At 41.0% G+C, this 234,944-nt stretch overlaps 23 protein-coding genes and 3 long non-coding RNA genes across 46 annotated transcripts; 14 read left to right on the top strand and 12 right to left on the bottom strand.

The window, feature by feature from the left end:
* The first annotated feature begins 19,925 nt into the window (after nucleotides 1-19,925).
* aplnra (apelin receptor a) lies at nucleotides 19,926-21,870 on the top strand. Its single transcript, XM_088377267.1, has one exon. The coding sequence runs from the start codon at nucleotides 20,108-20,110 to the stop codon at nucleotides 21,185-21,187; it is 1,080 nt and encodes a 359-aa protein (XP_088233393.1). The 5' UTR covers nucleotides 19,926-20,107; the 3' UTR covers nucleotides 21,188-21,870.
* A 4,782-nt stretch (nucleotides 21,871-26,652) lies between these two features.
* Nucleotides 26,653-34,365, top strand: hpdb (4-hydroxyphenylpyruvate dioxygenase b). 2 transcript variants are annotated; one of them, XM_088376984.1, is made up of 16 exons: nucleotides 26,653-26,725; nucleotides 29,077-29,219; nucleotides 29,474-29,633; nucleotides 29,849-29,875; nucleotides 29,942-30,004; nucleotides 30,559-30,663; nucleotides 30,835-30,877; nucleotides 31,408-31,490; nucleotides 31,556-31,645; nucleotides 31,725-31,828; nucleotides 31,920-31,997; nucleotides 32,479-32,641; nucleotides 32,740-32,811; nucleotides 33,088-33,210; nucleotides 33,289-33,405; nucleotides 33,726-34,365. In XM_088376984.1, exons 3-16 carry the CDS (start codon nucleotides 29,631-29,633, stop codon nucleotides 33,834-33,836), a joined length of 1,182 nt encoding a protein of 393 aa, XP_088233110.1. In that variant the 5' UTR covers nucleotides 26,653-26,725; nucleotides 29,077-29,219; nucleotides 29,474-29,630; the 3' UTR covers nucleotides 33,837-34,365. The 2 variants fall into 2 exon arrangements, with proteins under 2 accessions (XP_088233110.1, XP_088233109.1); XM_088376983.1 differs by lacking the exon at nucleotides 26,653-26,725 and adding an exon at nucleotides 26,779-26,817 and having other exon boundaries at nucleotides 29,077-29,633.
* Nucleotides 34,131-42,213, bottom strand: LOC148398116 (histone-lysine N-methyltransferase SETD1B-A-like). 3 transcript variants are annotated; one of them, XM_088376982.1, is made up of 18 exons: nucleotides 42,045-42,209; nucleotides 41,715-41,867; nucleotides 41,530-41,634; nucleotides 41,182-41,452; nucleotides 40,969-41,081; nucleotides 39,524-40,501; nucleotides 38,916-39,422; nucleotides 38,738-38,836; nucleotides 38,639-38,675; nucleotides 38,369-38,565; nucleotides 37,771-37,897; nucleotides 37,329-37,685; nucleotides 36,311-37,249; nucleotides 36,000-36,160; nucleotides 35,805-35,921; nucleotides 35,461-35,580; nucleotides 35,135-35,272; nucleotides 34,131-35,067 (listed from the first exon to the last, which is right to left on the bottom strand). In XM_088376982.1, exons 2-18 carry the CDS (start codon nucleotides 41,850-41,852, stop codon nucleotides 34,894-34,896), a joined length of 4,578 nt encoding a protein of 1,525 aa, XP_088233108.1. In that variant the 5' UTR covers nucleotides 41,853-41,867; nucleotides 42,045-42,209; the 3' UTR covers nucleotides 34,131-34,893. The 3 variants fall into 3 exon arrangements, with proteins under 3 accessions (XP_088233108.1, XP_088233107.1, XP_088233106.1); XM_088376981.1 differs by lacking the exons at nucleotides 34,131-35,067; nucleotides 35,135-35,272; nucleotides 35,461-35,580; nucleotides 35,805-35,921 and having other exon boundaries at nucleotides 36,078-37,249; nucleotides 37,329-37,424; nucleotides 37,545-37,685; nucleotides 42,045-42,213; XM_088376980.1 differs by lacking the exons at nucleotides 34,131-35,067; nucleotides 35,135-35,272; nucleotides 35,461-35,580; nucleotides 35,805-35,921 and having other exon boundaries at nucleotides 36,078-37,246; nucleotides 42,045-42,213.
* Nucleotides 42,214-43,196: 983 nt separating this feature from the next.
* Nucleotides 43,197-46,948, bottom strand: LOC148398115 (calcium release-activated calcium channel protein 1-like). The gene is made up of 2 exons (XM_088377048.1): nucleotides 46,627-46,948; nucleotides 43,197-45,353 (listed from the first exon to the last, which is right to left on the bottom strand). The coding sequence occupies exons 1-2, from the start codon at nucleotides 46,738-46,740 to the stop codon at nucleotides 44,805-44,807; spliced, it is 663 nt and encodes a 220-aa protein (XP_088233174.1). The 5' UTR covers nucleotides 46,741-46,948; the 3' UTR covers nucleotides 43,197-44,804.
* Nucleotides 46,949-48,725: 1,777 nt separating this feature from the next.
* Nucleotides 48,726-57,563, top strand: kdm2ba (lysine (K)-specific demethylase 2Ba). 4 transcript variants are annotated; one of them, XM_088376268.1, is made up of 10 exons: nucleotides 48,726-48,894; nucleotides 51,976-52,200; nucleotides 52,374-52,517; nucleotides 53,177-53,263; nucleotides 53,518-53,850; nucleotides 53,956-54,764; nucleotides 54,995-55,158; nucleotides 55,222-55,383; nucleotides 55,758-55,976; nucleotides 56,383-57,563. In XM_088376268.1, the coding sequence occupies exons 1-10, from the start codon at nucleotides 48,841-48,843 to the stop codon at nucleotides 56,562-56,564; spliced, it is 2,379 nt and encodes a 792-aa protein (XP_088232394.1). In that variant the 5' UTR covers nucleotides 48,726-48,840; the 3' UTR covers nucleotides 56,565-57,563. The 4 variants fall into 4 exon arrangements, with proteins under 4 accessions (XP_088232394.1, XP_088232395.1, XP_088232392.1 ...); XM_088376269.1 differs by having other exon boundaries at nucleotides 53,177-53,265; nucleotides 53,511-53,796; XM_088376266.1 differs by having other exon boundaries at nucleotides 53,177-53,265; nucleotides 53,511-53,850.
* Nucleotides 57,564-58,135: 572 nt separating this feature from the next.
* On the bottom strand, nucleotides 58,136-63,932 carry rnf34a (ring finger protein 34a). Of its 3 annotated transcripts, XM_088376270.1 has the most exons (8): nucleotides 63,767-63,932; nucleotides 63,155-63,373; nucleotides 61,185-61,580; nucleotides 60,322-60,384; nucleotides 60,020-60,221; nucleotides 59,888-59,917; nucleotides 59,697-59,738; nucleotides 58,136-59,166 (listed from the first exon to the last, which is right to left on the bottom strand). In XM_088376270.1, exons 1-8 carry the CDS (start codon nucleotides 63,770-63,772, stop codon nucleotides 58,979-58,981), a joined length of 1,146 nt encoding a protein of 381 aa, XP_088232396.1. In that variant the 5' UTR covers nucleotides 63,773-63,932; the 3' UTR covers nucleotides 58,136-58,978. The 3 variants fall into 3 exon arrangements, with proteins under 3 accessions (XP_088232396.1, XP_088232397.1, XP_088232399.1); XM_088376271.1 differs by lacking the exon at nucleotides 59,697-59,738; XM_088376273.1 differs by lacking the exon at nucleotides 60,322-60,384.
* A 485-nt stretch (nucleotides 63,933-64,417) lies between these two features.
* Nucleotides 64,418-67,366, top strand: c5h5orf34 (chromosome 5 C5orf34 homolog). Of its 2 annotated transcripts, none has more exons than XM_088376308.1 (11): nucleotides 64,418-64,709; nucleotides 64,806-64,895; nucleotides 64,977-65,330; nucleotides 65,422-65,681; nucleotides 65,760-65,855; nucleotides 66,206-66,332; nucleotides 66,438-66,529; nucleotides 66,609-66,672; nucleotides 66,752-66,852; nucleotides 66,944-66,990; nucleotides 67,110-67,366. In XM_088376308.1, the coding sequence occupies exons 1-11, from the start codon at nucleotides 64,503-64,505 to the stop codon at nucleotides 67,268-67,270; spliced, it is 1,599 nt and encodes a 532-aa protein (XP_088232434.1). In that variant the 5' UTR covers nucleotides 64,418-64,502; the 3' UTR covers nucleotides 67,271-67,366. The 2 variants fall into 2 exon arrangements, with proteins under 2 accessions (XP_088232434.1, XP_088232433.1); XM_088376307.1 differs by having other exon boundaries at nucleotides 66,749-66,852.
* A 329-nt stretch (nucleotides 67,367-67,695) lies between these two features.
* On the top strand, nucleotides 67,696-87,342 carry LOC148398111 (rapamycin-insensitive companion of mTOR-like). 2 transcript variants are annotated; one of them, XM_088376194.1, is made up of 38 exons: nucleotides 67,696-67,809; nucleotides 67,936-67,983; nucleotides 69,885-69,982; nucleotides 71,939-72,003; nucleotides 72,228-72,359; nucleotides 72,436-72,499; nucleotides 73,364-73,490; nucleotides 73,617-73,786; nucleotides 74,157-74,224; nucleotides 74,601-74,668; nucleotides 74,751-74,833; nucleotides 75,142-75,229; nucleotides 75,376-75,466; nucleotides 75,563-75,629; nucleotides 76,135-76,215; nucleotides 76,747-76,847; nucleotides 76,940-77,105; nucleotides 77,325-77,426; nucleotides 77,636-77,682; nucleotides 77,772-77,907; nucleotides 78,001-78,200; nucleotides 78,292-78,418; nucleotides 79,186-79,350; nucleotides 79,608-79,684; nucleotides 79,771-79,849; nucleotides 79,969-80,078; nucleotides 80,158-80,245; nucleotides 80,337-80,429; nucleotides 80,723-80,829; nucleotides 81,151-81,380; nucleotides 81,454-82,543; nucleotides 82,945-83,025; nucleotides 83,785-84,092; nucleotides 84,183-84,389; nucleotides 84,517-84,669; nucleotides 84,776-84,899; nucleotides 85,487-85,625; nucleotides 85,712-87,342. In XM_088376194.1, exons 1-38 carry the CDS (start codon nucleotides 67,761-67,763, stop codon nucleotides 85,790-85,792), a joined length of 5,310 nt encoding a protein of 1,769 aa, XP_088232320.1. In that variant the 5' UTR covers nucleotides 67,696-67,760; the 3' UTR covers nucleotides 85,793-87,342. The 2 variants fall into 2 exon arrangements, with proteins under 2 accessions (XP_088232320.1, XP_088232319.1); XM_088376193.1 differs by lacking the exon at nucleotides 82,945-83,025 and having other exon boundaries at nucleotides 83,833-84,092.
* Nucleotides 87,125-96,807, bottom strand: npc1l1 (NPC1-like 1). The gene is made up of 21 exons (XM_088376195.1): nucleotides 96,571-96,807; nucleotides 95,403-95,573; nucleotides 94,416-95,321; nucleotides 94,023-94,316; nucleotides 93,733-93,956; nucleotides 93,556-93,656; nucleotides 93,144-93,316; nucleotides 92,940-93,068; nucleotides 92,676-92,858; nucleotides 92,480-92,594; nucleotides 91,859-92,124; nucleotides 91,683-91,772; nucleotides 91,402-91,592; nucleotides 90,519-90,646; nucleotides 90,285-90,414; nucleotides 90,145-90,200; nucleotides 89,908-90,058; nucleotides 89,034-89,265; nucleotides 88,787-88,900; nucleotides 88,547-88,709; nucleotides 87,125-88,313 (listed from the first exon to the last, which is right to left on the bottom strand). Exons 1-21 carry the CDS (start codon nucleotides 96,610-96,612, stop codon nucleotides 88,096-88,098), a joined length of 4,077 nt encoding a protein of 1,358 aa, XP_088232321.1. The 5' UTR covers nucleotides 96,613-96,807; the 3' UTR covers nucleotides 87,125-88,095.
* An 8,203-nt stretch (nucleotides 96,808-105,010) lies between these two features.
* Nucleotides 105,011-107,443, bottom strand: nono (non-POU domain containing, octamer-binding). Its single transcript, XM_088375339.1, has one exon. It carries the CDS (start codon nucleotides 107,307-107,309, stop codon nucleotides 106,041-106,043), a length of 1,269 nt encoding a protein of 422 aa, XP_088231465.1. The 5' UTR covers nucleotides 107,310-107,443; the 3' UTR covers nucleotides 105,011-106,040.
* A 416-nt stretch (nucleotides 107,444-107,859) lies between these two features.
* Nucleotides 107,860-113,592, top strand: pold2 (polymerase (DNA directed), delta 2, regulatory subunit). The gene is made up of 11 exons (XM_088375338.1): nucleotides 107,860-108,009; nucleotides 108,118-108,350; nucleotides 108,630-108,751; nucleotides 109,086-109,209; nucleotides 109,285-109,399; nucleotides 109,658-109,856; nucleotides 110,108-110,188; nucleotides 110,278-110,435; nucleotides 112,336-112,463; nucleotides 112,536-112,637; nucleotides 112,901-113,592. The coding sequence occupies exons 2-11, from the start codon at nucleotides 108,128-108,130 to the stop codon at nucleotides 113,062-113,064; spliced, it is 1,416 nt and encodes a 471-aa protein (XP_088231464.1). The 5' UTR covers nucleotides 107,860-108,009; nucleotides 108,118-108,127; the 3' UTR covers nucleotides 113,065-113,592.
* Nucleotides 113,194-125,178, bottom strand: aebp1b (AE binding protein 1b). The gene is made up of 22 exons (XM_088375336.1): nucleotides 124,753-125,178; nucleotides 122,597-122,767; nucleotides 122,455-122,517; nucleotides 121,570-122,190; nucleotides 120,638-120,712; nucleotides 120,084-120,149; nucleotides 119,796-119,879; nucleotides 118,041-118,112; nucleotides 117,826-117,935; nucleotides 117,484-117,623; nucleotides 117,313-117,397; nucleotides 117,081-117,225; nucleotides 116,921-117,009; nucleotides 116,570-116,693; nucleotides 116,230-116,426; nucleotides 115,983-116,159; nucleotides 115,698-115,858; nucleotides 115,128-115,624; nucleotides 114,884-115,023; nucleotides 114,456-114,555; nucleotides 114,209-114,375; nucleotides 113,194-114,134 (listed from the first exon to the last, which is right to left on the bottom strand). The coding sequence occupies exons 1-22, from the start codon at nucleotides 124,955-124,957 to the stop codon at nucleotides 113,754-113,756; spliced, it is 3,870 nt and encodes a 1,289-aa protein (XP_088231462.1). The 5' UTR covers nucleotides 124,958-125,178; the 3' UTR covers nucleotides 113,194-113,753.
* On the top strand, nucleotides 116,858-120,827 carry LOC148398107 (uncharacterized). 3 transcript variants are annotated; one of them, XR_015858517.1, is made up of 4 exons: nucleotides 116,858-118,630; nucleotides 119,285-119,337; nucleotides 120,317-120,426; nucleotides 120,507-120,827. It is a non-coding gene; the product is annotated as an uncharacterized LOC148398107 (long non-coding RNA). The 3 variants fall into 3 exon arrangements; XR_015858516.1 differs by having other exon boundaries at nucleotides 116,858-118,843; XR_015858515.1 differs by having other exon boundaries at nucleotides 116,860-118,863.
* Nucleotides 125,179-127,997: 2,819 nt separating the features above from the next.
* On the bottom strand, nucleotides 127,998-136,456 carry elmod3 (ELMO/CED-12 domain containing 3). Of its 3 annotated transcripts, none has more exons than XM_088376830.1 (14): nucleotides 136,325-136,456; nucleotides 134,873-135,302; nucleotides 134,622-134,809; nucleotides 134,083-134,154; nucleotides 133,927-134,001; nucleotides 133,632-133,701; nucleotides 133,329-133,391; nucleotides 133,151-133,239; nucleotides 132,463-132,586; nucleotides 132,258-132,380; nucleotides 132,038-132,168; nucleotides 131,825-131,901; nucleotides 131,604-131,731; nucleotides 127,998-131,397 (listed from the first exon to the last, which is right to left on the bottom strand). In XM_088376830.1, exons 3-14 carry the CDS (start codon nucleotides 134,655-134,657, stop codon nucleotides 131,147-131,149), a joined length of 1,239 nt encoding a protein of 412 aa, XP_088232956.1. In that variant the 5' UTR covers nucleotides 134,658-134,809; nucleotides 134,873-135,302; nucleotides 136,325-136,456; the 3' UTR covers nucleotides 127,998-131,146. The 3 variants fall into 3 exon arrangements, with proteins under 3 accessions (XP_088232956.1, XP_088232957.1, XP_088232955.1); XM_088376831.1 differs by having other exon boundaries at nucleotides 134,935-135,302; XM_088376829.1 differs by having other exon boundaries at nucleotides 134,622-135,302.
* Nucleotides 135,771-136,464, top strand: LOC148398104 (uncharacterized). Its single transcript, XR_015858707.1, has 3 exons — nucleotides 135,771-135,811; nucleotides 135,894-135,996; nucleotides 136,359-136,464. It is a non-coding gene; the product is annotated as an uncharacterized LOC148398104 (long non-coding RNA).
* A 690-nt stretch (nucleotides 136,465-137,154) lies between these two features.
* On the bottom strand, nucleotides 137,155-139,388 carry star (steroidogenic acute regulatory protein). The gene is made up of 7 exons (XM_088374996.1): nucleotides 139,206-139,388; nucleotides 138,972-139,079; nucleotides 138,714-138,844; nucleotides 138,321-138,479; nucleotides 138,058-138,242; nucleotides 137,891-137,984; nucleotides 137,155-137,802 (listed from the first exon to the last, which is right to left on the bottom strand). Exons 1-7 carry the CDS (start codon nucleotides 139,267-139,269, stop codon nucleotides 137,683-137,685), a joined length of 861 nt encoding a protein of 286 aa, XP_088231122.1. The 5' UTR covers nucleotides 139,270-139,388; the 3' UTR covers nucleotides 137,155-137,682.
* A 3,553-nt stretch (nucleotides 139,389-142,941) lies between these two features.
* grk5l (G protein-coupled receptor kinase 5 like) lies at nucleotides 142,942-163,909 on the bottom strand. 4 transcript variants are annotated; one of them, XM_088374993.1, is made up of 16 exons: nucleotides 163,409-163,909; nucleotides 152,988-153,083; nucleotides 152,772-152,884; nucleotides 149,567-149,644; nucleotides 149,330-149,427; nucleotides 149,070-149,162; nucleotides 147,931-147,994; nucleotides 147,405-147,545; nucleotides 147,135-147,325; nucleotides 146,731-146,768; nucleotides 146,449-146,538; nucleotides 146,164-146,372; nucleotides 145,940-146,077; nucleotides 144,499-144,636; nucleotides 144,174-144,301; nucleotides 142,942-144,092 (listed from the first exon to the last, which is right to left on the bottom strand). In XM_088374993.1, exons 1-16 carry the CDS (start codon nucleotides 163,458-163,460, stop codon nucleotides 144,044-144,046), a joined length of 1,716 nt encoding a protein of 571 aa, XP_088231119.1. In that variant the 5' UTR covers nucleotides 163,461-163,909; the 3' UTR covers nucleotides 142,942-144,043. The 4 variants fall into 4 exon arrangements, 3 of the variants coding, with proteins under 3 accessions (XP_088231119.1, XP_088231118.1, XP_088231116.1); XM_088374992.1 differs by having other exon boundaries at nucleotides 144,170-144,301; nucleotides 153,018-153,083; XM_088374990.1 differs by having other exon boundaries at nucleotides 144,170-144,301; nucleotides 163,409-163,908.
* A 938-nt stretch (nucleotides 163,910-164,847) lies between these two features.
* On the bottom strand, nucleotides 164,848-166,729 carry lsm1 (LSM1, U6 small nuclear RNA associated). The gene is made up of 4 exons (XM_088374998.1): nucleotides 166,563-166,729; nucleotides 166,352-166,420; nucleotides 166,121-166,236; nucleotides 164,848-165,329 (listed from the first exon to the last, which is right to left on the bottom strand). The coding sequence occupies exons 1-4, from the start codon at nucleotides 166,606-166,608 to the stop codon at nucleotides 165,159-165,161; spliced, it is 402 nt and encodes a 133-aa protein (XP_088231124.1). The 5' UTR covers nucleotides 166,609-166,729; the 3' UTR covers nucleotides 164,848-165,158.
* A 126-nt stretch (nucleotides 166,730-166,855) lies between these two features.
* On the top strand, nucleotides 166,856-172,169 carry bag4 (BAG cochaperone 4). The gene is made up of 5 exons (XM_088374995.1): nucleotides 166,856-167,759; nucleotides 168,150-168,269; nucleotides 168,822-169,046; nucleotides 169,125-169,394; nucleotides 170,600-172,169. Exons 1-5 carry the CDS (start codon nucleotides 167,757-167,759, stop codon nucleotides 171,062-171,064), a joined length of 1,083 nt encoding a protein of 360 aa, XP_088231121.1. The 5' UTR covers nucleotides 166,856-167,756; the 3' UTR covers nucleotides 171,065-172,169.
* Nucleotides 170,764-175,258, bottom strand: LOC148398098 (uncharacterized). The gene is made up of 3 exons (XR_015858456.1): nucleotides 175,086-175,258; nucleotides 174,270-174,354; nucleotides 170,764-173,947 (listed from the first exon to the last, which is right to left on the bottom strand). It is a non-coding gene; the product is annotated as an uncharacterized LOC148398098 (long non-coding RNA).
* On the top strand, nucleotides 172,393-174,509 carry LOC148398099 (dual specificity protein phosphatase 26-like). The gene is made up of 3 exons (XM_088374997.1): nucleotides 172,393-172,765; nucleotides 173,435-173,646; nucleotides 173,727-174,509. The coding sequence occupies exons 1-3, from the start codon at nucleotides 172,587-172,589 to the stop codon at nucleotides 173,921-173,923; spliced, it is 588 nt and encodes a 195-aa protein (XP_088231123.1). The 5' UTR covers nucleotides 172,393-172,586; the 3' UTR covers nucleotides 173,924-174,509.
* Nucleotides 174,650-176,953, top strand: LOC148398097 (alpha-1-antitrypsin-like). The gene is made up of 6 exons (XM_088374994.1): nucleotides 174,650-174,779; nucleotides 175,327-175,927; nucleotides 176,037-176,107; nucleotides 176,186-176,379; nucleotides 176,471-176,618; nucleotides 176,692-176,953. Exons 2-6 carry the CDS (start codon nucleotides 175,333-175,335, stop codon nucleotides 176,884-176,886), a joined length of 1,203 nt encoding a protein of 400 aa, XP_088231120.1. The 5' UTR covers nucleotides 174,650-174,779; nucleotides 175,327-175,332; the 3' UTR covers nucleotides 176,887-176,953.
* A 1,125-nt stretch (nucleotides 176,954-178,078) lies between these two features.
* Nucleotides 178,079-182,384, top strand: carnmt1 (carnosine N-methyltransferase 1). The gene is made up of 8 exons (XM_088377265.1): nucleotides 178,079-178,313; nucleotides 178,682-178,877; nucleotides 179,125-179,291; nucleotides 179,459-179,599; nucleotides 179,679-179,857; nucleotides 180,347-180,460; nucleotides 180,817-180,920; nucleotides 181,468-182,384. The coding sequence occupies exons 1-8, from the start codon at nucleotides 178,177-178,179 to the stop codon at nucleotides 181,660-181,662; spliced, it is 1,233 nt and encodes a 410-aa protein (XP_088233391.1). The 5' UTR covers nucleotides 178,079-178,176; the 3' UTR covers nucleotides 181,663-182,384.
* Nucleotides 182,385-183,040: 656 nt separating this feature from the next.
* On the top strand, nucleotides 183,041-184,486 carry LOC148398095 (uncharacterized). Its single transcript, XM_088376413.1, has 2 exons — nucleotides 183,041-183,485; nucleotides 183,679-184,486. Exons 1-2 carry the CDS (start codon nucleotides 183,105-183,107, stop codon nucleotides 183,835-183,837), a joined length of 540 nt encoding a protein of 179 aa, XP_088232539.1. The 5' UTR covers nucleotides 183,041-183,104; the 3' UTR covers nucleotides 183,838-184,486.
* A 993-nt stretch (nucleotides 184,487-185,479) lies between these two features.
* Nucleotides 185,480-201,593, top strand: trpm6 (transient receptor potential cation channel, subfamily M, member 6). 2 transcript variants are annotated; one of them, XM_088376196.1, is made up of 41 exons: nucleotides 185,480-185,658; nucleotides 186,543-186,622; nucleotides 186,939-186,977; nucleotides 187,209-187,395; nucleotides 188,147-188,360; nucleotides 188,905-189,029; nucleotides 189,115-189,286; nucleotides 189,465-189,639; nucleotides 189,745-189,868; nucleotides 189,953-190,025; nucleotides 190,185-190,285; nucleotides 190,583-190,717; nucleotides 191,571-191,624; nucleotides 191,714-191,848; nucleotides 191,969-192,094; nucleotides 192,454-192,725; nucleotides 192,964-193,192; nucleotides 193,320-193,469; nucleotides 193,531-193,686; nucleotides 193,853-193,981; nucleotides 194,056-194,307; nucleotides 194,396-194,570; nucleotides 194,669-194,783; nucleotides 194,872-195,068; nucleotides 195,189-195,321; nucleotides 195,653-196,070; nucleotides 196,138-196,434; nucleotides 196,543-196,789; nucleotides 197,020-197,114; nucleotides 197,273-197,375; nucleotides 197,568-197,611; nucleotides 197,681-197,745; nucleotides 197,834-197,859; nucleotides 198,042-198,089; nucleotides 198,218-198,283; nucleotides 198,413-198,711; nucleotides 198,890-198,972; nucleotides 199,046-199,251; nucleotides 199,718-199,769; nucleotides 199,882-199,994; nucleotides 200,648-201,593. In XM_088376196.1, exons 1-41 carry the CDS (start codon nucleotides 185,656-185,658, stop codon nucleotides 200,743-200,745), a joined length of 5,811 nt encoding a protein of 1,936 aa, XP_088232322.1. In that variant the 5' UTR covers nucleotides 185,480-185,655; the 3' UTR covers nucleotides 200,746-201,593. The 2 variants fall into 2 exon arrangements, with proteins under 2 accessions (XP_088232322.1, XP_088232324.1); XM_088376198.1 differs by lacking the exons at nucleotides 197,020-197,114; nucleotides 197,273-197,375.
* rorb (RAR-related orphan receptor B) lies at nucleotides 200,906-221,328 on the bottom strand. Of its 3 annotated transcripts, none has more exons than XM_088376200.1 (10): nucleotides 220,984-221,328; nucleotides 208,608-208,693; nucleotides 208,359-208,500; nucleotides 207,782-208,213; nucleotides 207,493-207,614; nucleotides 207,136-207,268; nucleotides 206,935-207,042; nucleotides 206,676-206,786; nucleotides 205,670-205,782; nucleotides 200,906-205,181 (listed from the first exon to the last, which is right to left on the bottom strand). In XM_088376200.1, the coding sequence occupies exons 1-10, from the start codon at nucleotides 220,988-220,990 to the stop codon at nucleotides 205,017-205,019; spliced, it is 1,419 nt and encodes a 472-aa protein (XP_088232326.1). In that variant the 5' UTR covers nucleotides 220,991-221,328; the 3' UTR covers nucleotides 200,906-205,016. The 3 variants fall into 3 exon arrangements, with proteins under 3 accessions (XP_088232326.1, XP_088232325.1, XP_088232327.1); XM_088376199.1 differs by lacking the exon at nucleotides 220,984-221,328 and adding an exon at nucleotides 209,175-209,322; XM_088376201.1 differs by lacking the exon at nucleotides 220,984-221,328 and adding an exon at nucleotides 209,262-209,318.
* Nucleotides 221,329-234,944: the final 13,616 nt, after the last annotated feature.

The following is a 234,944-nucleotide window of genomic DNA, read 5'->3' as shown; positions in this document are numbered from 1 at the left end:
CGGACAAAGGAGAAAGCCAGAACGAGGCAGTCAGTTCCTGCCAGAGGCGAGTTCTGTTGGGATGGCGTGCTAACGGCGCCGGACATGCAGATTAGGAACGAGAGAAGAGAGCAAGGTGGTGCTGCCAGTGATAACACCGGGAAAGATAATACAGGAGAGGGTTTCTGCTGAGTGTTCTCTCCGGAGAAATTATTTTCTCTTCACGCTTTTGGATTTATTGCAACCTATGTGTAGGCTTAAAGCTTATTTTCCATCTTGAACTGATTTACCATAAGCTATCAAATCAAATAAAGCATTTGTGATCTTTGCTAATCACAGGAAAGAGATGTATAGTTCCAGAATGGTGTGCAGTAAATGCATACAGAGGGATTTACAGTATTCATTGAGATCCTGTTATTTTTGGTTTCACATCCAGCCAAGACTGACAATGAGTCAATGGGTCCTTGTCCTCATCCTGGCGATATTCACTGTTGTCTTCATGTTCCACTTCTGAAAGATGAGCTCATGCGTTATTCATCTTCAGCCCATCCAGATGTCACAGGTGCTTCCAAAATGGGATGCACTGAGTTGCCGTGCATAGAAGAAAGTTTGTTTGCCTCTCCTGTGTTGTCAGGCTGTTAGTTCCAGGTGACAGAAAAGGCACAGTCTAGATGACTTTTAATCACACTCACCAAGTCAGTGGCTTGCTTACTTGTTTGGAGGCCTGTAATTAAATGACAATGGGGCCCCCCAGTTAGTGCACATATTGATGGCTTGAAGGGTTAGCATGGAATTATTGATCAAAGAAGCAGAACCAGAGTGTGGTTCAACAGTTTCAGTAGTGAGGGTTGGTGTGTGAACAACAGGTGGCAGACATCCTGAAGGAGCTTCTGTGGGTGATTAAACCATAAAAGGAAAAATACCACCCAAGAAAAGTGCCCTGGGCAGTTAAAGTTGTTTTAGGATTAAATAAAAAATTATAGCGGGTTCTTTCCCAATAGAAGTGGGGGCACACAGTGAATAAAGATTACAGGAAATAAGATGTTGATAGAAATCATTTAACAAGTATACCCTCAGTAAACCACATTCAGCAGCTTTTGTAGCCAGATGGTGTCAATTTACATTAAAAACAATCTTATAGTCTTTGTGAGTTTCAACTCCCACACAAGCTTTAATAACTATACGTTCACATACTACATACGTTCCCTATACAGCTGTAATGTTTACAGAAAGACCTGGCAACATGATGATTAAAAGTTGGCAAAGTTTTGCAGGAAGAATGTGGGTAGAATCTTATGAACTTGCAAATGCACATAAGTCTTGTTTGATTAATGCAAGCAGCCAGTAAAGATTGAACCTCCTCTGACAGGGGCACTCAGACAAAAATCAGTGCAACCTCCAAGGTTGAAACACTTTGCTCTGGGACTGTGATCAACCTCTCTTGGCTGTGTAAAAGAAATATTTAGTTGTTTTTTTTACGTGGAAAACAAAAACATTTTAAACACTTTTGCTGTTGCAGTTCCTTATTGGGAGATCTTAGTGAGCTACAGAAGCTAATGAAGCAGAGACCAAGCCAAAGGTCATGACATGCTCTCTGTGACTATCAGTGTCACATTTCCCTCTTGCAAAACATTTGTTCGTGACAGACAAAGAGAAGAGGACAAGGCTTCCCTAATGGGATAGAATCATTATTCTAAAGCTGTTCAGTGTGGATTGGGGGGTTCTTTATCAAAATATTGACTAACATTGTTGGTACATACACAAAACAATTCACTATTGTTAAACTGTTTTACTCTAGAATAAACTTGGTATAACTGTAGGGAAAATATTCATCTTCTACCAAGGTTCCATTAGCACTTAATTGACTCAGATGTATAGGTTACAGTAGCTCATTTTAGTAGTGTGACTAATCCAGTGGTGGTTGTATAGATGTGGGTGCATCTGCAGCACATATGCGAGTGCTTGGCAAGGTGGCCCGGATCTAAATGGTATAGTGACGTATAGTACTCTATTTGAGGTCCTGTTTTCTTTAGATGTCCCTTGAATCCAACATGAGAAGTCAGGCTGGTACGATCTGTGCTGAGATGTGAAAAGGTGATGAAACAGGTCAAATATTTAAACATTTTTAACTGTTGGTAAAAGCATAAAAAGAAATTTAGCTCAGTGACAGCTTTTCTCAGCATTTACACGCTATTTTGGAGAGAATGGCAATACAGTTCAATATGAGTTTGTTACATGTAATGAAATATATGGAAGCTGATACCGCATAACTGGCAGGCAAGCTTCAACTTCTGGTAATTCCGGTTTGCATGACATCACTTTGTTGGCTTGGTTTAGCGCACTACATCCAACAAAGAAAACAGTAGTAACCTCTGTCATAGTTCACATCACTGTTGTGTGATACTCCTGTGATGCTGAAATTGAGCCTCCCGGTCTGCACCCCTCATGTGTGTAGATGAAAGCTTGTAGGTTCTTCATCTCTTGATGCTTTCAAGTGGGTGAGCCATGTGTGCTGAACGTCACACATTTGGCTCAAACCTGTGTCATTTTATGACGTCAATTGCTAAGTACAAATGTTGAACCGATTCCTAGCAAGCTCGACACCAATTAAGTCAACAGGATAATTACATGATTATTTGCAGTTATTATTTGCTGGCGATTCAATTACAAAGATTCTCCATGTATTACAATAAGACAAGATTCCCAAAACGTGTCTCGTGTCGCTGTTCTCACTCTCCCCATTCTCATTTGCTATGAAAATCAGGATTCTCACTGGTCCAGCAAACTAGTCTGTTTTTAGCTGCGATGGACCATCCATTACGACAACCATCCTTCAACAAGGCACCATAAACCACAACAGTTGCCTGAGTCGCTACATACATCATTCTGCTCCAGTTACTAACAATGTGTTCATTGCTGTGAGGGGTTAAATGCAGAGGCAACATACTGTCTGCATTATGTTCATGAACTCTAAAAAAAATATTCATTTGGGGATTTTGTATAGACAATTACTTGTGTACTTGTACTCATTGGCCTGTCTTCTCAAAGAGAGAACCAATTTTTTTTTCTATATATAAAAAAATCCAGCAACCCCAAGATTTGACATATAATTTATTTATTTTAATTTGGTGTCATTTTTAAACTAAGTCTGATTATTTATTTTATTTTATTTTATTTTATTTTATTTTATTAATTTACATAAGTATAGGGACTTATTCTACAGTGCGGTCTGAGTACTTTAGCCACCTCTGGTGAGTATAGTTTGGTATTTGTACTTAACTGGTGGAAAATTAGGCAGCAGTCTAGACTTAGTTAAGAGTTGGTCTGCTGCGGTGTGCAAAAATAGTAATTTGCCCGAACAGCTAGTCTCCTTCCTGAGAACTGTCCAATGCCATTGAATCTGACATGACAGCCGTCTGTATGCCTGCCTTTTTCTGAATCGGTTCTTTGTGTAGAGTCATGCGTGCAACACAAGTACGTACTTTACGTATATATTTAGCAATTGGAATTGCTCCCCGCTGGAGTTAAGAACTGCACAAAGTATGATAAAATATTTCTCTTCTCCCAAGAGGCCAAAGCCACCACAGTCCAGGATTGGATGATTATATCTAATAGCATTCCTAAGAATTAAGTGGCCAAACATGCCTAATGCACCTTGCAGTGCTGTGACACCACAGCTTCACCTTCACCCTTTTCTTCTCCATGGCTGCTCCCATTCCCTCCTTGTGAAAACAGGAAGAGGGCGTGTTTGGAGAAGCAGAGCATTAGGAGTCGAGCCGTCCACCATTCACTGACCGTGCGTACGTGTGTGTGTATGCGTGTGCGTGCATAACAGTATAATTGCTTTGAGAGCACGCTGCAGCCCTCCAGCAACACTTCTTGCTGTGGGCATTGTGTCCCTTGACAACATTTTGAGCCTAATGGGTTTGACATGCTACCTGCAACATGCTCAGGCATGTGGGCCTTGAACCGATTAACTCACATGCAAGGTGTGTGCGGACCAACCGATTGCCAACATGAAGGTTTTTCTTTTAACTCATTTAGCACACCATCATGTCTTTCGTCGAGTAGCTCCATTGGAGGTCTTCCTCTCGTCTATCAGGCTTGCGAACAGTTGCGGGAATGTGTAGAATTGCAGGCTGCTATCAGCCGGGTGAGGCCAATTCTCCTCCCAGTGGGTGCTGTCATGTCAACTGTGGCATCTTGCAGATGAGCTTGCGTCCCATTGGGTGGCAGTCAGGGGCCAGCGTCAGGTCACGCTGCTGGCTCGCTGCTGCAGTTTACACCAAGCTTGGGCCACAGCCAGTAGACATGCGATACGACAACCCACGCCTGGTCAACAATAGAAGAGACCCGGCTGTAAGATGAGAACATTCTCTATGTTCACCGCTGTTGGATCGTATTTGTCCGGCACATTAATGAGACTAGATGGTTGTCATTTGGAATTCCAACAGTGTTGAGCAGTCTTTGTTGTCCGCCAATAGAAACGCAGCTCTATTTTATTATGTTTTTATCCATTTTATTGAGTTAGCTTCGAAACACTTGAATACATCTAATAGTCAACATTTTTGTTGATGTCCTATTCATAGATGCATTTTGAATCTGAACTGCTAGAAGGCACAGTTGGGTACAATTGTTGTAGCATTTAAGATTTCTATAATCACGACATGATAAAGAGGTGAATTAAGTCGACTAAATTTCCACTAAGACCCAGCTATTAAATGCAGCGTCCAAGTGACTTGGCTGCAGATATGCCATCAAAATTGCACACTATTCCCATCAGGATTGGAATGTGCGTAAATGGTTTTATCACAGCAAATTAACTTTGTACTACTGCATTTTTGTGAGTAAATGACCGAGCTTGCAAGCTAATTGCATGCTGTTGGCATTTTGTGTGATAAGATGTTCCTCTGTGAAAACTCAGTGGGCGTACCTCCCTTTCTGCCCCATGCTGCTTGTTAGCTGTGGAATTTGGTGCGACTGTTGGTGCAAAATCCAGGTCAAAGAGAGGTTGAACTGCAATGAGAAACGTGTGGACATTTTTTTTTTTTTGCTGTGGAGTTGTTGTGCACAAATTATATTCCCATGTACCTCCAACACTAGGTGTGACGTGTCAAGCTGTAGAGACAGCTACGTATGGAGCTGATCTGCTGCAACAGCTGCTTGAAACCTCAGTGGCCCTCATAAATGGCAGACAACAGCTGGATGGAAGAAAGGAAATCTCAACATCTGCTTTAGTGGATGAGATCTAAAGGCACGTCTGCCTGCTGGAGCATCCCCTGAACAATACCAGCAGCAGTGGCCAAGCTATTAACAGAACCATCCCACCACCTCCTCCACTATATCCACACTTACCATGACGTGCTGTAATCCTTCCTGTGAAATTTATTATGAAGGCAATAAATCCAAACTTACCTCTTATTTTCCCCCCCTTCTGCTGTGCAGCTGGGAAAAAGGCAGTTCTTCTGTCTCTTTGTTAGATAAGACCTTTTTTTTTAATTGACCTCTGACAGTTTTGACACTTAATAGCTCAAGGAGCTTGAGTTGTTTGCTGGGAAACTTTCTCAACTTAATTATTGTATTCATCACAGGCTTATCTGTGTATAGGATAGGAGTAAGTAGAGGTTGACATTTGTACTATTTTAACAAAAAAGAAATCCTATTATTTACAGTGAATGTAAAGTCAATTGCTATACAGTGAAGTTCTATCTTGTCTAGTTCACCAATCAGGAATTTGCCTCTTGGCAGATTTTTGGGAGGGGGGCTAATCGTCATTATTGCCTAAAAAACACTCTTCTACTTTCTGTTTTTTTGCTGAGGCTAGCTCTTGGGATTGTTTTGTCAAGGAATAGTGCTTTGATACTATGTTGTGGCATCTATTGGTCTATTTTCCCCCCAACCAGCAGATCATCTGTTGATTCAGTCTCAACTCGTGAAGACGACGATGACATCAGCGAAGGCTTGTCAAACCAACATTATTAATCAACTTATTGACTGTTAATTTTCCCTATTGTTGATTAAGAGAAGTGAGTCCAAGAACATCACTATTCCATACCAACACATGCATTCCAAATGAACTTTAAGATGAAATTGTATGTTAATAACTGTGAGTTTCTTTTCAAAGTTACATTGGAAACTACAGGCTACTTAAGCACGACAGTGTTTTCAGCAGTGTCTTTAGATTTGTGTTAACATGGATTTTAGTGACATCACTGCTGTCTGTACCTGAATGTTGAAAGCTGAAAAGAAAAAAGAAAAAGTTTTCCTGCCTAGATGATATGTAGCCACCCTCAGGGGACCCATTTATAGCCGTATCCCACTTCCCCAATACTCTTTGTCGTGAGACTAATGTTTTGACACTTTTCACCTTTTCTAATTGCCTTACTCAGGCATTCCCTAAAAGGCAAGAGGTCATAACTAAGGAATGGAAACATTGGCCTTTAGTGATTGTGATGACGCCCCGCTGACCTGAGCATTGTCTAAAGTTAGCCTCAGGTTTAATAGGCTGACAGGTTGGGGTAAATGGTCAGCGCTGCTCCGTCACTTTGAGCTGCTCCTGGTATGTACATCCATAAGAACATGCCCCGAAGGGACGCTTTAAACACAAGAGTCTATTTTCAACATTAAGCGCCTAGAAATTAATAAATTGATTAGAGGTAATCATGCTTACTAGAGTAACAACATAGACATAATATACATCCCTAGGTCGATGTTCAATGTACAATTAATTCATAAGTGTGAAAAGCTATTTAGAAATGATTGCTCCATATTTGCGACAGCTGGGTACTGTATTGGGCTTCAAAATAGCAAGCATAGTGTATTTGTCTACATGATAGCCCAATTCATCAGCTCTGAAGTTTTGGAAGGGAAGCTCCTCTTGTTCTGAGACAAAAGTTAAATTACAATGAGAGCAAGACCAGCTTTGTTATTGAATAAGCTGCTGTATATCCTGTTTATGTCTTGATGCCCGAACTTGATATCCACTGGGGTCTTTTCCTTTTCATTTTTAATGGAACAACACCTGTGCCAGCAGCAGAGGAGCAAAGTTGAATGCTAATGTAGAGTCACACCCTTTTTAACATCTACTCACAACTAACATCCAAGTGGCACAATAAACCCAGTAGGCTGTGACATACTTTCTCAGAAGGCATCGTTCACAATTTGGTCTTCCATTTGACACTTGTGAGTTTAGTCTCCAGACATTGTGTGATTTCTGCCGCCAGCTCAAGGAGGATGCCTCGCAACTTCCTGTTTATACTGAATCTCAAATAAAGTTTGGGGCACTGAGGAGAAACTTCTCTAACACAAGCTTGAGGTGTCTGTTCTATTCAGTAGTGATTTGGGTCCTGCAACTCTCAAACATTCCATTTTACTACAGCCATGCCTGCAGGTTGGCGATGACAAAAGACCATGACATGTCTGTTAAAAACCCTCTGACCTCTGTGAGGCTTCTGATGCTTGTAAAAAAAAAATCAGTGCACGTCTAAAATTTGGGGGTTGACTTCCCTACTTCCCTTTTAAATTTGCTTTTTGTAAATTTGTAACGCCCCGTGGGAGTTGAAGCCATGTTGTCCATTGCAAAAGGGGCAGGGCGCAGACTTTGTCTCTGCGGGTTGGCTTCTGTGGAGAGGCAGGCACATTTGACCAATGCTCACCTCTCTGCTCTGAGGAGGTCCGGCTGATGGATTGCCTCTAATCAGCAGCAGACAGACCTGCCACAGGAAGCATCTCCCCATCACGTTTACGGAAACCAGCCCTTCTCTAGAGACATGCTGATAGCTGCGGACGGTCAGGGCGAGTGGGAGCACAAACAGTTGGAGTCGCTCTGATTTTCTATATTGAAAATCAACAAACTCTCATTTCCCCAAATTAAATTGCAGCTCTATTCCGAAATAGAGCGTTTAACAATACAGTGGTTGAAAGACAAACTGATAAACAAATGTGCTGTTTTGACGTTCTCCATTTCTCCATTGCAAAAAAATCAACATTTTGCAAAAGATGCATGTTTGCGCAGACTATGAGCTTTTATTTAAAGCAAGAACCTTGGTTCCTACAGTACAACTGAGAGAATTAAACAATAAAAATGAGCAAAGAAATCAGGCCACAGTATTAATATAGTAATGTAGTGTCACTAGTTTTTACTCTCTTGTAATTAAAAGGTGGAAAAAATATTACAGACTTCAACACTACACATTTTGTTATATTTGACTGTATCAAAAAATGCAATATTTCTGTGTATTGGCAAAAGGCAGAGGTTTTATTACAGCTTATGCTGTATTGGCTGTCAGTAAGTCTTACTCTTACTGTGCAGCAACTCTCGGCCCGCGGGCCAAATCCAGCCTGCCAAACCATCCAATCCGGCCCCCCACTTGATTCCACAACTCCAAGAATCAGAGAAAATATCTGTTTGAAGAAAAGCCTGACTCATTACGTCTAAAAATGCCTACAGTTTTGTAATGATATGGAAAAAAATATACCAATAATAAACTTCAAATAATAACATGTCAAAAATAGATTTCTATTTGAGGGTCCGGCCCCCAAGGTGACTGGTAAAATTCTAACCCTAATTCTAAGTATATGCTAAGGTTTTGTTTTTTTATTCCAAGTACATTTGCAGCCATGTATGTACATACATACTATTTGTCATTTTTTGGTCTTTAGCCTCCAAGCTCCACCCTCTCACGAATCTGTCCTTTCAGATTTAGATGCTTCATGTCTGTGCCCTCTGGCTTTTTTAACCTGACAGGTGAGGCTTCGTTTTGGCCCCCCCTCCCTGGCCAAATGTCGGGACAAGCGAGGCGATGAGTCGCCAGTCACTCGGCTTATGAATAGACAAGTCTGCCTGTCATGTTGGAATGCTAAAAGCTGTTTGCCTATTTGGACCCGTGAAAGCATGTCACTCCTTAGTGGAAGCTAGAGATTATCTCTGAAAGGAACCAAGGTGTCGTCCTTTCTTCCCCAACATGGCCGTAGTCCCCACCCCAGCCAGCCCACGTTGTCAACCTTTGTGGCCTTGATCTTGCTGCTGGTGTTACTTGCACACAAGGTTTCACTTGGATGTATAACGCGACGATATAGGTTAGCAATTACTGAGGTCACATAGTGTCTACACATCATGAAATAAAATTGTCAAATAACTTTCGCTTCAGATTTGTAGTACTTTCTGCAGCGTTGTGTGTGTATATTCGTGTTGGCTCGTGAGTGAACGATTCGTTCAAAAGAACGAATTTATTTCAGTGAACGAGAGTGAACGAATCACTTCCTAAACTTTTTTCGTTCTTTTTTCAGATCATATGACTTCAACCAGTAGGTGTCGGTAATGCACGTTGAAGCTGGTGCCACCTCGCCGTAAATCAAAACGAAGAAGAAAATGACGTAACTTCTCGTTCACGAACGAGTCGTGAATTGCATTTCCCGTTCACCAACTGAATGGGTCTGTGAGAAGCAGGAACGCTTTCTGTCACTCACTCGAGAATCTTCGCGAACGAACCTGAAAATGGCGGTTTACCTAATAGAGTGTCCGAATGACGTCACAGATCAAACAACCAATCAGAACGCGGGGGTGAGGGCGGGTGTGGCACTTTTCACTTTCACTTAAGGTTTTTCCCTAATGAAGTGGCCTGTGAATAGGTACACCTCATGGACACTTCAATTGGTACACTACACGAGGTAAAAAAAAAAAAAAAAAAAAGAATAAATAAATAAAGTGTAGCGAACGATTCAGTGAACGATTCTTTTGAACAAATCTTTTGAGTGAACTGATTCTAAAGATTGAATTCATTGGAATGCACATCACTAGTACAAAAGAGTGCAGACAGCCCAGGGCTGCCAGGTCAAAATAGCTGACTGGTTAGTCACACGAACTCTCGCTTGGAAAGAAATTGGTTCAATCCCAGGTGTGAGCATATACCTAAATGTGCTTTTAGAAAGCGAACCTCGCTGCGTACGCATATGCAAACAAATGCAAGTATTTATGTGTAAATACATAAGGTGGCCCGCCCCCAAGTTGGCATGAGAGTGGGTGTGGCACTTTTCACTTTCATTTAAGCTTTGACCATGATATTTCCCTAATAAAGTGGCCTGTTATTAGGTACACTTGAAAATGGCGGCGTACCTAATGGAGTGTCCGAGTGACGTCACAGATCGAACACCCAATCAGAAAGTGGGGGTGAGGGTGGGTGTGGCACTTTTTACTTAAACCAGGGGTGTCGACCTCCAGTCCTTGAGGGGCCGCGTTCCAATATGTTTTCCAAGTTACCCTCGTTAAACACACCTGCATGAAAACATTTTGGTCATTTTCACGTCCTGCAGGAGCTAAAACTTTTCACGCAGGTGCACTTAACGAGAGAATCTTGGAAAACATGTTGGAACGCGGCCCCAAGGACTAGAGCTTGACACCTGTGACCTTTGACCATGATATTTCCCTAATAAAGTGGCCTGTTATTAGGTACACTTGAAAATGGCGGTATACCTAATTGAGTGTCCAAGTGGCGTCACAGATCAAAGAGCCAATCAACTTGGGGGCGGGGCTACCTTATGTATTTATACATAAATATTTGCATTTGCGTATGCAGCAAGGTTCGTATTCCGAAAGCGCATTCAGGTACATGGTCACACCTGGGATCGAACCAAGGTCTTACCGAGAAAGGACCCGTGTCACTAACCAGTCGGCTATTTCGACCTGGCAGCATCTGGCCGTCTGCATTTTTTTGTACTAGAGACGTGCATTCCAGTTTTAAGTGAACTGAATCTTTAGACTCGTTTCACTCAAAAGATTTGTTCAAACGAATCGTTCACCAAATCGTTCGCTAGACTTTTTTTTTTTTTTTTTTTACCTCGTGTAGTGTACCTATTGAAGTGTCCATGAGGTGTACCTAATCACAGGCCACTTCATTAGGGAAAAAGCTTAAGTGAAAGTGACACGTGCCGCACCCGCCCTCACCCCCACGTTCTGATTGGCTGTTTGATCTGTGACGCCAATTGGACACTCCATTAGGTACACCGCTATTTTCAGGGGTTGGCTCGTGAGTGAACAATGCGTTCATAAGAACGCATTTTTTAGTGAACAAGAGTGAACGTATCACTTCCTTAAAAAAAAAAACGGATCACTGGGTGTGTGTGTGAGGGGGGGGTGATTTGTTGAACAATTTATTTGAACGATTTTTTTGAGTGAACTCATTCTAAAGATTCAGTTTACTTAAAAGAACTGGAATGCACATCACTGTATAGGTCTGTGAGTGCGTCTCTGCAGGCTCATGAACAGGAGCCAAGAGATCAGGTTTAGACTCGCCCCCTAAGCCTGAATTCTAAAAAGCCCTCAGGGTTGTAACCTGTTCAACCTTTTGTTGAGAAAGCTGTCAGTTTCCATGCTACTCAAGAAAATAACCTCTTCCAGGTTCTGTTCAATTTACAATTTAGATGAGCTGATATTACAATGTATTGTAAAAGGCTGAACTTTCTGGAGGAACCTGCGGAGCAGGGGTCACGCAGGCGGCCTCCCATGGTTGATGAAGATGTACCACCCTAAACAATGTCCAACAAAGACAGGAAGGGCTGAGCCGCTGAACCTTATACTACCCAGGCCAAATCCTCTCAACCACAGTTAGCTGGTGTCAGTAGTGTGCAATGGGCAAAGGAAGATTGTTTTTCCTGTTTGGGAATTTATTCTCGGAGGATTAGCCATGCGAAAGCAGAGGCTCCATGAGAGTCTGCACGGCAACGTAAACACCCTGACTCAACACTCGGGTCAAAATGGACACACAGTTTAATGCTTCTTGGGCAAAGGAGGCCATTCTTAGATGTTTTACTGTTCGGGAGAGATAGCTTGGATGAAATAGTTAGGACGGGCGTAGCTTTTAACATGGAAAAGCTTCACTTTTATTGATGTTTGATTTAGTGCCAGCAGCAGGTCAAAGTTTTATGTTGTTGGACACTTCAGTGCATTAGTCTCAGTGGACCTTTGTGGTTTGTGCAGGAAAACTTTTGGCACTGAAAGTAATGTCAAACCATATATGGACAGTCCCAGATTCTGAACTAGAACACATGATTGGGTCAACATTCCTGACAAAGTCAAAGAGATGTTTTTTTGTGATGAATTTGGAGTTTGCACGCCTCCACTAACAAGAGTAAGCACGTTAGGTTTAATATCTATGAACAATGTTTGCACCACGCATGCAGACCTTAAAGCACTGCAGTTTCTAATTTCTATTGTTATTCAATCAACAACACTGATTTGTTCTGCAACACATGCAAACACGAACATATAACCGAAACAAGCTGGCAGGTTGTCCTCTTCATCTTGTGAAAAATTCGTATGTGTGTTCTTTCAAAGCACAGCGAGAATGGCTGAAGGCCATATAGCCCCGGCAGACTAAATCCAGGTCTTAGTATTAAGTTCAAACCAAGCACATTTTGTTACAGATAAAAGCAAAAGGTAAAATGGAAGTGTTCAGCTGCAGTGAATGTGCCTCCTCACAGCTGGATTTTGAGATCATCTTTCAAAATAGTTTTTCCAGATCAGCTGGCCATATGGACGGTATAGTATGAGTGAGACATGAGACACAATAATTCATATCTCGGGTAGCCACAGATATTATAGCACAGTATATGCAGTACAAACAGCAAGTAGGGCATCACACACACACACACACACACATACACACATACACACACAGTAGATTCAGTAGTGATATTGGACTGGGATCTTTTCCAGCTAAATCACATCTGGATGATTTGAGCTAGGCTTAATAGGAGATGGTGAAAGACAGCCAGCCGGCACATGCTGGTCTGAGGCAAGGCCAACAAACAAGAAGTCATTCAACATTCCAGTAGCTGAAGTATTAGACTAAATTAGTGTGTGGTCATACTCAAATCTTCTCATAAGGTAAAAAATGCTGTCTGTATTTTCTATTAATGTAAGACTTCTTAGCAAACTCCTCAGTTGCCCTCAGTTCCAAAACGAAAAAGTGCAACAACATATGCAGAGTGCCGATGACGTGGATAAGCCCATTTTAAGGGCCGAAATAGCATAGGGCTTTATGCAAATATTTTCTTAGAGTCCCAGTTTCGTTTTGGAGGCAGCCGGCCTACCCGGCCGAGGCTCACAAGAGTGACACATGGCTTTGACATTGACTCCGAGCCTGTTTTGGGATCGTTAAAAGCCAATTTGTCAGCATTCGCCACATGGGAGACGGTGAGAAGTGGTTCAAGGGGCCTCGTATCTGGACCTTTTTGTGTTTTAACAGTGTCCCGCTTCCTTTTTTTAGAAACCTGAAATACTGCTCTAATGGAAAGGCCACATTCCCCACTCGCTTGCTGTAATTTCATTAACATCCCATGATGGGGGGCCTAGAGGCAATCCTAGCTTGCATGTAAGCTTCATCTTCAGCATCAATTGGTCATATCTTTATCTTTAATGCTCCCCAGGTCTAATGTCAATATCAGCTATCTGATAATGAGGGCCTGTCTTGTAAGCTGCTCAAGATGAGTTGCACTATAAGAAGACCAAAGTCGCATGAAGCAATTATTGTATGGCAATTTATCACTAAAAAGACAGATTGATTCAAGGAAATAGACTACACGGAAACTTTTTTTCTCCGTTTTCAGTTTTGGTTATAGCAACAGCAAAACAACTGCCAAAACAATTAGAGGCACTCAGAGGATGTTTTCACTTCCATACTGCACCACCATCACACACACACGCACACACGTCTTGTGATTGCACATCAAAGTTGTCAACAGAGTGTAAAAGTTGATTTTATTGTTTGCTCTGTTAATGCAGTCAGCAGAGGCCTGAGTCTTGGAGTCTCTATCGAGGCTTTATACAGTGCCAGTACTGTTGCAGTGTATTCTATGTAATAAGTTAACTAACATTTCATGTTTTAGTCCGTGCAAGTAATTGCTATCTAAGATAAAATAAAAACACTTGAGCTGTTATGCAAATGCAGAAATTTGGCTCCACATGTTGCAGCATGGCACCACGTGACAGGTAAAAGTTGGTGAACAACAGTGTTGGGAAGAATACACACACGCACGCACACAATCACACTTGGTTTGTTTGCTCGAGCAAGGAGAGGGCCGGCCGGCCTGGAGTCGGAGGTGGCCGTTTTACAGTTTGTTGGTGTCTGTCAAAGAGCTGACAGATGGGAAACAGTGCAAACTTTGACGCTGCGAGATGCTTTGAGGTTCCCTCACTGGCAACAACACTGAGCTGTTCCTTTTCTAGGGGAGCTGTTGGCTGTGTATCTTTTGGGCCATTTTCCCAATTAAACAATCTCTGTTTGTTCCAGTTAATGTCAAATTTATTTTATTGTTGGGTTTGGAGCTTTCAAATTCTTCCGCACCAAACTTATTCAAGCATGACCTTGCTTTATACACTGGGGTCTTTCCCAAACTGTTGTCACATTGTTGAAAGCGTAGAATGGTCCAAAAGATTAATTAATATTCCCGAGGGAATATGAGTTTGAGCTCTTGTTTTTATTATTGGGTTATGATTTCATATTCCTGAATGATTAATTTATTAAGATACGTATCTTCATACTTGCATCCAGAGAGGTTCTCAAATGTCACCCTGGGACCCACATTTTACCTCTGACACCCATTTTCATAGAAACCAAGCAATAGTTTTTATCAAAAAATAGTCTTCGAAAATATATCTTTTGCATATCTAAATATGCAAAGTGTGTTTCAGAGTTTATACATGAACAAATTCACAAGACAAGTTGACACAATTGAAAAAGAAACAAGGGCACTTGTCTATACTTGTACTGTCAGTAAAGTCAATACAGTATAATAAAAAATCAACAACTGGACAAAATAAACAGGGCACAAAATAAAACATTTGACTTTTCTACGTTTCATCATCCTGAGCTCAAACTGAACTCCATGTCACATACCAGGCTTTTTGATCCTTTTTATCATCAGTAGGCAAAAATCCAAACTTTACCACAAACTGTCTACAGGTAATGCTTCACAGTTGCATGTTCCTTCAGATTTTTACATACATTATAAACGCACGTATATTTGTTTTAGCTGTATTTTTGACCCAAGACACATCAGATGCAAATCATAGCCCTTGAACAAAACCAAGAGGTCCACATCATTCCTTATCTTGGGGGTAATATTAATAGTCCGCAGTATTCCTGGTGGGCCCATATTGAGGGACACAATTTATTCCTCATTTTAGCAGCTTTCAAAAATAATCCTTTGTGTTTTCCTTGGTAGGCGTCCAAAAGCCATCTGTGCTTTGTAGTCTGCTGCAATCTTAAAATGGCATTTGTGAGTGAAAGGTTTTCAAGTGTGCTTAAAATTCATATTTGTGGTTTGGCACACTGATTATTTTGTTCAGGTGCTGGCTTCTGGACTTTCTCGCTGCCAGTCAGCTCGGTGACGGCTCTTCCATTCTCGCACGGGAACAAATTATTGTATTACCAGAGGAAAACTGCGGTCAGGCGTTGTGAAAGGAGTTTTTTTTCGGGGGGTTGGAAAGTCTGAACAGCACCTGGTTTTCACATGGCCGACAGTTTCACCTTGACTTCTCTTAACAGGGGACAGGTTTGGGGTGTTAGGGTGCATTTTTACAAAAAGCAGAAAGAATCACACCTGGGGCACTGAGGTTTTAATAATCATGAAAACCAGATGCTTCCTTTGCCAGTAGAATGAGAATCCACCTTTACGCAACATTATGTAGCCCAGTTTTGATGTAGCGTGATATTGAAGCTTTCACGTAACATTGTTCATGTAAAAAGAGAGCAAATTCCCCCCTAATTGAGCCACAGGACGTTTGTTTTGTCAAGAGATTTAAGACCAAATGGAGTCAGATTCTGGCAGGTCTCCTGGGGTGGGAGGTCCCGGCCAGAGTGGAGCAGAGCCTTGAGATCCCAGCAGTCCCCGGCCTCTAATCCCTGTCATTAACTGGGCCGCCCTGGCAGCCACTGCCCTCTCATCAACGTCAACACTGTCCCTTTGTCCCTGTATTTCTTCCCTGACATCCTCTGTCATTTGGCTCATCTCCCGCTTCTTTCTTTTCTCCCGTGTTATTGTTTCCTATGCATCTTCTACACCGTTTCCTTCCCGGTCTTCCCCTTGACCCCAGGCGTCTCCTGTGTGGCACCTCAACCAAATGTGTCCTGTTGGCATTATTTTTCTGAATGTGTGATGTGTCTAGTCAGTCGGGAACGGAAATAAAGGAAATGGCCTTGCTGTTTCAATACTTTTGGAGGGGAGTGTCACCCATCACTTTTTTTTTTTAACGCATTTGTTCTCATACACGCATGGGCATATAAATTGAGGAAATAATGGTTGCGGGGGTGGTCTGGGCCCCTGAATAGTGAGAAGGGAAACACCTTGTGACCCCCTCGCTCCCGACTGAGCTACTATGGGTGCAGAACAACATAAATGGGAGAATGCTGCAGAGTTGATGCAGCGCATAAGAGAAAGTGCAAAGTTTGACCTGATCCGAGCTGAAAGGTCGCAAGGGGAATGCCACAAACATGAAAGGAACACAAGCGCTGGCAAAACAGTCGAGATTTTTGTTTTGCATGGCAACGAAAACAATCAACAGACAAACTCTGCAGTAGTTTAATTTTGGCTTTATGTGGATTTGAAGGCCAGGTGTCTCCCAGGGTGCATGACGTCTTTTGGATTCTTTCTGTGCTCTGTTTGATACACACTACACTGTCAGCCTACGGGGACTCTTTAAATACTTAAATATTATTTGTTTCTGTGAACAAAAAATGTTCCCCTGGAATTTAACCAAGATATTCTCTGGTCCAAAACTACAGTATTTTGCAATCTGATAGAATGATGGAAAGCAGTCAGAATGTTTTGTTTGCATTCCCTGCAGGTGGACAATTTGGCTTTGATTTATGAATACAACAAGCACTCAAATAGACATTGACAATTTTATTTGTTAAATGATATGTGCACTTTTATCCTGATTTTAGATGTTGTAATGATTTGTGGCTTTTTTTTTTTTTTTTCCTTTCCTCTTGGAGATTGCCCAAATGGCTCGTTGTGTATTTAAGGTTAAATAATTTGGGAAATAGTATTTAATATTGTAATAGAACATGCACATCAATGTTTTAATGGCTTCCCCCCCCCCACATTATTTAAAGGAAGTAATTTCAATAATATTTCAAACCTCAAAGATTAATCTTTGAACAATAACAACATCTACAACACAGTACTGGAAAAATAAATTTGATATTCAATTGGTATTTACAAAAGATGACATGAATTATGTTTGACCTTGCATAGAAAATGCTATTCAAACACAGCATGCATTTCCTAATTAAGGACTTTAGTTCATATAAAAGAACAATGGACAACATGGAGTTCAGTGTTGATGGAGATCAAGAATTGCCAGATGCGAGGAAAATATTTAGTGTCACACCCTCATGTTCAAGAGTTGAATTGGGGGCATTCGTCATAAAAGCTGCTTCAGGTTTACAGAACCAGTTGTGGTTTTGTTAGTAGGTGATGCCTAATTATCAATGCCCTGAATATTTAAGCACACAAGACAGAAACTTAAGATATTCTGCTAATCAGCAAACTCCTCAGCAGGAGGAGTGCCCTCACACATTTGGGGGTGTGCCACTGGCTCCACGACACAAGTGTGTGACTTTGTCTGACACAGAGGAGCCGGCACTTAACAGGCCTGTGCAAAAGTTCTGGAATCAGAACTAAACTAGGTGGAATCACCCATCAGACGGCGGCATGAATTATTGTTATTTTTGTGCAATATAAAGGGGCCAGCAGGGATGACTCGCCCTTTGTGTCTGACCTTGTTGTTACCAGATTGATTCAAATGACGCTGCACCGTGACCCTTCAGCCCTATGCGACCCTCGACCTTTCTAAATGCCGCTGCCTGATTTGTGGGGTCTTGCTGGCCGCAAATCATGTAAAGGGGAGCACGTGTACCAGCAACAATTTTCACTTCAAACAATCCTGGCAGCTATCTGCTCCTCTGATCACACCGTGGCTGACACGCAGCTATAAAAAACGATTCCCATGTCTCCTTTTGCTTACTTAATATAGTCGAATATCACAGACCTTTTGCCTGCACACTAAAAATGTCATAACGCCCACAACAGTTGTCAAATTCCATGCAGCTGTAGGAAAGACCTTTCTTTAAACCTTTTAATTTAGAAACAAAAGTGAGTAACTTTTCATTCGGAAAAAAACATCCTCCCACTGCCATAAAACTGACTTGAGGATCAGCATCAGGTCTTTATCTGTCCACTATCACGGTTATGATTAACAAGTAAGGAGGTCTTCAGAAGATATCCAAGCCCACGCTCTAATCCGGCCATCTGTTTCTTATCTTTTCGCTTTTATTTTTTAAATCTATACATTTATTTGTCCAAGAGATGCAAGCGGCAGGGCGCCAATCCCCTCCCTGGGGAGTGAGGTGGAGGTGGGCCCCACCTGGTGTGTGTTTGACTGCTTGCGACAGATATTCCATGGTGGGTGAGGATAAAGTATAGGTGGAAGCATTTATTTGTACTAAAATTACTTCAAAGAGGAAAATGCTTTTTTTTTCAATTTTGCATAACAATGAAAATGAAGGTAGCGAAGGACACTGAAATACCTACTTCAGGCTCCATCCCTCCGTCACTGATACATGAAAAACGGTAAATAAAATACTGTAACTGCAAATACAGTCTCTTGGTTGTTGGACTCCACATATGTGGATTTTGAGTGCTGCAAATACAGTGCAGTTTGTGTTACGGGGGAGGTCACATCTGGATCTGCAACTCTTGCAATCATAACTTGTGGATTCTATTTGACGTCCATCCATTTTTAATTCCACTTTTGCTGTTTCGGGTCATAGACTATCCCAGCTGACTTTTGGCAAAAGATAGATGACACCCTGAAATGGTCACTATGCACTGACTCACAGGGCACATCTAGAAACGAACAACTATTTGCATTCACACCCGTATACCGAGTGGGAACTGAAACAATCCTGTATTCACTGAAGTAAGGCAAATGAACCACTGCACCATCAGTCAAACTAATTTCCCCAAAAGTTATTTCAAAATTGCTCAGATATTTTTTTGATTTCATAATGCTCAAGATACAGAATTGCCTGCATGACCTTCTCAATTTGTGACTGTACAAAAATAAAAATTAAAATTAAAAACTTATGCAGTGAAAAGTTGTTTAGATACAGTACCTCACTTTAGTAGTATTAAATGGAATTAAATGCAGCTCACTTTTACACTTATTACATATCAGAGTAAATGAATTCAACATCAATGAGATTCATTTGTTTGTTTTTAAATGTAAACAAGAAACGCAATGGCAATGCGAAGTTTTCTTTTGTTTTTGTTTTAAAGTGGTGTGTTTGTGTTGTGTTCTCATGGAAATGAATCTCCAGACTTGAGAATTGAATTGTCACTTGCTGCCATTTAATCTAATCTTCAAATGCTTTGACATTCATGATCCTTACAATCACGGTGACGTGGATTTATATTTGCTATAATTGAGATTTGGTCGATCTAGCGGGGAAGGGGGTTCCGTGTGTGTGTGTGTGTGTGGGTGACTAAATGTCTGACACTTAACACTTTTAACGAGCATCAAAATGGACTAATTGTAATGTAAAAAACGTGATGACTCAAGTCAAGCTCAAGTCAAGACATGTCCTGTCCAAGTGCAGAATCCTTGTTGGACCCACACAGGTCAAATGTAGAAAATAAAGCTGCCTAAGTCACAATGCCAAATATTTGAGGTTGTTTTAGGTTATTAAAATGCAGATGACCGTTACAGTCATTTGCAACCAAAAACAAATCCAGATCAGGTTTGACCTGTCTGAACAAGAAAAACATATTCTTCAGAAGAGGGGGAGGGCTCAGAGATGTTTGTGGGAGGGGGGAGGAGAGGAGGGGAAAGGTGGGGTCATCCTGGGGGGCTTGGAGGGGCTGAGTTTAAAAAGGCATTCAGCCGGCAAGAGTCACTCACACGCTTGGCGTCCCTCTCCTCCATTTGCCAGCAGCAGGACGTCCAGTTCCCGTTGCGTTTGTTTTATCTCAGAGGCCTTTTGGACCAGTGCAGGACTTTTATTTTCTCCTTTTTAGTTTGACGCTTTGATTTTCCCAGAGGATTTTTTTTTTTGTGCCCTGCACCATGGAGGCCAGCACGGTGGATTATATGTACGTGGACTATGACGACAACGAGACGGCGTGCGACTTCTCCGAATGGGAGCCCTCCTACTCCCTCATCCCGGTCCTCTACATGCTCATCTTCATCCTCGGCCTGTCTGGTAACGGCGTGGTCATCTTCACCGTCTGGAGGTCCAAATCCAAGCGCCGGGCTGCAGACGTCTACATCGGCAACCTGGCGCTGGCTGACCTCACCTTCGTGGTGACCCTTCCGCTGTGGGCCGTGTACACGGCTCTGGGCTACCACTGGCCCTTTGGCGTGGCTCTGTGCAAGATCAGCAGCTACGTGGTTCTGGTCAACATGTACGCCAGTGTCTTCTGCCTCACCTGCCTCAGCTTTGACCGCTACCTGGCCATCGTCCACTCTCTGTCCAGCAGCAGGTTGAGGTCAAGGGCCACCATGCTGGCGTCCCTCGGTGCCATATGGCTGCTGTCCGGACTGCTGGCTCTCCCCACGCTGCTCTTCCGCACCACGGTCAGCGACCAGAACAGCAACCGGACCACTTGCGCCATGGACTTCAGCCTGGTGACCCTCAACCAGACGCACGAGTACTTCTGGATCGCCGGGCTCAGTTTGTCCTCCTCGGCTCTGGGCTTCCTCCTTCCTTTCCTGGCCATGACCATCTTCTACTGCTTCATTGGCTGTACCGTCACACGCCACTTCAACAACCTGCGCAAAGAGGACCAGAAGAAGAAAAGGCTGCTGAAGATCATCACCACCCTGGTGGTCGTCTTCGCCATCTGCTGGACTCCCTTCCACGTCTTGAAGAGCATGGATGCCCTGTCCTACCTGAACCTGGCCCCAAACTCCTGCGGCTTCCTGCGCTTCCTGCTTCTGGCTCACCCGTATGCAACTTGCTTGGCCTACGTCAACAGCTGCCTCAACCCGTTCCTGTATGCTTTCTTTGACCTGCGCTTTCGCTCACAGTGCCTGTGCCTGCTCAACCTGAAGAAGGCCATGCACGGCCACATGAGTTCCATGTCATCCACGCTGAGTGCTCAGACTCAGAAGTCCGAGATTCAATCTCTAGCCACCAAAGTGTAGAGAGGATGGCCAAATGTGGAGCAAAGAGGGAGCCGTGGAACAGTCCCAGCTCCAGCTACTGGAACACTTGTAAAAAAAAAACATAATAATACAGACTTTACATGTCCGTCTGCTCTGATAAGATGAGAAGATGAACTTTGACATGCTCCCACTCATTGTTTTCCATCATTTACTGTGGACTTGGAAGGCAGGAGCCAGCTGGCTGAGCTCCTTTGCTGCTTCGTTCTTCCTCCTTTTCTTTGAATTGTGAATCAATTTACGGGGTAAAAAAAAGATGAATGACACTGGATGAATTTTAAAGGTGTACAGTTATTTTCATACCATGACATTGTTTTGTTTTAGAAGCACTTGTACTGAATGTGTATACTGTATATAGCCTCCTTTAAAATGTGTTTTCAAGCTACAGGAGAGATGATATCATGTGAGAAACGCAAAGGTGTCACAGCTTAGTGATAATAGATTTTGCCGTGGAGACAGGGAGGTGGGGGGGGGCGGAGTGGCAGATGGCAGATGACAAATGTTGTTGTTGGGGGGGGGCAGGAATCGGGTGTTGGGCTGGGTGGAAGGGTGCAGCATGGCCTCAACACTAAAGGGGCTCTATGTAACTGATGAATTTCGATGTGTTATATTTTTGCCATCACTGTTACTAACTACTGTATTAAAGATGTGTTCTATGAAACCAAGATGTCGCCTCTTGATTGCGTGTGAATGCTACCGTTGCACCACAGAAACTTGAAATTAAAAGAAAAGGCAGAACAAAAGACGCCCTTTAAAAGTGTCTTTCAACATGCAGTTAGTTTCATTGCCCCGTCCTGTTTTTTGGCTGATATATATCTCCAGCTTTGTTATGAATGTCTTGCAGTTGGTTTACACTTTCAGACTAATAGATCTCTAATCTCTATTGATTCACAGTCAGTATCCAGACTGTAACCAAATTATGCAAAGCTGAAAGTGTGTATTCAGTGCTCACCTGTGACTGATGGGCTTTTTTCTTGTGGCGCACGATATTTAAATACATTTACTATATTGTCCATATCCACTTAAATGCAAACTTTCTTTTTCTTTAATGCAAAACGATCCGAATGATTAATTCAATTAATTAATTTTTGTGTATGCTTCTTTCTTTTGTGAAAATTAATTGAAGAAATCATACAATTTGGAGGAATGTGCTTTTAATTGCACAGTGACAATATGTAAGTGTGCACAAAAATTCAGAGCAAGTCCAATAAAAACCTGATTTCGAAACAATACGTTTTTATCAACCCTGAGACTCTTCAGAGGAGTGCTTTGATTTGCAGACATAATGACTGTTTAGAGATGGTGGAGGGAGGAAATGGGGCTCTAATCCTGGCAGAAGCTGAGCCAGTGAACAAGTCAATATTTGTCTGTGGTGACAAGAGATTGCAGTTAGAGCGCTTGTCGGGCTGCAAAGGGGGGCTGGTGTGGGGATGGGGGGGCAGGTCGAGGAGGATGGAGGTCTTCTCACATGAGGGAAATATAATGCAGTGCAGAATTTGGAAGAAACTACAGCGTCGCACTTGTGTCTTTTGCCTCGCACATGAAAGCAGCAACATGTGTGAAACTCTGAAGGCCGATCATGCATCTGGTCTTTGTTGCGTGACTGCTTGCATGTTACATGTGTGTTCTGTGCAGAGCCTCGCATTGTCCAATCACATGAATGCCTTTTGGTTGGGATTTATAAGTGCACTTCTCCATCCTGAGCTTAAAGGAAAACCGCCTTTTGCGGCACCCAAAAACAATTTTACCATGAGAAAGGCCCAAAGCCCCCATCCACTACATATTTGCACACCATTGACAATATCACATCGGAATGAGACGGCGCCAATAATACATGCAGGACTGTCTGAATGTTATTATTAGTGAGATGAGCTGGGCTCACAACTTGTCTGATGCTGTTAGCGCCGCCACTTCAATACTGGATAAGTCAGCCAGAAGACCAGCTGACCCAAGCATCGCATAGGGAAGAGGTGGGAGGCGAGGGAAGGGGGCGGCGTGTCTATAGGAAATGGCTCTGCTCAGAAAAACAACAGTTGTATGCTTCGGAAAACACTTGAACATTGTCCGTGCTTGTGTGGGGCCTGTGAGAACAATTGCAAAATGAGAGTTCATCTGGTGATGATGATTCATTATTATCTATGGAGATTACTGAAAAAAAATGACTTTGATCAACTGTTTCACAAATACTGTAGGAATGTATGGAAGGCACATTTTGATTATCAACTCCATCTTAGGTGTTAATGTTTTAATACTGTACATGTTTGTCACTTAGCAAGGTTGTCTTTGGAGCTTAACGCATTTCCGTAAGACATAGATATTGCATCAAGAGCAAAATAACACATCAAATGTACGAACTGATCTGAAAAAAGAAGCATTTTGAAGTTTTAAGTCATTTTCTTATTTTCTGATATAATTTAATAATCAGATGTAAAATTGTTTACACCACATGGTAATCATAATCAAAACGTGCCATCGTTCTGAGAATTTACCCCTCAATTACGAATTTGATAACTAATTAAATCCGACAGTAAAAATCAAAGTAGGTTCCATTAGTGAAGCATAAAGCCACTTTACCGTGACATGAGCGAAAATTCATTCTTGTACTATTGATTCCAACATTGCTGTAGTTTGAAAACATGCAAAATGAAAAATTATCTGCACTGTACAAACGTATTCAGTGGTGGTCATGTAAAGACATTTCTTAATAAATAAATAAATAAATATGTTATTTGTAAAAAAAACAAAGAAATTCTTGAAAATTCAATTCAATTTTGTATCCTCAAGGTTGAATATATAAAGACTACCATTCTTGAAATTATGACAATGTTGTGGGGGGAATTGAGAGCAGCATAGGTGGATGTCAGTGAGAAGTGGACTAAACAAATCGACACAGGTGCCTGTTCCTGTGTGTTATCGGCATGTGAGCTGAGCTGTCATGCCCAAATGGGCCTTGCAAACAGCGCCACCAAAACACAAGTGTTTGCCACTCCTCAGATCTCCCTGCTGTTCTATCCCACCCAAGCAGCACCAAATGTACTGTGTGTGTGTGTGTCTTTGTGTGTGTGTGTGTGTGTGTGTGTTAATATGCACATGGATACACTGTAGACTGTCAACGCTTACCCGACTTTCTCTGTAGCGTTGTCCACCTGTTGCCAAAGGGACTCACTCATACACACACACACGCACGCACACGCACACACACACACACACACACACACACACACACACACACACACACACACACACACACACTATATGCCCCTCTATCCTATGTGATACGCCCCAGAATTAACATAATTTACCATAACAAAGGTCAAATAAGAGAAGTGTCATGAAGTTTCATAAAAGATAACATGAATACAGTACATACGTACAAATGACATGACATTCTGTTTTGTTGTCCTCTTTCTCTAAGGTGCTGTCTTGTCACATTAGAGCATTATAAAGGCCGTTGCTGGTCAGTCAGGGATTGACGCCTTGTGATGAGTAACTGTCCAAAGGATTAAGGATAACAATGTAGCGTTAATAACGTTAATAAGTGTCTGAGTCGGGGGGACTGCGAGGGGGCCCAGTGTCAGTCTAGACAGCATAGCCTCTGATGTGCCAAAACAAGACCCCCACAAAGGCAGGTTTTATTTCTGTTATACCACATAGCGTCTTCCTTCAATCCTACTATGTTTGCTTGTCTCAGTTTTCTTTCTTCAAGGCAACTCTACGTGATGAAATCATTTTGATAAACTGTCATCTGATGCACGTAAACACACGTATACACACAAGCGACATTTCATACCTCTTCTAAAAATACATTCCAATCATGTGTTTGCTTTATGAAGCTAATTAATAACCCGCTCCTAAGTATTATTCATTGTGCTAACAATAAATATGTAAAAATACGTGAATAAAAGAATAGAAGGGGGTTAACAACTCATTCCACTACATTTCAATTTAAGCCAGCTCACAGTACACTGTAATTCAAACAGTGATAGAGTGGCTTTTGCATGAATTTTCTGATTTAGACACTGTTTGGCCTTTGTTTACTATGAGACCATTTAAATAATAATAACTTCATTAAATGTAAGACCAACTTTAGGCAGATGAAGTACCATGTGCAGCAGAACATGACATCAGGGCAAGTGTGAGTCATGTAACCAAAGGTAGCAACTAGGCAGATTATTACATTACATTTTTTTATGATTTAAACATTGGGGGAAACAACTGACCACAATAGCACCTTGGGCAGCCAGGGATGTCCAATGCCAGTTACATTTACTGGCTGTCCATTTCCCCACGCTTTTGCCATGCTTACAGGTAGACCTTGAAACGGCAATTTTTGTGACCTTTAAAACAGCCGCAAAAACATAGCCAGCCAATCGCAGGTCAACATTTAAATGTTGTTATTGTAATTGTCATTCAAATCTTTGTTTGAGCCTTAAATTGTTTTCTTTCTTTGACTGTAATGAATTTCCTTTTTCCTGATAGGGTCCAAACAAATGACAAATAAAAAAGGTTAGAGTAAACCATAAACATCAAACGTGTGAGAAAAAAAAAAAAACAGAAAATTCACCAGGGGAAAAAAGAAATGGCACATGAGATGCTGGACACTGACATTTTGTGTAAGATTTATTTTTGTTCCCAAATAAATGTATTTTTTTCAGACATACCAGTCTTACAATACTTGCGCTACACACAAGTGACATAACAAGTGACATCTTACTTTTCCTCCTCATTTGCAAAAAAGCTGCATGAATGGGAGCTCTGTTAGAAAACATCCTTTTATAGTACATGTTCAAACATCATAATGAACTTGTAGTTCTTTGGTTGTATTGTTACGCTAAGTGATTAGCCATCCATTTGAAGAAGAGACCAGAGAGCCTCTTCATGCATAGTAATGATTAGTGTCGCCGGTTATAATTTAAGCTCGAGATGCTGCTTCCGAAGACAGCGGCGCCTTGGCCAGACCTGAATGTACTGGCCATGCGTCGCCTCCGGATGCGCTTGCTCTGGGCTCATCATCCCTTAGGACACAAAGATCCTCTTCACACGCTTCTCTATCCAGTCCATTGTGAAGCCCTCTTGCTCCAGGCCTAAATGCAGCTTCTGTCACCGCGGCTGGCCGCAGAAGCTACTTCAGCTGCTTGGGGCACTCAGGTGCTCATGTCCCCATTCTAAGTCACCAAAGGTTAATAAGGCTGGATTAACTTTTCTGCAGCTGAGCCTTAATGGGGCTTTCATCCATTGTATTTTCTGATAAATGTACACTGGGCCCAGCTGTATCCTCACCAGACAGTGTACAAACAGACATCAAGAGCTTCAAAATGGCATAATACTATTTTTTTACTATACCTCGGCGTGCTTATGAAGTTATATAAGTAAGAAAGCAACATTTGTGTTTCAATGTCCACGAGCAAAGGGTAAAGCTCACCTCCTTGGATGTTGAATCCATGCCAGTGACCTGCTGCCACCTGTCGGACAAATGGTAAAACTACAATAACGTCTCCAGGATGCCCTCTACAGGAAAGGGTGAGTGATGCGGTTGTACCAATGTACTGTAGGATTGGAGGCAATAATTTGCTGATACAGGTGAATACATTTGTGATAGTCAGGATTAGGAGGTAATACATTTGTCCGTACACAGAACATTTCATTGAGTACATTTGCCAGCAAATTAAAAGACTATATTTGGTCCCAGTCTAAACAGAGTAAATTTTACACTTGGAAGAGAATAAAATTTTCAGAGGTAACTTTACTATTTTTACTGTGTATATTTTGATATTTTGTATATAAGATCCTTAGTGGGAAAAGCTCCTTGCTAAAGTCTATTCAGGAGTACTGGAGGAGAAGGTCCCTCGGCTATGGTCATGACGAAAAGAAAAAGATTCCGGATATAAGCGGCTGAAATTAATTTCCTCTGCAGGGTATCTGACAAAGGTGCTATAAGGTGAGAAGTTTTGTTGGAAGAATCAGAGGAAGATGAGATCATTTAGCATCACTCTTTAATATCACAACATTGCTGACCACATAATCTACGCACCAATTGCAGTTACATGTTTACAACAATATCAGGTCATTGTTTATATTTGTTTTTGTAGTGACCCTAACTTCAATAAATGGGCAGCCGATATCTTTCAGTTGAATCACTTTCCTACTTTTGGTTTTGGCCCAACAGTTTTTTTGCCCTTGTGCAATGGGGGCAAACTGGAGGAAAAGGCTTGCGAATCTGGTAGGACTTGCTGCCCGTTGAAGAGACCCCCGGCTCTCTCAGCACAATTCGAGAGTTTTCCACCTTTGAGGAGCTCAGAGTTTCTGATCTTGCACGTGGGCCCACAATGACGGGCGGGGAAGTCTTGGGAATGATGGTGGTCATGGTCCGGGTCAAGGCTCGCCCTCTCTTAGACAAAGTAGGCGCTGAAGGCTTCTGTTTCTTGTCTTGTCCTTTGCTCTCTTGTTGGTCTTTGAGGGGTGCCCTTTGAATCTTACGTTCCAAGTCTTTTAAGGACTGCTCAGTATAGGCCCGCATCTCAATGCGCACTTGTGAAAGCTGCTCTTCAAACTCATTCCTTAGAGCCTTTTTCGTGTCTTCAAGCTTCTTCTCAAAAACAGCACACAATGCTTCGTCTCTCAGATTTGCGTCACCCTCGCTCTCACCTGTAACGTGTTCTTCCTCCGCCTGACACATGCTCTGCCCCGAAGACTGTTTGTCTTTGAGTTGGTTCACCAATTCAGTTATGCTCCCCTTCGAGGCCTTCACCGCCACTTGTGATCTGATCTGGCTTCGTACCTGCTGGAAAACAGACTGCACCTTTGACTGCATCTTCTTGTCTGCAGCGTCACCACATTCATCCACGCTTTCACCATCCGGAGCATCCATGTTGAGCCACTCCTCGGGTTCTTGGACACTGATCTGTATCTGAGGGTTCATCTTTGCTGATGGTTCACTCATGTCTATCGTTGCCGCTTTGACATGTTCTCTTTTACGACTATGTGAGTAGTGCTGGCAAGGGAGGGGTCTAATTGTCTCTGTTTTTCCTGAGAGAGGCTAGATACTCTGGGGATTGGCACTGCAGTTTTGTCTAAAACAGTATGATACATTAAAATATTAAGACAAATCAAACGAACAACCACTAAAAATTTGGTTAGCGCTTTCCTTTACTAAAATATAGATCATATGCTATTAAACAAGTGACCCTTTTGGACATGTAATGACTCCATTGTGCAGTGTTTGCATCCCATGACAGCAGATGGCCTCCAGGTAACAATGGGGAAAACAAAGATCCCCGGGGGCGGGGGGTGCTGTAAAGGGAACACCGGGCTCGATTTGTGGTGGTTTTATTTGAGGTATATGATATCACGTATGTGGTGTTTTGTCGGTGGAATCAACAACACAAAAATACTGGTCTCATCGTCACTTGTCACGGTTCTGAATGGACATGCCTGAGTGTATGTTACGTAGAGTGCTAAGTTGAAGTAAATGCCAACAACAGACTTTAAATGTAATCATTTTTTATGAGGGTGATGCAACAATCAGACTGGAGTTTCTCTGCCTTCTTCTAATTTGATGGTTACTTTGCAGGATTTAGGTTGGGTTACAGGTGAGTAAAGTATGGGATTAAAATGACAATAGTGCCATGACAACATTAATGGAGAGAAAAGATAAAGATGCGACATAAATCGTAGATGGATTGGTATTAATGAGCATTAATGAGATATTATTTACTTAGTAATCACTGCAAGAACATACTGAGTGTGAATTATTTTTGCTTTTGATAATTTATGTTAACATCTAACCCTAAAAGCTCATTTTATGTCTTAAATTTGAGACGTTTTTTTTTTTTAATCGACCAATACAAATTTTTTTTTGTTTTTCAATTTAGATTAGGAGCATAGTGGGCTTTTGAACAGAGGAGTGAACTGCCAGCGAGCCAATGAGAGCCCTGAACAAGTGAACCTCCTCTTGCCACTAAACACTAACACATGGACAAAAGTTTCTAAAAATCTTGGCTGAAACTCTAAACCTGTATGTACAAACTTTTTTTTTTCTGTCACCTCTGTAGCCATTTGTGTGTTAGTTAGCATGTTTGTATTATAACGAATATAAATTAATTCAATGTAAATTGATTCCATCGCCACATTTCTGTTTAATCGTTGTAACATTTTTTTCTGACAATTGTTTGTTTGATTGATTGTTTATTGTTTGTTTGTTTTTGTTTACTGGTTTGGATTGAGTGTAGTGTATGTCAACATGATTTTTGTCATCATTGTATAACATAGCGGGTACCCCAAAACATCTGTACTTGGCCTTATCTCCACCTCCTCCTCCTCCCCTTCTTAAACCTCCTCCTCACCGTATGGGAATGTTCTTGGAACATTTTTGTCAGTTTTTCAATTCAGAGATTAATTCTGATGTGAAAAGATCAGCAGGGACAACATGGTGAGTTATTTTAGATACCTTATTAAAAAACAAAGTAAAATGCATGAATGAAAAATCTTTAATTTTCACACAAATGGGACCTTTTGATATTGCTTAATTTGCTATTGTATATTATAGTCATTTTCATTTTTTATAATAATTTTCACACAAGTGTGACTTTTTAGTATGATTTGCTATTGTTTTTATAATAATTTGGGGTTTTTTTCTGTTTGCAGACAACATATACCGACAAAGGCGAGAAGGTAGGAAAATAAATTTGACTACGCACTTCAAATTCACGATATATTCTTCTGTTTTCTTGTCTATAGCATGAGCAAGGACAGTTCCTTTGCTTTGACCACGTGACATTCTGGGTTGGGAATGCAAAACAGGTATGCTATGTCAGAACTTCTTTCACCCAATGTAGCCTAAATAAAAATTAGAACTAGCAGGGACCAGTAAATGTTTTTTGTAATTCGGTTTCAAATAATTATTTGATTTTTTTTTTTTTTTTAGTGTGTTATCGGTCGATAAAATAACAGATGGACAGGAAAACATTTTATTTTGAGAGTGCATGGGTATCTATCATTTTTATTATGATTATTAAAGTAAAATTAAGATGGCATATACTTTCTTGGCAAATAGTAGTACACTATGAATGTGAATATTTATGTTGATATGAATTTAACAAGGTTTTGAGGATTTTCTTTTGAGTAAACTCAAATTGGGACCAATTTTTCACACATTTGGTTTTGGTCAATATAGCTTGCAACACGATTGGTTCTCTTAAGGGGTGGGACCCGGGGCACCCCGAAGATAAAGTCACAAATCAAAATGCATTCCTTCACCTAACCTCACCTACTGCCAGCAGATGGCGCAACCTATCAATTTCGAAACACAGTTGTTGCCTTTCCCTCAAATCAACCACAAATGCTCCTTTCAATAGGCTGCGTCATATTACTGCAACAAACTGGGATTCGAACCATTCGCTTACCAAGGCTTGGAGACAGGCCGTCGAGATGTAGTATCCCATGCAGTCAAACAAGGAAAGGTAAGGACATTTTGAAGTACAGGATACATCATCAGCCCTGAAATAATGACAAGAAATGCAATCAATAAAACAGGATCCACAATAAATTAAAAAGCAATTAATTACACACAATATTAGTCATGGTTGAAAAAGGTTATTTGTGCACTGATGATTGTTTTGTGTTTCTCACAGATCATATATGTTTTCTCATCTGCTCTCAATCCTGGAAACCAAGGTATATAACCGACAAAAAAAAATAAAAAATCACTCTGTCCTACTGAAGCCCACTGAGCAGTGACGATTAGCGAAGGTTGCACAGGCCTGAATGCTGATTTTGCATCAGGGTTCGATCAAGGCCGCTAACAGTCGCAAACACGTTCGCCAGATATTCGCAAAAGGTTTTAATAGTCGACAACAGTAGATAATGTTCCAAATGTCTTTGCAACAAGAAAAATTGTTTGCAACTGTTTGCAACCTTTTAGCACCCTTGACAAAATTCCAACATTTGCAGCATACACAAACCCGCTCAGTGAGATACTTTATTTTACTAATTTTCATTAAATTTGCATAAATCACATTTACTCCCTCAAGTGGCACAGATTTTTATGAGCTAACATGTTTTCATCAAAACAAATATGTGGCTATGAATGCAATGAAATTGTATTGTTTTGCACCTTTACACTCAGCAAAAGTTCATTATAATTTGATTCACCAAATTCAAAGTTTAATATTGTCCTTTTGATTTTTATTTGTACTATTTCTCAGAGATTGGAGCTCATTTAGTAAAGCATGGGGACGGTGTGAAAGATGTTGCATTTACGGTGGAGAACTGTGACTTCTTGGTGCAGGTAACACAACAATCTTACCAGGGAATGGCTTGACTTTAAACTGAATGAAAACTGATATTAAACAGAAAGCCAAAGAGCGAGGAGCTACGATTGTAAAAGAGCCCTACACCCTGGAGGACAAGCATGGTAAAGTCAGACTTGCTGTGCTGCAAACAGTAAGTGAACATACCATTCTCGAAGTGAAATAATATAAAATCATTAGGTAGCCTAACAAATTTGCTTTTTCTGCAACAGTACGGTGACACCACTCACACATTTGTGGAGAGAGCAGGATATAGGGGGCTGTTTCTGCCAGGCTTCCAGCCACCTCTATTTAAGGACCCCTTGTTACCCACCTTGTGAGTACCCCTCATTTGTCATGCTGCGTAAAACATTTGTTCAAATGTGTTGAAATGTTTAAATGACCTCATTTTTGACCTTCTACTACAGACCAGAGGCAAAACTGAGCTTCATTGATCACGTTGTGGGAAACCAACCAGAAGACGAGATGGTTTCAGTGGTGGAATGGTGACTATTGTTTATTTTAAAGAATGCTGTGTTTAGAGGTTCTGTCACGGTAGAAGAATTATACCTTGAGAACTATAAGTGTTACCACAGTCTGTCTGAAACTTACCCAACTGGTTCTTTTGGTGCACATGAAGGATCAGCATGACTTAGCGTTTTTCTCTCATGGGCCCTCCAATGGATCGCCACATCTGGACCGCATTTTAGTCTGTAACAACCAAGGCCGTTCTCTAAATGAAGCTGGTGATTGGTAGACTGCTCGTCGGGGAGGAGAGGCGGCTGCATATTTTGAAGGCATGAACCTCATGACATGACTGCTTGCTGTCATTTGGGTCATCATGGTTGTAGGAGGAGAGAATTTTACACATGATGCATATGCCTAACTGTGCAAATTCGAGGAGGAAAGCAAAACAAACTCGTTAATACATTATGTTGGGGCTGACCTAACAATGTGCTCTTTTGATACTGATTCATCACCCAAAAGGTACCAGAAGAACCTTCTTTTTCACCGCTTCTGGTCAGTGGACGACAAGCAGTTGCAAACAGAGTTCAGTGCCCTCCGCTCCATTGTGGTGGCCAACTATGAAGAGACTGTGAAGATGCCCATCAATGAGCCTGCCATAGGCAAGAGGAAGTCTCAAATTCAGGTTTGTTGTGTAATCTGAACCAGTCAAATTAATTATTGTATATGATTACATTGACTTCTGTCTATTATATGATTATGTACTTTATCTCACCATTACAGGAGTATGTGGAGTACTACGGAGGTGCTGGCGTGCAGCACATTGCCATGAACACATCAGATATTATAACAGCAGTAGGTCTTTGAAAACAAGAGTGGGTGCATTCCAGAATTGGAGAAAAAAAATCTGTCCCCCTCATGAAATTATTATAGTTTATAAATGAATGACTGAATGGATAAATTTATGAATGAATGGCTAAATTAATAAAAGATAAAATTAGCTATCCAGAAATCACACAACAGCTACTGTTGCCTACATTTTTCTGTAATTCTAGAATGACCTCAGGCTTTTAGCAATGTTGCATTGTAAAGGGTGCAAAAACAAAACCTAAATGATTTAAATCTTTGCAGATCCGCAACCTAAAACAGCGTGGAGCAGAGTTTATGTCGGTGCCCGACACATACTACAACCAACTGAGGGAAAACTTAAAACACTCCAAGGTGAAAATTGCAGAAGACCTGGATGTCCTGCAGGTAGCTTCACATATTATACATTTGCAGGACCATTTTGGAGAATGTGCCAACACAATTGCCACTTAACACACTATGCAGGAGCTGAAGATCCTGGTGGACTATGATGACAATGGCTACTTACTTCAGATCTTTACCAAGCCAGTTCAGGACCGGCCCACTGTCTTCTTGGAAGTCATTCAAAGACATAATCACCAGGTTAGGACACTTATGGGTAGATGACTTGAGAGCGCTGGGGTCAGATGGAATCCTCATATTTCCAAAACCATTACGTTTCAAGAGACCCCAAAAATGGCATGATGCGATTAGCATTGCAAAAAGAGCAAGCCATTTTCAGCACTTTAGACTGTACAATAATTTGTAAAAAATAATAATAACAGTAACACCTATAGTGTGGACTGGTGTAAATTTCTGAGAAAATATTAAATTCACCAAAATGTGACTGTTTTGGTCCGACGTCAGCAATGTGTATGAATGACAGTACCATGTACTTAAATTTGTATATGTTCATTCCATAGGGCTTTGGTGCGGGAAACTTCAAATCTCTTTTTGAAGCCATCGAAGCGGACCAACATGCCAGAGGAAATCTGACCGTTCTCATACCCAATGGTGTGTCCAAGAGTATGTGAGCCTAAATTTATATTTGTGGGCCTTCAAACAATCTAATGTAAAATCTACGACCAATTCTGGCTGTTTAATATATTCTACAAGTAAGGTAGAGAACCTCAGTACAAACACACATGCAGTTACTTACTTGACTCTTTCAAGCCTATTATTTGATTACAATTTCGTGTTTACTAATTTGTAATGTTCCATTTTTTAACAAATTTACACGAAGCTCAAGTCAAGGAAAACAAATTTCAATTTGAAGTTCTCATAACTGAAAATGTGTGCTATTATTTGCATAATAAAGCCCTATTGATAATTCATAGTACAAGATGTGATATTTGTATGACTGCAACTGTTAAACAGCAGTTGTCATATACCAGGGGTTTTCAACTGGTTTTGTCCAAGGGACCACCATAATAACCAAGAAGCAACTCGGGGACCACTGTTTTGGCGGAATATTATTTTATTTTGCAACGAAGTAAGATAGACCTATGCAGGCTATTTATTTGCATCTGTATGTCTAGTTTGGGAATCTCAGCTACATTTGACATCATTTGAATGGGTAAATGATTCACAAAATTAGCTGGAAAATAAATAAAGTCTAAATAATGAATCCGTTTTATTTTAAAAGTGTTACAATTATCTTCCATTTTCTATTTTGTGGACCACCTCCAATACCGAGACGAACCACTAGAGGGGCGCGGACCACCGGTTGACAATCCCTGCCATATACTGTCCATGTTACTGTGATGTAAAACCAAAGATAACATGCATTTATAAAGTTTTTCCAATGAGACTGTACACCATGTACATTAAATATAGAGGCAGTCAATTTACATTTACCATAAAAGTTTAGCGTTCTCTTCCCTCATACTTCATCATACAATAGCTTACGTGCTGGATAGGAAAGTTCACTTGGTCTGCTTAGTGCATCTCAGGTTATTTTTAACCTTCAAGAGAGCAGCTGGAAATGCCTAATAGTTATTTATGAGGCACATCTTCAGTGTCTGTTTGTACAGTACCTGAGGCAGTGCGGGCTCTTATATAAGCTATAAGACAGGGGCTCTCCAATTGGAATCAGTTCAAAGAGCCTCGACAGCTTTCAGAGCCACACAAACAAGGAATTTTTGTGTCCTCAATGGGAAACTTGTAGTCGTACGTGATTTCTTCATTGATGCTGATCGGCTGCCGCGAGTATATCACTATCTTCTTTTGAGACTCCACAGTGATGATCTTTGCATAACAGTTTGGCTGTAAGACCATCACAATTTGATTTTTAAATGAAATGACAAACCCAGCAGAAGCAAGTCATACTCACACTGCAGCTATGGTTGATGAATCTGGATAAATTCCCGCATTTTGTGGCATCGATGATGGTGTTCTGATCGACCCGGAACAAATAGCTGCATCCGATGCCTGCTTCCTCATATCTACGCTCTCTCATGTCAGCAATATTCTGAGTGAAAGAACATACAAATGAATTGATTTAACAAGAGCAATGTTCACAATCATTCTATGTTTCCTTCTTAGAGATGCTTTGCCAGTCCTTTACTATAGTAACCTTTATTAAGTTAAAAGCATGCTCTAAATTGCTGTAGTCACAAGAATAGAAAGGGTTGGTTGCACAAAATTATTTTTCCTCACCTGTCTGATAATTTGGCCGACATACTCAATCACCATCTCATCTGCTGCTATGGCCTCCATGGCAAACAGACCCCAATCATGGATGGGACTTGGACTGAAACGAATCCTCTTCTTTCGGAACTGAAGGATGATAATATATTTTTTTTAAATCTGACATAAAATTTGTAATGCTTTATTTGATGAAAAACAAAATCCTAAATCTTGAATTACCATATTGTACTATAATTAACAGATAATGTGTGATGTAAAAATAATAAACAAATGTATTTTTTATTAGACTAGCGTAAGCCCCGCTTTATTCAATGTCGTGGGTGGTTAGTGTAACTGTGATTCACTTCACAAACCTTGAGTTGGTTGAACTTGACGAGGTCACTATCGCAACTAAAAGATGACAGCAGACGGCGCTGTTCTGACCTGAAGTCGGATCCGGCCCGAAGTGCAGTAGGCTGTATCTGAAGTTCCTGCATGGACACAGCAAGCTTATGTTACACACTGCGATGAACGGCATCCTGCTCCTCACACTTTACTGTGTTGAGTACCTGAGCGCTTGCTGATGAAAGCTCAATGGTTCTTTCCTGTTTGAGGTATTCAAGTTTATCCCTCCAGTTGATTTTGTAGAAACCCTCACTGCGGGCTGAGCCTGTAATGTGCTTCTGTTGCCATGACTGGTGTCCTACATTCTCTTCTATAACTTTAGTCAGTGAGCATCAGTTAAGAACTTGAAACACAAACTGAGCCATGAGTAATTTCATAACCAAACCAAATACATGCAGCACACGGAAAAGCATACAAAATCTTGACTTGCTATATGACTGCATGCTCACAACAAATTTGGAAGTGAAAAGGATATGAGGATGAGGTATCCAAAGGGCATCACTAAGCCAGCTACACTCATCTTCCCGCTCTTGCAGCCTTTCGTAAGTGCACTTGAGCAGTCTCTCATCCTCTTGATCCAGACCGTCCCTCCATATACTGTGAAGTATCCCCCTTTCCTCGCACTCTGAACGCCACTTGGGAGGACTGGGACGAGAGAAGTAGTGGCTCCTCCAACGCCTTTTTGTTCTCTTCCACCATTTACGCCTCATTTTTGTTTCTCTCCTACTTCCCTTGTAGAGGAGACCAGGCATGTTCTCCAATCTTTGCAGAGGTATCACTCTCACACCTGACCATGTTCTCACTCCTCCGCCATCAGATGAAGACTCAGAAAGGTCACATGGAGATGACATTCCAAGGAATTTGTCGCATTGTGAGATGTTCGCAATGTCAGTCTTTCTTCTGTGGATGTAGGATCTTCGTGGTAGAAAGATATCTCTTCCAGGGGTATTTGGTGGTAATATAAATGGACTACTAAACAGTGATGAATGAGCCGATGGTTTTCTAAAATGCGAGTATGTTTCCCCGGTATCTTCCGGTATAATGCTCTCATACCCTGGACTTGTTGAGACCCTCACGCCACTGTTAGGACTCCAAGCACTTGTGTCTTCTCTACCTGGAGTTTTGGGTGTTTCCTGGAATAACAAAGCCGTGTCTGATGGTGGATGTAACTCACTGATCGTTAGAGAGAGATTGTCATCTTCTGACTCTTCACTTCCTAATTGAGAGGCTATCTCTTTGCCTGGGGTCTGTGGTCGTCCCACCTCCATTACAAGTGGAGATGTTGGTTTGCTTCTGATCAAAAGTTCAGGGTCACTGTCCAAAAAGCAGCCAGTAGGAGTGAGAGGCCTCAAGGTGTACTCCGGAGATCCCGAGTTCCATTTACGCCTCTCCATGTCAAGTTCAAGAGCCACTGCTGCACAGACAAGACAAAAGCATCACAGAATTTTATGTTGTCTATTCAGGTACTTATTTCAATGTTCGGAGATCATTACCTTGAAGTCCAGTATGTGATGAAGGCTGTAGCGCCATCATTGCATGTTCTTGGTGCATGCACTCGTTTTCCTCTGCTTTCTCCCTATTAGATGGATCTGACAAGTCATGGAGTTCTAGCTGAGCACCAGGCGTGAGTGGGGCTGAGGGTGTCACAGGGGGCTCAACCTCCACCGACTCCTCATCTGATGATATTACTACACACTTCAAACCTTCACCATTCTTTTTGTTGTCTTCTAAATCAACATTATCATCATCTTCAGAGCTGAAGTCGCAGGAGGATGAGTTCTCTGAGCTCTCTGAAGTAAAAGAGTCCGGGGAGTCCCAGTCGGATGAGCAAACCTCCGAGGAGCTGCACTCTGAATATTAGTCAACAAAAGCGTAGTAAAATGTGGTAAGCATTCTGAAAGGTAGCAGTAACACATGCAAAACCTTTTTACATACCACTGCTGAAGGAGAGAACGTCACCAAGAACTGGACAGGTGTCTTCAGCCTCCCTGTGTTTTTCAGACACCTTCTCTTTTTCTTTATGATTGTCATCAACATTGCTGGCATGATCATTTCCGTCACACTGAGGTAGAGATACGTTATTCTCCTCAATGTGTGTAACGTTTGTCAAATTTCAATTTAGTAGGGCTATAAGTCAAATTCCTGTACAACATTTTTGTTTGTGACTTTTTCATAATTGTTGTTTCAAACTGAGAGATGGCTTCGTTTTATAGTATACAAAATCTATTAATTTTATGAGCTGCTTGTGGAAGGCTATTTTTATAAATCAAAAATGCCATAATATTAGTGAAACCTCTTAAATTTATGAAAATCTACATACATGTCAATTTTAATTTATTTCAACCCCATTGTAGTGGTGCATAAACAAAACCTTAACATCTCGATATATTATTTTCATAAAACTTTTCTACAAAATCAATATGTGTTTTACCAGTACATGTGCACCTTTACTGTATGCTTTTGGAAATACACTAGGGAAAAAAACAATTACAGGATTCATTAATGATTGCTTTTCATGTGACTTGTTATTTACCAAAATGTGTACTTCATCTTGTATAGGCCCAGTCTGTTCCTCTTTGGCTGTTGCAATTTCCCTTTGCGCGGCAGCTTGATGTATCTTGTATTCTTCCATTCTGTCATCATCATCACTATCAAGATCAAGCGGCCTTGCATGTCTCCGTTTACGTCTTTCAAATGTTGGTTTCAACATATCGTCCTCGTGGGTTCCGTCTAAACGTAACACATGAAAAAGGTACTGCCACTCCAACAGTTGTTGAATGAATTTATTTGAAACAAATCTTACCTTTCATTGTAGGATTGTCCCCTTTTTTCTTCTTAATCTGCATTGCAAAACATTTTCTTCAATGTTCAATCTTGGTGTTTTATTACAACTCTTGCTTACCTTGAAGGTGGGAAGGGGAGGCTTCTTGTGCTCGCCAGTGATGTGATTCAGAGGATTTATACAATTGGTCTTCTTATCATTTAAGGGCACAACTGATTGCTTTGGTAGATAAAATAGAATATTGAGTTAAAAGAAGTGTACTGTATATGGTGTTACATTCAAACTATGAAACATTTACCTTTGTTTTCTTCTCTTGATTGTCCCACCAGACTTCAAACACCTTGAACGCCACTCCCTCAATCATTCTGCGAGTGAGGTCTCTCTTAATAATCGACTTCAGTTCATCCATGAGCACATCTAAAACTTTTTCCACAGTGAGTTTATGAGGGTTTTCCCTCATCAGTGAGTAGTCTGGTGGTGGAACTAGAGGGTTGGTATGAGGAAAAGGTGAAGTGGCCCAGGGTGGTGCAGGAGTCGGCAAAGAAGGTTGGGGTACAGGGAAGTTAGAAGGTGGTGGAATGTGAATGTTGTTGTGATGGCCTGGAGGGAGGCTCCAGCTTGGAGGTGGAACGGGAATGGTGCCATTTGGGAGGCGAGGTGGGACAGGGGGAAATGAAGGAATGGGGAAACACAAAGGTAGATGATGGCCTGCGGATGTGATGGCAAGTGGATGTTTGGACTGATGAGTAAAAGATGGTGTCAATGTTTCACCGTTTATTTCATCTACATTGGATAAGTGGACCTCCTGAAAGAGACAAGAAGAGATCTAAGCGACCTGATGAATAAAAAGCTCACAAAAATTATAATTTCTTTTATAAATGCTTTGGTGATTAAGAACATAATTACCTTTTGGCTTGGTGCCTTTTCAGCATTTGTCTTAATGTTTCCATCTTGACTTTCACCAGCTTTTTTGAAATCAAATGGAGAGGGACTCTCTTTATCTCTTTGGGATGTAAGAAAAAAAACAGCTTGGGAGGTTTCATCCTCTTCAAGGAATGGCGTAGAATTAACCTCTTCCAAAGTCTTGTTTGGGTCATTTGAGGGTGGGGAGTTCTGCGGTGGATATGGTGAGGTTGGGCTGTCCTGACCAAACACATCAGCTATTGAAGAATTCCCATGAAAAGTCTCTGAACTCTGGCTGTTTGTCAGCAAATGTTGTATTCGGGCATCCAATGTCTCTGATTCTGGCCGAGGGTTTCTTGGAGTAAAGTTCACCAGTGGTGACTGAGGTAACGCTTCAATGCATGCATGACTGTCAGGTGGGAAAGTCACATCTAAATGCTTGTTGGCTTCCAAGTTGATGCTCAAGATGCTCAAAGAGGTTATAGGTAACGCTTTTGAGCTAGTTGCGATCACATTCCTCGACTCTGGACCAGGGGATAAGAGTTCGAAAGAATGCTTTGCATGTTTCTGAGCAAATCTGATTTTGGTTTTCCGCCATGGTGCAAGCTTCTGCCTGCTAAATGGTCGGAGGGAATTTTGAGGTTGGCCGTCCTTTAAATATAAGTTTCCCTCAGAAACCTCAGTGGTTCCCCAGTGAAACCTTGCCAATTTATGACAGCAAAACTCTCTTCTGAATGGTTTGGGAACACTGTAAGTTGGGTGCTCCCCCTGGAGGATTGGAGTGCCTTGAAGACTGGAGTAGCATGAGTCAAGGGAGAGAGGAGTTGCAGAAAAATAAGGAGTGTGCGGGGTTCCCTGTGAATAAGGAGTCAGCCCAGAGCTACAAGGTGTATCCCGACTAATACTGGAATATGCTGTGTCGAGAGAGAGTGGAGTAGTGAGGCTGCTTGGGCTTCCTTCTCCCTGCGGGGCTGAATTGCACTGCAAGAAATAGGTAAACAAATTCTACATTGTGTCACAGTGCTATAATAATAGTTTAAGTCTTTTTTTTTTTCCAGAAAACACTAAAAAGCGAAACAAAAACTGAATGTTATATTCATTAGTACAATTAATAATTGTGGGTATAGGCAATTTTAGCAGAGGAGGGCAGCATCATAAGAAAATGACTTAGGCAAAAGAATAAAAATGATTATTATAATTAATTATTAAATTATCATTCTTATTATAATTATCAGTCAAGAATTTGGGATACAAACATTTTGCATCTGATGTTTTCATTTGACAAACTTGTCTTTTTGTCATTGTAGTAGCCACAATAGTTTCCCTCGTTGGTTAATTGATTTCAAATCTGTATAGAACGCTCGCTATTTTCTAAAAAAAAAAATAAAAAATAAAAAATATAAAACCAAACCGTAGTTGCACTGGATGTTAACAAATACTGCACATACCAGTAAATTGTCGATTAAGTTTTGGAGACTTTGGTCACTGCTTCCTACTGGTAAGCTGCATGGTGTGTAGATGCCATTAAAGAGCAATTTGAGGTAGCGCACTCTGTTTTTACCTGTTGAATGACACCCGGCATAGTATAAAGCTTAACAATATCTCATATTTATACCCTTTACCATATAGGCAACAACAACAAAGTGAAAAAGCCTTCTTACCTTTTGGATCGATTTCCACGTGGATAACATTGCCCATCACTGATGTTTGATTAAGGTGATGAACGGTGTCTTTAGCAGCCCTCACAGTATCAAAAACAACTTTGGCAACCCCTGAATGCTTTTTGTTGTTTGGATTGTAGAAAATTTCCACTTCTTCAGTGTGGCCATATTTCGTACACATATTAGTTAGGAAGGCCTTGTTTACATTGTCATTCAGCCTACAAAATGTCACTTCTTTGGGAGGAATGGTCCCAATGTAAAACTCATCTATCTGAAAGGACACAAACAAAGAATAACACGTGAATAGACTTGTTATTAACACGGTAATTATCGTGCTGTAAAGACTACCTTAAATCTGGGAACCGAAAGGTCACTCTTGACGCATTTGCTCCACATGCGGCAGATGCGTGGATCTTTCACTGAATCCACTGGAAACAAACCTAAGTCATCAACCTGATGTTGGAAAACAATGCACATGTGATGGGTTTGTTCGTGGCGTGCGAGTACAATGCTGAATATTTTGAAACGCTCACGGGAATGTTGAAGTCGTGCCCATCATAGCGGTACACTTTGTAGAGTCCTTTTGTTAAAGCGGGATCAATCATCAATTTGAAACTTCTCCAGGGTTGACGCGTTGATTTTCTCCCTAAAACGTGTTTTTTGCTTTCCATTACATTCGTCCAAACCTGTAATTATGAAAAATAGACATCGGGGATTGTAAAATTGCAACTGTCGTATACTGTACACGCCCCGACAGGTGATGCGGTGATGGAGACAGCATCAGATGCTTGTCTCTACTCACACGAATCGTACTTGAAATAAGTGCTCACATCAAACCCAAATAAATTATATTAACATCTTACCTATGCTTGCAATCTTTGATGGAGCAACATTCTCTGCTTGTATGTTTTTTTTTTCAACCAGGTGTAGACTGCGTTCAGTGAGTTGTCCAGGTTGGCGTACAGATCCATCCGCCATTAGTAAAATAGTTCCAGGCGGAGGAGCACACTGAGGAACCAACAAGCGACTGCCTAGACCAGTGATTCCCAACATTGTCTTTTTTTTTTTCTTTTTTCTTTGAGACGTATCAAAACGTCTGTCACTGACAATGTCAGAGTGGTATACAATAATCCTATAATGTGTATAACAGTAGTTTGCAGTGATATTTAACTGCACTGCATCATACTAAGCTAATAAATTCAGTATTTATATTACAAATTATATTTCTAGACTGAATATACCCTAAAATAAATTATGTATGGATTATGAATGCAATGTAAATACAACAGACCCTTATATAATGATACTAATAATAATAACAACAATACAAATAAAAGTATTCTTATGCTTATTAATTGGTGTAATGCTGAGTCAGTTGGTGAGATACCAAATTAAGAATTTGTGTTGATCAGATTTTAACACTGCTGGGTCAAAAAATGCACCATGAAAACAAAACACCCAGTGATTTTTTAAACAAATTGTTTATGTGACTGCCCCCGTCCCCCTTGATGTGGTCTTCTGCAATGAAGGTGAAAAAAATGGCTAAACTTACTGTCGCACTTCAAAGTGTCTTTAATTTTCTGTCTCTCTCTCTCTCTGAGTTGTTACATAATATACACTGGCAGGATCACTTAAAGCACAGACCAGCGTACCTGTCTTTTCTCAAAACACAAGACAGAAAGAGTCTGAAGTTTAAAACACAGCACATCAACCAGCAAGTAAACATGAAGGTTGTTTTTGTATGACCAGCCCACTAAATCTAAGGTCTTCAATTCTTTTCCAACCTGGCTGACAAAACCTTGTCCAAAAAAGGTAACCTGCTGTGGCACTAAAGGTGTTACCACAGTATGGAACCTTCACATCAAGTCATTAAGGCGTGTGATCTCGTCCTCTCCAAAAGGTCATCATGATAATCTGCAAGAATATAATTAATGTTTGGACAGTGCATGATGTGATTCACAGTCCTGTTCTTGAATTTTAACACCATATAAGGAATTAGTGGTAGTATAAAGTGGTCAAGTAACATAAAATGTGTTTTATTTTGAAATTGGCAACAAACCCCACCTTGATACAGCTCACAGGATATGCTGCAGCGTCACCTTACATAGTAAAACACGTTCATGGATACTTTGTATATACAATACCGTCAGTTGAATAAATAAACCACAAAAGTCAACTTATGGAACAGAACAGTTATCTATTATAAACAAGGCACAATAGGTGAGCTGAGAGGCTCTTTGATTGTCACATGACCCAGTAAGTGGTATTTATATTTGCATACTCGCATGCATGTACCGTATGTCTCATTTCAGCATATCCATTGGCTTTGGGCCCCCACACCCTCCCCGCAAAAAATATTTTGGGGATTCAAAACAAAATGAAAAACATAACAAAACATAATTCAACATGTGCCACAGGACAATAATACTTAATAAGATGTGCAACATGTGAGCATGCTCAAGCATGTAAACTATCAACATTTCCAACATGCAAGCAAAAGCATGTAAACTATCAACTAAGACGCATTCACCAAATATTTCCAACAACATGCATAACTATATGGAAAAAAAAAAAGAAAAGCATGTTTACAGTTTTTTTTGGTTTGTTTTGTTTACAAATGCTGCAAGAGCTTTTTTTCTTATTTTAGCACATGGCTGGAGGAATTCTATTCCATTATTCATGTTAATTGCTCCACATCTTTACTTGTGGTGTTAATAGTTAATAGTTTACAGTGCTCAACGTAACAAACCGCAGAGGTTCTCAGTTTTGCTATTTAATCTGTTTTGTTGAGGTGCAAAATGCAAATTTTGACTCACAAACTTCTATGCTAAACCGCCTATTCTGAGCCTTGATCACATTGTGTCGAGTAGATCCATCCACATGGTAGCAACTTGCTACATAATGTAACTGTACACTCTTTTGGGTTGAAAGTAAATTTTAAAATCTGTTTGTAATAAAATTTAAAATATTTGTACTGACAATTGAGAACCAATATCTGAACACAAAAATAACACAAACTCTGCAACACCATGGGATACAAAAAGACATATTGCTAAATCATTGACAATAGTGCATAAACTTCAACACAAAATAATCTGGCATGCAGTTAAACCCAAAGCTCCAGTGTGGTCAACTAAAAGATGCATCAATATGACAGGTATTTTTTTTTCTTCTGTTGCACGTGAGCAGGATTGTGCAAACACTTTGTCACAAATGTCCGTTAGGTGATATGTGTGCATATGCGATTTCATGCAACTATGTGAATTCAGAGATTTGCTTTAAACCATTCTTTCCTAACAGAGATGGCAACAAATTATAACGGTGAATTTTTGGTAATATAAAATTGGCAATATTTCTTTCATATCACACAAATATATTACGTTGAACCATATGAATTTCTCCATACGAGTTTGGCATACATTGGTAGGTGCTAGAGAAATAATGCAACATGAGTCATGTTTTCATGCTGAAAAATATGCAAGAAAACGTCAACAGGAAATCATTAAACCTTCAGTGCTCGAAAGATAAAAATGACTATATAAGCACTGTCCACAAAAAAATAATTTCACTGCAAAAGCACTGCTGAATGTTCTCTACTATTGCAAGTAAGCAAAGCAGATGAATCAAGCAAAATGGTCAACAGCCTTCAAGTCCTCATTTTCCATCCTGTGGTCCAGTTGGTTCTGCAGCCGAATAACTTGCTCGAGTTCTCGGATCTGCCGGTCCGTTTTGTGACTGACGAGTGTGCGATAAAAGTGAACGGCGAACACAATAAAAACCAACCCAAAAGGCACCATGATGGAAGTGGAAGCGATGGCTGCAGCTCGGCCAGAACTAATGGTGGTGTCATTTTTTTCCGTGTTCGTCTTCAGGGGTAAAAACTTGACCCAGCAGAGGAGCATCACCTCTGTGAGGAAGAGAAGTGTGCCGATGACAGTGGAAAAAGCCCAAGCCAGTTCAATGTGACGGTGCATGCGCTCATGGGGAGACTCGTTCACCGAATTGAGGTTGTGAACATTGCTGACTGCCTCGAGATTAGGGAGGATGCAGGTGCTAATCATGAGTGCAAAAAGGTGCACTGCAACTAGCACTGTTGTGCACGCACTAAAGGCTATCAGCAACCCTGGAGGATAATTAAAGTCATTTTCCAGCTGCACCTCCACCATGGCAACCTAGGAAAATTGACATATAGCAAATAATAATCATATTCATCATCATCGTCGTCGTCATCATCATCATCACAATGCAGTTCACGGATAGCATTCAGGACTATGATTAACCAGTTATGCTTGACAGTGTTTTTTCAGTTGTGTGTACCTTAAATTACATTTCATGACCTAGATATGTTGTAGGCTATTGTAAGTGTGGGAAAAGGTCACTCCAAAATAAATAAAATTTGAATTAACCAAGAATTTTACCTTTACCTCTTAAATTGCTTCATTTTGTATTCATTCGTGTATTTTTACTGATCTTTAAGAGCAGCTGTAACAGTTTTGGATGTGCGTCAATGTGCTTTAAATAAAACGCTACTAAATCAACTTCCTAAGTCTTGCACATTTTAGATGAGCAAAGTTGAGCGAATAGAGAATGGATGAGCATTTAATACACCAGACAGGTACTATACAATAAACTCAATTGATTGTATTTGTAAACATACATGTTGTTTTGAATACAAAACTATTTTAAAACGATTTAACTCGGCCAGTATAGATTGTTATGACACTATGATGTGAAAGAGCAAATTGGTTTGGTGTTAGGGCACTACAGTAAAAGTGTGCTAGTTTTTTTGTGGTCCAAAAAAAAAAGGATAAGACCAGAGAAAAATTGCTGACACAAAAACATTCAGACTCAAGCATTGGTATTGAAAATAAAATGGGTAATGGGACAAAGTTCAGATGTTCTCGTCATCCTGATGTTTCTGGTCCACACCACAGAGAGCTTGGTACCAAGCTGGAGAAGGGAGTGTTTGAATTGATACCATTAATAGCCAACATTAAAAAAAATATATATATATATTTTAGAGTGCTTAGCTGCAATAATAATTTATGAAGGGACAAAGTCTCATTTCATTGTTTGCAAGCAACAATTTTGCAGCTTTCAGCATCACAATCCGGCCAAATACCCTATCCATACATCTGTGTCTGTTTTTAACATTTTATGCCATGTTTTCCTTACACCTCACATCTGTTTATTGTCCATTTACTCCGACATATATGTGAAACCAAGTTACTTGACGATGCAGGTTGCGTGACCTGTTTTGTTTCCTGCTAGTAATTACAGTGCATACACACAAAGACTAACGAGGTCATTGTGGAAACGTGTTTGAGCAGAGAGCGGGCCTGCACAAGACCTTGAAAACACCCGTGCGCGTCTGTCTTGGTGCAGTGGAGCCATGTTACTCTTCCAGGAAACAAAGACGCTATTTAAAAAAAAAAAAAAACTTACCATTGCAAACCCCGACAAAAGAGCTGAAGTGCGGCTGGCAGCTTTCAGCTTGGCCCGGCTCAGGTACAATTTTCTCCATGAGAGAGCCTGCATGGAATGTTCGTTCAAACTCATTCCGAAGTTCCGAAGTTTAAGTCTGGATGAGAATTAGACTTGACGAGCAGGCTTTCCTGTGCGTTAAAAATTTCAGTAACACAAAAGACGGAAGCAAAGCGAGTGGTGTCGCAGAAGAGAGTGCAAGAACAGGAACAGGAACAGAGAGAGAGCTATCCGACCATGGTAAAACTTCCCTCTAACAGCTGACTGTCAGAAACATGAGCTACTGTACCCACAATTCAATGCAGTGCAGAGCTGGACAAGAAGGACCCCTAGCGTCCGTACAATGAAAAATAAAAGGCAATGTTTGAAAAGTGACTGCAGGATCAAAACATATTTGCAAATCAATCACTGTTCAATCTGATTGGCACTGTGGAATTAATTTTGAGACATTCATAATTTGTTTGTGGTTGAAATTTAAACCATGTTGATAAGGGTTCTTTGCATTTGATACATTTGCTTTGAATTGAGTGACCAAAATACTGTATCTGCAAACCTTCAATAACACAATAAACACTGTAATGCCTGGCATAGACAGTAGAAATCAATGTTATCTATCTTCAAGCACATTTTTTGATACAGCGTTTATTAGAACGCATTTCATTTTATAAGTACTTCTAATGAAAATCGAACATATAATCCACACATTAAATTAAAATGTTAGGTTAATGTAAACATGGAAAACAACAGATGCTAAGATTTCACAATTACATTATTCCTCTTCCAAGTTCCCGTTTTTCTGTTTTCTCGTAAAAAGATGACGAAGACATCTGTATTCCTTCTGAAAAAAAAAGCAACTATAATTTTGAAAGACTCTTTATTGAGATCGCCAAACACACGGAATTATGTTACACTCTGCAATCTTATTATAAAACATCATAGTGGTCCACATGTCTACCTCACAGTTGAAAGAGTCTGGGCTCACATTTAAGATCACCAAAAAAGCACTGATCTCTCATCTTGGATAAAACATGCACCTTTGATGCTTTATCTTTGTTTTACTCTGATGAACAGAAATGACAACTTGAAGATTTAACTCAGAAAATGACAAACAGAGTGATTGTTTTGACCTCAGCTGAATCTTGTGCCAGATATATTTCAAAATAGTTCATGGGCATTCCTGAGACTTTGAAGATTAGCCTATAATCTGGCTGGACAAGCTCCCAAAGAAAAATGTTTTGACCTCAACCTTGGCTACCTTGTTTCAGATATTGTTTAAAATCAACAGGAAACTTTTTACGTCAATCCTTGACGTTTTGGAAGATGATGGTGACCTGAAGATTTTAATCATCAGGAAACCTATTTATACACAAATGACCTAAAAAAATGTTATCAAGAATTTAATCTTAGACACTTTTTATTTGATGAAAACATGTGGTGGAGATTTTCTTGACTGAGTCGTTTGGATATCGATGAATACTATGCAATACTTCATTTTTATAATTATTTGCCGATGTTTACATTTTCAAATGATCAAATAAACATTCCTAGGTAATCACATAGGCTACCATCAATGGTGAACTATTTATAGAACACTTCCGTTGGCTCCTCATGTCCTCTGGGTGCTACCTGGTGCCCGCGGGCAGATCAGTGACGGATCACTGATCAGTGAGTAATCAAGGGCGGCGGTTAAACAAATGACAGCACATCAAAACTAGAAACTGACGTGTTTACGATTAAGTGTCTTTTGTTAATGACTTATCCTAATTTCCGGGTGCTTTAATGCTACATTCATTAATCCTCGGTAACGAAATTTACCATTTGTAGTCGCGGGGTTATTTCAGAATTGCTAGCAAGATAGTTTGATTTATGATTATATTTCAACAAAAAATAGACACCCATGCAACACATGTGATTTTGTTACGTAAGCCGTGGTAATTTTCAATTTATTTTTCATTTTATTTTTTAAATTCGAGGGTGGACTTGTAAAGAGCGAAAGAGTTATACTATTTCCCACGTCTTTTGGCTACATTGAACTCAACTTTGTGCACTCTGCCAGCTGGCTGCTTGTCGGTGTGATAGGAAGGAGGAGGGGCTGGGGGAGTGCGCTGTGTTCTCTCGAGTCTTGTTCAGCCATGTTAGATTTTTCTGCTTTTCACCAACGATGAGCGCGGAGCCATGGCCTTGTCATTGAGTGGAGACGATGAGGAATATGATTCAGAGTCCGAACAGGTCAGATCTGATTTCTTAATTCCAGTGTGTCCTTAACACGTATCTATGTGATTTAAATGTAAATTTAAGCATTAGATTAAAAGAGTATTGTTCAGAGCTGTTTTTCTCCCAATTACCTGAGCACACTGTTGTACCCTAAGCTTTACCTCGCTGTCCTGGCGAATTGAAAGGACAAATATGTGCTCGAAACCTTTATTCAGGGATGAGATTTATTCGTATATCCAAAAGCCAACATTTACTTTGAGTAATTCTAGCACAACGAACCCGTTCTGTTGCTCAAGCTTTAAACTCCGAGCGTCAAAACACAGTGTCCTCTCTGGTCACCCTGATCTGCTACCACAACTGACCCATTTTGTACTGTCCACCTCTGAACGCAACCACAAGTTTCACACGGTGGTGACATTTCGACTCACATGTCACTGGAATTACAACTGCTCGCTGCTCCGTATCTGTAGCTTTTCTTAAAAAAAATGGCTTGCCGCGTTTTCCTCGTGCAAAACCGTACATTTCACCCACTTCCTTAAGTTACACTGCCTTTAAGAAGGTTCCAGGCCAAATGTTCTCAAAGCAGGGGCCATGGAAGGGGGATGGGGAGAGGGAACAATGAAGTGTGTCTCCTTCTGTTGCATGAAGAACACTGGTCCAAATAGAACCAAGTGACCCCTTGGCTTCCCGAACACGTTGTAACGCTGAAGCCCTTTTTTAGACTGGATGGCATAAGGCTGTTGAGGTGTTACCGCTGCAAATGAACTGTCGTGTGAGGGCATAAACCTGTTCTAAAAACGTGACAAAGTATGTAAGCAAGGCTTTTATTTGACTCTCCAACTTCCTCAACCTTAAAGCAGGTGACGTGCGTTTATTGAGCTAAATGAGTTTTTGTAGATTACAAAATGCATAGTGCACCCTAATGGCAGGGATGGGTATGCTTACATCCGGATTCCATACTACACGTTGCTGTGGTTTGACATAAACAAACAGCGTGCAAATCACTCTTCTTATTGAAATATACACTATTGAATAAATCCAAACTTGAACCGATTCATAAACTATTATCTACTCATGCGAGTGGTGGGAACAATTTAAAAGTGCTCAGTGATTATAAAAAGACAGTCCTTCTAGAAATGTTATTAATGTGGAGGGCATTGTACAAATCCTCAAATATGCGTTTGCTAAAATGAACTAGTTATTGTATCGTAACATATCAGAGTAATAATCATATTTGAAATCTATGTCCAGAGCGTAACGCCATCAGTCTCATCGGACTTTTAGTGGTTGACAGTGGAAATGCCATTGCATCATATCCACATCATAAAGTCATTGGTCTAAGAAAAACTAGTTCACATTTTGTTGTAGTAGATTGACATTAAGCACGGATGCTCCACTCAGTAAAAGGCACAGTAATTTTTTTTTTCTTTCAAGCGTAGTCAGGTAAGTTTTGCAATACTTGTGTGAAGCAAATTTCACTCTGTTCCTTTACAGCACCTCTTTACTGCACTATTATACAGCAAATAGGTGAAATAATGTATAGCATACTACTGCCGAACTTTTGTAAAGATAGCTTGATTCCTGCTTTAAGGATCAGAATCTTCAACCTCATCAATTATGATACAACAAATCAGCTGAAATGTGGAAACGTGCACAACCTTTCTAAAGCGTCGTCCATTCATTAAAAGGTGTGGTCATCTGAGATTTTTGCAGGTTTAAAGCTGATTCTGATAATAGGTTTAAACATATTGAAGCGTTTTTATATTAGAATACAATTTACGACCCAAACCCAGTGCACACCACACCCACTATGATTTCACCCTCATTAATAAACACAAAAATACAATTACCATAAGTGTGTAAAAACAAATATATCGCAAGAAAAGTTAGCTGTGTTGTGGGAGGGCTTGTTTTATCAGGTGTACATAGTTTTTGTTAAAGATAGAGTAACATATTTTCACTTAATAATCAGGGCAGCGTAATTGCCCTGGTTTAACACCTTTGTTACAGTCAACTGACGTGGCTTTGCGCTTGTTGTAAATTGCCTGCTAAACACAATGCTTGGTTGTCTTTAACCAGGAATGTCTTGACAGTCAGCTGATGAGACACCTTTTGGCTTTACGCCAGTTTCTCAGTGTTGGGACATTGGCTCATTTTTGTCCATGGATAACACTTTGAAAAGACCCATCCAGGGATAACCTGCTGAAGCAGTTTAACGTCTCGTTTTTTTTTCCCACTAGAGCGTTGATCAACTGGTAGCTTGTGGGGTGAATTGAGCCTGTTTAAACTGTCCAATCCAGCCCGTGACTGGAAAAAACCAACAAACATCCTATGATAATGAGACGGCAATATTTGATTTTCATTTTTATTTGAGGGATTGGCCCCCAAGTTTGCTAAAAGTCTGCTAAAATTCAATCCCTCTGACAAATATAATTTGTGACCCCTGTACTAGAGTCTTTAATTAATAAGATTCGCTGAGTGACGATGATCAGTAAAATACAGTTGTATAGATGACAAGATGGTTTCCCAGGCTTTTAAATGTCACTCCTTTCAAAGAGCTATAATTACATTCGTAAGAGTAATAATAAGGTATGACAATTGAATGCACCACATGAAACATAAATCTCTGTAATATCATTTTTCATGCATCCCCTGCAGTCCTTAAGAATCATATCCACCAGCAGAAAGGCAAGCGTGTTGCCTAGGTAACGTCTCCCGTTGGAAAAGGAGTCTGTGTAATGGCCCGTGATTTGTCTTTTTTTCCCCCATTGATTTACCATCTTTCCATAGCAACCAGGGAGGTATTAAAAGCGATGATAGAAATCCACATAGCAATGATATTTGACTAAATGATGTCTGGCACTTGTTTTAGTTACAGCTGTGCCCCCTTTTTTTTTTTGTACTCTTATTTGTTTTGCTGAGTCACTCAATCTGTATGTAATTCATCCTGCTGAGAGTATAATGGCAGGCTACTATGTTGACTCATTTACAAGTATAAATCCTGAATAGCGCTAACAATAGTATTGTGTGGTTTTAATTTTAATGTTCAATCAAAATGCGGTATTTATAATCCCACATTGTTTGTCATTTTTGCAGCAGCGTGCAGCCAATCGTCCGAAGCCCAAGATGGCAACACCTTCGGCTGTTAAACTACCATCCAGTCGTAGCTCGTCGGGAGCCAGACGGAGAAGAACACGTTGCCGAAAGTGCGAGGCGTGCATGCGAACAGAGTGTGGAGAGTGTCATTTTTGCAAGGACATGAAGAAGTTTGGTGGTCCAGGCCGCATGAAACAGTCCTGCATTATGAGACAGTGCATAGCAGTGAGTCAGCTGTTTGATTTTTTTTTCATTGGAAGTTTCTTTTATTTGGAACCATCGTGCCCCTACATTAATAAGTCACAAAGAACTATGTGAAAATAAGACATACAAAATATCTGAATGACAAATCAGTCTTCATTTCAATAATTTTTTCCTGGTTTGTTTCCCCATTGCAGCCTGTTTTGCCCCACACAGCAGTATGCGTGGTCTGTAAGGAGGCCGGGAAAGAGGATACACTGGAGGAAGAGGAAGACAAATTCAATTTCATGTTAATGGAATGTTCTATCTGCAATGAAATTGTCCATCCCAACTGCCTCAAGGTACGGAGTAGCAGCCGGTGAACGCACACTCCCACCCAGTCAGATCACTCCTCTGGTGATTCATGAGTTGAGTCTTATGCCAAGAATGCCAGGTCATCCTAAACTCACAGGAGTGACTCAGTGGTTTTGACTGACGGTGCTTGAACATCAACATGTTCCTATTTGATGTCTTGTGAGTTTGGCATCGTCGCATGTTTCGACACCCAAGAGAAACCTGTATCGCAGTTTGTCACAATGTTGAAATGGCTTGTGAAAATGTTGCAGCTCAGTATTTAGGGACATCAAGGCAAAAGTATGTCAAGCAACCAAAACATGATTAGTGATTTATACAGTGAACACAAATTTTATTGCCAGCATGTCCTCGCCCAAACCAGGTTAAGAAAGAGTGGCGACTTTTTTTCAACCGTGCGATCCCGCTTTGGTGTTGTGCATCATTGTCAATTGTTTGCAATTGTAACACTTGAGACAACACACACCTGCTTTCCTTTTACAAAATCTTCACGGTCAAATTCTGCACTTGAGAGTATAGTTGAGGTTTAACCGCTAAACAGACTCACATTCACTTTCACTTCCTTTGTGATCCTCGTGTCAAACTACAGCCAGACACTATTAAAACTATTGTCGTTTTAACGTTGTGGTTTTTCTTGCTGACCTATTAGGTGAGCGATGCCTCTGGCGTGGTGAACGACGAGCTCCCAAATTGCTGGGAATGCCCTAAGTGCAACCATGCTGGAAAGAGTGGAAAAGTGAGTACAGAGATGCTGGGAGGAGGCTTTAGTGTTTGATGAATCTTAGTTCAGCATGTATTTTCACTCTGGAAAAATAGTTACACAATCGTAAAGAGCAGTTGCTTTGTATACTTTTTGAGTTGCGTTTAGATATGTTAATCAGATACCTTTCTTTAAATACTGTTAAATATTTATGACTCTTGAATGTATGAGGACCAATAGGCTAAAGGTATAAAGTTGTCTCGCACGTTTCGCCCCTTTTGGTATTAAAGCAAAAAAGGGGTCCAGGGTTCAAGTACGCCTCCAACCTCCCTGGCTCTCTGCTGAGGGAACAGAAACCTATGAAGGAGGAGGGGGACATGTCGTCTTCACTCAAGAGAAGACCTGACAGAGAGGAGACACCCAGGCATCGACCTGAGGAGCCTCTACACCGGCAGCCGCCCCTGTTGTCCCTGAACAGCGTTCCCCGCCCTCGACTCGAGGATAAGCTGAGGAAGAAGAGGAAGCTCTTTGATGAGGAGGAGGAAGATGATTTCAGAGGAAGGATGAAGGTTGGTGTCAGAGAGTCCCTACTTCCGATACAGGGAATGTTGGGCCTTGCCAGTGTAAGTGCCAACAAAAACATTACAGTAATGTATCACTGTTTCATTGTGCTCATGTTGTAATTTAGTGGCAGATAGATTTGAAATGTAATGTTCTTTTTCTTGTAGGAGAGGTCAGAAGACCCTTGTTTCTCAAAAATCCTGCAGCAAATTAAGATGGAAGAAGAAGATGCGTTTGAGGACGACGATGAAGATGGAAGGGAACTTTTCCGGGGTTTTGTAGAGCGAAATGGGCGTTTGGGCGGTGCTGAGGACTTGACAGATGACAGAGACTATAAAAATGATCTTTTGAATTCTTCCCTCAAATTGCCCACTGTGGACAGTGACCACTCCCACTGCAGCTCTCCACAAGCCGGCCCAAGCAGCGAAGGCGGGAGCGAGACCCAGGAAAAAGGCCCTCGTCCCAAAGCTCGGCGCAAAAGGCGTTTACCCAACAGGGAGTTGAGCAGAGAACTGAGCAAAGCACTAAACCAGGAAATTCAGAAGACCGAAGACTGCCTGGCCAATGAGAACCGCCAGCCTCTGAAGGTGGAGCCGGAGTCTGAAAATGAAGAACCCAAGAGGTTGTTCCGGAATAGCAATGACCTCGGCGAGCAGAGGTCCCACCTTAAGACCAAGGAGATGAATGGCACCCCCTGGGAACTGCGCCACTTCTACCCGAGTCAGATCACGCCGCTGGGCTTCAACCGGAGCACGCCGACCACCCGACCGGTGCCTCCGCGCTCGCCACCCAAGTGTGTCCAAATGGAACGCCACGTTATCCGGCCCCCGCCAATAAGCCCGCCTCCTGATAGACTGCCTCTGAAAGATGGCAAAATGCATGTCCTCCAGCGTGAGGTCTGGATGACCATATTCAACAACCTCACACATCAGGAGCTCTGCTGTTGCATGAGAGTGTCCAAGACATGGAACAGATGGTAAATGTTAACGTATAGCTCAACTTGTAGTCAAGTACACTTAAACCCTTGGTTTATCTCTTCTAATTTAACCAGTTTACTTACCCAAGGTGTTTAACACACACACACAAACACAAAAAAACAGTTATTTGTAAGCAAATATATGTGCTCAGTGTTGGGGGGGGGGGGGCTACCACATGCACATGATCCACAAAACATAGCAAACCCAACTGTCTGTCTCTCGTATCCAGGTGCTGCGATAAAAGACTGTGGACAAAGATCGATCTGAACCGCTGCACGTCCATCACGCCACTCATGCTTAGCGGGATCATTCGGCGACAGCCACTCTCCCTGGATCTCAGCTGGACCAACATTTCCAAGAAACAATTAAGCTGGCTGATTAACAGATTGCCAGGTACTGTATCAGCGGGCAATGCTGTTATGTCAAGATGCGCTAATGTGCTACTGTGTGTGTCAGGTCTGCGGGTGTTGAAGTTATCCGGGTGTTCGTGGGCTGCTGTATCTGCGCTCTGCACCTCCAGCTGCCCATTACTCCGAACACTGGACGTCCAGTGGGTGGAGGGGCTCAAGGACGCACAGATGAGGGATCTCCTCTCACCTCCCACAGACAACAGGCCAGGTGACTTTTTTTAGTGGACTAAAATTACTTGGTATCAGTTGTGGTTTCTAGTATCTAATTTGATTGTTATAATTGAATGAAAAGCAATTCTACATTTCTGTACAACTGCAAATTATCTGTCCTCGATTTCTTAACGGTTGTCTTGTATAACAGAACAAAGCATAGAATTGTCTTCATGGCTATGACAGACGGGTAGAGGGAGTACTGACCTCAAACTGACGTTGCTAATTTTAGTACTTTGTGTTCATGAAATTCAACTGGATTTCATATATTAAATAACCGTACATTAGACACATTGGTTTTGCCTTTGACCTGTGCTAACTTGTAACTGAAGCACCCAAGTAGGACTGAATTAATGTGTCTTGTGTGTGCAGGTCAGCTAGATAACCGATGCAAATTGCGGAATGTGGAGGATCTGCGTCTGGCAGGCCTGGACATCACCGATGCATCTCTCCGCCTCATCATTCGCCAGATGCCTCAGCTTTCCCGGCTGGACCTGAGCTACTGTAACCACGTTAACGACCAGTCAGTCAATCTGCTGACAGCAGCCGGGACCACCACTAGAGACTCACTCACAGAAATCAACCTGTCAGGTAAGGACGGCAGCCAAGGGACCACACATCTTGGTCGTTGAATTAAGGTCCATTCGCATGGAGCTGTACAATGAAGTGAATATTCCCATGTTTATAACAGGATGGCCTGGCAATAGACCTTTAGTTAGGCCGGCCATTTTGTGAGGAAGAATCATCCAATTTAGAATATTCTACAACAGACCAACCAGTATGTCATTGCACATACTGCGGAAAATTATTAATAATTTATCTATGCAACATAGATAAATTACAGTAATAGGGAATAAATATAATGCTCTTCCACTACAAGGTGTAAAAATACTTGGGTTCATTCATCAAGATTAGTACAAATTGACCAGTCAAAGAACTTTGTTTTGGCTTTCCTGAATACAAATTCACTCATTAGCTTACTTTCTTCCCCGTCTAGTTTGTAACCGGGTCACAGATCATTCCCTGAACTTTTTCAAGCGTTGTGGAAGCATCTGCCAGATTGACCTTCGCTTCTGCAAGCAGGTGACCAAGGTGGGCTGCGAGAGGTTCATCGCCGAAATGTCCGTGAGCGTCCCGTTTAGACTGAAGGAGGATAAACTGCTGCAGAAGACCAGCTAGTTCACAATAATCAAATGGATCGAATGACAATTTGCACTTACTGGCACGTTTTTCTTTTTATACTTGGCCTGCAGTAGATCTCTGAAATTATGTCACAATTAGAGGAATCAACAAGATTGAGATGGACCAGTGCAAGACAGAAAGAACTAGCATGCATTTGTGTTGAGATTGTATTTCTATATATAAAAAAAATGTGCTTGTAACTGACTGTTCAGTTGTTTTGATTTTCTTCCTTAAATATTTGAAAGCAGTATTTTTATACAAACGCAAGTTTACTATACGTCCACTCTTGCTTGGGCGCTCATTTTCTGAGGAAGGCAACCTATGTCAAGCCAGCCTAGTGCCATTCAAGTTTTCGTCGGACTCGGGCCCAAAAATTTATTTGACATGGGGACATATATAAATCACTTGTAACATAACATGCACCGTATATACTTAAAAACAAAACATTACATTATGGTATAGTTCCAGGACATCTAGGATGTATTTCAATAATGGAGTTAACAAATGTCACCCTTCACAAGTCTCATTTTGTATTTTTATTTTTTTTCCAAACAGTTTGAGTGTTGTGGTTTACGGGGTACCCTGACATTTAAGCATTTATTTATTTTTACTATAGTTTGTATTTATTTGTGTGCTTAGCAACTAGTCTTTGGCATAGCTATCGGACCCAGCTAGATCAAATGACATTTGCAAATATTTTATACAAAAGTAGTTGATCTGGTTTAACGGTCAAGCCAGTAGGAGGAAGCTGACATTTAGCACTGATTTCACGGATGCAATGAAAGCTACATATCTGGTTGTGCACACCAGTTCAAATGATCAATTTATCTGCATTACCTGTGTAAATAACTCCATGCAGTCGGTGTTGTGTGTGTACAGTATTTTGGGATGTATTGTGCTGTGATTAACCTGCTATCACCTCAGGTGAATGTGATGTTTATATTTGTAAATTCAAAAGCTCAGTGCTAATATGCATTAAAAAGACTTCCATTTGTACCATCAAGTTTTCTATTATATACCATAGGATTTCCATTTGTAGTATACATTTATAACTCATGCCACCTCCCCATCATTAGCACATGATAAAGGTAACTTTTTTTTTTTAAATAAAACTTTATTAAAATAAAACATTCAATAGTCCCAAAGACAAAACTTTTCAGGCAATACTTGCTCCTCTAACGGAAAAAAAATGTCTGGCTCTGATGCAATTCATGAAAGGAAAGCCTAGTCTTCACACTAACAGCAGCAATCTTGGCTTTTGTGCAGGTAAGGTTCAGAAATGGAAATGAGCAGCATAGGAAGAAAATGATGGTTAAACAATTGAGGGGAAAAAAGTAGGAATGATTACACTGAGGGACAAACCAAGTTGACCTTGCTTAATGAAAAAAAAATGTGTTCAGTTTCAATCCAAGGGACATTTAAAATATTGTACTTACTTTACACAAGTTAAACCAATATGCATCTCATACGCATTTATGCAAATGTACACTAGCAAGTCATTTTTATACACTTATATTCATTGACACGTACATAGCTCATCACTGAATAGTTGATTAATTCTACTTAAGAAAATAAAAAAATAAGACTTTATTTCACTTAAGACAGTAAACACCAAAGTGAACATTCAGTTACATCCACAGTTTGACTAAAAAATAGTGAAAATGGTAAGATGACTAGCACCGATTTGTCTCAAGTGTTGAGACAGAGGAGACGGTGAAGACCAACTATTGCTGTTATGACAGACATTGTTAGAATCTCAAACTTACACATTTTAATTAAAGTGTGTACTAGACCACTGGCTGGACCAATTTAAAAACAAATCCTCATTGTCAGTCAGCAACATTGACTGATTTCTCATCATCTTATTCAACCGACATCTGGTGAGGGAGCTACACGACAAAGATTTAAAGAATTGCTAAACATACCATCTCAGGCCCCTCTGCTGCTCATAAACTGATGAGTAAGCACATTAGTGGCTAAATAGCCATAAATTCACTAAGCGTGAAAGAATTTGATGGGTGAGTCTCACTTGTTATTTGGCACCATTTGCGTACCGTCCTGTCAAGATGGGCATCCTTGGTATTACTAAGTTATGAAGTCACTTGCAGCAGTTGTGTAAGGAGGTGCTCGGTCTACACAAGACTGGCTACACTAGATAGGCAAAACTGAGTGAGAGTGGCGTGCACCCATTGTTAACAATCTTTATGTAGTAGCACACAGAGATACGGGAGATATGTTGACATCAGGAATGATTCTTGCTGGAAAAGCAAAGTCTTATTTCCAAATTTGCAAATCATGTGAAAATGGGCCAATACAAACTTGAAACATGCACAATTGGTGATTGAGAGGATGTGATCTGCATGGTTTATTTAAGGTACCGTCTGAGTCTAAGCTGAAGTGTTGATGTTGCATTAGGACTTGAAGACGTGGACAGCCCTCACGACGTACTGCCTGCAGATGGGGCACTCGTTCATCCTCTTGCCGCACTTGGTGCAAGTCACCATGTGGCCGCACTCGAGCAGAACGCAGTCGATAGCGGCGTCCATGCATATCCTGCACAGGTTCTCGTCGAGGAACATCAGCGGGTTCTTCTCCCCATCTAAAAGAAAAAAAAAACAGAAAGAACAAAAGGAAAAATGTTAGAATGTTTTATTTGTCTTGTTTAATTAAAAGTTGGGGGAGTAATTTGGTGGGTGGTAACAAATTGAAAAATTACAATGATGAGATGACAGTCGTGGAATTTCCCTCTACTGGCTATGTTGAAGAATGCAGTTGGAAGTTGAAAGCCTCTGCTTTCATCGATACAGGACGTACCGGACATTAAATAATTAGCTTTGCAAAAGCCAACAATATGACTTTTAGGTTTTACTGTGGATTTAATGTGGCTAAACCATCATCAAGAGGACGTTTTCAACATTTGCATTTTCTTTCTTGTGTGGGGATAAAAGCAAAACAAAATGCAAACCGTAACCCAAGTAGATAAGAGACTGCCACATTAAATTAGAACTACATGCAGGAATTTCACAAAAAGGGCTGATGTGAGAATACACAACCGAGGGTTTGGTAATGATGATGAGCACAATTTATGCTGTTACAAGATGACTGAGCACAATAAGAAGACTACCTTACCTCCAATGGCCCCATTGCAGAGAGGAGGGGGAAAGGGCACCACTTAAGTGTGGAAGAATTAAAGTTAGAAAACTTTGAGCGTCATTAAAGAAAAACACCTAGAGCAGGTGTACAGGTTTGAACAATACAACACAGTATGTGTGGTTAAAACCTGGAGGTGAATATAAAAGACAACACACACAAGTGCATACCTTTGGTTGTAGTACAGCTCACATTTTCCACTGCAAAGGAAGAAATAGTCAGATATCTAACACTGGCTCAATAAAACAGACATATGCATGCATTATGTCCATATTGTGCGCAACCACTGAATCAATACCCACATGATTTCCTGTTCTCCTCCGTCTCTCTGTAGAGTCTGCTGACACGCTCCACTAGTTCCCATTTCTCACAGCACCCTGAATAGTTGACAAAGTTCCTGGCCAGGATCACCTTCAACTGCCTGACAGAGAGGTCCTCGATGTCACTCACGCTGGAGATGTCCGAGAGCGACGCCCGCAGCAGACGCCGTTTCGGAGGGCTCGTCTAAAGCAGCACAATTGCTCGAGTCAAAAAACAATAACCCTTCTGTTCAGAAACCTGGAACTACACGTAACTAGACATGCAAGATCAACACTCGCATAACCTCAGGTGAGTGTTCACTGGGGTCCAAGTTGAGAAGTGACACTGATGTGGCATCACCAATGTCCTGCATCAAAACAAGACGACATTCCTCATCACTATGTACGGGAGGACCAGCTGGATTTGTCACTCTTTAGGCAGGGCAATATGCCTTGAATACAATGTCACCTTACATTCTTCAACAGAAAGGCTTCTACAGAAAGGCATACATTTCTAGATAAATAAAATCCAGATTCAGTCAGCTGGTGACAAACCATACCATAAGTGTACAGTATGCTTTGTATTTAACTCTATATTATTATACAACTACAGTATTAATTAACTTATAATTTCATCCATGCCTGTGGCTACAAAGCGAAGCGTGGAGAGTCTCTGCTACCAAATGCACGAGTAAAGTCAATGAATGGGACAATCATATCAAAAAGCCCCGTTCATTGACCACTGTCAAGTATAACTACACACTCTCCCTCATTTATTAGTTGCTTGTTGTAAGGCGCTAGAAATTACACAGCACTGTGTTTGTAGCCTGTTTTCCAAAACAAACACTGGGGCTCACATTTTCTCTGTTGCAGTGCATCAGTAAATGTGCAGCAGAGAGTGTAATTGGTTCACAACTGTTCTATTGAGTGCGTTCTGTCACGTTGCTCGGTGTGTGGCGGGCATTCACAGAGGCTGTAACTGTGTTCAGAATCACATGCTAGTCTCAATATTGTGCACGATATAGGGAATTTGCCATTTGATACGATAGATTTCTATACAGATTGCCTACACAGATTTGGGGATAGACAATGAGTGAATGGTTCCCAATGGAGCCTTTGTCTCCCAGTCGTCAAAGGTGGAAGTTAAAAAAGGGATTCATGCACTGACCTGGTTGCTGTCAGAACTATCACTCCTGCTAAGAGGTTCCTCTTGAGAGGCAGCGAGTTGGGACAGCTCTGAGGCAGACTGCGTGCTCGAAGGTGGTGGAGTATACATGGAACGTGAGTGGAGACTACTTGTGTCAGGCTCCTCTTCTTCTTCCTCCTCCTCACTGCCTTGATGACAGAGCACCAGATCCACCAGGTCTACTTTTTCCCTGCAAGTGTCGGTGGGGACATTGTGGAGCAACAAGTACTGTCGCAGCTCCCTGACCCTAAGCCGCATGAGCCCTGGCCGACGGAAGGCTGTTGCCTTCAGCAAATGGCATATGAGACATATGCGTACATTCTCCAGAGGCACGGAACACAGAGAGCAGAAGCTCTTCTTGCAGTCGCTGCAAATGTGCTGAGGGGGGGAAACAGAGCAGAGGACAAAGGTACTGGAAATTAGGAATGTGAGGCATTTACACGATGCTGCATAGAAAGACTGGACCAAAAACTAGAAACTAAAATCAAAGTGATATTTAATGAGCCCCTCAGAAGCAGAGCATCTGCTCAAGGCCTTGCAGAAACAGCAGGTTGCAAGATTTCTTGTTAAAGTGACAAAGATCAAAAAGTAATCCATGCATGGATTGGGATTCCACTGGCACTGAAAGTGAGACAAGCTCAAGGTCTTGACAGAAGGAGACCCTCTGCCATACATGAACATGAGCACTGATTTGGGTGAAGGGGACGGGACATGTTTCAGCATCTGTCCCAAGAATCAGCTGGGACCACACTGTACTTCCAATCAAAACAAATACTGCTTTCGAATGTACATACATGAAATGGACTTCAGCTGATTTAACCTCCAGCTCAAAAGGAAACACGAGGAATTGCGAGTATAATGATTTATTGACACGGAAGGCTTTAAAAGACAGTTCAGCCATCCATTTTTCAAAACAAGCTCAGTTTTTTTTAATGAAAACAGTTTGCATTTTCTATTTTATCCAATCAATTTTTAAGAAATAATAACTAATGCCTTGAAAGACACCTACAGAATACGGCCATGTCCCCTCCCTTCATATCTTCATTGGAGTCACAGGAGGCACTGATCACAATTTGTCCATTGAAAATTATTGTGAATAAAGTCAAAAATAACTGAACAACCAACCTCAAAATCTAGGTTGGCATCTGTACTTAGAACGTGCTGTTACGTCCGTTTTGTTTCATAAAGAACTGTGCGGCTAAGTACCATTACGTGCTGTTACGTCCGTTTTGTTTCATAAGTCACACCAAGTCACGCAAACACACTGTGTTTCGAGAGGCTTTTTTTAAGAGGAATGAGCCATAAGTTGTTGGATACTAAAATGAAATCTAAGGGTTTCATTTGACCTAATTTACATAAGTACATCCAGAATCTTTCTCATAACCCTTTAAAATTTTCACTGGTTGAATTAAACGTTACAGAGCAGGAATTGTGCATAAGAATTTTGGTGGCAATTAATCACTATTTGATACACGAGGTGACAAAAGAACATGTCAAACCAACTCCTGAGACAATACTTTTACATAAACAGATTATGTAAGTGCCAATGTTCCACTCACTAGAATGTTCCTTTAAATTCCTTCACTTACAAAACTATGAGCATTCTTGTTTATTCTAACAAACATCCAAGCCGAAAATTGATTCAGAAAAATAAAGGTGCAAAAATTGGTTATTGTACCAATTTCCATTACATATCTCTAAGGATCAGCCATTTGCTTCAGAAAAAAATTAAAATGGAGTTGCATAACAAAGGAACATCAAAGTTTTGCTAAATCAATATCCATACCGAAAAATGTAAACGGGAAAAAAGACATGATCCAGCTATTTGATCCAGTCTGAGGTGTTAAATTCTGTTCTATGGCCAATGTACAGATAATGTGTGCTTTGAATTTCACAACCAGACAATGAATAAACAAGCAATGAGAGCAGAAGCACCTGAATCAAGCACCTACCTTCCTCCTGAAGACTGAGAACGCCAGACCACAGGACTTGCACACAAGGCTAGGACTTGCTGAACTAGTGGGAGGGTATGTGGAGTACCCCGCACTGGGGGCGAACCTGAATCGTCCAGCACCCGCTCCAAAGCCTGACTGATGACCTCTGACGGCTCCAGTACCCATAACTTCATTCAGCAGACCACAGCATGAAGCCCACACGGACGAAGCCCCTGCCTAATATTTGAAATCAGACCATCAGTTCAACTTTCGTTTATTTTCTCAACGACGAAACAATGCGTGTCTGTAAATATAGAAATAAATCATGTCTCCTCAAAGAGGAAAAGATGATGCAGTTAGCCTTACAAGCTTAGCCTGACAAGCAAAGCAACAGCAATTAAATATTTAGATAAGAAACGAGACGTTTCTGACAGTGAGAATACACCCTGTAGTGTCACTGACAAGATAATCATCCTGTAACCAACACTACATCCGCACAGGATAACCTCAGGATAATGTTGCCACCGATACGAGAATCTCGGGTTACATCGCTAATGTTAGCTGGATACTAGCAAACTTCTAAGCATGAAACGAAGCTGAGAATCAAACGAGAATTAAATGGAAAGGCACCTTCATTGCAATTCCGGTGTGTTTGCTGAGAATGGGCAGGTTGACAGCGTAGACATTGCAAGGTGGACGCCTGGGTAAACTGCTGAACTATTCAACAGCGGTGTCTTGGTGTGACGTGCGATTAAGAGGCAAAGAGCCAACGTCACGGATTCTTCTTCTTTTGTTATGATGTGACGCAAAACTATTCTTTGCCGCCACCAACTGGTGAGCTTGAAATGATCATTTTCATCCATCCATTCTCAGCTAAGTCGAGTAAAGAAAGTCGCTGACGGTGTACGCCGACATGCAAATAAAAATCTTGAAAGACCTCAAATGTCAAAACATAGATGGAAATAAAAAGAAATAATTTACTCAAAAATAATTACCAAAGTGAATCAATATTATTTTCAACCTTAAAACGTTTCATATAATTATTTTTATTTCGTATACACTGTTATATTTTTCAAAATTCAAGATCAACAAATGCATTTCAGTTTTGAGTTACTTTTTTCAAGTGAAAAACCTTTGTCCCAAATCTAATTTCATAAATGTGGTACACTCGAGTTTAAATAAATAAATAAATAAATAAATAAATAAATAAATAAATAAATAAATAAATAAATAAATAAATAAATAAATAAATAAATAAATAAAGGCGAGCGTCCATTTTTTGATGACGTCACCTAGCGACTGGTTTGAGTTTTCGCGCGCGTCTGCTCTTCAATGACGGTGAACCAGGCGTCGGTAGACAGTAACAATGGAAGCCGGAAGCTCCCTCGTGAGTTCGATGATTGTGTATGAGGATGAGTCTGTGGATATTCGCTATGCAAACGGGGCACAGTTACTGCTTTCACCGTGTGGCACCGAGTTCATGCTGGTGAGAGGTTCAGTCTCCTCTGAACATCCGCTTCAAACTCCCGGAAGAGTTCGACAGAGGACGCGCTTCGCCACTAGCGCTTATAAAGTACAGTAAAAAAAATAAATAAAAATACTATCCCATTTTCAAAACGTCAACTAATGTATAGTGTATTGGTGATTAAAACTATCATTCTCATTTCAGGAGTTGATAAGAGCTGCACTATCATTCAGGAATAAGTATGCCAGTCTACCATATTTGCCAGAGGAACTCACCACTCCTGATAACAAACAGGTACCAGTTGCTTTCGTGTCTTTTAATACAGTACATATATAGTATTCTATGAATCCAATACAACACCTATTTTGCTCACAGCTTTTGTTTAGCCAGAATCTGGTAGTGCGATGGCCAGAGTGGTCCTTCTGTGAGGCAGAGTTTTTACCTGGAGGGGAGACAACTATCAAATCAGAGGACAAACACACTCTTCTGACGCTGTCACCCTCGGGTCAAGAGTTCTTTGTGGAGTATCCATGCAGGTTCAGCCAACAACAACAAGAAGATTTAAACAGAACCCCTGAAACCATCCCAGATGTTTATCAGCAGCTGGGAAGCAGCTTGACGCATTCGACTGTGGATTGCCTGCATAGAACCACCGATGACATGCAAGAGGTTCAACAGGAGGGAGGGAAAAGGTCATGTTCTCCTCAAATGATCATTGATTACACTAAGGTAAGGCTTAATGTTGAAGGCTCAATGTCAGTGCGCACTTTGTGACATTGCGGGGGAACATTGACCACGTATGCTGGGCTTATCTTTTCAGCCAGAAAAGAAGTACCAGTCCATCACAGTCATCCAGCATCACTCCTGTCATGCAGTCGCACCACATTGGTGCTACCCTCTTTCCTTAGCGCGCCGTCACTGGACAACTCGTGTCTCCAACAATGATGATGATAGAGAAGAGCAAACCGAAGATTCAAAGGCTGACCAAATTCTCAATACACCAGACTCAGGTGTTGCAACGAGGCAGTTTCACCTCCCTGAAGCCCTGCCTCTCATCTGCCCATCTCCTCACTTCCACAGGTTCATGCAAAGATCACTTGAACTTTGCATACCACGATTTGTCGGTAACTGTTTGACATCTGTTCTTTTTCTTGAAAGCTGGAAGTTTCGAGACCCGCTATCAAGCAAACAAGCAAATCAGGACTTTCCAACAGAAATGGTGAAAGTGATGTGGCACCAAGGGGTGACGTACAGGTGTGCAAAAAATCATTGTTAAGGTGTATGAAATGCAGATATGATGGTATTCTCAACTTCGTTTTTATCAAGGTCTTTAAATTGTAGTTGACTAACAATAATTTCTTTTGTCATATGAATTAGTCTCATAGAAATTTAACTTATGAATGCTGGCCACTAATGACCCTCTGTCAGTGATAGTTTTCAGGGCGAATCATCTTCAAGCATGACATTCACATTCCTAATTGTGACACACACACACACTGTATTATCGGTGCGGAAACACAACTTTTCAATTGTAATTTTATTTATATGAGGACTTCCCAAACAACATATCAGCTATAACAACTGTTCAAATGTTGTTTCTGTAGGATACTGGAACAAGAGGTCCCAGTCATTGAAGTCTCTCCCGGGGATGGGTCTGTCATCCGATCTAAAGGAGTCCTCAACTTGTACTTTATTCATTATAAGCCTGAGTTCACATCAGTGGAGGCAAAAGTAAGCCTTTCATCTTTTTATCCATCTCAAATTACATTATTCACTTTTATGGGATCCCTTCCTGGAATGCTTAAACCGACAGTGATTTACATGTCATTATCACAGGTTAAAGAAATAACATACCACGTGGATGGCCTTCCACCCGATACACCTGGACAGTTGTACTCGATTTGCTTTGTTGTTAGTTTTGCAAGAAGGTAAGATGCAAGAGTCCAGTAAACCTGTTCACTTTTGTCCACGTACATCTCATCTATTATCTCATTATTTTTTTTGTAGACTTCTCGTCATATACAATGAGGTCAGAAAACGGAGGCTGCCTACACCCAGCTGCTTGCTACAGGTTTAGGTCAACTTTAACATGAATTTGGGTTGCTAGATACGGTACACGGCCTGAACCCATTTTTCTTTGTTTATAGCAAAATGTGGTCTTTAAACCAACACTGGTTGATGGAAACCTCTCCAATTCACCTCTGGAACAGCATGAGAATGATAGAGAGACAATAGGAAGTGGCAGTAACCGGTGAGGGTTTTATTTATATATTTTTTAATTGTTTTCTTGATGTATTTCCTGAATCATGAGTTAATTATTTTGTTTATTAATTAAATCTCAGGTTAGATCTGGTTGCTGCAGAGCTTGCAAAGATACAGCGGTTCATCTGTATCCTTCATCATTTAAATTATAATTACATACTGTACATCAATATCACTATAAGGTGTGTGAGCGCAGCTATAAAGCCTTCAACTTGGTGAAATGTTTCTTTAACATTGCGTGCGCAGTTCCTGACTTGTTGGGAAGGGAGAAAGGATGTGGACAAAACTGTTTGGCTGAAACTGCTCATGAGACAGTGAGTGAAACAATCATTGCAGAAGCTCTTCAGAGGACATCCAAGGCCATACAGGATATTGATGCCTTTTTAACTGCAGCTAAGCAAACCTGAAGAAGTATGGCACAGTTTGATTGTTCGGTATTATTATTATTTTTTTTTTTTTTTGCATGACTCAAATAAATAAATTACTCACTCTACACACCAGAATTATGTGTTTTTGTATTTATCTGCCATTTACAAGGCACCCATATTTTGCAGACAGGGGTTTTATTGAAATCATATACAATACAATGTGAGGCTGCCCCAAATAAAAAATTTAATTAAAAAAAACCCTGTCTTGACTTTGTTCTAACGAAACACCGCTATGCTCAAGCGAGTTATTTAAAGTGAATAACTTTAACTGCCCCTTTTTGTTCCCATCACAACCTTAAACTGGCACTAGGTCAGATTCACTCTGCTCTTTCTTTAATGTTTCAATTCGGAATAAGGTGATTCATCTGATCTCAAATCAGTGAGATGTCCTGTTGTGATATGCAGCCCCGTTGTTTCTTTTCTCGCGAGAAACTACGAAGTTTCCGGTGTTGTGGATGTTCCTGGAAACATGGCGGCCAGCTTCCGCGGCCGTCCTATCCGGAGTCTTCGGATGCGAGGTAAACATGAAAAACCCGACTCAATGCTACGTTTACTGTTGGAATTTTGCAAATGTAGAGTTTCCGAGGCAGCTGATGACCTGGGCGTCTTCACCCTCATTGATCGCTATGTGTTTTTTTTGACAGGTCGGAATGACAGCGGAGAAGAGAACGTCCCGCTGGATCTGACTAGAGGTAAGCAAAGGCTTGTTCACATCACACTGAAAGCGATTATTGTTCATTATGGATGGGTATATTCCTTTCTAAACACAAGCCAAGAAAGGAGGAAGCCTATATCTGGTACTTGGCATTTCTTTGTTAATGCCACCCGCTTTGCTTTCATTTCTATTTTGATTAACAACATTTACAGCCACATCTTAATAAACAGACGTTTTCGAGCTAACTAACTAGCTGAGTTAGCAGTAGCTAGCTGCTACAGCTAACCACCCATGACGACACAATGTTGTTTTGATTTGGCGAGCGGCTAGGATAGGCTGTTATTAGGCTAAACATTCACAATTGTTGTTGCCACGCATTCGCCTACCATATGAAATCTGGCTTTAAGGTTGACAGATGAGTAGCATTCAAACAGCACATGATGGTGTGCAGGAGGGATCTGGTGCTGCACTGGCTGTTAAGATTGCATGCCATCATTGCGGTATTACCACTCTGGTTGTTCACATTATACACATTAGCTCGGCGGTGTTCTAATTTTAAATTAGGGAGACATCCACTGGCATTGAAAGATACTGAATGCGTATTGCATGCAATTATTTCTGACAGTGTTGATAGCATGGCTGGAATCTGTATTGATTGACATGAGTTATTTCATACTGGATGGGGAAATCAACTGTATGTCTGGTGAAGAAGGCCTACTGGACACTCATTTGATCATTATGTTGGAATCCTCAACCACAAAATATAAATTAAGACTCAAGAGCGTTTCAGTTCTTTGCCTTGACACACATTTTACTGAGTGTTTGTAAATCTACATACAATCATTGATGTCATTCGTTCATTATCAGAAAAAAAATAAGGTCTATTGCACTGTTCTTAATCTCTCTAATGGCATTTAATAATTGCGTTATTATTTTTCATGTACTTAAGAATTGGGTGTCAATGATGTGTATGTTGCAATAATATACCTTGAGAACACGAATGACAAACCTGTTATGAGACATCAAATTATGCTTACAAAATGGATGAGAAACTAGTTATGCCACGGAGCTGCAAGCACCCACCAGGGGAGGCGTTTCGCCTCATTGCCTGAGCCGCTCTTTATGCACAGTGTGGTTGCAAATTTTTGATGGAGTCATATTTGAGAATCTCACATTCCATTGTAAAACACAAAGAGGTCGTTCATATGCTGCTTGTAATGTGTTCATAATGGCTTTTGTTGGTGATGAGCCCAAACTGTGATCTGTGTTGCCTTTAAAGTAACATTTTGTAGACCGAAACACAATTTGTCCTCTTTGACTTAAATTTGCAGTTGTTTGTTCTTGATTAATGTTGGCTGGCTGTCAGTACATTTGCAGTTGTTGTTTTTTACACTAAAAATCAGCCAACGCCTGTGAGAATGGTGTCCAGGTACCCTTTTTAAATGAAGATGAATGTTTATTCCTTTCTGTAAAGTAATTGATGAGACTTAGATTTTTTTTTAACATAGCTCATTACTCAAAATGTTTCTGTTTCAATTCATTCCTCCTCATGGAAATGATATTACTCTTTTGCTGCCTCTCCAAAAAGTCATCATTAATGAGTTTTTTTTTTTTTAGCCCTGATAAACATTTCATTTTATCTATAGTATATAGATATAGTTATATACTATAATAATATAATAGATATATACTATAGATATAGTTTATCTATAGTAACGTAACAACTCACCAATTAACATGATACTAAACATAGAATAGTCATCAGCTAATAACAAAAAGCACTTCCTCGCTCAGGCTTATGTTTTACCGTCTGCGTATTTACTGCACACACCAAGTTAATTTGACCAGATAAACCAACTTCCTGCTACATATCATTGATGCTTCCCTGACTGATGACTTGTATTATATACATTGTATTTCCTTTTCTTTGTTCTGCAGAACCACCAGAAAACTTCAGGGAAATCCTTCAAAATGTGGCCAAACCACATGGAGTCAGTAACATGCGAAAACTTGGCCACCTAAACAACTTTGTCAAGGTAATATTGTTAAATTGTGCAATTTTCATCATTTGTTGACATAATGTTGACACCACTGACAATGCGTTATTAAAACCACAGTTTGGCCACCCTGAGCCTATGAAGATACTACTTGCACTCAACCAGAAGCTGACTAGCAATGTTACAAAAACCTTTTTTGGTTTTAAATAAAAAAAAAAAAAAAACATCTTTACGTCAACAATAAAACAAATATTGCATTTTATTCTAATAGTGCAGCTCTATCAGTTGATCATGTTTCAAGTTCCTTTTCAAGTAGTTATCAATTGTATGCAGCCATATTAGATGATGAATCAAATGGCCTACATTTTTTGTTCACTTTTTAAAACAAAACGCTTGGAAACCCTCCAGTTTTTTGAGAAAATGTTTTGGGTTTGTCTGTTTTCATTTGTTACTAAATATTTTAGCAGCTAATCAAACATATCCTCAAATCAAACATATTCTCTGTTACTGTCTTTCTCTTAAGATAAACAAATTGACAGTCACAGAAGGGCCCATTTGAAGATGATAATTGGAATGTTTTGTTGAATTCATAGAACAGAAAAATTAATCAACTAAGGCAAATAGTTGCAAATTATCAGGAATGGTGACGCACTGGTTAGCACATCCACCTCAAAGTTCAGAGCTTGTGGGTTTGATTCCACCTTTGACCCTCCCCATGTGGATGGTACATGGTAGGCCGATTGAGCACTCCAAATTGCCCGTAGGTATGAGTGCTGATGCTTGTTCGTGTCTCTGTGTCCCCTGAACCGGCAACCGGTTCAGGTGTCCCCCACCTAACGCCCGATGACTTCTGTGGGGACACGCGGTACGAAAAATGGATGGATAGCCATTTTCAGATATCTGTTGCATAAGTTTCTCCTTTTAAGTCATTTAGGTGTCAGTTCAAAATATGTGACTGACTATGCAGCCCGTGGCAACGTTAATGGCTTGAAGGCCAAGTGAGAATCTGACTTGTGTGACTGCAATGCATTAAACTTTATTTATTCTCCTGTTTACCTTAAGACAGAGATCTATGCAAGTGCTGCTGTTGCTACTGTTTCCTTAAAAGGCATCTTGGACGTTGAGGGTGACCTAATCCCCCGGAGAATGTCACATGCCCCTTTTGAAGTCTCTTCTCCTCTCCCCTTGCTTGCTTGGGTTCTGACATCAGAGAACACCCTCCTCATCACCTCTCAATGGATCTGCTACAGCTTTCTTCCTGTTTCTCTCATAATCTGTCTCGCTGCTTCTGCTTTAGGAGATTCATGTTGAGAGCCAAAGATAAATTTCACTACCTGTCATACTCTCGTACAGCTTCCTTGTTTGCTGCCCCATAATGAAGACTGTAGATGGTAGATATTGATGGATGCCTCGTAGTCTACTGTAGTATGTCCAGTTGGCTGCCTTCTTTATCGAATGCATTGCAGTCAGTACGATCTACTCGATGAATTTTCATCTGTATTGTTGACTTTGTAATTTTTTTTAAATATGCTTTCAAAATTGTCTATTTTAAATGATTTCAGAAATTAGGACTTACTGTTGTTGACCTCATGAAAGGGATATATTTAGGATTCTTAGGCCCACCATGTTACAATATGTACATTGTACAGTCTCTATAATGTGTTTACAAAAATACTAAACAATATCTATAATTTCATATTTACCTGTGGCTTGTAGAAGCCAATCAAGAAGCGTGTCTATCTCCGAAACGCACACTGCTATGCCACTTCCAATAAGCCGAGTGCATTTGAAGTACAAGATGATGCATGTTTTGAGTAAGTCGCATGTTGCCGGTACATTTTGGAATTAGAGCTTTCATGATCCATCAGCAGTGAAAGCGAACGGTTTCAGTTCAGTGTTCATTTCTTTTTTGTGGAATGTGATTAACAAGTGAACTTTTTAAGTCAATGTCTTAAACAGAGTCATTGTAATAAAAAATATTTTTTTGTGTTGCAGCTGCTATGCAGTGTTAGGCATCATGAGGAAATCTTTGGGTTTACATACGAAGAAATCATTGTTTGGTAAGTGCTTTTCCTTTAATTTAATCATTCAGAGATACTGCAGCTAAAAGACATTAGTTAGACACTCTATATGTTTACATTGGAAGGATTACTTTATTTAGAAATGTGATGAAATTGTAGATGTTTCTCTATAGAATGTAGATATGCAAAGTGTATGAAATAATTTTCCCTACTGTTTCTATTCCCCCCATTTTGGACTCATCTGAATGCATTGTTACTCCTAGTCTGCGACTAGCTTTACTAAATGAGGCTAAGGAAGTGCGTGCTGCTGGGTTGCGGGCACTCCGCTACCTCATTCGTGACACCATTGTGCTGCAGAAAGTCCTCAAACTACAAGTGGATTATTTGATAGCCAGGTAAAAAGTTGATTTTAATTGAAAGAAAAAAAGCTAACAAAATAAATGTAAAATGTATCATGTACTGTATATTTAGGTGCATTGACATCCAGCAGAGCAACGAAGGGGAAAGGACTCAGGCGCTGAGACTTGTTCGAAAGGTATACACACATATTTTTTTTTCCAGCAGTTTCAGAACCATCCTGTGTCTAATTATTTTCTAAGCTTGCTGTCACGTTGCCGGAGGAATGTGCCTCTTGCAATCACTATAAATTCCTCCGCCATATTACCATCTCAAAGATCATTGGGTTCGCAGCAATGTCAGTGTGTGGATGGTCTGCCCAACTCTGCAGTCAAGGCTATTTATAGCTTTGTCAGTCCTTTTCTGTAAACTTTCTCCACACTTGCACACAAACACACAGAGGGAGGCTCTGTACTTAGGAAAGAATTATCGACCTAAGGCGACAGCTTGGGTTCATGATGTACACTCCCTGCCAAAAGTATTAGAACAATGAGGCCAGTTGTATTAATTTGCTGTCGACTGAAAACATTTGGGTTACATCAAAAGTTGAGTATGAGACGACAGACAAGGACTGAAAGAGGCTGTGCTGAAAGCCAGGAAAAGCATCGCAAGAGAATACAAAGGTTTGGTGATGTCAGAGGGTCTCTGGCTTAATGCTGTCATTGTAAGCAAAGTATTTACAAATGTTCATGATTAAGGTTCAAAAACAGAATCGTGTAAATAATTGTGATTTCAATATTGAACAAAAATAATTGTGGTTATGATTTTATCCATAATCTAGCAGCCCTACGTCAAACACAAATGATTTCAGTCTGCAACACAAATCAAGGTATTATTGAACTGTTGTAATACTTTTGTGGGGTAGAGGTATACACTGACTTCTCACAAAACACAAACACAATTTTGGTGTATATAAAACAACCCAAAAAATTCTACACTATCATGAAAATAGATTTTTGTTCAATTTATTGGATTGACCGCCATTCTTTCTTGCCCTCTGTAGATCATCACTGTCAATGCAATGCTCTTCCCAACTTCTGTTGCAAACTCTCTTATCGCTGTGGGCACTGATGGACTACAAGAGAGGGACCGAATGGTCCGTGCCGCCATCGCTATTGTCTGTGAGCTAGGTGAGAATGGACTTACTTAATCAATAATAGTTCAAACTAGTAGCTGTTAGCAGACGAACCTTGTATGTTATAGTTGAAAGGACACATCATATGTGTGCAATCCCTCCTTTTTCTTGTTCCCTGTAGCCCTGAAAAACCCAGAGGTGGTTGCTAAACGGGGAGGCCTAAGCACGATCTTGAAGAGTGTGATTGACTGTCAGCTGAGCCGCATCAATGAAGCTCTGATCACAACCATCCTCCATCTTCTCAACCACCCACGTACCCGTCAGTACGTGCGCATCGATGTAGAGTTAGAGGTACGTACCCACACGTGCAGATGCACAAATTAGTAAATGAATGAGCCATAGTAGTGGGTGTCAGTATTAGCAGCCAAAGCTTGGCCCGTCCCTTCCCATGTTGCTTTCATTAGTTTCTGACAGTGTTTGTTTCTCACAGTCATAGCCTCATTGTTTAAACAGACAGCTTGAACACAAAACATCCCGCCAACAGTCACTCTACCCACATGGATGTCATATGACATTAGTCAAACGGCCAGAGGATTTATATGAACTTTTCAGTGGGATTCCACTTAATGTCTGAGAACAAGTAAATGATTATTAAGTTGGTCGAATCTAAGCAAATGTTTTTTCACACTTGTTTTTTGTGTGTATCCATTCTGTCCTCCAGCAAATCCTCGCGCCTTTCACAGATTTTCACTACCGTCACAATGCAGACACGGCTGAAGGGCAACTCAAGTGAGTGTGTTTGTGTGCAGTGTGATAAAGAAACAAAAACTTAGTATTGTGACATTCGGACTATTTATTCTTTTTTTGTGGTGACCGCTGAGAACATTGAGGGTTTGTCAGATATCTTTGTGACAACCCTTATTGTTCACTCCTCAGTGTTTCACTTGAGGTTGTCAATTGCACTTAATCGTGATAACTCCTCAGTCGCTCTGAGCGATTATCTTTCAAAAAAACAAATTATAATGTTGGTATTTGTGCAAGTTTGTTCTTGTATGAAAAGTTTTATTTACATTCTTTGAAAAGCCTCTATGGTCCATTTACAATGATGTTTTGTGTGAGGGACACAGTGTTCTTTTTTTTAATGTGTGTGTTTTCACTTTCACAGAGACGACAAAGAGGCCCGTTTCTTATCAAGTAGAATGGCCATAGTGGCCGCTTTCCGCTCTTGGTCTGGTAAGACCTCTAGTGGACTCAAAACTGAATTTGCCTGCTTTAAATGTACTGTTTTAAAATAGTCTGCTTTTTTTCCTGATAGGGATTATAAATCTATGCAAGTCTGGAAATTCTGGAATCCAATCTTTAATTGGTTTACTTTGCATACCAAATGTGGAAGTTAGGGTGAGTGTTATTGCAAACATTACAATTGTTGCAAATAAAAGGCGGGGGCTTAGTGCCATACATCTCATTCACATATAATATTCAATGTGAGGTTTGATGTTGGATGACATTTCCACATCAAGGGAGATAAGCAGATGTTGTTTATTGATACTCCATTTCCTGTCTCATTGACTGAAACGAACTGGACATTCTTTGGCTTTTTTGCTTGCCTCTCGTCTTTAGAACAATTGATTATGCCGCTGTAAATATTTTAAAGCATTTAAATGTTGTTTATCTATTTCAACATTTTTTATTTTTTTTTTTTGCAGAAAGGCTTGTTGGAGGTTTTATATGAGATATTCAGACTTCCTGTGCCCATCATAACCCAAGACTTCACAGAAGCTCTTTTGAGTGTTGGTGAGTAATCTATGGTTTTTCTTAGAGCTTTTAAACCTACCATTGCTAGGTATTTAGTAGGAGGTGGGAAATCACATTTTTGCACCCTTAAGATGAAATATAAATCCATATTCTACACAGAGTACAAAACAATTTTTTTCAATCAGACCCAGCAAGATTCCAGGACACATGGAGACTTTCTGATGGGTTTGTTGCTGCAGAGGCCAAAGTTGTTCTTCCCCATAGGGCTCGCTCGCGGTGAGACATGATATAACACTGTAGAAATGTAAAAAGCTCAAATATTTTCACTCTGCATTACTCATGTTTTTTTTTTTTGTCTTTTCCACTGATCAGACCTGATTTGATGGATAACTACTTGGCATTTGTGCTCTCTGCCTTCGTCTCTAGTGGGCTGCTCGAGGTGAGTGCCTTGGGAGGCTGCACAGTATATAAATAAATATTGATATCACAATATTGGACCATTGAATTTGTGTGCTACACAGACAAGCAATAATTTGTTTTTTTATGTACTGAAGACACCATAGTCATACTTGATCATGTTCAATTTAGTTTTTTGTCAGAAGTAGAGATTGACTTTTCCCCCCTCATAGGTCCTGTGCCATTAAAAAAAAAAAAAGTTAACCGTTTTATATGAGCCAACACTATTATTGGATGATTCAGATTTATTGTTGTTGTTACACACACATATCATTGTCAGCGATTGTCGGGTGCCAAGTGATTGTGTCTAACCTCAATCATGCATTTCTTGTTTTTGTGGTCACTCATTCCAGCTTGTGTTTTATTTTGTTATACAGGATAGATTTTTTTTGGTTGAAATTTAATTGTAATTTAGCGCACATGTTCATAGTATTTTTGAAAAGCTTTTGCGTATTGCCATTAAAATCACATTGCTTAATTCTCTTCAGGGTCTTGTTGAAGTGGTAACAAGCAACGATGATCCGCTTGCTATCAGGGCCACCATCATCTTGGGCGAGCTTTTACATATGGTAAGTCAGTGTCTATGATTAAAAGCTGTTTTTGGAGAAAATCCTTTCTTTAATAAACATGAATAGGAGTGGTGCTCTGATCAATAAGCAACCAACCGTGATTGATCAATCATTGCCAATAAAAGAAAAACATCACCAGCAGCCGTATTTTGTGGCATGCAGCCAACTAGATACTGCAATGTGGCATCCTTCCCCTTTCTTTAACACTACACATTACACACCAAACCAGTAAATACATCATCTTTGTGCATTTTATGCACTGTCAACTTTAAATAATGTACAGTTTTTGCATCGTGAAAAGATCTTTTAAAATTTTCATGCAATGTATTTTAATCTGATTCATCAATTACATGAAAATATAATTTTGAGATTGATCGATTCTAAAAATAATGAGCTTCTTTAAAATTGGTGCAGCTAATCCGCGTGTTCTGTATTAAAATTGACTGATGTCAATGATGAATGATTCATATCGGCAGGATAATACGCTGATCGGAATACCTCTAATGCATAGCATATGTAATCCATGTTTAGGCAAACACCATCCTTCCACACACCCACAGTCACCACCTGCACTGCCTTCCCACCCTTATCAACATGGCAGCTTCCTTCGACATCCCACAGGAAAAGCGACTGTGAGTACATTAATTCTTAAATGTTCTTTTATAACAGTGAGCTGAACTCACACCCTGATCCCATTATGGATTTGTTTTTAATTTTGATTCAGTCGGGCTAGTGCAGCTGTCAACAATCTCAAGCGTTTCCATGAGAGAAAGAAGAAAGGTTCTAAACCACACAGCCTCTATCTAGACCACATCATCCGCAACTCTGTGTCCTCACATAGCCGCAGAGAGTCACACTCACGGGTCCAAAGGGACATCTACGTCATTAAGGTAACGGCTCCTTTCATCTGGACATCTGTACTGTACGAGGTTATTGAAAATTAAGAGCAAATGTACTGTTTGGCACTGTGTGTTATCGCAGTGATGATTCTACCCTAAATCTGTCTCTTATAAGCTTCTTATAATTGTGATGATTAGTTAAATAAAGCTCATAAAAAGCTACTGCCAACATGAAAGTGCTATTGTTAATTCTGTGTTTTTCCTTTTCAGGACACAGAAGAAGCATTGATGATGAACTTGAGAGACAGTCACATTCTCAACCATAAGCAAAACCTAGAGTGGAACTGGTTGCTCATTGCCACCATCCTTAAGGTCAGGCAACCATCATGTTGCACCACCATCACTCCCTCCCTCACTCTCTCGCTCTGTCTGTCGATTTTATTTCTCTCTTGTACTCTTTTCCTTTTCTTAATTTTTTTTCTTGCTCTCTGTCTATCACTCTCAACACACACCTGCCTTCTTTTGCCGTTTTGGATCAATACTGTATTTAAATACCCTTTTCCCCCGCCCTTTCATCCTAGTGGCCAAATGTAAATCTCAGGAACAACAAAGATGAACAGATGCACAAGTGAGACCCATTGACGAACTCTTGATATATAAATGAATGTGATTCTGATTGTTGCACTTATTGCACTTTTGTTATTGCATGTGATGCAGGTTTGTGCGGAGGCTGCTGTACTTCTATAAGCCCAGCAGTAAATTGTATGCAGGGCTGGCATTAGATCACGTTAAGGCGAGACAACTCACTGTGGTTGGCTGTCAGTTTGTTGAGTTCCTCATGGACTCAGATGAAGTGAGAAAACTCTAGAAACCCATTATTTCAATTTCTATGTCCTTGTGTACTTTTATTTTTAACATGCTTGTCTCTCTTCCCTTCATTTACTAGGATGGACAGGGCTACCTGGAGGACCTTGTGAGGGATATGGTATCATGGCTGTCTTTATCTGCAGGCTTGAAATCTGAGCGCTGCTTGCAAAGTAACGGCCTGCTCACCACACTTAGCCAACACTACTTTCTGTTCTTGGGAACACTCTCTGCACACTCTCAGGGAGTTAAACTTCTGGAGAAATGTGGCCTGTTTCAGTGGTGAGTGTATAGGAAACAATACACTCTTTCTGTGTATTCTCATCCACACATATTTGTATGACTTAATTTGATCTGCCTTCTGCTTTTGCAGCCTGCTGAATCTGTGCTCTGTGAAGAACCAGGATGCTGTGCTAAAACTTGCTGTAGCCACATTAGACTACAGCAGAGACGGGCTGGCGAGGGTGATCCTCTCCAAGATTCTTACCGCTGCTACTGATGTAGGTCGACAACATAAACACACAAGTATAGACGTTCAATACGTAGGAAACATGTTAAATAATAAACTTGTACCGGCGCACACAAGTTTTTCAAGTTACGAGCTGGACCTTGTCCGATTTTCTTATATTATTATTTCTTTTAAGAGCAAGTTTCACGTATGCCATTGATAAAGTGAAGTGAAAAAAAAAATTGAACAATGAAGTCATTGTAATGCCCCCACATGGCTGCAAGAAGATGCACAGTTGCTGACACTCTTTCAACCGTTTATTGAATGGTACAGTCAAATAGAGAAAGAGAAAACTTGCAAGGATCTGCTGTTAGGCCACAATTCACAACCTGCTACTCACCCAGACTTACCCCACCAACTAGGCTAAACCGACTTTACTCCGAATGTCACTAACTTGGCCACACTCTTTAAAGTCCATTACACGAATCCTCCTTTTGGATGAAGGTTACACGTTATATAACCGTTTTTTCTGTAGCCTTTCATTTCTCATACAATACAGTCCAATATATTTTGGCGGAGCTCGAACCTATTGTTTATGCAATTTCAGTTAATTTCAGTGACAAAATTTGATTTAATATATGAGTAAATTGAGTTATGAGCTTGCTCACAGAAAAAAAATGAAACCCTTAAGTCAAGGTACCACTGTAACCAACAATGTTTACATATATCAATTTAGAATGTATCTTTATTGGTCTCTATTGGTAATCCTGTGTTATTCTTCTTGTTGTTCTTCTCTCAATTTACACATCTTGTGAGTAGCCCTGCAGACTGTATGCCACCAAGCACCTTCGTGTGTTGCTGCGAGCAGGTGTAGAGTTTTTTAGCAGCTGGGGCATGGAGCTGCTGGTCACACAGCTCCACGACCATAGCAAGGCCGTGTCGATGGAGGCCCTCGATATTCTGGACGAAGCCTGTGAGGACAAGGTGATCATGGATAGACATGCACTTACGTACCCACAATCATTTATATACATTCGTATTCCTACACATCCCTGCAAAATGTTTCCCGCTTAAAGCCTCAGATGGCTGAAATGTATTTTTGGGACTTTTCCACACCACAACAAGAGGTGCTACTCAATGAACCGTTATTTTGCCAATATTTCGTGACCATGTGGTCAAAGATTGAAATGGTGAAGAAGCAACTTCTGTTGTCTGACTAGATATTTTTGTTCATTTGTCAGGCCAATCTTCATGCGCTCATCCATCTGAAACCAGCTTTGTCTCACCTCGGAGACAAAGGCCTTCTTCTGCTCCTCAGGTAAAGGATTACCTAATTTCTGCGAGAGTTTCGTTTTATACTCGCACCATTTGTACAATCCATGCTATATTTTGTCGCTACTGCAGGTTCTTGTCCATACCTAAAGGGTTTTCCTACCTCAATGAGAGGGGTTATGTCAGCAAACAGCTCGATAAATGGCAGAAGGTACGTACAGGAGCCTCATGGATTGATTCATTTTGCCAGTCTACTATTTTGAAATATGAACCTGTCATTTAAAAACTGCGTCGTTTTATTTCAACAAGTGATTGTCAATTGAATTGCAGGAATACAACCTAAAATACGTAGACCTGATAGAGGAGCAACTCAACGAAGCACTAACAACCTATCGCAAACCTGTTGATGGCGATAACTATGTGAGACGCAGCAACCAAAGGTAGGAAGCTGATTTTGCTGCTTTACATTCTAATTACCAGCCAAACCTGCTTCTGTTTAATTTCATTGCTGTTCTCCAGGTTACAAAGACCAAATGTCTATCTCCCTGTGCACTTGTATGGTCAGCTAGTCCATGATAAGACAGGCTGCCATCTATTGGAGACTCAGGTAATTGTGTTGCGCTGAAACTTAGTTTCTCTGTTGGTTTTTCCTTCTCTGTTGAATCATGCCGATTTATTTGGAATCTGTCTGTTTCCAGAGCATAGTTCCTGACCTCAGCTATACGGTTCGCTCCCCGATGCTGGACACCTGGGAGGGCATCAAACAGCTTAAAGCTGCTCTCTGGGCTCTGGTTAGCAACACTTAATATAAATGTATCTTTCTAAGGAATGAATGACGCACAATTTTATGATGCTTATTGATCCTAATACTGAAAGTTTTGGATTAAAAATGTAAATGCTTACTGGTGAGGTGAGTACAATTACAAGAGTACAAGGCCTGCTTTTATTTTTCAACCTTTTATCGCTGATGTAAAACCATATTAGACAACATCCATTTTGGTTGATACCTCTGTTCTAATTTATCTGATCAATGATGCTTGACGGTAATACATTTGTGATGGATTTTTGTTTCACTTTCATTCAGGGTAACATTGGCTCTTCAAACTGGGGCCTGAATCTCCTCCATGAGGAGAACGTCATCCCTGACATGCTTGCATTAGCTCAGCACTGCGAAGTGTTGTCAGTACGAGGGTAAGGCCTTTTTTATGCTATACGGTGCTCACTAAAAGTGCAAACTTCCTCACTTTTAAGTCTTATAGTTTGAATAAATTTATTCAAGACCTCGTATCTCTTAACAATTAAAAAGGAAAAAGAGATGCTTGTATTTGGTTTTTATTCAACTGCAAATAACTTACGGTAGTAGTGCAAAAAAAGTCCAATGTTAATTATCGAAAGTTGAACAGTATTCCTTATTTAGATTTTAACTTTATTCAAGAGTAACATTGTTGTATGGTGTACTAACAAATGGTTAGGTTAGTCTTTGCTAACGAATGAATCTGTTGATGTCCGCAGTACGTGTGTTTATGTGCTGGGAGTGATCTCCAAGACAAGGCAGGGGTGTGAGTTGTTGAAGCAGTATGGTTGGGATGCAGTCAGACACAGTCGCAGGACGCTGTGGCCAGTCACTCCAGATGAGGTTGAAACCCAGTTGACCTCTGAACTATCGTCCGTGCCAAGCACGCTTAGTCTCAACTCTGAATCCACCAGCTCCCGTCATAACAGTGAGAGCGAGTCTCAACCAAGTACGTATAGCTGATCCATTCCTATTTGCACTGTTGGAGAACATTATAGTTATCTTTTCCTTTGTGGTTTCAGACATGTACATCCTGGACGATGACAAATGTGATGTTCTGGACCAGTCAGATGAGGCTCCTTTGTATATACACTCCAAGCCAGTCAAGGACCGCAGCCCCTTCACTATCCTGGCCTCCACACGCTTTGTTCGTGCACGTTTCCTCAACTCCCTGTCCCTCCCCACTAAGAAACTGCGCTCTACAAGTGACCCCAAGACCCCGACGGGCTCGCGCACACCGACTGAGTTTAAGATGAGACGTAACCGGACCGTGACAGAGCCTTCTGTCTACGTCCCAACCCAGGGGGACGTCTTCACCACTGTGTTAAATGGCAGAACAATGCCAAAGAGTCCCACTGTCAGCCTGGAGACGTCGTTTGTCGGGACCAGAGGGGGCTCTGAGGAGCATCTTGTAGACGGAAAGCTGGGTAGGGGAGGAGGCTCAGGCCTGGCACTCAGTGGTCTGGGAGGGCACGTGGAGCATCCCTCTCGAGAACGGGAGCAGAGCAGCCGAGAGCGTCTGACCGGAGGAGATGGAGGTTCTTCATCGAGTGGGGGTAATGTGGGAGGGGGAGGAAGCGCGGGAGGTACTCAATTCAAAAGCCGCAGTCAGAGTTTTAACACGGACACCACAACCAGCGGCATCAGCTCCATGAGCTCTAGTCCATCAAGAGAAACCGTCGGAAACCCGGAGCATTCCGAACCTGAACCGGACTCTTCTGACTGCGTTAGCCTCAACACAGTCGTCTCAGCCAAGACTGTCAAAACGCTGTCCCCTCTCACCCCCCAGGCACAGACAAACCACATGTCTGCATCCAAGTCCTCCACTGTCTCTTTGGTACCACCCGGCTCCTCGCACACACTCCCCCGTCGAGCGCAATCTCTTAAGTCCCCCTCAGTGACCACCATCAAGAGCCTGGCTGACTGCAGCTTCATGTACACCAGCCCAAGAGACGCGCTGGGCTATGCCACACTGAAGAGGTTGCAGCAACAACGGATACACCCGTCTTTGTCCCATAGTGAAGCGCTGGCTTCACCTGCAAAAGATGTGCTCTTCACAGACACCATCACGATGAAGACTGGCAGCTTGGACTCTCGACTCACACCTCGCAGGTAAGACTATGGAAACTACAGTCATCAAAAGCACTCTGATTATTCTTTTTTTTTTCTCTCTCTCAATGGTTCATTTTCACTGTTTGCTGATAATGGTGCTTATTGCAATACATGCGACCTTTGGGATGTACTAGAAATGGTCTTCCGGCTGAATGGACATTCCCACAAATGCATTCCTGCTTCCAATTGCGTGGAAGCTGAATTGAAAAAAATACATAAATCAGGGACAAGCAGCTCCATGTTTTCTTCCATTTTCACTTTTTTAAGCAATGTATTGATAGACATGCGTCCTAATTTTGTTTAAAAGAGCATCAGTCCGTAAGGGGAGTGTCTGAGTTTCTGTCTACATCAGCACTCGTCACAGGTTTGTTGTTGCGTGGACATTCTGCTGTGTTTGTCAGGATATCAGACAGGAGAAGTACCTGCCCAGAGTCCAATGTCTTAAGTCCATACCACAGACTGTCCAGAACCCTGGTGCCGCGGTGGGTGGAACTTGCCGAGTGTCCTTGTTAGTTAGATTCTAGTGCGAGTCTTCTTTTACTCTCCTTTATTGCTTATTTGCCCACAGGGGTCGTCACCAGTGCTTTGAGCCCTGTAGAACTTACCAGCAAGTCCCTTGTAGATTGGTTGCTAGCATTAGTTGCAATCCCGCTCATCTGACTTATAACCACTGATCATATTTACACATTTATGATTATGTACAACGAACCAACACTTTTGAACCTTGTATTTTTCTTTCGTGATGTGGCATCATCATGACCAGCCACTTAGACGGAAATGACAGGTGGTGCTGGTGGTAGCAAAGTTGGTAGGGAGGAACGCTCTTGTTCCACAGCGTACAGTCTCAGGAAACAAGAGCCTTTGACCCAAAAAAAAAAACCACATACACAAGCATAACGGTAATTGTTTTTATGGGGATCACTTAGTGTAAGTGCCGAAAATACAAGTAAAGACCTCCCCCAAAAAAGGCTCTTCCCCTAATGCATGTCCAGTACTCCATGCAGTTCAGTCACAAAACATCCAGGCCACTTTATGAAGAAATACAATTACCATTACCATATTTGTTGATTTATATTTTGAAGCTTGTCTACGCCGTGATTCAACACTTGACTGGGCTGTAGCTTCTGATGTGCTGTAGCCCTTCTTTCCACCTTCCTTCTCAATCTCTCCTCACATCACCAAATCTTCCTCTCTTTCTATCCATCATGTTTTGCTGTTACTTCCCCATTTTCCCTTCCCAGTCTCTCCCCCCGAATCCTCTCACGTACCTCTCCTCTCGGCCTCCCTAGGTTTTTGAAGGCTCTAAGTTTTGCCTCCCTGGATAAAGAAGAGCTCCTAAGCCCAATCAACCAGAGCACCTTGCAACGCTGCTCCTCTGTGCGCTCCATGGTCTCCAGCGCCACCTATGGGTGCAGCGATGACTACATTGGTCTTGCACTGCCTGTGGACATTAACGACATGTTCCACATCAGAGACATGGCATACTTTCAGCAGAGGATAAGCCCGCCTTCAGAGGAGAGGAAACGCTTTCTGTTTGGTGACGATAATGGTGAGGATTTGAATTGACACTGTCTGCAAAAGGGAGATGTTTCACTGATACTTAAAGATTATGCAAATGTCTGCATTATTAATCCTGTAGGTGATCGTCCTGCCCTCCCAATATTGAAGCAGCAGTTCAGTATCTCTGAGCTGATCGCAAATAGAGGCGACTGCCCAAACCAATTTGTGGACTCAGATGAGACGGGACTGCAGGATCACACAGACGAGAACTGCCTCTATTGTGTAGGATCCATCGTCCTTGGATACCCCGCACAGCCACCAAGCAACAGCACACGGGCTCGGACAGGTGAATTTTACACAACACGCGCACATAAATTTGATTTGTGGGTAGAAATTATTTCATTTGTGATGTAAAAATGACAAACCGGTAAGAATCAACGTGAGCTGGAACTCATCATTTGTTGTTCTTTCAGATTATGTAGACTTCCCATCCTGGGGAGGCCAGAGTGGCCATCGTCTGGAGGTGATGCCTCAATCCAAATTCTCTGGCGTGTCAGGCTGCAGCGATGCCGCCGTTTCACAAGGCTCTGTCTGTGGCACACCCACGCCTAGCGACATTGTCATTGGTGATTAATACCCTCCCCTTCCTTCTTCCTCAGTATTGTATACAGACACGAGCAATAATTGACACCATAGCCATATTTTCGATCCTGTTATGTCATCCCTCTGTAGGTGGCAAGGCAATATCAGAGGACGGCCCTGCCCCCCGAGTGCTGCTAAGAAAAGAAGTGCTTCGCCTCATTATCAACCTCAGCTCGTCTGTAGGGACCAAAGGCCACGAAACAGGACTTCTCACGTAATTGCCATGTTTCTTTTACTCTATGCTCTGTATTATTTGTCACATTTTTATTTCCCATGGTTAGACTGGTCGTGTGACTTATACTCAGGTGCGACTTGTAAATATATAAAAAGAAACATAGAATAGAAATATATAATATATAGAAATATAGAATATGGAAATGAAACTGTTTAGAAATTAATTCACTGCGACGCCACTCTGAGTGTTAGTGTTTTGAGAGGCAGAGCATGTTGCCCTCCCATTAATTTCTGAACCCGGCCTATGTTCTAAACCAATCAGTAGCTCACGCTTGAACTGTTTCCATCCGTACTCCCTGATGCACTTCTATCGAATCAGAATCTAACTGTAACTCGTTCGCTGCCGTCCACATGATTAAGGAAAGGGAATTTTTGATGCGAGTCCAAGCACTTCTTGGTCCCGATTTTTGTCAAATAAATTTCTTAAGGGAAAAAAGTCACTTTTTTTTCCCCCTTTCTTTTTGTATTTTGTTTTTAACTGGTGCGACTTACAATCTGAAAAATAGTGAACTTATTTTTTTTTCTGACATATTATTTTGTGTCCTGCTTCACACGATTTCTCTTTAGAATAAAGGAGAAGTTTCCATATGCGTTTGATGACATCTGCCTGTACTCTGAGGTGTCTCACCTCTTAGCGCACTGTATGTTTCGCCTGACCTCCAGACGTTTCATACAGGAGCTTTTCCAGGATGTGCAGTTCATGCCAGTAAGTCTAACTTTCTTTACTCACCCCATTCAAGTCAACGTAGATGTAAGATTTATCAGGTAATGTTTATGTCTTGATTACTTTAGATGTATGAAGAAGCTGAGGCAATCTTGACAAAACTGCCAAAACCTGGTGAAAAGGAAGAGGACCCTTCTGCAGAATCCTGATCATCCTCCATCCCCGCCTGTGTATTGCCTACCAGTCCCTGAGCACGCCACCCAATAATGAACCACGAAAGACTGACAAACAGATATGGCTCCAAGGGTGGGAGCAGGTTTGGCGTGTCTCGGTCGCTGAAAACAAGAGTACGAGTAGGCAAGGAAGAAGTGAAGGAGAAAGGGAGGGTTGCGTCACTCGCTCTTCTTCAAATAAAGAACAGCTGGAAATGAAGAACATCAGTAACTGCAAACAAAGTTTTACCGCCGAATGCTGTTTCAAATTTTTTAACGGGCGAAAAAGAGGAGCATCTTAACCAAATACTGTTTTCAGAGGGTTGGCAAAGTTTAGCAACACTCAATAATGCATCACAAAATCAAACTGGATCAAAAGGACAAATGACTCACGCTGTTTCAAAAGAAAAAAAAATCTATTGACTGTCACCTTCCAGAGGTTGTCTTCTGTCATGACAGAAATTCTTCACCTTGTGAGTCCACACATCCTGTGTGCTTTCTATCCCTCAGAAACAAAACACTAAAAAAGGGTCCTGCTGTTTAATTTTTTTAGGATCTGGAGTCTTTGTGATTCACATTCACCCACCTGTGATCTGTACAAGCCACGTGTGTTTATGCTTCTCTTTTCCTTACTTTCCCGCAACTTGTAGCCTCCCGTCAGGAGAGACAGCAGTTTCTTTTCCTTTCTTATTTCTTGTATCTGAGACAATCAAACATCTGTAGTATTGTCATCTTAAGCGCTATACAGTATAAGCCACCTTTACCAAGTACATGAGAAGAATAGCATGTAGTTTTATGCTAGATATCATCCTTTTTGCATCATGTCCTCCTTCAGCCATTGCATTTTTGGTAAGATTCTGTTTCTTTAGTCAGGAAGTGCGATGATATAGAGCTAAGTGCGCTGTATCTGCTATTCATTGTTTAGAATGAGTTAATAGAAGGTTTGCACCAAAACCCGCATCTTCCCAGCATCTCCCCAACATTATGCCTTCTTACCTCTGTGCTTCACTTCCACTGCATGTGTAACGCGCATGGGCCAAGTTACTTTGTTTCCTGCTTGTAACACTTTTTTTAAGGTCGCCATTACAGTGTAGGGGTAGAAATACCCTCGATCCCCTCCCACACACACACCATGCAATATCACTGTCAATGGCTGAGATGGCAGGGGGTGACTAAATAATCTGTACAAGGATGCCAGGGAGATGGGATTAGATTGATCTCTGCTTCCACTGGCTTGTTTTTTGCTCTAATGCTGCTACACAAATGGACTCATAGAGAGATGATTCATAGATCAGCTGAGTGATGTCAGATCTGATCTATTTATTATATGTCTGTACCATAGTGAGCTCAACCAGAGAAGAAAAAAGTTATTTATATTTTCCTCAAGACTGTATTATAATTTAATAAGTTCTTTTTTTTTTGTTGCCTGAATTGTGGTTTCCCCTGTATATTGTGTACAGTATGTTTTGGGGCATTAATGACCTAAAGAAACATACAATCCTATCAAAGGGATGCATTGTTAATTAAAAAAAGATGGAAATACCCTTTTTATTTGTTTCCGTTTTTTGTAACTTGTTTCGAGTTGAAGGCAAACAAAATGTATTCACAATTCTGATGTAAAACAGTTTTGTATCGACCGTATTTAAGAAAATAGAATAGAAGTTTGATCAGTATCGTAACTAACAGGTTGTATCTGGACCTGCTATCACTTTTGTAAGACCGAACCAAACCTTGCTAGAGTGCATTGTGTACAGTTTGGGTGCGAAAGTATATTTATTTTCTGCCTCACTAAGAAAATACAATAAAGTCTGTAAGTGACAATACATATTAGAAAGCTCCTGCAAAACAGGCACCAAAGTGCAAAGTCCAACTTATGTTTTTGAACTGCATTTTGAGAAAACGTTGGAGTGTGTACCTTTAATTCAGTGCTAATGTAAAGTACATCCACAAAATAATTACATTTCATAAAAAGTATAAAATCCAAGAACATCTGTCCACTTCTTGTCCTAACATAAATTAAAACATGAAAGAACAACTGTGCAATGCTTGTGAGGAGGTATATGTGCTCACTCTCTTCCCATATTAGTGTAAAGAGAGTCTGATACACAATTGTGAGTTGTTGTGATCAGGGCTTCAGGCCACTTCTGATGGAGGTATGTAGTCAGGTTAATGATTTCCATGTGGAGCAAAATACACCCTGGCATTCCCTCTATTTGCTTGTCCATCTCCAGTTTTATGTGGTATAGAGGTATTTATTTACTCATCAGAGCGTTATAATAGTCTGTTTAGTTGTTTTGAGCTCAAAAACGGTCAATTTTCACTTCTTCCTGTTTGTGTTTCATACTCTGTGGTGGGCCATTAGTGTAAACGGCAGCCTTTGTAGCGTTAGAGTGAGGCTCCGACTTTCTCTCATTGTCTTCGTAGCTCATGTTATCTCGACTTGTCAGCTCCAATCGCTGGCAGGTCTTTGCTTGTGCCTGCTGGATCTGCAGCAGCACGGCTTTATTCACTCCAGGTCCTGGTTAAAGCACAAATGGAGATTAAGTGTTTGTATGACATACACCACTGAAAGTTTGGGTAAGCAAAAATGACTGAAACATTGAAGAGCAAGTTATGCATTCCAAAAAATTAAAAGAGATCAAATTGAGTGTACTGACAAAAGTGACGGAACTGTTGATCAGGTCATAAAACCCAAAATGAGAATATCCCTAACTTTTCACGAGTTTTAAAAAAAAAAAAAAAAAAACGTACCGAAATAGCTCAGCGCCACAGGGAGGAAGATGAGTCCGTGAGCCAACCCCAGAAGTGTGATCACCAGGTTGAGGCGGAAGAAGAAGATCTGGATAAGTTGCGCTTTGGCAAAGGCCAAAACAAGGATGCCGGGCAGGTTGGTCATAGCAACACCAGCAAACACCTTCAAGGTTCAAAGCAAATCCTCTAAGACTGCAATTTGGAAATGTCTTCATATCAATAGTAGACTTTGTAACTTACTGCACTGCCCATGTTGGCGGTGGCTTCTTTTGCTCGCTCCACATGTGTGGGTTTTGTGCTGAGAGCAAACGATCTTGTCATGTGAGACACAAATTCCACAGAAATGCCCACTGCCTGTAAACAATTGCAACCAAGAGATGCTCAACACAGAAAACAAAAAACAACATAAAGAAACAGACAAATTGATGGAGTCTTACTGCACCAGACTGTTCGATTGAACAACTAACCATCAAATCTGTGTACTTACTGTAACCAAGTTAATGAGGGCCACTGCGTTGTAATGGATTCCCCAGAGTGTCATGACCCCAACAGTGTCCACAATGATCATGATGATGGTAATGAGGTTGAGCAGGCCGGAGCGCAGGTCCAAGCCCAGGAGCAGACAACACACGATGAATGTTGGCAGCAGACACAGTGAGATGTTGAAGAGACCCTCCGGTACGATAGTCAGGTATTGCTCGTAGAAAACGTTGGTCACCCTGGGAGGGGAAGCGTTTCAAATCATCAACAGATCCAGTAGATGTCGCTTCCCAGCATCCATAGTCTTTTTGATTCATGATTCATAGTCTTCAGCGGGCCACTTATGATTGATTTTATGATGCAATGCTTCGGGGCAGTTTAGATTTAGACCGGAATTTGGTCCATATATAAGGCGCACCTTACTATAAGGCGCACTGTCGGCTTTAGAGAAAATTTGAGGTTTTTAGGTGCGCCTAGTCCGGAAAATACGGTATATAACTATGTACTGTGGAATAAATATTCAAATTTAGGTTGTTAATCTGATAATGTGTAGGCCCACCACCCATTTTACACAAACTGACATCTTGATGTCTTGTATTGGGCGTTTCAGTGTTTCCAATTGATTTTGCTTAAAATAAAAACAATTAAAAAAAACTGAAAACGGAGGGGAAATGGCGACAAACCCCTTAAAAAAGAATTTGAAATATTTGAAATCTGGATGGAAAAAAACTGTCAATATGTAAACAATATGCTTGTTTGTGTCTGCTTTAGTGCACTGAGTTTGGAACACGTTTGAAGATCAGCTGTTTGGTGCTGCATCAGATGGCAGAAAGATGAAACGATGAAAACAAAGAATGATGTCAACAGCAAGAACTTCTTACGTGTAAGGGAAGACCTCAAAGTCCGGAGAGGTTCCATCTATCTTCCGCATGCCCTCAGTGATCTTGTCGGCCAGCTCTCTGGCCCTCAATAGTGCTGCAGTGAACTCTTGAGAGTTGGTCAGAGGTGTGTGGTAAGCCATGAAGCGAGAGGCTGTGTGCACAGACAAAAGCGCCGCCACATATAAGGTGGCTCCCTTTGTGAAAAGCGTTTGGATTGTGATTTTTGAGATGTCTCACCAATAATTTCTCCACTGTCGTCTCTCACCACAGCCGTGTCATAAGCTCCAAGTCCTCTTCACGATGAAATCACAGCCAAGTGAGTATGCAGTTTGTCGGTCGCGATAACTTTGTGTGTGTACTTTACGAACAATACACACCCTTTGGGACACTGCAGGTCAGGCCTGTTAGCCAAGAAGTTAGGAAGAAAGCGGTTGAACTCTTCCACCGTGGGCCGCAGGACGCCATCTGCAGGGATCGCCATACACTTTCGTCCACAGAGAAGAGGAGCTATGATGAGGGCATGGTGGGTTTATTATTTAGAAAGCCGTAAAAACACATCATTTGGTAGACTCGTAGTGAATGTGCATTGCATCATCAACAGCCATGCTCACATTTGTCTGCAGAACAGAACTTTCCAGCATTTGGACCAAAGCTGTAAAGTCGACAACATCTGGATCCCGGGTTCAGCCAGTCGATGAAATCATCAACCCAGGAGTTTGCAGAGATGCCAATGTAAGATCTACAGACCAAATAATAACATGATGTAAATTAACTGGAGTAAACGTGAATCAAACAGGTGTAATAATATTGTCACTGTTCTTTTAAAGGCTGGTGTTGTAAAAACTGTGAAGTGTTTTTTCGGATAAGAAAAAAAATCATTCATGGTAGATATGTGTTTTTAATTGGACAGTGGCAATATGGGATCCCTCAGTTAAAGATCCTCACAAATATAATAATTTGTTTTTTAAAGGCTTCTTTGTATCACAAAGTAAATAGCATTGTAAATTTGCATCCGGCCTCTTGGTAAAAGAGACTAACCCAGATGTTAACAGCAATATTAGTCCCGTTTTACATTACAAAAGGCAATAACAGTGCATTATACAGTATACAGGTATTCAAAATGTCGTGCGCATAGATGGAAATAAATTGTTGGCCTTCACATTGATTTCAATTTTAAAATATCTAGCACCCACTTTGTACGAGGATACTGGATAGTCACTTTTAAGTTCTGTCAAATTTGCTTTGTATCACGTATCAAAGGTATAATCGTTTTCTAATCTTGGCACACTCTGTGACAAGTGACCTTTATCAGCCCAGAGCGGATCATGTAACTGACATTTTGACAATCAGATCTGATTGTGAAGATATAAAAGTTGCTACTATGATATCAGTTGGTTCAAGGATGTGTCAGGCAATAGAATATGCTTTGTGCTGTGTCGCATTGAATGACAGTGTGAAATCTGAGCGGCAAGATTTTGAATGCAAAGGACTCACAGTTCAGGGTGATTGGCGGCATATTGAATCTTCTGGATCATTGAGAACTGGTCGCAGCCAACACTGGAACACACACCGTTCATACCCTCCACTGTGGCAAAATTGAAGCCTCTTTTTGTTACAAAATAAACTGGGACGCCAACTTCCAAGTATTTGTATAAATACTGGAAATAATCCAGCATATATGAGCCCTGCAAACGAGAAAAATACATTTGTGAGGCATCATAAAAAGAGCCAAAACAATGATTATGTGCAGTCTGCAAATACTGTACCGCACTGACCTTGGGCATCGCCAGTTCCTGATCCAAACCCACTGTCACATTGAACATGAGGTACAGAGAAGCACTGAACATGAAGAGGAACACCAACATCTGATGAGAAAGTGGGGGTGGAACACCTTTTGAACATGACAGTAGTATGATGTCAGAATAATGAAAGTAACTCTTAGAGGTTATACCACAATGAATCTCATGTAACGGTTCAGCAGCACGGGAGCGTAATAGTTCCTCATGAGGGGCAACAGGAAGCCCTCGTTGGGCTTGTCGGGTTTCTGGGTCTTTACGGTGACGCAGCAGAGCAGCTCGCAGCGGTTTTTGTCTTGGCGCCGGGCGTCCAGAGAGAGCAGTGCCACAAACGCTGTCATTTGGAGGACAAAGTCCATAAGCACAGCCAAAGCTGCGTACAAAGCGAAGGTCTTCACTGCAGGCATGGTGGACAGGGCACCTTGGAGGAAAAACAAACACGGCACATTGTACAGAAATTGCAAAAAAAACTATTTTCATTTTATTTTCTTCAATGTTGTACCAGGTAAGTCAATTGGGAACGCTTTCTCATTTACAATGACACCCTGGAGGCAAGGTGGGTAAAGTGTCTTGCCCAAGGACACAACAACACGGAGCTGGGTTCTTCCTTCCGGTTTCTGAAAGACCCGCTCTACTGCCTGAGCCATGGCCGCCAACATATTAAATTGCCAATCACTCCATGACATTGTACAACGCCATAGTATCCTTTTAGAACTGAGGAATATGTTATGTATTGATAAAACTGTCTAGAATGGTAGAAGAATATTTTTCCTTACCCAAAAAGAAGCAAACAGACTCAGAGAGACTGCACAGGAGCATGCTGGGAGCAACGTTTCCAAGCACGCGGCCAATCTGCTGCTCTCTTTTCTCTCCAGGCTGCCGCACATCTCTCTGCCAAAGTAAACAAAAACATTATACCAAATAGTCATGATAAACGCACTCGGAAAAGTCACGATCTACAAAAATAAACACCTGATATTCTAGAACAAAGATGAAGATGTTGTCAGCTCCGACAGCAAGCACCAGGAACGGTACGACCTGCAGGATGACCAACGAGGAGGGAATTCCGATCCAAAAGTAGAAGCCCATGGAGGCCAGCACCGAGCAGCCAACCACCATAATCCCACCGAGACCCACAAGAAACTTTGAATCCACCTAGAATGAATGCAGACAATTGGAAAATTCCTTCGGAACTACGATTGTCTATAGACCATGCCATGTGTAAGTAAGTCTTACCAGTATGCGTCTCCAAGAAGAATACTCTCCCAGAGCAACAGCGATGTAAACAAAGATGACGGCGTAGCTGATCATGAAGATGGGAATGTCTTCTGCTGTAGTTCGATTGATCTCATCCTCCAGAGACCTCTGTGGACAGAAACGGATCCATACTTTTCTGCTGGAAAAAAACATCATTTGTGACTTTCCAGAGTTTTACCACACCTCTGCCATGTATGCAAACGTAAAATTGGCAGCCGGGTTTCTCTGGTAGTCTTGGACAATTTTCAGAAACTCTTTCTCCCACTGCATGGCTACGTTGTATTTTACGTCGGTCCTCGGATAGTTGTTGAGGGAGAAGGTTAAAATGAAGGCCTCTGCGTTGGTGTACTCGTCACCTGGAAGGGCAAATATGTTTGAAAGCATGATGTTTATTTATTTTTAGATAAGTACTAATGTGGATGCAAAATCTACAGTCAAATAGCAGTTTGTTGTTTGTCTTGGAAGAGGAATCATGGTGGACTCCTTGATCTGATAGACACCTTAGTCTAATTCCCATTTTAATACAACCCCCTTTTAAAACCGATCACTTGAGAATCACTTGTTCAAACTGAGGTTGGTGCTACAAGCCGCTCACCCTGATAGCCGCCGACAGCCAGGAAGGGAAAGACTGGACCTCCATAGTCAGCCATGCAGCTCAGTCCTAGATCAGTGATGTCTTTGAATGATAGAGGTGAACTTGAGAAGACACAGAGAGAAAAAGGTCTCTGAGTGAACGCTGTGGCAGTTAGCATGCATCTTCAAGAGTGCTTACTTGAGGCAGTAGATGAGGTGATCTCTCCAATCCACTTCTTTGGTCTCCCCCAGCTCAGTCATGTTCACCTTGGCATTGATGTTGTCCAGGCTGTTCTGAAAATATTGTGGCAGACTGTTGACGGCACAGTCGGTCAGGGAGGAGTTGTTGGGGTTCAGTGGTGCAAAACACACGTCCTTCAGACTTGCTGTGCGATTTAGGTCATCTGACCAGAACTCAATATCCTAAGAAAAATCAAAGAAGTAGTTAATCATCTTGATTAGCCTCTAATCGGTTCCTGTGACGTTCACCTGTATTTTTTTCTGGAGAAGCAGCATTTCAATGATGAGCTCTTTGGAGACAAGCCCACTGAAGTTCTGTGACCCAAAGAGCAAAGACTCATAAATGTGGCCTTTTCTGCCTGGTGCCGTCAAAATCAGCTGGTTGGTCCTGAAGAACGGGCCAAAATGTTTGTCGTGAAAATCTTTCTCCTGACGAGCTCGGCTGTTGGGAGCCGACCAGAGCTCCACTGGGTCAGTTGTGAGCTCCATGAACATGAGGCCGGTGGCGAACGCAGCGACGACGACAGCCGACACCAGGAGCACCTTAGATGGCGAGGACAGATGACCGAGTCAGACAACTTTGTGTGACAACCAGCATTTTGATACAGAAAGAAAGTGATCTTCTGTGAACCAGAAACTCACCATGAGGGGATAAGTAGCCATGAATGTTCCCCATTTCTGAAACAGAGAGCTAAGGAAGGCCTGAGCGGCCATGCTGTTCTTGTCAGCACACGTCACCTCTGACGGATGAATGACCCGCTGACTCACATTGTTAAAGTTCTGATCTTTGTCTTTCCTCTTCTTTTTCTCTTCATCCTGCTTATTCTTCATCTTGACCAAATAAGAAACCACAAGGAAGAAGATGAAGGAAAAGATCAGGAGGCAGAACAATATGATGGCAATGACAAGGAAGCCATCCGTGCCCAGAAGTCTGAAGGGTCCCGGTGGCAGTTGGGGAGGTGGAAAGACAGGGCACGATCCTTTGCAGTCCTGACACGAGCACGCCTGACCTCCGGACGGCGTGGTCTCATTGCACTTCAAGGCTCGCCCATTGTAGGGAATCACACCCTTCGGTACTCCCTCCGTTTCTCCCGGCTTTATGAGTCTGAAATCAATGTCCAGCGGCGCCAGACCGTTGCCCGTATCTCCCTGGAAATCGTACCAGCGCTGGGGGGTGCACAACTTGGCGCCGTAGCGGCCGCACATAGTGGCGATGGCGAAGCCTCCCGTGGCAGGGATCCGTACATTTTGACACGACTGGAAGGCGGCGTCTGCAAAGGTGGTGGAGATGTATGCCTGGTACGCCACCACAGCCTCTCTGGTCTTTCCGAGGTTAGTGACATTCATGACCTTTGTGACTTTGACTGTCTGGCTCTGGTTTGGGCTGCAGGTGTTGATACAGTGCAGGTGGGCAAAGTTTTCAGCACAAGAAGGGCAGCGCACCAGCAGGGCCTTCGATAGGGTCAAACTCATTTCCAAGGATGACAACTGCTTTATGGAGCAACATGCAAATGTGTTGCCAACTCCCTTGTCCAACATGGGACACACCTGCATTTGAGGAACATGTTAAACAAGATGGTTAGTTGTTTTGTTTGATATGAGTTTCATTTTCTCGCCATCACTACAGACCTGTTGAAGTTTGCGGTAGTGTTCTCCCGTCAGTTCTCGGGCCTGGCTATAATTTCGGCAGGGGACAATGGGAGGTATGAGGGTCCCTCCCACTGTAGGATTTTTGCCACATTCTTCATAGAACTCACAGTAGCCGGGTTGATGCTCAGTCTGTGAAAGAACCTGCACAGTCTGAAACACAATCGGAATGAGAATGACCATCAAGAAATAATGACAGTTGACAATTCTCTTCATTTTGATAAACTAATCCAACTGCGTTATGGCCATGTGTCAACCACAGATATGTTTTGGTGGAGGGGCCGGTATGGGCAAAGTGGATTGAACAAATCCAGTTTCATACAAACAATTTTAATATATTCATTCCTAATTGTGACCTAATTTATGTTACTCATAAGAACGATATCAAACAATTGGGAAATTCCCCCATGAGGATACTACATGATGATCTGCAACTGTTCTACTTCTACGACACTTTCTGTCTTAACTTACACCATTTTTGTATGTTTTTAATGAAAGTGAAAGAAAATGTTAACATTTGCAAATACAAACAAGATCGGATTTATCATGACTTATACAGCTTTAAGCTTCCAAAGATGTCAGCAGTTAACCCCATAAAGATTATCATCCTGGCTTCGGGCCTGTACTGTGCACTGCACCGACCTAATCAACATCAACAGAAATGATGAACAGCAACATTTCAAGGTTGATTAATTTGACATTTATGATGTCATTAACATCCACACACTACCGGCTTTTAAAAGTATGCTCATTACTAAAATGTGGTATTAAAACAAGCAGCTGAAAAACACATCCTTAATGTTTGTATAATTATTAAATTGTACAAATTACACTTTTTATGATCCATTTAAAAGCATTTTATCAAGCAGGTTTTTTTTTTGTCAGCAAAAAAATTTAACACATGTATTTACGTAAATAGATTTACATTACAATTGATTAAAAAGTCAACAAAATCCAGAACAAAGTATATTAGAATAACTCACATAGTCACAATATAAACGCAAGAGAAATAAGAGGATGAAGTATTAAACTAATTTACATCACATTTCAATAATACTGTTGTACTAAACTTTTTTTTGTCTGTATGATTCACAGGAAGCAGAGTACTGCTAAAAAAAAATTGTCCATGTACTGATAAACACATTCTCACCGTGCATGTCAGAAAAGTGATCAGACTTGCGACAAGACGCATGACTTTTGCTGTTTCAACCACAAAAGGATCCTCAGTCACAATCGAAGCGTGTCAATCACAGCCGTCCCTGCATTTGATCATCCACTTGAAGGGAAATCCGAGTCGTCTTGCTTGCCCGTCGCACCTCTGCCAGTCTAACTGTTCACTGCAGGGATTGCACAAACATTCTGACATGTTCAGTTTCAGCACTCCTATGATGTCACGGTCTTATCTGGTCCGATGGCAGATTTGGTCAGAGGCAGTTATGGATGATCAATAACTGTCTAATGATTACCCTGAGCGATGTTGATAGGGTTGCCTGGAGATTTGGACCAACTGGAAGAAACTAGAATATCAACCACACCCTGCTTTCTGCAACTATGCGGAACTCAAATATAATGTGAATGAATTTTAATCATATTACGATCACGTGTTTTGCTCACACCACTGCCAGGGATATAAATTAAGTCTGTATACTCAGGCCTTTAGACCAGTGATTCCCAACAAAGGTGCCATAGCACACAAGTGTGGTGTGAGAGATCATCATGTTTCTTGTGCGAAATTCAATCCAATTTCAATGAATTTGTTCAAGAATTGTGGATTAATTCTATCTATCTATAATATCTTTGTTTCTTTTATGCCAGGTGTCTTTCGAGACAGGAAAAACAATTAAACAGTCGGTTTGTATGTATACGGAGATGAAAGTGTTGCTATTTTGGTATTCATCATTTTTTGGTGGTGTGCCGTGAGTTTTTTCCAATGTAAAATGCATTGGCTCAGTAAGGGTTGTGAAACTGCTTAAACCCATCATTTCTTTATTTCTGATGGTTGCAGCATTTTGTCGTTCATCGACAATTTTGGACAGAAATGACGGTAGAAGACAGGGGCAGCCGTGTCACGTCGATATTATCGCTCCCTTGATCAATTCCTACAATCAAAACTTAAACCTGTAATTGACATTGTTATCGTATGTCAAGGTCAAAGCTTTGATAAAAGTGAGCTGCGTGTTGCATGTGTGTGAAGAGCAAAGGTGCGCAAGCATTTGGAAGAATGATAAAACTTAATGGTAGAAAAAGACAAGAAGAAATGGGTCAGATAGGGACTCCCTCGCTCAAACGCCGGCTGAACAATCACCACACAATGTAGAGTTTTGCCACTTTATTCAACTGTGCAGCATCATTTACAAAAGTGTTTCCTCCACTTCTACAATTAAATAACATTATGAAATAGAAGGAATACCTCACAATCTTATTTTGCGTTCGACAAAATCATGTTAAAGTCATTAAATGACTTTATTTTTAATAACATTTTACAATGATGTGTCACTTTGTGTTTCTGTACCAACCATACACTGATACTTTACATACTGTACAATCATTTCAACTCCATGATGTGTCACAAAATGACACAATAAAAAGAACCTGATTAATTTATATCAATATTCACAAAATTGCTCTTAATATTTTCAACATACAACTATATCATTACTGTGTTTACAAGTGATTTATGTGGTAATGCAAGAAAAATAAGGTGAAAAGTCACAATAGTCTTTGCTGTTTTAATGGTGTTGATTTTAAACTAATCATATATGTTAGAAAAATTGTATATATATGTTATCATGCGTTCTCTAATGAGTACTTATTCACAATGTTACTGTTCAGTATGCTTGCTGCTTTGCCTTGCTTATTCTTATCTTGTACAACAGAACAGGAGGATTACGGCTGGGTCAGGGGCGAGATGACGGTTGTGTCAAACAAGATGCTGCTGACAGCTCAGCGTCCACCAGAACAGATCGTGAAAACAACACGTCAAACGATGCGTCATGAACCTTCTGATCTTCCTTAAAGAACGTCACTTTCTCTTTTTATCTCTCAGAATATCGCTTAAACTGTTTTGCTGATATAGCCATATCTGCACGCAACACTTTGTGCGTTACTCTTTGTTTCTTTTCTTACGAGACGAAGCCACAATCTCTTCCCCCCCCCCCCTTAAGGGCTAATCGTCTCACACTGTGGGTAGGGCATTTCCAAATAAAAAGAGCGAGGAGTGTAAAACAGATTTTTAGTGTATTTCGGGACTGCTGTAAGTCTGATTGCACTCCTCGCGAGAAAAGACTCAACATTCTGCCTCACTGGTTTTGTCTGCTGATCCTTTTGCTGATTCTGAACCTGACAGATTTTTGGGGGCTCGTTCCGGGATCTCAATAGACCTATTTCGGGGTTCCGGCCGACTTTTCGACGCAGGACAAGTCCTTGGCCAAGGCATATAGATAGAGAAACCCTTTTCACGGGGCTGTCTCGATCAGTCGGTTGGACACCGGAGTGGTTGACGAGATCATCCGAGGAGAAGGCCCAGCAGACTGTGAGTACGAATCTTGATTCTGTTGAAAGGAATGAAAGTGTAGTGGCAAGAGGTCACTTGAAACCTTGACAATTCTAGACCCTATCAAGTGCATTTAGAAACAGTTAAATTCTGTATGGGATGCTGGAGTCCCCTGACGTAAACGTCAGTTAAATTCCATAGGAGGGCAGACTCCTCTGTTTTCTAAAGAAGTAAAGACGTACAGGTAGTTGGAGCAGTTAAATCCCGCTGAGGTGTCGTGGGGCCTCCTCACTAACCTTCCTAATGTGTTAGTTTTCTGCTGCCATCTGTGGTGGATTTTCCTTAACCCTTGTTTAGCTGGTTTGGCTTCTTTCTCCATGAAAAGATAGGTTTTATATTACTTTGAGAAAAAGGTAAAGATAAGTTTTCCTTGCACCATAGGAAGGTTAAAGAGTTTGTTCAAATCCACGGGAGGGCGGGCTCCCCTGCTTGCCTGTGAGACGATAAGAATGCGCATTGTGTGAGTGTGTGTATGGTTTGACTGAGAGTGATCTCATTTGAGCTCTCCTTTATGTAAACAGTGGTTTTGTGAGAGTAGAGGAAAGGAGACATTTAACCACTGTTCTGTGAATTAAATTGGCTTTAGGACACTGTAGGTGCCATTCGAATTGCCAACTCCGAAATTTAGAGAAATAAACCATGGGAAAATCAAATAGCAAACAAAAGCCGCTACCCCGACATGAATTAAAATGCAACGGGTCGACACCGAAAATATAAAATATCTTGACAAATGCATATTTTGGACAGAGGTGGTTGCATTATGCGACGTGGCGGTGGCAAGGCTCTCCGCACTTCAGTTGCTCCCCCCACCCTTGTTATCAGCTGGGAAGATTGTCATGTCTATGTTGTGGGCCCGTGTGTTTGTTTCTGTGTATGTTTGTCTTTGTGTATCAGTTCGTTATAAAGGTTGGAATTGCGTTAAATTGGTGCACGAAAACGGTGTGCTAGACAATGGTTTATCAGATTTGCATTGTTAAATGTAAAAATTAGAAATTATAGAATAATATGACAGTTGTGGGCAGAAACTCATCCGACGAGGAGAGTGCCCAACCCTCATAAAAATGTGAGAGTAAGAGAAAACATACATTGTAGAACTGGATAAAATTAGGTTAATGATTAGAAATCAATGGTGTCATTATTATTCTCTAATCCCCTGCATTGCAAATGTCTTCTTGATGCAGATAGGTTAACAGGCTAGGACTTTAGTGAGGAGATAATTTATCAATTGATGGGGGTTAGTAATTGTCCGTATTCTAGTCAAATGTTTTGAGGGACCACAGCAACAACACTATATTTAATTTGCAGGCCATTATTTAGTATGATATGACAGTGTCTAGCTAAGTAGACTGTTCTATCAAAAAAATGTGAGAGTGAAGGAGGAGGTTTGATTTGTAATCTGACATTTGGGTCCCATTTTGAAGAGTCTCTGCAGGAGCATAGATTGTTTTTGTTTAGAGATATGTTTAACAGTTTATCTCGGTGCAGTAAGGATATAGCAATTTTGCAAGACTTAAAATTAAAAATTAAAAAGCAAAATTACATTCTCATTTTCCCAGATGAGAGCAAAATTGAAAGATAAGGAAGACGAAGAAAAGATAAAAAAGAACTTGCTGTTGCACTAACAGGAAGATGATGACAGTGTCAGCGCGAGCTCGCTTAAGAATCGCAGCTAAGAATGTGATGAATGAAGATGAGAAAAATGATCAAATTACAAAGACAGATGTTGTGGCACGGCAAAGCGAATCATCCTTTCCGTCTTTGTACCCCAAATTAAACAACTAATTGCTTCCTATAATTTGAGAGGTGATGAAGTACAACAGGTTTTCATGGCATCCTTAACCAAACATTCGGCAAGCGTTAAAGGCACCTGGAGTCCTTTTGATCTCCAGGGCCGTCCATTGGAATATAACAGGGTGCCATTACAAATACAAATTGACCAACTATTGGGCAGGATAAAAATAAAATTCCAACGTAGAGCAAATTACACAGACATTGGCCGAACTAAACAAAAACAAGATAAGTTGTTTGAAGACTTTAGACACAGACCAGAAAGAGTGTTCAACTTATGTCTATGATCAACAACTCAAAAATGCTCTACATGCAAATTTGCGACCAGTATTATGTCGACAACGAATAAATTCGACAAATTTTTTCCCTATAAAATGGTGCCGTTTGGGTTTGAAGTATATGGTCGCTTCAAAGGAGGAAAAGCATGATTTAAGATACGCGATTGATCAATGAGAAGGCTATCCCTTGTGCCAGGGGTGTCAAACTCATTTGTTCGCGGGCCGCGGTGTAATCATGGCTTCTTTTGGAGGGCTGGTATGACTGGTATACCCGAGTAGATGTGTGAGCGCCTCATATTGTGGGAGTTGCAAAACAAGCTGACGAGTAACTCGCTTTCAAATCAGACAAATACGAACTGGTCTAATATTTAAACTTACAACATTATTAAGAGGGAAGATAATTTGCAATTCGAGTAATGACATGAATATGAAGCACAATTTGACACCTGTGCCTTATACAAAGGTAAAGTAGGATTAGGAATTGCTTGCAATATAATTACAAATTAGTTAACACCTGTGTGATTGATTGATTGATTGATTGATTAATTGATTGTCAGATTGAGTGAGTGAGTGAGTGAGTGAGTGAGTGAGTGAGTGAGTGAGTGAGTGAGTGAGTGAGTGAGTGAGTGAGTGAGTGAGTGAGTGAGTGAGTGAGTGAGTGAGTGAGTGAGTGATACGGTTTTGCAGCTTTTTCACGAGGCAATTTAAGACCTCAGAGAGGAAAGTTCCCGACTCTATTGTATCCGTTTCAGACAATACATATGGTTTATATCCAATTACATAAATGTGAAGGGAAAGAATATTGTTTTTTCTGCATTTATTTGTTTTCTGCATTTATCTTATTGTAAAAAGGTGATCTCCGCAGACCCAACCTAAGTACGGAAGGTGAGCAAAGTCTGGTAATAGTGCCTGATCCTGGTGCCAAGATCCAGGGTTGACACGAAAGCTAGCAGAAGCCAATTTCCAAGACACCAACCCGAAGCTCAGGGTGTTGACTCTGAGGAGATCCAAAAACATGAGCATTAGAGAGTCATTTGGTGAGTACTTTAAGCGGGCTGTGGCCTGCGCAAAGTCTGCCATGTGTTTTTGGTTGCTTTTGCTGGTTTGTGTTACCATTGTATTTTTTTTTTTTTTCGGGGGTTATTTTATTGGGAGGGATGGAGTACCATGAGCCTCGAACATTCTTCTCTCGGGCAACTACCAACGCTGATTCTAATCAATATGGCTCATGGGGAAAAATTGCTAGACATAAGCACAACACAAAATCCCCTTTTGATCATGTTGTTTGTACACCAGACCGCGTTCCAACTTGCGTACCATGGCTTTTGTCTTGGACTTACAATAACTCATTAATGTTTACTGTGGCTCCTAATACATCTTGTTCTATTATTTTACCTATGAAAAGTTTGAAAGGTTTCGAAATGGTCACCCCGCTCTCTGGTTCCAGTGAAGAGGCTGTGTTCTTTGCTAAACGAGTGACTTTGAAGAATCAGGGCACAAGCCTCCTTTTGACTCTTACACTCCCTGATGGTCAAATTCGTCCGAAGTTCCTAAGTGTGCTGTTGTTTTAATGTTAAACTCATCCATTTCACCCACTCATGATTGTTTTAAATGGGATAAGGTTTACCCTGTTGCCTCTATGACAAAATATAAACCCCTTTTTTCGTCCGATGTAGCTAAGGGTAATTTTACATGCATTAGATTACCTGGTACTGGTGAGAAGCTCGGCGCCCTACCTACTCCATGGTGTGAGTCCATAACCAATGTCACTGCCCCTTTTTTGCCCATTGCTCGTAGTGATATTTGGTTTTGGTGTAATAGTAACAAACTTTATGATAGGTTGCCTTTAAACAGCTCTGGAATTTGCGCTTTGGTAACCCTATTGTTTCCTGTTCATTTGATACCAATGTCCTCTTATGATCTAACATCTTTTGCTAAGTCCGTAGTGCCCGAATACTGGCCGAGAACGAAGCGAAACGCCGAATGGCAGGGCGCAGCTAATCCAACTTACATAGACGCCATTGGTGTTCCTAGAGGAGTACCAGATGAGTATAAGCTGGTGAATCAGATAGCAGCTGGTTTTGAATCCGCCCTGTGTTGGTGGTGTACTCTTAACAAAAATGTTGACAGGATTAACTACATCCACTACAGCGTGCAGAGGCTTGGAGACTGGACCGAGGCGTGTTTCAAGGCGGTCCACTCCCAACTGGCCGCTACTTCCCTTATGGCCTTCCAGAGTCGAATGGCCCTTGACATGCTACTCTCAAAAGAGGGCGGTGTCTGCGCCATGTTTGGTGAGCAATGTTGCACATTTATTCCAAATAATACCGCAGCCGACGGAAGCCTGTCCCAGGCCCTTGAGGGTCTGAGGACCTTGAATGGGAGGATGAAGGAACACAGTGGGGTGAACACGGAGGTTTGGACCGACTGGTTGAACGTGTTCGGAAAGTACTGCACCCTGGTTTCCTCGGTCCTGGTCTCCATTGCCGTTTTCTCTGCCATTTTGACCCTGTGTGGATGTTGCTGCATTCCTTGTCTCCGATCCTTAATTAATAAGCTAATTACAACTGCTATCTCTCCACCAGCTGAGACTTTTCCGTTGCTCCAAAGGGATGACCTTTCGATCGACGGGAGTTCTTTCTCTAGTGACGACTCTGTCAGCGAATCCATTGTGGTAAACCTGTCCGATTTGTTTCGTAACTCTGGCTTTGACGATTAAGACTCAATTTCCTCCCACGTGTAAGTTAGTTCTTGCGAAATGTGATCCCTTGGCTGAAAGTCTTTTGAAGTGGCCATATGGGTGATAAGTTAGTCCCCGAGAACTTATGATAAACAGGGGGGAATTGTTAGAAAAATTGTATATATATGTTATCATGCGTTCTCTAATGAGTACTTATTCACAATGTTACTGTTCAGTATGCTTGCTGCTTTGCCTTGCTTATTCTTATCTTGTACAACAGAACAGGAGGATTACGGCTGGGTCAGGGGCGAGATGACGGTTGTGTCAAACAAGATGCTGCTGACAGCTCAGCGTCCACCAGAACAGATCGTGAAAACAACACGTCAAACGATGCGTCATGAACCTTCTGATCTTCCTTAAAGAACGTCACTTTCTCTTTTTATCTCTCAGAATATCGCTTAAACTGTTTTGCTGATATAGCCATATCTGCACGCAACACTTTGTGCGTTACTCTTTGTTTCTTTTCTTACGAGACGAAGCCACAATCTCTTCCCCCCCCCCCCTTAAGGGCTAATCGTCTCACACTGTGGGTAGGGCATTTCCAAATAAAAAGAGCGAGGAGTGTAAAACAGATTTTTAGTGTATTTCGGGACTGCTGTAAGTCTGATTGCACTCCTCGCGAGAAAAGACTCAACATTCTGCCTCACTGGTTTTGTCTGCTGATCCTTTTGCTGATTCTGAACCTGACAATATATTTTCTCTTTTTTTAACAATCCATTAATCATTCCGTACGTTGCTCAGCAAGATTTGAACCATCACTTGTTTAACTGTCTGAAAAGATTTTACGCAGTAAAGATAAGAAGCCCCTCAACTATCTGCAATTCAGACATGTTTGTAAAAAAGCCACTCACACGTCCCAACATGCACATCTGAGTTACTCATCTTTAGTGGGTACTTGGTAGATGAGCCTCAGATAAGATTATCAATATACAAAAAAAAGAGAAACATTTAACTGACTGAGCAAAATACCTGCTGAAACATCAACACTTAACCTTTGACCCCATAAGGTCTGCACGCTTGTCTGTATACAGCCCCTTTTACTGCTCTCCAATAAAACATCGCCAAAATATCACAGGTGATATTTTTCAGAGACAGATGTTTCTTTTGATTGGAAGGGGTTTATATACAATGCCATAAATCTGTTTTATAATACAGAATATTTCAGCATGTGAATACACACAATAGGTTAAGTGGAGGCTCAAAATGATAGATGGAAACCTCTTCAGAAGAGTTGTTCAAAAACCTTGAGTTTATTTAAGCATTAATATTTTCTATGGCATGGTATACTGCCACAAAATCGGGTCATTGGAAAGAACATTTGTCAATTTGCACACAAAAACACTTCACAAATTCATTTAATGTTGCAAAAATTAGTACACATTAATGAAGGGCAAGCAGAGCTATATTTTAGAATTAAAACATAACAACCGGACATGACTAATTGGGATTACCTAATTATGGGCTTTGTGCAAATATGTAAAAGATAAGGTAAAAAGGGTTGTGTGGGTTTGCCTGATTGAAAACATCGATAAGACATCTCTTTGCTAGCAGGAAATTAAGTTTACTGACGCACATAGTCTGCAGACTGTGACACACCTTTGGTGATACAGGAAAGGGAATTCCTTTCTTGGTCTAATGACTCATGATAAGTTGGCATGTTCTGATCAATAGTGCTTTTAATTAATAACTTACTCTTCACAAATTAGAAACAAAATAAAACACCTTGTCATGGCTTGTTGGTCCACTATGTACAATATTTGACCACCTCATATGTAATTACCTCAAAGATTTAGTGTTATATCTACAACATACAGTATTGGCGCCATCTTGTGAATCATCGAAGGGATTGTTGAAGATGAATTAGTTCCTCAATGACTACGTATTGTCAGGACTATAATGCTTATCAGGCTAACTACAGTGATAAACTTGGTTGATTTAGCTATCCCAAAAATTGCGTGTTTGTGCTTGTCTTTTTCAAAAGGAACTGCCTTGACTCTCAGAGGTTTTCATATAGAATTTAATTACAGAAAACAACAAATTCAGAACAAATATCTTTTTATATCCATACGAAAAAAAATAAAACATGGCTCAATTGAGAAGTTTAAAAAAAGAAAAGAAAAAGCTAATGCAAAAGTACTATGTAAGGGAAAATAAACATACATGCCACTTTAAAAAAAAAAAAAAAAAAGACAAAAGTGAATCTCTGAACTATCATGTCTTTGAAAAAACAAACAAATAACAGTTGAGTATGCAAACAGGATTTAAAATCTGCGTTGCTTGTTCGGTACATAGTCCCCTGGTCCGGGGAGGCCTCTGGGGAAGCCCCCCTGACCTCCAGGCATGCTGGCATTGCCCGGGCCCACCATGAGAGGAGCGCTGTCTGCCGGCATGCCAGTGGGGCCCATGTGCATCCTCATGTCTTGCTCACGGCTCTCTCCCTGAAAGCTGCCCCTGAAGCCCTCCTGCTGACGTTTCATCATCTCCTCAGTGCGCATGCGCATCTCCTCCTCCCTCCGCCGGCGTTCCTCCTCTTGTCGGAGCTCGGCCTGCTTTCGCTTCTGCACTTCTTGGCTGTGGAGCTCCTCCATCCTGCGCAACTCCTCTTGCCGCCTCAGCAGGTCTTGTCTCATCAGCATCACCTGATGCTCATGTCGTGCTGCCTCCATCTCAGCCTCCAGCTTCTCCTGAGCCTCTTTCATGTTACGGTCCACCATCTCGTACTGTTGCTTCTCCATCTCCATCAGCGCCTTCCAGCGCATAGCGTATTCATACTCAAAGGAGCCCGGCTGAGCGAATCGTGGCGGCTGCTCGCGTTCTTTATGGTACTGCTGGTTCTTGTTTATGAGTTTCTCGGACAGACCCTCTTCATCATCTAGCTGCTCCATAGGCTCCACAGTGATGGGGCGAGGGAAGGCTGTAAGGAGATAGGCGCCATCATTGCATTTGTCCAGAGCCTTTCTTGCGGCTGGTTTGGAAGTGTACTCCACAATGCCTTTTCCAGTGGGTCTCCCTCGGTCGTCCACAATGATCACAGCTCGCTCAATTTGCCCAAAAACGGAGAAGGCCTCCTCCAGCAGCTCATTGGACACAAAGTCTGGCAGATTTTTTACAGACAGAGCAGCACCGTGTGTTGCAAACCTAACGCGGATGGGTCTACCTCTGAACGGGGCATCATCCAGCTCAGCTCTGGCAATCTCGGCGATAATTCTAGTCTCCAGGCGGATGAAGCCGAAGCCTCGGTCCTTGTTGACAAAAACCTCAGTGGCCTTGCCATACTTTGCAAACAGCTTTTCAATGTCCTCCTCCGTGACGCCGGGAGGCAAGTTTCCGACAAACAGCCTGCTGCGCTGGGTGAAGGTTTTCTCACCAGGCTTCCTGAAGCTTTGCAGGTCCAGTGTGAGGGCCTCGTTCGGGCGAGTTGTGTCGCTCGGTTCCTGGCCGTTCGCATTTCCTCCATGTTTCTTCTGGTCTCCCTGGCCAGACTGACGGTTTGGACCATGGTTCTGTTGAGGGCCTCGGTTTCCTTGCATTTTTTTTGCAACTCACTTAGAAACCGAGTCGATAAATCGCCCGAATCTCTTTGCAATCGCGGGGTACAGAGACGAGTAAAAATGGCGTGTCTGTATGTTGCGACGACCCTATTGTGACGTCAAACTAACGCGACGAATACGTTTGAAAAAAATTTAAGTCACACACTGACACACTTTAAAACCATTTTGTTTGATAATAATTATTTTACGTTCACACTCTGCTTCTATCACACTATCAAGGCGTTGGTTTAATTTTTAGCAAATGCCGACGTTCTAATAGGAGTTAATTTTTTTCTTGCTCATTAACGCGTCTCGCGAGAATATACAAGTGACCGGAAAGACGTCAAACAGAAATGTTCCTAAGGAAAGACTCTCTACTTAGTCAACAACTCCTTCCAAAAACACAATTCACTTATTTAACAATTATGTATAATGACATTTGTTTTGGTGTAGAAATACACTGCATCCTAACTTTAAGCACTACATTTTTCAGGTAATACCAGAAAAAATTGTGTTGTACAAGGCCAATTTGAACAGTTAGCCATCGGCGGTTACGTGAGATTAATCTCCATGGTTACAAAACATCTCTAGTGGAGCGGGCATTTCGCGGGTAGTTCTCAAACTCGCGCAGCAATAACAAACGTCTCTACTGAATTTAACGCGATTTGGTTTTTAAATCTTATATTACAAGACGACTAAGGTAAGAGATGCGAATTTACATTCTTGAAAATAGTCACATTCGAAAGCGTTCTGTTATTTTTTGTTTGCAAACCTCATTGCTTTGCTAACACCGATTTAACTTCATTAGGACAACCATCATGTTCTCCGACCTGAGCGCGCGGAAAGACGGCTCCTCTCTTCTGTGCCATCCTGCCGAAGACCTGGCACCCGTGTTTGAGAGAGCTTCCACGGCCTACAGTCCATGCTCGGAGCGCTTCGGAGTTGGAGAACGGAGTTTCAGTCGTCAGTATGCTCATATTTATTCAGCGCGACTCTTGCAGATGAGACCTTTACTCACGGCAAAAGCTCAACAAAAGTGGGGTATGTGTTACATGACTGAATGCACTAGCACATACACAGCAATGTCTCTATATATATATTAAGCCAATTTAATTAGTTTACATTAGAACATAATCTTACAACATACCAAATAAAAATATTACAAAAACTGGATGCACAGCAGAAGAGTATTTAAATGATTGATGAACCAAGATAGATTACTTGCACAATATCTCAGAGCACACTCGTGGATAATCACGTCTGTGATGCATGCAGTGTGATTGGTGTAATAAGTGCCCTTTTTTTTTTGCTTGTTGGTAGGATCAAATGTGCTTTCCCGGAAACTCTGTGATCTTCAGACAGGTGAACAGTGTTGCATTGTGGGAACTTTGTTCAAGCGTATGGACTTGCAGCCATCCATCCTAAAAGAGATAAGTGAGGAGGTTAGCAGTACCGTACATCAAATCACCACTAGCTACATCTGGGTAGTATTCCTAGCACCTCACATTTTATGTTATGCACTTATTTCAAAATTGATTGAATTATTTTTCCCTGATAATTATGGACACAGCACCCCAACAATAACAGCCGAAAAAGTTCATTTGAGGTTTATTTTCATTAAAAAAAAAGATTAATTAAACAATTCCATTTTGTAGCAAGGCAAATATCAAAATGAATGAATACTCTCTGGATGAAATGTATAAACCAGATGCAGATCTAAAGAGCTTCAAGTCGTTGTTTGTCATGACTCATTTTTCTCTATCTTGTTGTCTTCAGCACAACCTGTTGCCCCAGCCTCCACGAGTCAAATACATCAGTGACAATGATGAGCTGATTCTGGAGGATGAGCTGCAGAGGATCAAACTGGAAGGCAAAATTGACAGAGATAGGTGTGTCACAGGTGAGGGATTTTGTTTCACTTTGCTTGATGTCATACAAACGAATCAAGTACCTCATCGATTGCTGTTTTCTCCAGGCAGTGTTATCGCTGTGTATGGAGCTGAGAGGAATGACGGGAAGTTCACAGTGGAGGACTTCTGCACAGCTGATCTCCCTGCACAGACTGTGAGACCTGCGCTTAATGCTGATAGGTAAACACACAAAAAATATTCAAATCCATTTTTAAGCCTTCTGTACAAAGATAAACGTGAACTGCTACTCAGCAATTCAACCGTGTTGATCAGTGTGCGGAGTTCTGCATCTACTTTTTGTTTGTTGTCTGCAGCATGCAACTGGTTTAGCTTTGACTCCAAACATTGACTCGCATTGCAACAACACTGACGTCATTTGGCTTGCCTTGGATGGTACTGCTTTGGCCTGTCCATTGATGTGTTTGTTTTTCTTTCCAGATTTTTGCTGCTCGTCTCAGGGCTGGGTCTCGGTAGTAGTCATGCAGACAGCATGCTGGGCCTACAACTACTGGTTGACATGGTAACAGGTCAGCTCGGTGACCAGGGGGAGCAGAGTGGAGCGGCGACAATATCGAGGGTCTTGATGGCGGGAAATCTCCTCAGTCAAAGCACACAGGACAAGGATGCCGCAACCAAGGTGAGTCATGCATGAGTCGCAGCTGCACACCACGTAGCCTGCATGTGGCAAAGGCATACACGAACGTCTTTGTCCTGTAGGTGGCGATATAGATATGTATTTTACACTGTTTTCTAAGTGTTAAGTGATAAAAGGCTCTGTCCGCTCTCTGTGTCACGAGACAGTTATGTTTTCCTCTATCAGTCTTAATACATAACGGTTTAAGTCACGCAATTGCTGTTTTAAATATAACTTCCTGTTTGTGTATTTAGGCAAAGTACCTGACCAAAAAGACTCAAGCTGGCAGCGTGGAGGCTATTCGCTTGTTGGATGAGCTGCTTCTGCAGTTGGTGGTGAGATTCCCTACAGCCCCCTCGTGCCCTCTTTTACTTAGAGCTGCTTGTTGACTACTGAAAAACTTTTTACTCTCCTCCCCTTCAAGGCTTCTGTTCCAGTGGATGTGATGCCCGGCCAGTATGACCCCACCAACTACACACTGCCTCAGCAGCCTCTGCACCGCTGTATGTTCCCCTTGTCCTCTGTCTACCCCACACTGCAGTTGGCATCCAACCCATACCAGGCCACTGTGGATGGAGTGAGGTGAGGAACAACAGCATGCATATGCACACACTTTCAATTTTGGTTGACAGAATGATTCATCTTCTAATAGCTCAATGAAAAGTACAAAAAATATCATTTTCTGAAACCTATATTGCAAGAAAGCCCAGCTATATACTGATGAATGTGAACAAAAAAAAGGTATACGGTGTCCCTCGCCACTTCACCTTTCACAAATGTGCTACTTCGCGTGTTTATAAGTGACGGGAGAACGGCCTTTAAATACACGCTGATCACGCGGGGTGTGTCTCTGAGCAATGTGCGTCACTGGGGACAAGCGTGGGAAGCGCGGCAGCCAGCCTGTCACGAGCGAGGCAGGACACCCACGCGCAATACGGACTGTTAGGAAAAAAGCACTACCCAGGAGTCGGGATAGCGGCCATAAGCGCTGATAGCGCGGGGCGTGCCCCTGAGCAAAGTGCATCACTGCAGACGTGACTGAGTTCAAGCGCAGGAGGCGGCACCCGGCCACACGTGAGGGAAGAAGCACCAATAGGAGTCGGGACACGTGACAATACCACTTGTTGTTGTTTTATTTACTGTAAAGGCACAATACATGCACAGAAGTGTGGGATTGAGAAAGGTTTATGTTGTGTATAAGAATTGAGGAAGGTTCAAAAAGCCATTATATTGTGTACAGGACTACAATGCAACAAGAGATCATGCACAACTATGACTCCGTTTGATTTCGCTATGCATGATGTCCCCCCTGGTTAGTGTAGTGCGGCATTTCTAAAGATGGACACTTTGCATTGCTTTGCAAGGTAAACCACACTTTTCATTAACTTACAATACACCTATGCCCTCTAGCGGTCAACAAGAAATACTACGTGTTGGAAATTTAACACTTATGGAGTTGAAATTTCCAAATAATGTACATACCGTTTCTACTTTGCGGAATTTCGTTTATCGCTGGTGGTTCTGGAACGCATCTCCTGTGAAAAACGAGGGATCACTGTAATGTATAAATATATAAAACATTTAAACTCAAATAATGGAACCTACCAACTAGATATAGTATGTACTTGAATTTGCAACTTGAAACTCATGTCATGATCTTATTCAAGTGCCATTAAAACTCTGCTGATCTTGGCAAGTTGTATGGATTCCTCTTGCCTTGAACTCATGATGAACTCTTGCGTCATGGCTGAGAAAGTTAACCAGCTTGCCCATCTCTGTCTTCGTCATTCTCAGCTCAGTCTACTTACTTCCGCAGCCTGATAGATGTAAGTTGCATGCGACTTTGACTAGACTTTGAATCAAGGAATTGTTATGCACGCAGCGGTTTTGGGGTCAGGGGAATCAGAACTGGCCGACCACGTTTTTCTGATAAGGATCCTTGAAGCATCTGCATGTTTGTCCTCCAAATCCAAGAACGCTCAGTCTACGTCCTTCCCTGGACCAGTCATATCTCTTCCTAAAAATGCTGATAATGAAGCCTCATCCATCTGTTTTCAGCCAGGCTGTCATGTTATGCATCACTGCCCCCTACTCTTGACTTGACATCTCATACCCTAATCCAGAAAAAAAAAACACCTGAAGTTAGAGAAGTTGATTGATGGTGTATCTCACTAAAAAAAAAAAAAAAACTCATGTGGTAGCTTGAGTAATGAAGGAAGATATAGGTGCAAAAAATAAATCTAGTTCTGATTAATAAATTTACTAACAATGTGTTGACCTCTAGAATGGGTGCTTACCTTGCCTATCATTCTTCACTCTTTCCAAAAGTCTGAGTTGTACTAGCTGGCATACTCTGCCCTCTGCAAATGAAAAGCAGCTTTGAAAAGGTTTGGGCGTTGCTTAATCAACCACATTTAGTAAGGCTGTGTGCTGCAAGAAGACCCTATGAATTTTCTGAAAGTTACCTTTTTCTTCCATTCAGGTTCTTGGGCACCTCAGGTCAGAATATCAGTGACATTGAGCGCTACAGCAGCATGAACAGTCATCTGGAGATTCTGGAAGAAACACTCCGATTGCGACACCTTGCTCCTACCGCTCCCGATACCCTTGGTACGACAGGCTCTTTGCACTTTGTAGAATAATCTCGACTGATTGATGCAATATCTGTGGATTGTCCGTTAGGTTGTTACCCGTTTTACACGAAAGATCCGTTCATCTTGGAAGAGTGCCCACATGTTTACTTCAGCGGGAACGCTCCAACGTTTGGGTCAAAGCGCCTCACAGGTTTGTGTGTGTGCAATTAGGGCGAATTTACCTACCCAATGTATTAAAATTATTTCACGTATTATATTGATTACTTTGACCTTTGTAGGGCTGGAACAAATAAATGACATTTTCATTCATTTTAATGGTAATTTGTTTTCAAGAAAAGTAAGTTACCATTAGTCATACAGCAAACGTAGCGCTACAATAAGTATTTTTCCCCTTCTTCTTTGCATTGCTTTAGAAATTCAGTGAGTGAATCACTACTGCTTTCACTTCACCAGGTGCTGATGGCCAGGAAATCCTTTTGGTGACTGTGCCAACATTTCACAGCACCCAAACAGCATGTCTTGTCAACTTGCGTACTCTTGAATGCGAGCCAATCAGCTTCTCGGCCTTTTCTGCGGGTGACGACGACGACGACAGTGAGTTGAACATCAGCCACTGAGGGTAGTGAAGTCAGCTCACACGTATTCAGTGGGACAGTATTGTGAGGTTTGCCTGAGTTGAACTGCATTCATCTATTGTAAAGTGTTTTTTTCACAGAGGATGAATCTGTAAATAATTACATCTTGAGTTTAAAAAAAGTTGTTTTTAATGTGCAACTGCAATAAAAAAAAAAGAATAACAGACTGAATATTGTGTCAGAAAGATGCATCATAAACAGAAAAGATCATTTGTCAATGAAGAATCATATTTTCAAGTGTTATACCGTTATTGAAGATTTTAAGATGCAGATGTGAACGTTGATTACTCAAAGGTTTGTTTCCACCAAGCAGTACAGTTTGCCAGTTCTGTTCAGTTTCATTTCCTTTGTAAAAATACAAAAACACATTCATACAATACCAATTGGTGTTCTGCAATATTGTGTTTGTGATGAACTACATACTGTACATTTAATTGGCACTTTTACATGTGAATTTTTAGAACCATTTTTTTCTCATCTATGATTAAAGATGCATGGCACACGATTGAAGTCATCACCGTGTTGCTGTGATGTCAAGCTATTAATGTGACAGACATATTTCCAGCATATAGTTCACTAACATTCAACCATCATAAACTGAACTGTAAAGCTTGGTTGAGCGGAGGATTTCTGGATTGATGTAACTCTGGTGTGAAAGCAGTGAATTTGCTTTAATAAGCATCAATCTTGTACTCATAATTGTAGTCCAGGGAGTCAGTGAAGGCACCGGGTGTCGATGACTGTCCCTCCTCTATTAACCATGAGTCGTACCAGGGTGTGGTGGTCCCAAGCGTTGTGGGAATTGTGGTAGTTGTTGGTGGCAGGGTAGTGGTTGTCGTCGTCGATTGCAACCGCATTAACCTCTGCTGCCGGAGGCGTCTAATACGAGCTATTCTGACTCTCCTCAACTGTTCCTTGGTGAGTCGGGAATTTTGCAAGACCCCAACATTGCTATTAACCACACGGCCATTGCTGTTGATAACAGGGGGCTGGACGATAGTGTTACCATGGCTGACCAGGCGGATTGGCTTGTTGCCATTGAGAGCCAAAATCTGTGGGCAAATGGAAAAATACATTATTTCCATTTGATGCCAAAGTACCATACTGTTGTCGCATGCTGACTTGCCTGTTTGATTCGGTCCCAGTTGGACTTGACCAAGTTGAAGCTGCATGTGGTCGCTCCTGACTGGTATCCCACCACACAAAGTTTGGTCAAGGAGGAGAAGCCCTCAGCTTTGGCCGTTACGCGGTACTCGCCAGGATTTAGCAGCCGCCAGTAATCTCCGGTTGAAGCTACAGTGAGACAATGGGGAAAAATGTTGGCTTCAACCACAAATGTGGCCCTCATATGTGATTTGTGAATGTGATCTGACTTGTGGTGATGTCGTGGTTGATCCCGTCTACAGACACGGTGGCGTTTGCAAGTGGGTTGCCCTGCTCATCCTTCACGATACCTCGAATGCCACGATGAACCTATGCACAAAAACAGTTCAATTAGCCTCACATAAAGACATGACAATATACTAGATTGACAAAACAATATACTAGTTTAAGTAAGGCCTTGGACATCTTATGACCTTTGCAACACATAGTTGGTGAACTCTGATTCGGTGGAAAAAACATCTAACATCCACATACATCTAATAGAAGCATTGCAGCCAAGAAAAATCTTACAAAATTAAAATCTTTTAGATGTAGAGCTGTGCTTTTAACAAAAGACAATAACTCACTGGCCCTGACCACAGTTTACTTAAGAAATTAATTTCTTCCAAATAGTTTGTTGACAGTGTATATGTCCAACCTGCTCCATGAAGATGAGCATGGCCTCTCGGTTCTTCTCCCACTCTCGCTGCAGCTCGCTCTCATGAGGGAACTTATCACAGCCCAGGAAAATGGACAGCTCCAAGCAGTTGGTGTGCAGATAGCTAAAGTCATTCATGCCTGAGGAGGGAGAAAGAGACATTATTAGAACTTAGATCTTGTGTGCTTGCACAATAAGTTAAAGGTGGAGACAGCAGCCATCGAAGCTGCTCGTCTCTACTTACTTCCTGTGATCGGCTTCCATTTGGCTCGATTGATGATCCCGTGCACCCCTGTGGTGACGTCCCCGTGGCAGGACCCATGATAATTCCGTGTCATAGTCAGATGTGTGGATGCGTAGGACACGGCTAACCACCTAAAGAGGGATTCATCCGCGATCTCTCGCAGATCTTCCCCGGCCTCTGCATAATGGTAGCCGCCACTTCTCTCCCTGTCATCGTCCTCCTCCCTGTGGTCGTAACCATGGTGGTAGCTGGGATCGTAGCCATGGTCATAGCCTTCGCCATGGTCATATCCTTGGCCATGATAATAACCTTGGTTGTGGTCATAGCCTTGACCGTACCCGTGGTCATAACCGTGTCCCTGGTCGTAGCCATGACCTTGGTCATAGCCATGCCCTCTCCACTCATGATCTGGATAGCCTCCATTTCCCCGGTCTTGATCTGGCTCCTCCCGGTATCCGTGTCCCCACTCGGTCACATCAAAGCCCTCTTCTTCATACCTGTGTGAAAAAAAAATTGAATGAAGAGGATGTTTACAAAAATGATGCCCAACCATGAGTCGTAAGGTCGTACTGTCTCTTCTTGCGGCTGTGGGGCACGTCCTCAGCAGGCTTTTTGGTATATAAGCTGTCGTATGGGTAGGCCACAAATGACTCACCACCCTGAAAGTTTGCCCCCATCACAAATGGGTGGCTCTCCATCCAAGAGATGATGGCCCTGGTTTCAACAGCAATCTGGGATCATAAATGTAGGTCAGTACTTCTGATAGTGTTTAGTCCACCAGAGAAAGACCTATTGGATCTAACGGACCACCCACCAATACATTACTTCAATTTTGAAGAAAACCATGAAACTTACCGTGCTGTTTTGTAGAAGGTTGTCGGGTATGGCAACGTGGTGGTTGGGAAATAGTTTGGGCACCATGCCTCTTTCTTCTGCATCCCACAGGATGCTGTTTAGATCTGGAAAGTTCTGGAAAATGTCAAAGCCATCATTGGTAAAGTGGCCGGTGGTCCATCCACTCAGCTCTGAGCCCTGCAGCAAGGAGAAAATTCCCATCATTCACCATTCCCAGGCATCTCCTAGAGTCATTTTTTTAACTCACTGCTTGAAAAGCTTCTTCATGTCCGTCAGGGTTGAGTGAGGGCACCAAGTGAATGCGTATCCCGTCCACGAGCCGTTGAGCTCGGGGGTTTCGGTCTCTGTATTCCTTGCACAAGTATTGCATGAGAAGCAGGATCATTTCCCGGCCCACCGCCTCGTTACCATGGAGACCTGCTGTGTAGCGTATCTCCGGCTCACCTGCACGGAATGCCAGAGATTTAAAGTTGGCCATCAACAATTGACACAATCTGGTGTTAAATCCCAAATCAATTCCATTTAAACTACTGGAAACCTCAATTTGAACTTTTAACATCAGACTGTTTTCTCCAAGCCATGTTTACCTATTTCATGCTCCGTTGGATTGCCTGAGATCACCATGGCCATGATGTCCAGTCCCTTGGAGCTACGGCCCAGGCTGTAGATGTTGGTAATTTGGGGGCACTCATCATTCACTGACTTCATAAGCTGAAAAACAGATAGAAAGGCATACTACAGTTTTTTTTTCTCAACACACAACACATTAAACCAGCCATAGAATCTCCACACAATTTGTCCTGTTCAGGGGCCAGCGGACTTTGGGCCAAAGGTGGCCTGCACCCTGGTTAGGATTAGGTGATTTTAATGTCACACTCATCATTAAATCACCAGTTTCAAATAGTGAAAAAGATGCTTTGATTTTACAGGATACTCACTGAAACCATTTCTGAGTAGCTGTGATGCTTAAACTTCAGATAATCTACTGGAGTCACTTCATTTTGCCTGTACTGGGCAGTATCTGGGTCTGAGTGAGCAGGAGAGAATGAAATGAATACAATGTATGTACATATGTGCATGTGTGTGTGTTATGCCCACCAGGCATTGGGCAGCCCAGAATCTCCAGTCTCATACACAGTGTGCCATTCCAGCTTTGAGGGATGATTCGAATGTAGCGTGCCACGACAGGCTCCGCCAGCTGGTTTAAGACTGGAGTGTCTTTATCACTATTTCCAAAAAAGAGCTGGAGTGAGGAAAAGGAAAATGAGATTAAAGAAGTGGAATAATGCATAAAATAGTTGGATTTGGGAAAGTTGTCAGGTGAGCTCACCCAGTCAGCATATCCATCATGGATGGGTGTCCACTCTCTGCTGTCATTGCTGAAAGCCAGGAAGTATGATGTCACAAAGTCACTCCTGCAATGGCATAAGGGATATCCATGAAGTGAAGGAGGCCCGTGGGGAGAGAGTGGCAAGTGTTTTCACATGTTTTTGTGTCTCACTCATTCTGCGAGTCTCGACCCTGAGTTATGACTCCTGTGAACTCAGTATCAATCCGAGCGTCAACCTCGAACCAGTGGACCTTGTCCTCTGAGTTTGCGCACCATGCTCCGCCTCGAGGGTTATATTCATCATCTGAGCCCTGTAGCCGGTGAGATGGGGACAAGGTTGCTGCAAAATCTTTGTTGAGTTATTCATTCAACAAGTCCTTTTTTTTTTTTTTTATATTGCACTATCTGCACTTAATTCTTTTGCAGCATGAGTCTGATGTGTAAAGTGTGTTTCCAAACCTGAGTGGAGGTAACTGATGCCTGTGCTGTGTGCACACGCTGACTGATGTGTACCTGCATGTTGAGGCGTGCCCTCTGCGGTGCAAAATCATACTGAGACGTCGAGGAGGCGGAAAGCTGGTCTGGCTCAATCCGATGGGACTCCATCCCCAGGGGAGGACATTCTGTCATAGGCGCGCACACAGCATAGAATGAATAGTCATAACAGTATGTGGAAAAAAAGAAAGCTCACACGATGTTTTGCAGACTGTGGACAGCATTTGACTTACTCTTTGGTTCTTTGAAGACACGTGGTCTGTTCCTGGCTCGCTCCTCGGCCTCCTTCAGTTTCTGTGCTCTCTCTGGCAGAGGTCAGAAAAACAGTCTCAAAAAAACAAATTCCACAGAATTGGTCCCACCTCCCCTTTCTACTCTGACCAACAAGTCATCAGGGGAATCATCACTGTTTTTGGAAATTACTTGAGCCAAAAGTCTTCATGAGGAGAAAAGAGCAGTTGTTTTGCTCTGGTCAAACTAAATCTAAAATTAGAATTGCATTTTAAACTGAGATTTTTCAGATCCCTCTGTTTTGGTAGGTCTCGCTGATTTTAACTTGCCAATTAACAGTCTTTCCTTTTTATTTGATTTGATTTGATTTTTTTATTCTTTTTAAAGAAACACATTCTGTCACGACTCGTCTCTGGTTGCTTTAGTATGTTATTTGTTACCATGGTTTCTGTTCATGTCGCCCCTCCCCTCCTGTGTTACCTCAATCAATGTAATCAGTCACCTGCCTCTTGTTACCTGTCTTGTATTTAAGTCCTGTCTGCCCCTCACTCCCGTCGGATCGTCGATGTCTTTTTGTCTCACGTCTTTGTCGGTCAGTTCCGTTTCTGTTATCCAGTCTGTTGGTCAGTCGTGTTGTTGGTTTTGTTAGGAAGTTATGTTAGTTTGCCGGTTCTGTTGGTTTGTCCCCTCATCCTCCCTTCCAGCTACCTTTTCCCTCAATAAACCCTGGTCCAAGCTGCATTTGGTCGCCTTGCTCCATTCCGATCCGTGACAACGTACCAGAAGAACAGGCCAGTTTCCGAAGGTCTAATCAGATGACTCAGTGTTCGTATAAGCAATTATTTTATTTTTTTTAATATAATGACAATTTTGATGACACATTTAACTGTTCAGCCCACATTGCTCAACTAGTTGTTTTCTAACAAGTAGCTGAATGCACTGGCAGGCCTAGAGGGGGGTGCAGGGGTACTCCCCCCCCCCCCCCCCATCCCCCTCCCCCCCCCCCCGAAATATGTTCCCTAAGTACCAGACCAAATGGAGTTTTTTTTTCTTCTGGGAATTCCTTACCACATTTGCACCTGTTTCATGTAGGGAACATACGATGAATCTTTATCAGCATTTTTCTTAAGATTTTTGGAGATTTGTAGAAAAAATAAAAATAAACGTTTGCTTTGTGCCCCCCCCCTGAAATATAGATACTTGATGTCCTGTTTGCTTGTAACATTTCATGTTTTGACAATTTCAGACACAGTATCCAATTCTGGATGTGAGAGCTGACCGTATTGCTCAAGGTTCAAGGTCAGTGTTTCATTCTGCTACATTATAATAAACTTTTTCCACTTTAAAATGCCTCGTATAAATAATTACCAATCTAAACTTGCAGTGACCCCCACTCTGGAGTGATTTCAAATATGATAAGCAGCGACTTTACCAATTTTGATGCCTTTATCACCAAATGAACAATATTTTAGCAATGCCATCGCTACCAAGCTCGATCCACTGAAGTCATGTAACAAATTATGGGGGAAAACCTTTTTGGTTAAATGCAAAAAAGTCCATTTACATAGTGGCAAATCACATCTGTATTCGCTTATGAGGGGAACTAGTGGGAGGGACCATGCTGTTATCTGCCATTACTTTTGCACTTGGGTCACAGGCCATGTTTACCCTGGCAAGCAAAGTATCATATGTCAAATCGTCTGGCATGATGCTGTTAAATAAATAACAAAAAGAAGAAAAACACTTTGGAGTCCTACCTCTCTCTTCTCTCTCCCTTTCTTTTCGTGCTCGCTCTCTTTCCTTCTCCATCCATTTGTCATCAGTTTCACCTTCCTTTTTCCCTGCAAAAAATTAGAAAATGGAGGATAATTGAGCTTTATTGAACCATTGCATCTCTGTATATGCCATTAGGATTCACCAATTGGAGAAAAAGCTTATGTTTAAGCCAAGAGTTATTTGGAAAGTCACTGTCCAGACAGTGCTTCGTATGAAACATTTGGTCATGGAAAGTCAGTGTGTGTGTGTGTGGGTGGGGGGGCACGTACTCATTCCGTATTCGTCGTATTCATCGTACCAATTCTCCTCAAAGGGTGGAGTATTTGTCGTCTCTTCTACAGAAAAGATAAACAAACATGAAGTTGTTTCACATTTCTTGGGATGACTCCATTTCTGTGATTTATAGAAAGTTTCAACCCGTCAACCACAACAACTGTTCTCAATTTGGATGAATATAAACACTGTCTCGTTTAATAGTTCAATCTTCCGTTTAAATTTATAGGAATGATAACAAAGTTTTGATCAGACCTCAGGATTGGGAAAAAAAACTTCACTATGGAAAATTTGGTCTGTGAGGCATGCAACCACGAACCACCCCCTCCTGTCTGAAAAGTAGGACAGCCTCACTTTAATGTTATTCTCATGTGTTGAATTAGTCATTATTACTCAAAGCTTTCAACCCTACAACGCAGACAGAGGCAATATCGAATCTATCTCCACGGCCAGTCCAGATTCGAGGGCCTCGACTCCTTGAGTGTTCATCACATGCTGATCGACAAGTGGTCGTTTCACTTCTTTGGAATGTTTGAGTGTCAGCAGCTACCTGGGAGAGTTTCGACTTTGATCTCGGGGCTGACTTCTTCACCATCTGGGAGTGGAGCTTTTTCTGGCACCGCGACTGCAGCAAGAAAAGATGAAATCAGAAATCCAACAACTAAAAAAAGCCTAATGACAAAGTCCTTGATTCCTCCTTGTTTACTTTACTTGCACGATTAAATCTGTGAGGGATTTAATAGCATTCCTACTATTTTTTCCCCCAAATACTTTAGCATATTTGAGTTACCATCCTATATAGTGCACTTGGTTATAGTAAGAGCTCAGTTTTATATATGGAAAAAGTCCTGCTGAAGTTTTAACTTACTCCTAAATCATTTATCGCAGTTAACAGCGTGACAGTTATATAAATAGAACTGAACTTGTGAACGTCTTTATAAGGGGCACACATGCATCACACATAACCTACTCGCACAAAGACACTCTTTCGATCCTTGTCGTCACACTCGAGACTACAAAAGTTTAACTTTAACCGAGACAACTTTTTTACCTCAGCCCCACTTAAAAGACTTGCTTCATCAAAGTTCTCTTCTTTTGGGGCTCACTGTCAAGGATGATGAATGTCACGAGTTTGACCAGATGTAACCTTTCACATTCATCTCCTTGTCACTGGGTGCATCGTCAGAATAAACTTGCATGTACAAGATGCTTCTGTTTCTCTGCAAATAGTTTGGCAGTCAGTCAGTTTTCACGTGTGGAAACCAGTCAGGCAAAATCTCCATCTATTTCCTGTTATGGCGTTGTTGAAGATGGTCTTAAATAAACTGACATGCCCCTTATATTCGTTTCTACCCTAACATGCCCAAAGCATTGGCCTGAATTTGAAGGTTTTTTTCTTTCACCATTTTGTTTACTCTCCGTCCACACACACTACATTCCTTGGAAGTGACGAATAAAGAAGAAAGAAAGAAGCAGACATACATGTGGAATCCCAGTAATCAATGTCATCTGTCCTAGTCTTCTCATCCACCTTTGGGCCGGCGGGTGTTGGGTCCACCTCTTTCCAGTAGATTTCATAGTCATCGATCTCAGTCGGAGATGGATCGTTTTCGTCTGGTTTCCAGTAGTCTTCATCTGTGCCCGTTACTGGAGGCTCTTTCTCTTCTGGTTTCCAGTATTCTTCTTCAGGGTCCGTCACTGGTGGAGAGGGGTCTTTCTCTTCTGGTTTCCAATATTCTTCTTCTGGGTCCGTCACTGGTGGGGAGGGGACTTTTTCTTCTGGTTTCCAGTATTCTTTGTCTGTGTCTGTCACTGGGGGAGGCGGGTCTTTCTTCACTGGTTCCCAGTCAAAATCATCCTCTGTCACTGGAGCAGGCGGGTCTTTCTTCACTGGTTCCCAGTCAAAATCATCCTCTGTCACTGGAGCAGGCGGGTCTTTCTTCACTGGTTCCCAGTCAAAATCATCCTCTGTCACTGGAGCCTCTGGATCTTCCTCTTCTGGTTTCCAGTAATCGTATGGAAAATCGGTGACCTCCGAGGCTGGCCTGGATGGAGTGGGATCAGCCTCCCAGTAGTCATCTTCTGGCTTCCAGTAGTCATTGTCTGACAGGAACAAAACACAAAGAGACCCAATCATTTTACAGATCCCTTTATTTTATGCTACTTTTTAATAACATGCTGATAGATTACATTAATTTGAATGGTTAAACTACTAATTGGTTTGGAATATGTAGTAAAAAAAAGTTAGACTTTAGTCGAATTTAGGGATGGGCGAGTACCCACATCGGTGCCGATGCCACCCTTAGTTGAAAGTTTGAAAATAAGTGTTGAGGGATGTCATTGCTGATGATGAAATGAGCAATTTACCAATGTCAGGGTAGGCGTAGTCGGTGTAAGGCTCAGGTTCTGTGGGTGGTTCGGTTGGGATAGCTGAAGGTGGCACATAGACACAAAGTCAACAACTTCTCATTTACATATGTCTCAGTACAAACTTTGCTCCGAGCCTGACCTGTTGTGGTGGGTGGAAGCGTTGTTGTTGTTGTTTGTCTGTCCTTCTTCCTCCCTTTCTTCTCTTTGGGTTTCTTGGTGGCATTGGGATCTTTTGGCTCTTTGTTCTTTTTCTTGTCCTTTTTCTTCTTTTTGCCCTCCTGCGGTGCTCTTCTCACTCTGCCAAAATTACCTGAACATATGAACGTATGAAAGCTTAGAGATTTAAAAATAATCTGGTAATGCCCAATAATAAATGTAAACCTTTAAATGCCCTCTTTAGCTAATTATTTGTAAGCTTATGCATTGAGTGATTTATTTTCTGCATCTTATAAAATTTCTGTGAGGGGGGTGTCTTAGTGCAGTTTTTGCCAACCTTTATTAATTTATTTGACATCAAGTGGATATAAAATGTCTAAATATCTTTGTTCGGATGTCAGATTTTTGTTGAAATAAATTACATAAATATTTTAAAACGTGCCCTTTCTCTCTCCAAGAGGAGAAAAACATATATAACTCAAATCATTTGCACAAGTATGCACACCCATTAATACATGGAATCACTTTGTATTCAAAATTAATCAACAACATTCAAATTCGTGTTAAGGGTCTCAGCACACCCACCTGCCACCGTTTAAAGTGCTTTTGGTATAATCCCAAATCAATTTCAGATGTTCTTGTAGGATTATCCTCACACGACACTCCCCCTAACCAAAAGAATACCATCCCGATCGTGAACCGTGGTGGTGGAAGCATGGTGTTTTGGAATCTGCTTTTTTTCAGTGGGAGCTCGGGCATTAGACAAGGTGGAGGGAATTTTGAACAGTTTCAAAAAACAGTCAGTGTTAGCAGAAAACTGTCAGGCTTCTGGTAGATGGGGTGGGGATAATGACAGGAAAAGCCTACTGTGTGTGAATGTGTGTGTGTGTGTGGGGGGGTAATTTGTGGCACATTTAAAGGTGGGAGGTGTATTCATATGAACGTTTGGAAAATTTGAAAACAGCAACCATATGTTATAGGTCACAGTAATGGTGAAAACAAGTTTTGAAATAATTAATAAAAATAATCTCGTTCAAAAATCTGGCATTTTATATGTATATATATATATATATATATATATATATATATATATATATTATACATCCAGTTTATAGTGACAGGCATTAATATTAAATGACTGCAGAATCTGAATAAATTAAGACCAAATCACTATTATTTCAGAATTACTTTTTTGGAGGGGATTATGCTGTGAGAATTTTGAAATGTATGTGCCTCGTCTCAATCAAGGTTGGAAAACCATAGTCTAGACAGTTAAACTAATTCAGAGCTCAGCAGAAGTTCATCAGTATTTCCTTCAGGCCAGAGACTGCATGCTGTTCTCAGACACTTCCATGGAAAAACTTTCTTTCCATGAGCCACACAGTTTCAGTCACACAAATCCCACCAGTTTAACAATAAATACATCACCAGCACCTCTGCGACATCTTCCCCACTGAAAGGTACAGCCATTAGTGGGAGGCATTAAGCAGCTACTTGGGCCTGATGTGTATTACATGTGAGGCTCTTCTCCTCTTCGACTCATATGTCCTGAGTGTTTAAACATGCTGAGTAAAAAGCACCAGAAGCATCGGAATGCATTGCTCTTACTTGCCTTTGTGCTTCAAAGTAGTCAAAGCAGTAGTGATAACGTTTTTATAAATAATCAGGATGAAATTTCGATTAATCTGTTCAAGTTTTAGTTTAATGAAAACAAATACTCTATTTTATGAAGCGTGCAATTCATGAGACTTTTTATACACAGCATCGTAGATCAATATAATTGCTCAGGGTAGTCCCTCAGGTATTTTTTGCTGGTCATGTCATACTTTTGAGTCGGTACTTGTTGCTGGGCAGAATTCCAATTGCTCACTTTTCAAGCAATGCCAAAATTGGCATATGTCAGCCACGCACAATTGTCAGCCACGCCCACTAGATCGTTTGAATGGCAAACTGGAGGAAAGTCAGTTTGACACATGCAAGACAAACGTTACACATCAATTTTGCAAAGGGATCATAAAAGTGAGGGAATTATAAAATACACATTAAATGAAAATGAATGCCATCTGCTGGATCTGGTGGGGCACTGCCCCTACTGCCCCTTGTGCAGTACCACTGGATCTACTTTCAAATGTTACTGACCTGCCTCTACTGTGGCCTCGCTGCTGATGCTCTCCACTTGGCCTTCACTATTTTGAGGCTCATCCTGAAGAAGATCCCCTTCTTGCTTGTCTCCTTCAGGGTGCATCAGGGACACAATCCCCCCAGCGCTCTCCCCTTGTCTGGGGGTCAGCAGGCAACAGAGGGCCAGCAGCGCCGCAGACAGGAGCACAGTCTGGCTTTTCATGCCTGCAGCTCTTCCTATTGGAGAATCCTTTTAATTTTCTTTGGAGCTTCTTTAATCCGCAGCTTTATCTTTAGCAGTTTATCCAGCAAGTTTTATATTTGAGCCTTCCTTCCTGTGTGGAGCCCCAGAGTCAACCAGACTCAGACTGGGCTTGACAGAAGTGGAGTGGGATGGGGGTAGGGATAGCGGGGAGGGAAGGAGGTGGCTTAAACAGAGACACCCGAGAGATAGACAGCAAAGCAGACATTCAGTCAAATGAAAAGCTTCGTTTCCAAACTGCCCTGCAGCTCCGGTCAGCTGAAAAAAAAAAAAAACTGCGAGAGGGAGGAGGATCGCCGTAATCTGCTGGACGAGTCGCAACAGGTGCGGGGCTCACCCGCGCAGAAGGTGGTTGGGGGAGGCCAGGTAAAATAAAAGCTTACTGCACACTGGGCATTTTGCACAGAAAGAAGCAGGATGAACCTCTTGTTTCACTCCATTGGAGAGCCATCAGCAAGTGCAGATGAGACTCCGCGGTCACTGAATTCCTTTTTTTGGGGGGGGGGTATTAGTGGGACTCCAGGGATTGTGTGTGTATTTTCACAAAACCATAAATTACCAAACATCAGAGCAGGGATTTATAGTAAATGAAAACAGACACAGTTGTGAATTATTTTTTCACTGCATTTGGAAATGGATGTCTGGTCTCTGTCACTCTCTCCCACCCAAGAGGCCATGCCGACTCTTACCACACTTGGGAGGTGTTGCAGCCCAAAAAAGGATTAGAACATTTGAAATGGTGTTGCTTTCTTTGCCTACATTCTCCAGCTCATCTCACTACTCAAATTCTGTCTGTCACACCCGCCAATGAGACTTGATTGTATGTGGCAATTCTCAGTGAAGAAAATTAATTGGAACTTATATGTAGGAAGTGAAGATGGACGCAAAAAATACCCATGCGTGCGACCCGTGAGCTACAACAGATATGCAGTGATTTTTTAAAAAGTCATGTTTAAAAGACTATTTAAAGAAAACCATGTTCTTGTGCCCTGCTGCAGGAAATGGGAAGAAAATAAGCATCTGCCAATGAATGTTAATTCAAAAAGTATGACTTCTAAATGATTTCAGCTTGACTGAGTCACTCTGAGTGTTAAACAGCTGTGCTTGTTTAAAAAATTGGGATTTGGACAGAGACAAATGTACAAAAATACTCATACTATTCGATATTGTGATGAAAGATAAGGTATTTTGGAGTTATGACTTTGACCGAGAAGAATGAGGCAGATAGTTGCACATACTATATTGTGCTATTTATCTTGAAAATGTTTTCCTTTTTGTAGAAATAGAGACTTAAAAAGATATAGCTGCACATAATATTTCTAAAACATATCTTATCTCCTTTAGCTCCAATTTAGTCTGAAGTGTGGGTTTAAGATACTGTAGACACTCTATATTGGAACAGATTACAGAAAATAGCAGTCTGCTCTAGCCGAGCTAAACAATGAGTGATATAATGAAAGCAGCGGCGGCCAGCGATAAAATGGAAACTAGCACGAATGTAGACCAAGCAAATCATCATCCAAGTATTTCAAATTGGGCATTAACACTGCTTGAATAACAACTGTTCTTACTTTGAAAGCACTGAACTCAAACAATCTAAATACGTGAACGAGCGACGCTGCTAGCGTTCTGATGTCCTATTTTCACTTTTAAGACGTTTATTTGTGGTCATGTGCATAGAGCTGTTGGCTTGGTGTCGTGAGTGGAGCCTCAGCATCTAGCAGGCAGGAAACAATGACATCAGGAAGAGAGCAGGAGGGAGAACGGAGGAGGGGGTGTATGAGTGAGAGAAAAATATAGTAATCCAGCAGGCTCACTAGGTGCAAATGGAAACAGGTTTAGAAATCTCCATCTTGTAATATGTGTTCATTCCCTCTCGATACAAAGATGTACTCTAGCAGATACGTACCTGAAGCATGAATCCTCTCCATTAGATTGTTGAATTTTGAGTTTCTCAGAAATACAAATCCCACCAAATACACTGTATGAACTCAAGATTGAAAAAACTCATTAAAGTGCAGGAATTGTAGCGTAGAAGTAACAGCAATAACAATATGTTATGGAAGTGATTTTGACTGGGATGAAGATGAATGCCTGAAATATTTTTTCCATGCTGTGTGTGCAATGATTCAGCAGGTCAACCACAGCTCAGTCATCTGGTTCTGGTGTTTGATTAAGCACAGATGTAGAAGCATACAACACTCACTAACTTCATGACCCAGCACCAAAATCCCCCTTCCTTAGACTGCAAAAATATTATATTGCAATGGGGGGAGGGGTCTGCAAAAATGCATAGGAAGCACTATTGAGCGCATACTTATAATGAGTCTGAGTCATTTGTTTCCTCAGTGAGAATCTGACAAACCTTGAACTGTTACTGATACTTTAAACTGTGTTCAAACAGCATCAGTGGAGCAATGTGATTAGCTTCACAGGAACTTGCATGGATCAATTCAGTCCATAGTCAAAGGAGAAATCAATGATGGCTAAAATGTCTCTTTCAAAGAGCAGACAAATGTTACATGGAAACTTTAAAAAACACTCAAATCAATACAGTACATTAAGTAGCTTTGTAGACAGTAATATGTATTGCCAACCACATTATATATATATATATATATATATATATATATATATATATATATATATATATATAAAATGTGTGATTTGATTATATTTGACTTATACTTGACTAAAATTGTTCTCAGCTTTGCTTCAGTTGTGGTTGTATCAAACATTGCCCTCTAGCGGTTAAACTAAAGCACATCAAGAAAGCCTTGTCCGTAGATTAAATTTAGTTGTGATTACACCTCACAAAAAAAACCTGTAACCATAGGTACTGTTTTAAAGCTCTAAAGATTGCTTTTTCAGTCAAATCTAGCTCACTTTCTCTGAAAATATTGTTTAGTCAGAACTGAGAACAAAGGTGAGCGTGTCTGAGTGTGGCAATGTGCCATTTGATAAAATACAGTGTGCTAAAAGTTACACAGAAAACTGATAGTTCTTAGTTTTCAACAGCATTTATTTAGCTTTCTCCATACAATACATTTAATGTACAACAGCACATAGTGTATTCTCAAATAACTCTCAGTATAAAATAGGGCATCTACAATCAAGGTACAGTCATAAAATTCTCTGAGGGACATGACAAAGACCATGACAGCAAAACAGCTTCAAAAAGTATAAAGCGCAGGGTGTTGTCGAGAGATGTGATTGTATTTGCCGAGTCACTGCTGGTTTGCAAGCAGAACTTCAAACGGCACCTCTCGTGGGTCTGGCATCCTGCGAAAACCCGTTTGTTTCTCTTTTCTCTCTTGGCAAGAGTCATGCAACTTTTTGAAAGCAAAAATATAATCCAGGACAATTGCTGATGAACAGTAAAGTTTGGCGGTAATGAGAAGATGAATTAGAACTTGTCTGGGTACTTGAAAGCATAATGACCACAGCCTTACAATCAAGTGCTGACTGAGCAGTTTGTTTGTAGCTCTTAAGACTGCATTGTTTCTCAGTGTTTTCCTGACACCCAACACTTAAATCACAGCAAATGATACTCGACCGTCATCAAAGCCACAAGACAAAACCAGCGCATTCCAACATGGCCAATTCAAAGTTTAGAAGAAAGTGCGTTTCATTTGCAGATGTCTATGGGCCTATATAGTAATGACATAATACACACTTGGGTCATGGACTTGCTTTTGTTATTATAGTATGTCGTGCTTGAGCGGTTTAATATCCTCTGTACATTATATAACGAGTCCAGTGGGTGAAAGAGAAGTATAAGCAAATATAGTATGATATAATGAAAGGCCAAATAAATATCAAGAGAGAAAGGAGAGATTTGTCTTAAGTCTTGAGGTAAGCAATGTATTTTTGTATAATGCCCTACAGACAATCATTCATCTTACAATCATTAATTCTCTATGTACAAACTTCCTGATTTACAGACACTGTACTGCTCCTTAGCTTCAAAAAGAAGAAAACCAAGCGCGGGATCAGTGTGGTGCAATGTTTGGGACAAGGGAGGTGGGCGGGAGGGTTAAGGTGACCTGACTCGATGAGGTGGCCGCAAATGAACATTATGGCTCCAGAAGGTGGCCCTTTTGCATACGTCACACATACAGTTTTACCTACAACAGTGCAAAGTTCCTCATCGGTCGCACAACGCCTTAAAATAATTGGCCTAACCGTGCCGTCTCATTTGTGACAAGATGAAGAATGGAAACGGTACAACAGACCTGTTTGAGGTCAGCTAGCCGTCTACTGCCTTGCAACAACACAGGTTACTGTGGCACTGAGGCAAAAAGCGCAAATTACAAAAAAAAAAAAAGGGAGGAAGCGAACACACGACCATATATGATTCTATGGGATGGAGGCACCCTTTCAACCGTTACCTTCTCAGAAGACAAAGTTGAACTCAATCACATGTCCAGCCAATCTCCACAAGCTGCGCTGCCTCAAATGTTTCTACTTGGAAGGTTTATGAAAGATGAATGTGCTATAGTAGTAAAGGTCTGCGCACTCATTGACACGACAGACCGACGTCAACGTGACATCAACAAGCTTCACGAAGGAGGCAGCTATAGGATGCTACAGTACTAGTGCTACCTGAACATGCTACAGACTGAGACTACAAACATGGGAGACAGTTTCACGCGAGCACAAAGCACGAACCAGCTTTGCCCAGGACCCTGAACCCGTGCTTGGCCAGCCATGTTTTCTTGATTTGATGTTTCCAATTGGACTTTTTTTCTTCATGTTCATTCCAAGTACCATTTTAAAATGACTCAAGTACCATGTTTGCAGCTGGACGGGTCAAGTACTTAGTAAAGCTGGATTTTTGTGTGCAGAGGAAAGTACCCCATTTGTAGTCAATTCCTGTCAAAAAAGGACACCGTCTCACATGTACACTTTCTAACTTATTGACGACATTCGTACTGCCTTACATAAAAAGCTTAACCAGACAAATCAAACTGCCCTTTAAATGGTGACAAGAACCTAAAATGTCATCACTTTTTCTTTAAATGTCTTCACTAAGACGCATTTTCCCCCCACACACACACAAAAGTACACAAACACACCTGGATGTTCACTTGAACAAACACACAAGCCCTGAAGTTAGGAACAATGTCTATGGTTACACAGCACTGACACTTTGATTATCATTGAGTGTGAGCTGGAATTGCATACTGTACCATAGTATTTAGGGGAGGCACCCTTCAACGTCAGCTCAATCATTTTGCCATTCATACATACAAATCCACCCCCCCCTAAAAAAAAATATATACAATCACATGCTTACTAATGGAAAAAAAGCTTATATTAGACCTTCAGAGTAAGCCTTATCAAACGTTTATGATCGGCTGAGAATGTGTGTAGGATTTCCCTGTGTTCTGTTAAAACCATTCTTATTATTACATATCTTCTGGAAAAAAAGAAAAAGCATTTTCAACTGAAGCAGCTAAAATATAGGTTTTTTTTGGGTCGATCATAACTATCAAGTGAATGGACGACTGGACCAATTCTGTGACACCAACAGTGTCAACCCCATTTTCTCCCCTTACATTACATTTTATACCAACTGATAAGGAATCCAAAGGGGTCACAACGTCAAGACAAGCTAACATGTAACCCGCTCCGTGCTCAAAGGCCTGTGACCTGATCAAGTGTTGTGCTGCTGGTTATGACCCTGTGGTGATGAGCATTGATAACATGACTGATGGTGGTGCCCTTCCGCCGCATTGCGGTTGTGTAGTCGCTCGAACAAAAGTGAGCCTCAGGCAACCTGCGACGCCAACATAAGAAGGCTGAGAGGCCCAAACTCCACATGGACTAAGTTGTGACCATGACAACTTCATTTCAATTTCAATTGAGCACTCAATTTTAAGAAAAGTGCAAATGTTCACGTTCTTGTTTTGTGACATCCTGTATCATCTTCATTTGTTTGACTGTTCTGTTTTGGAATAAATAATTCAAACAATGGGGGCTATATGACTAACTACAAAATACTAACACAAAAAAATAAACCTTAGCAAAGTGCAGCACCCCATCTTCAAAGGGTTGGGGAACGTGTTGGATAGTGTGTTCTTCATCTAGCTCTCCATAAGACACAGACAGACAGACAGACAGACAGACAGATGCACGCACACAAGCTTAAATGAGTCTGGCATCACCCTCCATGTCAGATGGTAGCTCACACACCCCTGTGAAGTGCATCTCTTTAGCTTTGCTTCCCTGCCCACTCGCCGCTCTGGCTGCTCGTTCCTCCACGCTGGGAGAAGGTTGCTGAGCCGGTGGCTCTGGCGACGTCCCACGGGGGACTCCACCTGCCCGTCTCTCTTTCAGGAAGACCTCTAGTCGTCGAAGCATCTGCTTTGGGTTCTTTTTGGCGAACAGCTCCACTTCTGAAGAAAATACATCAACAGTGAGTGTATTTGTAGTCTGATGTCATGCCTAGATATTGCTCTCTGTTTAAGATGGAAATTCTGTTGACGTACTTGTCATGCCAGTAGCTGATAATGTAATGTAATATAGTATACAAAAATTAAACACTTCAGTATATTATTTTTCTTTATGCATGTACATGGTCTGCGTGCAACAATTCACCAACCTTTTATCACAAAGCCAGAGTCAGCAATGGTTTTCTGTTGCGTCTTCCACAGTTGGTACAGGTGCAGGTACGTGGCCACGTAAAATTCATTCAGCACACCAACAACTTGCTGTCGACGATTGCACTCCCTAATGAGGCCAAAAGTAGAGAAGAGGTTTTTGCACGACTCATGCACTACGGAAGGATGAAACAAAGGGAGAGGATGATAAAAAAAAACTGACTTTGACAAGGCCTCTTCTCTGAGCACCTGCAGAGCGATGCGCGTCATGTTGATTGACATCACACTGAAAGGAAAGTTCTGGGAATAAACAGTCACAACAGCAACATTAGAACACAATTTACAAAATGTAATAAAATCCAACAAAAGAGCTGGATCAAATATCTGTCTTTGCAAAAACAATGAGAAATATGGACTAAGATGACTAAAAAAATACCTGTGTAGGGTGTTGGGACAACTTGTAGATGTCTCGAGCCAAGGGCAGAGTTTCTGGGTCCATCACAAAATACAATGTGTGCATGAGTCCCAGGAAACCAGTACCACGCAGGTCTGTAGCTGGGTCCATACCTAAAAAGCAAATCATAAGTCACTTTCAAATCTTTATTATAAAGTCGCTTGATGGATGTTAAATGTATTGTGATGATGGAGCATTTTACCCTGAAAGCCAATGTTTTCCCAGTGTGTCCCATAACGAGGACAGTCCAGTCTGCAGCCAATGAGCCTTTTATAAATGGTCTGGAGAACGCGCATGTGGACTATCTGGCTGTTGTCCACATGGCCTATGGAAATCATATGCACAAGTCAGCATTTAAATAAACCCACGGATGACTGCACAAACAGGCACGGCGAACACATGCTCACATTGCGCAATGGCAAAGACAAGATCCCGCTCCTCTGTGAGTTCCCTGTTCAGTCGAGGGGGCCCAAAAAGGAAGTGTGTGATGGCAGCGAGACCTGTCCTGCGAATAGTTGGCTGGATGTTCTTCTGAAAATGTGTGTGTGGACAAAACACAAGATTCCGAAATCAAATTCCTTGTTTGGCACGCTCAAACATGGCGATTAAAAAAATCTTGAATCTTGAAGATCACATGCTCTTTATCTGATATAACGTAATTGAAATATGATTTCAAATATATCAGATTTAGTAAATTTAGATTTAATATTGAATAAAAACCACATTTTACTTTTTTTGGGGAAGTTCACGGAAGCACCTCATCCAAACAGTCACTCCAAGAGAGGACACAGTATTAGAATAAGTGGCTGCTTTATTGAATAGGTGGCTGATATTGTCATCTGCATATTGCTTCTCTTTTAATAAAATGTCAATACACTTCGATGTGTGTGGAGAACGGACCCCTTCAGCTGCCCAACAACATGCTTGACCTAAATTGCAAAAGACCCATTTGGCTGCCTAAAAAAAATACCTTTCTAAAAAAACATGACTTACTATACAATGCACTTTTGGGGTTAACGCGATTCCTAGATTCTGGACCCCAAAGCCCGCGTAAAATTGAGATTTAGGTGTACAATGACAATCATAGTTACTTACAAGCAAGTCCCCGAGATCTGTAGTCTGGAAGTACTGAAGAGCTTCATTGAAAGAGATGAGCGGTGTAGGGTTTGAGTCATCAGTGAGAGCTGGGGGATTCAAAACAAACAAAAGCAAATCTAATTTAGCTTGGTAAATTCCTGACAACATAGACATGAAATTATTTGACAGCTCTGACCTGGTTGGATATTTTCTAGAGCCTCCCACTCCTGTCTGGCCTTTTCCAACTCCTCATCTCCTTCTGTGGAGACACACAAGAGCAAGTTAAGAAAATACTATCAATCGGTGGATAGTTTCATTCACACCCTCCATTCATCGTCCCTATTCTGGGGTACTGCATCATTCCTTCAGCACCAAGCCAACAACCTGAATCCCAAAGGAAGGTTCTATCCGCACAGCAACCTAGTGTCTCGGATACAGTACTAAATTCTACTGGGAATAGGATGAGAGACCGAAGTGAGTTTGTGTGAGAGTGTGCTACCTGCAGGTTTAGTCTGGTCCCCTCCTGCTGCAAGAGTCTGCAGGAGACCATTCTGCTTCAGTGCTGAAATCTGAAAACAAGTTTAACACAATCACCTTTCATAATGTCCCCACAATGTAGCAACACAGCGTCAAGTCGACTTGGGCCGTCATGCAAATTAGTCACATGGTACATCATTCAGAATGCTCGAGTTTAGAGAACTGTACATATATTGCAACACAAAAGTCAGTATTTCTTGCATTATAGTACAAGCAAAAGAAATGGGTGAGAAAATAGACGTAGCGGAGGTAATTACCGGCAGGGATGTGAGGGGTGCACAGTCATTGGTGTGATCTCTGACACTGTGACTGATAATTAGTCCATTCATAACCTGGAAAGAAAATGTTTCAGCCATTTTTGAGGAAGCAGGACTTCTTGAATCGAGGGGAAGGGGTCATCTGAGTTTACTCACAGGCTTTTGGTTCGAGTGTCCATTGGTGGTCTCCTCTGATGAATTACATTCAGGAGACAAACCATTTTGTCCCTAAGAGCAGGGAGAGGGCACCACATGTGCAGATGGTTATAAAACGGACATAATAAAAGTGGAGAGGAAAACAGAAGTTATTTTTTAACTCACCAAGAAGACAGTTGTCTTGAATAATAATAAAAAGTCATATGCGGGAGAGTTAGGGGAAAAAAGTTTACAGAGCGAAACCGAGCTGAAGTTAAGAGAAATGCCCTGCCAGCTGCCGCCATGGTAACATGGCAAGCGAGCCAGAGCAGAGATTACAGCTAAAGCAGTGGAGCGAGCTGTTGACTTTAGGTCTTAAATTAAACATATGTGGAAAAGCAAATGAGCTCTTAATTGTTTAACAATGTGGCGTAGGAAGAGAAGATGTCTCCGTATAATTGCGGGTATTAACATGGGTACGAGCTAATATGGACACAACAACCTTGGCTTTGTTCTAATAGGCCAAATGAAATGATGTCGCGGGAGGCCGAACGCATTACCTCACGGTAGAAAGTGACATCAGTGTCTTCTTCCATTGCATATGATTGTGTTGGCTGGCAAGGGTCTTCCCGATTGGAGCCTCTAAAGGCTTTTGAAATCCTGGACTGAGATGGGCTGACAAGTTGCTACAAGGACTACCATGGTTTCTTGAGCACACGTGTGTAGTGACTGCAAAGATTGATGGTTCCTATAGATGAAAATGTCCACGGTCATAAGTTAAGACTTCACCCCACTGGTAACAGACACCCACATCGTCCACATCTCGGGTTTTCCCTCGGTGATAGTGGCAGCCTCCTCCTCCTATATTCTAACCTTGAGTGTGCACACAGAGAGGAATGTGCAGATATCAGTCTAGCGCCGAGAGGAAATGGCAAATTTCCCGGAATCCTCCCTCTTTCCTCCCCTCCACAGATCCCCTTGGCCAGTCGCTTCGCTCCTCATCGCCATCAGAGGTGCCCAGAAGCTGGATAATAACATCGCTTTTCAGGCTTGAGCTCTCCTCATAGCAGACACTTCATTACTTTGGCTCTCAAGACAAATCCAATAAGCGCACGGAGATATTAGTACACTTTAAATGACTGCGTTATCTTCAGCCTCATGTGAAACAAGAAGGGCAGGTGTCCAGATGTGGCTCATGAGCTGTCTTCTTTTTTGGGAGGGGGTCTCACATGCATTAGAATCTGCAATGTGAAGTAAAACAAATCATCACAAAGGTATCCTACATACACAAGATATAAAATATACTAAATGCAAAAACAGGGTGTGGGTAAAAAGTATGCAACCACCCTGGGACCCACCAATTCAATTCAATTTTCAAGGGTCACATACATAATACATCGAATAATTTTCACAGAGAATCAGATCCATAATGTAATGATTGAACGGTGAACTTGGTGGACATAGTGCCTTGACCACTGTGTATTAAAAATATTCCCACCGCTACATCATTAGATTGCATTGTGTATAACTTTGTAAATAAAGATGTACTGTTTTGTATTGTCTGACATCAAAGATGCGTGATTTAAAAAAAACTGCACACATGTAAAACAATGTCATTTTCAGGACTTTCATGTATTTCCAGCAAAACAAACAACAAAAATAAATACAGTACTCTACTCCCAACACATCTGCTAAAATAAAAATTACAAAGGAGAATGCACACACAGCAACATGTCATTCAAATTGTCTGGTAAGCAGCAAATTTTCTGATTTAAAAAATTAAACAAAAAGAATGACGCCAGCTTTTTTTTTTTGCAATCCTAAATTTGCAGGCTGCCAGCTCTAACGTCGCCACAGTACAGAAGCTGTCAGCCAGCTAGCGAGCAGCAGGCTAGCAATATGTCAGCTAACAACCCCGCAGGCACAAACACCCAGGTACTGCTTCTTCTCAAACAACCGATGTATTTATTGCAATTTGTGCATAAAGGACGGTCTATTTTCGCAGTGCACAGCTGAGGGATCGCCTGTCATGAAAAGTGTGTGCAATTGAGTGAATGACAGCGCCTCTTTCTTACAAAAAAGCCAGCTGTCAGAGCTAACTAACGGGCTAACTGTAGAGCTCTATTCAATTGTAACAGGGATGAAGTCTGAGTCCAAAATCTAATGCAAGTAAAATACATTTTCACTTCGGAAAATACAACAAATTAAAGCGATGCCCTACTGTCCGAGCATATAATTATTTGATAAAAAGGATTTGAAATACCTCAGTTTCTGATTGTTTCTCCCTCCAATCTCAGCTTCCCTTCCCCCGTCCAGCGGCCACTGTAGTGCAAATGCATCATGGGAATTGTCGTTTCCTGCCCCGATCTGGATTCATTACGTCATTGTTCTATGGCTCAGAGGTACTGATGGCGTGTTACTTAGCATCTTATTTATCCACATCATAGTTACAATACCATTTCCCGAAGCATATATCTGACAATATGATTGATAACATACATATGTGCATAATTTTGACCAATAAAATTGACCACAAAAATGCATCCACAATACTTTAGAGCAACAGAGAAATGTTTCACATCTAACTAATGCCCTCCGGAATTGTTTAAAGGCATGTAAAGAAGGGTTTCAATGTGGATCATAGAAATACACTCTTAAAGTTTCAGCAAAGTGTATAAACAAAATAACTAAAAGATCTGAACATCTCATCTGAATCCAGTGAGTCAAATGAGGGTGGGGGTTATATATAATGCAGCACAAGATCATAATAAATACTGTGTAACTTTGTTAAAAACCCGATTAAAAATGCAGCATAAATACTGTTAAATGATGCTGAAAACGTGAAACTTCGTTTTTGGAGTTGCTATTCGACCAAATGCCAAATGATGGACACAAATGGAGCATTACTTTTTTATCAATTTTCAATCTGACTTCCCTACTTAGGTTACACCCTGGACTGGTCATCAGGTCACATATAAAACACCCATTCATTCTCAATTTTGAGCACATGGGCACTTTAGACTCTTCAATTACCTTTACCTGGAATGTGACTATTACCTGTCCCGATCATAATAACGCAACTGTAGTCAGACATGATGATGGGTTGTCAGCATAGCATTTATTTGAGTTTTCAGGTATCAGCAAAAAAATCTCCTAGGTACCTTTTTGCATACACTCATAAATATCAATGGCATGGAGATTGTTTATTCACATAGCAGCTATTGCAATGGCACAAATCAATAAATAAAGCACAGCAATAAAATGTGCAATTCACAGTGGAGCGACATGATACCCAAGGTATTATCACTCTGAAACAATGTGCAGTTCATTAACTGTTTGACTCCTCAGACCGGCTCAAGGCGGAATGGTTCAATCTGAATGAACATGTTAATCAACAATATGATTGGTGTCTCATTCAAAGATTGCCTATTAATGTGTGAGAGAAACACAAGTGTGCTCAGATTTTCCCCACTTTAAGCCAAGCAATGTATTAATCTAATTTCCCTATTAGCAATTTTTTTTCTTTGCTGATCATAGCGTGTTTGTGTTGTTTGATGGCACATTAGTCTCTCCTCTGCCACTACTGAGCGTATAATGCCGAAGCACAGGAGGCATGTTGTGTCAGCAAGTGTGAGCCATCTCCACGGAAACCTGATTGGCCATCCTTTGCCTGAGGTGGTTGGCAAAGTCCACCTGTGTCTGGGAGAGCACTTTGTTGATGATTGTCTTTGGGATCCAACCCTGCAAACGATAAAGGCGAAGTTTGTATTCAAATAATGGAATCCATTGACATGGAAATGGGATAGCACAGAAGACACTGGTAGTGTACCTTTAAATCTATATTTAGTAACCAGGTGAACTTGGTCTTATTGGGGTCTTCGCTGCTGGGCTTCATAACTATACAAGTGGGCCCATTCTCTGCCCTGTCAAACAAAATAATCACTTTTAACAATGTATAGTCATGCAACTCATTTGTTCATCAGAGTCATCCCTCACCTGACCACACCCCTCTGCTCAGGCATCTTTGGGTGTTGAGTGGACGTTCCAGCCAGGAAGCAGGTGGAGCCGCGACGCTTTGCACAGCGAACACTGACAAAATCCCGAGGCCCCACTACATTGCCCGGTGTGTCTCCTGATACCTCATGGGTCACCAACGTGTCCTTGCCGATCTTTTGAAGAATCTGTAGGATTCGAAATTTTCCCTTTCTCGGTGAAGGGTATATTACCATATTAACTGCATGTACGTGATGCTGCCTCACCTTGACCTGCTTCACGTTTGGGTTCCACTCAGCCATCTGCTCCATGTTTCCCACCAGCTCTCCATAAAGGCTATCAGGATGTTGGTCTAACAGAACCTCTAACCTGAACACCTTTCCGATGCCAGGCAACACCTTACTCAAGACTTTGTCTCCGTTTGCCTGAGGAGCATCACAAACATACAATTGTCTTCCTGAAGACAAAAAAAAGGTATTGCAAATATTCCGTCCGATTTATATGAAGGGTTAAGTTGAAATGTCCATCACACCCCTCACTACATGATGGTATGATGTGGTGCTCTGTGATTTCTCATGGTCGTGGAAGAAAAAAAACGTTACTGGTAATTGCAGAGAATCCTTATTTATCAGCTCAGTGTTTCCCGTCTTGATACTCACAGCGACAGTCTCAACAATCCAGCCCTCCTGCTCACTGAGGATGCCAATAGCTTTCTGCAGCGCATCTTCGCCTTGTTTCACGTAGGACATTTCTTCCTCACTGTATCCATTCTCCTCCTTAATCGGAGAACCTTCCAACAAACAGGTGGGTAAAGTATTTAAAATGTTGGGTTATTTTTTAAACGCATGTGTCAGCCTTGCAACCAAAACGGTATTAAATTTTTATCTGTGTTGGAGGGAAACAATTTCATAACTTACTGAGGAAGGAACTTCTTCTCCGGACTTGGCTGATCCAGTTACTGGGGCCTGGACCTGCAAGTCGGTCCAGCTCATGGTGTATAGCCACAATTGCATTCTTTCTTAAACCTTGGTGATGGAGACACAAAATGGGCAACAATCTTTCGGTTAAGGCACAAGATACAGCGCAAGCAGTTTTTGGCGTTACTGGAGATTATTGAATCACTAAATATTAATCTTTCATTTTTGACTCACCTCTCATGTTCCTCATATGGCGGTAGGAGATGCCAGCGCACAGTTTGAAAGTTGCAGGAAGCATTTTGTTCTCGGAATTTCTTTGCCTTAAGAGAACAAAAACTCAGTCACGGTATTAAGAAACAGTTTGGGTGTCAGTGCTGTCGAAATGACTTTCAATTCTGACTGTGGATGTCTGAGTGAGCCTGTGTATATATACAGCATGCCCACAAGGCCATCGTGCTATCTCTGCATAGATAAACACACACATACACACACACATGCACGCATGCACACACATCGCCTCCCTCTTCGGAGGTCCATGTCGCCAAGGTTGCTTTATGAACAAGATGAGCATTTTTCTGACTTTCACATGTTGTCCAGTGCCCAAAGCCCCTCCGTATTGCTCCGAGAGGTCAATATGAGAGCGATTGGAGTCATTTATCCCTTCATAGTTTGAAAATGTTCAGACCTTTGGCTAAAAAAGTCTCTGTTTGGTTTGTCTTTTTTACGGCTAACCTTCAATATAACTGATATGTTACCACGGGCTTACAGCGCATGACATTTGTAATTGATGGTGGGCCATTAACCCTGATGTTCTGTTTGGGTGGTCTGCAGACCGAGTCTTATCTATCTTGATTTACCTTGAAAGACTATCTGGACAAAAGTCTTAGGACTTGGCTCAAATTATTGAAACAACCAAAAAGTCTGAATTTAGGCCATTTATGCTTGTTTTCAATCTTTCTGGGCAATTCTATCCAACAGGAGAAGTTTGCAGAAATTCCTATTTTGCTCCCCCCTTGACACTCCTTCAAAAAAATTGGAACACTTTCACCAATTTGAATTTCCGTTGAATGTTTTTTTTTTTTCAGATAGAGATTTTTGAGGGTGACATCTAACAATGTATATGACACAGAAGACCAAAATTCCAGTTTTTACTTCCGGGAATTTACTTCTGTAATGAATATGTAATTTAGTAGACACTCTTTTGTCTGACACTACAGAGTCTACAACTTCCAATAAAAAGAAAGTTGCATTTGAGAGACACCATCAACCTTCTGTGACATGAACAGACTATAAGTAACAATTTTTAGGTGTCATTCTCCCATTACTATATTCTACCAATACTGTATAAAATGTCATTCACTTGAAAATATTGTTTTCTCTCCAATTTATGTGTTCCAATATTTTTGCTCATCTAAAAATATGTTTCGTCCTTACAAAGAATTGATTCATTCAGTACGGCGTAAAAAAACTGTGAACTCTAAATGCGTGCTGCAGTAGGCCGTCATGGAAATAATAGTCATGATCGCCCAAATTTCGTGTTGCTGAAGTCCTATTCACTCTTGTCACGTCCCGTTACCAACATCATCGTCATGATTCTGTTTTGGCCTCCACATCACTAAAAAGGCTGAATCACGCTGTGGAATGATGATGTCCAAAGGGGCTCTGTGTTTTGTCAAGCATCTCACATGTTTTGACAACCTTGTTCAGCCCTCCAAGCAAAAGCAAAGCTATCTAACAGTAATATTGCCTCAACGCTTGGCTTGTCAAGCTAACAGTGTCAACGTTGCATGGAAAGCTTTTCCGCTTAGTGTACAAGGATTTGCGTCATTAAAAACAGGATTCTAGTGCTAAATCCCGTTAAAATACTGGAATCCCCATGACCTATAACTTGGCATGCCTCCAACGGGATTTTAGGGATTACTCATTAGCGTCTGTGGCCTTCTGCAGGGTGAGAAAAAAAAGAGGCCAAAGCCGTCATTCAGTCAAAATATTAAATTCATTAATGGATTAAAGGACAATGAATCACATTTGACTTTTTTTAAAATTACAAATCCAGATGCACAAAAATACTTCCCCAACACTTCTCTTGACGATAGCGTGATCTAATTAAATTTGTCCCCTACATATTACATGCCCTCAGAACTGTACGATATACATTAAGTGATCAATCATTTATCAAATAAAAAGCTGATGGATATTAAAATGATCCTGCGAATTAGCATACAGTCCCGATCAAACATGCACGTTTTATTCTGAAGTAATAAGAAAGAGCATTGAATAAAGAGACGAGCATACTGTGGAGTACTCAAACTAAAGCACAAAGTTTATTGGGATTTGAAAGACATAGTGGGTTTGGTTTTCACATGCACCCAGCACACTTCTCACAGCAACTTCCTCTCTTGTGTAGTTGTAATGATTAGTATTCCCAGTGACACAAACATGAGTATGACAGCCATTCAGAGAGCACACAAGTGTGCATGTCTGCACGGGCATCGTCTGGGAGAACATGAACACAGGCAGGCACTTCAGTCTGATTGAGATTTTTTTTTCTTTTTTCATAACAAATACACAGAGATAGCGAGTTGGGATCAGACTTGGGTGACAGGAAAGGTGAATTAAATTACTTAATCTCTGAAATAAGCAAAACAACATGCACTTAAAAACAGGAAGACGAGGTGATGCTCTCCCTTTTTTAATTGGCTGTGCTGCTGCAACAAGGTCACTTTATCTCTGTGTTAATTTTCGCTTTCTCCAGGCATCTTCCTCTTCCAGACATAAATGAAGTGGACCAGATAAATAAAATGGAGATAAGATTAACCATTCATGGTTAACGTCCTTATTGAGTCTCAGAAGAGCTTTTAGACAAGATTAAACATTCGGAACATGTGAAGAAAAAAAGAGTACATGTAAAAATGAGGCAGCAATATTATTGAAACGCAAAAGGCATTAAGGGAGCAAGAACACTTAAAAATTCAGGAGCTGTAACTAAACTGTAGAAAAGACGCTTTGCATGGAATTACCATTGCAAGAATGTGCCTTAAGAGGTAAAACATATTCATTTTGGTGGGAAAAAAAAAAAAACAGCATGACATTATTTTAAATTGTGCAACTTCAAAGTCAGGCTGAGTGCATGTGTTCCTCTACACTTCACAGGGACTGTGCAGAAAAAAATCCTCAACAAAACAATCTATCCGATCCTGAACAGCATTTTCATTATCTTTTTTTAATTTTTTTTTTTTTTTTTTTAAATCAACTCTAAAGTGACACTGTAAACCGAGGAAGATACTGTGCTGTATGGGATACAATAACATCAGTGGAATGAGGTATGCAGAAGCAAAAGAATACAGCTGTCCATACATACACGTGTCCATGCAATGACAACACATCACAATTCTCACAATGCTGTTAATGTGCATCTATCTGATAAATGTGTCGCTATGCAAGCTATATGATATGCCCCCAGGCTCACCTTATCGTTTACCTTTCTAAAATAATGGCCTGTGTCATTTTTCGACATACTGCAAATTCTTTAATGGTCTCAAAAATCAACAATGCACAATGTAATTCGATCCGCTTATATACGGATGGATGTCAGCTTTTCGCTTTGTAGTCTTTAATTCAACTTCCTTCCTATTACATTCGCATACTCATCAGTATCTAATCACTATCGGAAGTAGAACTAGTTGATGCTTCCTACTAGTCCTACTAGCCTAAAGCTGCGGTCAGACCAAATGTGAGTGTTTCTGGTGCCGTGTTTCCAATGTTACAATATGGCACAGTTAAATTTCTTCCTATTAAATGGGAAAACGTAATGTACAAGATTATGAACATACACTTAGCTTTATTAATTATTACATTATTTTAGTTATTCAAAATGACTTCTTGTAACACAACGTGATTTATTTGATTGCGTGAAGATATGCCATTATCCACTTGCATGAAGTTATTTGGTGAAATGAACGAGAGGCTGTTAAGGTACAATATTCTTTTATTTATATAAATTAAGGAAACTATTTAACACACAATGCCTCACAAAGATAATACATTTTATAATCCGGTGCAGTTTATGTATGACAATGTTTTTAAAATAGACCCATCATTGATATTGTGCCTAATATTACGATACACCGAATGGTCCAAAAAATAATATTTTTTTTTTTAAACATGCTGGTAACCTCTGTTAAAAATCATTGTCTAGATCTTCAGTTGAACATCCATCCATCCATCCATTTTCAGTTGAACATCTCATGCAAAATTATATGATCAATTAATTTATACATTTAGTCTTTGGTTCAGTTTTAGTGTTTTCTGGGCGACAAATTGACTTAAGCCATTATTTTAGGAATGTGACGACAGAGAATGTGTGTAGTATACTGAGCAAACAGCTTACATACTGATCTCACGCAATTCTAAATGACATCTTCGGACCACTCCATCAACATCACACGTCTGATTTGTAATCTTTGGCCTGAGTGTACATGAGGCGAAACTAATAATGAGCTGAGGTTGTGGACATAATTGTCTGTTCTGAATGTTAAGGAGTAATATGAGGTAAAACTGAGAAAGTATGACGAGTGATACACAGATGGCGGCACTAGTAAAGTTAGATGGTTAGCTGTTGGGTACAGGGCAGGAAATAAAAAAACTTTTTTGATTTTGGGGGAAAAACGAAGCATCACCAGGGCCCACTTTTCTATTCCTATAGTGGGTCTTTATATTAAAATGGTTCCCCTGAAGAAAAAAAAAAAAAGCTTAGTTTGTATCCTTTAAACTCTTTCATCAACACGAGTGTCTCTGCTCTGTTGTCCAACAATCCTGAGGGTAAGAGGGTTTGTCCAAACATTTCAAGACATCTCTGACCACCCTAGAAACAAAATGGCCCGAGTACCTGGGTCTGGGTACCCCCTCTTATGGGCTGACCCATGAGACCTTAAACAGAAAGTCTCAGGACCCGACTGTCAACTAATTAGCAGTGGGTGAACCCTCACAGTTCCCTTCCTTTGGGTACTATATGGCTCCCACGCTGTAACTGCACCACTAGGGGGCAGAGTTGGACATAGAGTCCACAGAGTTTACACTGGAAGACTGCACGCGGCTGTGGGAAATAGGCACCTCCGGGTGCTAAAGCAGACAAGAAAAGATTGGCGTTAGAATTCCAGTTTGTATGATGAGATGCATGACCGATTGTTTCTACGTACGTGCCTCCTGAAGATCCTGTCCAGCAGGCTGCGTCGGGGAGGCTCTGGAGGTTGATTCCAGTCAAGGTCTGGAGGTCTCATCCCTTGAGGGCCAAACACATTCAAATCTCTGAAACACTCCGTTTCTATCATCTGGGAAGAGAGGACACCTTTGGCCTATTACAAACATTGGCTCCATTGTTGATGAACACACAGTCAAATCATTTTATGTGTACACCACAAACTAAGAGTTATAGACAAAATAAATGAAAATTTACTGAGAGACATCGTCCCTTACTGCAAAAAAAATGTTGTATTTATCATTAGTCCGTCAAGGAACACACGCTCACCTCATTCTGCCATGGGATGGAAACACTGCCTGTAGCAAATTTGGAGTAGAAGTCATTGTCAGTTTGGTCCAAATTGACTCCCTTGACTGTGGAGAACTGCTCAATGTCCAACACATCCTTACAGTAGACTGCCCGGGGCTGCAAGAGGCCAATAACCGTCAAGAGGATGAGATGAAACAAGTGTTTTTTTTTTCTTGACCTCAAAAAGAATGTTGACAATTAAGGCATGTTTAATGCACACATACATCCATGATCGGCGTCAGATTTTTATGTCAGGGTATAAACACACATTTAAATTTATAGCCCTCTGCCAGTGTCAAAAATGTGAAAATCCGCAATGAGTCACCATATACAAACCTTTTCTATAGTTTTACCCCCTCCCACATGCTTTAAACACAACATCGTAGTGTCTGTGGACATGAGACTGGTCCTGGTGGGCTGGCGTGTTAAATCAGTCTGTGTGCTGATTGTCTATGTGTTTCACTGTTCTACCAGCATTAACGGCTGAAAAGTGTGTTGCCGACTGTGGCTCTCCTTTCCCATATGGATGGACATTACATAAGTAGGTCAATCAAATTCCTTGCAAGGAGAGCTTCTTTTTCAAATGAGTCAAGCCTTCACATCCTGGCAAGGTCATTAAGTCAAAAAAACTTTGATTAGGCTGCCATCTTCTGGTACATCGGTAATACACACATTTTAAAGAGTAAACTGAAGACAGTTCAAAATAAAATCACTACGGTTGTCCTAAAAAAAAAAAAAATCCCCCTCAAATACATCTGGACTCTGAGCACCAGTAGAGAAACTAGTAGAGAAAAATCAGTATTTACATGAAAATGTTGCTCAATTCCAAAACCATTTCAAATAAATTTCCAAAATACCTGCAAAAAATATTTTCCCTTGTCAGTAAAACTCACCCGTACTCTACTCGACATCGATAAAAAAACAAAACAGTTTCTTGTACAGCACAGCAGTGCACAAAAAAAAAAAAGACCTTTAACCATGACTAAAACAATAGTCAAATACACAAATGAAGTTTTCCTGTTTATTGTAATGATCTAATTTATATATTCTTTTAACTTTTGAAGCATAGCTGCCAGTGGTCTGTTTTTGCACTTATAAGACAAATTAGCATGTTTTATTTTTATGTACAGGATGCATAACTTTGACTTGTGCTGATTTGATCAAATACTTGAAATGCACGTTGCCCCCTTTGTGTCTTTATTTTATGCCTTGGGCTTTATTGTGTTTTTTATACTTGGTTAAGTTTGACTGAGTGACGGGAAGGCTTGATGTGGTGTCTTCTGTGCGATCACCAAATAAATTCAATCAATCAATCAACCAACCAACCAATCAATCAATCAATCAATCAATCATGAATTTAACAGAATCGCAAGTGATAAACCGCCATATAGCGGGGGGGACACTATATCAGATTACTCACATCAGGTACAAAAGGAGGCTCCACTATTCCAGCTTCTAGCCTCTTGAAGTTGATGTTCTTGAAGAAGGAGTGGGCTTTGACCCCTGCTGCTTCGTCCCCCATGCACCCTAGCCTCTGCTTTGGGTCTTTGGTGAGCAGCTAAGTTAGTTTGGAGGAGAGATAAACCACAACATGATTCACTGTCTACCAGTCTGCACGAGAACCTCTTTCTGTCGAATCCTCACCCTTCTACAGATTTCCTTGGTGTCCTCTGTAAACTTGTCATTGTATTCCTCCTCTTCCTCTTGCACCCTTCTCTCCACCTCCTCCCTCTTCACTCGCTCTTTGCGGGCACGGAAGGGCGATCGCCCAGCGGTCATCTCGTATATGAGGCAACCCAGCCCCCACCAATCAGGACTCATTCCATACTTTTCGTTGTTGATCACTTCGGGAGCTAAACATGACCAAACAGGCTGTCAGATGAACAACTTGCATGTGTAAATTGAGATGTTAATTAGATTGAGACTTACCCATGTAGCCAACTGTCCCCACCCTTCCTCTGATCAACTCCCCTTCAGGCACTTTAATAGCAAGGCCCAAGTCAGAAATACGGATGTGTCCTGCAGTGCAAAAATAATAATGCTAATGCTGTAATTATACAATCGACATGGTTACAAAAACAACAATTTTGAAAATAAAAGTCTAAAGTAGCATTTATCCATTTTTTACACTATACTTTTACATACATAGGAAAATGTATACAACACTTGTGATGAAATATATCAGGCTCCTGATTGTGCTTTACAACCCACCATTGTCATCAAGTAGGATGTTCTCTGGTTTTAAATCTCTGCAAGAAAAAACAATGAAAAGGAAAATAATATAGACAACCCTTAACTCATCTGTTCTGTTAAATTAAATCAGTCACAGTTGTGATCAGAAGTTTCTCATCATCAAATTAGGTTTTTTGATCGATGATTTGTTTGAAGCGTTCTCTTTCCTTTGCGGAATAAATATGCACATGATGGCATGTTTGGGATTTTTTTTCTTCAAATATGGTTAAAAATATACATAAGGGATGATATTTATGCAGACACTACTAAACAATGTCCTTTTGCAAATGTCATCGTGACTAGTTGCTTTTGGCTTAATTCTGGATGGATATTTCTTTGAAACTTCTAACCACAACTCGAAATTTAGTCTTAAGATTGCCTACCTGTAGACGATGGATTCCCTGTGGAGATGCTTGAGACCACAACCGATCTGAGCAGCATAAAACTGGACCCTGTCTTTGTCAAAGCCCGGTGTGCCCATGTTGTAAATATGAAACTTCAGGTCGCCACCATTCATTATGGTCAGCACCAGACAAAGAGCGTCTTTTGTCTCGTACGCGTACGCTAAACTCACCTAGAGGCCAGAGGAACTTGTTAAGTGGTTTACTGTGACCAGCACACAACAAGAACTATCTTTTGTAATGTTTACCCACCACAAATCTACTGTTAACTTTCTCCAAAATCTGCTTTTCATTGAGCGCCATCGACTCTCCTTTTCTCTTCTTTATTCTCTTCTTCTCCAGCTTCTTACAGGCGTACATCTTTCCCGTCGCTCGAACTTGACAGGCACACACCTGAGACAAAGCAAAGCGCATCACACATTATTCACATTGTAATAAATAAAGACGGCATCACTTCATTTTATTTCATTGAGACACAGCTATGAAAACCTAGAGTGGACTAAATCCCTTCGTCACATTTTCAGCAATTCTCTGCTGCCAACTTTGTGGGGACAGTTTTGGGAAAATCTCAGCATGACACTGTTGAGTGCACAAAGCAACATTCATAAACGCCTCTTTGGAACAATCTCATCAAAACCATGAAACATCTTTGGGACTACTACAATAGTGATTTTGAGACAGGTCTTATCGTCCTTCATCGTAGAAATTATTTCTTGGAAAATTCCGAGTTAGCGTATTGGTAAAGTCTCATTACTTTTGCCAAACTGGTATCTCTCACCTCTCCAAATCCTCCCTTCCCAAGCACTCGGTATTGTCTGAAAGTGTCTTTAGTGATTGGTTGCCTGACAAAACACAAACAGAGGAAAAGCCATTAATACATGTTCATGCACTGTATTATTGATTAGGACACAGATATTATCTGCAGAACTCAATACCATCCTGAGTCTGTTTCCTGTGCACAGGATGGGGCCTCTTGCGTGCAATTTTACTTTCCAGACAACGGATATGATCAAGGATGCTCTGAGAGCCTGCTGTTTACTTGAGGCTGCATCTGATATGGTGCTCGCTCTGCATCAAAGATGTTCCTGCCAAGAGTGATCAACTCCTATTAGGAGCGTCCACAAGTCAGCTGTTCCCTTCTAAAACCTTTACACTTTTGGGGTTGGGTTCCTTTTACTTTCATCACACTGAAGGTCTATTGAGGTTATTGAGTTTTTAATGCTCAATTGACGTTTTGAGGTCAACGTGAGAAACATCCATTTCAGTTTCAAAACGTCTGTACAGTTGACCAAATAAATGAAGAGTGTGAGAGATATATTGTAAAAGAAGAATTAGAGTGGATCGTATGTGGCGAAAAATTGAGTAGTATTTCCTTTTTGTTGTATGTAGAGCTCGGTTACTGGAATGGGACAAAAAATATATATTTTTTTTGTTAATTATTATTTCATATATTCATATTATGATTTCTATTGTGTTGTTACATTTCAGACTGGTAGTCTGTTGCAGCTGCCAAGCTCACGGCAACACAAAATCTAAACCGGTAGAATTTGTACCATTAACACAGCGACGTATCGCTAAACCTATCTGAGACCGGTCACTAGATTGATCCAGCAGTTTTGGGTCAGAAGAAAGTGAAGTGCTCTCACCATTTTAACGCTAACTGCGACATAGGTCAGATGTTTATCATTTTACACTGGGCTCCAACAATACAGTAAGTCTTCATCATCAGAATTGTTGATATGTACGTAATGACACTCCATAAAATGACACTACTCTCTTATGATACATTTATGGTTTATGGCAATCCACTTTTAGGAGAGCGTCAATCATTTACAGAATTTTGCTATATCTATCGAGATCGCGCATTATAGCCCACAATTAGTGAAGGCCCGCTGCATAAACCTTAAAGGAACTGACCTCTCCAGCATCTTCCACTGCAGAAAGCGGTCAAAGTACATGCTGTTCTCAAAATCTGCAAAGGGAGCCCCGCTCAGGTAGTCGTGTACAGCTCTGGTTCCAAACACAAAGGTGGGGGGCTCAGTCATCACAGTAAAATGTAAGCCAATGCTTTACACACCGTACATGTGAAATGGGGATGTGTGAAGGCAAGGAAGAAAAAAAATACAAGTGACTACAACAAGCAGGTGAGTGGATGTAAAGATGGAGAGGTGACTCACTTGCGGCAGTTGCTGAAGATCTCCTTACATGGACTGAGCTCAAGGTTCTCTCGGCACTGATCTGCAAAGACCTCTGCAATGTCCACACGCTGAGGTGACTACATCAACACATGCATATACAATTCTCTTTGTCAATAGACACACTCCTCCAAACAGGATCATGTTGTCTAAACAATTATTACGTATATCAAAGAAGAACACTGTAACTGTAACAAGAAACTCGAGAAGTTAACTCACTTGTTTGGACAGAAACGTCTTGACAATCTGGTCCCCTCTGCTTTTTCTTTTTTCGTCAGGCGTCACCTCGTAATCTTCCTGTACGAGCAAATGACTCATCATTAACAACACCCAGAAGATCTGTCATCCAAAGTTTCCATTGTGTTGGTGAAGTTGTAGTTGGCTGAAAATATATTATAATTAAATATATATAATTAAATGAGACAGCCTTGACTATTGCCAAGACCTAAATGTAATGTGGAAATTTGTGGGTTTTGTGTCATTTTGAAACAAATGACTTTATTCATCCATTTTTTTTATATTGGGTATCCACGCTCACGAGGGTCGCAGGTGAGCTGGAGCATAAACTAGCCAACCTTGGGTGAGAGACGGTGTAAACCCTGGGCTGGTTGCAAGCCATTGTCATGGCGAACAGTATCGGGCTGTAAACAAACAACCAAATCGCACTCACATTCACACTTTTGAGCAATTTATATATTTTTGGAATGTGGGAGGAAGCCAGAGTACGCCGAAGGAAACCAAAGCAAGCACAAGGAGAACATGCAAACTCCACACTGCAACATTATTATCTTTTTTTTTTTTTTTGAGTGAAGCAAATATGCCCCAAATGACATTCACCAGTCTTAGGAAAAATACATGTTACAATATTTCCACACCGCCGATGATGTCAGTTAATCATGCTAGTTTGATGTTTCCACATTCATTTAAAGCTTATGCGGGTGTGTCAGAAGTCCAGACGGGAGAACCCGCGTAGATGAAAGGTGTACAAGTCCAAGCGCTTAAAAAAAAAAAAAAAAGTCTTACGCACGAACGGGAGAATATGGCCCTAAATGCGTGTGTTGCTGTCATTCTCACAAACATATGGTGCACTTGGCTGTGTGTCTATACATATGCTGCCATTCACACAGAGAGCCATGACTGTTAAAGGCTGCTCATATTGGACGTGTCAGAGACATGAAAAGAACTCTGACGCATTTCCGAGCGAGCACTTTTAACTTTCAATGTGAAAAAAGATGGGTGGAGGGCTGCACACTAGCCTGACACTGTCTATCAGTGGCTTTTTCCCCCCAACAAGGCCCTGTGTTGCCTGGCAACCACACAGAAAACACGGCAGGATTCCTCGAGGTCCTGGAGTGTCACAGTGTGTCACACCAGCGTCACCATCTTTCCACTATAAAACACACACACACATATACATACAGTACATACACACATAAGCCTGGAGATTTAGGCTTTAAAAAGCAGCAGCGTCACTGACACTTCGGGACAAGGGAGAAAGGACATACAACTTGTATACACTGTCATGAGCAGAAATACACCTGTAATGTGCAGACAAACTGATGCCGAGCCATTTAATATTAATGAGATGTACAACATATTAAGAAGACTTCACAGTATGATGGCACAACGTAAAAATGAAGGTCAAGTGGTTGGAAGACTTTATTTCATTACTTTCCATTTGTCTACCTAATAAATTGGCAAACATACAAACTCACTCACTTGACGAGATTGTACCTCCACCTTAAATGTAGTCATTGACATTGTAGGAGCTCAGCCTAATGGACAAGGTGCCCCTTTAACCTTTTGGAAGCAAGAGGGGGGATCCAGCACGCACGCACAAAATGTGCACGCCCTTTCTAGTGGAACCCCAGAGCACATTCCTTCCTCAGTCACACAAACTCTTTAAAAGCTCTCTCTCTCTTCCAAATGGCCACACTCACTGTTTTCCAGCTTTACAAAAAGAAACATAAATAACCACGTTTCTCATGTCTCACAAGTATCCCTCCTCAGATGAGATCAACAACGTGTTACCAAAGGAAATACATAGGGTGGGAATTAAGCAACATAATGAAATAGTTTTACACAAAAAAAAAACTCTGACCGCACTAGTCTCGTCTTGTTTCACTCATTCACTTGGGGCCAAACACCTGCATGATTGTAGTGAGCAGGGCCACAACTAACAATTTTTTTTTTATACTTGATTAATCTGAAAAGTATTTTGTTGATGAATCCATAAATTGGGTAAAAACAACATATTTGATTCAATAGCATAATATTTAAAATGGCATGAATGAATTCCGATTCAGTCAAAAAATTGGCCCAAAATGTTCATAATAGATTCCCAAAGTAAAAAAAATGCTTTATTTTGATTTAACACAATCAGGCTGTTGACATGTTGGACAACAGAAATGATAGAATATTTATTTTTAGGCATTTACAGTAGATTCCCCCTTGCAGAGGGCAGGTCTCCTGACACTGCACCTAAACACTCACATTTTTTGATTAAAATTTTCAACCGCTCGCGTGACCTGTAAATTTGCTGTTTTTTAAAAAAATTATTATGAAATATTATTGTTTGTTGCTGTCAAGGTGAATTGCCACTGTTAACACTGGCGACATGGCGATGAACAAAGAGGAGCAAGTTTACTAAAAAACAATGAACAATGTAAAAGAGTGCTTTCTTTTTCTCCAGTCGGTGTAACGTGTCAGAGGAGACAATCCGATAATGACTCCACATTGTTTTGTGAAGCAACTGTCATGGTGAACAAACGCAAGAAATTCCGTTTGGATCAGTATTACCAGTAAAAAAAAAAAACTTTCTATTGTGCGCCCAAATTTTGAATTAGGGGCGATTGTGCTCCTGTATAAAAAACAAAAAAGTTAGTCTGGAACCTCGGCAGTGGGTCACTTTTATGGCAGTTTGACAGTGACAGAAAGAGGGGGAGGGATATGTGTTTTTATGTGCAGGGGGTGTATTGGAGGAGGGTATGCTGGAATTGGATAGAGTGGTGTGAGAAACAATGCTGCCCTTTTTGTGTGGTCACATACCCGCAAAGATATTCTCGGCATAGACAAAGATTTAAACGTGTCAAGTGGGAGGTATTCCGTCTAGACGTGAACAGAAAGCGACATGGGATGCGCACACGATAGTGGGGTGCATTTTGGGAGTAAGGGGGTCATCTGAATAATTATCATTGGTCCAATGCCAGCACAGTGTCAGGCAGCAATGTAACGGAATGCATGCATTGCAAAAAGTGAATTCTTGTGAAACGTGTAGAGTCAAGGTTAGAAAAAAAGCTTAACTCCACCAGGCCAATAAAAGTATTGCGATTGTTTCCACTGTAAATAATGCAACTGCTGGGTTGATTTTGTTGTTGTTGTTGCACACACGTGTGTTTGGGTATATGTCTGTGTATGTGCCTACCATTGCATCCAGTAGTTGAATGCAGCGTTGCAGTTTTGGTCTGGTCTCACAGTAAAGACGGAAGAGTTGCCTTCCAATAGGCTGTTTCTCACAGATACTGACATAGTCCTTTTCTACAGAGAGAGACAAACACAATCCTATAAAACACAACCAAACACACTTTTGCCAAACTCAAGTCAGCATACGCACACACACACACACGAACACAAACCATACCAACGCTGTTGCCCAGCTCAGTGCACTGACTTATGTGGGGGAAACGAAGGATCTCCTTCCATTTTTTGCTCCTCCCTTTCCGCTTGCCTCCTCCACCTGCAAAAGAAGAGATTTTCTTAGTAGAGTGCAAGTGAAGGCCTACTGACAGCAAAGAGAGGACAAGAGTGAGCGAGGGACGGGGTGGGGTTGTTGCAGACTCTCCGCTGAATGAAATCATAGTCTCAGCTTGTATATTTAATTCATAGATTACGTTGGACTTCCTCTCTAATTCTCTCAACTCTCTCACCACTTTTCCTCTGAGTGGAAATGTGTGCATCTACACAAAAAGTAGCCTCTTCTGACCCTCTCAGCTCCCATCATAGGCCACAACGTGGATGCCAGATTGGATTGCACTGCTGTGGATAATCTAGCATCGACTTCCTTTTGCATCATCAACATCTTAAATCATTCAATCCAAATAGATTTCCTCTTTAAGGACAATTTAGCCATTTATTCTTGCAATATTAGTAATTAATTCACAGATTAAGTTTGTCTTCATTTCCCCTATTAACTTAATTTCCCGAAAGGATGCAAATACAATTCCTTTTATTTATATTTTTTTAAATAATCAATTCCAGCTGTTTTGTCCAGCGTCTTGTTTGTCTGCTTTATTGATTTACAGTATATCCTGTCTCCCAAACTGGCTGAGAATTCATTAAATTGTTAAGCGCAGCGGAAAATGACTGTGAGTGACTCGGCTGCAATATTGCGACCATGAGAACAGGAAAAGCAATGACAAGCAGACATCTTTAAGTAATAAGCCTGGAATGTGAGCGGCACCACGTCATGCTGGAGCCTCCGAGGGAAAGCTTCAGCACTTTTGTCTTCTCGTTACCGCCTCATCCTCCCCTCCTCTGTTGTTCCACTTCATCACTAAGTCTTCTGTTACGGACGTAATGTTTTTATTAGGTTTAATGGGGTTTTTTTTTGGTGCTGTTTGCATGCAAGCAGTCATTTTTCATACTGGTTGGTCGTCATTTTTTATCCTGAGGTCGAAAGATGTTTCCTTCAATCTGTGTCCAGTAACCATTTGGTTCGGTTCCATTTAACATGGCTAAGACCGAAGACTCTAAGTGGCAATAAATCTTGTGAGACCTGTTAGAGGACGTATTGCCTTTAGTTGAGCAGACATTACAGAATCCTGCTCACCTCGTAATTTGTGGAATGGTACCATCACTCAACTGTTTCTTGATCACAGCCAAACTTCTTTGACATCTTACAGTGTCATCTGACCTCACAGATGATTCAGACTGAATGAACAGACACTGCTAACATTTTGGAGAAAGTGGAGTCTTGTGGAAAAATTGAGTAGGAGAAACAAAAAGAGGCTGAAGGTTTGATGATATCAAACGATTTTCTATATAGTGTCAACATAAACAAAAGCATTTTGAATAGATGATTTAACGACGGGTTTAATGACGTAAAACGTTTTTCAATATAGCGTCAACAGAAACAAAAGCATTTTGAATAATTTAAATACAGGGTTTACTTTTAGAAGAGATACTCTCCCTGAGGAGTGAGTTAGCCACATACGATGATGACAACAATTGGATAAACAGTTTTTATACAACATGTGATCAAGATGTTCTTTCATCACAGTTGAGAAGAGGTCATATGTCCCCAGACAAACACGAAGCTTGAATTTATTAATAACTCAAGCCAATATATCCCCTAAGAGAATCATTAACTCACAGCACCTGCTACTCATCAACATTGTTTTAGGCTTCATAAGCTATAAGCAGCCACACTGGCTGATTTAAGCTCCTGGAAAACACTTAATACAGTATATGTAGTTATATTCCACATCTGTGTTGCCCTACTGCTTCCAATCATTTGATTTCCTTCCGTGAAACTATGACGTCTGTACTGAGAGTTCAACCCCACTCACTGCTGCCTCTTGTGTAAAAAGAAGTCCCTGGAGGGGAGAGTGTTTTTGGAATTTGTCTCAACTAAATGACTTCTTGTTTCAACCGTTTCAAATAATTGAAATAAACATAGGTCACCCACACTGTCATTCAACTTTTGGGTCCATCCAATTTCTAATCATTCAATCCCAGGGACGTATTTTAATGACATCATCAAGGCCACAGCTTGTTACTGAATCAGTTTCTTTCATTCCATATAAATTCAAATGTATGTCTTATTTTAATAAATGTTTTGCTTGACAAAGCCACACTATTAAAACAACAGAAAGCTCTCATGTCCAATGTGAACCATTTTGCCCTTGCTCCCAGGCTTTATGTATTTAGTTAGTTAGTTTATGAAACAGAGCTCATGCTCTCAGGGTCCGTCACTTACACGGAAGCAGAAATACACCCTGGACTGAGGCGTTGCTGTGCACAGGTCCATGTCAGTTTAATTTATTCCATACGGGCTGTGTGGTCACTACACTTTATTTATGTTTCCCCTTAACAGCTCTGACATCATCAAGGCATGTCAAGTCGAGTAAAAATAAAGTTAAAGAGGGAAGGACGTCCTCCTGGCACTAGACTTGGAGGTTGCTGGTATCCAAAACATGTATGTGTGTGACTATGAGTGTGTGCTTGTACCTCTGGCGGCACGGAGTAACACCATGATTAAGGTTTTTCTCCATCTGCTAGTTCTTCTTCTGCTTCTATTTCTTCTACCTTTTCTATTGTCTTTTTGCAGTTGACACATACTTTTGGTGTATTTCCGCCGGTGGAAAAAAGGTGGCACTAATACACGGAATGTCAACGTGATTAAGAAAAGGGAATTTGGGGTGATCGTTTGAGTTCTAATTTATATAATTCACAAGACCAGCCAAACTATGAAAAACGTGCAAGTTGAATATGGTTAAATGTGAAAAGTACCGTACTAGAATAAACAAAATGAATGATCATAATAATGTGAATAATGAATGTATGGAGTTCCATCAATAGAAAAATGGAGCTTGTTGTTCTCAAGATAAGCAGTGCTCAGTTTTTTGCACCACAGAGTCAACTTTGTTTTGACAGACCGGCATCGAAACAAATTCTGAAACATACAATTGACCATTACGCTATAAGGCTGGCATCACAATATGATGTGTCACCAAAGAAGGCAAATTTTGATTTCTGAGTATTCACCTTGTCAGTATACTCACCTCAAAGTGAGTTCACAAACAACAAATGAGCTAACGCTTATTATCTCCTCACAGATTCTCACATCACCTCCTTCGTCTAAATCGTTAAATGTCGGTATCACAGTTGAGTCACAGCCGGGTGGTCGGTCAGGAAAGGTACAAACACAGTGATGCACCATGATACAAACTCCTTTGTTCTCAGAAAGTATTCCTTTTCCTGCATCTCCACAAAGTCCAACTGTTCACGAGATGGAAATAGCCAAAAGATAAATAACATAGCAAGCCCATTTGCAAATGGACAATTTGTATCTGCTTTAAATTGTCTATTATCTAATACAGTGTTGTCATGAAGAATGCATTTGGGCAGACTGTAAAAGCTGTGCATTAGCAGGGGGAAGAGGTAATAACTGATATGGATAAGAGTAAAAAAATAATCAATAGACAAAACGATGCAATCTAGTACCTGCAATAAAAACCCTGCACAAGCTTCAAAGCTTTGTTACAGAAAGAAGACCAGTTCGAGGGCTTCCTGTAGTTATGCTTCACTGCGTTTGTGTGTTTCAGGAAGCGGAGGGAAACTGCCCAGACCTGAGCACAAGGAGAAGACTATGGCCGGAAGACGCTTTTGCCTGGTCCGCAATGATGTCATGATGGTCTCTCTGCTCTGTAGCCTCATTAATATCTCTGAACTCGTCTCTCCAATCATGAACTTTATTTCATCAGCACTCGCAGCAAACAATGTACATTTTTCACTTGGCAATTATGACGTATTCTCGTAGTGTAGTAAATGCTAAACTGCATAATGTAAGGCCATAAAATATAACCATGACAACTACAATTAAAGGCAGACCTTGTTCTCAGCATGTAGTACAATTCCAATCTGCATTCAATCATTGTGACGATTTACCTTCATGTCCTTGTAATCACTACTGCTAAAAATAGAAACCAACCCAAGGGCAGAGTGAGTTCATATACTCTGAGGTAGTCAAACCGGTCCATGACCTCATAGCAGTTATTGTTGGAGTGATTTTCTGCCGATGTACATGTCCGTATAAATTGCATGAAAGGACTGAATCCTCACAAGAGCAGACAAGGCAGGGTACCTTTCCTGTTTAGGAAGAGTCAGGTGCAGCGGGTTTCCTGTTCTAATAATATATTAACTATGGAATGCGGAATGGAAAAAGTATAAGCGCAGCTCATGCGTTAAACTTCGACAAATTACGTTATCTAGCTTCCTGTTTGATTACAGTGGAACAATGTAGGGCATCCCGGTAAATTAAGCTTACAATGGGACCTTGGTTTTCATGATTCATCTGTTCTAAATCGCAATCATATGAAAAACAAGGCAATATTTCCCGTAGGAAATAATTTCCAATTATTAGCCAAAAGCCTACAAATTATGTGCATACATGTGGCATTAGACGGTTTTTACTGCCAGTGGCCCCTCTTAATGCAACCCACCAATTTGTATTGGCTATTGATTGATGATCAAACCTGCAGCATCTGTATGAAATTTAGCAGTATGTACCAGTGTTTGTACTTTGAGTTCTTTTCTAAATTGTATCCTGTTTCTCACATTCTTCATCCAAGGGAAAACTGGCATTTTCTTTTGCTCCATTCTAGCTCATTTAGTAGTCACAATTAACATCCATCCATCAATTTTCAATATCGTTCATCCTGTTCAGAATCACAGGGGGGTGCTGGACCTTATCCTAGATGACTTCACGGAAAAGGCAGACTTCACCCTGGAATAGTCACCAACCAGTCAAATCCACATTCACACTGCCGCTGACTGGGTAATTGTGTGATCAATTTTTGACTTATAAATCCATCCATCCATCCATCCATCCATCCATCCATCCATCCATCCATCCATCCATCCATCCATCCATCCATCCATCCAAACATCCATCCATCCATCCATCCATCCATCCATCCATCCATCCATCCATCCATCCATCCATCCATCCATCCATCCATCCATCCATCCAAACATCCATCCATCCATCCATCCATCCATCCATCCATCCATCCATCCATCCATCCATCCATCCATCCATCCATCCATCCATCCATCCATCCATCCATCCATCCATCCATCCATCCATCCGGGTGTGCTGGAGCCTATCCCAGCAGTCATCGGGCAGTAGGCGGGGGACACCCTGAACCGGTTGCCAGCCAATCGCAGGGCACACAGAGACGAACAACCGTCCGCACTCGCACTCACACCTAGGGGGAAGTGCTCAACCGGCCGACCAAGCATGTTTTTGGAATGTGGGACGAAACTGGAGTGCCCGGAGAAAACCCACACGGACACGGGGAGAACATAAAAACTCCACACAGGGAGGGTCGGAGGTGGAAACGAACCGGCACCCTCCTAACTGTGAGGCGGTCGTGCTAACTAGTGCGCCACCGAGTCACCCTTGACTTATAAATAACAAGGGAAAAAAATACTTTGCATGATGAACGTGTATCTGTGCACCAAATCTCATGTTGCCACTTGATTCCAGGAAATGGCCTAGTGATGCGATTTTGTTTAAAAAAAAAAAAACGGCGACAAATTTCAACAAAAAAAATCGAAAATCAAACCATACAGAAACTAGGCATGTGAAAATTGCAGCTTAGTCTTTGTGAATGCCACCATAATAAAACACTCCTTGGCAGTGACGCTGACCTTTGTGTTGGTAGGATCCATAAATATTTTGATAAGGCAATTAAGGCAAGGGTTATGTAATCTTTATTTGTATGAGCAATGATTTCAGTTCATGTCGGGGTGAAGCTTTGTCGTTAACTGTACTGTACGACCTACCCTGGTGCAATGTATGTTGCTAACCAAACGCATGTGACCCTAAAATAGGGTTAACATGATTACACAGCCTTCCGTGGCTGTTTAATTTTTCTAAAATTGCTCTCACCGTTGCACAAACACACACGCGCATAATCTCCACATTGAAGTGGAAGTGTTTGTTCTATATTTTACACAATCTTTTAATTCCAAATTGTTTTGTCCATGTTATAACAACAATTCAGAAAAGAATAACAAAGAAAAGACCTGCACAAGATTCTGTTGTAGATTTTAGCTTCTAACATAAACCTGCTGTTTGTTGCTTATCTTGCCTTTGACATCTGAACATGTAGTTTAGAACTGCAAGTTCAGGTTCTTCTTTCCCTTGCTGTTTTTATTCTAGACTTCCTTGAAGACAATGATTGATGATTTTACTATACACAGTTAGCTCTAATTTCTTTTACTCTTAAAGCCATTTAAAAATATTTATACCAGTGAGTAACTCTCAACTGTCAACTCCCATTGACACAGTAAACACAATTACATTATAGTACATGGTTTGCAGCAGTTTGAAGAACTTGCAAGTCATAGTGCCAGAGCAAAATGTGAATGCACGTCATAAAGAAACAATGTTTCATGGAGCTGCTGACTAAGGGTGAGAGCTTTAAAACATGCTGGAGATATTGATTATTCCCCTGACTAATGCACATAAAATATTAAATGGATGTGCCGTTAAAAATATGGCAACAACACATGCTTAAGACAGAATAAATGCTACTTAAGCATTTCAGGTCTATCGCTGTTCTGCTCAGGACATTCCTGGAGTTTTATACTGAAATAATTGATTTTTCTTTTTTCATCCATTTCCATTACACCCGTGGTTCTCTCCTCTATTTCCCAGAGTTCCATTCAACAACCCCCAAAGAACAGATGTGAACTCGTAGCATCCAGAGTTACATTATACTGCATGTGTGGGCAGAGGCAGCAATAACAATAGAGATGCAAGTGCCACAGAGCTGAATATTTCCACTCAAGAAAAAAAGTGAGTCACACTCCCACTCAAAACACACAGCCTTGTGGTGCCAATGTAGAAATGTGCATCTCTACTTCTTCTTTTCTTGATGCCTTTATGTACTACCGCATGTACAGCCAACAAATCTGTTTAGACTCAGATTTAGACTTGTATGGATGACATTCAAGAATGTTGCACAGCTCTTTTTCACAAAAAGTTGCCAGCTTGCAGTAACTTGTTGTGTTATCGCAACAGCCTTCACTCCAGCTCCCTGATGATGAGGCTTAACATCATGGCTGTTACATTGTTTTCATATTTTATTCTTTAGGCAGCTCTGCTGGTTGTAGCAAAGTAGTACACTCCATTTTGCAGCAAGTGCATACTTGGGCGTCAGTTAATTTTCTATTTATTCATATCTAGAGAGCACATGTACAGATAATCTACAGAGACAATTATTGGCTTGACAATTACATACTAACTAGCTGATGCGATATTAAGCATTTATTCAGTGTCGCGTCAACAAGGAATATTTCAGAAGCTGTGTGTATACTCAGAACTTTTCAAAAACGGAAAGAAACAAAAATTCCCTGTCGTTCTTGCGTAAACGTGGCCGCGAATCATTTCCCATGAAGACTGACATATTTTTCAAAGGAAAGGAGATGAACTGGCTTGCTACAAGTATTGTCCTTCCTCCATCAATGGCGAATAACACTAACTACTGTATTACGGTTGTGTGAGACGCCAAACATCGAAAACAAGAAAACAGACTGAGAATGTCAGCAGGCAGCAGGAGAGTGGAATTTACTGTAGTCAGTTGCAGCCCAAACTAAATACTCCCGCTATGTTACCATAATTTAGTGAGGCCATCTGGCTGCAGCGCTCCAGTTTTTCCCCCTGTACGCTCATTCATTTCAACTGCCAATGACGTTTGCCGGTTTGGGACTCTACAAGCGGTGCCGGGAGTTGTGAATGGGGAGGCAACACACACACAGTCGCGGTCGACTTCCCTGACACACTGGAGTGCGGTTACATTTAAACAAAAGAATTCACCCTAGGAAATTAACCATACAGGCTGCTATTAAATGTAAGCTACTGTTAAATAAGCATGCTCAAGCACGTCACAGTCACACACTCAGCCAAGCCTGGCCTGAATACGTTTCTTTCTGTTGATCAGCTGTCACACCAGCAGATTTTGTCCGATAATGCATATTAGCTAACAGACAGTGACAGCATTGTCAGAGCATTGAGAGTGGCAGTCAACTGATACATGGATGACCATGCTGAAAGATCAGGGTGTTATGTTTCACTGCACGCACTCATCATCCATAAAGTATCTTCCATAGAGACCGGAGAGCGGCTCCACAGGAAGATGGAGATCGGATGGCAGTTGCCCACTCAGTTTGTTATGTAACAATCAATCTGATTAGATGGCTGATAGGCTACTTCTAACTGATGGAGCAAAATACCATTCTTTATGTAAGACAGTGGTCGTGATTGCTTTGTTTTTCTGCGAGTGAGTGGGCCACTGGAAATAGAAGATGACTCATATTTTCTTCATTGGGAATGACATGAAACTGATCAGAAATCTATGCTGAACATTTCTACAATGTATTTGTATCTTTAAGAGTCACACTGCGGATAGAGGTCCCATTTGGCCAACATCAACAGAATTGTATTTCTAAACTTCACTGTTTATTTCTGATTTTGAGCCAGAGAGCATTTGGATGGAGGATGGAAGCCGCAAAGTTCTGCACTGGTTCTCTCATAAGCAAACGTACAACACAAACTGGTAAATACTTTTGATTCATTCTCCCACCATGTGACATTAGAAAGGGCTTAAACTCTGCCATACATTCTGGGCCTTGTAAGATGAAACCAAATCTCAAAACATGTTTAGAGCGTTTAAAGGACATGAAGCAAAATGACTTCTAACAATCAGTGGCAGGTTTCGCTGAGTGGTGTGAGAGTGCAAGTGATAGTTACGGCACACAAGCCACTGAGAATATTATACTTGAGCAACTCAAAGGGCCATCTCATCCCTTCATGTGGTACTGGCTTTCCTTTCCCACACACAGCCAGAGACTGGAAAAAAGACCAATAGAGCAGCTGGGACAAGCAAGTTCTGTCATGGGTCAGTAACTGCTCTTATTAATTTGCTAAGCTTGATTTCCCCCTCTGGCCCAGTCATGCTCTGCTTCCGTAACACAAATGTCCAATCTGACGTGTAGGCGAATGCAACCGTTGGTTGGGGTTTTCATAGCAAGGAAGCTTCCCGTTGCACTTTATTATGCCATTAATTCCCACAAACGCCACTCACGCAGGCTGCCCTCCTTTTTCCAAAGTATGTCGTCACGGTGAGCTACGAAATGGACTGTCATAAAATCAGACTCGACTCCTGCGTCATGGCGCATTTGGCTTTTGATACAAGAACCCTTGTGCTGCCACATTTGTGTTTGTGACACAAGGGTGCGTTTGATACACTTAGAACAGATTAAAGTTGTCAATAAGGAATCATTTTATTTCTTAGGGGAGGGGGGGGGGGGGGGGGGGCATGAATACAGCAAAAACACACACACTGGCCACAACAATAAATGCACCTGTATGAGCTAAGTCAAAAGCCAATCTGTTAAAAAGGTGTTAATAACAAGTACTGCTGTGGTTTACGTTTGCAATGGTGTGAAACCACTCGGAATTCAACTGAAAAGTATTTCTAATCGTAAATAGAGGACACTAGGGTGCCGAAGGAGTGGTTGTGCCCTGCCATTTTTTTTAATCTCTATTTGCCCCTGTTGAAATAATACAATCAGAGTAGTTGCACATCACTTCAAACCATTAATTGTGTTTTATTGTATTCATGCCTGGCAGTATTCATTCAAAGTTATTATAAAGACACTTTTGAGTCAACTTTTCACTAAATAAAGCAGGTGTACCTAATGACATGTCCAGTGAGTTTATCAAGTTGATCAAGAAAATACATTTACATAGGGAAACGTTATAGTTCCGCTGCAAGAGGATAATCTCATACTATTGCAATCGTGGGCAATGAATTACATTTGAATACATTATCCTATTTCATTTGACTTGCATGTACTGTAATTAATCAGATCTGATCACCATTACGATTTCTTTTCCACTCCTTACCGGCGCATCTGTTTGGCTACATTTTTTTCTGTGCATTTTAAACGAAAATACTTATTGATTGCGTCAGTCTATACGAGTGTTTTTATGTGTCTGTCCTGCAAAAGGCGCTCATTCATTTTCGCAGAAACTGAAAGCGGATGCGGGGAGCAGGTTTGCTCGGACATATGAGAGAAAAAACGCGTACTGTATCCAAAATGATGAGGACACAATGTGTTGAGCTGATTTTGTTGAATCGTTTCAAATGTTGGCAGTAACCTTGCACAAGGTGTGGGAATCCTCTGGCGAGGTTTACCTGCAGTCATGACCAGCTCCGTTTCATTTCACTGAGAAAGAACCATGGACACTTGCATCTTGAAACTTACCTTCTCTGGCTTTAAGCAGTACAGTGTTGGCCACGATGTTCTCCAGCTCCATCAAAACAACAAAAAAAACAAAAACAAAAAAATAAACAAAATCCCGAATGCAGAGGTTCACGGCACACAAACGTCTGCAGCGGAACCACCGTCCTTGGGGCTCGCACGGCTCGCGTAAAAGCGTCTTCACTCCTTGTTGGCTGCCCAGGAAATTTCACTCATGACAAAGTCGTATGAGATGAAAAAGGGTGTCATAGGTCTGCTTGCTGTGCAACACGGACATCGTTGTGGTGGTGGGATGAAAGTGCGCTGCTGCATTTCTACTACCGCAAAGCCGTCCCATGCGTGATGTGCCTCGAGGATATCCCCAGGGCATAGAAAAACCACACTGGAGAAACTGCTGTCAGCAAAGCGACTCCCCACGGTGGATTCTTCACTGCAGCGCACCAGCGGGATACCGACAGCTTCACGTTTCGGCGGCAGGGGTTGGCTGAGTGCAGCAAAGCGGACGTCAGTGCGCCCCTCTCCTACGTCATCGAAAGTGGGATGGACCCCCGGCCCCCAATTGTGTCAAGCCCATTTCACTTACCGGAAGTGTACGCATTTAGTGAGTCCTCAAAGTAAAAGAGATTGTATTTCCGACATTCGTAAACATTTCACGTTTATTGAGCCAAGGCACATAAAAAATATATCGTAAAAGTAAAAAACAAAGGAAAAAAACATGGCCAGCGCTAGGCAGTCAAGGCCAGGAAAGTCATTTAAAACGTCAATTCTTATATCTATTCTACTTATCAATTATTCCTTCATTTGGGACAACCAAAGGAATATTTTGTATTAGTTCCACGAAATTGTGTTAATTTACCTCATATAGTACTGTCATTGTCTTCTGATTCTAGTGGTGCTTGCTTATTTTAGTTTGCTTTCAAACTGCAGAATCTATGCCAGGGTTCACGAACAAGGGCAAGAACCACACGAGTAGCCCGTGGGTGTGTTCTAAAAATAGCTCACCAGTGATGGCACTGTGATTTTCTAGGAATGTTGTGGATATGATCATTTAAAAATGCAAACACTGACAGAGATTTATGAAAAAAGTGCTGCTGATATTTGGTTCCTGTTGATTGATTTAATTATGATCAGTGACAGAAATCGAATGTCATTAATTATTACACTTGTCAAGGTAATTTGTTAGCTTCTTCAACCAACCTGATTTCATATCCATCCTCAAAGGGCCTAGTAGATTGAAATCTTTGTCTCCTTGAAAACAAATCTTTCAAAACTACATTTTGCATTTACCTTGGCTGGGTTTGCAAGATACATTCTGCTTGTTATATAGTTAAACTAAAACATGCCACACCCAAGACAACCACAAAACAGTGCTTGATGCTTCTTGCAGAAAGCTTCATTGATATTTGTATTTAGAATGGGGAGGAAACAAAGAGAGCCATGAATAAAAAATAATATTTTAATGGAGCATAGCCATTACCTTTGTGTCACTTGCAGGCCTTTATATCTCCAAATACAAACACGATTGAGTAACACAAAGTGCTGCTGTAAAATAATTGCTATCATAATGAGCCACAACGAACAGTTTTGCCACCTTCGACACCGAAAAACTGAAAGAGCTTCATTCAAATTAAATGTATACAGTACACTACAGTAAGGAGGCAAAGCAAAATGTTGCCTTGTGCTCATAAAATCATGTTTTGAAATTCAACCAAGATTCCAGTCTGATACAAACTGAAGCAGCTCATGGGCTGTGTTAATATTCATCCAGGTTATCAGCTTTGGGGATGGAGAGGCCTCTGTCTTTCAGGACTTGCATCTTCACTTTCTCCATCTCTTGCTTAGTTTGTTGCTTCAACCGCTGCTCCTCCAGAATCTCCTCAATGGAGACCTGCTGCAGGACTGTGTCACAAGGTTTATCCACATCCTGCAATGAAATATGCATTCATAAGGGACATGTGCTCGAAGTAAAATAATCTTAAACGTGAATGATACAAGTACAAGCTTTACAAAAGAACAACCAGAAATACAAAAGCATTTCAATCATTTTATCTTATAGGAATTTGCCTTATGCACCCAAAGTTGCTGCAGGTCTTAAGCCATTTTATTCATATATTGTTTTTTATTTGTCAAATATAAGGAAGACTTAGAATAAAAGAAACAAGTTTGCATTTTGGAGGAATTTGCTAATTGCATAAACATATACATAATAAAAATGCTGAACTCTACTTAAGAGGGATCTGTAGGGCTACTCAATACGTTGATGTTTAATATCACAACAAACTCTCCAAAAGCGGTTTGGGGTGTGACAATTTTTTTTTAGTTAGATGCTCCTAAAAGGGCAAACAAATCTGAGTTCATCATGCATAACGCCATGCAGAAGAGATGAGACATTGCCAACCTTCCAATTTCAGAAATACCAGTAATACATCACTAACATTTTGTTGTCCTGTCACTCAGGCATCTTCCAAAGTAGCTTTACTTATAGTTTGACTGTTACTTAGGGGGATAAACTATGTGTTTTTTTTTTTTAGGCATTTGAGCCTGGGTCATAATATTCCTTTCATTTTCTCTGGCAAATATTGCATTGGATTTATGATAAGACCTTGCAAGTCATGAAGGTCACTGTGTACATACTCAACTGTTCAAAACTTAGTTACCGGATGAATTAAAATGACTCATGATGATGGGTGAAACAGAAAGAAAATGCACACGTACTATTTCGCCAAGCAGCACCACATTTTCTCCTCGCACAATGAAGATTCCTCTGGGGATGTCACCAAATTTCTTGCCCACGTGGATACGTTCAACTGTCTGATGGAAAACTAAATTAGCTGGAAACACAAGACAAACAAATTGAGTTTGCGAATTTTACACAGCGGTAGTCGTATCATGCGAAATTCTATGAATCTTTATAGTGCGCCGATTAGGAAACCAACATGAGCGTACCGAATTGGTCAATGCTTCTGAGGTATCCGATGAGTGTTCGACCATCACGGAGGAGAACCAGATGTTTTTCTGCAAAGCACAGGTGAGATAGGACATTATACAACAGCGTTGACCGGGCTAATGTGACTGGACTGTGTTAGACCAAGACATAAAGCCAACTCCTCATTATGATCTAACTTTCTACGAGATTCAATTCTCCTCTCAAACTTACTGTCGATCTCGTCTATGAGACTAGCTGTCCCGGGTACGTAGTTCATCTTGGAAACCTGATTATTGCCTTCTTATATACCAAAGCGTCACGCCATGAATATTTCTAAAGGTTTCTTATGCGGAAGATGACCGGAAATGCTTTTGTAGGCATTCTGATTAAACTTCCGGGTGGTGTTTAACTCTTGCACGTCCCGAGATACGACGACGTACTTTTTTAGCTGCATACATACGTCGACGCAAAGATTGGAGGCGTAAATGCGTAAATGCGTAAATGCATCGTGTGTGGGCGACAAGAAAAAAATAGAGGAAGCCGGCCTAATCTTATGCAGGGAACTCAGAATAACATTTTTCACATAGGACCTTTTGTTAAAATGCCTTTTGGTATTGACAAAAAAGTAAACCTCGTAAAAGAAAAACAATAAAGTTGAGAACTGAGTAAGTTGTGACTGATTTTTAATGTCAATACATTGCCTCCAATGGGAACGGTGTCCCTTCCAACATGGCCGCCTTGTTGGCACTTTAGTTACTAAAACGCGTCGGTATAGCTAGTTTTTCCATCTTTCTTGTTTGGCGCCGAAATCAATGGAATATTCAATAACTATGACGAGTACGCGGACGCAGATTCAGTTTATACAAAACTGAGTCTGGGGGGGAAAATACAACTACGTTTCAAGTCGCTTTTTTTTTTTTTTTTAACAATTCTTCGTGTAACAAAGATTGTAAATGCCGCATAAAGGATTACTTGTCCGTTTTTATATTTGGGAGACAATTTGTTTTAAGTTTTAATAAAGCATTGGCTAGATATTATTTATAAAATACTACAGATATACCGTTAGTTATCATGGTTTCATTTTTGACAACTTGACGGTCTTTTTGGTCAAATTTCAGAGTGGGTCCTCGTTCACATGATTCGCCATCCTCATTTTGGGTAAACAAGCTGACGTGTGTTCACCGTGTCGTCATCCATTCAATTATTTCCTGATCTTAATCAAGTCGTCTGCTCTCATTAAGCCCCTTGTCTGCCACACCAGTAATTGAATCTTTTCTAGAATAGAGTGCAGGGATTTTTCTTCAACTATATTCTTGCCTAGCCGTGGAGTGCTGTACATCTGATGCGTACAATCAAGTGAAGCGATAACTGCCTGGCCCTCGAGTTACAACTTCGATAATAACCTTGCAAACTACCAAAAGAAATATGGTGAGTCAGACTCAAGCATCTGTTTCGTATAAATGTTGTATTTGAGATGCTTTGTGGTATTGCTTGAGGTAAACAGTAGCTCTCCAGCGTAAAGCTCATGCACATGCTAACTACGCAGCTATCGGGCTAACTGCTGTTATATAATAGCTAGCGCTCTCTTGCTAGCCCAGCTAAGTTTGTTGCTCATCACGTTTAGTTTTACGTGACAGGATCACAGTACTGGTTGATACTAGAATGCATCTCTCCGTGGTCAAGATGCGCGGTACCGCGGGCATTTGTTTAACCTGATACAATGAATGAGTTGGTGCCCGTATCAAGCCTACGACTCTGCAATAGATGTGTGGGAGCAAAGGTGGAATATGTTGAGATTGTGTGGTTGTGCTTTCTCAGGACACCCCACAGTATCCAGGATATCCATCACACTACTGGTACCCTCAATCTCATCCCACGGGGCACTATGCAAATACCTATCCCGCTGGATCAGATGGCCAGCCACAGTATAACCCACAGGTGAGTTTAGTGTTTGAACATAACTTGAGGCAAAAGGTGTAGAGTCAAAGGAATCACTCTGCCTTTGTTTACAGTATCTTACTACAATCTTATTATTTATTATTGTGTCATGCATACAAGCCCGCCTGGCACTGAACGATCAGAATTACCCCGCATGTTCTCCACATGCCTGCGTATGTATCCTCTAGGTCCCCCGGTTTCCTCTCACATTCCAAAAACATGCATAGTAGGCCGATTGTCTACTCCAAAATTGTCTGTAGGTGTGAGTGTGATTGATTGTTTCTTTATCTGTGCTCTGCGATTGGCTGGCGAACAGTTCGGGGTGTACATCGCCTACCGCTCAAAGTCAACTGAAATAGGCTTCCAGCTCACCTGCAACCCTAGTGAGGATAAGCATTTGATGGATGGATATTACCTAGGGGAAGAATTGTTTTGAAAGCCCAAACATTTAGCAACCCATAACAAATTACGTGACCTTGGATCGCTCACATAATAGGAATCCTACATTACACAATACTGTAATAACTCAGTTCTCAAAATCTACCTTTGTAGGTAATTTCAGGAGGTTATCCAAATGGCCATGGTGTCTACAACCCAGCCCAGGGTCAATATTCAACGAGTGGGTTCCACCCATCCAACCCTTTCTACTGTGCTGACCCTCAGAGAACGCCTCCAGTTACTTATCCTAGTCAGAGCTGTCCTGCAGAACAAAGCAGTGGGCAAGCTGGTCAGCCACATTCACAAAACCATCACTATCCTGGTATACACTGTCAAGGGGTAAGAACATTTAAACACAGAAATGGTATCATTCCTTCTCACTGAATTTATTTCATCGTGTCACCTCTCTGTTCCCAGGGTCCTGGATATCCTCAAGGACCATATTCTCACTACAGCGAAAGTGGTCATGCTATGCCTCCAAACACGCTATATTCCACGGGCCAGTCTCTGCACTCCAACTCCCAGGCTGAAGCTTGGGCCCACCCTGGGACATACGCACCCTCACAGCAACAATGGCAGCCAGGCCAACAGCTACCCACCAATCATTATGGAAATCCCGTACGTCCGCTACACCCTCCAGCTTGGCCAGGGACTGGAACTGGTGCACCACCTCCTTATCAACCCAAGGTAGTATTTATGCAAATGAACAACACTCATTTAGAGCTAAGCTCATGGGAAGTGGGGGGTTTGAGTTTTTCAAGGTACCAATTGTAACCTTGTATGTATTTCTCAAATATTTTGTCAGTCAAAGTCAGGTGTTGTGTCATGATGTGTTGTCACTGGTTAATGTGCTGTGCAGATGAGCGCAACGCAGTGTCAGTGCAGCACAGTGTGGGAAGGGAACAGAAAAGAGATGGTTAATTATGTAACGTGACATAATGTCATATTATGTCATATGTACAACAATCAGGTCACGTGACATTATGTCATATTATGTCGTAAGTACAACAATCAGTGAGTGCTTCCTAAAAATTTAAACGCCTCTCTCACAAAGGAGCAGGATAGATAGATAGATAGATAGATAGATAGATAGATAGATAGATAGATAGATAGATAGATAGATAGATAGATAGATAGATAGATAGATAGATAGATAGATAGATAGATAGATAGATAGATACTTTATTGATCCCAGGGGGAAATTCACTGTTTAGCAGTATCCATATAACAGATATGCAGTACATTCTTATGAAAGTGTCATTCACCCACCAGTAATATGTAAATAAATAAACATTAATCATATTAAACATGACAAACATCAAGCCAAGATCATATCCATGACCGTACCCCTGGCCCCCGTGTTGAGGTAGAAAGTCTCACAGCATGGGGGAGAAATGAGCCTCAGCCTTTCCGCGGAGCGGGACAGTGTCAGCAGCTTGTCACTGAAGCTACTCCTCCGCTTGGAGATGGCGCTGTGCAGTGGGTGGATGGGCTTGTCCTTAATGGACAGCAGCCTGGCCAACACCCGTTCTGCCACAGACGTCAGACCAGGCAGCTCTATGCCAACAACGGAACCTGCCTTCCTCTACCAGTTTGTCAAGGCGGGAGGCATCCCTCTTCTTAATGCTGCCTCCCCAGCACGCCACTGCAAAGAAAATAAATATCATAAATATCTGTTTTCAAATGTAAGAAGTAAAAGTAAAGAAAACATCGGAAAATAATATGTATGGATACTTGAAAAATCTACTTAGGTACAGTAACAAAGTTGGTAAGTTACTTCCCACCACTGTAGATTTTAAAATCTCGCAGAAGGTTTCAAATCTCATTTGAGGCCAAGTGCCGTGATGTGCTTTCGTTGCGGAAATGGAAAATAGTTCCGTGTTTCATTCCAGGACCAACAGCTCCAGCGCGCCCCACAAGTGGGATCGAAGCCCAGGCCGACCACATCCCCAAATCGCTCCAATGGGAAAGCTGCAGAAATTAGTTCACCACCTCAAATCTACAACATAGCAAGGCAAATTGATCAAAATCACTCACAAGGTGAGCCCCCACCCTCTGCTCCCACCCAATCCCCAGCTCCAGGCAATGCTGGACCTCAGTTCGTCAGCGACAACCCCAGTTTAGCTCGTGTCCAGCAAATCATGGCAAGAGTGCTGCTGCTTCAGGAAGATGTTGATGAATTTGTGGGAAAAAAAACAGACAAGACTTATAGATACCTGGAGGAACTTCTTACCAAAGAGCTGCTTGAGCTGGACTCTGTAGAGACTCTGGGACTTGAAAATGTCCGTCAAGCGCGAAAGGAGGCTGTGCAAAGGATCCAGGCCATTCTTGACCAGCTGGAAAGGAAGGCTTTCTAAAGCAGGTCATGAACCAGTTTGATGGGCCTCAGACCCTCCCAGCTTCTTCCAGATCTTTGAACTAGAGCGTCTAAATACATTTTTCAATGACCCAGTAGGCTGTTGGTTACATGTGACGCAGTGCCAATGCAGTAGATCAAGAAGCTGTTTTTTTTTTATGTACATATCATAAGAAACTGTCAAATCAGTCAATGACTGAATTTGGATTTTTGGTAGTCATACTGATACAGGAAAAGGGAATTATCATTGCCACTCCCAAACTCTTGCTAATCTCCAACAAGTGATTCAGAATCAAGTGATCACCCAGCTGTCCTTGCGTGTGTGTGTCAGTTTTAATGTGGTTCTTTGCTCCTCACAACATGCACACTGCCTTAACTGCCCATGAGTGTTTGTCACAGTTCTCTTGCATGATCACATCGTCATCGATATCCGTCATCAAAGCAATCACAGTACTGCGATTCAGTGTGTTTTGTTTCCGCTGTGCTCTGCCCTGCATGAATAATACTTTTGCAACCTCTGTGAACCCATAATTGGACCTTAAAGAAAGAACGATAAAAAAAAAAAAATCTGAAAATTATTGTCATCTTTGTTTTTGGGCTTATGCTGCAATTTCCAACTCAAATGTTTAAATTAAATTCATATGTTGAAACTATCCTCATACCTTCATGCATTGAGCGCATTTTCCCAAATATCCATTAAAATTGTGAAGAACTAATTTAATGTCAAAATCTGTTCTATCATTGTTGCCACCATACTTGCAATGTCACACAATCCTTCCAAGTATAGTGCAAGACATATGTCCCACAAACATTGCAGCAGTGGTGACAAAATACCCTATATCAGGAGATGTTTAATATATTTAGAAAATGTATTGCATGGGAAATTTATCATTTGTCTTATCTACGTATTCATTTTGTTTGTGTGTGCTGTTACATGAAGCCCAATTGTAAAATGTCAGGTGTAATGCATGTTTCCAACACAAAATGGAAATATATGGCTGACTATAAAAAGAATAAATAAATCTGTAAAAAAACAAAACAAACAAAAAACAGCATTTATCACAGTTGAAAATTCTGAGAAATAATAAAAAGGCTTATATTTTTAACTCATGGAGAAATGTGTCTTTCTTGCAAACTAATGTAATGAATTGCCATGTATTTTGTAGGTAAATTAAGGATTTTTTTTAAGCTGTCTCATGTTTAAAAAACAAACAAACAAACAGTGTTGTTATATTTGTGTAAACTGTTGCATGGAGCCACTGCGTTGCTAGCGAACAGTCTGGTCTATAAATAGGCAGCTATTTTGATGCAAAAGCACAACAGTAGAACCCCAAACGTTGGGACCAGGAATGAATACAAGGGGGCAATAGTCTCACAACGCCTTGGACATCCCAACGATAGTGTTGTGCTACTCTATCAAAGTTGTGCTGATTGCACACTTGCATGGAAATAACCCCCAGGACATCGTCCAAAACTTGTTTTGTTACCTCAGAGGAGTGCTTAATTCCAGCACTGGAAAAGAGATGTCTTTCACATCCAAACTTCCTTCATCCTGGAATGACAGACTTCCTCCCAGGAAGGTGGAAATTGACCTAAGCTCCCCTGGTTTAGCTGTGTGTGAGTTGGAAAGACTCTTGTTTACTGGCAAAGCCATCATCAGCCATGCAGACGAAGTATGGCCAAGGCTCTACATTGGTGATCAGTAAGTAGCTTGATTGCATTTCTTCATTCTGAAAATAACACTAGCTGGTCCAAATATTCTTTTAAATAACCCAAGATGAATATTGTCAACTTTCTCTAAGTTTAATTGAGTCCACACACATCCAAAGAAATAAATCAAATAGCTGTACACAAGTAATTCTAGACCCCTCAAGTTACATTCCTCATGGTGACAGCTGGGCTATTTGAGTTTCCATCAATAACCTGGCCATTAAGTCTACTACACATTTCCCATTAACTCAACTTCCTTTATAGAAAACTTTTAAAACAACCACCACTGCATACAAAGTGGAGCATAATTAAGTCATACAACCATTTAGAGATTTGAAAAAAAAATTGCAGAATCTTAAAAAAACTCAAAAATGTAGAGGGAGCCGATTTAGGCATACATCCTAGGAGTTATGTGTTCGCAGTCAAGAGGCGAGCAGCCAACTCGAGGCCTGATGGAGGACTTTCTAACTCCAAATAAAGTGCATTACAGTAATCCAAGGCATGAATTACTCTTGGGAAAGGAGATGCTTTATCAGTTCAAACTAAAATGTCTTCAGTAAATAAGCCACTCTGATGGACTGGTTGATGAAATGTTACATTTTTTCATAAAACACTACTTTTGTAACAAATCACATGCTAACGTATTTTTTCATCTCCACAGACACAGTGCCGAGAACAAAAATGATTTATCCAAGCATGGAATCACTCATATCCTTAATGCAGCTCACAGTAAACGTCGAGGGTGTCCCAACATCTACCAGGGAATGAAGATAAGTTATATGGGAGTAGAGGCAAATGACTCATGTACCTATGACATGAGTGTCAACTTTCAGGCAGCTGCGGATTTTATTCACATGGCTCTTAGCAGGGGAGGTGAGAAATGAAAAGAAGTCATCTGGTGTTAAATTGAGCAATTAAAATCAACTTTTATTTTGTGTATTGTGTTTCTTTAGGTCACGTTCTGGTGCATTGCCAGGTAGGAGTGAGCCGTTCTGCCACCTTGGTCCTGGCGTACTTGATGCTGAAGCAGAGACTCACCCTGGTGGAGGCTATATGTGCCGTCAAAGAGAACAGGGGGGTCATTCCTAACCGAGGTTTCCTCCGACAACTTATCCGTCTGGATAGGCAACTTTTTGGCACACATAAGTGAAGGTGGGCAGCTGGGAATTTTGGTCTTATAGAGGGAAAAAAAGAGCACCATTAACATCACTTTAAGGCGCATAACTTCAATGATGCAAATTGAAAAATTTTTTTATGGCCACTGACACTGCAAAATGCAGATTTCACTTATCGCGATAAATGAGGGATTACTGTTTATATATTTTACAATGCAATGCCTTCCAGATTTCTTTTCGCCATTTTAAGAGGCTTAGTGTGAAAAGTACCATTTTGGGATGGATGCATGTGAATTTCAGATCTTTATTTTGTAACTGTAATCACCCCCCCCCCTCTCCATTATTGCATACGTATTTAGAGGAAGAACTATATGCACTTACTGGATTTGCAGGTTTTTGTACACACTGCTTCAGTCTTTATGTGCACTGTGCAAACTGTGTTGTCACAGTCGGGCAGCAAACATTACTGGAACCATCGAGAGTTGTAGAGGTTAAGCACATAGAAGAGTACACTAATCCAAAGTTCAGTCGATTGGCCTCATTGGTGGGATGAAAGTCGAGATCACATTTTGGTGATGTAATTTATTATTGAATCGAAATAAAAGTAATGCAAAAAACATTTTGCCGTTGAATTGCATGAAATGGCATGATGTTTGCTTGAATATGTAAATCCTTGCATGATAAATTTTCAAGCTCAAAATCAAGGTGAAAGTGCTTTGCATGATCATCTCAACCACCACCGCTTCCTCACAAAATGGGAGGAGACAAGAGATGACATCACGCGGAAAGTGGGCTCATCCCACTCATTCAAGGTGTATAAAGAAGACAGCAGAAGAAGACCTCACTGTCCTGTCTGTTTGGTTTTGAGGCTAGAGAGGCAGTCAGCAATTGGTAAGTTATTCAATATCCAAATCTCTTTACCTTTTCCACTTTCATAACATAAAAAAGGATCAATAATTAATTCCAATAAAGTATGTTTTTTTTTATTCAGCAATGTTGAACAGGCTGCTTTACCAAAGTAACAGAGACAAATGAAGTATATTAAAACAAGGCGTCTTCAACAAAAATGAAACAACAGACTACAAACATTTGTTACGCTTAGCCTTAAAGAAATCCAGATCCTTACTTTGCAAAAGAATAGGAAGCTGTCAAATGTTTAGGTGAGAAAATCATAACCTCCATCATCATGTTACTTACAGTAGAAGGCATACTTGTTCCAAAACCACGTTGAACCATCATGCAATATGGTCGAAGGTAAAAAAGATGCCGACTTTTTGGCCATGGATATTCTGCATTAGCGTACTGTTTGCCTTGAGGGAACACTGTACACGAGTCTGACAGTATATACTTTGCTTGTTGAACTTTGAGATGTCCAAAGGATTGTTGGTCTAATGTGTAATCAGAAGATCAATTCTACATGTTTGAACTTTCGCCATAGTCCACAATGATGCATGCGGCCCTGGGTGTCTGGATCTTATCAGCAGTGGTCTGTCTGGGAAGAGGCCACCACCATGAAGGACATACTGATGGCAGCCTCTCACACGTGAGCACGGGAAACAAAGAGTTTGCCTTCCGGCTGTACAGGCAGTTGGCGGCTCATTCTAAGAACCAGGACAAGAACATCTTTTACTCACCAAGTAGTGTGTCCGTTGCCTTTGCTGCCTTGTCTGTCGGAGCCCGGGAGGAAACCCTCCAACAGCTTTTGAGTGGTCTTGGTTACAACAGTTCCCAAGTTACACAGAATGATATAAACCGAGCCTTTAGTATGATCCTCAAAAGGCAAGAGAATTCATCAGACATCAATGAAGGGACTGCTGTGTTCCTGGATAACACCATCCAGCCAAAACCCGAGTTCCTGAAAGATTTGAAAGAATCCTTTTATACAGATGTGTCGAATGTCAACTTCCAGCAAACAACAGAAAGTGCTGACACGATCAATAAATATGTAGCGGATAAGACTCATGGGAAGATCGATAAATTGGTGAAGAAACTGGATGCCGGCACCATCATGTATCTCATAAGCTACATCTACTTCAAAGGTACTTGAGGATAACAATTACTGCTGAAGTTTGTGTCTTTTTCGAGATCCGACATAAAATGTGGTGTTCTCTGTAAAATGACTCATTTCTGTTCATTCTTATCATACAGGAATGTGGGACAATCCTTTTGATGCCAAACTCACAAAAGAAGACGAGTTTGCCGTTGATGAGAATACCAAGGTTTGAAGCTACATCTTGAAAAAAAGAATACCGATGCCGGAATGAAAATCTCCAACTTCATTCTGAATTGTTTTCCAGGTTGCTGTCCAGATGATGAACAAGGAGGATCATTTTGATGTCTATCATGACCTGGCAATTAACACGACGATCTTGCGCCTTCCCTTCAACAGCTCTTACTCCATGCTCCTTCTGCTGCCTGATAGCATGGAAGGACTAGAAAAGGAAATATGCCCAGAACATGTCACCAAATGGTCAAAGTGGATGAAAAAGAGGTTGGTTTGTTCACATTTTTGATGGAGAACCTTGCTAGATTGCTCCTGGTGTGATCATTTTAATCACTGTATGCTTGCCTGTTTCTTTTAGGATGTATGATATATATATTCCAAAGCTCTCTATTAAGACTGACTACGCTCTGAAGGACGTGCTGATTGAAATGGGAATGACTCACATGTTTGATAATCGAGCAGATTTGAGTGGCATTTTGGAGGGAAAGAATCTGTTGGTCTCCGACGTAAGGATGCGGTCAACTTTTTCTACTCTTCTTTCCGTCAACGCTTCATCTCACGCCGCCTATTTCATTTCAGGCTGTGCACCAAGCCACCCTTGATATTGACGAGACTGGAGCCACCGCTGCAGCCGCCACAGGCGTTGAGATCACTCTGATGTCCTTCCAACACGTCCCTGTGCTGAAGTTCAATCGTCCATTCATGCTTCTTGTCACTGAAAACACCACAGATGACATTCTCTTCTTGGGCAAGATAATCAATCCCACCATTTGATCAACAGCAGTTGGTGTATCCTCATCATTGTCACCATAAAAATAAAATAACACTGCAGTCTTTGGAATCGTTATTTTACTTTTCTTGTTAAGTAAAATCTTGCCATCCATCCATCCATCCATCCATCCATCCATCCATCCATCCATCCATCCATCCATCCATCCATCCACCCATCCATCCATCCATCCATCCATCCATCCATCCATCCATCCATCCATCCATCCATCCATCCATCCATCCATCCATCCATCCATCCATCCATCCATCCATCCATCCATCCATCCATCCATCCATCCATCCATCCGCTTGGATGCATTTCTTTTGTAAATTGCAAGACAAAATGGTTTTGTAGACTTCGTAATTCATTCTGCTTCTGCCATCATGAGTTACTTCATTATTAAAGTCTAGTGACCTTGTCAAAGAAGCAAACCCAAGGCATGACATCACCTACACCAAGCCTCACAGATTAACTTGTGTGTTTCAGATCATAAGTAGATTTACTGATCTGTTCCTTTGCCATACATTTGCCTTTCCATCACTTTGGTAAAGGTTATTCTTGGTTTTAATTGTTCATAATACTTTGTTAAAAAGCTTTTGTAGCTAATCTCTGTACTTTGCAAATTCCAATCTGGCCTTCTGATTCTTTTTGGTGATGAGTGGTTTGCATCTTGTGGGACGGCATGTATATTTCTTTTTTCAAAGTCTTTATTGACAATGTAACTCATGATGGAGGCCTGAAGAATGAATATACATAAATTAATATAACTAGAATAATAAACTTCAAGTATTTCTTCCCAATTACATTTTCTCTTCCCTTTATTAACCAGAGATGCAAGTAAACTTTTCTAGATTATTTTTTACTTCTACTACTACTACTACTACTACTACTACTAATATTATATATATAATAATAATAATAATAATAATAATAATAATAATAATAATAATAATAATAATAATAATAATAATAATAATAATAATAATAATGTGTAATACGTATAGTAATATATTTACAAATGCAGCAAGAAGGGGATTTTATTTTCTGAAACGTCATAGTTATAACTAGAGAATACATTTTTTTATTTAAAAAATCTGCGTCAAAATACGTTTAGGACACACAAAACTATGTCGTATTAATAGTTGCTCTTGACGAGACTAGCGTTATTATTTAGGGAAATTAGTATGCATGCCTGGGAAATACTCAGTAGATGGCGGTAATGCATCTAAACGTTTTGTGCCAACCCCGATAAAACACCAACGAAGAAGAAGTCTTCCCAATTTAAGGCAAACATGGCGGAAACAATAGAGCAGGCGACGCTAACCGGCGAATATTTTCCCAAGGAAAGAAAAAAGTTAACCCCCGAGGAAGAAGCCAAGCTAGAAAGGCAACATTTTTGGAGGATAATCGACGCCTTTAGGTTTTACAGGTGTTGTTATGCGTCAAAATATAAAGAGTAAAAAATGATAGCTTTAAGTTCTTTCATAGCAAGTGTTAATTTCTTTTTGTCCATTCAATTTCCAACTGTACTTATTTAAGCATTGGTCTGCTTTTTAATCCCTCAATTTGTGTCAGGATGTGTCTTCTAGTGCTCTTAAATGATTTTTCTAAAAGGTTGTAATCCATTCTTATCCATAGAAGAATGATAACGTTTTAGACAGTTGGAATTGATATGACGTTTTTAGATGTTTCACAACTACCTGGATGTATAAATCACCGTATTAAAGTTTGGCTCTCCATAGCAACAACGTTTGCGTTTACCTGCAAATTTGTAACCTATTTATTCATTTTCTTTAGGGTTCATGTACAAGAGCATGTCAATCGAGCCGAGCGTCACTTTCGTAGTCTACCTCAGCGCCACCAGAATTTATTGCCAAGTGTCCTGCCCAACCTGGTCCGCATCCGTCAATGTGCAGACCACAACCATGAAGTCCTACAGGCCATTGTCGAGCACAGCATTCACATGTTTGAGAACATTGAGTATGGGGAACGGGTGAGTCATGAGATTTGCTTATATGCCTCTTTTGTACTTGTGTGGGACCTTTGTCTACGATGGCTTGGTTCGATTGTCCAAAATGACGTATACTAATTTAGTTGGAGGCTTTCTGATAGGCCTAAATGGTTACTTGTATGTGTTAGCAGTGCATTTGACTGGTGATCTACCCACGTTTTGCTTCAGCTTGCATGAGCCTCTGTCTAGTAGAGACTGGTGGATGGATATGTTTTTATTCTTTATTCAGGAGGATCAGAGGAAGGTGTGCCCATCCTCAACATTTGACATGGACAAACTCAAGTCCACCATAAAGCAGTTTGTCCGAGACTGGAGCGAGGCGGGTCAGGGGGAGCGGGACTCCTGTTATCAACCCATCATCCGCGAGATCCAAAGACACTTCCCAAGTGATATATAGTAGGAAGGATACACCATACACACATGCAGAAGGATACTAAGAGTATTTTGCTCAGATTTGTATCGCACACAACGTAAATGTGTCTTGACATGATGATACATCATCAGTTGTGGTCTTGTAAACTCGTGAGTCTTTTACATGTGATATGTGTGTTTTATTCTGTCAGTGATGTATCTAAGGTCAGCGTGCTGGTCCCGGGGGCTGGACTTGGTCGTCTAGCCTGGGAAATTGCTCGTTTGGGCTACATTTGCCAGGGCAATGAATGGAGCTTCTTTATGCTTTTCGCTTCCAACTTTGTTCTTAATAGGTACATTGTGCACAAACATGAGTCCTCCATTATATGATGATTACTTTCCTGTAAAGATATGTTTTTCTGTTTCACTCAGGTGTGAAAAAGTGAATTGTCTGACACTGTACCCCTGGATTCACCAGTTTAGCAACAATAAGAAGTCTTCCGACCAGACACGGCTTATCAGATTTCCCGATGTCAATCCTCAGAGTTTACCGCAAGATTCAGACTTCTCCATGGTAGCAGGGGACTTCCTGGAAGTCTATTCCGATGCAGGTCAGTAAACTAAAACTTTATTGGGGAAGGTATGTCTCACTACGTGAGGCGAAAAAATGTCTGTGCTGTTTAACAGACACACACTCACACTCGAAAAAGTTGTTGGTACCCTTTGTTAAAGAAGGAAAACCCTACAATCGTTACTGACGAGACTGCATTTTGCCAGAATGCATCAAGTTTCCGTGAGAATGTCCTTTGGACAGATGAGACAAAACTGGAGATTTGTGCAAGCCACAGCAGATCACAAATGCAGCATTGTAAGAAAAAAACGCTACATACTCTACTGTTCAAATGTTTGTGGTCGCTTAGAAATGTCCTTATTTTTAAAATAAAAACGCTATTTTTTTCCAATGAGGATAACATTAAAGTAATCAGGAATGCACTCTATACATTGTTAATGTGATGAATGACTATTCTACCAGATACTAGTACTGCACTATTCTACTAATTCAGACGTTATGTATTTAATAAATGGCATTCATCTATTAGATTCTTGGGACTGTGTGGCAACGTGTTTTTTTATCGACACGGCTCATAACGTCATCCAGTATGTGGAAACCATCTGGAAGATTCTTAAACCCGGAGGAGTGTGGATCAATCTGGGTGAGTCCCCATCTAACAATGATCATAAAAAAAAAAGTTTGTTACGTTGTTGGATTTATATGCAGGCATTCGCAGTTTCGATTCCATTTTAATACTTTTTATTTTGTACAGGGCTAAAATCCCAATGAGTAGGTGTTTAGCTGCATTTCAGAAAATCATTATATGCTTGTATTCTGTATTCTGTCTATGAATTAGAAGTTACAATGCAGTTGACGAAAACATGATTAAGAAGATTCTCCAAAATGTAGTAGCCACATATCATTTGTGTTTTTTTTTCTGGTAATATTTTAGAGAGGTTGAGGCTCTATTTTTTTTCTGGGAGAAATTACATAGTTTAATGTCTTTGTTCCCCTCAGGTCCGCTGTTGTACCATTTTGAGAACATGGCCAATGAGCTCTCAGTGGAACTCAGCTATGAAGACATCAGGGCAGCTATGGTGAAATTAGGCTTCCACATAGTGGTAAACACAAAAGTTTTATACAATAACAATTACAAAATTACAATAACATTTTTTAGAACAATATTGTTTTCCCATAAATTTCCACAACAAATGATAGTATTTATTTTCTAATAAATTTAATTTTTATGTGATATGAGGGCATAGTATTTTAAAAAATCCTTTTTAAGAGCAATTCACTTTTAAGGCTCAAGAATGTTTAACACAGACATTGTAATGTCGAGCACAAAATAAAATATTTTAGGTAAAAAATATAAAGCCAGTCTCATCCATGTTTTTTTATCTTCAGAATGTTTCCTTTCACCTGCTTATATAAAGCTTGAATGGCCTTGTGTTTTTTTTTTTTTTTAAGGCAATTTGTATTCTGTATTGCAAGTCTACAGCATTGCTTTGTTTCTCAACAGAGATAGATAGCTGCATCTCTTTTACTATGAAGTGATCTGTGAGGCGTTATATAGAAACGCTGTCAGGAAATGCACGTCCCTGCTCTATTTTGTGTTTGTTCACTGAAATCAGTTTGCTGTTTGAAATAACACCTGTTGTCCTACAGGTGGAGAATGAGTCTCTACATACCACCTACACAGAGAACGAGCGTTCCATGTTGCGATACATTTACGACTGCGTCCTCTTTGTGGCACGGAAACCGGAAAATCTGTATTCTAACTGTCAGGCAGAGGATGATCCACAGAATTCACCGCCAGCTGCCAAATCGCCACGACAAGATAACTCAAAGTCTCATACGTGAGTGGAATTTTTTTAGCCAAGGACGGTAAACTTTGATTCACTTGAAAAGAAAAGAATGACCAAGGAAGGATGGAAACTGACCCCAATTATCATTTTGTTACATTGTGTTTCTAAGATGCCAAAAATGTAATCAACTCAGGAGGGGGAGACACTTAGCAGAAACTAAGGATGATTTCATATTTAAGACAATTTTTGATTTGGACATTGCAACAACAGGGAATAACATCAAGAAGTGGCTTTTCCAAGCACCTTGTGGTAAAACGCAAGTTTACAAACAGGTTTCTGTTGAGCAGATTTTTCGAATGCTGTATGGAATTAGTCAACTGCAAAAAGTGTAGAAAGTACCAGAGACATAGACAACACACTTGTTCAAATGATTTTTTGTGATATACAGTGTATAAAAAAATCAAGCTAAATAATTTCAGATTTTTGCACGTGCTCTTACCAATGGGGGATGTGGCAGTGTTCAGAATTAACTACTCATTTTGAACATTAAGTGGAAGCCAGCTTGGGATGGAAATGACGCTTTTTTGAGGCACTCTGTTGAATAGCTTGGAAACTGGGTTCAGTTCAATTCTTCAAGCTTTGGTTATAGTGACCTCTCCTGGAGAAAATCAAGGCTGCAGTGTATTTGAAACATCTTTGCTTTGAAATCTTAATATACACAAACAGACTGAATATCACATTTCTACTAATAAAATATATTTTTATAAATAAAGCTGATGAATTTGTGTATTGTGATAGCTATTGGAGAGTGCTGCGGAAACATGTCATAGTTTGGATGTGCTTGTGTAACTGGCCATTATGTGGTATAGGGAATACACAAATAAGGCGCATTATTTTTTTTCTACATTTCTGAATTAAGCTGTGTTTTTCTTTTTTTAAACCTCACAGCTTCTCCACCTTTGTAAAATAATTGCTCACAAAAACAGATGATACTGGAGTGCACAAAAATGGCTGATACTTGGAACACAATAGTATAGGGTTAGGATTTTCCTAACCTTGTTAAAGGTCCTATCAGCCAGAATGTTGAACAATGCGGTTTCAGATATGCAAAATATTATCAAATTTAAACACCGGTTAGAATTTCTGCATTGTTTGATTAATTTGGGGATTTTTTGAGTTTATAATAACAGATTTTCTGTAGTAATGTATCCTGTCCTGTTTTTCTCTGAAATTCTTTAGTTCAATTGCTCCCGAATCATGCCAAATAGTAAATGCATACCGTTCCAATATGGCGGCCTAAAATACGCATCTCAAGAAGCATAGCCGGAAAAGACGTAATTATCCCCCCCCTCTTAAGGCGGGGCCAAACCGTGATTGGTCAGTTACAACTGCGCCGCAACAAGCTACTTCCGCAGATAAAGCGTCTGGTGAGTTTTTGTCAGAAAGTAGCTCCTGTGAAATATTGCGCATTTTTGCAATCTTGTGATTTGCTCTTTGATGGCAAAGAGGCTCACCGACGACACTTTGATTTCCCAGTTACCCATTAAGAGAAAATTCCTGTCTCCTTGCCGTGTTGCTGACCTGCAGCTCGGGAGCATGGCTGTGTATGGAGGCGTGAGCCCATCGAGCACACGAGATTTGTTGAATGATCACTGCAGAAAGAGGAGACGTAGCGCAGAAATTCCAGATGTGCCACAGGAAGAAGCGCCTCTGGATCTCACGGCGACAACCCCTGACGCGCGCAAGGAAAGTATTAGTGTGTCACATGCGCAGACATGCAGACGCTATAATGAATCTCTCGACTCCACTACGGCCAGAAAACGACGCCGAGAAGAATTTGTGGAATCGGGGACTATCGCTTCTGAGGTTTGCACGAAAGTAAGTCAACTGAAAATGTAAAATTAAAATACGGAAGAAATGTACGTACGTGTATAATACAAATAGATTAGCTGGCGTTGCCTGGCGAGTGACTGCCACTAGATGTCACCCTTTGCCCAATGTTTGTTTTAGAGTACGCACTGAACAAGTGCGTGTTTGTCACCCTCTTTTTCCTCGACTTTTTTTTTTCCAGACAGACATCGATTCTGAAGATTGCACTTACAATTCTTTTCAGTACTGGAGAGTCCCTTTGCCTCAACTTGACCTTTCGCTGCTGGAAGAAACCACAGAACATTGCCAAGTAAAACACAATTCAAATGTCAGAAACGGTTTGGATGCAATGGAGACCTGAAAATGTCAGACTTCAGCAAGCAACCTAAAATATATGTAGAACTGTCAATGTCAATTTCTTGTGACTTGAAACGCAAAAGGGATATGTACAGTTGATTGTTGACCAAGTGACCAGCGCATTTTCCAAAGTTTTCTTTTAAATTGAAAGCTGTTAATATGACATGTTTATATACTGCACTATAGTAACCTATTACATTTCAGCATGCTAGTAGAATTTCACAATGTCACTAGTAATGTAAAACAACAACAATTTAGCCTTTAGAAATAACACAATCACAAGTTGGCCTTCAGGTTCCTCTACCATCATTGAAACACGAAGCCTACATGAATGAGAGAAACTCCCAAATCAACCAGCATGGTCCAATTGTGATAAAAGAAGACAAAGACTTGGACAAATGAGAATTTTCAGTAGCGATTTCACTGGTATATATTCTACAAGATGAGGACAAAGCCCTTAGGACAAAGCCCGCACTAGTAAGTACATTGTTTTTGGCCATCATGTTATTGAGCCGTATCCTAGTTTTGGACATGTAGTGGTTTTGTACATGGTTTTGTGGGTGAATTGATACTCAGTGCACCTATCAAGAAGTTTTATAATTTTCTTATTGTCATCTGATGATCTAATCCAATAAATAATCACTTTCTTACCAGCTTGATCAAATTGTTAAATCTGTTTTGCTTGATAATATCAAACGTCTTTGGTAGCTGAAGTGTATTGAACTTGATTAATTAGTTTGTGGAAAAAACACATTGACCAATGGTAAGTTCACATGTTAATTAAGTTGCTTTGAATTTGAATGTTTATGCGTATCCATGCCACATTTGCTAACAATTAATTATGCTCCGCCTCACAACTAAAAATACTTGGAAATAGTGTGTCTCCTAAAAGGTTCGATTAGGGCACTTTGACGTTCACTTTCAGCACACAGTATTAATGTTGTCACGATTCCAGAATTATGACATCGATACTATACCTGCATAAATTACTTTGATGCGGTACCAGTAACGATACCTCAACAAAAATAAAAATATCAGGAGTAAAAGAAGTCAAAATAAAACTGTTGAAAAAGTGTTATTAGCATTACTGAATCAATGTGTAAATTTGTTAATGTACGTATTTAAATACAGTGTGTGTGTGTGTGTGTGTATGTATGTATGTATGTATGTGTATATATATATTCTTTATATATATTTATATATATATACGTAGTTATGTATGTATATATATATATATATATATATATATATATATATATATATATATATATATATATATATATATATATATGTATGTATGTAGGCATACATGTATGTATGTATGTATGTATGCTTTCAATGTACTTGATTTCTATATTTGTCAAGTTATGCCTCCTATCATGACTTATATGGTCCTTATTTCTCCATAACGACACATCATCACATTTCAGCACAGTCGCATATTAACGACTGCATTAAGGATAATTAAAACTATAAATCTTATTTGATTCAGGGTGAGTCGTTGTCTGTACACACAGATGCAATGTGAATTGATTGAAATCACAGAAGCGGCACTTTTTGTATAAAACAACATCGACACAAGTTAGGATTTTTTGATATTGAAGCGAGTGTTGTGGGAAATCAAAACCATGGGGGAAAAGAGGGTAGGGTGCTAAGTGCGTGCAGGCGGAGACAGTGACCGTCTCAAGTCTACTGTCAAAGACTCGCTCATTACCCTTTGGACTTTTAATTTCTGATAACAGTGCCACTTTTGACGGCTACCAATGACAAATGACGTTCGAACATTAATATACACGTCTGAAACTACCGCATTCCTCCAGCTATGGTGAGTTGCTGAGTAGCCTGCTACATTGTAATAAGTTTAATACGTTTCTATTAAATTGCATTGAAGTTTAATACCGCAGTTGTTGCACATATTCACCGAGCGTGAATTCACTCTTGCTGTTTATTTGTAGCGCCCCCGAGCTAATATTAATGAATTAAGAATCTATGAGGGAGTTGACGTGCATGGGGGAACTATTTTAGCGACAGTGCTTACAGTCCTAATAATGACTCTCCGCATGTATTCTTAATTAAATCAAACTTGAGAGTCTCCTAGTACTTGTTTACTCAAACTTTCGTGTTGGTGACAAACGAATAGTGGCGTTGTTACTGAGCACGATTGAGATGCTCAAACGCGCAAGTCATTAGGATACCTCTGATCTCCCTGTAAGATATATTTTTTATTATTATTATTTTCTAAATTCCTTTTTAGCACCAAGATCGGCTTTCCTAATTTGTTACATTTACCGTAAAGTCAGAACAAAACACATTTCAAAGTTGGCATTCTGTCTCAGGGAGGGAGGGCGCCCGCTGCAAACTTACACAAATCACAGGAAAAAGATGTGACGTGTATTTCCTTCCCTCAATACATCACGTCGGGCCTTTTTTTTTTTTTTTTTTTTTTTTTTTTTTTAAATGTTGCTTGTATTGCCGGACTCAGGAGACGAAGCGACCTTGAGTAAGAATAAGCGGTATGAAGAAAATACTGCTCTGAGGTTTACGTTCAGCCCCAGTGTCAAATTGGGAACCTAAATTGGGAACCTTAAAAGAGATCTTGGCAGGAAAAATGCAATTTAGAAGGTCTCCTCAGACTGTTCTCTGCTTCACTGTTTCAAATTGTATTAATTGGGCTTAAAACCCCAAATATTCTTTTTTCTCATATTCCAGTCATATAAATCCTGGATTGAGGAAACTTTCTCCAAGAGAGAATGTGTGAAGTTTATCCCCTCCTCTCGAGATCTACACAGGTATAATTGTATTTCCTTTAGTATCAAGGAATTATTTTCTTCACCTAGCCAGTATTCACAGTGACCTTACACTAGAAGAAGTGAGTTTTAAATTCCAAGATTTAACAATTTTCTGCAAATGTAAAACCTTGTGCAACCGATGTGGCTGTCACCTTAAAAACAACAACAACAACTGTCATTTTTTTTCCCAGAAAGCACAAAGGACAAACCCAAATACTGATTATAAAATAAAAATATTGGATTTGGCACACAAAATTTACAGAAATGGGAACCACGTGGTCTGCTTGCTAAAAATGTAAATTCCTACCTTTTCCAGATGCATTCCAGTTTGTCAAGTATGTCAAAACTTGATCAGGTATGATTATACAAATTGCATGTTTATGTAACTACAATGTCTTGCTGCAACTCACTATTGGGAAACTCTCAATTCCAGCAGTAATAATGTTATTGCCTTTAAACCCTTAACGTCACATTTTCCACACCTTAATTTATTCTTTCAAATTTCAAATTCTATGATATGTTGCAAACATCTTACGTTTAACTCCACCATCACTTATGCTCCTTTTTTAAAAAAAATATTGTATAGGTGTTGCTGTGGTCGTCTTATGGTAGAACACTCCTGGCAAGAGGCACCTCCTCCGACATTCTTTACCGGTCCTGAACAAGATGTGTCAGAGGACTGGTCCTTGGAGCTACACACCAGAGCCAGTCCCACCAATGCCTATGGGACCATAGCATTTCAGGACAGTACAGCACGTGTGTGTCGAGCCAAGGTTAGTGATTACATGGTGCAGTCTGTTAGTCCTGGACCCACAAGGGTCCCCCATTAAAGGTCAAAGTGTGGCAGCATATGCCAATTGACTAAAAGCCAAGATCATCATTATCTTATATTTCCTATTTAAAGGAGATACCTAATGAACCCCCTTCTCCACGCTCTATAAACAACTCACAATTGTCTTAAGAACTGTAATATGCTTAATAAACTACAAAGAAGGTGGAGTATGTCCCCAAATCACAGATTGACGATGGGGATGATAGCGGAGGAGCTCAGCCTGAATAGGGAGTCAGTGTGGACTATGTTCATGTGGGTGCGAGGCACGTTAGACATGCACCAAGATGGTGTCCAAGCTTTTCTCAGGTGACTAAGTTGTAGGAGCATTTTGCCAGTGTGTCGTGACTTGCTGGAGAAATTACTGACTTTCCAATTGGTCCTTTGCTCCCATGATGGTGTCACAGCCAATTACAGAACAGAGTGGAACTGCAGTCGCCAACACAATAACTAAAAAAATAAATAAAATACCATTACAATAGCAGTTATCATTGATTCATGAAAGAATGGCTGACTTCCACAGCCTTGTTTCTGCTTGGACCAGAGTGAACAGAGAGGTTTGGACTTTCATCACAAATTAAGCAAATGTGACTTGCCAACCAGGAAAATGAAATGGCATCTTAAATGTTAGTGATGGTAAGCAAATAGCTTTGTCTCTGTCTGTCAGTCATATTTTCATATGTATCTCTTAATAGTTTGTGCGTGTGGCGGTGGACTCAAAGCCAGAGGCGCTCCTCCAGCTGATGCTGAGGGAATGGCAGATGGATAGACCCAAGCTCCTACTGACTGTTCATGGAGGATCTGAGAACTTCAGCCTTCCTCCCAAAGTCAAGCAAGCCTTCACTAAAGGCCTGATCACTGCAGCTCGCAGCACTGGTGCTTGGATACTTACTGATGGCATTAATACTGGTAAGTGTTTTTTTTTCTTTTTTTTGACAGTATTATCCATATTCCAAATAAATGTTTTCATGGCAACATCATGGTCATTTAAAAAGCAGAATGACTCATGCTTTATGTAACCAAGAGTCATTCTGCCTTTCTACCCTAACCAGTGTCACACATCAGATGTGCATTTGTCAATAATCCAATTTCACTTAATTGGTCCAAAAATATTCATTTGCAATATAGATTTATTTACATATGTTTGCCAGAGATAGTCTGTCTCCACTTTTTGTGACATTTTTGTTTGGTAGAATGTAAACATTTTTTTTTCTAATCTAAAACTGACAGAGTACAACAAAATAACTTTTATTATCTTTCATCATCTTTTAACCAGGTTTTCACTTAACAAATTATTTTAAATGCTTTGTGTAAATATGTACATTTCCACAGTTTTACAGAAATGTATTACTGTAAGAACACTGTATAAAATATGCATTATTTCGATGTGACTTGGTTAAATTCCTTAATAAGTACATTTTGAATGGTATGTTTGCTGTGCCATCTTGTTTAGGTGTGTCCAAGTATGTGGGTGAGGCGGTGAAAAGCTTTGGTGGCCACAACCTGAGGAAGAGGAACACAATTGGGCTCACATCTTGGGGAGTCATAGATAACAACACAGACCTTATAGGAAGAGATGTGTGTATTCAAATTAGGTTCTTTGTTAATAGCATTTGAATGGTATACCGCACAATGCGCACATCTTCGTCCCCTCCTCTTTCAGGTCTTCAGGCCTTACCAGCCACTGGGAAACCCTTTGAGCAAGAGGGCCTACCTCAATAGTTTCCACTCCCACTTTCTTCTGGTGGATGACGGAACGTTAGGAAAATTCGGTTGCCAAGAAGGCCTCAGGAAGAAGCTGGAGAAACACATTCAACTGCTGAAGATCCACACTCGTAAGTTCTCAGGACTTTGGTTTAAATCAGGGCTCTGTCCTTCCTGTGTGGAGTTTGCATGTTCTCTCCGTGGCTGTGTGGAATTTCTCTGTGTACTTTGTCCTCCTACCACATTCCAAAAACTTGCACTGCTTTTGTCGCTGATGGAAACTAGCGTTTTCCTATCTGCACTCCATAGGATTGAATCAAAGAGTGCCAATGGCGTGTGTGGTAGTAGAAGGAGGCCCGGCTATTGTGTCCACAGTGCTTGACTACGTGAGCAGTAACCCACCTGTACCAGTCTTTGTGTTTGAGGGATCTGGAAGGGCTGCGGACCTGTTTGCCTTTTTACATAAGCACACTGATACCGACAGGTATGTACTCTTCTTCTACTGTATCTCGTGGGACATTTAGTTGCAGTCCTTGAGATGGATCAAAAGTATTGTAATTCTCATAAACTAACATTAATATTGTTTCAGGCAGTTAGCTGCAGACATTAGAGAGGGCTTCCTTGTAAGAATTGGGGAGGTTTTTGGAGTTGATAGGAAGGAAGCATCTCGCCTTTGCAGTCTCCTTCTGGAATGTATGGATCACAGACAATCTGTAAGTGAAAGAAGAAGTCCACTTGATTTGTTATGATCAGTCACATATTCGAAATGCTTGCTTTTATTTCATTGTGTGTTTCAGATAACTATCTTTGATTCAGAGTCAGAAGACCAGATGGCCCCAGATGCTGCTATTTTGAACACTATCCTCAAGGGTACTCACTTTCAATTGTTTGTTTGTAACTGGTATCTGGAGTACCTTGGAAGAAGTAGTGAAATAGCTATCATTCTGTTTTTCTCAGACATTAAATTCGATGTAAAATATCTGTCCAAATGAACAGTCCAACTTTCTTCTATTCATCTGTTATGCACAGGTACAAAGGCCAGCGCTGCAGAGCAGCTGAGTATGACTCTGGCCTGGGACAGGGCTGACATTGCACAGAAAAATGTTCTGGTTTATGGACAACAGTGGCAGGTAAAACTAAGCCAACAGTTCAAAAATCCAGCTTTTGAGTTACAGTGCTTTGTGCATTTTAGCTTCATCTTCACCCGGGAATCAAGTATCTTAACTTTCTGCTAGTAATGTTTTTTTTATGCATTGATTCAAGAGACGGTAATCATATTGGAAAAATAGCTCCTGTAATTAAATTAAATTAAATTAAAAAATTAAATTAAATTAAATTGAATTGTGAAGGTGTGAGAGATTGGCACTTCTAATCATTCATGACAATGAAGATTTAACCCATTCATTTCTGCTGTTGTGAAATCATAGGTGGGTTCATTGGAACAGGCCATGCTGGATGCTTTGATGATGGACCGTGTCAGTTTTGTCAAACTTCTGATTGACAATGGAATGACTATGAGTCATTTCCTCACCGTGGATCGCCTGGAGGAACTTTATAACATGGTTATTATAAAACATTAACTCGTCTACAAGTAGGCCTATTTGTTGTCCTCAATCACAACAGAATACTTTCTTCCCTTTGTTTTCCTTGGGTTGTTATTTTTACTCTTTCCTTTAAATGTGCTCTACCCTTGCTGCACAAACAGAGGAAATCCACTTTATTTCTTTGTCTGTTTTGAAGCACAAATTGTAAACAGTGGTTGTGATTGAAATCACAACAGCAGCAAACCCAGGCCCAAGAGATTCTTTGTGCTTTTTGGTCATTTACATTCATTTCAATTGTTTAGAAGGCCGTTAAGACCATAGGACTCTTTATCATGTATACACTTGATTCTCCTCCCCTTCATCTTTTGTGTGTTAAAGTGTTTACTTATTTATAATGCTAGTATAATAAGTCCCCCAAAGAAACAAACTAGAGCCAGCGCCACTGCTGAATATACAATATTTAGAATTCTTTATCTGGCTGCTACATCATTAAAAAGTAACCATTATAATTAGGGGTGTGCATCTCTCCAACAATTCAATGCGAATCTCACCAAACGAAGAGCAATACGATTCAAGGATGGTTCAGTTTTAAAGTTGAAGATTTCGATTCAATTTCAATTTTATACAAGCTCACTTTTATGATTGCGTGATGCAATGCGTTTGATATGATTTGATGTGTATCTCAAAATATTTCTAAGTGGATCAATTCAGTTCAGTTTGATTCGTTGCACTCGCACCTTTTAAATCAAAACTGATTTTCCGACCGAAATTGGTTTTGCTTCACCCCTAGTTAGAATTCTATTCTCCTCTTAAATAGTGAACTATATGTTGTTTATTATTAATAATAATCATGTAAGTTTTTGCTCTCCAGCCTCAGGTGCAGACTGACCAATTTCTTCATCACCTTGTTGAGGATGTGAAACAGGTAACTGTTAAAGTGATAAAAACATTTTTTGGGCATTATATGTACAGTATGATGTTAACTTAGTGTGATATGCGTACGTGTGTGTGCAGACCTCTTTACCTCTTGGTTATCGGCTGTCCATCATTGACATGGGCTTGGTCATAGAATACCTCATAGGAGGTGCGTACCGCAGCACCTATACACGCAAACACTTCAGAACTGCCTACAACAGATTGCAGAACAAGGTGAACAAAATTGTTTATTTACTCTTTGATTCGTCATTCTAGTTCCGTTCTCCTGTTTAGTTTTGTGTTTTGTGTGTGTGTGTATATATATATATATATTTGTGTGTGTGGTGATTACAGGAAGGTAGACGTGTCAGTACCTCATTCTTGTCTGAACAAAAAATGGGAATAAGATCAAAATCTCAATGGAGTGGAAGTCCACAAGACCCCCATTTCTTTAGAACTGCTCAACCTTACAAATGCAAGGTGGGTGGGTGGGGAAACCGCATGTCAAATCATGCATGCTTATCTGGAAGTAATGCAACAGCTGTTTCAAAGGAGTAGAAGAGAAATGCTCTTATTTCACAAAATACTGCAATTTGCAGGATTAATGTGATCCTAGAATAATCAACTAATGAAGAGATTGACAGCAATTTAGTTTGTAGTCTCATTTAGTAATTATTATTATGTCATGGTCATTTGAAGTAGCCTGCACACAATGTAATTTGCACAGTACTTTTTATCACATCAAATGACTTGTTCTTTGGGAATGAATATTTCCATAATTTTTTTCTCTGTTGTCATTTTGAATTTGCTATTTAATTACGTCCTAATTTTTAATCCAGGACCAGAATGTGCTACGTGGTACCAGTGAAAAGGCTGTATGGAATCCGGGTCTTTGTGAAGCGCCACTGGTTTTTTCTTTCAACTTTAATGATGTCTTCGTGTGGGCCGTGCTTCAGCAACGCCAGCAGATGGCGCTGTTCCTATGGCAGCATGGGGAAGAGGCTCTTGCTCGAGCCGCTGTGGCCTGCAAGCTTTACCGCTCCATGGCCTTTAAGGCACGGCAAAGCAGCATGGATGACCACATTGCAGAACGATTCAAAGCCTATTCACTGTGAGTGACAATCAGGGTGTTGAGTCAAACAGTTATGATTCATAACAATGTTGACTTGTGGTGTTTGCTCACCCATGCTTCTTATTTCCTGACACATTTCTAAGATCATTTATTAACATGGGAATCGTTTTTTCCCCCTATTGCTTTTATTTCTAGTTGTAGTGCTGCTGGTTTTGTGTTGGGTTTTTTGTCATCTAAAATTACAGTGATAGTATTTTTATTCTGTAATGTGTCCTAGTGAGTTTGGGCAGCTGGCGGTGAATGTCTTGGACTGTGCATTTCGTCAGAATGAGAAGATGGCCATGAAGCTGCTCACCTCTGAGATGGAGGCATGGAGCCACTTTACCTGCCTGCAAATAGCAGTTTCTTCATGTCACAGACCTTTTGTTTCACACTCTTGTACGCAAACCCTCCTCACTGATCTCTGGACGGGTCCACTCAACATGAGAAAAAACTCATATTTAAAGGTAATCTGAGCACAGTCATGTTTGTATGTGACCTTGGGAAAATTCTATTTAGATGTATGCAAGATTAAGACTTGTTGAGACTTGTCATGCTTATGCATATGTTTTAGACTTGGTTGCTGTTTTTCAGATCATTTTGAGCCTTCTTTTGCCTCCTGCCATTCTGCTGCTGGAATTCAAAAGTAAAGCTGAGATGTGTCATGTTCCCCAGTCACATGAGGCAATTATTTTTGGCCGTGACACTCTTAAATCAGGAGAAACACATGATGAAACTCACATGGTACGTGCTGATCAAAGCATACTTGGAATGCCTTAATTGCCATACAATTTTGAAATTACAGGCCAAGAAGGATGCAGAGCATGGACTGCCATCCCAGGACCGACGTCTTGGTTCTCGGTGGGAAGGCCTTTTCCCAATCCTTTTGCATATAGTGTCCTGGATGACAAGACTCTATGAATTCTACACAGCTCCTGTCGTTAAGTTCTGGTTCCATACAGTAGGTGACACGCATGCTGTCAGGAATAAGTACATTTTAATATTAATTTGCTCATTTTCTGATACATTCAAGCACTCTTAAGCATTTTGAATGGAAATGCCTTGTATAGCTTCTTTACTTTGTTTTTTTAATCTCTTCATCTTTCTCGTGACTGTGTCCATCATAGATATCATACTTAGCCTTCCTGATGTTATTCTCCTACACCATCTTAGTGAAGATGGACGATGAACCAGGTGTTCAAGAGTGGTTGGTCATTTTATACATATTGACTACAGCAGTGGAGAAAACCAGAGAGGTGAGAACACCAAAGTGTAAAATGATAAAATGTGCTACTTTGATTATTAATAGTTGTCACTTACCCCTTATCAGGTGTTAATGTCAGAACCAAGGAAGCTGAGTCAGAAAATGAAAATTTGGTTTTCAGAGTACTGGAACTTATCTGACTTCCTTGCCATCATACTCTTCCTGTTTGCTTTGGTGATGCGTTGGCACGCTGATCCATATCGGACAGTTGGACGGTTGGCCTACTGTCTGGACATTATATTTTGGTTTGTCAGGGTGATGGATCTACTGGCTGTCAATCAACATGCTGGTCCTTACCTCACAATGATCACCAAAATGGTATGTATGAGCCTAATGCACATTCATTTCAAAAATACAATATTTTGTTAATCACTATTTGTCTGTTTCTTTCTCTCTTTCCATCCAGACCTCGAACATGTTCTTCATTGTGGTGATGATGGCAATTGTTCTGCTGAGTTTTGGGGTATCCAGGAAGGCTATCCTGTCACCAGATGAGGACCCGTCATGGAGTTTAGCTCGTGATGTTGTGTTCCAGCCCTACTGGATGATCTATGGAGAGGTCTACGCATCAGAGATAGATCGTTAGTGGTTCAGTTTTTGTGTGTGTGTGTGTGTGTGTGTGTGTGTGTGTTGGGGGTCAATCAGGGGATGGTTTTAATGTGTGTGTTTGTCTTGACAGCTTGTGATGATGGTCATCCGTGTGCTCCTGCCTCCTTTCTCACGGCGTTCCTTCAAGCTGTCTATATGTTTTTTCAGTACATAATCATGGTCAACATTCTCATTGCATTTTTTAAGTGAGTGCCTCAGCAAAAAATATGTCCAACTTAAAGTTTGAGTATCGAGAGATACTTTTTAACCTGTAGAATGTCTTTTTGTTGTCAGCAACGTCTACTTTGATATGGCATCGACATCCAATAAGTTGTGGAAATACAACCGCTATCGCTACATAATGACCTATCAGGACAGACCATGGCTGCCTCCTCCCCTAATTTTCCTCAGTCATGTGACTTTTGGTTTGCGAGCCATTTACAAGCGACTTAATGGAAATACTGAGGGAGATGAAAGAAGCTCTGGACTTAGTGAGTTTGTCTACATAAAATTTTCATTCATTTTAAATATAGCAGATACATTTTATTATAGATTATGAAGTCTGTAGTACATACTACAGTGTCTTTTCTGGTTGGACATGCTTTTGCCAGAGCTCTATTTAGCCCGTGATGACCGCAAGAAGCTCCATGAATTTGAGGAGAAATGTGTACAGGCCTACCTCTATGAGAAGAATCAAGATCTCCACAGCAGTCAGATGAACAGAATCAGAGTCACAGCAGACAGGTTGTATTGCTACTCTGAATTGTTTTGACTCATGTAAATCATTGCTTGTGCCATATTTGATTTTGACAATTTGTATCGTATTCTATGTTGCTTTAGTGCTCATTTGTGAAACTTGAGGCCCACGAAAGCTTGTCACAAATTTCAAGATAATGTATTCCTTTCTGTGCAACAACAGGAACTTCTGTTTTTTTAAATAGATTTTTAAAACTAGCCATTTAAGCTACATTTATTATAATGATTATAATACAACTCTTTTTTCCCCCAATTTAGAAAAACATTGATGTACTGCTATAGCGCAAGAGACTTATTTTTACAGTATGTGTTCAAATAGAGCCGAAGAGATGTGCACAATGGTGGGGGAAATTTCAGAGAAGGTCAACATCATTCAGGACAATCTCACGAAACTGGACTCTCAGCTGGGTCAACTTCAGGACCTATCAGCACTGGCTGTGGACACACTGACCCTGCTCTCTGCCTCTGACAATCTACATCAAGAGGAGGCTCGCCTGGCTCAGTCCCAACTAATCCCAACATCCCAACACGTTCTTCCTCACAGCTGGACTCTGCACAGAGGTGGCTCAGAGTACGATGTGTCAAATATGAGACGACTGATGTGCAAGTCTTGTAAAAGTACTCCTCCCTCGTTGATCAAAGGCTACATTCTTAGACATGTGCCACAGGAGTCCCATCTGGGAATCAGAGGGAGTAGGGGAGAAGGGGAAGGACAAATGGAAGAGGGAGAAAAAGAGGTATCTTGTAATCTTTCTGCAACTCTCAACTCTGCAACTGATTTTTTTTTTTCCTTATGAATTACAGTTGCCTGATGCTCACCATCCTCGTGAGTTGTGTGTGGGTGTCCCTCGAAGTACATCAGTTTTGCACCTTCATGGAGTTGGAAACCATCTGAGTGGTTTCACTGATCAGACACCTTATGAGTCACGTGGAACATCCCCCTGTGGGTCTCCTCTTTCTTTCAAGATTGCTGACGGAGGACTGGAGTCACCACATTATAAGATGTGGAGCTGTGATCCACACCTGTACCCGAATCGTGAGGAAATTGACATGGAAGAGGAGGAAGGCAGTGAAGATGAACAGATAGTGGATGAGTCCAGAGTGCGTGATCATCTTTCCAATTTATAAGTATTGAGAACTGGTACTAGCAATGTTCTTTCTAACCCTGGAAAAGTCACTTAAGATTTTGAAAATTGTATCTTCCGTCAGGATGACACCCAGCTGCCGTCCGTGAGCAGACCTTTTGTTAAGTCTCCAAGGTCGGGCTATCTGTCAAGAGACCACCCTTATGGCTACTGCAGATCCTTGTCATCCAGTGTGGAGAATATGACTTTCTTTGGAAGATCCCAAATTCCACGGAGGGAATCGTTTCCTTTTCTTAACAAAGTACTGAACAAGCAAGGTGGTAAAAGAAATTTCAGAGATGACACATCGTTACAGTGGAGCAGGAGCAGAGGTACTATTGTCATTTAAAATGTTTGAACTAATGTTCCAAGATATTTGACTGTAAGATGTGACACGTCTCATTTAACATTTTAGTCTGCACATTTTTTCTTCTGTTTCTGGACCAGCATTTCACAAAATACTTGTGAGAACATAGTAATCCCAATTCAGTGCATTTTATTAATTATTTGAAATCCTTTTTGAATAATTTGGTCTGAGTGTCTGTAATAATTTGTTCTGCAGAGTGGTCTAAGTCATCTGACTTCCCCCAAGCTTTGAACAGAAGAAAAACCCCAAATAGAAAGATTGTCAAAATACAAGAAAGCAGCCCAGCCAATGTAAGTGTTTTTTTTTGTGCAATATTACAATATTGTAATATTTAATTATTAACTACAGTATTATCGGTACGTCTTTTCCTAATACATGCACTTAAAACAATTCCCATATATTTGCTGCAGTATCTTATGTTATTTTTCTTTTTTTCTTTTTTCAATAGGGAACCATGCATATATTTTTGTCTGATGCTTGCTGGAAAAGATGGCAAAAATTGAAAGGAGAACCTGCATGCTGGTCAGCTTCGACTAGCCTCAGTCAGCTTAGTAAGCACCGATTGGGCTTTTTAAATGAATACATTGAGTGCATACTTAATTTTAGCTCTCAGCCAGCAAATGTTTGCCAAAGTGTAGCACATAAACTGGTGAAGAGAGAGTATCAAAATGCAATTTCATTCAATAATTATTTGTCAAATGTTGTTCTTTAAAATGTTTTGTTGTTGTTACATTTTTTTAAAGATTTTGAACCCGTGGATTTGCAGAAGCAAGTGTGTTCTCATCAGGTACCGTAAATCTAACCAAACGTATCAGTAGACATTATTTTATACTTTTGGGGAATATATATCATTCAGGATGCTTTGAGCCCCACTCATTCAGCATGGAGCAGCTGGACAAAATCAATGAGTCGCAGATCTTCGTAAGTCTGACTGTCCTTTTTTGGCTGACCACATTTTTTGGCTGTTGATCATTAAATCAACAAACCTAAATTTGTATGTCTACTCTAGACTGCAGAGTGCTATTGCTGTGGAAGGTAATTGTAAAATAAGTTTATTATATTATATTATATTATATTATATTATATTATATTATATTATATTATATTATATTATATTATATTATATTATATTATATTATATTATATTATATTATATTATATAGTGTGTGTGTAAAATAGTTGTACAGCATGAGATTACTGTCCTGACATTGTTTCAGGTAGTTCCTCATTCCAGTCCACGGATTTGTTGTATTCACATTGTTCAGGTATTAATGAAATTAATTTACTATAATATACAATATTTTACGTATCCTGTCTTCTACACCCATAATACAGCTATTATTAGTATAGTTATGTCCTTAATAAATTTGTTTGTTTTTGTGTATGTGAACAGCCATGGAAAGGAACAATCTGATGCGACTGGCTCACACAATCCCATTTACTCCTGTTTCCATTCTGGGTACCCATTTTGATGCAATCCACAAAATGATTTCTGTTTTTTAATTTTAGATGATCAAACAAATAAATTATGGTACATTATCCTAATATTTATTCCCTCCACTTACATTTGCTCTCTAATTTCTTGTAGGTGGTGAAGAGGTGAGCATTTACTCCCTGGAGGAAGTTCACTCACAGGCTGACCCTGAATCCAGCACAGTCTCATCATGGTCCTCACGGGGCCTGTCTGCAATGCTTCAGCCCCTCCCGAGTGAAGAGGGATCACTGGATGGGGGCCTGCGGCAGGGCTGCAGGGTGCTATGCACGTGGGCCGAACAGGATGTGCTTATTCCTGGGATGGTATATGTGGTGAAAGCCTTCAGACCAGAAGTGGTGTCTGCATGGCAGAAGTACTTTTCCGGTAGCACAGCGCTGCATCTTTGTTTGAGGGTGAGTTCATAATGTCTTAAAGGTACAAAATAATTTAGACTACCAATTGGAGGCAAATTGGGCCATTTACATTCCTTTCTGGTTTGTTGACCGTGACAGGAATACTACTTTCAGCTAGTAATCACCTGTGATTGTCCATTGCCATTTTTACCGGGACATTCTGTATCTGTATTTAAAGGAGATTCAGCAGCAGAGGGCAGCACACAGGATGATGCAAGTGTTTAACCAGATCAAGCCTCCTAACATTAAACATTCACCAAAGTATGTGCAGCTGTGGGATTTTACTTGCGCTTTTACACACCATTAATTCTGTATTCATTTGTAATGTTGCCAGATTTCTGGACGTATCATTGGTCCTTTGGCATACAAATGGCCAGTGGCTGACTATTGAAAGAAACATGTCCGGGAACTTCCAAAAGTACAACAACAACACAGGAGAGGAGATCACACCTTCCTGTTCACTGGAAGAGCTACTCCTCGCCTTCTCACACTGGACCTATGAGTATTCATGCAGAGAAATGCTGGTGCTTGATGTACAAGGTGGGTGGGTCTCACTAACCTATAAGTGTTTGTCACATATAGTAATGTAATATAGCTATAGTTGAGTGCACTATAACTTTCACAACTTGCTGTTCTCTAACAAGAGGCTGAATAAATTTAAAGTAAACTTCCCAGTTCAATTAAAGTATTCTGAGTTTAAGATGCCACTGAACAATTGAACAAAAGTATCTTGCCGTCAGGAGGCTTCTAACACGATGTTCTCAGAGGAAAGTAGCCACTGAGCTTTAAATGTCACCATTAGTTTGAGGAAAAGATACAGGCAGACTGGAGGGGGTACAGAAAGTCATGGTGATGTTTACCAGGTGGACATGTGGATTCAAAATTTTAGAGAAGGTCAAATTAAGTTCATTTGAAAAGGTTATAGTCCATTCAGGTTCATCCAGAAAGTTCAGCCAAAAGGCAGCACCCTTACCTTTTTGCGAATTGTGTATATTTCATATGACAGGAGTCGGTGAGGAGCTGACAGATCCAACAGTCATTATGGCAGATATGCACAGGTATTACAACAACTTGAACTTAATTTAGCTCAAGTTCTGTGGAGGTTGTCTCACGCAAGTTTTACTTAAAACGTAATTGTCATCTTTACTGCTGTCTCTGTTCCTTGCACAGTAGCAGCATGGGCGAGATGTTATTTGGCCCGGACAATCTTGGAGAATCTGCCATCAATGCTTTTCTGCAAAAGCACTCATGCGGTGCTTGCTGCCACACATTGGGCCTCTCAGGTTAGAGCTTTTGGATTTAAAATCAGAGAAGGAGACAATGTGTGAGAAAATAAGAGTTGCATGTATTAATGCACTGTCACCTCAATGTTGTCACTCAGGAGGCCAAAGTTGGCTCTGAGATAAATCCCCAACAACTTCAAATGAAGACAACACATATCAACAGCCAGCTAATTAAGCTGCGAGCGTTCGTTTATTTCTATAACAACTGTGGTGTTCGAGGCGGGGTGGCTGGGGGTGGCTTCTGCTTTGTGCGTTTGCGCTGCATCGCCTTTGATTACGTATTAATCATGTCTTTGTGCTGGCAATGTGCTGCTGAGACATTAGCTTTGATTAGCTATTAATTAATGTCTCTGGGTAGACACGAGACCAGCATCTAGAGGATAACTTGCTCGGAAAGGAACTGTGCTCAAAAACAAACAAGTGCAGCAAACAAACACACAAACATACAGTCACAGTTGTTTTGATATTTCAAAGGTACGTTGTGTTTCCTCTTCCTCCTCTTATGTCCTCTCCAAGATTTCTATAACAAATCAAACCAAATTATTCATGATGGAAGCATGGACTTCCTCTAAGCCCTGTCAGTATTCTCTTTCTTGTGCTAATGACTATGATATTGAAGCGACATGTCGCTTATTGATGTATCTCTTGTTCAGCTTTAAGGAGGCATCTGGACACATGCAAGAACAGCGGTGAGGCAGAACCTACACCAGGGGAAACAGAACAAGAGGATGAGGGAGAAAATAACGTCTAGGCTAAAAGCATCATGTTACTTTTATCCCTTGAAGCAGGGGGAAAAAATGACATGCTGATATTGCAGCTTTTGCACAGACAACTCTGGTAAAATATTTTTGCCTTATACAAATGCTCAAATAAGCAATCATGTGCGTGTACGAAAGAAAAACGAGGCAGAATTTCACCCATAAAATTTATTGTATTTTTTTTCTTCCCACAACAAAATGTCTACAAAAGCGATAAAATATAGAATTTAACAAAATCACTTCAGACCTTCACATTATATATATACATATCAAAGGAGGACTCAGTAAAGGGCCCTGCATAGCTCTGAACTTCAACCCATTCTAATCCGTAACGTGGGTGTCTACGACACAATTAAATGCAAATTTATACATGCATTCACGCATACGCATAATATCATTCTGATGTGAAAAAGAAAATGTTTGTACAGAGGCGCTCATGGATTGATAGTCAGAGCTCAGAGTCCTGCAGAGTCCTAGATGACCAAATGAAGAAAGCATCAAATGTAAAAACTGTTTGCCAGTGTATTCAAATGCACATTTCCTTGAGTTTACTCTTTTTATGATTGGTTTCTCAAGTGAACTCAAGACAGTAAAGCATCTGCGGCTCACTTCCAATCATTCCTCTTCTCACTAGCTATGGCACTTTGAAAACAAAAGGAAAAATTTCCTTTTGTATGTAGAATTTCTTTTAAATTTTGTTTTGTTAGTCCTGTGTAAAAGAGATTCTGTAAGGCCAAATACCTTTTTTATAGGTATTGTTTACAGATTGCTACATTTGATTTGATTTGCTCTTGCTTGCACGCAGACATTCTAAAAAATAAATTAACAATTTTCAACACTATTTGAATTGCACGCATGTGTAATGCATCGAGAAAGTTTAAAAAGCATCAGTAGACAAAACATTGTCTCAGTCTCACTGTATCTCCCTCCGTCTCTCTCACACACACACTCGGGTTCTTTTTAAGAAAGGTAAGGATGGTTTCATGGGTGTAGTTAGTGTCTTGGACAACGTGTAGGAAATGTAATTTAAAAAACAAGTGTATTAAAATGTCCGTGCATTTTGTCTGAGCCATCATGTTGACTAGTTTTATTGTGCGTTTTCAAATGTACTGTTTTTGTCTGTGTTGATGGAGTGGTAAAGGCGTATTGAGTTCAGTCCCTCACACTGAACAAACAGACTCCATAACATTCAGAAAAGTTTGCCTCCCCCCACAGCATGCACGTAAGAGTCTCTGATCCGGTTCAATAAGGCCAGTACAGAATGGGCCGTTCACTGACTGGTGATAGCAACTCACACATTCAAAGGTTCCAGAAAAAAAAAAAAAAAAAGAATTTTCACCCAGTTGAACAGTATTTCTTAAATTCCTTGTGTATAAATAATAATATTTTATTTAGAAGTCCTTCATATTGTTGGAAAATCACTTAGAGCTGACTTAATTCTGGATCCCGTTTTAAACCCACCCTGCCATTTATCCCTCCCAGAAGGGTGACAAAACACCAATATGCCCAAAATGTTTCATTGCAATGAAACGTCATGCAAATAGAACAGAACAACAATAGGCTAATAGTAATAGAGAATAGTAGACATAATAAGAACAATAATAACAGTAAATAGTAATAAAATAAAAAATAATCTTACAATGCAAACATGGCAGTAGTAAATGCCTCCAGTTCTTATTGCTACAGTGTCTTACTTACAGTGTTATGTTACCGCTCGTTTTTGCCAGCACATCCTCTCACAACCCCATCCCACCTCTCTGATTCACAGTCTAACAAGGGAAAATAAAAACATCTCACACAAAAACTTCAGAGTTGGAATTCACTGTCCAGCGTTGTGATGTTGCATGATTCACAGTTTGCCAGTGAACTTCCCACATGGTCCCATAAGCAGCAAAATAAGCAGTAAACATAAGTGTACGCATCTGATGACAAGAGCACACTGATATGGAGCAATTAGAGCTCTCCTTGTGCTATACGTCACCATGCTTATCATAAAATCTGGACATAAGATTTGGACAGTGAATTCATGCCCTGTACACACACGCACGCTCGCACTAATCAAAGCCTTGTCTGGGCAGATTCCATTGCTAGCATATGCTGCTTTTTAATCGCAAAAAGTATTCCTATTTTCATTAAAAACTTTTGTTCTCATAAATTTGCAAAAATATTAAACCCTCTTCTAATGCAAAGTCAGAAAAGACTTGCTCCCTGAGAGATGCTATGTAGTGCATCAAGCCTTAATGAGCAAGTGATTGATTGTCTTACAGAGTCACTGGCCACTGATCTGGGTTGTGGGGTGAGAGGTTGAATTAACTAAATCCATATTTATTGAATTAATTTAACAAATAACAATGTCCATGCATACAGCAAGCATTACATTTGGCCACTGTGTAAGAAACAACAGTATTGAAATTTCAGCAAATGTCAATTTTTTTTGTGCACATAACATAATTGAAACACTTGTACAATAATTAATTGAAATGCTTTCCTAAATTGGTGCCAATACTAACAATTAATTTAGGTGAAGCCTTGTCATTCCTGACCAAAAATAATGCATATGGAGCATCTAGTGGCTAAAAGCAGGACTGCACAGACCTTTCAAGCCAACTCTGTACTTGTCATGCAAGTGTCCTTGCTTTGAAAAATTCAGTGTGCATTTGTTACTCAGCAGCCAAATTAAAGTTAAACCAATATTAAGGCAGAACAATTAAAACCAAAATGTCCATTTGTAAGTGCTAATAAATATGTAACTGCTAACAAAAAGCAAAGCTGATTGATTGTCTATCACGTTTTTCTGTGTACGTTTTCATTTACGAAGTGATCATTGGTATTTAGAATGATTTTTGTTCATATCTGGCAACCAGTGCTCTGTGTATATTCTAACCACAGCCCATATGGTGTCTTGCTAAAACACTAAAAACAGCCTGTGATGGAATTTAGTACCTTCTAATATAGTGCATTTTAGTAGAAATTGCTACCCTGTTCCAAACAACAGAAAAGGAAATCTTAAAGATTAAAAAAAAAAAAGAAGGCAGGATAAAAGTTATTGCTCACTGGGTTCCTTCATATTCACAGCCCGGAGTGGCCCAGGATGTCCAGGGACTCGATTGTGCAAATAGTGATGGGAGGGATGAGGAGATACAGCAGTAATTCAGGTCTTTGAAGATTAGAATGTTACCTTAAATTAAGATTAAGTTTCATTTCTCATCTTGCTCTCCAGTGGTAAAAAATTCCCACCACCCTGAAGTCAGTGCCCTGTCATACAAAGAATACTATATGGGGCACGGTTATGGGAATTTTCTTGACAAAGACATGAGTTTGATTTTGAAATTGCATTTTCATCTTGGTTGTTTCTTCGTGATTGTTAAAAAGCAATCCAGCTTTTTGGATTCAGTTATTGCAGCAACAATATAGAATATTACCGTATCCATCTTGAAAAGTAGCTATTTTTTTTTGTTAATCCATCATATGTTCTTCTTTACATCTCTACATGTTTGCATCAGAAGGATGCTGTTCCTTCTATACGTATGAACAAAATCCAGACAAGGCTTCTATATATAAACAAATGAAAATCGACTCCCAGTTTTACCCAGTATTCCTTTACAAGTCTTAACTTTACAAATTCTGTACACAAGAAAGTATCCGTTAAAATTAAAACACTTAGACAAGGAATAATCAGCCACGGTGGACTGTTGTATATTTAAATTAGGACTAACTTATTTTAACAGAAGTAATACTGGAATCTGCTCTGTACTAGGAGAATATCTACAATAGCTTTTCTAATTCCTCAGTTCCCTCCCCCATTCAGCCTTTTAAAACTATTTCTTCATTTCGGAGAAAAATCTAAACAAAAGGGTTCTTCTTTTTAAATGTAAAATAAATTTGATGTACCGATATTTTAAGACGAACAGTATAAATTGTTCTTAGAATTTTTTTTTTTTTAAAGTCTGTACATTTCTGGTCAGAAGACAAGAAGTAACCCCTGCTCAGGTTGTGGCTTGGGGCATGTTTCATTTCTATATACATTCTTCAGACTGTATCGGTGAACAGGATGGGACAAGTGCTGGACATTCCTAGTACGTATTGTTGGCGCTAAGTGTAAGTTTCTGTCGGATGACCACTCACCTCCCCAGTCTCAAATGAAACAAGAGGAGCTGTGAACTTGGTAGATATTACCAATGTCGTCTTGTCAGACATAGCTGTCCTTGTATTCTTTTGTTCCTCCACTGAAATTGTTTGTTGCAATGGTGCAATAGGCAGTCAGTCACTTGGGCATGGACATGGCAGAGTTCGGGTCTGGATTGAACAGTTCTTTATAGAGTGGCGGGAAGAGAACGTTGACTGTTTCTGGATGAAGCTGCTGGAAAGCTTGAAGCTCCTCCGTGTGGAGCGTACACAGAGCAGACAGTGTTGGGATACGACTGATCAGCTGACAGGGAAGAGGAGAAAAGAAAAATAGTTAGATCAATGCACTATACAGGGCATCGGATAGGAAGTGCTCTCAAAGTGACTGAGATCACACTGGTTGTTCAAATCCCATTTGACATAAAGGCAAGCATGCGGCACATTGACCTTTGCGTTAAACGTGACAACCACGAAAATAGACAAATGCACATTCTGCGTTTAAGAAAAATGATCCACGTGTTAAATTCTCAATCAAATGGAAAAAAATGAATGCATTGATGAAAATTATTTCACCATGTACTTTTTCTATTACTAAATTCATATTTGAATAGGAAATCTTAAACAAAATACAACAAGTTCAATTGTACCTCTAGTTGTGACTTAACGATAACATAAACAGGTTTTCAGGCGTTTTCACTTCCCATACATTTAAAAAATTACATTTTTTTTAAAACAATACATATTAACTGAGTAAAAAGAAAAACAATTTGCGGATATGATGGGTTGTCTTACCTTAGCCAATGCATCTTCGTCCATGTGGTTCTTCTGCATAATGTGCTGCAGAGAAAAGTAGATCTTCTCCTGGAGTTTCTGAACTTTGCGGGGCTCCATCAACCATGGCCGATCTGAAAAGAGATTTGTTTATTATTCATGTGCAACACTATTCCATAGTTGTTTACAGAGTAACCGGAAAGGTGCATATTACGGGCTCTGTATTCATAGACAGCACAGCTGCGATCCTGGCATAAAACAGACGTTCTTGATTTTCCTTCTTTTGCAAGCTTCATTTTATCTGTTTGGGATTATGGCAGGTGCCCCCTGGCGCACCTGACAATTTGGTGGCTTTACGTTTGCTGGAACTACATCTAAGTTTTGATGCAAGATTGCATAGGGCGATTTTGTTACATTTGATCGAGGCGCAGGCAGACAGTTTCTGAGAGTCACACACAGACACCACGAACAATCAGGGTGGATTGCGGCCCACTTCACAGCAGTGATCTGTGCCTGGCCAACTTTAAATCAGTCCCGTGGAAGTCTGCTTGCACTTCCTCACATAAACAATCTTTGTGTGCTTCGATCCCCTGCACTGACACCAATAAATCAGTTTCTGCTTCCGACAAGTGAAACTGCGTCACTTGCGTGACCAATTTAAAGGGGATTCACTTCCATTGGCTGCAAAGTAAGTTGACTGTTTTCACACCCATAATGGCACAAAATACACATTTCAAGCCGTGTACATCTGCAAAAATACCAAAAGCCCAGGCGCTGATTTACACTGTGTTGGGTATTAATACATTAAAAAGCCACTGAGTGTAATGCCAATTTATACCACGTGAAATCCTACATCTGTAGCGCGAAAGAATATTATAATTGTTACATCTTACTGCATGTCTGTTTGAATTCATTTTTGGTAGACAGACACTGTATATTCTTGTGAATGATTTGCACTACGATGACAATTTGTTGAAATTTGAATGCGCTACTTTCATTCTAATACAATCAGTGATTGTTCACTGACCTGTGGAAATGAGGACAGCTGCCGAGAAGAGAGCGATCTCCTCCTCCGTCAGCTGCAGTGAGCACAAACTCTTGGCAAAGTCAAACACTGCGCTCACTAAGTCATCACAACCTTGAAAGCAAGCACAGAGGAGAGAAATAATGTCATTACTCTTACTGTAGTCCTTCATGCTCAGAGGAATTCGACTATTTCACAGGACATTTTTCCTTCAATTGGCCCTGACTGTCATTCAAAAATGTACAGCTAATCTAAGTCTTACCCAGAGCTTTGAACATCTGCATGCCTCCATATTTCCCCTCAAAAAGCACGGTGTTGTTGAGAGGGTTGAATGCCCTGCACATCCTCACCAGGACGACCTCTAAACAACCTGAGAGAGACGGACAACAGAGCTAGCGTTGGAGCCTGAAATTCTTCTTTGTGCATACAGGTGGAGTAAGAGACCAAACAGAAGTGGACTCACCTGATTTCAGCAGGAGGATCTGGTCATTTTGACACAGCTCCATAAACCCTGAGATGCGCTTGGCAAACTCTACCACGTACTGGATCGCATGTGTGATCTGAATGGCACACTGCTGCCACAACACGTCCCGAGGCTAAACCGGACCACAAGAAAGTTGGGTATGTTATCTCTATCTTGTAATTGGATTTAATACATTCTAAGCATGCCATCGTTCATGAAGAATATGAATTAAGTGACATCTCAAATCAGAGTACAATGCATGACTAGGAGGGGAGCGATGGGAAAACTCCACAGAAAACCCTAAATCTAAATTGTTCACATCAAACAAGGAGAATAGTGTCATAAAAGGAAACTCACCTTGCTCTGGTACATTTTGACTTCCTCATAGGAGTGTGTTTGCCAGGCCAACTGTTGCAACTCCTCTGAGGTGTACTGACACGTCTCCAGATGAGACTTGATGATATTCTGAGCAATGCGGTCTGGGCGAGAGGAGGTAAGTCAATTCAGTATCTGCTATCTGTTGCGTGTACACTCGTTCTGTATGCATTTGTTGTTGTGTTTCTATACAATCTAAGAGTGATTAGAGCATTTGTGAATTTGTCACCTATTTTGTCACTTGGGTTTGTGTGTTTGACGTGATCTTTACCTAGTTCTCCCATGCTGACGTTGTTGTGTCCCAGTTGACTGTCCTGGTAGCCAGCATAGCTGAACAGGTTGGGCACTGGCGTCAAGTCGTAGACTGGCTCCTGTTTTATGTGCTTCATGCCCGACATGTCCAAACCTGACTGGTCTGGAGACGGCTGGGTGGAATCCATCCCATAGTAGCCCCCTGGAAGTCCAGCACCATTAGCGTGGCCACCCTTGGGCAGGTCAATGACGTGACCATTGGCATAAGTGCCCCCAATCTCATGGTTGAGGGTTGACAGTCCATTGGTTAGGCTAGATGAGTAAACCCGTGCCAAAGCTTCCGCTTCCCCCGTCTGCTGTTGCCGCTGCTCCTGTAGTCGGGCCTGATGCTTTTGGACCTCTGCATACAGACTGTCACGTTGTTTCTTTGACATGCGTCCAAACTTCACCGCTAACAAAGAAGAGGGGCAGAGAGATGCCAGATGCAGGATTAGAATTGTGACGTGATTTAGCTTTTGTTTTACTCATGCATTTATGTCAGCATTGTTCATTTCCCGTACAAGATACTTGTAAATTGTAGACCAAAAGGGCCTCACCATCTCTGGACATTCCTAGGGCTAGACACTTTTGAAGGCGGCAGTGTTGGCATCGGTTGCGGTTTGTTCTGTCGATGAGGCAGTTCCTCTGGCGGGGGCAGGAGTAGGATGCGTTGTTCTGCTGACTCCTTCGGAAGAATCCCTGTTTGCACGTCAACACAATGCATTAATACTGACTCGGGGTATCTGAACAAAACATACAAACTCCTTTTGAGATGTTGTGTTGTCTTCCACTTTGTGAAATCTTACCTTACAACCCTCACATGTGATGACTCCGTAGTGGATGCCTGATGATTTGTCTCCGCAAATTTTGCACGGTATTACTTCGATTTGAGCTGCAAGCAGAAAAAAGTGCAAAGAGAAACATTTTCAAATGTGAGGGTGAAGTAAAGCACAGTGAGAGGACTTAAATGACAATTGACTGTAAAGCCCCGAAGCGTTATAAAAAGACCTTCACAAGGGCAGTGTGACATGTAGACCTTGTGTACGTCTTTGCAAGAGTTTCTCTAATGACTGCAACATCGCGGAGCGTATGCTTGCTCCCAAGTACACACTCAAACACCTTGGTGACAAGGCAGCATTAATTGTGGGTCTCTTCTTTGTGCTCCACTTGAAGGAACCACCCCTGCGGGTTCGTAATGTCACCCGTAATGAAAAAAACAGATGTTACATCACTACCTGCCAATTTTCACTCACTCGATCAAAATTTCACATTTCAGCCTTTCCTTTACAATCCACGCACTTAGTTATTTAACGACGTTTTTTTTTCTGTTTAAAGTCTAGATTTATTTGTTTCCCTTTTAAAATATTACTCACTGTGTATAGGCAGCTCCATGTGCAGCCAAAACCAAAGGCACAGTATAAAAACAACAGAAGCTGTTTCACTGTATCACACAAGCGCACCTGTTGCGAGTGTAGTTCAGCCTATCTTCCATAGTCAATGGAAAGCAAAAGCTGCAGCTCCTGCTAAGTGATACGCACATGTATGCAGTGATAGGCAGGTCTGTCTGCTGAGATGGCACACTCTCTAAAGAGATTACACAGCCTATCTAATCCTAAATTATTTCCCAACAAGATGGTGGTAGTGCTGAACACTGTTTTAAAATATCCATCCATTTACCAGTAAAATCCATGCATTGTTCAGCAAGTTACGTTATTTTTTCAAGAAATTAATCTGGAGTCCGAAAGGATCCTGTTGCTTTTCCATCCATGTGCCATTTGCGTGGGTTCCCACAAAAATGGGCAAAACCTCTGCTGTCAAACTGCAAACTACTGTATACTCGTGATGCAACACAACATTGTAAAGTACAATGAGTATAGTAAAATAATATTTCTCAGACAGTGTTAATGTTACCTTACTGTACGATTTTAACTGTAGGTTGTATCAAATAAAAAAGTGACTCCATGCGTCATACGTATATTTATCCAGAGCCAATATTTAAATAGTACGTTACATTTCATATGTGCTCACGAATAAAATAATTGTGTGTAGGAACGAGTGTTCAGTGTGTATAATTGGATAATCCCACATGCGGATCACTGGAAACACTTCTGTCTAATACGACTGAGTAGTTATGGACGGGGACTGCTGCACCCTAAGTGGTCTTTCTACTCCAACTCTTCGTATGCAGATGAGTAATTCCACAATGTGGTGGACAACAATAGTTTTCAGTTGACTAATATTTGTGTCCACTGGGAAACCAAATGTCATTTTTCTCGAAATAATCCAAGTGCTTTTTAGGACAAGAGGCAAAAAATGAATCATTTTGTTGCTTTGGACTTGTTAGTCTTTTGATGGAGGGCTGCACACTTTTTTTTTTTAAACTAAATCTAGTACCACTCATGGTGTGAGTTGTGGTGCAGCTCAAGACCTGACCCATTTCCACCCATTCCTGCCCAACTGGCTTTAAAATGGGTCAGAGCAGACGACGCACAGTTGACACATGGATGGGGTAGAAAATGAACATGGCCTTTGAAATGTCTCATTTGTGTCTGGGACCATCCAGACTTGTTATGTCTCATTCACATTAATGTCTGGTGTTTTCAATCCTCTTACCTGATTTTATGATTCAGTTTATTTTGTCTACATTTGCTTGCTGTGACGTGGATACATGTACTGTAAATTTACATTGATTTCCTGCAAAGGTTTATGTCTGTATGAGCATGTGTTGACAACTCTGCTCCAGTGATTACAATACATCTATATTCACCACATGTCTTCTGGGAGATTGTACTCCTTTTTGTACTCGTACATATGCCCAAAGGAGCACAAGCGTGTGGGCATGAGCATTGTTTCAGTGAGCGTTTGTGTTCCAGTGACTTTTTCCACAAATAAAGAGACAAGAACAGTGAAGTATGTGCATGGCACGTGTGCGTGTTTGCAAATGTGTGTGTGGGTGTGCGTATTGTGGACCGTGCGCATGTGATGTGCTCATTGCCAGCGGGGACTGTCAGGTAGGATATGGGGATACGGTCATGACAGCATTGCTGTTGCCAGGGTGACCACCCACTCGCTGCACTCGTCTAGCTGTCGCAGCAATGATGTGCTAAGCTGTCACACTCTTAAAGGAAGTGATGTCACCGAGCATCCCGTTTGCACCCCCCCTTCCCGTCTCGTTCTATCACGGCTGCCGAGGATTTAGGAATTGCTAAAGCGAAGGACTCCCACTTCTTCCTTTTAGTAGACAATCCTTGCTTTTTTATACCTCGGCTGCACGGATGGATTAAAGCAGAATTAAGATTTATGTGTGCTCAAACCGTGGTTTGTATTTATTTGAAAAGTTATACTGATCTTTACACAAACTTGGTGATTTTCTACAATGAAGTACTTGAGGCAAAAAGTCGTACCAGGCTACTAGTGTATGATTCAAAAACTCTTTTGCTATTTGTGTCTACATACTTAGCTCATCTCGGCCTATTACCCTTCATCTGTGTAGATTCTCAGTCCTGATAAGGCTCTAAATCGATGGAATCTTGTTTTTTGAAGGTGTTTCTCCTCTAATTCCAAACGTTGTAAAATTTAGGTGTGGAGTCCCTATTTCTTGCTTATGATTTGTCTGGCATGGAGCAAGGGAGCTTTGTTGTGGAATTCAGGAAGTTATACAGAGCAGTATCACAGTTGGAGGATACGTTGCTGCTAGGGAGTGGGGAGGACGCCTGAACTCAGTGACTGACAGCCCTGTTGACCACCGGGAGTGTGAATGTTTATCTTGAGGTTCTTATGTAAGAGCAGGACTGCAACGCTGGCGATTCCTCAGCTAAGAGGAGGATCAGTCTCAAGCTCATGAGAGAGAAAGAGAAAGACAACTTCAGAAATAACAAGGCCAGATAGCTGTGCTGTTAACGCTGCGTGTGTGCGTGCGTGTGTGTGTGTATAGCTGATTGTGGCCATGAGATCTATATTACACTAGCACGTGCATTATCATAATTGATTTTTAATGAAGTGAGGTTCTCCTGTGTATTTCCTGGGCTGCCCCTCTTTAAATAGAGTCCTAATTATCTACTAGGGGGAATGTGCTACTAGGGGGAAAAAAAAAAGCAGGCCGCCGCTTTCTTTACAATGTTTCATCTTAAAACACACGCTTATAAGGGATTCTGAACAGAAATGCATGTACATAAATGAAGTGACATGAATTAAGATTCCATATTCATCATGTAACTACAAATGCAGTCCACTAGATGTTGCTGTGCATGTAAAGCTTGTTTGTGCGTGTGTGTGTGTGTGTTGTTGAGAAGAGCCAGACTGGACATGCATGTTTCATTTTTTCAGCCTGCGGGATGGCTCCAAAAGAGAAAAGCTCCCAGAGCAACTCATAGCGCACAAATGGAGTGAATTGGGTGCTGCAGTTTCCCCGTTTAATGGAACAGTTGATATCACTTTCTATCCTAACTTTTGCCAACGTGAGGCACTTCAGTAAGGCAAACAAAACTCCGGAGGTCCCAGGGGGTGACTTGTACGTAGAGGATGGCTGTGGGTGGTGTTTCTACGTTATTAAAAATGTGAATTGTTTCTTTCCAAGTTAACGAGATACTATCTTGTGGCAGAATGAAGGAGATCGACATTTTCTCCTTCCCTCCCCTGAAGCCTGCTTGTTAAATGTGAACAAGTCTGCCGCTGGTCTTAGATGTCTCACGCACTCGGAATTATCTTATCACTATTCGCCATCCCTTCCGCACTTCATTCTGTTTGACATTGCCGCACGTCTCTGAGTGTTCCTCCACGCTGTAAGTGGCTGTGTGACTTGGAAATCATCTCAGTTTCTGTATTTCATGATCTATTTCCATCTCACGGAAGAACTCCTTGTCGTATAAAGCCAAGAGAGGAACGAGCTTTTTCTTCCCATCCGCTGATGATGAAAAACACTGCAAAAACTTCTGCTGCTGTGATTGCCAAGTGAATTAAGTCACACTTCTGGGAATAGCGCATAAGAATACTGCTTGGGTTATCTCCCCTGTGTCTCCTCTCATGTTTGCACATCTTACTGTCCCATTAAAATCAATGAAACGCTCCTCTCCCGATGGATTCAAATGGACTTGAGCAGCACGTCGGCTCACTTGCTGAGTGAAACATCTAAAACTTTGGACTTTGTGCTCTTCTTGACAAACTCATTTTCAATCATTTTTTTTCAATCATCCATACTACTTGTGTTCTTCGCCTCGCAGACGTCTGTGTTTTTCTGCGGGCGTCTGTCATTGTGTTTGAACACCGTGCATTTATAAATGTATACTGTATCGGAAATTTTACTTTGCGGCACGCCTGATAGACCTCACAACTCTTTCATTTTACTTTAATTCCCAGTCAATGAGAGTATGTATTGAAAACAATACTACACTGATCATCTAAACACATCTAAACACGTGCAATATGCTATGGACAGCTCTGAATCAAATGCAAAATTTGTGATTCGTTTGTTTTGAACGGCTGATTCTCAATTCAATTCGAGTCGCCTTCGATTTGTGCATAGCACTAAATAAATAGTCTGACATGATAGTAATGCAACAGAGTGTAACTTGTTTTAAAGAGAACTGGCTGTCTAATCCAGAAACAAACATTTGATTTGCATAAGAAAAGTAACATTTTGTGTTTACCAGTCATTATACTGCAACGTTTCCAGCTCCCCATTTTGGTTTCATTACGAGAGTGGTTGATACACTAAGCAGAAGTGAGGCAAAAAGCAGCTTCCAGTTTTTGTAGTACACCTCACAACTTTACAATTTGGTCAGATTGCTTCCATTCTCTGTATTTAGTGACAGATATTGACTCACGGAGAACACCTGCTTCCACACTAACATGAGGTTTGAAACATCCTTGAGAGCGTGTACAGGCTGCTGTTTTTTAAAATAATAATCATAATGCCACACAGCAGCAATAGCTTGCCTCCCCCCGCCGGGTCCCTCCAAACATGTCTTTGTCACACTGTTACAGCATGTACGGTGACTGAACACATTTATTAGACCCTCCACCATGGATTTGTCTCAGAGACCATCCAGCATTTTGCTTCTCCCAACCCCGTGAAATCCATCGTCACCAAAGCCCCCCGGCACAACGGTCTGTGCACACATATGTATAAAAAAAAAAAAAAAAAAAAAACACTCGCTTGCCCTAACCCCCCATGCTGTGTGTCAGAGGGCATGAGGCTGTCCAGCTTGCCATACAGCCACAAAGCACTCTGGGTAATTGCTCAGATAGCAGGTCTGGGATCAGCTGCAGTTTGCTCAAAGAATATTGTGCTGCAGCATGATTGGATACCACAGAGAGGGAACAGAAGGGGGCCACTGGCTGTTATCCAGTGCATCGATTCGCTCTCACACACACACGTGCACGCGCACAAAATTTGCAACACATTCAGATATGCTCGAATGCATAAATTACTGTGAGCTCATTTTGGGGGAAAAAAACAGACATTACTGTATGACATTCTATGCTTAACCCCCTCTCTCCCCTCTCCCCCCCCTCCCCACACACACACACGCACGCACACACATACACACACACACACACACACACACACACACTCAGTCTCCCACCCAATGCAGCATGTGTCCTCAGATGGATAAGAGGAGAAGGAGGCGTGGGAAAAAATCCACAGGGTAAACCCAACCCCTACCCCAAAACATATACACACGCACACACACACACACACACACACACACACACACACACACACACACACACACACACACACACACACACACACACACACACACACACACACACACACACACACACACACAAAGTCTGCCCATCTGCCTCCTCTGATCTGCCTCTCATGGCCACTGTACACACTCATACACAGACGTACACTCACGCCCTTCAATCCCCTGGGTGACCCCGTAGGACCCCGACAGCCTTTGACCTTTCCTTAAGGACCGAGTGAACGCATCAGGGTGGAACGGGTCCAAGTGTGAGAGGTCTGCATCTGGTCATTAGGATCCTGAAATCAGCCATGAAAATGAACACGCAGCACACGCACATGGCTTTCTGTCTTGTATCGCTCACTGTCATGATTTGCTCTTCACATCAGCACACATGCGTGCGTGTGCACCGACGGGGTGGTTGTGTCCATATTTTGCTTGGATTGAGGCAATGAACGTGCAGCAGAAGATGTTTGCACACGCTGAGTGAGGTCGTTCCCTCCTGGGGTGGGAAAATAATGTTTGTTGGCGCTAGCCATGTCCTCATCCTCCTTCAATGCTCCTCCTATGGTGTTTCTCTTGAGTCTAATTGTAGTTGACAGTGTGTGTGTCCGTGTGTGTTTCTTCGAGGGGGGAAGGGAGAGAAAAAGGTGGCTATTCCAGAGAGCCAAAGAAAGGTTAGAGATACTAATATGAGCGAAGGAAGCGACATGCATGCAAAGACAAAGAGAAAAGTCTTAATTTCTTGCATAAATTGGAAGGACTGACTAAACTGGTAAATGCAACTGAAGCAGGGAGTTTTCTGAGTAAGGCCTACTGGGTGCGAAAAAAAATTGTGTATCCAATGCAAAACCACGTAGGACGTTGCGATTCACTCGAGAAATATGAAATTTTAAGATGAAGAGGAGGAAGAAAATAAGTTGGACTTAATTATGCCTGAACACTTTCGGTCCGATAAAGCACCTCATAAGGCTCGTATTTAATAATGATAATAATAATAATATATTTGAATTGTATAGCACTTTTAAAGGGCCACATATCTGAAAAACACCAGAAAATCTTATGGTAAAAAATCATTTAATGAAATTCATTTTCATCGATTGGTGACCATAAGATGATTTTATCATGCACAAATTACTGCATATTAAGACACCCATTGAAATACAAATAAAGTGTCAGTCTAGTTTATGTCCTATCTCTTACAGTCATGTCAAATTGTGTTTTCAGTCTCATTTTGTTTGTTAATACTGGCTGAGTGACATCCCACTACTCTAATAGTGGTGCTGGTGGTATCCATTTCAAACTCGTACCTTGAACCAAATCTTGTATCCAAGGGTGTCAAAATACTCTAATCTGTAAAAAGTTTACTTGATTGGGAGAAACTTGTTGGCTTCCTTAGAGACACGACAAAAAAAGACCATAATGACTGCACAGTTAAATGGGCTGAAATTGCACACAGCCCACATAATCCTTAAGTGATTTAGCCAAGGTATTTGTCGTACTTTGGTTGAACTAGCTGATTTTTTTTTTCACACTTGTGACTGTGAAAGCCATTTTTTCCAGTAACTGAATCTTTTGACACTTTACTGCCTCAAGTTAGGATTCTTCCACGCTGCTTGTGTGTTTATGTATTCCTGCGAGTGAAGCCAGAGTGAACGCGGGCATATGAATGAGAGAGGCCGTTGGAGCTGCAGTGTGTGTTTGAATGCATGCGTGTGCCTTTCTGTTTAAGTGCGAGAGCATGCGATATATGTGTGTGTCCTCTCTCAGGGATGGCCACTAATAGCTCGCCTCGGGCAACAATTTAACTCAGCCTAACAAGGTTCTCCCCAAAGTGGCCCCAGGGGCATCTCTGGCAGAGGCAAATTGATCACAAAGACTCACACACAGCCTGCTCTGCTCTTCACCTGCTTTCTCTCCATTTCTCGATCTCTCTCTAGTGGCATGATTTAACAGAATACATTATCAACGTTAAATTGGAGTCGAGTGAGTAAAAGTAGCAGCGGTCTCGGTTTCATAATTTCATTCCCTTTACGAAGGAATGATAAGAGACCTCACGTCAACTGTGTGTGTTCTCACACACGCACACGCACACATATGAACTTGGGCTGAGTGAGGTTGCTCAAGAGAGAGCGATAGAGAGAGAGGAGAGGATGATGAGAAGGAAAGATAGTCCTAATAAGAATCTCTTCAATGGGATTACAAGCACTAAAACAGGCTAATCTTTGTCATTAAGAAAAGATGCACTTGGCTAAATCACAGGCTTATTGTTGCGACGTGCAAGCTTTGCACCTGCCAACACAACACCTTCAGTTAGCAGAAACATCCAGAGGTATGATTTTAAATACAGAGGCCTGATTTTAAATTACACGTAGCGACTAATTGTATTTAACTTGTGGCGGATAAATTCCTCTTAAGAAATGACTTTTTGTGCATGATAAAATGTTTGATCCCCAATGTGTAGCTATGCATATTCATAAAAGGAGGTAGAAATGTAACAGTGACACAAACCTACAGTCAATGGAGTAATCTGATTTTGTGTTGGATAAGCAGCAGTTTCCAAGAGTGGACTTTGGATGCCACCGTTATGGGTGCAGGCAGGCGTTGGTTGTTCACTGCTGAGCGCAACTACCGTTTGCAAATGTAATCTAATCACGGTATCTATAACAGTATGCGTGTGTATGTCTAGCATTTAGACACAATGTGTATTTGACGCAAATTAACTAAACATCCTCTTCTTTAAGCACACATGCGTGCACGCTTACTTTATTATGTAACCCTTAAGACTTTTAATTGCTCTCCTTTCTTATCTCAGTCTCATTCTCCTGCCCTTCCTTTTATTTCCACCTACAGACTTGAAATGCCTGCTTTAGCATTTCTTCACCTCAAATCTGCTCATCTACAAGTGCAGATAATGAAATAATTTCACACGACATTGAGTTGAAATGAAGAAGAAAACAATAATTGCCGTAACACTCCATACCCTCCTTTTCCTTTTTCGACTATATTTGGGCTCTCATAACTTTCTTTCTACGCAAAGTTATGGACAAACAATAATATATTATTTCCTGTTCAGCTACTCTGCAGGTGTTTTTACCCATCCAAAGCTTTTCTTCTAGTAAAACATTTGTGATTAAGAAGAAACAAACTTTTGTCTAAATCTGAGAAAAATGCCAATATTGAATATTGCTGTAGACATTCTTCCTTCACTAAAATCAGTAAAATTGGCATAAGAGGACTTATGACTTCAAGGCAGATTTAGTTTCGGAGTGGTTCAGTGCTGAAAATCCCTTATGATGTAGTTATAAAGTGGCTACACAAACTCAAGTGTGCCATATAGCCCACGCTTTATGTGTATTAAGATTTCAAGAGAAAAGAGAGAGACTAAGGAAAGAAGGGGGACAGCGTTCGGCTCATTTCCCCGAGATAGCGACGGCGGGATAAAACCAACATGAAGTCTATGCTGAGCTCAAGCTAAACAAACATGAGCTATGATAGCGGCTCAGTGGGACTACAGGAGTGCCATCGGGCCACACACACGCACGCACACACACGCACAAAACGCGGTATGTGTTGGCTATTGGGACATGAGTCCCACATGTGTGTTGCAACAGCATCCAAGCCGTAGCTCAGTCAGTAGGGCTGCGTTGAGGGATTAACAATGTGGCCTTGCATGGGCTTGGGGTAATCTCTCCTCTCTTCTTACATAACACTCGCCATTAGTCAGCACAAACGCACAATAAACAACACAATCGTCACTAACTGAGTCAGACAACAGACCACTCAGGCCTCCAATAATAGTGCACATTGAATATTTCACAGCATGAAATAAAGTAGCAGATTATTTGATGTCTCCGGAGTGGGATTCCGACAATCTCGATTCAGCCCTGTTTTCGTTTGCGCTCTTTTTGTCTGTTTGGATTCAGTATGGTCTATACATCTCACTTTGTATGAAAATATGGAAAAAAACCATCTTAAATTACAGGATTGAGCTATGGTTGAAGTAATGTCATCTGAGTGACGCACTCTTATAGATTTATCTGAACAGACTGCTTCCGTTGGATTTGATGAAAAATCGATCCCGGGATGCTTCGGAATCGGACGGATCAATGCACAAGCCTCCACAGTAAAACAGGATGAAACTAATTCTATTGGCATGAAGCCGTCATGCGTAGTATTTGACCGTCTGTGTGTGTGTGTGTGTTGAGAGATGCTATCTATCTGTGCGTATGAGCACTTTGGGAACAAAAGCAGTGAATAGCATCTTTTGCAATATGTATTTTACAGCATCACCCCACCTGTTGTGGCACTTTTTGACCTTATCTCGACTTCACCTTACGAGTGGAGCGTTCCTCTCTTTTCATCATCCTATCGTTTCCCGAGTGTGGGAAATTCTGATTGACATATCGCCAGACACTGCAGATCAAATGGCGCTTTGACTGTCCCGCTCCCGCCTTACAGACCCCCACCGCTTCGGCTACTTCATGGTGAACTCTTTGACCTAGGTGCATCCAAGTGGCACAAAGACTTTGTCTGACGTTGCAGCAAATGCAAACATGTCCCACACAAGATGAATAAAACTAGTATTACTCCTATAAATATATAGTTTGGGTATATGAATAGGAAGGAAAATGTAAATTTGGTTTTAGATCAAAATTAAAAAAGTCAAGCATCAGGTTGATGTTAAACAAATTTTTTTCATTTTTATACCATTTTGTGAAGGCACAATGTAAAACACGCATTATTTGAAGTGCAAAAAGGCTCCGATTATATTCCTGGATCCGTGTGCAGTTTTTTGTTTTCCTTGGCCGGCAAAAGAGTGACATCATAGTCAGTCGGAACTTCAGATGTTGTGGCTACTGTTAAATGAGAATTACCACGGCACATGAGAGACCTCTATTTTTTATAGCCTTGTGGTTGTGAGCACATTTCTATGTAAGGGCAGCTGAGAGACACTCACACACAGGTTGAGAGTGGGGGGCGCTCAGCCCACACTGATTTAATTCTATCTGACAAAACCCTTTCGGGCGTGCAGAGGGAGAGAGGAAGCTGGAGAGAGATAGAGATGGAGAAAGAGGGGTGAGAGAGACGCTTCAGGGGCCTCCTCTGCTAACCGCGGCTGTAAAGTGAAAGCTGGAGCTTCCCGTAGAACCCCCCCTTGAAGCCTCCCATGCGCAACAGTGGTCGCTAGAATGTGAACAAAAACAAATGCAAGGAGCATGACAGAGGAGTTTGGTCGAAGATGACAGAAAAGGAGGTGGGCTATGTTTGTCTGTTTTTTTTTTCGTTGTTGTTTTTTCTGGCTCAAGGATGTGGTGGCATTAAGCAGCAGCAGCAGCAGCAGAAAATGTTAAATGACATCCAAATACATAAATCATGACAGTGAGCAGAACATACATCCTATTGATGCGGTGCTTGAGGGCTATTTATAATTTTGTATCAATTTGGATAATGTTTGCAATGGATTTCACTGCTGCTGTTGAGATTTATTGTTTATTTTTCAACTAAAATAAATAAACTATATATATATATGTATATATATATACATATATATATAGTATTTTTGTACAGCAAACCAATTTCATGAGTCTTTTAACTGAATAATTCAGTGTTGTATTTTAAAGAATTATAGTAAATATTCACTACACCAATAATGATCACATTTATTGGCTATGTCCACACAACACGTGCATAGTATAGTTGACACCGTTAAAATGATGTTTTAACTAGTGAGGTTTGATATAATTGTTTTGCAGTAACGCATTTTAATAAAGTTCAACTTCGTCTCAGCCTGAATTGCGCAAAAAGTCCCTATAAAACTAAATCCGCAAAGGGATATTAACATTCCAAATAGGCCCCACTGTAACTGTGCGACAACTGCAAACAATATACAATGTTGTTTTATGTCGAACACTGTACATGGAGAAAAAAAATTGGTAAGTGGCGGTCCGCAGGCTTGTGAGTGTGTTTGTAAGTGCATGCGCGCGTGTAGAGAGAGTGAGAAAGACGCGGAATGAGAGAGAGCCAACTTGACTTTGACGTTGAAATTGAACATGCCGGCCAACTTGCAGAGAAATGGGTTAGTGGACCTCAGGACAAATGGCCCTGGAACATCCAATAAACTTTGTACCCAACTCCAAATCATCAAGGCAAACCAAAGGCGAATAAAAATTGTATTTCCATCATGCGGCAATTTCCGGTTGGCGAGCTGATATGGATTGACTAAAGTGATTGACAAAAGTGATTAACCGGGCGCCACTTTTAATTTCCCCTCATGCGTGGACTTGCTCACCTGCTCATTTGACGCGCGGAAATAAACTTTTATATACTTGCGTAGCTGTGTATCGTAGTGAAATCGACTAGCGAGCTAAAACATACAAATAAACATTCATACAAAAAACTCCCACAATAAACTTTCAAGAACATGTAACGATCCCGCCACACCGCGTGCATGCATGCATGCATGCGTGCGTGGAGTTGGTGCTCTTACCTCGCATGGTGTTGCTGTTGCGCCTCACTTCCCAAAGCAGCAGTCATGAAGAAATAAACATAAACACTAAAACGAAAAAGGGGCGTCTCGGCAGGCAAGATCCTCTGTTAAATAATAAAACAACTAACAACTCAAAGAATGTCGACGAGCTGCGTCGATGACCGCTGCCCTGATTGGAGGCGGCTTGTGCGCTAAAAGCATCCCAGACGGAGGCGCAGGGAGGCGGACTGAGGTCGGTCGGCGTGTCGGTGGTTGCGCTCTGGTCTTGCGGTCGCTTTCATGACATCTGCGCTCTCACCTCTACCGGAGGGTTCCACTGTTTTCTGCCGGCTGAGGGAGGGGAGAGCGTGTTGGAGAGGCTTTGCCCGCCAGCTCGGATTGGACCCAAGCACTTTCCGCTCCTCCCACTCTCTCCTGCAGCCTACACACACACGCGCGCGCGTCCATGCCCGCACGCCCGCAGCCTGAGCGCACTCTGGCGCTAATACTTCGCCCTCCACATTTAATCAGCCCAGTGCAATATACGGTTGGTTGTTTTCAAACATGTAAAATGAAGTGTGTCAACCCTTTATCCTGCCCAGATTTTTGGACTCCATGATTTAAAAAAAAAAAAAAAAAAGACTCATGTTGACGAGGCAAATCAGGTAATCTGATCGCTCTTAGATGATTATATATTTAGATGATTCCAACAGACGAAATGTATCAAGCATTTGTGCATAATATTCACTTTTGAGTGATCAGATTTTCATGCTAAACGATTTGCCTATGAGCACAAAATTGCCGTGCAGCATTGTGTGAGCAAAAGCCAAAAAATCCACCCATAGAGGGGACCAAAGTGGTCGACGCACTTCTCAGTCATATACATCACTCATACATTAGCTAACAATTGTCTTGCACTTGCAAGGCTGTACAATTACAGTTGTTTTATGACCAAAAGTCAATTATTGCTGATTGTCAACTTGAATTACTGTTGCGTCACTGTAAAGGTATCGAAGACAAGAACATCTTGTTCTTATCTACTGTATATAGAGGTTAACGATCTTACTGTATGTCACAGAAAGAAGAGCAGCTCCGATGACATGACTTGTCTCAGGTATCCATAGGGATGACTTTCAGGGTGGGGTCTTCTACTTCCTCTGAGAAATACGCAAATACTGACCTAGCAAATGGACGCTTTAGGGCCACGATGAGTGACACTGTAGGCTTCAGGTGATTCTAATCGTACATGTTGTGTTATGCATGACCAAGGTGTTTGGCTTATTGTACTTTTAATTGATAAATACCATAGTTGTCAATGATTATCCCAGTGGGGAGCATTAAAGCCTTGACCAAAATCTCTGGAATTTTGCATTATAGCAGATACAGTCTATGTGTTAAATACAAGTGTAAATACAAATGTGTTATATATTTTATGTGTTAAATACAAGTTTGCAATGTAATTCTTTGCAATAAAGGGGAGATAATACAGCATAGATGAGAAGGCCCAATATGTGTTTCCATGTGACTGGATTCGGTAACCTCTGCCACCAGGTCCTTGACCCCCAACACGGACTCCTGGTGACTTGCATCCGGTGTGAAGTACATCCGCAAACTTAAAAAGTAATTATATCAAGAAGTTGCAGAAATGAGCGTGTGTCCTGTCTGTCGGAAGGTCTCCCCCTGTCGCAGTGGGTTACCATCACGCCTGGTGCTCAACGTCTGCCATTGAAGTAGTTGTCTGAGAGCTGTGGATGCTTCAGTCAGTCTGCGCGAGGTAGCAAAGAGGCAGGTGCGGGTTGGAGGCACTTTCACCCCCAGTCTCTTAGCCTCTTTAGCTGTGGCCCACGGAGAGAGCGAGACAACCATGGAGAGAGAGAGAGAAATTGCCCCGAGCGCATCTCCACTGACCTACATTTTATCTGTCGCTTTTTTCCACTCCTCCTTTTTTCATCCCTTATTTCTCCCATACCAACAGCTCCATAATTGTGATGTAATGACCAAAGCAAGCGTGATAAAATCCCAGACTGGTCAGGATGAAACGCTTCTTGAAGACAGGCAGACAGAGGGAAGATAGTAAATGACAGCAATGGGGAGGGGCTTAGAATCATCTCATTTTGCCAAAGTGACCAAAATTTGTTTGCATACAGTATATGTGCAATGTGTGGACTTCAAATAATGTAAGGATTGGTGAGTCCATTGAGACGGATCACCCTCTTTGTTAAACTATTCTTCCAGAGCCATAAGAGACAACTGGTGATTTATGTGTCCAAGATTGTAGCTTGTGTGGTGAAAGTGAACATGGAGGCAGGACGTCATAAGGTCTGAAGTGTCCATATGGTGGTGAGAGGGAGGAAGGGAGCAGGAGAAGCAGACCGGGCCATGCCTAAGGGCCCAACTTGGAGGAGGAGAAACTGCATTCTGCATAGAGATGCAATCTCTGATCCGATTGCTCTGCCTTTATATTCTTCTGTCTGCTTCTCTTTCTGCTCCACCTCCATCTCAATGGTCCACAAAATTGTTTCAACTGAAAAGTAACCAATTAAATAAAGTGGTCTTTACTCCAGTTTCCAAGGTTGGGTCCACACAGAAAGTGTCTCCCAGGGATCCTCCTGTATAATGCTTCTTAAATCTGAGTCAAAGAAAAACATTTGGATGATACGAATCTTGCCTTCCATCTGTCCAATATGGGGATCCCATAACAACTATCAACTCCACTCTTATTTGATGCAAACAAGCAAATGTTTGCATGACCCCAGGTTTAAGAAGCAATATGGGATATACAGTGGACTTTGTGTTTACTGAACAGCCACACAATTATGACCACTTGCGCAATATCATGAACTCTAGTTTACAAAAAAAGGTAATATTGTTCAATTCTGTTTGCAATTGTAAGTGAGGTATTTCCTCAACAATATTATTGCTTTTGCAGTTTGTAGTAGTACAGCAGAATGAGTTCGAGTTACTTCAGGTAGTTACATAGGAAAGTCAAACCTATTACTATGATGCAGAAAAGTTCCACACTCCCACCACAAAAATTGGTGGATGTTGTATGTATGAGAGAAGGCAAAATGGATATTTTTTTGTTTCGGAAAAAAAAGCTCCTTTTTTATATCAATCAGTGCTGCCCTTGAATCGACCACCAGGAAGTTAACTTAAATATAATTAGATAAGTTTCCTCTTGAAAATAAGAAATTAGGCCATAGGTCTCAGAGGAATCATCGTCTCCAATCTGACAAGTTCTGCTCAGCCTCTCCTTCTCCCACTGAAACAAGCAGGTGCTTTTCTCTGCAAAGATGCGCTAAAAACACGTTTGTGAGCAGCAGAGTGACAGCACATTAATTTTTATTATTATTGTTTTTGTTATTGTTTGCCCAGATCCGCTCAAGTGCCTTTGTATTCATGTCAATACATGACCTTATTGATTTTATCACAAGGGTGTTTTGCAGGTGTCAAATACAAAGGTCTCATATAATATGACATTGACATGTTGACATGTAAAGTGAGAGCTCAGGGATAGAAAATGAGAACCAAAGCGCGAGAGGCAAGAGACGCAGCAAAGGAGAGATAGATATTGAAAATACACTTGAGAAATTTGAGATACCACAAGTGACATAGGCAATTTCTGTGGAAAAATTACTTCATCATAATTTCAATCCCAAGAAGAATTGAAAGGAAAGCCCTGAAGGAGGAGGGCCAAGTCACCTTGAAAGGTGTTAGGAGAAATGCTGCCCCCCCAACCCCCACACACTACTCAGTTTTATGCATTAATACAAAATAATACATAATGACCCCTATGTCTTCCACTGATAACGTTATTATACTTCATTGCTATGTGTGATTCACAGATAAAATAAACAGTACTGTGCTGAAGTTATATAGGCCACAGAAAGCTTTGTTTAATTAATTATAATTAATGAATTATTATTAATTATTATTAATTGATGGTATGAACATGGATAAAGTTAATGGTAGGATGTATAAAGGAGCTGTGAATACAATTTATTTTCATCTTTGAATCACTGGGGTTGTGGTATTTTCAAATTGGTAAAACATCCACATCATCTCAAATTGATGTTTGCAACAAAGTGAACGATATCGGTTTGTCTGCTGCTATTAGCATCACCTAATCAAAGACTTAAAAAAACGTTTCATGTTTTTACCTTCCCAATGTCAATCGTCAGATTTTAATTGGATTTTTTCTATTTTCTGCTTTTTTCCCACTCTTTGCCATTAGGAAATTGGATCTAGTTTTACTTTGAGTCATTTTCCTCTTCTTGTTCTTCTTAATATACAGTATACAGTAAATTTCTTCCTCAGTAGGCAGGCATGTCGAAAAATGAGTCTTTTGCCTGAGGCACTTTCTCAAAATAATTTAGTCGTCGTTATTTCTACGCGAGAGCTTAATAAATGTTGGCGTGCAAATGGGGAGGAAATTGCAAACTGTGTGCAGCTTTCATGTTCAGGGCTACTTGATAGTTCTGTTGGTTTTCTGATGGGGTTTGTAATTGTAGAAAGTCGCAGAGAATAGAGCAATGGCTTTGCAAATCACTCTCTTGATTTATTTAATGGTGGACGGTCCTTATTGAACAGGACCAGTATATGTGTGTGGGCGTGCGTGTGACTATTGCTTGTCCTCATTTCTTTGAGGTACAATTAAATGCCTTTTGAAATTTCACACATTGTGAGTTTGGGTTATTAGATTCTTTTTTACTAATCACATTTTAGTTAGTGAAATTGAGATGTTTGCGGCCTTATTCTCTTCACCAATCAATCAGTCGATGGACAATAATCCCCCTTTATCAAAACAAACAGATCTATCTTTTAAAATTTCATAGCCCTCTTACACACAGCCCTTGACCTTTAACCTCGGTCTATCTGTAGGTGTTCAGTTCAGGGGGAGGGGGGCTTTTCGAGAAGACCAATAACGGAGCCCAGAAGGACGCCACCCAGAGATCCTCTTACTGTCTGCCATACAGGAGCAACACTAAGCACTATAATCTGAAAGGAGGGGATGGTAGGATGGAGATGATTGTGTGTGTGTGTGTGTGTGTGTGTGTGTGTGTGTGTGTGTGTGTGTGTGTGTGTGTGTGTGTGTGTGTGTGTGTGTGTGTGTGTGTGTGTGTGTGTATGCAATGATGATGATGATGATGATGATGATGGTGTGGGGGTGGGTCTGGACGGCATGTTTTTAACCCCTCCCTCATCTCCATCCCCTCTGGTTAATCTGGAGTCTAGCATGTGGATTAGTACAGCACCACTGTTTGACTCAACGCTACATTTCCTACAGTGCCTATAAGATTACGTCTTTAAGCAGTTTACGTTCACAGCTCAGTGCGAATATTGGAGTTAGCACATTGGCTAATGACATATATGCATAGTCTTGTGCTTGATTATCATCATTCATGTTCACGCATGTAAGGTTGTGTGCTTGTTGGCACAGAGGCAGAGTGGCAAGTGTTTCCCAACAGATGCCCCTGTTGTTTTTGATTCCTCGTCTTGGAGTCGATGCCAGATAGACCGCCAGCACCACTTAGCAATGCACCGCCCCACAAGCACACACCGTCTCATCATGTTAATGCGATCATCACCTTTAGCGTTGGATGGATGATTTGACATCTCTCTTTGTTTGGGCTGAGGTAAAATGAGTCTGTTAGTCTGTTAATCCACCGGGATTAAGAAACAACAACAATCTCCCATGGAGTGTGTGAGTTTCTGTTTTGCGTGAGTGAGTGAAAGAGTGAGTCTGTGCACGTGCGTTTTACAGCGTGCATCTTTGGATTTTTGACTTCAGTTCGTCATGGGCTCATATTTGAACGCAAACCACCACCAACACGAGATGTGGAGGGTGCTGATGTTGATGGTGCTGATTGCTGATGATGATGATGTTGAGAAGAATGATGGGGGGGTTAAAGGGTAGAAGAGTGTAGGGATTAGTTGATATTTCCCTGGCATTACGTACGCTTTGGCGAACATCTACTTAAGTCCTGCCTTATGCGCCGCTGTCTGGAACACACACACAAAAAGCCCTCTGTCCCATTCACACACACAAAGACTATTAGTACAGTCCAGCTCATCCTCTCAATGCGCAGAAGAAAAGAGAGAAAAACATGTTAAGTCTTTGTCCTCTTCTGTCTGGGCTCATTCATTCTCTCATCCATGGGAGGAAGAGTAATAGGGTGAAGAGAAAGGAAAAAATTGGAAAGACATAGATGATTTGTTCATTGAGGTTGTGGTCAAGTTACTTGAGAGTAACTCCAGCGGATGCGTGTAAACCTTAACAAAAGGCATACAGTAAATTGTTATAAAATTATAGTAAATAACCTCATATTTGCTTGAAATTATTATTACTAGACGCCATTACAAGGGAAATACATCAGGTTCAATAGCAATTTTTTATGTGTTCATTTTGTGTTATTAACATTACACTCTGTATTTTTGTAACTTTAGTAACTTTAGTTTACATCATTAGAAAAAGCATCAGAAAATCACACTTGCTGTTTTTAGTTGAAGGTGTTAAGGCAAATAGTTTTGGTTTTGGTTTTTTTAAGTTTTGGGGTGGCCCGTGCCTTTTCATCCCACTATAATTGATCCGGACCACAACTGAGCAGCAGCTGAAGGCCAGGTCCACAGTCAAAACTAAACAAAGAGCAATCTGAAGTGAAATGAACATACTTGAGGATCATTAATGTGATTTGATCACACTGAGTAGGAAGAGGAAGAAACTGTCTATCTTCATAGAGATTCAGTTACAATTATAGCTGTAAATTATTTTTTGTCTTTGCATATCGAGGAACGCTTCATTAATAGTAGTCGTGGTAATCCCCATTACTCACTTTTTCGACAGTGCCCACAACATGCAAACTGCAAATGGCCCCAGGGCCGTAGGTTGGGCACCACTGTATTACAGGTCGAACACAACTCCGGGATTTTACTCTAAAAATAAGCCCATTATGGCCGCACTTGAAGTGCGCCACTCATGAAGTTGTAATATTTAAGGATATGGAAAGGGAGGATTACAGTTTACTTTATGGCTGATGCTTCGCAGCAAATAAGTGTTAACCTTTGAGAACTATGAAAAACAACAAATATTTGACCGACCAGCAAAACGCACTTAAGGCATCTTATGCGATGCATGATAGCGATTCAAAGAGATTTGGATGTAATTAATCATGACAATATTTCGAGATTGCAAAAAGTTTACCAACAGTCATGATTCATTTACAGAGACAATTTGAAAGGAGAAATGCAGACGGTCTGCACATGTAGCCGAGTTTAAAAGTTCATAAATTGTTAATTGATGACTGTTCTCCTTACCGGGGAAATCATCTTTAAAGAATGTGAAATATGCAACAATGAATATCCTAATGAGGTCTGGGTAATAATAATGCATCGGGATGTATGTTCTCAGTGCAGGCCTACGATACTTCAACGATAATGGAACGTGTCTGCTATCTGCCACCTGGGATGTTTTTTCAACAGTCTCTCCTGAGTTTCTTTTCCGATTCCTACTGTACTTAGCCATCGCTCTCCTCACTTTGCTTCACTGGCTGCCACTTTCAATATCTCCTCCCATCCCTTCCCCCTTTTAACTCATCCTGAATTATCCATAGCTGCATTGCTGCCTCGCTTTCCCTCAACAGCCCCCCCATTCCCCGTCTGCACGTTTGCTCCCTCCGTCTCCCCTTCTATCGTTTTGCCATCTCTCAATTTATTCTCGTGCTCCGTGCAGCCTTTCACTCTCTGCACTCTCATCTCTCGTGTCTTCCCCCCCCTATCTTTCTCTCCATTCCCTTGCTCGTCCCCTCTCTCCCTGTTTCCCCGCGTCTCTCGCTTAGTGTAACTGTAGGATATAGGTCAGCGGGACGGCTTGGCTGACTCGTGTCTAGACTCAGCTTCAGTCTTGGGGGCATGCAGTCACACAGTGGAGCACATTGACCAACGCAATCAGCGCACCACTCTGAAGCTCCATTGACTGCCTTGCAGTGCACGTGTATGTATGCGTGTGTGGGCGCTCGGAGGCGCGCGCACACTTAAGCTGAGGGGCAAAGTTCTTTCAAGGAGCCTTTGCTGCACGCCTAGACATTACCAAAGACATTAACACCATCTGTGAAGGAAAACAGTGGTAGAAATGTCAGTGCAAATGCCATTCAGTGGCGTGTTGATATTTCAACATGGACAAAGATAACCAGAGGCTTTAAGACATGCACAAAAGTCAACGCGGAGGTAAAACATTTTCATGTGCCGTTATTTGAGTGCATTTGTTAACTGTGGAGGAGGTGGAATGAAAATTTGATACGGCATGCGTGCGGCTGCCCGAGTTGAGTACACGGTAACCGCTGTAAAAGGGGGGTGGGGTTGGCAGCTGTATGGCGCTGGCTGCTGCAGGGTGCGACATGCTGTGGGGAAGGGTACATGGGATGACGGTTTGTGTGTTAGGCCAATGATTCATTCAAGTGAGTATGTTATGGCCCGCCCCTCTCACTCTGGCTGTGGTCCAGATGTGATCCCCGTCTTTCTCCCTGGATACTGAGTCAGTGCCCCCACCTAAGCAGAAAGTTCTCTGTCTGCGTACCCATTAAGGTTAGGGTTGCAGCACAACATTTTTTCCATTCATCCGTCCCGTCCGTCCGTCCGTCCGTCCATCCATCCGTCCGTCCATCCATCCATCCATCCATCCATCCACCCACCTATCCATCCATCCATCCATCCATCCATCCATCCATCCATCCATCCATCCATCCATCCATCCATCCATCCATCCATCCATCCATCCATCCATCCATCCATCCATCCATCCATCCATTTTCTGAACTGCTGCCTATCATTCACAAACCATAATCCAAGTCTGAAAGTCAAGTTGTTTGTTTTTCCAGCAAGAGTGGGTATGTGTGATTGATTTTATCAAACGCAACGTGCTTCAACTCCACCATTACTGTGAGTGTGTGCCAAGGCAATATTATTGTGTAATCTTAACCACATAGAGTTTCTGCCTAATAATGCCTTGTAATGAGATTCCCTGCCTGTCAGCACCCTCTCAGTCAGAACACAATGAAATTGGTTTTGACACCGACACTTACTTGGCTCAACAGAGAAAAGAAAAGAGACAATGGACTGATGTTTGGAAAGGCTTTAAAGAATGCCCGAGCCAGCCGGATGATGTAACCAGGTGTGACTACACATTCTGTGTGTAGTAAATGCACAGCCATCTATATACTGTTTGTGTGGATGTCTAGCCAAGTATCCGTTCACATCATGTGTCAGAATACTATTTGGGGATGCCGTTGGATGATATGGTAAGCTTGGAAAACTCACAAGCGCGTCAATATTGGGTCAAAAATGGATTTAATTAGTGGGTTGAACATTATTAAAGGTCAGGTCAGTTTTTATATGATTCACGAAAAAAATTGCTCACATTACATCATCCTTTCTTTTGTTTATTGTTCTTTATCCTCTTCAGCAATAGTTCTGATCAAAAACTTTAAAAAACAAAACAACATATCATTGACTGGTTGAATAACAATTCTGCACAACTGCAACAAGTGCACATATCATGTATAGGCTTTGAGTAAGGTAAAATAATGCAGCTGCATCCAATGTCCAGCTACAACTCTTGCCTTTTCTCATGTTCTTCTCATTTGAAGACATGGACGACATCAAGATGTCCCGCAATGATGAAGCTGCGGAGGATCCTGGAAGAATCCTTCCAGGAGTGCATGAAAGCATGGCAGAGAAGGCTAGGGAAGCGTGCTGGACTCCAAAGGGAATAGTTTGAAGCATTTGAAATAGATCCTTTGTGTTGCCACTCCTAGATCTTTTCTGACATACCATGTATGTATGTATGTACACTGTATATGTATATATACGGGTATGTGCATTGCAACATGAAATTGACTAATGTAACAGTACAGATCATCCTCTACTTCCCAATCACTTTTCCATCTCTGCCTCCTCCTTTCATGTTGCCCCAAGCACTAATGCCATTTCCCATCATGCCCTGCTTAAGCAATAAACATGACGACGACATGTCAGCGTGGTCGATCATGGATGTTTCACTCGCTGACTAGGTTATCATCTTTACATAGTTTATATTCATATTAATGCTTTTGTTCTCATCAAAAATTGCATTATTGTATTCAATATACTCCACACTTTTTTTTGCAATCGGCATGGTAATTTTCTCTATGCGCTCTGCATATAACCAACATTATTGAATGTAAAAGAGATGCAATGTGATATTTTTAACTTAGCAAATTGATCAGTTCATTCATGAGCAGGCACGGGCTCATGGGAAAGCCACAGCTGCACACAATCAATGGTGGTCAATTTACAAGCCAACCATGGGCATTATCCATCCTACCATTGAAGCAAGAATCACTTCTCTTGTCAGTGCGCCTAATTATTCATCTGTATCATGTACCTACTAGATCATAACAATTCATTAGTTTCACCACAATGTAGCTGCATCCTTAGCAGTGACACTCCTTTTAAAACACTGATGATGAGGATTATGTGATTTAATTAGTGCTGTGGTCCATTTGCTGCAGGGCCGCACAGATAGATTGAGAAAAATAGATAAGTAAATAATGTACGTCCTTATTGGGAATATACTCTGCAGGCTGCATGGGTTCAATTCTCACTTAGTGGCATTGTGAGCCGTTGTCTGTCTCTATGTGCCAGGGGCCTGACTGGAGACAAATACGAGTGTAGTTTGCTTTTCACCTAAAACCAGCTGGGTTAGGCTACAACTTACCTTTGACCCTGAACAGATAAGATACATTGGAAAAAAAAAAGATGATGAATCAGGTTGTATTATTTTGTCCCATGATTGAGAATATTCTATATACTACAGTGTTTTGTCATTTGCACACCTACTGAATCAGATTTTTTTAACACAAGGTCTACTGGAAAATATGCTCCGTAATTAAGCGCAAGAACAAAAGACAGAGATGTGAGTGGTGTTTTTTGTTCGGTTTGTATGTGTTGCTGTGCTCTGTGCTAGAGTAGCAAGTTTTTGACAGCTTAAAAATACTGTAGCATCTAGAATAATTCACCATCTATGGCATTTCATAATATTTGGTCGCACGAAGCTATTGCATTTTCATTAGATGAATGAATAAGGATTGTTTGAACATTTAGCTTGTTGAAATATACAATGTTTAATTCTCTTTTGTTTTATTGTAATTTTCATCATGAACTTCAACTGCAAAGGGCAAACAGCTTGAAGCAAGCACACTTGGCCTTTATTTGAAGAACTGTGCAAGCAAGAGAGTGACAAGAGATGCTAAGAAATACTTAAAAAGTATGTTTCAATAAGTCTAAGTGTGTTTAAAGAGTGTGGGCGTAAAATAATCGAAAAATATATATTCTTATATGGTCTTATTGCTTTTAGTCCATCCATCTCTTCATCCATCCTTCCTGCTCCCACAATCACGGTTGTATGAAACATTAAAGTCAAACTCAGACCATCTATATTTCATATAGCATTTTGCAAACATCATATGAATAAATTATACCGTGAAAGTGGGCATAACCTCTGCATCAGCATATCACGGAGCTGTGGCCTATTTCTATGCTTTTCTCAATGGCCAGTGTGACAGTACGTTTGCGCATGGGAGCGATATCTGTACGAGAGTGTGCATTCTCACCTCGTGTATTTCATTGTGCCTGCGTGAAGCATGCGCACTCAATGTGAGCAGGTTTAGGTGTGTACTCTTGAAGAGTTCATGAAAGCTCAGCTGTGCCCCCGGTGTGAAAAAGATGTTATGTTCACCAGCTCACCATCACCTCTGTCCCCGACCATTATTACCCCCATAAAGACTCTCTTATATAATATGTCCGACCATTAATGGAAAATAACACTCCTCTCCAACAAAGAAGAGACCTATAATTACCAATGTGAATGGCACTGCTGCTCCTTATTCTTCCCAGCAAGAGAACATGAGAGTGCCACGGAAGGACAGAAAAAGCGAGCAAGGATTGAGAAAATTGATAAGCATTTAGTGAAAGAGGATGTTTGAACCATATGACGGGAGTGAGGTTAATAAGAACACATAAGCTGTCGTAATGGAGTGTTCATTCCAATGAGGAAAACTGCATTTAGCCAATCAGAATTTTTACACAAATGGAATACGATACCACAGACAATTAGGGAGTCTCTTTAATATTATAATGACGAGAAATGATGTGTGGTGGCAGACAATGTGAATTAGCCATTTGGGCCTCTCCACTTCATTCACAATGTTATGACTCCTTAATAATGGACACTCTCCCTGTTTGCAATTAATAAATTGAAAAATAATCTTTGTTTCGCTTTTTCTGAGGTGATCAACGTGAGTCACCGAGGTAGTACTGAATGGATCAAGGCCCTTTAGGGTCATAATAGCTTGCACTGGTAATAGCCAGACAGAGAGTCACACTGTGCACCAAATTACAATGCATGTGCACTTATTCTTCCTTTTCCTTAGGCTGTTATCTCACTGAGCGGTGAATGCATGCAAACGTAACAAATTTGGAGTTGTTTTTGTCATCAGGGTTCGTAAAAGGTTGCACAGAGTTGATACATTGTGAAATATATTGTATATTTGCAAAATAATCGCAAATTGCTATTTATTTTAACAAGCAGAGTCGACACACGTTACCTTTAGTTTCACACATGATTGTAAGATGTCCTTTGCAAGGCATGTTTATTTTGAATCTGGCGTAACATTAAACATTGTTTTCTTCAGAAACTTTTCATGGATTTATCCATTGGTTGCCTACCGAATGTCAATGAATCTTGCTGCCAGGTATCGCACATCGATGAATTTTATCCCTTAAGGGATTGGTTTTGTCCATTTTTTTTGTGCATCGCTCAGAGAAGCAAAACATACATGCAGGCAAAATCGTCATCACAACCTCGTATCTTGGTCTGGAGCCTTCCTTCTTTGCTCCTTTCCCTTAAACTACATATGATTTTCTCTCGTGCTGAGAGAACAGGGGTCCCCTTCTCACCGCACATACTAACCGAAACACAATAATTCCTCTGCCTCTCAAGAAAGGGGTTAAAAAAAACACACACACATATATTGAACAGAAAACAACATGTTTTGGACACAAATTAACTGCTTGTCTGTTAGTCAGTGACATTTTCTGCCAGAGTTTTATTGAGTGCATGCGTGAGTGAGTGAGTAAACATGCCATTGGCAAAGGCACAGCCATTCAAACATATTGCTCATATCCAGAAGATGGACTAAAAACAATTGAACTCACAGTGGGGGGCAGGTGTGTTTCTACATGTGTGTATACATTAGTGTGTGCGCATGTACTGTATGTGCAGGCATTTACATAATAGTCATCCTATCCGCCTGTGTTTCTTCATTGCTATGCATCCAAATGCTTATTATGCTGAAGAGTAGCATGCATGGCTGCATTATGACTCATTTGTGTGTTACAAATCCCCTCCTGAACACATCTAACCTTCATAGATCAACATCTGGGTGAGTTCATGTGTTAGTCATCACATGGACATGGGTTACTAGCCCCCACTGTGTCAGCGGCTGGAGAGGTGCTACTCGATAGGTGATCGTAACAGTTCCTATGTAGCCATGTGCTGTCTTTTCAACGTGATCTTTTCTCGCAGCATCAGCAGAGTCACCGGAAAAGAATAGGAGAATATTCTGTTTCTTATGTGAAGCTGTCGGACATCATTAAGCGGAGAGACAGAAAAGTCATCTCAATTGGGAGTCTACTGAATTAACATCAGTACCGCATTTAATTAACGTCAACAAAATATTTGACTTCCCTCTTTTGGACCCTTTGTCCTCCCATTTCTTCATAACTTATTTGGATGAAGAAACACTGGTGATTAAAAATTGAAACATCATTTGCTGAATAATTTATCGGCGAGTGGCATATGTTAAATACGTGTTGAAAGCATGCATTAGATTTGTTTTGTATACAGATCAGCTGCAGGCGTTCACCCTTAGGGGGGAAATTGCAGCCTG

Source organism: Syngnathus floridae, chromosome 5, assembly GCF_059516105.1.
Source record: "Syngnathus floridae isolate MCC-2025c chromosome 5, RoL_Sflo_1.0, whole genome shotgun sequence".
Lineage (NCBI taxonomy): Eukaryota > Metazoa > Chordata > Actinopteri > Syngnathiformes > Syngnathidae > Syngnathus > Syngnathus floridae.
This window is presented reverse-complemented; position numbering and strand designations above follow the sequence as displayed.

Coding starts and splice junctions, on each gene's coding strand:
- aplnra (XM_088377267.1), top strand. CDS start 20,108: ATGGAGGCCAGCACGGTGGATTATATGTACGTGGACTATGACGACAAC.
- hpdb (XM_088376984.1), top strand. Junction 30,664..30,834: donor ATGCAGTCAAACAAGGAAAG/GTAAGGACATTT, acceptor TGTTTCTCACAG/ATCATATATGTTTTCTCATC. Junction 33,211..33,288: donor AAGACCTGGATGTCCTGCAG/GTAGCTTCACAT, acceptor CACACTATGCAG/GAGCTGAAGATCCTGGTGGA.
- LOC148398116 (XM_088376982.1), bottom strand. CDS start 41,852: ATGGAAAGCAAAAAACACGTTTTAGGGAGAAAATCAACGCGTCAACCC. Junction 35,273..35,460: donor TCGGCCAAATTATCAGACAG/GTGAGGAAAAAT, acceptor TCTTTCACTCAG/AATATTGCTGACATGAGAGA. Junction 35,068..35,134: donor TCATCAACCATAGCTGCAGT/GTGAGTATGACT, acceptor ATGGTCTTACAG/CCAAACTGTTATGCAAAGAT.
- LOC148398115 (XM_088377048.1), bottom strand. CDS start 46,740: ATGAGTTTGAACGAACATTCCATGCAGGCTCTCTCATGGAGAAAATTG. Junction 45,354..46,626: donor TTTTGTCGGGGTTTGCAATG/GTAAGTTTTTTT, acceptor CAATTTTCCTAG/GTTGCCATGGTGGAGGTGCA.
- kdm2ba (XM_088376266.1), top strand. CDS start 48,841: ATGGCCTTGTCATTGAGTGGAGACGATGAGGAATATGATTCAGAGTCC. Junction 52,518..53,176: donor TCCATCCCAACTGCCTCAAG/GTACGGAGTAGC, acceptor CTGACCTATTAG/GTGAGCGATGCCTCTGGCGT. Junction 55,977..56,382: donor CACAGAAATCAACCTGTCAG/GTAAGGACGGCA, acceptor TTCCCCGTCTAG/TTTGTAACCGGGTCACAGAT.
- rnf34a (XM_088376270.1), bottom strand. Junction 61,581..63,154: donor TCTCAGTCTTCAGGAGGAAG/GTAGGTGCTTGA, acceptor TCCCCCCCTCAG/CACATTTGCAGCGACTGCAA. Junction 59,918..60,019: donor GGAGGAGAACAGGAAATCAT/GTGGGTATTGAT, acceptor CTTCCTTTGCAG/TGGAAAATGTGAGCTGTACT.
- c5h5orf34 (XM_088376307.1), top strand. CDS start 64,503: ATGGAAGCCGGAAGCTCCCTCGTGAGTTCGATGATTGTGTATGAGGAT. Junction 65,331..65,421: donor TGATCATTGATTACACTAAG/GTAAGGCTTAAT, acceptor TTATCTTTTCAG/CCAGAAAAGAAGTACCAGTC. Junction 65,856..66,205: donor CACCAAGGGGTGACGTACAG/GTGTGCAAAAAA, acceptor TTGTTTCTGTAG/GATACTGGAACAAGAGGTCC.
- LOC148398111 (XM_088376194.1), top strand. CDS start 67,761: ATGGCGGCCAGCTTCCGCGGCCGTCCTATCCGGAGTCTTCGGATGCGA. Junction 74,834..75,141: donor TACCAAATGTGGAAGTTAGG/GTGAGTGTTATT, acceptor TTTTTTTTGCAG/AAAGGCTTGTTGGAGGTTTT. Junction 80,430..80,722: donor AAGCTGCTCTCTGGGCTCTG/GTTAGCAACACT, acceptor ACTTTCATTCAG/GGTAACATTGGCTCTTCAAA.
- npc1l1 (XM_088376195.1), bottom strand. CDS start 96,612: ATGCGTCTTGTCGCAAGTCTGATCACTTTTCTGACATGCACG. Junction 90,201..90,284: donor GACCTGCAGTGTCCCAAAGG/GTGTGTATTGTT, acceptor TTCATCGTGAAG/AGGACTTGGAGCTTATGACA. Junction 88,710..88,786: donor CCGCCAACATGGGCAGTGCA/GTAAGTTACAAA, acceptor TGAACCTTGAAG/GTGTTTGCTGGTGTTGCTAT.
- nono (XM_088375339.1), bottom strand. CDS start 107,309: ATGCAAGGAAACCGAGGCCCTCAACAGAACCATGGTCCAAACCGTCAG.
- pold2 (XM_088375338.1), top strand. CDS start 108,128: ATGTTCTCCGACCTGAGCGCGCGGAAAGACGGCTCCTCTCTTCTGTGC. Junction 109,210..109,284: donor CAGAGATAGGTGTGTCACAG/GTGAGGGATTTT, acceptor TGTTTTCTCCAG/GCAGTGTTATCGCTGTGTAT. Junction 109,400..109,657: donor CCTGCGCTTAATGCTGATAG/GTAAACACACAA, acceptor TTTTCTTTCCAG/ATTTTTGCTGCTCGTCTCAG.
- aebp1b (XM_088375336.1), bottom strand. CDS start 124,957: ATGAAAAGCCAGACTGTGCTCCTGTCTGCGGCGCTGCTGGCCCTCTGT. Junction 120,713..121,569: donor TGATTACTGGGATTCCACAT/GTATGTCTGCTT, acceptor TTCTTGCTGCAG/TCGCGGTGCCAGAAAAAGCT. Junction 114,135..114,208: donor ACTGGGACCGAATCAAACAG/GCAAGTCAGCAT, acceptor ATTTGCCCACAG/ATTTTGGCTCTCAATGGCAA.
- elmod3 (XM_088376829.1), bottom strand. CDS start 134,657: ATGGAAGAAGACACTGATGTCACTTTCTACCGTGAG. Junction 134,002..134,082: donor GACACTCGAACCAAAAGCCT/GTGAGTAAACTC, acceptor TTTTCTTTCCAG/GTTATGAATGGACTAATTAT. Junction 131,732..131,824: donor AGAGAAGAGGCCTTGTCAAA/GTCAGTTTTTTT, acceptor TGGCCTCATTAG/GGAGTGCAATCGTCGACAGC.
- star (XM_088374996.1), bottom strand. CDS start 139,269: ATGCTTCCTGCAACTTTCAAACTGTGCGCTGGCATCTCCTACCGCCAT. Junction 139,080..139,205: donor CCATATGAGGAACATGAGAG/GTGAGTCAAAAA, acceptor TCCATCACCAAG/GTTTAAGAAAGAATGCAATT. Junction 138,845..138,971: donor GAGAAGAAGTTCCTTCCTCA/GTAAGTTATGAA, acceptor GTTTGTTGGAAG/GTTCTCCGATTAAGGAGGAG.
- grk5l (XM_088374990.1), bottom strand. CDS start 163,460: ATGGAGCTGGAGAACATCGTGGCCAACACTGTACTGCTTAAAGCCAGA. Junction 144,637..145,939: donor AGCCTCCTTTTGTACCTGAT/GTGAGTAATCTG, acceptor GGCCTCTTGCAG/CCCCGGGCAGTCTACTGTAA. Junction 144,093..144,169: donor ACAGGATCTTCAGGAGGCAC/GTACGTAGAAAC, acceptor TGTCTGCTTTAG/CACCCGGAGGTGCCTATTTC.
- lsm1 (XM_088374998.1), bottom strand. CDS start 166,608: ATGAACTACGTACCCGGGACAGCTAGTCTCATAGACGAGATCGACA. Junction 166,237..166,351: donor CAGAAGCATTGACCAATTCG/GTACGCTCATGT, acceptor TTGTGTTTCCAG/CTAATTTAGTTTTCCATCAG. Junction 165,330..166,120: donor TGGTGCTGCTTGGCGAAATA/GTACGTGTGCAT, acceptor ATTTCATTGCAG/GATGTGGATAAACCTTGTGA.
- bag4 (XM_088374995.1), top strand. Junction 169,047..169,124: donor CTGGTATACACTGTCAAGGG/GTAAGAACATTT, acceptor CTCTGTTCCCAG/GGTCCTGGATATCCTCAAGG. Junction 169,395..170,599: donor CACCTCCTTATCAACCCAAG/GTAGTATTTATG, acceptor GTTTCATTCCAG/GACCAACAGCTCCAGCGCGC.
- LOC148398099 (XM_088374997.1), top strand. CDS start 172,587: ATGTCTTTCACATCCAAACTTCCTTCATCCTGGAATGACAGACTTCCT. Junction 172,766..173,434: donor AGGCTCTACATTGGTGATCA/GTAAGTAGCTTG, acceptor TCATCTCCACAG/ACACAGTGCCGAGAACAAAA. Junction 173,647..173,726: donor CATGGCTCTTAGCAGGGGAG/GTGAGAAATGAA, acceptor GTGTTTCTTTAG/GTCACGTTCTGGTGCATTGC.
- LOC148398097 (XM_088374994.1), top strand. CDS start 175,333: ATGATGCATGCGGCCCTGGGTGTCTGGATCTTATCAGCAGTGGTCTGT. Junction 176,380..176,470: donor TCAAAGTGGATGAAAAAGAG/GTTGGTTTGTTC, acceptor TGTTTCTTTTAG/GATGTATGATATATATATTC. Junction 176,619..176,691: donor AGAATCTGTTGGTCTCCGAC/GTAAGGATGCGG, acceptor ATTTCATTTCAG/GCTGTGCACCAAGCCACCCT.
- carnmt1 (XM_088377265.1), top strand. CDS start 178,177: ATGGCGGAAACAATAGAGCAGGCGACGCTAACCGGCGAATATTTTCCC. Junction 178,314..178,681: donor GACGCCTTTAGGTTTTACAG/GTGTTGTTATGC, acceptor CATTTTCTTTAG/GGTTCATGTACAAGAGCATG. Junction 179,600..179,678: donor TCCAACTTTGTTCTTAATAG/GTACATTGTGCA, acceptor TGTTTCACTCAG/GTGTGAAAAAGTGAATTGTC.
- LOC148398095 (XM_088376413.1), top strand. CDS start 183,105: ATGGCAAAGAGGCTCACCGACGACACTTTGATTTCCCAGTTACCCATT. Junction 183,486..183,678: donor CTTCTGAGGTTTGCACGAAA/GTAAGTCAACTG, acceptor TTTTTTTTCCAG/ACAGACATCGATTCTGAAGA.
- trpm6 (XM_088376196.1), top strand. Junction 190,026..190,184: donor TTTGAACACTATCCTCAAGG/GTACTCACTTTC, acceptor TGTTATGCACAG/GTACAAAGGCCAGCGCTGCA. Junction 191,849..191,968: donor ACAACAGATTGCAGAACAAG/GTGAACAAAATT, acceptor TGGTGATTACAG/GAAGGTAGACGTGTCAGTAC.
- rorb (XM_088376199.1), bottom strand. Junction 208,214..208,358: donor CCTAGGAATGTCCAGAGATG/GTGAGGCCCTTT, acceptor CTTCTTTGTTAG/CGGTGAAGTTTGGACGCATG. Junction 207,269..207,492: donor TCAAAATGTACCAGAGCAAG/GTGAGTTTCCTT, acceptor GGTCCGGTTTAG/CCTCGGGACGTGTTGTGGCA.